The 224,691-nt window shown below is 44.8% G+C and overlaps 1 protein-coding gene across 1 annotated transcript; it reads right to left on the bottom strand.

Moving 5' to 3' along the window:
* Positions 1 to 30,435: 30,435 nt before the first annotated feature.
* Positions 30,436 to 218,724, bottom strand: PHKA2 (phosphorylase kinase regulatory subunit alpha 2). Its single transcript, XM_033949037.1, has 33 exons — positions 218,556 to 218,724; positions 179,529 to 179,687; positions 170,992 to 171,039; positions 164,209 to 164,377; positions 154,236 to 154,318; positions 152,982 to 153,062; positions 146,829 to 146,927; positions 145,182 to 145,328; positions 142,800 to 142,853; positions 136,988 to 137,110; positions 118,857 to 118,952; positions 117,577 to 117,684; positions 116,090 to 116,168; positions 115,106 to 115,240; positions 114,670 to 114,779; positions 103,503 to 103,647; positions 96,774 to 96,852; positions 94,646 to 94,815; positions 90,986 to 91,162; positions 82,523 to 82,611; positions 73,788 to 73,921; positions 66,669 to 66,825; positions 65,901 to 65,980; positions 63,386 to 63,464; positions 63,151 to 63,280; positions 61,131 to 61,232; positions 59,618 to 59,736; positions 58,570 to 58,599; positions 51,030 to 51,083; positions 47,579 to 47,752; positions 40,711 to 40,764; positions 36,223 to 36,423; positions 30,436 to 30,776 (listed from the first exon to the last, which is right to left on the bottom strand). The coding sequence occupies exons 1-33, from the start codon at positions 218,631 to 218,633 to the stop codon at positions 30,603 to 30,605; spliced, it is 3,717 nt and encodes a 1,238-aa protein (XP_033804928.1). The 5' UTR covers positions 218,634 to 218,724; the 3' UTR covers positions 30,436 to 30,602.
* Positions 218,725 to 224,691: the final 5,967 nt, after the last annotated feature.

Genomic DNA, 224,691 nt, shown 5'->3' with positions numbered 1-224,691 from the left:
GTGAATCTCCTCATACACCCACCATATAGTGCAAAAATGTGCAAAGGTCTGTTTTTTTCTTTCGATCACTACATAGCCTAATGCCACACAAGCAGCGCTGTTACAAACATATTCTGTAGGTCAATGCTAAGGATAACAAAGTTTCCTTCCTTGGACCAGAAGGAGATACTGATAAACCACTGGAAGCGATCCCAAAACAACACCCAAAGACCCACTCAGTGTGTGAACCAGTTGAGTGGAGTGGACTAACTGGGGGGTGGAAATGGGCCCGAAGTTTGCTCAGCAGAATTTCCCAGACCACCTCTTCCTCTCAACACATTGACACGCTGCCACCACCACCACTAGGAACACCTCACTGGGTAGGCCAGCTATGCTATAAACTTTAAAAAACACATTATTATATTTTCTTATAAAGCACATATTTTAACTGAACTCTCTGACATCCTCAGCCTTTCCATTCACAAAAATAGAAGGAAGAAAAGTTCCCATTTCCTGCTGTCTCATGTCCCCGGCCTATACAATATTTTTTTTCTGCAGACCCTTCAAAAGTCTGACCAAATCCTCGTTTCACTTGCATTATAAAGTACTGAGGATGCCATCTCTCCCCAATCCCAGGTCCTAAAGTCTAAGACAGTAGCGCAAACTAATGCTGCCAGATTCAGGAAAAAAAATTTCGATTCGATTCAGCCTATTGAATTGGTTTTTCAATTCAATTTTCCTGCCCAGTTGGGTGATTTTTTTCAAAACTCCTGGTGGGTTTTATAGCTTTTGCAACCCCTTTGGCTTCTCCTAACCACACTGGCGCTGTGGTGTAAATAAAATAAAGAAACAAAACGGACTTTTCCTCTCTCTGTTAAATCCTAGCTCACGTTTGCAGTCCAACACCAGCTCTGGCAGGATACACATTTCAAATCTGACATATTATAATCACAAAACAGAAAATAAAATTAATTTTTCTACCTTTTGTTGTCTGGTTATATTTCAAATCTTGTTGGTCCAAGGCTCTGGTTTTCTTCTGATAACTTGCTTGCTAGGGTCTCCTTCTTTCTTCTTTCTGCATGCTAACCATCCATCTGCCAACTCTGTCCTCCCTTTCCATTTCCCTTCCCTCCCCAGGAAGTCTGGTATCTTTCCTTTTTTTCATCTCCCTCCACAGATCCACCTTTTCTTAACTACCCTTTCATCCGGCATCTCTCCCTCCTTCCCTACCACCCCAGAGTCCACCATCTCTCCCTTTCTTTTCCCAATTACCCTCCTATCCAGTATCTCTATCCCTCCTCCACACCATCCCTTGTGTCCAATTTATCTCCCTTTCTGTTCCTTCCCTCCCTAAATCCCATGGTCCATCATCTCTCTCCCTCTCCTCTATTTTCAGACCCATTATTTCTTCCTCCCCCCCAAAGTTTGGCATTTGCACGTCTCTTTGAACACCCCCTTCCCTCCGTGTACTTCTAAACCAGGGTCCCCCCCAAAGGCCTGTCCCCCCTTAAAGGTATGCCTGTCTCCCCCTTGTAGGCCTGTCTCCCCCTTGTAGGCCTGTCCCCCCTTGTAGGCCTGCCTGCCTGTCCCCTCCTTGAAGGCCTGTCCCCCCCTTGAAGGCCTGCACCCCCTTGAAAGTCTGCACCCCCCGAAGGCCTGCACCCCCCGAAGGCCTGCACCCCCCCGAAGGCCTGTCCCCCCCTTGAAGGCCTGCACCCCCTTGAAGGTCTGCACCCCCCGAAGGCCTGCACCCTCCTTGAAGGCCTGTCCCACCCCCTTGTAGGCCTGTCCCCCCGTTGTAGGCCTGTCCCCCCCTTGAAGGCCTGCCTGCCTGTCCCCCCCTTGAAGGCCTGCACCCCTTTGAAGGTCTGCACCCCCCCCCCGAAGGCCTGCACCCCCCCCGAAGGCCTGCCTGTCCCCCCTTGAAGGCCTGCCTGTCACCCCCCTCCCCCTTGAAAGCCTGCCTGCCGCCCGCCCCACCCCGAAGGACCGCTCGCCCCCCTGGCCTCCCCGCACCACCTATGAAGCAGCACTACCTATGCTCCCGACCTTGCCGTTTAATCCCCCCCACCCCCCCGAAGGACCGCTCGCCCCACTGACCTTCCTGCACCACCTATGAAGCAGCCGCAGCAGAATCGCTATGTCAGCGATCCCTGCGCTGCTTAGGCGCTGCTTCCTGCACCGCGGTCCCACCCCTCCTCTGACGTCAGAGGAGGGGCGGGACTGCGGCGCAGGAAGCAGCGCCTAAGCAGCGCAGGGATCGCTGACATAGCGATTCTGCTGTGGCTGCTTCATAGATGGTGCAGGAAGGTCAGTGGGGCGAGCGGTCCTTCGGGGGTGGGGGGGAATGAACGGCAAGGCCGGGAGCACCCCCTCAGGGCTGGCACCCGGGGCGGACCGCCCCTCCCGCCCCCCCCCCTTGGTACGCCACTGCTGGGAATCAGTGATTTTTCTATGCAAGCTGAAGTAATTTGGGGGGGAGGATCCAGCAAGCTAAAAACCGCGAATGCTGAAACCGCAAATACAGAGGGAGAAGTGTATAGTGTTTATAGGTTTATAGACTAGTGTGTAATGCTAGACTTATACTTGTTGAAAACTGGTGTAAATGCCTGCACCCAAGTATCTGGCATTCTATAACTATGCGCATAACTTTTCAGAATGGCCCCGCCCATAGCCACGCCCCCTTTTTGGATACATGCTGCGGGAGTTAGGCAGGCACCCTTTCTTATAGAAAAGAGTGTCAGCAGTGGTATAGTGAGAGTAGGAGACACCCTCCGTGCCCTCCTTTCTGCCCCCCCCGCTCCTTCCGTGCTCCACACGCCACTCTCGTGCCCTCCCTTCTCACCTCTTTAAATCGCCAGCACGAGCAGCTATTCCAGCCTGCTGCTCGCGCCAGCGATGGCTTTCCTTCTGACATCACTTCCTGGCTCCGTGACCCAGAAGTGATTTCAGAGGGCGCCGGGCTGGCGTGAGCAGCAGGCCTGCGTAGTTGCTCACGCTGGTGAAGATTTAAAGAGGTACAGGGGGAAGGGAAGGGGCAAGCATAGCATTGGGGGGCAGAGGGGGGGCAGAGAGGTGCCGGTGCCCTTACAAAGACGGTGCCCGGGGCAGTCCGCCCCACTGTGCCAGTTAACATCAATAATTGAAGGTTAAAAGCCCTGACTCCTGCAGTATAATTAACTGAACTACATTATCTTGAAGACATATTTATTCCAGTAATTTATTAATGATTTTTCTTTTTCAAATAATCACAAAAGATAATACTTTTGTCTTAACAGATACAGTTCCTATTTTAATCTCTTGTATAATTTATTGATATTCTGTTAACCGAGTCGCGCCCTCCTGTTGGGATGAATCGGTATATCAAATCAAAGATTAGATTAGAATAGTTAAATGCACCTTTGCGTTAGCTGTGAGGCAGCCGTCGCCCATTCCCTGCCCTCTCCCCCCCCCGAATGGCATTCTCCGCATAATGTTGAGAATTAGCCCATGTTTTGCTAACTGTTAGCGTGCAGTTAATGCCCAGGTTTCACAGCTAGACCCATAATGTAGTTGAGTAAGTAGGAAAGAGCCATCTGGGTTTTCATTTTCAAAACTAGGCATGTAATTTTGAAAGGAAACAGACCCACAGATAAAAAAAAAAGCAGGTGCAAAGCTGCCTGTACTTCAAGTTTCAAGTTGAATGGAGATTTGATTAATCGCTTAATCATAATTCTAAGCGATGTACATAATAATAAATTTACAAAATGTGGGGAACAATACAATAAATAACAAAAATCAGGTCTGACAAGACAATTGACAAACGTAACAAAACTAAGAACATAAGGGAAGAGAGGGATAAGAACTACAAATTATTTAAAAGTTAAAGAGACGTATAAGGGAGATACAGAAGGAAAGGGAAGTTAAAAATTACTTCAATAAAATTAGAGAGAGAAAGTAAAATTGGTTGGAAGACTAAATGGCTAATTTTCAAAGGCGTCTTAAAAAAGAAAGCTCTTTAGTTTACTTTTGAATTTTTCTAAGTTGTGTTCTTCCCTCAAGTGAATAGGAAGTGAGTTCCAAGTTTGGGGGGGCTGTAACAGAAAATATCAATTGCCGTCTAGTATTAATAATTCTAAGAGAGGGAATCGTCAGCAAATGCTGTTCAGTAGATCTTAATGTTCTATTGGAAGTATATGGAATTAATAACTTATAAATGACAGCTGGAGTTTTGTAAAGAAGGGATTTGAATGTGAGCAAACATAGTTTATATGTTATCCGGTGAGCAACTGGAAGCCAGTGTGCTTTATTGAGAAGGGGTGTTACGTGATCAAACTTCTTGGCTTTGAATATGAACTTGATAGAAGCATTCTGAATAATTTGTAGACGCTTGATTTCATTTTGAGCTATTCCCTTGAATAGGGCATTGCAGTAATCGATTTTGGAAATCATGAGAGAGTGGATAAGAATATTGAGGGATTTAGTGCAGAGATATTGTGAAACTGAGCGAATTTGGCGAAGCCTAAAGAAAGTTGATTTGATAATGCTACTAATGTGATCATGAAAGGATACTTCCCACAAGGCAACTACATTTGGACTTTCCTGTGAAAACTGGGGCAAAGTCTGAGAATAAAAATGTCTCCAAACTTTGCACGAACAGCACCGACAATGGGTGACTCCAGTACTTGGCTAAAACTAAATAAAATGGTGAGATCAATTTTTCAGTCTAAAATGTATCATATTTAACAATAAAGAGCTCAATTCAAAAAAGATAAGACGTGCAAAAGACAGCACTTGGATGTCTTACTAGTCATAAACGTCCAAGTAGGCGTTCTCAAAACAGACGTTCCAGATGTCTTTCTGGTTTTGTCTCCATTGTGTCCAAATCTTACGGGGGGGGGGGGGGGGGGGCGTGTTAGAGGAGTGTTTTTGGTGAGCTTAGGACTTGGACGCTCCTCAGGCATAATCAAACCTTTAACAAAAAGTCCTGGGCTTTTCTAGACATTTGGAGCTAAACCTGTTTTAAAAGCATCTGACCAGTTGACCACTGGAGGGGTTAAGACATGACACCCCCTACTCGCCCAGTGGTCACCACCCAAAGATTTTTTAAAAACAGTATATCTATTACGAGGGGGTGTTGAAACGTTCTCAGACGAAGCAGCTTCAGATGTTAACACAGACATTTGAGCCCAGACAGGCGCTCTAAGGGTTACTGCAGTGAATTTCACATTAAAAGTTCCAGGTACAGATGTCACCATATCTTGCTTCTATTGTATGGTGAGCTGTCAAAAACCTACTGTAACTACATTAAGATGACACCTGTAGGCATAAGAGCTATTGATGTGGTGTACAGGTGGGTAAAATAAGTTTTGGGTGGGTTTTGGAGGGTTCACCATACAATATAAGCAAGATACATGTGTACCTGGGACTTTTAATGTGAAATTCACTATAGTACTTCTTAGAAGAGCCCCTCTGCTATGTTCAGCTGTCCGAACAGTTTGCTAAGAATGCAGACTGCTTAGACGACAACCTTTGTGCCTTTTTCATGTGGACGTATTTATATTCGAGAACGGCCAAAAAAGATAGACATACTAAGGATCAAAACATTTATGTCTTGCTGTTTTGAGAATGGACATTTTCTCTACTGGATGTCTCTCCCAAAACATCCAAACTCAGACACTTAGACGTCCTATCGAAAATGCCTCTCCACACAACCAAAGGGAAAACAAACCTTATCTTCCTCCATTGTCTTGAAGATTTGTTTTTTAGGGTAGCACATATGTTGAATTCAATACTGAAAAATGCTCTTCCACAAATAGATCCTATGGTGCATATAAAGACCAGCTCCAATGTGTTTAAGTATTGCAACTTTATTTGAAACAGTGATAAGAGGGTTTTAACCTCTTTTACATTCCACAAATTCTTAACTGTGCAAGGCCAGAAATTACATTGGAAATTTTGTGCATCTGTTCTCACACATATGTATAAAAGCAACCCAAGACAGAAATAAATGCATTTTTAAACAAATGAAGAACTCTTTTGGTCATCTCTGGATGAACAGAGGACAAGAGAACTGAAAAGTTGTTTCACAAGCATTTCAAGATCACGGCATGCATAAAACGCTAAAAGGACAATTCTATAACCGCGCACTTCTGGAGTTACGTATGGCTTGTACATGAAAGTGCTGAGATAATTTAGCATTAGCACATAATTGCAAGGAGGAATACATGTGGGTGGAGCATGTCTCCTATATATATATATACTAGCTGATGCCCCGGCGTTGCACGGGTATTTAATTATAGCAATAACACTATAAATGGATTCAAATAAAGATACTTTATAGTGGTGAATGAAGTTATTTTTTTACAGCTTTATAAAAAGTACAATATTCAAATTATAATGTGAAATATTTGACAAAATGAATACAATACAACTAACACAAAACTTGATTATAAACAACATTTTTAGTTTCACCTCCAGGAGCAAGAACATATAAATTCTTGGGTGAAGAGACCCCCAGAACATATCACCCCAGTTAGTGAGGGATCTGCATACCAAGTTTCGTTCAAATCGGTCAAGCCGTTTTAGATTTACTGTGAGAATGGCAGCTGTTTACATTTTTTCTATTGACATGAATGGGTGAAATCTGATTTACTGTTTGTAGCTCCGCCCACTTGTGCAGGTGGGCCGCGAGACCCCCAGAACATATCACCCCAGGTAGTGAGGGATCTGCAAACCAAGTTTTGTTCAAATCGGTCAAGCCGTTTTTGAATTACTGTGAGAATGGCAGCTTTTTACATTTTTTCCATTGACATGAATGGGTGAAATCTGATTTTCTGTTTGTAGCTCCGCCCATGTGTGCAGGAGGGCCGCGAGACCCCCAGAACATATCACCCCAGGTAGTGAGGGATCTGCATACCAAGTTTCGTTCAAATCGGTCAAGCCGTTTTTGAATTACTGTGAGAATGGCAGCTTTTTACATTTTTTCCATTGACATGAATGGGTGAAATCTGATTTTCTGTTTGTAGCTCCGCCCACGTGTGCAGGTGGGCCACGAGACCCCCAGAACATATCACCCCAGGTAGTGAGGGATCTGCATACCAAGTTTCATTCAAATCGGTCAAGCCGTTTTTGCGTGATCGCGGCACATACACACATACATACCTCCGATTTTATATATATAGATATATATATACATATATATATATATATATATATAAAAAACAAAACAATCTATAATTGGCTAGACTGGACAAATCCTCAGGGGGACTGTTTGGCCTTGAAAAAATAGAAATATAAGCCTATAAGAAATGTTAACGGACATCAGTATGAGCTCTCGGAACGTAAACGATGAAACATGCAGGCTTACATTTTGAGAGCTCATACTGATGTTCGTTAACATTTCTAATAGGCTTATATTTCTATTTTTTCAAGGCCAAACAGTCCCCCTGAGGATTTATCCAGTCTAGCCAATTATAGATTGTTTTGTATATTGGACGTATTGGCAGCTGTTATGTCCATAGGGTTACATTCTTTTTGTCCTATATATATAGGCAGCTTACAGAATACTATGTTGCAGGCGTGACATAAGAATAGCCCATACTGGGTCAGACCAATGGTCCATTTAGCCCGGTATCCTGTTTCCACAGTAGTCAATCCAGGTCACTAGTATCTGGCGGTTCATAGGCAACCCCGTGAAAGACAAAGGCGCGCACCTTCGTCTTGTGCTCAGTTGTCTGCGCGCGCCGAAGAAAATTACAGTGTTTAGGGGCTCTAACGGGGGGTTTTGTTGGGGAGTCCCCCCAGTTTACTTAATAGAGATCGCGCCGGCGTTGTGGGGGGTTTGGGGGGTTGTAACCCTCCACATTTTATGTAAACTTAACTTTTTCCCTAAAAAAAGGGAAAAAGTGAAGTTTTCAGTAAAATGTGGGGGGGTTACAACCCCCCAAACCCCCACAACGCCCCCACAACACAGCGCGATCTCTATTAAGTAAAGTGGGGGGGGTTCCCCCCCACACCCCCACCGTCGGAGCCCTAAAAACAGTAATTTTCTGCGGCGCGCGCCTCCGCGCTGCGCTCAATTGTCTGCGCGCGCCTTTGTCCCGGCGCGCTTTTGACCTGACACCGTATCTGGCAGAAACTCAAACAGTAGCAACATTCCAGAATCTCAAAGAGTAGCAAGATTTTGGAACTCCAAATAGTAGCAGCATTCCATGTGGAATCCCCACAGAATAGCAAGATTCTGGAATCTTTAAAAGTAGCAAGATTCCGGGAACTCCAAATAGTAGCAGCATTCCATGTGGAATCCCCAAAGAATAGCAAGATTCTGGAATCTTTAAAAGTAGCAAGATTCCGGGAACTCCAAATAGTAGCAGCATTCCATGTGGAATCCCCACAGAATAGCAAGATTCTGGAATCTTTAAAAGTAGCAAGATTCCGGGAACTCCAAATAGTAGCAGCATTCCATGTGGAATCCCCAAAGAATAGCAAGATTCGGGAATCTTTAAAAGTAGGAAGATTCCGGGAACTCCAAATAGTAGCAGCATTCCATGTGGAATCCCCAAAGAATAGCAAGATTCTGGAATCTTTAAAAGTAGCAAGATTCCGGGAACTCCAAATAGTAGCAGCATTCCATGTGGAATCCCCAAAGAATAGCAAGATTCGGGAATCTTTAAAAGTAGCAAGATTCCGGGAACTCCAAATAGTAGCAACATTCCATGTGGAATCCCCAAAGAGTATCAAGATTCCATGCTAGCAATTCCAGGGCAAGCAGTGGCTTCCCCCATACCTGTCTCAGTAGCAGACTATGGACTTTTCCTCCAGGAACTTGTCCAAACTTTTTTTTAAACCCAGCTACACTAACTCCTCTAGCAATGAGTTTACTAGTCACTGAGTGATAAAAATAGTTCCTTCAATTGGTTTGAAAAGCATTCTCATGTAACGTCATTTGAGTGTTCCCCAGTCTTTGTCATTTTTGATGGCGCATCAAGTCGATTCACCTGTACCCATTCGACACCCCTCAAGATTTTGTAGATCTCAATCCTCTCTTCCCTCAGCTAACCTCGTTAGCTTTTCCTTATCCCAGAGGAGTTCCATTCTCTTTATCATTTTGGTTGCTCTTTGAACCTGTTCTAATCCCTTTATATCTTTTTTCAGACGAAGAGCATAGGCACATCCATCCATTTACACCTACCAAACTGTGTGTGCACATCTGCAGGCGTACTCCTGTATTCTATAATGGAATCTGCGTGCGCAGATGCAGTTACGGTATCAACACTTAGCATGTAGCGCCCAGTTATTGAATTGCTCCCTAAGTGACTGAATCACGGGTATAAGGTCAGAAGTAAATTTGCACAAGAAAATGCAAAAAACATGACGTAATCCTGGTATTTTACATTTGACATAGGGTAGAGTAATGAACGATCTTGATTCCCAGCTTCAGCATTTTAACAAAATAACCCAATCCAATAATTTCAAAGCTTTATACATTTGTCAGGAACATTTTAAAAGACTTATTTTATTTTCACCAGTGTTTTAATCACATCGTTGACAAAACAGTGGTGAAATCAAAACAAATTTCAATGTAAGAAATGAAGGAGCTTCTTTTATTTGGGATTTAGCTCATGCTTTTTCAGTGGTAGCTGATGGTGACATAGTAACATAGTAGATGATGGCAGATAAAGACCCGAATGGTCCATCAGGTCTGCCCAACCTGATTCAATCAAAAGATTTGTTGGGGGGGGGGGGGGGAGGGGTTCTTCTTAGCTATTTCTGGCCAAGAATCCAAAGCTCTACCCGGTACTGTTCTTAGGTCTCCATCAAAGCAAACTCCAGTCCATCTACACCAGGGGTGTCAAAATCCCTCCTTGAGGAACGCAATCCAGTCAGGTTTTCAGGATTTCCCCAATGAATATGCATGAGATCTATTTGCATGCACTACTTTCATTGTATGCTAATAGATCTCATGCATATTAATTGGAGAAATCCTGAAAATCTGGCTGGATTGCGGCCCTCGAGGAGGGACTTTGACACCCCTGAGCTACACCCTCCCAGTCACTGAAGCCCTCCCCAGTCCATCCTCCACCAAACGGCCATATATGGACAGCTCGTGCAAGTCTGCCCATTTCTGGCCTTAGTTCTTCACTATTTACTATTATTTTCTGATTCTAGATCAGGTGTGTTAAAGTCCCTCCTTGGGTGCCGCAATACAGTTGGGTTTTCAGGATTTCCCCCAATGAATATGCATGAGATCTATTAGCATACAATGAAAGCAGTGCATGCAAATAGATCTCATGCACGTTCATTGGGGAAATCTTGAAAACCCGACTGGATTGCAGCCCTCGAGGAGGGACTTTGACAGCCCTGTTCTAGATCCTCTGTGTTCATCCCACGCTTTTTTGAACTCCGTCACCGTTTTCATCAGTTAGGTAAAGCATTTACTTCTGTGTCTCCAGAAGGCTTACAATCTAGGGACGGATTTACTAAAAGGCATTTATATTATTTACAGCAGATTCCATTTTTTGCAGTGTGACCTATTTACTAATAATAGGGGGGTCTTTTACCAAGGTGCACTAGCCGATTTGGCACATGCTAAATGCTAACGTGTTCATAGAATATAATAACTCCAATGCACACATACTCCAGTCTTCTTTTGTGATCCTCAGAGGGCTAGAGAACCCTTATGGTTTATGTGAAACAAATCACAAAAACCCGATCGTCATAGGATCAATATTTTTTTTCTTTTTTATATTTTTATGTATTTTAATGACTTCAAAGAAACCGCTCCTCTCCGTAAGATATCATGTTCTTTTTTTTTGAAAATATTTTTATTGAAGGATCAATGCATACGAGAAGATACAAAGTGTGACCAAACGAGAAAATCATCAAGTACAAAATTCAAGGGTTCATGTAAAGAACAGACAAAATAAACAGATCCCCAACCTATCATCTCCCATGCAGATCCAATTTTTGATTGAAACCCTCCCCCCAACCCCTCCCCCCCCTGTGCACCCCTGATCTCTAATCAGCACTAAAAGGAACTCCAATAATCCAAATAGGTCCTAGATTTCCAGCTCGCAACCCCCCGGCGGTGCTGCCTCTCCCATCCAGCCATCAAAGACATATTGGCCCGCCACTGTTGGACTGTTGGCCGCGTGGTGCCAATCCAGTAGCGAAGAATTAGCTTCTTTGTGAGTCCTAAAGCCACCAAAAGAAAGCGCCTCCCAGGTTCGCCAACACCCGCCTCCACCAGGGGACTTGTGACACCCAACAGCAACGTCTTGTAAGACCATTCTATTTGCAGTCCTATAACTTTCTCCAACTCTCGAAGCACAAAAATCCACAAGGGCCCTACATATGAGCATTCCAGAAAGTGATGTACCAAGGTGTCCCGACGAGCTGGACAATGGGGACAGAAGTCATCAGGCCACAACCCCATCTTTCGACCCTTACATCTCGTTAAGTAAGATTGGTGTAGAATCTGCAGATGTACTTCCCGCAAACTCACATTAGGGGAGGCAGAGGCACATTCCTGAAAGCACAGAACTAAGTCATCAGCAGTGACCTGCTCTCCCAAAGCTAAAGTCCAATCCGTTGCCATGTCAGCAAGAAATCTACTAGACCTTCTTTCCTTCCCCACTTTATACCACTCCGAGAGCGTATTAAATTCAGATGGGGCGGTCAGAAACTTATGATCCAAGGAAGTGAAAGTGGGCAAGCTATTTTACGGTGATCGGAGCGCCAAACAATAACTACGCAACTGCAGGTATGCAAACATAGACCCTTCAGTCCAACCCCAGCGGTCTCGACATGCCAAAAAAGAGGGAACCGAACCCGACCCCGCCTCAACAACCTGTCCCACAAAACGGCACCCAGACTTCCGAGCTGAGGCAAAAAAAACATTTAGCGATCCAGCAGGAAACTTAGGGTTTCCCACCAGTTCCGTAAAAGGCGAGGGACCCACCGCGCCCCCCAATGAAGACCGCCACCAGCACCAGGCCATTCGCAAGGGTCGAAGCATAGAAGGGCAGGGTCCCGCCCCATGCCACAGGAGGTTAAAAACGGACACCGGAGCTGACAGAAGGTGCCAGAATCCAACCGGGGCAAACCTGTCAGCCCCCGTATATAATTCATGCACCCATCTCAACAAAGCAGCGGCATTATAAAGACGCAAATCAGGCAAGTTCACCCCTCCGTGTTCGCGCCCCCTAATCAGTTTGTTGTAGCCAATTTTCACCCGGCGAGAGCGCCATATAAAGGATGAAATGAGCCCCCTATAGGCCTGCACATCTTTCTGTTTGATCCAAAGGGGCACCATTTGTAATGGATACAGGAGCTTCGGCAAGAGGACCATTTTAATAAGGGCAACGCGCCCCAAGAGCGAGAGAGGAAATTCCATCCACCTCCTACACAAAGCTCGAACTGCCTCCAATTTATCAAGTATGTTCTTCCGATAAACCACCCCCGGATCTGCATGCAGATATATTCCCAGATATTTGAGCGTACCCTTAGACCACTGCAGCGGAAAGGAAGGATCATGACACAGAGTGCATGGAGGGCGTACCGCCAAGGCCTCCGACTTATCAAAGTTAATTCGCAACCCAGAAAAGGCACCAAATCTCTGTATAAGGTCTATTAATAGAGGAACCCCATCTACAGCGTCCCCCAGAAAGATGAGCATATCATCCGCAAACAAATTAATTTTAAATTCCTGGGAACCCAAACGAATACCCTGCATATCAGGGTTCTGTCGAAGCTTAGCCGCAAGAGGCTCCAGAGCCAAGACAAAGAGCATCGGGGAAAGGGGACAGCCCTGGCGCGTCCCCCTCTCGAGTTCAAAAGAAGAAGTAAGCACCCCATTAATCAGGATCTGGGCCGTAGGATGAGCGTATAATGATCGAATCCCATTCAAAAAGCTTCCCATAATGCCGAACTGAGGAAGAATCCAAAAAAGATAGTCCCATAACACTTTATCGAACGCTTTTTCCGCGTCTAGGCTAACTATAAGAGCGTTCTGCTGTCCTGGGTGTTGCCCAACTAGTCCAGGATTCTGAAGCACCGAAAGCGCCCTCAGCACGTTGGCAGAGGGATACCGGCCCGGCACAAAACCTGCCTGGTCTGAGTGGACCAAGTTGGGCAAAACCCGACCCAGGCGTGCCGCCATAATAGCAGCAAACAACTTGATATCTTGATTGAGCAAAGATATAGGTCTATAGGAGCCCAGCTGATCCTCCGCCCGCCCCGGTTTCGGTAGAACCACAATATTAGCGTGAGTTAATCTATGCGGAGGCAGGTCACCCCTACAAAGAGCCCCACATAGGGCTTGAAATGGGCCCACCACTCGTGCCCCCAACAACTTATAATATTCAGAGCCCAGTCCGTCAGGCCCAGGGGCTTTAGCCAATTTTAAGGCCCGAATAGCTTGTTGGATTTCCAACCCTCGCACCGGGGCATTTAACACCTCCCTCTGCTCATGTTCCAAGGACGGAAGTTGCAGGTCCTGAAAGAATGCCGTCCTCTGTATTGTGTCACAAGTCCCCTTATCATAGAGAGCCCTATAATAATTAACAAAACTTTGCTGTATCCCATTTTGGGCAGTTATTGCTCTACCATCAGGTGCCCGAATGCTTGATATAACTCGCTTCGGAGCCCTTGATGTAACCAATGATGCAAGCAGTTTTCCCGCTTTATTTCCCCATCGATGTAGGCGGTATTTATACATTCTAATGTCCCTAAGGGCTCTGTCAGCCAGTAGGTCATTAATTTGCCTACGTAGGTCAAAATATTGAGATCGAGCTATCGTGGCACCCGGAGCATGAAAACTCCCACGTAACGCGGCCAGACGTTGTGTCAAGTCCAACAGCGTCTTATCTTGGGCTCTGCGTTTGCGGGTAGAATACTCAATAATTCTACCACGCAAGACCGCCTTGCTTGCCTCCCAAAACACCACCTCGGAGACATCCGAAGCAGGGTTTTCGGTCACAAAGAAATCCCACTGTTGTTCCAAGAAATCCTTAAACTCAGCATCTTCATATAACGTGGGATTCATACGCCAACTAGTGGTCAACCCTTGGGACCCCGACTTATCAATGAGCTCCAACCAAACCAAATGGTGATCTGACAAAACACCGTCTTCAATCCTCACTCGTGGAATACCCGCCAGCAAAGAAGGAGCCACTAGCAGATAGTCCAGACGACTGTGGACGTCATGTGCATTAGAGTGAAAAGTAAAGTCAGATTCAGTAGGATGCAGCGTGCGCCACACATCAATCAGACCCAGTTGGTGCATCACAAAGTTCACCCCTTTATGTTCACCTCCTTTCAATCGAGGCTTAGGTGGCCTGCAATCAACAAGTGGGTCTGCCGTAATGTTAAAATCCCCACCCAATACTAAGTGGTATTCAGAAAAAGGCATCAGAGCCGCTACAAGTACAGAAAAAAATCTATGAGAATATACATTAGGTGCATAAAGAGAACAAAACACATATTTTTTCCCCAGGAACACACCTGCCCAGATCACAAATCTTCCCTCAGGGTCCTGTATCACTTTATGCATAGTACAGGGATGTTTTTTATGGAAGAGGAGGGCAACACCTCGCTGTCTGGAGTTATAGGAAGCAAAAGCTACTTCCCCTACCCAATCCCTCTTCAATTTAACATGTTCTGACACGCTGAGGTGAGTCTCCTGAAGCATTAAAACATCCACATGTAATTTCTTACAGTATTGAAATAATTTGCTGCGCTTCACTGGGGAGTGCAAGCCATCAATGTTGAAGCTGGCAATCTTAACAGAACTCACAAGAACAGTTGGTAAGAAGTAAGTCCCCCCTAAGACAACAGGCCTGTGGGACAGCTGCGCCGGTCTCCCAGCCAAACCAGCCCGCCGCCCACTGAAATGTCAATACAGTGCTGATCAGAGCCCCCAGGTGCATCCCACCCCACATCTTATCCCACCATACCCACCCTCCCATCTTGAACCCATCGTCTCTTATCCCTTCAACGCTACCCCCAGGACCCCCACTCATCTCAACCATTCTCACACCAACCAATCCCCACACACACAACCAAAACCCCAGCACAACCTCCATCCCACTCTCTCCCTCCGCACACGAACACTCTCGTCCCCCCTTCCACCGCCCAGCCCCCCGACAGAAAACTAAACTGAGAACCCCCACACAAACTCTAGAGGGCGAAAACACCCAGGCCTGTAAGAACACATCAAAACAGTGCAGAGAGCTGCTTAAACAACAATAAACAGGCAATCTCTCAAACCGGCACACAACATAATCTCAAACCAAGTGTCCAGAGGCCAGAAGTCCCTGTAGCGCAGGTCCCCCCCCTCCGATGGGCGATAAGGCGATATGGCTTCCAATAGCTCAAGGAGACTGGGTAGGCCGGAGTCGCGCCCTCAAGCAGATCTCACGGGCGGCAGCAAAACAAAAGCCCCCCATCAGCAGTGATCAAGGCAGAGTCAGCGCCACACCGTCAGAAGGCCAAAACGGCTCGACAGAAGAAACACCACCAGACATCACACGACAGACGCCCATCAACGCTCCTGAGGCGCCGGCAGCTTCTCGAGGAACTTTTTCAGCTCATCCGCCGTGCTCATGGTGAAAGTTTGATTTTCATGAGTTAGTCGCACCTTAGCGGGGTAAAGAAATGCAAATCTTATTCCCCTTGTGACCAACTGCGAACAATACGGCGTAAGAGCCCTGCGCTGCTCCGCAACTTTGGTGGAGAAATCTTGAAATAGCATTATCTTAGCCCCTTCATAGGACAGAGATCTATTTTTCTTGAACAGATCCAGCAGGCGTGCTTTGATGGCATAATTATGGAATCTGGCCAGCACCGGCCTCGGACGGCCCGGTCCGTCTCCTTCTCGACGCTGACCAACACGATGGACCCTCTCTACCACCACCGGGCCAGCCTGCTCCGCCAGGCCCAGCTCCTTCGGCAGCCATCCTTCCACCACGTGAACAAGCTCAGAGTCCTTAACTGACTCTGGGAGCCCTATTAGACGGAGATTCTTTCTGCGGGCTCTATTCCCCTGGTCCTCCACTCTCTCGAGCAGTTGGCATACCCGGGTCTCCAAGGTGTCAAGCCTGCCATCGGCGACCACCGCTCTGTCCTCCTGGGCCGAGACCCGATCCTCCACCTGATGGATCTGCACCGCATGGCCGGCCAGCACGTCTTTAATTTCCTCCATGGCCGCGTGCAGCTTGGCCAGCTTAGTATCTAAAAGTTGAGAGAGGTTCCGCATGGATACTTGCAGTACCTCGTTCGTGGTGCGGTCCGCAGGGGTCTCTGTTTGCGTCCCCGCCATTTTGAGAGCCGGTGCCACGCTACTTTTTGGGGCCTTCGGGGCTCGTGTCGGCATTCCCCGCGCCGCCACCGCGATGCACGCACCAGACGCTCCCCAGCCCAGCGGGAGCGAACCCGGAAGTGCGGGAGCCAAAACAAGCAAAAAAATTTCGGCGGCGGCAGGCGTTAGGGGAGCCGAACGGTGCAGGGAGGACGGAGCTCCGCGTTCAGGCGTCCGATCAGGTGCCGGCCATCACGTGACCCCCCAAGATATCATGTTCTGATCTTATGTCATGTTCCTGATCTTACGGAGAGGAGCGGTTTCTTTGAAGCACGATAATTAAATACGGGAGCCTCAACCCTGATGAAAAGTATTCTTGAAACATGTGCATGTTGGTAGAGGCACTCCCAAAAATCGGCTGCTAATATTAAGCTAAGTATATAAAAATATGGAAAAGTCGTTAACAGCTTAAAAATTTATAAAAGTCATTAAAATACATAAAAATATAAAAAAAGAAAAAAAATATTGATCCTACGACGATCGGGTTTTTGTGATTTGTTTCACATAAATCATAAGGGTTCTCTAGTCCTCTGAGGATCACAAAAGAAGACTGGAGTATGTGTGCATTGGAGTTATATTCTATGAACACGTTAGCATTTGCCAAATCGGCTAGCACGCCTTAGTGTAAGACCCTCAATGCATCTTAACAATGATAGTGCATATGATAAGTCTCCAAGCTCAAGAGGTGTATCCCTGAGATTTGAACCCTTGCTTCCTTGGTTTTCAGCCAGCTGCCCTACCATTAAGCACCTCTTGCAATCCCATAATTTCCCCCCTAGAAGCTATTCTAACATTTTATTCATTTATTTAAATTTATTTGTAACCCGCTTAAAAAACCTAAGCGGCTCTCAATAAAACATATTTACATTACATTACAGTCAGGTTTTCAAGATATCCCTAATGAATATGCATGAGAGAGATTTGCATATAATGGAAGTGACAGGTATGCAAATCTCTCTCATGCATATTCATTAGGGATATCTTGAAAACCTGACTGGCTGGGGGTCCCCCAGGACAGGTTTGGGAACCACTGCATTAGAGATTTCTATTCCGCCATTGCCTTGCGGTTCAAGGCGGATTACAAAAGAATTACAAAAAAACGTATTACAAGAAGAAGATATCTGGTCATTTCTAGAGGAGATAAAGAGTAGATGAGGTTGCTTTGGGGAATCGGGAAAGTACTGGCAAATGGTATTGGGAATTGGGAAGGAGCTAGTGGTATTAAGTCGTTTGCAAGAATTTCTTGAAGAGTAGAGTCTTTATTTCTTTTCTGAATGTTTTGTAGGCTGGGGCCATAAGTAGATTGGAGATTTGGTTGTCGAGTTTTGCTGCTTGTGTGGCTAGTTTTTTCCGTTTGACTTCTTTGATTGGAGGGTGCGTGAATGGAGGGTGGGTTTTCCTGTGTCTAGTTGAGGTAGTTTGGATGAGGCGGCTGTTCAGGTAGGTTGGGCTGTCGCCGTTTATGGTTTTAAATAGTAGACAGTAGAATTTGAATAGTATTCTTGCCGGAATTGGGAGCCAGTGTGAGTTGAGGTAGGCCTCTGTGATAGAAACAGACGTGACAATCATGGTACACAAAATTAATAAAAATGATCCTCCTCAGAATCTCTCTTCACCTGTTCTCAAAAGGCCTCATGTTGCCCTGATCTGACTATCCCAAAAGTACTTCAGGCAAATGCTTCAATAAAGAAATGGTGTTTTAAGTAATTTTCTAAATTGTATCACATTCCTACACAGTCTGATTATTCCTGATATACCGTTCCACAAAACTGGTCCTGCAACAGAAAAAGAGGATTTTCTGCTGTTAACATACCTGACCCAGCCAAGAAGTTGACCCTTGAGATCCATAGATGAAACAAGAATCCATAACAAATGACTGTGGAAACTGAGTTACCGACACAGACTTCTATTTGATAGAAAGCGTCAATAAAACATCCACAACCCAATACGGACCATGTTTCGACCTAAATGTCTTCCTCAGGGGTCCTATAGTTGGGAGGCGGGTCCAAGGTGATGTCAGTCAGCTCCTTCTGAATTAGCGAATCTTAATATGGCGTCTACACACTTTCCAATCGACTTGTGTGCACTGTCCCTCCTTCCCTCTGCAGGGGGTTGCAACCTGCTGCTTTGGCCCCCAAGGTGAGGAGGCCAATGTTGTTGTTTAGACCCCGACAGAGCACCAATTTGAATTGATTCGCTTTCTAAAAAAAATCAGACTCATTGATTCAGTGAGTCCTGACACCTCTGGGTCTCCTAAAGCAGCATCAGCGGAGGCAATAGGGAAGAGGCAGTTCTTGGAACAGGCTGCTCCTGGCCTGCCTTCCCTCTGCTGCGTCACTGATGATGTCACTGATGATGCAACAGAGGGAAGCTTGGTGGGATAGGTCACAAGTAGACTGTTCAAAGTGCTGCCTCTTCCTGCCAGCCACCACTGCTGCTGCTTTGGGAGAGCCGTATGTCAGATCTCATGGTGGGGGGGGGGGGGGGGGGGTCAGTCAGGAGGTGCTGCACAGGGGAATATAAGGGAGGGATGGAAAGCTGCTACACAGGGGGATGGGAGAAAAGCTGCTGCACAGAGGGATAGAAAGCTGCACATGGGGGGGAGAGAGAGGAAGAATTTGTTGGACAAGGAGAGATGCAACAAAGAGGTAAAAAGGGGTGAGAGGGAGAAATGCTGCATATGGTGGAGGGGAGAGAGACATATGGAGAAGAGAGAGGGAGAAATGTTGGACATAGGGTGAAAAGCAGGAAGAGATTGTACATGGGGCGGGAGAAAGAAATGTTGCAAATGATAATGGAGGGGAGGAAGAGAGAGCTGCTGCATGGAGGGAAATAGAGAGGTTTGATCCAAGGCACAAGGCAGGGAGAGAAAGAGATGATAGACAGTGGGAAAGAAACAGAAATATTGGATATGGCAGTGGAAGGGAAGATACAGAGATGGAAGAAAATGTCAAATGAGCAGGAGACCCTGGTGAACGAGTTAACAGAAGACAAACAAAAGCTAGAGCCTGGGATCAACATGATTTGAATAATAAAATGACCAGACAATGAAAAGGTAAAAAAAAAAATATTTTATTTTCTATTTTGTGTTTACAAAATGTCAGATTTGAAATATTTTGCCAGAGCTGGTGTTAGGCAGCGAGCGTGAGCTAGGACCTAACAGAGATTGGAAAAGTTTTTTTTGTTTACATCGCATGGGGTTGGAGAGGGCAAAAGGGGTGTGTGTGTGTGTGAAGAGTGTACAAAATAAACCCGCCAGGCTGTTTAAAAAAACCCCGCCTGATTGGGCAGGAAAAGTGAATCGAACCGAAAAATCAATTCAATGGGCCGAATCAAAACTTTTTTCCCCCTGAATCAGCCAGCACTAGTGCCTCTAAAATTTGCATGGTAAGTTCTAAGTATGTCATGTAGGTAACAATGACCTGCATAAAACACGGATGCCAGTTGCACACACTGATCAGCTACCTCTGAAAAATATTTTATCCACAATATTTTGATTAAGAACATTACAAGATCAACGCATTCCATAAATATAACATGCACTTCTACCCCCACTGCTAATACACCAGTAAACAAAAGCTCTTCCTAGAAAAATGATACAGAACAATGCAAATAACTACTTCTGGACATGGAAGAATAGCTAATGAACACCTAGGCTGCAACGATACCGCCACAATTTTGCAGTCCCCTAAGTGGCTTTAAGTGTATAAAGATTAATGCCCAACAATGCACATTTTCAATTTCATAAGGACTGCTTTTGTACTAGATACAAGTATGTTCTATGTCACCACATCAGTCTTTCAAAACAATGCACAGTCAAACCTTGGTTTGCGAGCATAATTCATTCCAGAAGCATGCTTGCAATCCAAAGCACTTGTATATCAAAGCGAATTTCCCCATAGGAAATAATGCAAACTCAGACGATTCGTTCCACAACCCCAAAACTTTAATGCAAAATACTATACATACTCGGATTGCAAGACCTCGCTCGTTTAGAACAGTCACTAAACTCCCGCAGCGTCAGAGAGAGAAAAACCATCGGCTCAGTTATGATGATGTGACGCGTGTATACTGTATGTACTCGTGTTGCAAAACTTTGCTCGTTTAGAACAGTCACTACGCTCCCGCAGCGTCAGAGAGAGAAGAACCATCGTCTCAGTTGTGATGATGGGACGCGTGTATACTGTATGTACTCGTATTGCAAGACTTTGCTCGTTTAGAACAGTCACTACACTCCCACAGCGTCAAAGAGAGAAGAACCATCGGCTCAGCTGTGATGATGTGACGCGTGTATACTGTATGTACTCGTATTGCAAGACCTCGCTCATTTAGAACAGTCACTACACTCTCACTGCATCAGAGAGAGAAGAACCATCGGCTTAGTTGTGATGCGTGTATACTGTATACTCGTATTGCAAAACTTTGCTCATTTAGAACAGCCACTACACTCATGCAATGTCAGAGAGAGAAGAACTATCGGCTCAGCTGTGATGTACTGTATGTACAGTACTCCCCTGATATTCGCGGGGGTCCCGCTCCAGGAACCCCTGCGAATCTTGAAAAACCACGAATACGGTTTTTCATGGGGAAGACTGAAGAGGGCAGCGGGAGAGGGCAGGAGAGAGCAGCCGGAGCGCCGCGAGTGCAGGAAATCATTCGTGGTATGCTCCTGACCGCCCCTTCCTGCACTAAGTCGGGCCTTATCCAATCAGGAGCTGCGAGTCAAAGTTACTTGCAATCCAAGGTTTTATTGTACTTCTAAGACCATACATGCTTATTTGATATTTAACTATAAAACAAAAACAGTTATTTCATATAAATAATCCATATAAGCTTTCAGCAGACTTTTTTTTTTTAAAGAAAGAAAACAGTGCATCTACATTTGTTTAATTATGTCCCGAAATACAAAAAGGACCCATCACAGTGTTCTACAAAATATGGCAATTTCAGGTTTCTTTGCAATACATCAAAGACAAATTTTAAAATAATTTTTAATTTTTTTTAGCAAAACACACTAGTTTTCTTCAGCCTTTCCTTGTGCCCTCAAGAAAAGTGAGGCTTTAAATTTCATCAAAACGAAAACATACACATGCATATGCTCTTCACGGCAGTAAAATACTTCAGTCAACTTCATTACCGTATACGTAAATCTACCACTGATAAAGCTATTTTGTCATTATCCCTCCCCTTTTATCAAACCGCGATAGCGGTTATTAGCGATGAATGCTCCGCGCTGCTCCCGACGCTCATAGTGACTCTATGAGCGTCGGGAGCAGCGCAGAGCATTCAACGCGGCTCCCTGCGCTAATAACCGCTATCGCGGTTTAGTAAAAGGGGGGGCTTATATGATAAAAGCAAGCATGACCACGGATTTAGAAAACTCTTAAGAGTCAGCCAAATTGTAGTCAGTTTAAAGACCCTGTAACTCGGGGGGAAGGGGGTTTGTGGAAATAACCCTTTTTTCTTTTATACAAACAACTGCACAGAAGGAAAGCAGAAATATATGCACCCTGCATACAAAATGCACTTCCATGCCTGTGCCTTTAAGACATTTTACCCCGCCCCCCCCCACTCCTTTTACACAACCGTAGTCCAGCTTTTAGCGTCAGCCGCTGTGGTAACAGTTCCGACGCTCATATAAGCGTTAAAGCTGTTATCACAGCAGCTGGCGCTGAAAACTGTACTACGGTTTTATAAAGGGAGGGGGAGGGGTTAGAGAAGAAATTCCTGATTTATTAACAGGGTTTTAATCTTTTTTTGGTCTATGTGGAAAGCAAGTCCTTTATTAACTGAGGCACTCAGCCTCTGTAATCCCCACCTAATGTTTCCTGGTTGGTGAGATATGGGTTTAGGAAGGCCCAGTCTTGCACACACTCATAAGAATAGCCAGATTGGGTCAGACCACTGATCCATCTAGCCCAGAATTCTGTTTCCACAGTGGCCAACAGTACCTGGCAGAATCCCAAAGAGTAGCAACAATCCAGAACCCCAAAGAATAGAACAGTCCTGGAATCCCAGGGCAAGCAATGGTTTCTCCCCATGTTTGTCTCAATAGCAGACTATGGACTTTTCCTCCAGGAATTTGTCGAAGTCTTTTTTTTTTTAAACCCAACTTCACTAACCACTGTTAGCACATCCTCTGGCAATGAGTTCCAGAGCTTAACTATTCAATGAGTGAAAAAAATATTTCCTCCTATTAGGTTTTAAAAGTGTTTCCATGTAATTTCATTATGTCCTCTAGTCTGCAATTTTTCAAAAAGAGTGAAAAATCGATTCATTTTTACTTGTTCTACATCACTCAGGATTTTGTAGACCTCAATCATATCCTCTCTTAGTTGTCTCTTTTCCAAACCGAAGAGACCTAACTTCCTTAGCCTTTCCTCATAGGAGAGGAGTTCATCACTTTTACCATTTTGGTCACAGCAGAGAGATCAAATGAATTATTTGCTTCGGCCTTCACTGAGGAAGATGTGGGAGAGTTATCGGTGCCAGAAATGGTATCCAATTCTGATGAATCAGAGGAGCTCAAACAAATCTCTGCAACACTGGAAGATGTAATAGGTTAGTTTAACAAATTTAATAGCAGCAAATCACCCGGACTGGATGGTATTCAATAATACATCCTACAGTGCTGTTAAAATTGAAAAATGAACTTGCAGAGCTATTGTTAGTGATTAGTAATTTTTCTTTAAAATCCAGCATAGTACCAGAAAACTGGAGGAAGGCCAACGTAACGTCGATTTTTAAAAAGAGTTCCAGAGGTGGTCCAGGAAATTACAGACCAGTGCATGTGATGTCTGTGCAGGGCAAAATGGTAGAGATTATTATAAAGAACAAAAATGACAGAGCATGTACATAAATTTGAACTACAGGCCGGTGAGTTTGACCTCGGTCCCGGGAAAGATGATGGAAGCACTGATTAAGGACACCATCTGCGATCACATAGAAATCAATGGGCAGCTGAAGGCAAGCCAGCACGGCTTCTGCAAGGGAAGGTCATGCCTCACAAACTTGCTATACTTCTTTGAGGGAATAAACAGCCAGATGGATAAAGGGGAATCCATAGACATCATTTACCTGGACTTCAAAAAGCCTTCGACAAGGTACCCCACGAACGGCTGCTAAAGAAACTTTGGAACCATGGGGTACAAGGGGATATCCACCGATGGATCAAACACTGGCTGGCAGGCAGGAAACAAAGGGTTGGAGTAAAGGGCCATTACTCAGAATGGCGATGGTTCACGAGTGGAGTCCCACAGGGGTCGGTTCTGGGACCACTCCTGTTCAATATATTTATAAATGACTTGGAGACAGGGACGAACTGTGAGGTTATTAAATTTGCAGACGACACCAAACTCTACAGCAAGGTTAGAACCAAGGAAGACTGTGAAGACCTGCAAAGGGACTTAACGAGATTGGAAGACTGGGCAAGGAAATGGCAAATGAGTTTTAACACTGAGAAATGCAAAGCCATGCATATAGGGAAAAAGAACCCGATGTTCAACTATAAAATGGGGGGATCATTGCTGGGGGTGAGCAACCTTGAAAGAGACCTGGGGGTGATGGTGGACACAACACTGAAAGCATCAGCACAGTGTGCGACAGCCTCAAGGAAAGCGAACAGAATGTTGGGTATCATCAAAAAGGGTATCACGACCCGGACGAAGGAAGTCATTTTGCCGCTGTATTGGGCAATGGTGCGCCCACATCTGGAGTACTGTGTCCAGTACTGGTCGCCGTACCTCAAGTCTCCCTGGAAAAGAGGAGACTTAGAGGAGACATGATACAAACTTTCAAGATCCTGAAAGGCATAGATAAGGTAGACAGGGACAGATTCTTCAGACTGTGGGGAACAACAAGTACAAGGGGGCACTTGGAGAAACTGAAAGGGGATAGGTTTAGAACCAATGCCAGGAAGTTCTTCTTCACCCAGAGAGTGGTGGACACATGGAACGCACTCCCGGAGGTTGTGGTGGGGCAGAAGACACTACAGGGATTCAAAGAAGGTTTGGATAAATTCTTGAAGGTAAAGGGGATTGAAGGATACAGATAGAAGTAAGGATAGGTTTTTTTTTAGGGCAGGGAACACTTGACAGGTCATGGACCTGATGGGCCGCCGCGGGTGCGGACCGCTGGGTGCGATGGACCTCTGGTCTGATCCCGGTGGAGGCAACTTCTTATGTTCTTAAGAAGGACATGGCGGTACTCGAGGGAGTCCAGAGAAGAGCAACAAAACTGATAAAGGGTATGGAAAACTTCTCATACGCTGACAGATTGGAAATGCTGGGGCTATTCTCCCTGGAAAAACGGAGACTTAGAGGAGACATGATAGAAACCTTCAAAATCATGAAGGGCATAGAGAAGGTGGACAGGGACAGATTCTTCAGGCTGTGGGGAGCCACAATTACAAGGGGGCACTCGGAGAAATTGAAAAAGGACAGGTTTAGAACAAATGCTAGGAAGTTCTTTTTCACTCAGAGGGTGGTGGACACATGGAACGCGCTCCCGGAGGCTGTGATAGGCCAGAGCACGTTACAGGGGTTCAAGGAGGGTCTGGATAGGTTCCTGAAAGAAAAGGGGATTGAGGGGTACAGATAGAAAGTGTGAGGTAGGTTACAGAAATAGTCAGAAACCACATCACAGGTCGTGGACTTGATGGGCCGCCGCGGGAGCGGACCGCTGGGCACGATGGACCTCTGGTCTGACCCAGTGGAGGCAACTTCTTATGTTCTTAATGAGATGGCTTGGAGAAATCCATTGCTTATTCCTAGGATAAGCAGCATAAAATCTGTTTTACTACTTGGGATCTTTCTAGGTACTGGGGACCTGGGTTGGCCACTGATGAAAACAGGATACTGGGCCTTTGGTCTGACACAGTATGGCAACTCTTATGTGAGCCAAGTATAGGACAATCAAGCCATTGTGACGTCACTGATGAGTTTGACTCTTAGGTATAGGTGGAATGAGGCATTATGACATCACAGTCTCAGCTCTGGAATGTTGTTGCTCTTTGGGTTTCTGCCAGGTACTTGTAACCTGGGTTGGCCACTGCTGGAAACAGAATACTGGGCTTCATGGACCTTCGTTCAGTCCTAATATGGCAACTCTTATGTGAGCCAAGTATAGGACAATCAAGCCATCGTGACATCACTGATGAGTTTGGCTCTTAGGCATTGGTGGAATGAGGCTTTATGACATCACAATCTCAGCTCTGGAATGTTGCTACTCTTTGGGTTTCTGCCAGGTACTTGTAACCTGGGTTGGCCACTGCTGGAAACAGAATACTGGGCTTCATGGACCTTCGTTCAGTCCTAATATGGCAACTCTTATGTGAGCCAAGTATAGGACTGATGAGTTTGGCTCTTAGGCATTGGTGGAATGAGGCTTTATGACATCACAATCTCAGCTCTGGAATGTTGCTACTCTTTGGGTTTCTGCCAGGTACTTGTAACCTGGGTTGGCCACTGCTGGAAACAGAATACTGGGCTTCATGGACCTTCGTTCAGTCCTAATATGGCAACTCTTATGTGAGCCAAGTATAGGACTGATGAGTTTGGCTCTTAGGCATTGGTGGAATGAGGCTTTATGACATCACAATCTCAGCTCTGGAATGTTGTTGCTCTTTGGGTACTTGGGCCTGGGTTGGCCACCGTTGAAAACAGGATACTGGGCTTGATGGACCTTTGGTCTGTCCCAGTACAGCAATTCTTATGTTCTTTGATCCTTTTCTAATTCTGAGATGTAGCACTTAGGCTCGTCCATCTATTTACGTCAGGAGGATTGAGAGGGGGCAGCCACCACCACAGCTCTTAACTTTACGCAACAGCTGCACTTACACAATGCTGCCTGTTGAGGTGCTGTTAACTACAGCCTTATTATCAGCAATCTGGATCAAGGTGTGGCACTGACCCTCACTTTGACACAATTGGCCATGTTCTGTCGGCACCCCTTTATTGTCCACATACTCAGTGATGTTACAATGGTTTAATTGTCCTATACATGGCACACATAAGAACATAAGAATAGCCTTACTGGGTCAGACCAATGGTCCATCAAGCCCAGTAGCCCGTTCTCACGGTGGCCAATCCAGGTCACTAGTACCTGGCCAAAACCCAAGGAGTAGCAACATTCCAGCATCTCAAAGAATAGCAAGATTCCGGAACCCCAATGAAAGCAACATTCCAGAGCTGAGATTGTGATGTCATAATGCTTCAGTCCACAGGGCCTGAGAGCCAACCTCAGCAGTGATGTCACAATGGTTTAATTGTCCTATACTTGGCTCACATAAGAACAGCCATACTGGGTCAGCCCAATGGTCCATCAAGCCCAGTAGCCCGTTCTCACGGTGGCCAAAACCCAAGAAGTAGCAACATTCCAGCATCTGAAAGAATAGCAAGATTCCGGAACCCCAGTGAGAGCAACATTCCAGAGCTGAGATTGTGATGTCATAATGCCTCAGTCCACAGTGCCTCAGAGCCAACCTCAGCAGTGATGTTACAATGGTTTAATTGTTCTATACTTGGCACACATAAGAGCATAAGAACAAACATACTAGGTCAAACCAAAGGTCCATCTAGCCCAGTAGGCTGTTCTCACGGTGGCTAATCCAGGTCACTAGTACCTGGCCAAAACCCAAAGAGTAGCAACATTCCATACAGAATCCAAAGAATAGCAAGATTCCGGAACCCCAATGAGAACATTCCAGAACTGAGATTGTGATGTCATAATGCCTCAGAGCCAACCTCAGCAGTGATGTTACAATGGTTTAATTGTCCTATACATGGCACACGTAAGAGCATAAGAATAGCCTTACTGGGTCAGATCAACGGTCCATCTAGCTCAGTAGCCCATCCTCATGGTGGCCAATCCAGGTCACTAGTACCTGGCCAAAACCCTTAATAGAAGGGACTGTTAGTAGATTCTGATTAGTGGAGCTGAGGGCCCTGGATGGAGTATGTGGGATAAGATATTTATCGAGAAAGGCTGGTTGATGAGAAGTCTTGATCTTAAAGGTTAAGAGAAGAATTTTGTAAGTTGTTCTACGAGAAACTGGTAACCAAAGGGATTCTCGAAACAAGGGGGTAACATGATCATATATATATTTTTAATAGATGAGTTTAATCGCTGTATTTTGAATTAGTTGTATTCGGCGAGTTGCAGTAGTCGATATGTGAAATGATTAATGAGTGAACTAGAATTTGAATGGAAGTCGTGCCAGGGAAGCCGTTAGTATTACAATTTACAAACAGCTACGCAAAATATGATATTAAAGTCACTGGAAAAAAAAAATCAGTTATGCTGAAGTACAATTCATCCACTATCCCCCTCTTACTACGGTGCGCCATGCTTTCTAGTGGGCGAAAAATATTAACGCGCTAAACATGCACTTAACGTTAATGCGTGCATGTTATCCTATGGACGCGTTAGCGCACGTGCTGATTTAGCCCGCGCTAAAATGCTTAGCGCAGCTTAGTAAAAGAGGGCCTATAATTTGGGAAATACAGAACGCAAAATCAACTAAGTAAAAAGCAAGAAAGCGGTAAGCAAGAAACAAAAGCCTTCATAAGGCTACGGGACAGTGGTCTCCAACTCAAACCCTTTGTAGGTAGAAAAAAATAGTTAATGTCTTATTAAAGAAATGACAATTTTGCATGAGGTAAAACTCTTTATAGTTTATAAATCTTTCCCTTTGGCTAAGTCTTAATAATAATATTATCATTTATAGCTAAAGAGACATATGATCAAGAAACTGTTTCATTTTACTTTTGTGATTATGATAAACATACCGAGGGCCTCAAAATAGGACCTGGCGGGCCGTGAGTTTGAGACCACTGAGTTAAGGGGAACAGTTAATCTGCTGGCTGGGTTGGAGGGCAGAGGGGAGAACAGGACAATCAAGCCATTGTGACATCACTGATGAGGCTGGCTCTTATTGGTGGAATGAGGCATTATGACATCACAATCTCAGCTCTGCTTCCCAAAGGCAAACAGGATGTCATGGTTACAGTTAAGCCAGTGGTCTCCAACTCAAACCCTTTGCAGGGCCACATTTTGGATTTGTAGGTAGTTGGAGGGCCTCAGAAAAAAGAGTTAATGATAATTTTGCATGAGGTAAAACTCTTTATAGTTGATAAATCTTTCCCTTTGGCTAAGTCTTAATAATAATATTGTCATTTAAAGCTAAAGAGACACATGATCAAGAAACGGTTTTATTCTACTTTTGTGATTATGATAACCATACCGAGGGCCTCAAAATAGGACCTGGCGGGCCGTGAGTTTGAGACCACTGAATTAAGGGGAACAGTTAATCTGCTGGCTGGGTTGGAGGGCAGAGGGGAGAACAGGACAATCAAGCCATTGTGACATCACTGATGAGGCTGGCTCTTATTGGTGGAATGAGGCATTATGACATCACAATCTCAGCTCTGCTTCCCAAAGGCAAACAGGATGTCATGGTTACAGTTAAGCCAGTGGTCTCCAACTCAAACCCTTTGTAGGGCCACATTTTGGATTTGTCGGTAGTTGGAGGGCCTCAGAAAAAAATAGTTAATGTCTTATTAAAGAAATGACAATTTTGCATGAGGTAAAACTCTTTATAGTTTATAAATCTTTCCTTTTGGCCAAGTCTTAATAATAATATTGCAATTTATAGCTAAAGAGATATATGATCAAGAAACTGTTTTATTTTACTTTTGTGATTGTGATAAACATATCGAGGGCCTCAAAATAGTACCTGGCAAGCCCCATTTGTCCCCAGGCCGAGAGTTTGAGACCACTGACCTTTGGTCTGTCCCACTAAGGCAGCTCTTATGTTAGCCAAGTATAGAAATAATCAAGCCATTGTGACATCATTGATGAGGTTGTCTGTTATACATTGGTGGAATGAGGCTTTATGACATCACAATCTCAGCTCTGGAATGTTGCTACTCTTTGGGTTTCTGCCAGGTACTTGGGACCTGGGTTGTCCACTGTTGGAGACAGGATACTGGGCTTGATGGACCTTTGGCAGTGGTCTCAAACTCCAACCCTTTCCAGGGCCACATTTTGGATTTGGAGGTACTTGGAGGGCCTCAGAAAAAAGAGTTAATGATAATTTTGCATTAGGTAAAACTCTTTATAGTTGATAAATCTTTCCTTTTGGCCAAATCTTAAAAATAATATTGTCATTTATAGCTAAAGAGACATATGATCAAGAAACGGTTTTATTTTACTATTGTGATTATGATAAACATACCGAGGGCCTCAAAATAGGACCTGGCGGGGCATGTGGCCCCCGGGTCGAGACCACTGCTACAGGATGTTTTGAAATGCAGTTTCATCACACTTCAGCTCTTTTTGTCCCATTCTTCTGCTTTTTGCTTGAAAGTCCCAATATGACACCTTCAAATATTCATTAGATGGCAAAGGTATGATCCCTAGTAGTAGATTCAGCGGCATGACTTTTTAGGGAGTGCGATGGATAGTGGACATTATGGTCAGTAGAGAAACCTTTTTTTAATGCTATATGTATCCTATCTCTTTACTTTCCTATCTTTAATAGAGTTCCTTTCATAAAATATTTGTATTGTAAACCGCTTAGATCGATATAACAAGCGATATAACAAGTTCTGATAAAACATAAACATAAGAATTGCCATACTGGGACAGACCGAAGGTCCATCAAGCCCAGTTGCCTGTTTACAACTGTGGCCAACCCAGGTCCTAAGTGCCTGGCAGAAACCCAAAGAGTAGCCACGTTTCAGAGCTGAGATTGTGACATCATAATGCCTCATTCCACCAATGCCTAAGAGTCAACCTCATCAGTGATGTCACAATGACTCGATTGTCCTATACTTGGCTCACATAAGAATTGCCATAGTGGAACAGTATCATGTTTCCAACAGTGGCCAACCCAGGTCTCAAGTACCTAGTTGGATTTTATGCTGCTTATCCTGTGGACTTCTCTTTTAGGAAATTATCCAAACCTTTTTTAAACCCCGCTAAGCTAACTGATTTCACCACATTCTCTGACAACGAATTCCACACATTGTGTGAAGAAATATTTTCTCTGGTTTGTTTTAAATCTACTACTTAATATGTTTTAAATCTACTACTTAATAGCTTCATAGCATGCCCCCTAACCATAGTATTTTTGGAAAGAGTGAACAAGTGATTCACATCTACCCTTTCCACTCCACTCCAAGGGTGAGCTGATGCTGAGGTAGAGATGGGGGCATGTAACTGAAGGGAAAAAGAAAACATGATTAGAGAAGAAAGGGTTATGGACTGTCTCAGTTTCTTCATGTTACTGCATCAGGCAGGTTGTATTGGGAAGGGAGTCCTGCAGGTAGATAGCAACAGCTCTGGACAGGTACGTCATTGTTCCATAAGCTCCACTAGGGGCGCTATCATAGAAAAAGTTGCAGATTCCTGTGGCTGCGTCTCGCTCAAGAAAGAAGTCAGTAGCTCCAAGTGCTTTCTGGGGGGAAAAAAAGCCAGAGAGAACAGAAACAATACACAATTAGTCAGGATTCACTGAATTTGTAGGAGACCATTTCTATGAAATACAAAAGTACATTAACACGGATTCTTAGCTATTCGTTGGATTACAGACGTCTGGATTTCCCCAAACACGTCCTGCTTTTGAGGACATGTCCGGGGGTCCAAACGGCTTTTCAAAAGAAATTGCGTTGGGAGGAAGAATCTGCGCATGCGCAGATGCCTTCCTGCCCGATGAACAGACAGTGGGAGGGGGGGTGGCTGGGGGTGGAGTTATGGCATAAAAGGGTGGGGATGGGTGGAAGTAGGCAGGCCTGGGGGTCTGGATTTTACTGCCATAAAACCTGGTAACCCTAGCCATTCATACAATGAATTAGTTCAGAATATGGAATGTGGTCTAAATCTTTTTTTTTTTTTTTTTTTGGAGAAATGCCACTGCTGAGCAAAAATAAAAATCCCATTCTTAAAGTGAAACGAAACAGAAATTGATATTGCAGCCTTTGAGACTATCTCAGAATTCCTGAACAGCATCTTTACAGCATGTAAAAAGAAGGCTATGATAAAGCACCACTATTTGGTCTGTAATAATTTATTTACCGATTATGATTCTTTTCTATTTTTCTGTTGGTGAATTTTTAATGTTTTTATATTGATTTGACTATTGAATGTACCCATTGGCGTAGTAGGGGGGGCATGAAGGGACGGTCCTGTTCGGGCACCATCTTGCTTGGGGTGCCGGAACCCCTACTCCTATCTGCCCCCCTTCCCACTCCTCCCCCTGCCGTGTGTGCACGCCCCTTCCCTTCCCCTGTACCATTTTACCTATGGCGCGAGCAGCCACCAACTTGCTGCCCGAGTTGGCTTCGGCGCTCTCTCTGACATCACTTCTGGGATCCGCGACTAGGAAGTTTACGTCAGAGAGAGTGCGCCAAAGCCAACGCGGACAATAAGTTGGTGGCTGCTCACGTTGAAGTTAAAAGGGAATGGGGAAGGGGTGCGCGGCAGGGGGAGCGGAGGACGGGGGAGGGGCGCCACTCACCCTTGCTACGCCACTGAATGTACCTCGTTTTATACCAGAAGTCTCAAACCCAAGCCCAAGGGTTGCAAACGAGTCAGGTTTGCAGGAGATCCCGAATGAATTCACCCTCAGTTTTCTCCATGTCGTGAATATTTTCTTGGCTGATGTTCGTGTCCCAGGATAGGTTGTTAGCGAATATAATCCCCAGGATTCTCAGCTCTGATTCCAGTTTCAGTGGGGTGTTATGCAGTGAGTGTTGTCGTTGATGATTCTGGGCGGGTTTGTCAGTTAAAATTTAGGATTATCTTTATTTAGTTTGTTTCATGTTGTCGGACCAGTGACTTCCTTGTTGATCTTATTTTCTTTCTTGTAGAAAGGAATGCATATTATAATATCAACTGTATGGGAGAAGTGAGGCTGTTCTTGTGGTCTCATAACCTGAAGAAAGCCACATCATGATGGCTCAAACATTGGTTCTACCTAACCAGACGTGGCAAGACCTGGACAACTGCAACATTCGATGTTGTTCTTCTCTAAGAAGCGTCCTAGTGTTGACATTAGTACGTTGAAAAGTATTGGGGAGAGTTGTGAGTCTACTTGCACGAGTAAAACATAGATCTACCTCCTCAAGTAGCTTCCCCAGGTCTACCTTAATAATGGTTTAGAGATTTTACCTCCAGGAATTTGTCCAAACCTGGAGTTGGTATGACTTTACGTGTGAGATTTTTGGAAGACAATTTTTGAAAAGGCATATAAGTCCATATGTTGCACAAAATATATGCCTATATACTATCAGTATTTAGGGGTTGTGTTTTAAAATGATTCTAATTATGACTTATAGTCAAGGTAGAGGGATCAAGCCTCTTGCAGTGCATGGTCTGTCTTTCTCTATTTTTAACACCTAAAAAGAAGTGTACAAGCCAAAAGAACTCAAATCAATAGTTTTTCTTTTGTGTTTATGTATTTGATTATAAATGTATAAGTTTTTATGTATGTTTTTAAATCTATATATGTAAAAATAAACATGTTTTTTGAAAATTAAAAAAAAATGTTATATGTATGTAGTTGTAGACCCCTGAAGCAGGCAAAGGACCGAAACACGGGCAGTGTCGGGTCTTTCGTTGAATAAAGAACTATCGGTCCCAGTTCTGTTGGCTTGTACACTTCTTTTTGGGTGTTACTGACTTTGTGTATTTTTGACCCCTTTCTTTGTATTGTACTGTATTTCAAGATCCTACATGGCATTCTTCCTCCCCTAATCCCACTATCCTGGATTTTTTCGAGACCCGACACTACCAGATCCGCCCACATACTCAAACTGTCTTTCCCCTCGTTAAAAGGCGTCATGTATGCAGGTAAATTAGGGAAATCCCTTTTCTTCAAATTCACTGAGCTTTGGAATAGAGGTCTGCACGGGAACGGGGATTGCGGGGGTCCCGCGGGTTCCCCCCCTGGCCCACGGGACTCCCACGGGGACGCCACCTGGCCCACGGGACTCCCATGGGGATGCCCCCCTGACCCACGGGACTCCCACAGGGACGCCCCCTGGCCCACGGGACTCCCAAGGGGATGAAAACAGCCTACCTAAATTCTGGCGATGCAGGCATGCAGCTTACAAGTCCGGCGTCGCAGCTTTAGCCATGCTGAGCAGTGAGCTCAGCACGTACACAGATGAAAGCCTTGCTTGCTGATTGGTCCGGTGGCCCCGCCCCGCCGGACCAATCAGCAAGCAAGGCTTTCATCTGTGTACGTGCTGAGCTCACTGCTCAGCATGGCTATTTCCCGCCGCGACGCCGGACTTGTAAGCTGCATGCCTGCATCGCCAGAATTTAGGTAGGCTGTTTTCATCCCCGTGGGAGTCTCGTGCGCTATGGCTAAGTCAGGGGTGCCCAACACGTCGATCGTGATCAACCGGTAGTTCAGGAAGGCAACGTGAGTCGATCGCAGAGCCCATCCCGGGCTCCGTGATAGACTCGTGTTGCCGTCCCGATCTACCGGGCCTATCAGCCTTCCTCTCCCCGACGTCAAAGACGCCGACGCGGGCATTAGGCTGTTTTTGTCATTTCGGGTGGGGGGGTGGCAGCGGCAGCAGCAGCAGCACCCTGAAAAAAAAATCATCCTGGCCGGGGTCGGTGTCATGCTCCAGAGCTTCTACAGCCTTCCTATCTCCCTCTCCCTTCTACCTGCTTCCGGCCACACCCCCTGCTCCGCGGCTCTCTTCGGCAACTCAGCAGCAGCAATCGACACAAGCTTCTGACGTCGGGGCCTACCCTCTGCGAGTCCCGCTTGTTTCAACTTCCTTTTTCCACAAAGGCGGGACTCGTAGAGGGAAGGCCTCGATGTCGGCAGCTTGTCTTGATCACCGCTGCTGACGAGTTGCTTAAGAGAGCCGCGGAGCAGGGGGGTGTTGCCAGGTGCAGATAGAAGGGAGAGGGCCAGATGCAGGACTCGTGGGTGAGGGAGGAGAAGAGAGAGAGAAAGAGAGAGGGGAGGGAAACAAAAGGAAATATTTCATACTGGGCTGGGCCGGAGTGGAGGGAGGGTGGAAAGATTCTGGCTACCGGGTGCAGTAACAAAAGAAAAGGGGGGAAAGCTGAAAATGGAGATAGTGACACAAAGAAGAGAAAGGGTAAGCAGGACATACCGAATAAGGATAGAGATACAGAAGGGACATGAAGAGGAGGTGAAATAGAGACATGCTGAAAAAGTGTGTGGGGGGGGAGATAAAGACATTGAAAGGGCAAATGGTGAACATGGGGTAAAGACAAGGACAGAGACAAATGAAGATTCTGAAAAAGTGGTGAGATAGGGATATAGGTGAGATGGACACAAAGAAGGGTGATGCTGGAAAATAGGTGGAATGGTAATTCTGACAGACACAGAAGGGAAATGCTAGATCAAGGAGAGATGGGGCACAGGCTGGATGGAATGAGGAGAAATGCCTTATTGGCCCGGAACTTCCTCTCCTATGTCAGAATTGACGTCAGGGAGCGGAATGCTGGTCAGCGCGACGCTTCTGCAGGGAAAGCTTGGGACAGCGGTGGCTTGGGGGCTATTCCCCGATGGCGGTGGCAGCAAACCGAGTGGCTTGGGGGAGGGCACGGAGAAAGAAAGAAAGGGGACAGAAAGGGAGACAGAAAGAAGGGAGAACAGGGGGACAGAAAGAAAAAGTTGGGGGAGAGAATGAGGTCTGGAGGAGAGGAAACATACAGGAGGCTGAAAGAAAGGAAGAAAGATTGGATGCAGAGTCAGAAGAAGAAAGTGCAACCAGAGACTCATGAAATCACCAAACAGCAAAGGTAGGAAAAATGATTTTATTTTCAATTTAGTGATCAAAATGTGTCTGTTTTGAGAATTTATATCTGCTGTCTATATTTTGCACTATGGCTCCTTTTTACTAAACCGCAATATCATTTTTTAGCGCAGGGAGCCTATGAGCATTGAGAGCAGCACGAGGCATTCAGCGTAACTCCCTGTGCTAAAACCTACTATTGTGGTTTAGAAAAATGGGAGGGGGTGTATTTGTCTATTTTTGTATTTTGTTACCGAGGTGACATTGCATAGAGTAAAAAACGGAATTTATTCACGGGGACGGGTGGGGACGGAGGGGATTCCTCACGGGGACGGGTGGGGACGGAGGGGATTCCTCGCGGGGACGGGTGGGGACGGGATTCTTCACGGGGACGGGTGGGGACGGAGGGATTCCTCATGGGAACGGGTGGGGACGGGTGGGATTTTGGCGGGGACGGGTGGGATTTCTGTCCCCGCGCAACTCTCTACTTTGGAATAACCTCCCTGCCCCGCTGCGGAACCTAGGCTCATTTCAGTTATTCCGAAAGTATCTGAAAACCTAGCTTTTCTCCAAAACGTAAAGCTATCTATTTAAAATGTAAAGCTAGCTATCCTCTTCATAACCTCTAATTTCTTATTATGTCCTTCCCTCATTTATTGAATTACCTGTAAACCGTGCCAAGCTCTATCTTTATGGAGATGATGTGGTATACAAACTTAAGGTTTAGTTTAGTTTATTGGACTTTCTCTATTTTTAACCACATTTAGAAATTCTACAGTCCAATCCAGGTCACAAATACCTGCCAATTTATACTTCAAGTTTCAGAAGACACTTCTAATCTCTTCTGTGGAACTCTAGGTAAGTGCTTCTCTTGAAGGCACACTCAACATGTTGGGTTTTTAGGATATCCACAATGAGTATATGCATGAGTTATATCTGCTGTAATGGAAGCTTCCTGTATTCAAATATATCTCAAGCGTATTCATTGTAATCCTGAACACCCAACTGGCTAGGCCTCCAAGAGAAGGTTCAGGAGCACTGTTTTCGATCCTTCTGAAGATAAACGTGCAGTGGTTGAAAGAAACGTCTAAATTTACATTCATTCACATCACTTGCCTGATCTTGATGGAACAGATCATTGGCTAGGTGCACTACTTGGTCCATATGGATTATACTCCCAATGCTGTCCACTTCCATGTCCGATATAATGGTGAGGACCAGAATTGCTTCAACTAGCAATTGCCTGTATTCTGGTTGGGGCACATGGTTCAGCACGGACTCCACCTGAACAGCAAATTTGATCTCACAAGGGGTCATCTAACAAGAGGGAAATGAGAACAAAAAAAAACACCAGATAACATTTAAAGGGCAATTTTCCTAGGTAAAAAATATTTAACTCTTCTAAAGAAACGCGACCACTCCATATGCGAGTTAATTTACTTTTCTTTGCTAAATAACCTTGAAAAGATTTTTCAAAGTCGTTAAAAGCTTCCCCCTCTTTTACTAAGGTGCGCTATTCTTTTTAGTGGGCGCTAAACACACGCTAAACGCTAATGCGTGCGTGTTATCCTGTGGACGTGTTAGCGAATGCATAGATATAGTGCGCGTTAATCGGGCGCTAAAACGCTTAGCACACCTTAAGTAAAAGAGAGCCTTAAATAATTTTGGAAACATTTTGAAAGGGTACAGAACGAGGGACATGTTGTAATGCTCTATTGACATATATAGCATGTCCATATATTATGAGAATAATTCTATAAAGGGACAGAGTAATGGGCTATATGGGAGTGGGGGAGTAGTGTCTGTTGCTTCAGAAATCTGTTGTTCCGAAGGGCCTCTTGCGAGTATCCATCCCCCTCCTAGAGGTACCCATGTAAGCATTAACACCCTACTAGGAAGTTCTTCTTTACCCAACATGTGGTGGACACCTGGAATGCGCTTCCAGAGGGCGTAATAGGGCAGAGTACGGTACTGGGGTTCAAGAAAGGATTGGACAATTTCCTGCTGGAAAAGGGGATAGAGGGGTATAGATAGAGGATTACTGCACAGGTCCTGGACCTGTTGGGCCGCCGCGTGAGCGGGCTGCTGGGCACGATGGACCTCGGGTCTGACCCAGCGGAAGCATTGCTTATGTTCTTATTGGGAGAGGAGGAGATAGTGGATGCTCTGGATGGGCCATTTAGCCTTTATCTGCCATCATGTTTCTATGTTACTAAAGTTCTGTGACATCACAATGCAGGTGCAAAGAGCCTTAGCCTATAGGAAGAGGAGATGCAAATGTTAAGAGCCTTAGCCAATGCGCTTCCAGAGAGTGTAATAGAGCAGAGTACGGTACTGGGGTTCAAGAAAGGATTGGACAATTTCCTGCTGGAAAAGGGGATAGAGGGGTATAGATAGAGGATTACTGCACAGGTCCTGGACCTGTTGGGCCACCGCGTGAGCGGGCTGCTGGGCACGATGGACCTCAGGTCTGACCCAGCGGAAGCATTGCTTATGTTCTTATTGGGAGAGGAGGAGATAGTGGATGCTCTGGATGGGCCATTTAGCCTTTATCTGCCATCATGTTTCTATGTTACTAAAGTTCTGTGACATCACAATGCAGGTGCAAAGAGCCTTAGCCTATAGGAAGAGGAGATGCAAATGTTAAGAGCCTTAGCCAATGCGCTTCCAGAGAGTGTAATAGAGCAGAGTACGGTACTGGGGTTCAAGAAAGGATTGGACAATTTCCTGCTGGAAAAGGGGATAGAGGGGTATAGATAGAGGATTACTGCACAGGTCCTGGGCCACCGCGGGAGCGGACTGCTGGGCACGATGGACCTCGGGTCTGACCCAGCGGAGGCATTGCTTATGTTCTTATGTTCAAAGAGACCCCCCCTAGGACCTACCTTAATGATGTCTAAGGAACAACCCCAGTCCTCTTACCCATGCTGACTCCAGCTTCAAAATGACAGGTTGTACATACTTAAACTAACCAGATCTTTGAATCACAATCCAACCTTATTAAGATAGACTACTTATGGGGGAGAGTGTGATGCAATGGTTAATGCTGTTTGTGAAACTGGGTAAGTCACTTAATCCCCCCATTGCCCCATCTACATTAGCAAGATTGTGAGCCCACCGGGACAGACGGGAAAAAATGCTTCAGCATCTGAATAAATTCATGTAAACTGTTCTGAGTTCCCCTGGGAGAACAGTATAGAAAATTTAATAAATAAATAGTGTGAAGAATTTCAGCCTCTGATAAACAGAGCTGAGATTGTGATGTCATAATGCCTCATTCCACCTATGCCTAACAGCCAACCTCATCAGTGATGTCACAATGGCTGGACTGTCCTATACTTGACTCACTCTTACAACATTTTGATTTCTAGAGTGGCGCAGTGGTTAAAGCTACAGCCTCAGCACCCTGAGGTTGTGGGTTCAAGCCCATGCTGTTCCTTGTGACCCTGGGCAAGTCCCTTAAATCCCCCCATCGCCCCAGGTACATTAGATAGATTGTGAGCCCACCAGGACAGACAGGGAAAAATGCTTGAGTACCTGAATAAATTCATGTAAATCGTTCTGAGCACCCTGGGGAGAATGGTATAAAAAAATTGAATGAATAATGCCTAACTGGCACTATATCCATTTTAATCTGTCTTCAGCCAATGACTTAAATACTATTAATATCTATGGACACAAATCCTTTATAACCAAGGATTTCATGGACACTAGCCAGTGGAACAAGGAGGACTCTAGCCCAGCGGAGGGCCCAGAGAGATGTACCATGGAGAGACAGATCCTTTCAAAGGAGCGAGGATCTCTCCCTGGGCTTCAGAGATTGAGCGATAGAGCTAGCATCAAATATGCTGTTTCTCTTTACCCCTGAACCCTCTTTTTAATATCTGTAAACACATATTACCATATTTGGGGCCTAGACATTACAGGCACATGATAGATATGGTCCTGTTTAAACCCAGAACATTTTTTTTTTTTTTTAAACCTTGGGAAGTTTTACTGGTATATGTCAGGAAAAATAGCCACAGCAAAATCGAATGACTCAAATTTTTTTTTTTTTTTTTTTAAATAATGACTGGCTACTCCAAGCCTAAGAACAAGCTAAAGAGACCATGTAAAAGAAAGGAAACTTAACATTTTATTGATTTATTGGTTCATTTAGCGTGTCCTCCCAAAAGAGCCCAGAACGGGTTACATGGGTCCATACACAGTATAGCCGAGACAAATGTGGACAAGACATAATTGGAACAGGATTACCTATTTGGTTCAATCAATGCCATTTTGATGCCAGCAGACTAGGGGGCAGAAGCAACTGTGGATCCTCTCCCCACCGGACACCAGAGATTACTCAAGGGTCAGGGATGGATTCTTTTGCAAAGTTCAAGTTCAATTTATATAATATACTGCCAATATAAAACCAAACTTAAATTGTAAACAGTTTACAATAAAAGGATAAAAAGGGGAGGGGCATTAAAACAAAAGCAGTAGGGTCTTCTGCCAGGAGTCATCTTGTGTGGAAGAGTCTTGTGCTGGGTGGCTCTTTGCTGGGGTGAAGGTCAATTGAAGGGGTTGGGAGGGGGGGGAGTCTTTGCCAGGAGTCATCTTGTGTGGAAGAGTCTTGTGCTGGGTGGCTCTTTGCTGGGGTGAAGGTCAATTGAAGGGGTTGGGAGGGGGGGGGTTCTGCCAGGAGTTGCCTTGTGTGGAACAGTCTTGTACTGGGTGGTTCTTTGCTGGGGTGAAGGTCAATTGAAGGGGTTAGGAGGGGGGTGTCTTCTGCCAGGAGTTGCCTTGTGTGGAACAGTCTTGTACTGGGTGGCTCTTTACTGGGGTGGTCAATTGAAGGGGTTTTGGGGGGGATCTTCTGCCAGGAATCGTCTTGTGTGGAACAGTCTTGTACTGGGTGGCTCTTTGCTGGGGTGAAGGTCAATTGAAGGGGTTGGGAGGGGAGGTGTCTTCTGCCAGGAGTAGCGTTCAAGTATCTCACGAGCCGCATTGAGGTAGAAGAAGATATCTTCTTTTTCAAGGGTCCCGCGGCAACAAGGGGGCATCCATGGAAAATCAGGGGCGGGAAACTGCACGGGGACACCAGGAAATTCTTTTTCACTGAAAGGGTGGTTGATCGCTGGAACAGTCTTCCACTTCAGATTATTGAGGCCAGCAGCGTGCCTGATTTTAAGGCCAAATGGGATAGACATGTGGGATCTATTCACAGAGAAAGGTAGGGGAAGGTCATTGGGGTGGGCAGACTAGATGTGCTGTGGCCCTTATCTGCCGTCTATTTCTATGTTTCTATGTAACCTCCAAGGTGGACCCTAGCATCCGGTAACTGTGATTCGGGTTATTCTTCCCAATGTGCATCACTTTGCATTTGTCCGCAATAAATTTCATCTGCCAATCGGACGCCCGGTCTTCCAATTTTCTTAGGTGAGCCTGCAATCTTTCACAATCCGCATGCGTTTTATCAACTTTGAACAGTTTAGTGTCATCTGCAAATGTAATCATCTCACTTATCTTTATGCGTAGCTCCGAGTCTAACACTGCCCCAGTGGCGCACACATAAATTCTGTTGCCTTTGCTTTCCAAAGTCAACATTTACATTGCAATTACCTCTTTTGTAGTTGAGGAGGGGAGAACATAACCATCGATAGAAAGGCCATGGCACTAAATGAGACAAAAAAACAAAAAACAAAGCATCACAATGCTTAAATACAGCTTTTCAGTTAATATATAATAGTAGGTGATCACCCGGCGTTGCCCGGATATAAATTCCCTTGAGGAAAATTCACTTGAGGATTAACATCACACAAATTTTCAGTTTTCACTTAATGTTTAGGCTTCACCACACCACACCACAGCTGCACTTCCTCATATACTGTTGGCTGTGACATCATTTCCCAAACTTCACACCATTGGTCCAACTGTATATTTAAATTCTGATGTATCTGTGTGTGTGACCCCCTTCCCACCCCCACAGTATTTTTCCCCAGATAGTAAGTGATATGTATACCAAGTTTGGTTGAAATCTGTCCATGCGTTTCAGAGTTATGATGGAACATACATCCATCCGATTTTATATACATAGATTCGTAAATTTGATCATATTACTCCATTTTTGAAAGCAGCCCATTGGCTGCCTATTAATCACCATATTACCTATAAGCACATAAGCATGGCCTCTGCCGAGTCAGACCATAGGTCCATCATGCCCAGCAGTCCGCTCCCGCGGCGGCCCCCCAGGTCAATGACCTGTAGTGATCTATTACTAAGAGCATTTTGTCTTGTATAGTAACCCTCTAATTGTACCCCTGGATTCCCTTACCCCTCAGGAATTCATCCAATCCCTTTTTGAAACCCAAAACCGTACTCTGCTCAACCACCCCCTCTGGAAGCGCATTCCAGGTGTCCACCACCCTCTGGGTAAAGAAGAACTTCCTAGCATTTGTTCTAAAACTATCTCCCTTCAATTTTTTTGAGTGTCCTCTAGTTCTTGTTGCCCCCGCCAGTCTGAAAAATCTGTCTCTCTCTACCTTCACTATACCCTTCATGATCTTATAAGTTTCTATCATATCCCCTCTAAGTCTCCTCTTTTCTAGGGAAAAGAGCCCCAACTTCTCCAGCCTCTCAGCATACGAGAGGTTTTCCATGCCCTTTATCATTTTTGTCGCTCTTCTCTGGACCCTCTCGAGTATCGCCATATCTTTCTTTAGGTACGGCGACCAGTACTGGACGCAGTACTCCAGATGCGGTCGCACCATTGCCCTGTACAGCGGGAGGATAACTTCCTTGGTTCTGGTAGTGATGCCTTTTTTGAGGCCGCTGCGCATTGTGCTGCCGGTTTCATTGTTTTATCCACCAAAACCCCCAAGTCCTTTTCTAGGTTGCCTTTTCCCATTGGTCCAACTGTATATTTAAATTCTGATGTATCTGTGTGTGTGACCCCCTTCCCACCCCCACAGTATTTTTCCCCAGATAGTAAGTGATATGTATACCAAGTTTGGTTGAAATCTGTCCATGCGTTTCAGAGTTATGATGGAACATACATCCATCCGATTTTATATACATAGATTCGTAAATTTGATCATATTACTCCATTTTTGAAAGCAGCCCATTGGCTGCCTATTAATCACCATATTACCTATGAAATCCTTCTCCTGACTTTTAAAGTATTAATGACTGAGCCTCTCTCTCTCAAACAATTTTTGAATCCATATATGCCATCCAGAACCGTTAGATCAGAAAATCAAAAACGTCTTAAAGTTCCATCACATCGTGAAATTGTTCATGAACATATCAGGAGTGCTACTTTCTCGGTAAAAGGCCCACAAGTTTGGAATTCTATACCTTTAGCTCTTTGATTGTTGAGAACAATTGATAGGTTTAAAGTTGACTTTAAAATATTTCCTTTTTCAGATGCCTACCATAATAGTGGGGTGTTTTTTTGGGGGGGGTGGGGGAGGGTTGCATTTGAGAGCATTCTGCCACACACATGAATTTTTAACCTAGCGTGTTTATCCTTCCCTCTATCCTATAATCAATTATAGTTTTTCTTTTAACCTTATATGTATGTTGCATTGTGATTTTATGTGATTTTCTTTTTTAGTATACCTGATTTTAGATTGTAAGCCACCCAGAAGGTTTTTACCCTTGGTGCGGGATAGTAAGATATGAATAAACTTGGAAACTTGCGCTCAACTGAACACACACCAAAGGCACCAATAAGTTGCAGCTGTAGGTGTGAATGCACTAAACATTAGGCTCTAAGGAAGCATCTAAATGCCATAGCTTGGAACTGCAAGGGAGTACTTTTGGTTGGCCATGGTGTGTCACCAAGTGATGCATGTAACTTATACAATACTATCAGTTATGCGCAGTGTCAGTTTGTTAGTGGCCCCCCCAATGTATGGTGGTAGGGGTTAAGTGAAAGGCATACTGACAAACGCTGGTCCCAGGTTCAGTTCCCTCACTGAAGTTTCACCAGGGAGTAGAATCAAATAATAGGCACAGCCAGAGGTGATTGCATAAAGAATATATTATAGAAATAGGCTTACAGAAAAGCAATATTTATAAGCATTACAATTAAGCATTACAATTAAGCAGAGAGCAAAGCAGTTTCCCTGCCTTACAGAGTCCAGAAACAAAGAGACAGAGAGTCAGAAGTTCTAGGAAGAGCCAGAGAGAGAGAGAGAGAGAGAGAGAGACAAGACCCCTCTCCTCCAGAGATAGAAAGATAGATTGATAGATAGATTGATAGAGCAGAGAGGAAACCCATTCTGAATATAGAAACTATTGTATGTCCCAGTATCTTTCTGTTTAGAATTTGTAAACTGTTTGAAACAATGGTTAATTTAATTGCTAAGGAGGGTGTGATTCTTGCAAGCATGGAAGATGGGATTAGTCTCTGGCTTCTTTGTTCTTGATCTGTGCACCTGGACCCATTGTCCTAAGCACCCTCTTAATCAGACATTAACACATTTTAGCTAGTCATGATTCAATCAGGGCTACTTAAAACATATCAGGGATACTTAAAACATATCAATCAGGGCTACTTAAAACCGTCTTCCTGCCCTCAGGCTCTATCTGCATTCCCATGCCAGAATCAGATTGATATAATTTCCCATAGGCCTTCGCTGACATAAGTAATGCCAACTAAGAATGCTGAATGGTAGCGATAGCTAGGCTGACACGCAGTACTTGACAAACTTAGGTGTGCCAACTTTCATTACATAAAAACATAAGAATACCCATACTGGGTCAGATCATCTGTCCATCTAGCCCAGTGACAATGATGTCACTGTTTCCAATAGTGCCAATCCTGTCACAAGTACCTGGTCGAAACCCCAAGAGTAGCAACACTCCAGCATCTCAAATAGCAAGATTCTGGAACCCCAATGAGAGCAACATTCCAAAGCTGAGATTGTGATGTCATAAAGCCTAATTCCACCAATGCCTAAGAGCCAACTTCAGCAGTGATGTCACAATAGCTTGATTGTCCTATACTTGGTTCCAGTGGCGTACCAAGGGGAGAGCGGGGGGGGGGGGGGGGGGGGGGGGAGATCCGCCCCAGGTGCAGGCTTAGGGGGGGTTCACAGCCAGAAAATTCAGTGGTGAATTTGAAACAGCTCCCTTTCTCCCTCCCTGCCCCCTTACCTTCGTGGCCGCGAGTCTAAATTACCTTTTTACAGCAGCTGGAGTTGCATGTGGCTGCCGTAAAGGTCATCTCTGACGCAACCGGAAGTTGCATCAGAGACGACCTTTACGGCAGCCATACAGCAGCCAGCTGCTATACGAAGGCAGTTTAGACGTCGCCGGCCACAGGGCAGGGACGTTTGTCAGACCGGGCCTGTTGTCTGGGAGGGGAGGGGGGAGAAAGCGCCACGAAGGTAAGGGGCAGGGAAGGAGAAAGGGAGGAAAGGTGGGGTGGAGAGGAAAAGACGCTGAAGGGAAATGGGTAAAACAGAGGGGGGAGAAGGACGCTGAAAGCACATGGGGAAGACAGAGGGGGGCGAGAAGGATGCTGAAAGCACATGGGGAAGACAGAGGGGGGGAAGAAGGACGCTGAAAACACATGGGGAAGACAGAGGGGGAGAAGGACGCTGAAAGCACATGGGGAAGACAGAGAGGGGGAGAAGGACGCTGAAAGCACATGGGAAAGACAGAGTGGGGAAGACGCTGAAAGGACATGGGGAAGAAAGAGTGGGGAGAAGACGCTGGCAGGGAAGAAGACAGAGATGCCAGACTATGGGAGGAGCAGAGGGAAGAAGATGGGTGCCAGACTAACTTGGAAGGGGGGAGAAAGGGAGAGGCACAGTAACAGAGCAAATGGAAGACGCAGGGAGAAGAGAGACAGTGGATGGAAGGAATTGAATGAGAAGATGAGGAAAGCAGAAACCAGAGAAGACAAAGGTAGAACAAAAATTTTCTATTTATTTATTGCTTTAGGAGACGTGTGTCACTGCTTCTGTGGTGTTGCATTGTATGCAGAGTCCAGCTTCTTGCTGGTTCAATTTAACCTTTGTCTATGTATTTCTATTTTATCCCCCCTTTTACAAAACTGTGGAGCGTTTTATAGTGCCAGCCGTGGTGGTAGCAGCTCTGATGCTCAGAATTCTATGAGTGTCAGAGCTGTTACCACAGTGGCTAAAATCCACACTAGTTTTGTAAAAGGGGGAGGGGTTAGTTTGTGATGACATATTCCATATTAGGCGAAAGTATTTTCTGTATTCTGTGTGTTCGAAAGACATGGTTTTCTGTTAGGATTGATGGTGTAGGATTGATCTGTACTAGTCTGGCTTGTTTAGTTTTACAATGGGTGTATTGCTGTTGTACTGCTCCACTGCAGTATGTAAGATGCTGATTTTTCCTAGGTACTCATGTGTGATGTATGGATTGTTACTAAAAATCATGTTTTTCATACAGATGGGGGGATGCCAAAAAATGATGGGCCCCGGGTGACACATATGCTAAGTACACCACTGCTTGGTTCACATAAGAATAGCTTTACTGGGTCAGACCAATGGTCCATCTAGACCAGTATCCTGTTTCCAACAGTGGCCAATCTAGGTTACAAATACCTGGCAGAAATCCAAATAGTAATGTATATCATGAGAAATAAAGTAGTATCAAAATGTTTTAAATCTTCAACTGGGGCGCTGGGCCATTCCAATACTCACTCAATAAATCTATATAATAATCTTATTTTCTTTAACTAATAAATATTATTTATATTTTATTTAAACCCACAGTCATCAAAAATTCTCATAGTACACATTTTAAACATGGGAGAGAAACATCAGAATCATGACTCTGACCCTCTCAGCGTTTTGGTCAATGGATCTGCCTCGGGGGACTCATCACCACACACTTCTAACACTCGGCATGCTGGTCAAACATTCTTCAGCTTCCAAAACTACTGCCACCAAGGCCTGCACCAGGCCTTAGTGGGAGTACTTTTGGAATTGTCTGGATTGGAACATCTGGAAGAAGCAGAAAAGTAGTAGGCAAAACTGAAATGTAAGGGCAACAAACCATTTTGTAAGGAAAGTCAGCAAAAGGCCGCTTTTATTCTCAAAAGTAGTAGCTGAGCGGGTAAAGAAAAAAAGGTTAGCTTTCATAAACTACAAAAGACTGCAAAAGAGAAAGACAGGCAAAAATTGAAAAGTTAAGAGATGCTAGTTGAGTAGTCAGGAAAGCAAAGATGCAAATGGAAGAAAAAAAAAAAAAAAAAAATAGCCGACACATTAAAACGGGGGGACAAGACATTTTTTTTTAGATATATGAGTGATAGGAAGAAGTGCAAAAGTGGCATAGTGAGACTCAAAGGTGAAGGGGAGAAATATGTAGAAGCTGATAAAGATAAAGCTAAATTGCTTAACAAATATTTCTCTCCTGTGTTCACGGCTGAAGCGCAGGCAACGGAACTGCAGAAGATAAACGCAAATAGGGACGGAGGTGTGGCAGACTCGGATTTGACTTTCAAAGGTGTGGATTCGTGAGGAGCTCATTTTACTAAAGGTGGATAAAGTGATGAGGCCGGACGGTGTACATCCCAGAGAACTTAGGGAAGTTCTGGCGGCTTTGCTGGCTGACTTTTCTCAATGCCTCTGAGCCTCCGATTACAGCCGGTGGGGGAGGGGGGGGGGTGCTGCAGAAGGATTGGTGAGAAGGAGCAGAGGCACCAGCGAGAAAAACAGTGACGTTTCTGAAATCCAGTGGATTACAGGACCCGAGGCAACGTGGATTCACTAGACACAGGTCTTGTCAACCCTGATGGCTACTGCTGAAACTATACCTGGATATTCAATGAAGAGTCATGTCCTGGTATAGGGCTTCTATTTATGAGGTTAACTTATCTGATTAAAGAGCTGCATATTAGCAGATACTTGGGTTTCATCTGGAGTGGTTAGAGGGGATGATCAGTGACGCTATCTATATAACTGCTGCTTAATATTCCCTTGGGCTCTGGTCAGCTTGAGTTAACCAGATAAACACCTCTTTTATCCAGTTAATGGACTTTGAGTATTGACCCCTTATTAATTTACTAGTCTTTAAGCCCGTTACATTAACGGGTGCTAGAACATATGTGTGTGTGTCTGTCTTTATTTCTTTCTCTCTCTCTCCTTAGCCGCTTTTTTCTTTCTGCCTTTCTTTTTCCTTGGCTGTCCATCACCACCCCTTGCCTGCTCCCCCTGTCCATTTTCCCTTCCTTTTACCTCCCCTGTGTCCACCACCACCCCTTTACTGCTCTCCTTATGCAGCAGCAGCCCTTCTCCCTTTGTTTTACCTCCCCCCTGTCCAGCAGCACCTCTTTCCTTCTCCCCCTGTCCAACATTAGTCCTCCGTTCCTTTTTCTTCAACCCCCTGTCCATCAGCATCTCTTTCGTTCTCCCCCTGTCCAACGGGTGCTAGAGTATGAAGCTTAATCATGTCCCATCTAATCTATGCAAGATTTACTGGGCAATCATGAACAGTAACTTACCTTCTGAAGGATTTTCCATACTTTTTGATAGAAACCCACAGGCACGCGATTAATCGCACCATCAAGTCTTCTCCTTCTCAACCACTGACCATGATGGTCATCCCAAGTAAAATGATTTCCACCAGAACCCGTAGGAGACAAAGTACTACTGGGAGATGAAGGGTTACTGCACCTCTGGAAAAGAAGAGAATTATGCATCAGATGAACTGCGATCTAAAAACAGGCAATATTAATGTTACTGCCTCATCTCTGTTCAGTTTTTCCAAGAGGCAAAACAGCAGATTGTACCAGTTGCTGCTTTCTGCTGAATAGTCATTTTTACTTAACAAACATATCTGTAAAATAACATTAGCTTCAAAAGTGAGCTGGATTTTATTACAGACAATACATACTGTATATACTTGAATATAAATCGATCCGAATATAAGTCGAGACCCCCATTTCTCCCCATAAGGGAAGAAAAAAAAAATAATTAAAAAATGGTTGATTCGAATATAAGTCGGGTGACTTAATATTTAAGTGCCTTGCCTGGATCTGCTCCCAGCACCCCCTCCCTCTCCCTGTCAGGCTCTGCACCCAGCCCTCCCAGGCTCTGCACCCTGCCACCCCTCCCTGCCCTGTCCGTCGTACCTGCTCTGCCGATCCCTGGTGGTCCAGAGGTGCAGTGGGCAGGAGCATGATTTCCGTGCTCCTGCCCCACTGCTAACCCGGTCGGTCTGTCGCTGCTGTGGCCTCTGCGAGTTCCGGTTTCTTCAGCCGCTTAGCAGCACCGAGGAGGAGCGCACTTTGGCGCTGCTGCTCGGCGCTGAGCAGCTTCCTGACTGGCTCCCACAAATTCTCAGCCAGTCAGGAAGACTGGAAAGTGGCGAATGTTATGCCGATCTTCAAGAAAGGTTCATAGGGAGATACGGGAAACTACAGACCAGTGAATCAGACTTTGGTACCGGGAAAGATGGTAGAGGCGCTGATAAAGGACCACATCATCGATCACCTTGACAGACACAAACTGATGAGGACCAGCCAGCACGGTTTCAGCAAAGGAACATCTTGCTTGACAAACTTATTGCACTTCTTTGAAGGAGTAAATGGGCAGATAGACAAGGGTGACCCGGTCGACATCGTCTAGCTAGATTTTCAAAAGGCGTTCGACAAGCTTCTGTACGAACTTCTAGTTTGAAAAATTGTGAACCATGGAATCGAGAGTGATATACTCACATGGATTAAATATTGGTTGAAGGATAGGAAACAGAGAATGGACAATACTCGGACTGGAAAAGCGTTACGAGTGGAGTGTCGCAGGGTTCGGTGCTCGGGCCTGTGCTCTTCAACATATTTATAAACGACCTGGAAATCAGCACGACAAGTGAGGTGACTAAATTTGTGGGCGATACAAAGTTATTCAAAGTAGTGAGGACACAGAAGGATTGCGAAGACCTACAAAGAGACATAAATACGCTCGAGAAATGGCCACGAAATGGCAAATGAAGTTCAACATGGATAAGTGTAAGGTGATGCATATCGGTAACAAAAATCATATGCACGAATACAGGATGTCCGGTGCTATACTCGGAGAGAGCCCCCAGGAAAGAGACTTGGGAGTACTTGTAGACAAGTCACTGAAACCGTCCGCGCAATGCGTGGCAGCGGCAAAAAGGGCAAACAGAATGCTAGGAATGATTATGAAGGGGATCACAAACAGATCTGAAAAGGTTATCATGCTGTTATACTGGGCCATGGTATGCCCCCACCTGGAATACTGCATCCATCACTGGTCGCTGTACATGAAAAAGGACATAGTACTACTCAAAAGGGTCCAGAGAAGAGTGACGAAAATGGTTAAGGGACTTGGGGAGTTGCCGTACAATGAGAGGCTAGAGAAACTGGACCTCTTCTCCCTTGAAAAAAGAAGACTGAGAGGGGACATAATCAAAACATTCAAGAGATTGAAGGGAATTGACTTAGCAGAGAAAGAGAGATTGTTCACCCTCTCCAAGGTGAAGAGAACGAGAGCGCACTCTCTAAAGTTAAAAGGGAATAGATTCCGTACAAACATAAGGAAGTTCTTCTTCACTCAGAGAGTGGTAGAAACCTGGAAGGCTCTTCTGGAGGCTGTTATAGGGGAAAGCACCCTTCAGGGATTCAAGACAAGGTTGGATAAGTTCTTACTGGAACAGAACATACGTAAGGAAGGCTAGACTCCAATAGGGCACTGGTCTTTGACCTAAGGGCCGCCACGTGAGCGGACTGCTGGGCACGATGGATCACTGGTCTGACCCAGCAGTGGCAAATCTTATGTTCTTATGACAGCAGTGAGGAGGAGTTAAGAGTTGAAAGCAATTTCAAAAAAGCGGGCCTTTAGCTTGGATTTGAACACTGCCAGGGGCAGAGCACAACGTATTGATTCAGGCAGCCTGTTCCAGGCATACGGTGCTGCGAGAAAGAAGGGACGGGGTCTGGAGTTGGCAGTGGAAGAGAAGGGTACAGATAAGAGGGGCTTGCCCGATGAGCAGAGATCTGAAGTACAGGATCCTCTTTAAACGTGCCTGCTTAGCCTTCAAGATTCTACACGGCATCCTTCCTCCCGTTATCCCACTCTCTTGGAATTCCTCAAACCCTAATTCCACCAGATCCGCCCAAAAATTAAAACTATCATTCCCTTCTACAAAAGGTATATCCCGCGCAGGAAAACTAGGAACATCCCTCCCCTTTAGAACCACAGAACTCTGGAACAACCTTACATCCCCGCTTAGAAATTCAAGCTCCCTCCAACTTTTCCGCAAACACCTGAAAACTTGGCTCTTTTCCAAAACGTGACACCTCCCCCCTCTCTTTTACCCTGGCCCCTCCATACCCTCTTAGTTCCTATCCTATAACCCTTCATTGGAGTTCCTTTCCTTCCTAATCCCTGTAAACCGTGCCGAGCTCCACGCTTGCGGAGATGGCGCTGTATACAAACCTAAGGTTTAGTTTAAAACAATCGCGAATATCGAGAGGTTTTATTTGCAAATTCGCTGTATTCGTCAGGGCTATACCCCCAATCTCCACGAATATGAAAGCGAATAGTTATTCACAAATTTTCTGTATTCGCGGGCTATCTTTGAACCTATCCCCCGCAAATATGGAGGTAGAAGTGTACAGAAAAAGAATATCCATAAGTTATCACATCCTACATAAAAAAACACCCTAGTTTTCCCCAGTATCAATACAGTTAATATAAATGAGCACTATGGATATTGCAAAAGGTTTGCTCTTTGCTCAGTCCACGTGTATGAGAGCTTTCCTGCTCCTATTAAGAGATAGATTAAGCAACACAGAAGTTAGGTTCAATCCCTTGCATGGTTTAGTAGAACTAGGTTGCTGCTTCCAGATTCTCTCTGAACATCCTCGTGAAGCAGAAGAGAGAAGTGAAATCCATATGCTACAGAGCAAAAAGTGATAAAGGATGATTTACCATAGACCTGGATGAATGAATGCTGCTGGTTACTGAATGGCCACCATAAAATAACTACAAAAGAAAAATGAATCAAAATTATAAAAACATAGGCAAAGACAGACACTTTGGCCTTGATTCTAGGCATCTAGATTGGCATGCTCAGCTGATCTGGAAACCTAACTTACCCCCACCCTCCTTTTTATGAAACCGCGAAAGCGTTTTTTAACGCTGGCTGGCGCGCTGAATACTCTGCGCTGCTCGTAGGGCTAAAAAATGCTTTTGTGGTTTTGTAAAAGTAGGGGAAGGGTTAATTGGCTAAATCAACACTGATAATTGAAAGTGCTATTAGAAAACAATTTAAAAAATTAAATTTGCTGGAAGACACCCAACTCAGTTGGCAATTACCACTTTGGGGTAGGCATCTATACTCAGATGCCTACCGGTGCCTATCAGCAAGTAAGTGTGGTTAGAGGCAGATTCAGGGCAGATTTGGTGTGGAGTTTGGGCATGGAATGACAGGCATTGATAGGTACCTACCTTAGGTCAAGAACACCCTGGCCTAAATGGTACAGCGTCTACGGATTCAACGCCAACTGGTGCTTAAACACGATTCTATAAATGGTGCCTAGCAGTTGATTGACAACCGTGCCAAATGGGGCCTGGGCGTTAGACATTGTTTATAGAATCAAGACTTCCGAGGCCGATATTCATAAATGAAGTTCTTCAAAGCAAACCAAAGTAGAAGAATAGTTTCTAGATCTTTCAGGAAATATACAACATTCATTGGGTGTGTGCAACGTTAAACCATTTCAAAAACAGTGGACAATGGAGATCGCTCTGAGGAAAGGGATGTTACCAGCAGTGTGCCTCAAGGTTCTGTTCTTAGGCCTGTTCTTTTTAACATTTTTATAAGCGATATTGCTGAAGATTTGGCTCTTTGCGGATGATACCAACATCTGCAACAGAGTAGACACCCCGGATGGTGTGAATGAAGCTTGAAGAATGGTCTGAAATTTGGCAGCTAAAATTTAATGCTAAGAAATGCAAGGTCGTGCATTTTGGGCTGCAAAAACCCGAAGGAACAGTACAGTTTAGGGGGTGAAGAACACATGTGCATGACAGAAGAGTGAGACTTGGGTGTGATAGTATGTGATGATCTTAAGGTGGCCAAACAGGTTGAAAAGGTGACGGTGAAAGCTAGAAGGATGCTAGGATGCATAAGAAGAAGTATGCCCAGCAGGAAAAAGGAGGTATTGATGCCTCTGTATGAGACTCTGGTGAGACCTCATTTAGAATATTGTGTACAATTCTGGAGGGAAAGATATAAAAAGGCTGGAGTCGGTCCAGAGGAAGGCTACAAAAATGATGTGTGGTCTTCAAGATAAGACGTATGGGGACAGACTTAAATATCTCTATATGCATATTTTGGAGGAAAGGAGGGAGAGGGGAGATATGATAGAGACGTTTAAATACTTATGTGGCGTAAATGCACATGAATCGAGTCTCTTTCATTTGAAAGGAAGCTGTGGAATGAGAGGGTATAGGATGAAGTTAAGAGGTGATAGGCTCAGGAGTAATCTATGGAAATACTTTTTTACAGAAAGGATGGTAGGCACGTGGTGGAGACAGAGACTGTGTCTGAATCCAAGAGGGCCTGGGATAGGTACGTGGGATCTCTCAGAGAGAGAAAGAGATAATGGTTACTGTGGATGGGCAGCTCTATGACCTCACAATGCAGGGGCACAGAACCTTAGCCTATAGGAAGAGGAGATGCAATAGTTAAGAGCCTTAGCCAATAGGGAAAGGAGGAGATGGTGGATGCTCTGGATGGGCCATTTGGCCTTTTTCTGCCATCATGTTTTTATAAGCTAAACTCAGTCCAAAACCAGGCAATTTTGCTTGCAAAGGGGCATGACCATTTGGCTCTTACCTTTACAAGCAGAATTGACTGCTTTTGGATTCATTTTACCATACATATTTATGTGTTTTTAAAATGGTTTAACATTGCACACACCCAATGAATTTGCATCTTACTTGAAAGATCTAGAAACTGTTCTTCCTCTTTGGTTTGCTTTGAAGAAATTCACTTTGAGTGTGGAGCAATAGGTCTTCTCTTATTCTGTGTTTGGTCGTTTTGATATTCAAATATGGCAGAATGCCTCAATTTGGTCGTCTGAGGGGCATACTTACTGAAGAGCATTGTCAGCCAGGAGAAACGCACTTGACGTGCAAAGGCTCTGCACTATTGGGGACATGTCCTATATTCCCCCTGCAGGTTCTAAACGGAGAAGTTTTCTCACCTGGAGTACTGGTCGCTGTACATGAAGAAGGACACGGTACTACTCGAAAGGGTCCAGAGAAGAGTGACTGAGATGGTTAAGGGGTTGGAGGAGTTGCCGTACAGGGAGAGACTAGAGAAACTGGGCCTCTTCTCCCTTGAATAGAGGAGATTCAGAGGGGACATGATCGAAACATTCAATGTACTGAAGGGAATAGACTTAGTAGATAAGGACAGGTTGTTCACCCTCTCCAAGGTAGGAAGAACGAGAGGGCACTCTCCAAAGCTGAAAGGGGATAGATTCCGTACGAATGTAAGGAAGTTCTTCTTCACCCAGAGAGTGTTAGGAAACTGGAACGCTCTACCGGAGTCTGTTATATTATTATTATTTTATTTCTTATATACCGCCAAAGCCGTAGAAGTTCGAGGCGGTTCACAACAAAGAAGGGCTGGACAATCAGCGAATAGTTATAATCAGTGAATACAGATACAACAAAGAATCAGTGAATACGGTTTACAACAAAGAGGACAATCAGCGAATAGTTACAATCAGTGAGTACAGGTACAATAAATATGTGTGTGCGGGGAACAGGTTAAATAAGAGAGGACAAATGTAAGGTGGGCAGGGCGAAGAGGTAAGGCAAAAGAGAACTTGGGGAGCAGGGATAGGGAGAGAGGACTTAGGTTATGATTCGGTTGCATAGGTTCGTTTTTAATAATTTCCTGAAGTTTAGGGGAAAACACCATCCAGGGATTCAAGACAAAGTTAGACAAGTTCCTGTTGAACCAGAATGTACGCAGGTAGGGCTAGTCTCAGTTAGGGTGCTGGTCTTTGACCTGGGGGCCGCCGCATGAGCGGACTACTGGGCACGATGGACCACTGGTCTGACCCAGCAGCGGCAATTCTTATGTTACTTTCAGGTGCGATGAGGGTGGATGCACCTACCGCCAACTATTTGATAGTAGATGCTGATTGCAATGTGCAGTCCATGCCCAGGCTCCGCCCACAGCCCGTCCAGACCCTGCCTGATTTTATGCTAAGAAGTCAATGCTAGACATTTGCCACACTGGCCATTTTAATGCACATCAGGCGTTAGTGCAAGCTAGCGCTTAGCGTTAGTGTTTGCCAAAACCCGCTCTGCATAAAAGAACTTAGTGCCTGAGTTAGGCCCCTATTTTGAGTCAATTGTGCACACTTACATTTTGGGCTGAAATTAGACATCTAAATCAGTGTGACTGCAACTTTAAATGTATGCCAGCTGATATGCCAAGTGATTTAAGCGGGCAGGAGAGGTTCCTGCCCATTTAAATCACCTGTGGCTGGCTACCCGCTGATATTCAGTGGCACCAAACCGGGCAATGATGCTGACTATCACCTCTGACTAGGGTTACCAGACGGGACATGTCCTTCTTTTGAGGACATGTCCGGGGGTCCAGACTAGAGGTCTGCACGGGAATGGGGATCGCGGGAATCCCATGGGTCCCGCGGGAATTCCCCCTAACCCACGGGACTCCCACAGGGACCCCCCTCTGGCCCACGGGACTCCCACGGGGACCGTCCTCTAGCCAACGGGACTCCCACGGGGATGGAAGGCTTTGGAAGCAGGGTTCGTCCATATAATATAATGGACACGTCAGCCTTAGTAAAAGAGGGGGTTTATAAGTTAATTACCTGAACAGAAAACCAAAAAAGGGTTCCACCAAACAGATTCCACAAGGAAAACAGCAGCGCAAACACAAAAGAAACTGTGGAATTGATGATCCTGTTGTCAGTTTGAAAGTGGCCCCCACAATATTAGGTGGTAGGGGTTAAGTGAAAGGCGTACTGACAAACGCCAGGTCCCAGGTTCAGTTCCCTCACAGATGACTCACCAGGAAGTAGAATAATAGACACAACCAGAGGTGATTGCATAAAGAATATATTATAGAAATAGTCTTACAGAAAAGTAATATTTATCAGAGAGCATTACACTTAAGCAGAGAGCAAGCAGTCTCACTGCCTTACAGAGGTCAGAGGCAGAGAGGGACATAGAAGCTTGTAGTTCTAGGAAGCTTCGTGTTAGATAAATAAAGGGAAGGATAGACAGAGAGAGGGAGAGCCAAGACAGAACCAGAGTGCCGAGCAAAGAGCCAAGAGATAGCTAGATAGAAAGAGAGAGAGGGCCAAGACCCCTCTCCTGATAGCTTGATAGAAAAAGAGAGAGCGATTGATAGCTGCATAGAAAAAAAGAGAGAGAGATCTTGATAGAAAAAGAGAGCAGGCTTTTATACCTTGGCTCAATATAGAAACCTGTATGCCCCAGTATCTTTCTGTTTAGAATTTGTAAACTGTTTGAAACAATGGTTAATTTAATTGCTAAGGAGGGTGAGATACCTGCAAGCATGGTGATGGGATTAAGTCTCTGGCTTGATCTGTGCACCATTGTCCTAAGCACCCTCTTAATCAGACATTAACACCTTTTAGCTAGCCATGATTCAATCAGGGCTACTTGAAACTTAAAATATATCAATCAGGGCTACTTAAAACAGTTTCCCTGCACTAAGGGTCTATCTGCCTTCCCTTGCCAGGGTCAGATTGATATAATCTCCCAGAGGCCTCTAGGCTGACATCTGTCAGAAGTAATTGCTGCTTTTATGGGGACGGGTGGGGATGGAGGTAATTCCTTGCGGGGATGGGTGGGGACGGAGAGGATCCTGGCGGGGACAGAGAGGATCCTGACAGGGACAAGTGGGGATAGAGAGGATCCTGGCGGGGATGGAGAGGATCCTGGCAGGAACGTGTGGGGACGGAGAGGATCCTGGCGGGGACGGGTGGAGATGGGTGGGATTTCTGTCCTCGCGCAACTCTCTAGTCCAGACAGCTTTTCAAAAGTCAGCATTTTGTCTGGGTTTTGAAAAGTTTTCCTTCGAGCAGGAATGTCCTGTCTGATGAGAGTAGACAGTGGGGGGGGGGGGGGGGGGCGTGATTAGAGGCGGGGCTGAGGTGGGCTTGGGGTGTGATGTAATGGAAATGGGTGGGACTGGACGGGCCTGGGGGCGGGCCTAGGGGGGTTTGGATTTTCCAAGCGGAAAATCTAGAAACCCTGCCTCTGACTGCTCATAGTTATGCGGGTGCCAGCAATATTCAGTGCAAACACCTGCATAGCTTAAGCGAGTGAATTTAGCACCACCGCCTTGCTGCATTCTGGGATGCACTGAGCAGAGCCAGTCTGCCAAGAATGTGGGTGCATCCCAGGATGCACCAGGTGGAGTCAGGCGTTACCATTTTCAAAAATGGCAGCACCACCCCCAGCCGAACCTCCTGTCTCCTTCCCCAAGGTCCGCAAGGTCTCTGGGCATGCGCGGACGTCAAACGTGATGGCATCATGTGCATGCGTGTGATGTCATCGCGGCAATGTCCATGTATGCACAGAAGGCCTCCCGACAAACTGCCGGGTTTTGGAAATCCCTCCGGGTGTCTAAAATAGTCCTCTAAAAAGAGGACATGTCCAGGTTTTCTCAGACGTCTGGTAACCCTGTGTAAGCTCCTCATTAACCATGCGCTTTTCCCCACCGTATTTTTCTGCTTTATATCCTTTTATTTATGTGGCTAGCCAGATTCTACATAGAAATAACTTTTAGATAGAGAATGACACGGTGACAAAATTCATCACCATTCCCGTCCTCGCGGATAACCGCGGGAAATAATCCCATGTCATTTTCTAGTGTCTATTTCAACCTCAGTCCTTTGACACCAGCATTCTTCAAAGCAAGGCTTGCAGGTCAGTGGTTGTGGCCATTCATACTCTGATTCTTATGGGAGCCAAGGATAATGAAGCTATTGTGACATCACTGATGTGATTGGCTCTTAGACACTGGTGGAATGAGGCATTATGACATCACAATATCTGCTCTGGATACCAGAGACTGTCATTCTGTAGTGTCTGTTTCAACCTCAGTCCTTCTACACCAGCATTCTTCAAAGCAAAGCTTGCGGGTCAGTGGTTGTGGCCATTCATACTCTGATTCTTATGTGAGCCAAGGATAATGAAGCCATTGTGACATCACTGATGTGATTGGCTCTTAGGCACTGGTGGAATGAGGCATTATGACATCACAATATCTGCTCTGGATACCAGAGACTGTCATTCTTCAGTGTCTGTTTCAACCTCGGTCCTTCTACACCAGCATTCTTCAAAGCAAAGCTTGCGGGTCAGTGGTTGTGGCCATTCATACTCTGATTCTTATGTGAGCCAAGGATAATGAAGCCATTGTGACATCACTGATGTGATTGGCTCTTAGGCACTGGTGGAATGAGGCATTATGACATCACAATATCTGCTCTGGATACCAGAGACTGTCATTCTTCAGTGTCTATTTCAACCTCGGTCCTTCTACACCAGCATTCTTCAAAGCAAAGCTTGCGGGTCAGTGGTTGTGGCCATTCATACTCTGATTCTTATGTGAGCCAAGGATAATGAAGCCATTGTGACATCACTGATGTGATTGGCTCTTAGGCACTGGTGGAATGAGGCATTATGACATCACAATATCTGCTCTGGATACCAGAGACTGTCATTCTTCAGTGTCTATTTCAACCTCGGTCCTTCTACACCAGCATTCTTCAAAGCAAAGCTTGCGGGTCAGTGGTTGTGGCCATTCATACTCTGATTCTTATGTGAGCCAAGGATAATGAAGCCATTGTGACATCACTGATGTGATTGGCTCTTAGGCACTGGTGGAATGAGGCATTATGACATCACAATATCTGCTCTGGATACCAGAGACTGTCATTCTTCAGTGTTTATCTCAATCTCAGTCCTTCTACACCAGCATTCTTCAAAGCAAAGCTTGCGGGTCAGTGGTTGTGGCCATTCATACTCTGATTCTTCCCTCTCTCTTTAAAGAATGACATGAAGATGGTTTCCCGCGGTTATCCGCGGGGACGGGAACGGTGATGAATTTTGTCACCGTGTCATTCTCTACTTTTAGAAACCTAAACCACTTCCAGCTCCTCCAGGGTAAACCACAGATAAGAACGGAAACGGTGAACCAGAATGGCTTTGTACATAATTGAGGACGCAGGTAAAATCACATAGTCTTGCTAGCGGTGCAGCTTTAAGCTCGTTATGAGACAGCTGTTAGCACGCGTCGCAGGAGGAAGCTGGAGAAAGCGCATTAGGGCTTATTAGTCTCGACATTCTAAAATATTTTGGCTATTATCTTTCAGAATTAAGGTGTTAAGAAAAAAAAAAAGGATGCAGATTAAAGAGAGTTCGCAAGCTAGTTTTCTGAAGTCACCTGTTCATCAGTGCTTAATCTCCTGTCCATCTGGAAATTAAAAACATATATATATATATGATGTACAAAGACAGAAAAATATGAAATAAAATCCGTGTTGAAAATGGGTTAATAGTGTATTAATATCTAATATTTGAGTCAAGCAAACTCTAGTCCCGTCTTTTACTAAGGCGCGCGCGTTTGTTATCCTATGGACACGTTAGCGGTTAGCACACGTGTTGATTCTAATGCGCGCTAAAACGCTTAGTGCACCTTAGTAAAAGAGGGCCTAGGGGTTCCTTTTATCAAGCCGCGCTAGCGGGGTTAGCATGCGTGCTGGCCAAAAAACTACCGCCTGCTCAGGGCAGGCGTTAGCGGCTAGTGCGGCTGGCAGTTTAGCGCGCGCTGTTACGCGCGTTAAACCGCTACTGTGGCTTGATAATAGGAGCCCTAAGTGTGAAAAAGTCGCTCCAAGACGGAGAGGGCCACATCGGATGAGTGTGGCAGTGTGTTGTCAGGATGGTGGCTCAAGCGTAACCGCTGAATCAGACCAAGGACCAACATAGCACTTCGAAATATCTAATCTGCTACTCACAGTGGCGTAGGGAGAGTGAGGGGTGGCCGGGGTGGTGGCGCCCCTCCCCCGCCCTCTTCTCCGCCCCACCCCCCACCCCTACATGTCACTTCCCCACATGCGTGTCGCTTCCCTTCCCCTCCATACCTCTGTAATGTTCCCGATGTGAGCAGCAAGCCCCAACTTGCCGTCGTGCCTGTGCGGGCTCTCCTTCTGACATCACTTCCTAGGCGCAGGGTCCAGGAAGTGATGTCAGAAGAAGAGGGGCACCAGGCTGGCGTGAGCAACAGCGAGGAGAAGTTGCTCGAATAGCGAAGATCTACAGAGGTGCGGGTTGGGATGGAGAGGTTCCGGCACCTCCACCGACACGGCACTCGGGATGGTCCAAACTCCCCTCCCCCCTTTACTAAACCACCGAGTATTGGATTATAAAAGAGAGTAGCTTATACAAGAGAGGATTTTATATCGACACGCACTGTTGCATGTCATGAGTACCTGCTTCATCTCAACCCTTAGCCTACTGATGCCCGTCCTCTCTGTTTTCGTAGCTCCTGTGTGCCCCGTCTCATGAATTGAAACCGCAGGGCTGACAGCAGATGAGTCTATGGGTCGCACTGGAGAGAAAACAAAAGACAGTGTAATTAAAATATGACGTGACTTTGTTTATTAATAATAATAATAATAATAATAATAATAACTTTATATCGCCATAACCAAAAGTTCTAGGCGGTTTACATTAAAAAGAGCTGGCCAATCAGCAAAATACAATAATACAGTAAAAAATACGAATATTTGTAAAATAGAATTTCAATAATAAAACTCACTAAGTAATAAACTTATCGAACTGAGTGATCTTAATTAATTTCCAAAAACTGCAATAGGATACCATATCTTGCTGCATACATTTACCTAACCAAGATTGTTGCCTACCAGCTTGAAATGCTAAGGTCCTATCTACACCCATTAACTTCTGGATAAGCAAATAAGTAGAAGTTTCTAGTTTCTCTTGATAGTCTATGCAACACAAAATGAGGAAAAAGGTAAGCTGGAGACAATCCCGATATCAGCTTAAAGCAGATACATGAAAATCTGAATAATACTCTTGCCTCCAAAGGCAGCCAATGAAGCAAACGATAAAATGGACTAATATGGTCGTTCTTTTTTAAATCAAAAATCAATTGAACAGCTGTATTCTGAATTATCCTTAATTTCCTTAGAAATTTTTTGAGTGCTCCTAAATAGATGATGCTTCAATAGTCTAAAATAGATAAAACTAATGCCTGTACCAATAGTCTGAACGATAAAGTATTTATTGAATAGACGTGACACTTTTTAAATATATCGCACAGGGTAGAGGCAGGTAGCACCATATAAAAGTAGCCAATTTATTAAGGCATGAACTATCGAGATCCTGAGCCCACTTTATCAGAACAATGAAGTTCAAGACATGGGTACATATAAGGTAAGCCTTGGTGTTGGTTGGGGGGAAGACAGAGGGATACTAAGGCCCAGATTCTTAAAACTTTAACGCCGTCGCTAAACTGTTCTCCGACGGTTTAGCCTGCACGCATTTTGGCAGCGGATTATCAAAACGCATAATCTCTGTCGTTAGCGAGGTTTCTAGCAGCCTCCGACAATGGCACGCAAATGGGCTCTTCAACGTTGAAATGCGCCCCTCCGGTGAATTCTTAAAAAATCGCCGAGGCATTTCCAAAGAGTGGTATCAGCTTTTAGGTGACAAAAAATCGACAACTGGCCCGGAAGGGGGGGGGTGCCGTTACAGTGCCAGCACGGTGAAAAGTGTGTTTTTGTGCTGCTCGCGCCAGAAGAGTTAGAGGTACGGGGAAGGGAAGCGGTGTACGGGAATGAGCATGTGGAGGTGGGGGGAGGGGGGAGCGGAGAAGAGGGCAGGGAAGGGGCGCTTCTTATCCTCGGTACACCATGCTGTGGAAAGGCAATTCTAGATTCTTATCATATTTACTGATAAGATTCCAAGTACGTGACTTACTGCTTCGTTCTACGCCAAACTCCTTGCCACTCAAAATGTGATGGAGGAGGCTCTTCATATCAAATGGACTCAGATTCATCAGGCTTTCAGATGCTTCTTCACCTAGTATGGAACCAAGTATCAAATTAATATCACACAGAAAATAAGAGTCACGTTCATCTGCAAAGGAAGACTTGACTTCACGTTACTAGGCGATATCTCCAAGAAATGTGTCTGAAAAACGTTCTCCCAATGCATCAAGTATAAGGCCAATCAAGGCGTCTCAGCAAGAAATTATCCTAGGATCAATCATGTTTCCATCTGTCCAACACTTATTTTATTTATTTTCAAATCGTCATGTATCCTACACCAGATTCTATAGGGAAACTCAGCAGCCCCTCTCATCCAACTATTCTCTACTGCTTGGTCGACATCAAAAAGAATCCTTATCAGAATCCAGCTAAACCCGCCATCCACAAAATACCTCCACTACAAGCGAATTTTCCACTCTATGATAACTTATCTGGGTGTAAAAACCTGGAATGACCTACCAGAAACCATCAGGAAAGAGACAAACTACACTACATTCAGAAAAAACCTGAAGACTCACCTCTTTGACAATGAACTGTCTTCAGTTCTATATAGCACCTCCTACTTCTAGGTCCCTCCTCTTTCTTCTCCATGCCCCCTTCCCCCACTACTTTCCCCTTCCTCTTTGATCTGTCGCCTTGAGCCTGTATAGGTATGCGCGACTCACAAATGGAAGATTAGATTAGATACCACATCACACATTTTGAAGATTACTTATTCTGCTTGTCCTGGGGGGGAAAAGAATTCTCTTCCCCTCACCTTTCATATGACATAAGAACATAAGACTTGCCGCTGCTGGGTCAGACCAGTGGTCCATTGTGCCCAGCAGTCCGCTCCTGCGGCGGCCCTTAGGTCAAAGACCAGTGCCCTAACCGAGACTAGCCCTACCTGTGTACGTTCCGGTTCAGCAGAAACTTGTCTAACTTCGTCTTGAATCCCTGGAGGGTGTTTTCCCCTATGACAGCCTCCGGAAGAGCGTTTCAGTTTTCCACCACTCTTTGGGTGAAAAAGAACTTCCTTACGTTTGTACGGAATCTATTCCCTTTTAACTTTATAGAGTGCCCTCTCGTTTTCTCTACCTTGGAGAGGGTGAACAACCTTTCTTTATCTACTAAGTCTATTCCCTTCAGTACCTTGAATGTTTCGATCATGTCCCCTCTAAATCTCCTCTGTTCGAGGGAGAAGAGGCCCAGTTTCTCTAATCTTTCGCTGTATGGCAACTCCTCCAGCCCCTTAACCATCTTAGTCGCTCTTCTCTGGACCTAACTGAGGCCAGCCCTACCTGTGTATGTTCCGGTTCAGCAGAAACTTGTCTAACTTCGTCTTGAATCCCTGGAGGGTGTTTTCCCCTATGACAGACTCCGGAAGAGCGTTTCAGTTTTCCACCACTCTTTGGGTGAAAAAGAACTTCCTTACGTTTGTACGGAATCTATTCCCTTTTAACTTTATAGAGTGCCCTCTCGTTCTCTCTACCTTGGAGAGGGTGAACAACCTGTCTTTATCTACTAAGTCTATTCCCTTCAGTACCTTGAATGTTTCGATCATGTCCCCTCTAAATCTCCTCTGTTCGAGGGAGAAGAGGCCCAGTTTCTCTAATCTTTCGCTGTATGGCAACTCCTCCAGCCCCTTAACCATCTTAGTCGCTCTTCTCTGGACCTAACTGAGGCCAGCCCTACCTGCGTACGTTCCGGTTCAGCAGGAACTTGTCTAACTTTGTGTTGAATCCCTGGAGGGTGTTTTCCCCTATAACAGTTCTTTTTCTGTGATATTGCCATTATCCTGATTTTCATACTCTGTCAGCCCCTTTACCCCCAAATTTCTTTTCACATTCTCCCTGTTGTTTCTAATATATATATATATATATTTTTTTTTACAATTTTTAAGGGGGTTCTATTCTGGGATACATTTGTCTACCTAGATTTTCGGCATTAAATAGTTGGCATAGCGGTACCTGAACAGTTCAGACTGCGGGCCAGCTCAGTGGCCATCACCTGAATGATAAGCCCAATGCGGAGACGCAGCATCTCTCCAAAGAGGCCCGGCTGTGACCTGACATACATGGCCAGATAAACCATGATTTCCTAGCACACACAAATCAGCAAAAAGGACCAGTGTTAGAAACTCAAGAGAACCCAGGCAACGCAAGACGAAAAGAGCAAGAAAGGAAAATTCTTCTCCGCTCCTACCTGGGTGAGGACAGCAATGCTGATGTCTTGCCCACTGGCTTCGTAAATCAGATTTGTCAGCTCATCAGGAGGCAGAGGGCTAAGAGAAGTGAAATAGAGAGCAGGGAATTACTCACTTGTGATCCATCAAGTCCAGTATCCTGTTTCCAACAGTGTCAAACCCAGGTCCCAAGTACCTGGCAGAAACCCAAAGAGTAGCAACATTCCAGAGCTGAGATTGTGATGTCATAATGCCTCATTCCACCACCAATGCCTAAGAGCCAACCTCAGCAGTGATGTCACAATGGCTTGATTGTTCTATACATGGCTCACATAAGAGCTGCCATACTGGAACAGATTGAAGGTCCATTAAGCCCAGTATCCTGTTTCCCACAGTGGCCAACCCAGGTCCCAAGTAACTGGCAGAAACCCAAAGAGTAGCAACATTCCAGAGCTGAGATTGTGATGTCATAATGCCTCATTCCACCAATGCCTAAGAGCCAACCTCAGCAGTGATGTCACAATGGCTTGATTGTCCTATACTTGGCTCACATAAAAACATAAGAATTGCCATACTGGGACAGGACAAAGGTTCATCAAGCCCAGTATCCTTTTTCCAACAGTGGCCAACCCAGGTCCCAAGTACCTAGCTAGATCCTAAGTAATAAAACAGATTTTATGCTGCTTATCCTAGGAATAAGCAGTGGATTTCCCCAAGCCAACTCAATAATGGCCTATGGATTTCTCTTTTAGGAAATTATCCAAGCCTTTTTTAAACCCCGCTAAGCTAACTGATTTCCATGCTCCAGGGCTCGTGCTGCATCGAGGAAGGAGAGAGGCATTTACATCTATACATATCTTCAGTAAGGAGCTCCTGCAGCAAAACCAAGCCTGTGCTCCCACTCCCTCCAATTATCTAGCAGGTTCCAAGGCTACAGCCTTCCATTATAGATTTTGATAGTATCACACATGACGATCACCCTAAAAACCTTCCCAGAATGACCCTGTAGAAACGCACAATTGAGCAACATATTTGAAAAAAAAACATTAAGGGGCAGACTTATGAACATGGGCTACCCCTAACTCAGGTTGTTACTAAAGAATGGAGTGAACAGTTTTGAAAAGCCGTCTGGATATGTCCTCTATAAAGAGGACATTTCTGGGCAAATCCGGACATCTGGTAACCCTACTATAGTCCACTAGCATCTGCTAAGGCCAGCTGGGTTAGCATTTCAAAAGGTACATGTGTTCACAGACAGCAAGGTACAGTCTGGGCCAGGCTATGGGAAAATATTTGTTAAAAATGTCTGTAGTGTCCAGCATACACAAGTGAGGCCAGTATGTCCAGTTTATCCATCTGTATGTCCAGGTTAAGAGCCAAAGATGGAGTAAGAGGGGGTCCAAAAGAGAATGAATCTGCTACCTGCTAGTTTCATGGACTGGGAGGGATTATTTTGGGGGCAGCTGCTCCTTTTCAAAATAAAAATGAAGCACAAACAAAACTTCATTCACATAAGAACATAAGAAATGCCACTGCTGGGTCAGACCAGTGGTCCATCGTGCCCAGCAGTCTACTCACGTGGCATCCCTTAGGTCAAAGACCAGTGCCCTGTTTGAGTCTAGCCTTACTTGCGTATGTTCTGTTCCAGTAGGAACTTATCCAACCTTGTCTTGAATCCCTGAGGGTGTTTTCCCTAATAACAGCCTCCAGGAGAATGTTCCAGATTTCTACCACTTTCTGGGTGAAGAAGGAAGAACTAACTTCCTTACGTTTGTACGGAATCTATCCCCTTTTAACTTTAGAGAGTGCCCTCTCGTTCTCTCTACCTTGGAGAGGGTGAACAACCTGTCTTTATCTACCTTCTTACTTCTCATTTATAATCTTAATGTATATTTTCTTCAAACCGCTTAGAACCTAACGGATGTAGCGGTATATAAGAAATAAATTACATTACATTACATTACATTACTAAGTCAATTCCCTTCAATATCTTGAATATTTTGATCATGTCCCCTCTCCGTCTCCTCTTTTCAAGGGAGAAGAGGCCCAGTTTCTCTAATCTCTCACTGTATGGCAACTCCTCCAGCCCCTTAACCATTTTTGTCGCTCTTCTCTGGACCCTTTTGAGTAGCACTATGTCATTTTTCATGTACAGCAACCAGTGTTGGACGCAGTATTCCAGGTGGGGGCGTACCATGGCCCGGTACAGCGGCATGATAACCTTCTCCGATCTGTTCGTGATCCCCTTCTTAATCATTCCTAGCATTCTGTTTGCCCTCTTCGCTGCCGCCACACATGGCGCAGACGGTTTCACTCACAAGTCTCTTTCCTGGGGGCTCTCTCAGAGTATAGCACCGGACATCCTGTATTCGTGCGTATGATTTTTGTTACCGACATGCATCACCTTTTTGTTTTGAAACCAGAAAGCAGAATAGGCCATCTCACGGAAATTTCTTTGTTTCAAATGAAAACACATGCCTACCAGTGATCTATTGCAGACCGTCAGGATAAGAAGTGACAAGAGCTTATACTTACGCTGCAATGATTTTTTCTCGAGGCTCTGGCGGTAACCCCACAGTGAGCTGCTTCTGGTGTGACAGAAGGTCCGTGCAGGCCTAGGTGGGCAACAAGAGACAGAAAATCAATTACTTATGCACACAGAACACAAAAATACAGATGTTTCATCCTGGGCCCGACCACAAAGGTCCATCAAGTCCAGCGTCTTCTCTCCAACAGCAGTCAATCCAAGTTACTAGGAAGCATTCACCGATCCCAAACAGGAGTCCTTGTTTTCAAGTTTCAAGTTTATTAAAAGATTTTTTAGACCGCTTAATCAAATATCTAAGCGGATTACAATGTAGTAATACATAGAAAAAATGTACATTATTATAAAAAACAGATAAAAACAGGGGGTACTGGAAAAGAATCCAAGTATAAAAAAAAACAAAAACAAAAACACAGACGTACGGACCTATGCAAACACTAGGGAAATGGGGAAGAACTACAATTTTTATAGAAAAGGTAAAACATAAAAGGAAAGTACAGTAGGCTAGGGTAAGATAGCAGTTGATTTTATATTTTAAAGTTTCAGAATTTAGGAATTTAAGATTTTTGAAATTTTAAAATATAAAATATTGAAATATTAAAAAACACTGAAATACTAAAATATGCCTGGAGGACATGTCCGGACAAATCCAGATATTTGGTAATCCTAATCAATTCAGGACAAAATGCGAGAGGCTGGTTGGAACACGGAGGCAGATATAGAAGCAATGTCCACCCGGCACATTGAACATGCCATACCTCAGCGAGGACCTCCACGCGCTTCTTCAATATACCGGAGATGTAACGAATCAAGCCCCACTCCTGGTTCAAGCCGGCCCGAGTGTACAGCTCACTCAACAGGCTGTGAACTGTGATTCCACACTGCCCAAAGAGGTTGGTGTCCCAGTCGGAGCCTCTGCGAGAGAAAATCCGTTTTTGAAACTGTTTTACGCTAGTCCTAGTATTAAGTTTCAATTTGCCGATTTTGAGTTTACGTCATGCATTGTATTTGGTCATTTTGCTGCTGTTAGGCGGTTAAGAAAATTATATGTTTCATCTTGAACTGTTCACTGTTTTGGGTGAACCTCTTCATAAAAGGCGGTTAAAAAATCCCAACACATAAACATATTTTACTAAAACAGTTTTGCCTCGGGCGCACAGTGAAAAAAAAAATCTGTAATAACGATACAGTCAATGTACAAACCTGGAATAATACGACAAACTATAAATCGGAGAACCAGTAAAAATGTGAAGAAATAAACCAGTAGGTCAGACTAAACAGAAATGATGAGAATTCATGCATAAGGTGGATGGAAATGTTATGACAGACTTAACTCTATATCCACATAGCACAACCTCAAGAGTATAGGATAACAAGTCCAAGTGTTACTCTTAAGGGGGAAAAGACCTCAGTGTCTAATAGGGAAAATCAAAGCAACCCCTATAGACAGGCTAGTTGCAAATATCACTTGCAGCCAGCAGACACATCCTCGGTCAAAAACTCCCAAAAAGTTGAGGACACAATTTCACAGTGAATTTCAGCAGTCTTAATTCTAAGTCTCAAAAAGTTTTCAAAAAAAACACTTATCTGAAAATTGTTGTCTTCTCAATCAAATTGCAAACGCAAGAACGTGATCCTGGAGCTTGGAAGCAGGAGGAAATCACTCCCTAGGAGACAAACTCAGAGCATAGCAGCTACTAAATGTCACCACTAGCCATAATCCTTCCCTGTTTCGCTGGTGCGCTTCTTCAGGGATTGGAGCATCGATTCACCCGCTTCAATTCCTGTCTATATGGGTTGCTTTGATTTTCCCTATTAGACACTGAGGTCTTTTCTCCCTTAAGAGTAACACTTGGACTTGTTATCCTATACTCTTGAGGTTGTGCTATGTGGATATAGATTTATTTAACAGCCTCCCTTGGTTCTATTTATTTTTTATGACAGACTTAGAAACATAGAAACAAGCAGCAGAAAAGGGCTCTAGCCCACCAAGTCTGCCCATTCCAAGTATCCCCTCCCCTGAGTTTACTCCCTTAAAGATCCCACGTGAGTATCCCATTTTCTCTTAAAATCCGTCACGCTGCTGGCCTTTATCACCTAGAGTGGGAGTCTGTTCCAATGATCCACTACTCTTTCGGTGAAGAAGTACTTCCTGGAGTCACCATGAAACTTCCCTCCCCTGATTTTCAGCGGATGCCCTCTGGTGGTCGAGGGTCCCATGAGCCAGAAGAGATCATCTTCTGACTCGATGTGTCCCATGATGTACTTATATGTTTCAATCATATCTCCCCGTTCTCTTCTTTCCTCAAGTGAGTACAGCCGCAATTTTTTTAAATCTTAACGACTTAACGACACATTCTGGTGGGCAACTGTGTGTAATACATATAAATATGAAAGAATGAATGCGGAGTGCTCGGGTGTTAGCAATACATTAAATAAAGTATGGAGCCCATTGACTGCATTTGTTAACATAAAATAATAGAAATATATCTTTTATTTCTTAGATTTCCTTACACATCCAGGGCGGGGGGAGGGGAAAGTATTTGGAAGAGTTTAAAAATATTTAAATATAATATTGTAATAAATAATATCTAATATAATAAAATGATAGGCTGCGCATGCGCACTAAAAAAAAACGTGTTCCCTGATCCCGTCGCGGAAACACGACTGCGCATGCGCGGGTTTTACGTCACCACTTGCTCGCGGCGACTTTCAAATAAAAAAAAATTACACAGCTGCGGCGGCCTTCCTCAACCCCGCCTCTCACTGTGAATGGTACCGGCTCCTCTCTCGAACTGCACCAGGATCGAGAGAGGAGCTGCTTTCAACTTAAAACAAACAAAAAAAAAAACCAACTGGAGATCTCCGCTCTCACCCAGCTCCCACTGTGCAAACTCCCCCCCCCCAACTTGAGATCGCCGCTCTCACCCAGCTCCCACTGTGCAAACCCCCCCCCAACTAGAGATCACCGCTCTCACCCGGCTCCCACTGTGCAAACCCCCCCCCAAATGGAGCTCGCCGCTCTCACCCGGCTCCCGCTGTGCAAACCCCCCCCCAACTGGAGATCGCCGCTCTCACCCGGCTCCCACTGTGCTACCCCCCCACCAACTGGAGATCGCCGCTCTCACCCGGCTCCCACTGTGCAAACCCCCCCCCAACTGGAGATCGCCGCTCTCACCCGGCTCCTACTGTGCAACCCCCCCCCAGCTGGAGATCGCCGCTCTCACCCGGCTCCCACTGTGCAAACCCCCCCCCATGGGAGGATGCGCCGCAGCAAAGTGCTGCTCAGGTACTGGAGGGGGAGAGACATATCGCTTCTGCACCGGTACAAACATCCCTCCAGCGTTGGCACTCGCTGCACGTTAAACAGGCTGCTTCGGGCTTTCTCCTGCAGTTGAGTCCCTCTGCCGCGTCACCGATGACGTCATCAATGACGCAACAGATAGACTCAATGGCAGAAGAAAGCCAAAGCAGCCTGTTTAGCGTGCTGCGGTTGCCAACGCTGGAGGGAGGTTTGATCTTAAAGTCATCTTGCTAGGAGGGTCGCAGAGTCAGCGGGGGTTGGACTGGGAGGGGAGAGAAGCGTCTGCCTCGGGTGCTTCAGGCAGCAGCAGCGTTTACAATTCACTGCTGTTGCCGGCTTCAGGCCTTCCTCTCTGGCCGGTCCTGCCTACTTCCTGTTTTCATGAAGATAGGACCGGCCAGAGAGAAAGACCTGACATGGCTACTGACATGGCTACTCTGGACATACCGATGATTCAACTGGACACTACAGACTTATAATTTCCCATAAGCCTGCCTGTACTTTGCTATCTGTCGTCATCTACAGCCTTTGCAATGCCAACAATGATGTTCTTGTTTTCATTCCCTGCTGGGAGTCTATCTCTTCAAGGCCCTGCTGGACTCTTATCAGTGCTGTATGATTTCATATGCCAGGCACCCTGGAAATAATGAGCAAGGAGCTCTGCTCATGTGGGTGTAACGAGATGAAAGAACTTGGTACCAACACATTTGCTCTCTATCTCCCAACCAAGCTATGGGAACCAGACAGCTGGATTGCTGAAAGGTCATCTTTGCCAACTTTTCATCTTACAAGGACACCAACTCGACTACCTCTAATTAACAGCTGCAGGTCTCCGTGCTGAAAGAAAACAGTTCACCAACAGTTCTCTGTTTCTGTAAGGCCCCCCTTTTACTGTGTGTGGGGGGGGGTGTGGAGGTGAGAGAGAGGTGTGGATGATAGGGAAGAGTTAACTGTACATTATTTTTATGTACCAATAGGGAAGTACATACCCAGAGCTAGGGGATGGCCTTTCTTGGAACAAAGGAAGAATTTCTCTGTATAAAAAACACGTGCTTGCTAAGTAGAGCCAGAGAAAGATTCACTTACTCATACTATAGGGAACTCCTAGCCCCCTGTTACGCATATGAGTGAAAATTCTTCTCTCCATTGTATATTCTGAACTGACAATACATTATGCTTTGCTATGCCTTGGCTGCTGTAATATTGTAACTTTTTATTCTAACAATAAACGAATATTGTCTGTTTTTGGAAGATGCAATGCTGTCTCGTAGTCATTCCAACGAGGTAAACAAAAGTAGCCTTTTATCTCAGACCTGAAGCCAGCAACAGTAATGAATTGTGAATGCTGCTGCTGACCAATTAAGTAGTTAAATGAGGAAAGGGAGCAGAGGGGGAGAGAATGGCTTGGAGGGAAGGAGGAAGGTATGCCAGACCAAGGCAAAAGGAAGGAGGAGATGGAGAGAGAGAGAGAGAGATGGAAAGAGAAGAGAGGGCAGTGAATGGAAGGGGCAACATAGAGGGTGAACAGTATTCTAGCACCCGTTAATGTAACGGGCTTAAAGACTAGTGATTTAATATATTAATAATTGGGAGGAGGGGGGAATGGATGTTTTCTTTAATAATGTGTGTAATATGGTGTATTTTATGCAATCTGTTAAAGTTATATTATTTGTAATACACTGTCAAAGCTTGAAAATTAATAAAGAATTAAAAAAGAAAAGAAAATTCATGCATTAGATGGTTGGGAAAGGATGCAATGCTCCAAATGACAGACATTGGGGAAAGGTGCCTCTTTTAAGACTGCCTTTTTTTTTTTTTTAACAACATAATTATCTACCGTATATACTCGAATATAGACTGGGATTTTTGGGCCAAAAAATTGGCCCAAAAACGGGGGTCCTGGTTTATATACGGGCTAGCGTCCCCTCCCAGACTTATTGCAGGCCACTGCCAGGCTCTGCACCCTGCCCCCCCTCCCTGCCCTGTCCGTCGTACCTCCTCTGCTGATCCCTGGTGGTCCAGAAGTGCAGCGGGCAGAAGCGAGCTTTTCGCGCTCCTGCCCCGCCGCAAACCTGGTTGGTCGGTGGCTGCTACGAGTTCTGGTTTTTTTAGCTGCTGGGGGGGCACCGAGCTTTGGTGCTGCTGCTCGGAGATGAGCGGCTTCCTGACTGGCTCCTATGAATTCTCACGAGAATTCGCGGGGGACAGTCAGGAAGCTGCTCAGCGCTGGAATAGGGGACAGGGTGGAAATGGGCGGGCCTGAGGGTGTGGCCACGGGTCCAGTTTTTCATTCAGGAAATTCTGGTAACCCTAAGTAGCCTGTGTCTCTAATATAGAAGCCCCTCTTGCCTACTGTTTATGATACCCCGCAATATGCAGCTATCCTAGCCAGTGACACAGTGCGAACAGCTTCTTCGGCCTGCTGTTCACGCCAGTGTTGTCTTTCCCTTTGATGTCACTTCCTGGACCTGCGACCAGGAAGTGATTTCAGAGGGGATCCAGGCCAGTGCAAGCAGCAGGCTGGAGAAGATGCTCGCACTTGCAAAGATTTACAGAGGTTTGAGGGGAAAGGAGGGTGCGAGCATGCCATGGGGGGGAGGGGGCAGAGAAGTGCTGGCGCCCCTGTCAAGATGGTGCACTGGGCTGTCCACCCCCTCTCCCTTACTATGCCACTAGTCCTAACTTTATCCAGGTAGTTATCTGGGTACCGGCCTGAATATGCTGGTAGTGGATACATGCCAGCGGACAACCAATCCCTGCATAATGAATTCCGGTTTCTGCGGGCTACGTATTGTCTGGAAGAATTTTAGCATTATTTCCTCTTGCTAAGTTCAGAATATTATCTGAGGAAAGGATTTTAACAATCTGAAAGTGTCAGTATTAAAGGTATCATGTGTACCTAAGCAATTTTCTGATCTTCTTTGAACTACCGCGTATACTCAAATATAAGTCAAGATTTTGGGCCCAAAAATGGGGGTCTTGGCTTATATTTGGGTCAGCACCCACCTGCCCCCCCTCCTGGACCTGTTGCAGGCCACGCTGGGCCTGCTGCAAGACCCGGTGGTCCAGCAGTGGGCCGGGACAGGAGGGATATCTCCCGCCTTCTGTCTGGCAGACTTAAAAATCTTTTACCCACCCTCCTGTCTCCTTTTAAAATCTCTGATGGTCCAGCAGTGGGCCGGGACAGGAGGGATCCCTCCTGTCTCCTGTCCCCGCCGACTGTTAAGCCTTTAACTCCCTCCCACCTCTCCCGTGTACCTTTTATAGTCCCCGGTGGTCACAGGCCTTGTGAGAACTTTTGGCAGCCAATTACTAGTGGCTCCCCATGGAGCAAGAACGCGGTAAGGCTGCTCCTGCTCTGGTTCACCGCTGGACCACCGGGGATTATAAAGGTACCTGGGGGGGGGGGAGGTGGGAGGAAGTTAAAGGACAGCACAATCAGCCAGGACAGGAAACAGGAGGGATCCTTCCTGTCCCGGCCCATCGCTGGACCACCGGGTCTTACAGCAGGCCCAGTGGAGGCTTGTAAGGCATCGGGAAAGGTGTGTGTGTGTGGGGGGGGGGGGGGGGGGGGGGGAGGGTACAAGGCACAGGGAGGGAGGAGAGCCAGGGTGCAGAGCCTGGCAGGACAGGGTACTTGAATATTAACACCCCCTCCCACCACCGGTTTATATTCAAGTCAACATTTTTTCCTCCTTTTTGGGAGGAAAAAGGTTCCCTTGGTTTATATTCGGGTCAGCTTATATTCAAGTATAAACGATACTTTTAGCTAGCAAAGCTCAAGTAAACTTTGCTCAGATGTCCAATTAAAATTCTAACCACCTCTCTCTCTCTGATTATCAGGTCACTTTCTATTTCTACAGATCATATCACAAACATGCAATATTTTTGGTTCATAGACAACGGCGCGAAAGACAAAGGCGCGCCCAGACAATTGAGCGCAGCGCGGAGGTGCGCGCCACTCAAAATTACTGTTTTTAGGGGCTCCGATGGGGGGTTTTGTTGGGGAACCCCCCCCCACTTTACTTAATAGACATCGCGCCGGCGTTATGGGGGGTTGTAACTCTCCACATTTTACTGTAAACTTAACTTTTTCCCTAAAAACGGGGAAAAAGTGAAGTTTTCAGTAAAATGTGGGGGGTTACAACCCCCCACAACACCCCCACAACGCGGCGCGATGTCTATTAAGTAAAGTGGGGGGTTCCCCCCCACGCCCCCCCCCGTCGGAGCCCTAAAAACATTAATTTTGAGCGGCGCGCACCTCCACGCTGCGCTCAATTGTCTGGGCGCGCCTTTGTCCCAGCGCGCTTTTGACCTGACACCATATTTTTTATAGGTAGAAGACAGTTTGTGGAATGCTCCTTATAATGCAAAGGGGTATTCACACACTCTTGCAAAAGCTTTTTAGTGGTTCATAGACAACGGCGCGAATGTTTCGTTTTTGGTTCAGTCAACGAAAAGAAAAATCTGTCAATGGTTGCTGACGTTGTACATACCCTGTTTCTAAACCAGCCATTTAAAAAGAAAAAGCAAAGGGAATCGCAACCAGCGTAAAAAGCGGTTAAACACTCACTTTATTACAAAGAGGATGTACAGTATATCGGCTTGATCCTGTAGAGTAGGGCAGTCCTTTAGAAGTTCAACTAGTTTGGCACAATCCACATCGCCATGGGCGTCTTTGGGCAGATGGAGGTCCACTTCAGCTTCCTGTTTCACAAATAATCATAAAAGAAAAAGCTGAGCAGAGCCTTTTCATGAAATGAAGCACAGAGAACCGATGGCGACCCCTTGATGCGTGGTTTGTGGTAGCTAGCAATGAGGGGTACAGATAGGAGTAGAGGTAGGTTATAGGGATAGGAGTAGAGGTAGGTTATAGAAATAGTCAGGGACCACTGCTCAGGCAATAGGCCTGATGGGCCGCCGCGGGAGCGGACCGCTGGGCGAGATGGACCTCTGGTCTGCCTCAGTGGAGGCAACTTCTTATGTTCTTAGTTCATTCCTTCTCCTGTCAACATGCACTCATTCCCTTTATGATATGGATTCCTTGCAGAATGAGGAACCTCGGGAGGATAATTATTTAAAGAGATCTAGCTGGGTAACAGAGCCCTGCCTGACTAAGGGACCCTTTTACTAAAGGTTAGCGCTTGATAACGGAGTGAATGCTATAAAGCTCTTAGGTATAAAAATGGGCTTCTTAATATTTAGCATGCACAAAGCCAGTGTGTCGCAAATGTTTTGCAGCCGTGGCACCCTGACCTCGAGGCCACATTGGCTTCCCGTCCATTTCTGAATACAATTCAAACTCCTTTTACTGTCCTGCAAATGCATTCACCTCAGGTGCCCCTCATTATTTCTCTTCACTTCTTTCTCACTACGTCCCCCCCCCTCCCCCGCGAGCTCCGCTCAACTGGTAAGTCCCTCCTGTCTGTGCCCTTCTCTTCCTCTGCCAACACCAGACTCCATCCTTTCTGTCTTGCTGTTCCTTATGCCTGGAACAAACTGGCTGAATCCCTACGGCGGGCTCCGTCTCTGGCGGTGTTCAAGCCCAAGTTAAAAGCTCACCTCTTTGAGACGGCTTTCAGCTCCTAACTCTCCTCCTTGGGTTCTGCATCCCCAAATCTCTGTCTCATGTCTGTCTGTCCAAGCCGAATACGCCCTTCAGCGCTATAGAAATGTTAAATATTAGTGGCAGCTGCAGGGCCTCCGGACATGCACGGATGTCGATGTGACAGAAACATAGAAACATAGAAGATGACGGCAGATAAGGGCCATAGCCCATCAGGTATGCCCACTCTACTGGCCCACCCCCAAGTCTACTATCCTAGGGATCCCACTCCTGGTGACAGGTTCCCTTGGCTTAACCCTCTAAGGGATCCCACATGGGCATCTCATTTGCTCTTAAATTCTTGCACGCTGTTTGCCTCGATCACCTGCACCAGGAGCTCGTTCCAAGGATCAATCACTCTCTCGGTGAAGAAATATTTCCTGGTGTCGCCATGAAATTTCCCGCCCCTGAGTTTGAGCGGATGCCCTCTTGTGGCTGAGGGTCCTTTGAGAAAGAGAATCTCTTCTTCCATCTCGATACAGCCGGTAATATACTTAAACGTCTCGATCATGTCTCCTCTCTCCCTACGTTCCTCGAGTGAGTACAGCCGCAAAATTTTCAGCCTTTCCTCGTACGATAGATCCTTGAGCCCCGAGACCATCCTGGTGGCCATACGTTGCACCGACTCTACTCTCAGCACATCTTTTCGGTAGTGTGGCCTCCAGAATTGCACACAGCATTCCAAATGAGGCCTCACCATGGTTCTGCACATGTGCAAAGGCCCTCCAGACGGGGCTCTGAGCTTGCTACCCTGGGAGGAGAACTGTGGAGAGAAGGAGAGGCACTGACACTGGCTGACTGCCTACAGCAGGGATCTCAAAGTCCCTCCTTGAGGGCCGCAATCCAGTCGGGTTTTCAGGATTTCCCCAATGACTATGCATTGAAAGCAGTGCATGCACATAGATCTCATGCATAGTCATTGGGGAAATCCTGAAAACCCGACTGGATTGCGGCCCTCGAGGAGGGTCTTTGAGACTCCTGGCCTACAGTAAATGCCTCTTGCCGCAAGAATATATCAAAACCAAAAGATTTTGGGGGCACAACTGAAATCAACGTAAACTTCCAAATCTCGGCACTCTAATAGCATTCTTAACGGTCGCGTTAGAACAGGCTCTTCAGAACGCCACCCGCGCAATTTAGCTCAGCGTGGCAGCACTCCTCATTGATCCTTAAACAGTATGTGACCGATTATAGTTCAGCGTAATCTTTTTTTTTTTTTTTCATTTTACAACTTAATATAGAAACTTAGTAGACTTAAGGCTCCTTTTACTAAGCCGTGATAGGGCTTTAACGCGCGGAATAGCGCATGCTACAATGCCACACGCGCTAGAGACCTTAACGCCAGCATCGAGCTGGCGTTAGTTCTAGAAGCGTAGAGCGCGGTAATTTCCTGCGTGCGCTAAAAACCTTAGCTTTTATGTGCTGTTGCTGCCCTGCTCCCCGTCGGCGCGTTTCAAACTTTCAGCAGGGTTCATCAGTTGAATTTCTCCAGCGTGCATGCTGCAGCAAGATCCGGATTTGGAGTTCTCAGTCCTGGTTGAGGCCCGTACACAATATGGGTTCCTTTTACTAAGCCGCGTTAGGGTTTTAACACGCGGAATAGCGTGCACGACAATGCCGCACGCGCTAAATGCTAATGCCAGCATTGAGCTGGCGTTAGTTTTAGCCGTGTAGCGCGCGCTAATCTGCTGCGTGAGCTAAAAACACTAGCGCACCTGTGCCTAAGGCCCCGCCCACAGGAGGGGCCTAAGACAACTGGGTCGATTCCGGTTGGCCCAGGCGCCTCAAGCCCCACCTGTGGGCGGGGTTTGAGCCGCCTGGGCCAATCAGGCCATAAGGCCAGCCATTCCGGAGATGGCTGACCTGTTGGACGGACGGGCTTGGAACCCGTCCGTCCAACCAACTATTTTTAAGGTACGGGGGGGGGGGGGGTTGGCAGGGGGGCGATCGGGAGGCAGTCGTGGGGGGGTTGCGTGGGATCCCTCCTGCCCGTATTTTAGTGGGGGGAGGGGGATTGGAGATCACCAGCCAGGAGGGCTTGGGCTCCCTCCTGGCCCCATCGGACTCAGCAGGGGGGGGGCTTTGGGGATTGCAGGACAAGAGGGCTTGGGCTCCCTCTTGCCCCGATGTCATCGGGGGGGGGGGGGGGTCGCGGTTCGGTGGAGCAAGAGGGCTTGGGCTCACTCTTGTTCCAAAGCTATCGGGGATGTTCAGGGCTGGCGGGGCAAGAGGGCTTGGGCTCCCTCTTGCCCCGAAGCTGTCGGGGGTTCGGGGTGCCGCTGGGGTAAAAGGGCTTGGGCTCCCTCTTGCCCCGAACGTAGTCAGGGGTTCGGGGGTGGCGCGGGGCAGGAGGGCTTGGGCTCCCTCCTGCCCTGATCATTGTCGAGGTGGGGGAAGGGTGGATTGCGGCAGGGGAGATGAGCCATCTCTCCTGCCGCGATCATTGATGTAGGGGGTAGGCAGGTTGCTGGAGCCGCTGAGCTGATCGCAGCAGCCACGATCAGCTCAGCGGCCCCTTTTTCGGCACTTGAACCTGTTTTGACTTGGTCTAAGTCAAAACATATAAGTGCCTACTAGGCAACCTGCCTAAAGTTTTGGTTATATCTGCTGCACGCCTAGGTCTAGGTCGGACCACCACCCGCCCTTTCCCCTCCTCTAAAAATGCCTCTTTTCTCTCTGTGCATTTACAGGCAGGGGAAAGGCCTAAGCTGGTTTTAGATACATCTAAATCCAGCTTTGATTATGGGTACTTGGATGATCAGGCTTTTTGATCATCCAAGTACCCATTTAGGCCACTTTTTAGACTTTTCTTTTTTATTATGAGACCCACAGCCTATAGGAAGAAGAGATGCAAATGTTAAGAGCCTTAACCAATAGGGAGAAGAGGAGATAGTGGATGCTCTGGATGGGCCACTTGGCCTTTATCTGCCATCATGTGTCTATGTTTCTATAACCATAAAGTTCTATGACATCACAATGCAAGTGTAAAGAGCCCTAGCCTATAGGAAGAGGAGATGCAAATGTTAAGAGCCTTAGCCAATAGGGAGAAGAGGAGATAGTGGATGCTCTGGATGGGCCACTTGGCCTTTATCTGCCATCATGTGTCTATGTTTCTATAACCATAAAGCTCTATGACCTCACAATGCAGGTGTAAAGAGCCTTAGCCTATAGGAAGAAGAGATGCAAATGTTAAGAGCCTTAGCCAATAGGGAGAGGAGTAGATAGTGGATGCTCTGGATGGGCCACTTGGCCTTTATCTGCCATCATGTGTCTATGTTTCTATAACCATAAAGTTCTATGACATCACAATGCAAGTGTAAAGAGCCCTAGCCTATAGGAAGAGGAGATGCAAATGTTAAGAGCCTTAGCCAATAGGGAGAAGAGGAGATAGTTGATGCTCTGGATGGGCCACTTGGCCTTTATCTGCCATCATGTGTCTATGTTTCTATAACCATAAAGTTCTATGACCTCACAATACAGGTGTACAACTCCACCCAACTCTGTTCAACTATTACTTAACTGCATGTAACTATGTTTAATTTATGTGAACCGCATGTAACGATGCACGTAACTATACTTAATTTATGTAAATCTGTTCAACCAACTCTTAACTGCATGTAATCCATGTTTAACCTATGTGAACCGCCTAGAACTCTCTGGGTATGGCGGTATACAAGAATAAAGTTATTATTATTATTTTTTTATTATTTAAAAAGCCTTAGCCTATAGGAAGAAGCAATGCAAATGTTAAGAGCTTTAGCCAATAGGGAGGGGAGATAGTGGATGCTCTGGATGGGCCATTTGGCCTTTATCTGCCATCATGTGTCTATGTTTCTATTATATTGTAACGTATTGGCTGACTATAGAGTTTTGAGTAAAATACAAACTACTGTTGATGGTTTATTTGAGTTTTAATCATATGGCCCCTAGGTGTTTATGTGATTGTCTGGCGCTTTATGTTCCAGCGAGACAATTAAGATCTTCCACACAGACAAGTTTGACTGTTCCGTCTTTGAAATTCTACTACTCCTACTACTTATCACTTATATAGCGCTGAAAGGCGTACGCAGCACTGTACATTTTGACATTTATAAGTTCCTACTTGGAAGAGCTTACAGTCTAACCTGGACAGACAGACAGACATGACAAGTATGGTTGGGGATGCAGAACCTAAGGTGAGAGGAGTTAGGAGTCGAAAGCACTCTCAAAGAGGTGGGCTGACATTTATAGATGGTCCCTTCCCGGAAGAGCTTACTTTCTAACTTGGACAGACAGACATGACATTTAGGGTTGGGGATGCAAAACCCAAGGTGAGAAGAGTTAGGAGTCGAAAGCACTCTCAAAGAGGTGGGCTGACATTTATAGATGGTCCCTGCCCGGAAGAGCTTACCTTCTAATTTGGACAGACAGACATGACATATAGGATTGGGGATGCAGAGGCCAAGGTGAGAGGAGTTAGGAGTCGAAATCACTCTCAAAGAGGTGGGCTGACATTTATAGATGGCATAATTTTAATGGAGTTTTTTGAGAGATCAATGGTTATATTTAGTCCCACCTACATTGTACTGAAATTTGTGGGTGTAACTTTTCTGAGGTCTCTTTTTCTCCACTTTTTTTGTAGTGTTGCAGTAACCTTATAGATTCTATACCAGGGGTGCCCAATAGGTTGATCGCGATCGACCGGTTGCTCGCCAAGGCAAAGTGAGTCGATCATCCAGGACTTACTTTGCCTTGGCGATCTATCGGGCCGATCAATCTTCCTCTCCTCAACGTCAATTCTGCCGTCGAAGAGGAAGTTCGGGCCAGCCAATCGCTGCCTGGCTGGGCGGAACTTCCTCTTCGACGGCAGAATTGACGTCGGGAAGAGGAAGATTGATCGGACCGAAGCAGAGAGAGCATGGGGTGGCGTCGGCGTTATCCATTGGTGGCGTTTGGGTCCTGTTCCCCAATGGCAGCGGCAGTGGCTTGGGGAAGGACATGGAGAAAGAAAGAAAGGGGGCATGAAGAGAGAAAGAAAGAAAGGTCAGGGAGAGAGGAAGAAAAAGTTGTAGGAGGGAATGAGGGGTGGAAGAGAAAACATATAGGCTGAAAGAAAGATTGGATGCACAGTCAGAAGAAGAAAGTGCAACCAGAGACTCATGAAATCACCAGACAAGGTAGGAAAAATGATTTTATTTTAAATTTAGTGATCAAAATGTGTCTGAATTTATATCTGCTGTCTATATTTTACAATATGGTCCCCTTTTACTAAACTGCAATAGTGGTTTTTAGCGCAGGGAGCCTATGAGCGTCGAGAGCAGCGCTGGACATTCAGCACTGCTCCCTGCACTAAAAACTGCTATTGTGGTTTAGTAAAAAGGGAGGGGGGTGGGTATTTGTCTATTTTTGTATGGTTGTTACTGAGGTGACAGTGCATAGAGTCATCTGCTTTGACCTCTTTGGAAAAAACCTCGGAATAGGAATGCGTTGTGTTTTTTTAAAATTTTATTGTTGGTAGATCATTTTGACTTGATCATTTTAAAAGTAGCTCACGAGTCAAAAAAGTGTGGGCACCCCTGGTCTATACTGTTTAAAGATTTCAGTTTGGTTTTCTTGTTTGTATATAGTATTAGTTCTTGTGATTTTCTTGTTTAATCATTTTAGTGGTGACAGATAACAGAGCATAAGGAGCAGACAGCACACGAGACAGCACACACGAGACAGAACAAGAGAGAATCATCATCCAAAATGCAGCATTTGTCCCCTTTATCACCGATAGGATTGGACATGGGGACATCTAACATGTCAGAGCAGGCAGTCAGGGGCAGCTCCTGCTTTTCTCTAAAGGTCAGATTCACCAAGCAAACCGATCGTGTACCAATCGGCTCGCGACCCCTTTGCGACCCGATTCACTAACCTCTGTGCCGATCCGATTCCGATCCGTGCATGCAAACGAGGGGGAACAGCGTGCAAATGGACGCAGGCAGCGATTCACGAAAAAAAAAAAATGAGGGACACCGACTGTGCTGACCGATCGAAAAATAAGCGACCGCTGAGGACCAGTCGCTCGGGTCCTCTCCAACTGAAATTAGGCTTGGCTCTCTTGGATTCTATAACACTGCACGCATCTTTAGTGCACGCCCCTGACCCACCCATGTCCCGCCCCTGGCCACACCCCCTTTTCAGACATGCGTATAAATTGAAATTGTCGCTAATTAGCGCCAATAATTATTAGTGGTTGATTATTGTTGCTAATTTGCTTGTTAATCAATTGAATTGCTTGCACAAATTGCCACGCCCCCCAATCTGAGCACCATTTCTAGAATTTGCAAACTAGTCTACATCTGTAATTTTCTCCCCTTGATCTGAATATTCCCCTGGGAAGGCCTTCTCGCAGTTCAACAAAGAGTGCAAGCACTATGGATGATCACATGTACTTTTTGCGGATTGAGGAAGGGCGATCTTCAGAAATCCAATGAACCCCAGTAAACCACTATCCACCTAGTTCTCTCTCCATAATCAGGTGTGCACGTTCTGCATATATTTTGTATTGCAGTTCTAAATGTAGTGTTACCAAATTTTCCATTTGGAAAATCCGGACCCCCCCCCCCTAGGCCCGCCCAGTTCCACCCATCCCCGCCCCAGTCCTGTCCAATGTTCCCTCTAAGGATTGATGAGATGTGTGCAAAAAAAATATGCATGAGCGACAAGTTACATACTCATATATAATAAAACGCTAGCCGCGCATGCGCACTCCTATCTGCGTGTTCTGTGAGGTGTAGGTCCGTGGCCGCAGGAGTGCGCATGCGCGAGTCCCCAGCCTTACTGGTATGTTCATACTGGTCTTCGGTCTGCCCTGCTCCTTGCCTTAGTGTATTTTTAAGCTGAAAGACGTGGCAGCGGCTCCTCTCACGGATCCCCACCTGCGTCGGAAGTCCGAGGCAGTCGGGGATCTTGAGAGGAGCCGCCGCTGCATCTTTCAACTTTAAAATACACTAAGGCGAGCAGGGCAGACCGAAGCTTCAAAAAACATTTCAGGCGGCGGATGGGAAAAACAAGGCTCCAAGGAGGTCGCGCAGGCACGGCGTCGCCCGAGGAGAACGACAAGCGCCGGACTCGCGCCGCTTCCGTCCCCTTTCGCGGTGCCGCGCCGGCGCTTGGCCTGAGCCGCCGCTTCCTCTCACCTCCGCTCGATTCCAGTCGCGCCCACTGCGTATTTTAGTGAGCGACACGAGAAAAATTATGAAAATAGTGAGCGATCGCTCATGCGCTCAGCTTAGAGGGAACATTGGTCCTGTCCCCATTCCTAGTTCCACCTTCCCCCCCGCTGCCTGCTCTCATTGGGCAGTACATCCCACCTGACACGATATGGAGGAACGCTGTTCAAAACTTGGACAAAGTGCCGGGTTTTGAAAAGCCGTCCGGACCCCTGGACATGTCCTCAAAAGGAAGACATGACCAGGGAAGTCCAGATGTCTGGTAACCCTATCTAAATGTGCAGTCAAGGATATATTTTTTTACAGCATAGTAAAAATTGCTATTCTTCAAGTATTCGCCCTTTTATGCGGTTTAGAAGATTTTGTAGAACTGAAGCTCAGGTAAATATTTCCACTTACTGCCGAACTTCCAGTATGATTCAATGAGTGTGTAGAACACAGCTTCCTTCTAATGAATGAATACAGACAGCTATAGTGGACGCACGCCAGACATTCCGCAGCCTTTACCTTGCCCTTTTGTGGGTGGGGTGCCTCTACCAGGTTCAATGTTTTCCGATGAGCACTTAGAATTTTAGTAGGCAAATACATAGAGCCACCTGAGAAGCAAGTTTCAAAGACACGTTGTTTAGATATACTATTAAAAAAAAAAAAAGGCACAATATATTTCAAACATTTGACTTCTCTGTCCATTCTTCCTTCCCTCCAATGGTGTACCTAGCATATTTGACATCCGGGGCCCATCATTTTTGGACACCCTCCCCTTTTACAAAACTCCCCACTTTGTACTTTTTTTAAAAACCCTGTTAGACAAGTTAGCCCCCCACCCCCGCTTTGTACTTTAAAAAACCGATCCTCCGAGGATTTGGCATTGGCGGAACCAATTACATCGGTTGGCCATTTGGGAAGCTAGAGATGCTGGAATTATAAGAAAGCAAAAGATGTTATTTATACAAATCTGGGGTTCTTATTTGCAAGACTTACATCCTAAGGGCCGTAGTGCGATTTTAAGTTGGGTCTCTTAATTGGGCTTTTATTTAGTTGAATGAAGAGAGTATCATTGGGTAGAGAGTACCATTGGGTGGGGAGGGGAGGGTGTGGAGAGGGGTGGTAGAGGTTATTGAAAGGTTCAAACACATAGTTACATATAGATAAAGTGGGGGTTTATTGAAATTGGAATTTGTCTTTTATTATGTATATTATATTATAATAGCTGATGCATTATTGATGTGCTTTGATGTATTTGCTGTATTTGATGATGTTTGCATCAATAAAAATTGTTTGAATCTAAAAACCAAACAGTCCAGTTAGCACTTCTTAATGCCTCCCCCCCCCTTGTTTGTACTAAAAAAAAAAAAAGCCCCAATTAATCCAGGCCCAACATGTTCTCACCCTTCTCTCCTGTCCGGTCCGATGCCGCCAAGCTGAATAAACTGTCGGCCTCGGCAGTGATTCAGTGGCGTTGCCTGTGGCTCCCCTTCCTGCTTTCTGTCTGCCACGGTCCACCCGGGCGGAAACAGGAACTTGTGCCAATGGAGAAAGACCAGGCAGATACGGAAAGCAGGATGGGGAGCCGCGGGCAACGTCGCTGAATCATTGTCGAGGCCGGCAGTTTTTTCAGCTTGACGGCGTCGGACCGGACATGAGAGAAGGGTGAGAACAGGAGAGAAGAGACGAGTGAGAGCCTTGGGGGCCGGGCCGTGAGAAGGGGAAGTTCCCAGACCATGACTCCAAGGCCTGGAAGTACCCCTCATGCTTGCACCCGGGGCGGTCCGCCCCCCCCTTCTCGGCCCCGTCCTTGGTACACCACTGCTTCTCTCTCCCCTTTCTCAGCTCTGTTCTTTTTTTCCTACACTTTTCTACCATCTCCTTGTGACAAAAACAGCCTGGCAATATTCCTGACTGCAGTTCTTGTGCAAACTTTTCTCTGTGGGTTTGGGGTTGTTTTTTTTTTTAACTCTGCATACAGTCCCAAGTTTCACAGTAGTGATTACCAGAAATGATTCTAGATGTGCACAGAGACAAGAGGAATGACTAAAGGCCAGTTACTGGGCAGACTTGCACGGTCTGTGTCTGTGTATGGCCGTTTGGTGGAGGATGGGCAGGGGAGGGCTTCAATGGCTGGAAGGGTGTAGATGGGCTGGAGTAAGTCTTAACAGAGATTTCGGCAGTTGGAACCCAAGCACAGTACCGGGTAAAGCTTTGGATTCTTGCCCAGAAATAGCTAAGAAGAAAAAATTTAAATTGAATCAGGTTGGGCAGACTGGATGGACCATTCGGGTCTTTATCTGCCGTCATCTACTATGTTACTATGTAAAGGACTGGTGGATTGGATTTATCGCATTTGATGCACCGCTTGAACAAAGGTATTAACCGGTTTACGATACTATATATAGGCACCAAGCTACTCTCTCTGTCCCGAACGAGCTCACAATCTAATTAAGCAAACAAGAGTAGACATCACTAACATTATGGAGATATATATTAAAAGGGAGGGTAAGAAAGTAAAGAACACTGAAGGCAAAAAATATTTTTCAAACCCTCAAGATCCAAGAAAATGAGCATTATAGTTATACTAGCTGATGCCCCGGCGTTGCACGGGTATTTAATAATAGCAATAACACAGTAAACGGATTGAAATAAAGATACTTTATAGTGGTGAATGAAATTATTGTTTTACAGCTTAATAAAAAGTACAATATTCAAATTATAATGTGAAATATTTGACAAAATGAATACAATACAACTAACGCAAAACGTGATTATAAACAACAATTTTAGTTTCACCTCCTGGAGCAAGAACATATAAATTCTTGGGTGAACCCACCCTTGAGCAAGCAACATAGAGTTGTGGGCCGCGAGACCCCCAGAACATATCACCCCAGGTAGTGAGGGATCTGCATACCAAGTTTCGTCCAAATTGGTCACAGTGAGAATGGCAGCTTTTTACATTTTTTCCATTGACTTGAATGGGTGAAATCTGATTTTCAGTTTGTAGCTCCGCCCACGTGTGCAGGTGGGCCGCGAGACCCCCAGAACATATCACCCCCGGTAGTGAGGGATCTGCATACCAAGTTTCGTTCAAATCGGTCAAGCCGTTTTTGCGTGATCGCGGCACATACATACATACATCCGATTTTATATATATAGATTATAAGGAAAGATAGAATAGTTAAACTAACAATCAAAATTTATAAATATCAATAGACAGTTTATAGTTCTGAGTTTCATAGACAGAACAAACGTCTCAGTTTATCATCCAAGAAAGGCTAGCGCCAGATGTTAGATCTACCGTTCATATCCCTAAAAATAAAGGATCTGAAGGCCAACACTCAGAAGATTTCAGTTCCTACCAAAGGGCCGGATTCTCGAAACTTACTGTGCCTTTGACGATGGTTGCTACAACCGGTTCCAGCCGGTTTAGCGTGCCAGCATTTTACCAGCCGATTATCAGAACGGCTCACCATGGTCTTTGCCTACAAGCCTCCGACTCTGCCTGGTACATGTAGTACAACGAGGTCATTTCTATTAAAATGGTAGTAAAATGGGCTCATTAATATTTAAACGAATATAAGAACATAAGAATTGACGCTGCTGGGTCAGACCAGTGGTCCATCGTACCCAACAGTCTACTCCCGTGGTGGCCCATAGGTCAAAGACCAGCGCCCTAACTGAGACTAGCTCTACCTGAGTATGTTCTGGTTCAGCAGGAACTTGTCTAACTTTGTCTTGAATCCCTGGAGGGTGTTTCCCCCTATGACAGACTCCGGAAGAGCGTTCCAGTTTTCCACCACTCTCTGGGTGAAGAAAAATTTCCTTACGCTCATACAGAATCTATCCCCTTTTAACTTTAGAGAGTGCCCTCTTGTTCTCCCTACCTTGGAGAGGGTGAACAACCTGTCCTTATTTACCAAGTCTATTCCCTTCAATACCTTGAATGTTTCGATCATGGCCCCTCTCAGTCTCCCCTGCTTGAGAGAGAAGAGGCCCAGTTTCTCTAATCTTTCGCTGTACGGCAGTTCCTCCAACCCCTTAACCATCTAAGTCGCTCTTCTCTGGACCCTTTCAAGTAGTACTGTGTCCTTTTTCATGTACAGTGACCAGTGCTGGACGCAGTACTCCAGATGAGGGCGCACCATGGCCTGGTACAGCAGCATGATAACCTTTTCTGATCTGTTTGTGATCTCCTTCTTTATCATTCCTAGCATTCTGTTCACCCTTTTTGTCGCTGCCGCACATTGCGTGGATGGCTTCATCAATTTGTCGATCAGAACTCCCAAGTCTCTTTCCTGGGAGGTCTCTCCAAGTACTGCCCCGGGCATCCTGTATTCGTGCATGAGATTTTTGTTACCGACATGCATCACTTTACACTTATCCACGTTGAACCTCATCTGCCATGTCGATGCCCATTCCTCAAGCCTGATTATGTCACGTTGCAGACCTTCGCAGTCCCCCTTGGTCTTCACTACTCTGAATAATTTTGTATCGTCTGCAAATTTAATCACCTCGCTCGTTGTTCCTATGTCCAGATCGTTTATAAAGATGTTGAAGAGCACGGGCAATTCTCTACCATCACTGGGTGATTCTACAAAGTGCCAGCTTTTGCGACCAAAAATTACCGGCTGGTCAGGGGAGTGCCGGTACTTTGAAAAGTGCATCTAAGATGTGTATTTCTGGTTGTGGCTTATGATAAAAATGTTTAAAAAACACGCTTTTCACTTAAATTTATTTTTGTAAAACGCTTTGAAATTGGAAAAGCGTTTAATCAAACAATTTAATAAACTTGAAACTTGATGGGGAAAAAATCTCTAAAGCATGCGTCTCGAGTGCGTGTATTAAAGGCGTGTCTTATACGCGCTTGTTGAAAGCCAACGATTGAACCTCCCATCCCTTCCCCTAAATCCAATAGCGCTGGAACACCTTTGATTGGCACGACGACGTAGCATTTGCTGGTAGTTCTCCGCCCCCTCCTATCCACCCCTGCCTCTTTCCGTGGACTCTTCTGCGCATGTGCCAATCGCTACCACCAGCGACTGATCTCATGTACATCTGGCGACCCTCCAAGAACCTCATTTGCATGCGCGGTTCTTTGAGAATGGCTCGTCTTTTTGGAATTGTTAGATTTACGGCCGTTACAGCGACACGTCAGATTTTACTGGCGATATTAGAGAATCCGGCCCTCAGAGCTAGCTTTCTAAATTGTCCGCTTTGAAAATGTACTAGGTATGAGCGGACGAATTTAGAATCCCAGTTTCACCACACTTCTAAATTAAGAGGCCAATGGAGACAGATTTAGGGTAAGGGGAAAAAAAGAAGCTTAACATGAATTTTCAGCACTAGACACCCAGACATCTCTTCTCACATCAAGCAGCATTATGGGGTAAAGATCTAGAACAACTGCTCATGCCTACTACTTATAGGGAATTCAGGAAGCGCTTAAAAACACATCTGTTCCTGAAATGCTTAGGTAACCAACCTATACAACCTTAGTCCCCATGACACGGTGACAAAATTCATCACCGTTCCCATCTCCGCGGATAACCGTGGGAAATAATCCCATGTCATTTTCTAGTGTCTATTTCAACCTCAATCCTTCTACACTAGCATTCTTCAAAGCAAAGTTTGTGGGTCAGTGGTTGTGGCCATTCATACTCTAATTCTTCCCTCTCTCCTTAAAGAATGACATGAAGATGGTTTCCCGCGGTTATCCGCGGGGACGGGAACGGTGATGAATTTTGTCACCGTGTCATTCTCTAGTCCCCAACAAATGATCTCTAGTACTGTTAATCACTAATTTTGAACTCTGTTTATTCCACTCAATCTGTAACCTCTTTAATCATTGTAAACCGCATAGAACTTCACAGTCCTGCGGTATATAAACTGTTATTGTTATTATTAATAACTTAGGGGTATATTTACAAATGTGCATTACCATGTTAATATGCAGTAATGTTATTAATGCAAGTTCGTAAATAGGTCCCTTTCAAGTTCAAAAGGATAGGGTGATGCTAGTTTTGTGGGTGCAAAGGCTACTTTAGAAGCCCAGTATGAAGCAAATCCGTTCACAGTGTTCACGGAAGCATCCACGATTGCTCTGAAAAATTGACTCCTATGGAAGAAATCTTCAGTCCTAGATACAGATGGCAAACGAAAGCTCTATATATAAAAAAAAGGATATTATAGAGGCTCTGCATTTCAGATTCCTTAAACGTTCTTGTTTTATTTTTAAGTCACCTGATAACTAGACTACGATGTCCTTGGACCAATTTGCCAAATGCAGATGCAGAAGTATAAAAGGGACGCATGTGAAGACGTTATTAAACAGAAACATGTATCTGTAATATTCTTCAGGGTGCATTTATTTCGAACTGCAACTTGAGTCCTGCTAGGAGAGTCCAGACTGTATGGATTATGTCACTCTAGAAGCAGATGAAGGCAGAGATTTGAAGATTCCAATGACATCGTCAGTACAATAGAGGGTGTGGCCAAGAACATTCCACTATGCTAAAGCAAAAAGTCCCTGGACTAAGAGGCCTATACAATTAAGATCAAGAGAACCAAACCTGACCCAGAATGGAGGCCCCTTAGGGCTACTTTTGCAGAACTGACTACCATATTTCCCCATATATAGGCCGCGGCCTATACATGGGTTTTACAAACCCGTGCATGGGGCACGGCCTAATTAAATGGGGTGGCTTAATCAGCAATTTTAATTCATCCCCCCAACCCGGTACCTTTTTCAATCATCCCCCTTCTCTCCCCGTACCTTTTTAGAAGCCCCCTTGCTGGATGGTGGATGGCGCACGGCTCAAATCTACAGCGGTGCAGAAGGGCAGGCAGCTGTGATCTCTTCAGCATCCGGCCCGCCACCGCATCGCTTGCTGAATGGCTGACGTCAGCTCTCGCGAGTTCCGCGAGAGCTAACGTCGGCCATTCAACGGGCAGTGCAGGGGAGGCTGGATGCCGAAGAGATCACGGCTGCCTGCCCTGCACCGCTGGAGACCCTTGCCATGAGTCGTCTAGCGAGGAGGCCCTGACCAAGGATCGGGGGGATGATTGAAAAAGGCAGGGGGAGGTACCGGAAGATAAGTCGCGGCTAATCTTCTGGTTTTTAAACATAGGCTGCCCTTTTCTATGGCCTATACATGGGGGCGGCCTATGCAGAGGGGCGGCCTATATGCGGGGAAATACGCAGGGTATATACACACATGGGTGGCAGACCAAGGACTGAGGAATCCTCAGTCTTCCAGGTTAGGTCCTGGAGTGCTCTAGTTGGCCTCACGAAAAAGAAATGAACAGGTAAGAAGGTTTCAGGTTTATTTAAAATTTGATAATATCGCTTATAAGATTTCTAAGTGATGTACATGATAAAAACAGGGACAAGATCAGAAAAGGATATACCTGACACAAAAGAGACGGGAGTAGAAACTGCAATCATTTTAGAAAAGAAACAGATATGGGAAACACAATTGGGTTGACCAAGAAAATGTCTGGAGCCTCCTGTGATTTCGAAGTTTATGCTGGGTTTTGGAAAGTCCATCCGAGAGCTTGGACAGTCCTCTAAAAAGAGGACATGTCTCGGTAACCTTATGCACAGCTCACCCATCTACAGTGAGACCGTTATAGACCGAGAAAATGCATGTATATATTATGTACACCACCTTGACTGTACTACAGAAAGGCAGTACAGTACTCCCCTGATATTTGCGGGGATTCCGTTCCAGGAACCCCCGCGAATCTCGAAAAACCGCAAATACGGTTTTTCATGGGGGAGCCTGCAGGAAATCACTCGCGGTACGCTCTGACCGCCTCTTCCTGCACTAAGTTGGGCCTTATCCAATCAGGAGCTGCGTGTCAAAGCAGCTCCTGATTGGACAAGGCCCGACTTAGTGCAGGAAGAGGCAGTCGGAGCGTACCGCGAGAGATTTCCTGCACTCGCGGCGCTCCGGCTGCTCTCTCCTGTTGCCCTCTCCTTGTCAGTGGTTCGCGGTCGGAAAATACCGCAAATGACCGGGGCTGCGAACCGCCGACCGCGAACGACCGGGGGAACACTGTACACCAAATGCATGACCCCTACCTCTTGCATCGCTTTGCTCTACAGCGGACACAAGACTCTTCCTCAGCCTCCAAAGAAGCAGAATCTGCTGCCCCGAGTCCAAAAATCAATAGGCCTGCCACCACTGTCAGTATAGCTGGGCAAGGCTAAGGCCCTCTTATACAAAGGCGCGCTAAGCGTTTTGGCACATGTTAAACCAACGCGTGCGCTAACCGCTAATGTGTCCATAGGATAGCATGCACACGTTAGCGTTTAGTGTGTGATTATCTCGCGCTAATATTTACCACGCACTATAAAGCATAGCTCACCTTAGTAAAAGAGGGGGTAAGTTCTTTCAGTCTATTTCTTCTTTCAGTTTTGGTTTAAAACTGTTCTCCCAATAGAGGCTAAACAGCCACTAGCCCCTTTCACAATTTGCTTTTCACTTAGTGCCCTAGGGGGTGGAATTACTTCTTCCGCCCAGCCTTACGGGTCCCAGAGCTGCATTGCATGCACTGTAAAGGCCCATAGACTGGGGCTGTGGGCTGTGAAGAAGGAGATGAACAAACCTTTTGGACCTCAACCTGGGGTCTGGCAGTGAGACTTCAACCGTGAATCCAGGGGACGTAGCCTGAGGCTTAGGAAGTCTGGCCCAAAATTAAAAAAAAAAAAAACCCCCAAAGAGACCCTGCTGCACTAGTCCACCTGCTGGAGGCAGAGAAATACTGAAAAATTTCTTGCTGCACCAGTCCTTATGTCAGTGATGCAAACAGAATCTTCAAGTCTCTGCCCTCCATCTGCTAGACAAGACCCACAGGTCTTGTCTAGCAGAATGGTAAGAATGAAAGGTTTTGTGGACACATTGGTGATAAGCTGTGCTATCTGACTAGACAAATCGTAACTTTATAATCCTAACAGTCATAAAAGAATCAACTTACTTGAAACATTTAAGCCTTTTGCCTTGGCCACCAGTGAGAGAATGTCACGAGTGGAGTGAACAGCGCTGAAGACGTGATGCTTTTCCGCCTTTTTGGATATCGGAGGTAAGTATCCTTTTGCAGCAGTGCTTTGTTGCAAATGGTTCACATATTGATCAAGTTCATCCAGATCTTCACCTGCGCATCGATTGAGAGAGACAAGGTAGGCGCAACAAGATATTAAAATATTTATATAACCACAGAGCTATCTCGATTCAGTCACAAAATGATTCCTGGAAGTAGAAAATCACTACCACACTAACTTTGCCATAAATAACTTTAAAGAATTAAGCAACTACCGTATTTTCACGCATATAACGCGCGCGTTATACACGATTTTACAAACCGTGCATAACCTTGCACGTTATACGCGTGAGCGCGTTGTATAAAATTTTTTTTACATCGTTCCCCCCCCGACATCCGATTCACCTCGCAGGACCGCTCGCACCCCCACCCCGAAGGACCGCTCGCATGCACCCGCACCCGCACCCCGAAGGACCGCTCGCACGCACTCCCACCCGCACCCGCACACCCACCCTGAAGGACCGCTCACACCCCCATAGCCTCCCGATCCACCCCCGCCCCCATCATGTAGAAGCTCCTACCGTGTCCTGCTGCTTCCTCTTGGCGGTCCCGGCCCTTCTGTGAGCCCTGCGCCTGCACTGCTTCCTCTTCCGGCGGTCCTGCCCTTTCTCTGACGTCAGAGAAAGGGCGGGACCGCCGGAAGAGGAAGCAGCGCAGGCGCAGGGCTCAGAGAAGGGCCGGGACCACCAAGAGGAAGCAGCAGGACACGGTAGGAGCTTCTACATGATGGGGGCAGGGGGGGTCGGGAGGCTGTGGGGGTGCGAGCGGTCCTTCAGGGTGGGTGTGGGTGGGAGTGCATGCGAGCGGTCCTTTGGGGTGGGGGTGCAGGTGCGTGTGAGCGGTCCTTCGGGGTGGGGGTGCGAGCGGTCCTGCGGGGGGGTGAATCGGATGTCGGGGGGGGCATCAGGCTTTCAGGGTGGGGACAGGACTTCAAGGGGGAGAGGAGAGTCGGGGTGGGCGAAAGGAGAGTCGGGGTGGCCAGAGGAGAGTCGGGGCGGCCAGAGGAGAGTCGGGGTGGGAGAAAGGAGAGTCGGGCGGCGACGGGAGAGTCGGGGCAGCATGCGCGGTATACGAGTGTGCGCGGTATACAAAAACTTTTTTACATATATTTCGGTTTCCCGCGCGCTATACCCGTGTGCGTGTTTTACACGGGTGCGTGTTATCTACGTGAAAATACGGTAGTTGGATAGATAAGAAATTTAATGAGATCAATAGGGTCATTCCATGTCAAGTAGTCCAGAGCTTCCCAATGGAATATCTCCGAAACTGAAGACATTTTTTCTGGGGATATGTTGGGACCTCTAATAAAGATATCTAAAGTTTGGGGGCATAATCTCAATTAGGTCCAGAGTTCGAGGCCCCTCATTAGGGCCACTTTTTTGTATCCACGGAAGATGTCAAATGCGGATCCTCCTTGAAATTAGACCAGTTGACACGGAATTATCCAATATTCAGTGGAATGGCTGCCATTTCATTTTACACATCTAATTCAAATGTATAAAGTTATACGCATTTTGTTTTGCTCTCTATTGTTGTAAAATTCAATAAAAAGATTGAACTAAAAAAAACGTTATATGTATTTCTGGTGCCGCTATGGAGTTAATTCTACATTCATAGAAACATGATGGCAGATAAAGGCCAAATGGCCCATCCAGTCTGCCCATCCGCAGTAACCATTATCTCTTCCTCTCTCTGAGCAGGGAGAGGAGGAGAGACGCTGGCGAGGAGCAGAGTCGTCAACGCTGGCTGTCTACAGGACGTGCCTCTCGCCACAAGAGGCACATCCTGTAAGCAGTCAGCTGGCATCAGTGCTTCTCCTCCTTACCGGCATCTTGGGGCCCACCTGGAATCTGTTGCGGCTCACGGCTGCGGCATGCTGGGATAAATGTTTAAAGTTACACCAGCTATTTATCAGTAGGACTTTTAACTGCTGAAAACCAGGACGATACATTTTATATAGGGCACCTTGGTAGAGACATTCTCAATTTCCAGTCTATTTCTCAAGAGGCCCGAATTCCATGAGGATTGTCCTTTTGAAAATTAGCTTTCAGATTCACAGGTACAATGCTCTTTTTGGCTTCCACCTTAGTAAGAAACAGGCTTGATGACTGGTGCCATGAGTTGCAACTACCTGGGATTTTTATATAACAGTTTTAGTGGATACGTTTTAGAAATGTAAATTTCTTTGATGCTCTCAAGCTCTGCCAGTGGCGAATCTGTGACGTGTGCTGTGCCGGGAGTTGTATTAAGACCTGCACTAACATATGACTGTTTGCTTTCAGGCCGCGTCAGAGATTTTTCTCTCTTAAATTTGTTTTATTTTTTTATCTTCTTTGTTTTTTGATCTTGGAAATGTATTACATGTTATTACTTATTTTTAGTTTATCAGGTACTTTAGCTAGATTGGGAGCCTTCGGGACAGATAGGGTCGTTTTTCTCAAGTACCTAATTTCATTTTAGTTTTGATACTTTGTAAACCGCTTAGGTCAGTAAAATGCAAGAGCGGTAGATCAAATCTTAAATCAACATAAACATTTTTCCCCTCCATTTTATATCCTCGGTCAACTCATTTTAGTCACAGTCCTCGACTGGGGACACATACAAGGACTCCTTCATGAAACCAGCAGTCCTGGGTCCAAAAGCTGATATGAGGTTTTTAGGGGTTTTTTTTTTTTTTCATTGGATGACCTCCTGCCTCCCAGAGGCTGGGAATGCTTAACTCAAGAAGTGGTGGACCCAAGTCCTTCCATACAGCGCTGCCATTGAATCACCAGGATTGCATAAAAGTTAATATTTTATACATAGAGGGGGCAAGTTTCAGTAGGCCATCAGAGGCTTTTTAGTATCTGCAGGCCTGTAAGAGGATTTTGAAAGGAAAACACACCTCAGAGCTTATTTTTCAAAAACACGGGGAACACAAGCACCCTTAAAGACACTCCTTGTTCTATCTCAAGGATCAAGGAAGGGCAATTTTACAAGTGAAAGCCCTCATAGATATTCCCTTTGAAAACCAGAGCAAAGACCATGAGTAAAAAAAAGTATATATGAAATTTGCACCAAAATGAAAAGTTTGCAAATTTCTCCCTTCCCGGTGGTGTAGAAAGGGTAGAAGATGCCGGGGGGGGGGGGGTGATGCCCCCCATGCCCTCCTCTCCATGCCTCCGCTCCTTCTGCGCCCCCCTCCTTCACGCCCTCTCCCCTCCACCCCATACCTCTAAATCTTCACCAGTGCAAGTAGCCTTTTTTCCAGCATGCTCCTTGCGTCAACATTGGATTTCCCTCTGATGTCACTTTCTGACCCCGTGACCTGGAAGCGATTCAGAGGGGAACCAGGCTAGAATAAGCAACAAGCAGGAGAAATTGCTTGTGTTAGTGAAGATCTACAGAATTACAGTGCGAGTGTGGCAGGGCGGACAGGTGTCGGCGCTCCCATGGTGCCCAGGGTGGTTCGCCCCCTAGGTCCCCCCCTTTATTAAGCCAATGCCCCTTCCCATTCTACAGTGACCGAGAACAAAGCCCACATAAGCAAGTTTCTACCTTTTTCATAGTTGTCTTCAGAATAGCCTTCTAGTTCAAATTCACTTTCTGGGCTGCAGTAGCCTTCATTTGGATCATCAAATAGTTTTCCATCACACCCTGGATCCAGGAAGCTGAGGTGAGTGTAGAATGAGGTAGTGACAAATTCTGACAATTTGCCTAATTGGACCCTGTGAAAGAAAAAAACCCCACATGTTATAGACCTCTAAAGAAGGGATAGTTCATGTGTAAATAGCTTTGAAAATTTTCTTATTAAGGGCATATTTTTATAATTCTGCACACGAGTAAATAAATATATGCACACTTTTCACTGTGTGAGGTTTACTTCACTTTTGCTGACATTTTCGCTTAGAAAACTAACCCAGAGAACAATGATCTTCATTATCTGGCTTAATTTACATGCATAAGCAATTAGATGACTATTGAAAAATATCCCCCTCTTCTACAAAACCGCGCTGAATGGCCTGTGCTGCTCCCGACTTTCAATGAGCTAAAAACCGCTAGTGCGGTTTCGTAGAAGAGGGGCTATGTCTATTAAAAAAATAAAATTCCTTTGAGGCTCTACTCCCAGTTCTAGGAAAATCCGGCATCCACAAAGCTAATAAACAGACTGGTGTCACAGTCGCAGAAATAAATCACTTTGAATCCAGTCAAACCATACAATTCAGCAGTGACTCTTTAAAAAGAAAATATTCATCTAATTTTTGGGAGATCCTCAGGGTATATAACTTCTGTGTTTACAGCCCTTAACTTCACTGATCCATTTTTCACATTTCTTTTTTGCAGATTTCTCAATTCAAATACAGTGGTACCTTGGATTACGAGCATAATCTGTTCCAGGAGAATGCTCGTAATCCAAAATGCTCGTTTATCAAAACAATGTTCCCCATAGAAAATAGTGGCAACAGCAACGATTCGTTCTAGAACCCGGGGTCTATATCTGTCAGGTGCCGGGTGCTGCAGCACCGTCTCCTCCATCAGTCATCTGAAGAAGAACCCCACAGTGCCACTTCGGGGGGGGGGGGATGCCAACTGCCGGAGAACCCCGCAGTGCCGCTTCAGAGGGATGCCTCCTCCATCCGCCGGCCAGCCCTCCACGTCGGATGCCCCCCGCATGCTGGAGAGCCCCCACCCGAGCCCATACAGCCGATCGCCGCCCCACCCGCACGCCGCCGATTGACGCTGTGCGTGTCACACGCAACGCGCAAGCGGGACAGCACCCGGCCACACAGGCCCTGACAGAGGTCCTCCAAACTGCGGAAGGCACCCGATGTAGAAGGCTGGCCAGAAGATGGAAGAGGAATCCCCCAAAGCGGCGCTTCCTGGACTGTAAGTGCTGGTTGATCGGGGCAGTGCTCGGTTTGCAAGTCAAAAGTTTGCTGAGTGTTTTGCTCGTCTTGCTAAACACTCGCAAACCGGGTTACTCGCAAACCGAGGTACCACTGTACTTATTTTTGTATACAATTTTTCATAAATCATGTAATTTATCTTTTTGGGTCAATGTTTCACCTCTCCACTCAGTTCCTCACGGATATGTGTAAGTTTATTTACATGGGGGTTATTTTTATAAATGATTAAACCACAAACACTTCTCCCACAATATTTATATATGAATTAGCCATCAGGTGGTGATTTCAGCCAAAACTCAATGCTGTACCATCACCCAGTTCCAAAGGTCTTTTAAAAAAAAAAAATAATAATAATCCTTTAGATTGTAATAATTTTATAAACATTAATGACAAGCACTTATCTTAAATATTAGTGATGCTGGCATTCAGACAGCCCTCCTCCAGTATAAGATATTTTATCTTGAAAAAAAAGATTGCAGTGGAAGCAAAAACTTTTTAAAGGTACAGATTGACCATCGTTTGGGATAATCCATAGTCTCAAATTTGAAATGTCTGGTTAAAAAGCCAACAGCCCTTTTAAAGTTTTAAAGTTGAGGTTTGAGGTAAGGCGTTCCATAGTGCAGATGCTTAATGGGGTGGGTCAGTAGAGTGGGCAGACTTGATGGGCTGTAGCCCTTTTCTGCCGTCATCTTTCTATGTTTCTATACTGTAAAGAAAAAAGTGCTGTCTTGTAGATTATATATAACTATTTAAGTTAAAGAAAGATTTTTAAAAAATACCGTGCTCCTCCGAAATATCCGTCCTCCAGTTTCCTAATGGTAGTGAGGATGGCTGGATCAATGTCTGAACCATCTTCGTCTAAAAGAAAGGACAGTTTATTTCGCAGGAAATCTCGAAAAAGACCACATTGTTTTAAAAAAACAACAACAACAAAAAAAAATCACAGGACTCCTTAGCATTTCTCCTACTGAGAAGTGGAAAGATATTGCAAGCACCAGTACGAGACAAGACACATTATTATCCAGAGACAGAACCCGGAACCAAACTGCCCAATGAAAATAAAGTGGAAGTGTGTGGCACAGTAGTTAGAGCTAAGGCCTCAGCACCCTGAGGTTGTGGGTTCAAATCCCTCGCTTGCTCCTTGTGACCCTGGGCAAGTCCCTTAATCCCCTCATTGCCCCAGGTACACTAGATAGAGTTTGAGCCCGCCAGGACAGATAGGGAAATATGATAAAGTACCTGAATGTAAAATATAGGTGGTATATAAATAAATAAAATCAATTAATTAAAATAAATAATATGCAAACCTGAGTACTTGAATAAATTTATGTAAACCCTTCTGAGCTCCCCTGGGAGAACAGTAGAGAAAATTGAATAAATAGTGTGAAAAGTGTTTGTCTCTGGTAACCAGAGCTGATACTGTGATGTCACAATGCCTCTTTCCACCAATAAGAGCCAACCTCATCAGTGATGTCACAATGGCTTCATTGTCCTAGACTACATTTGAATTTCTAGAGTGGTGCAGTGGTTAAAGCTACAGCCTCATCACCCTGAGGTTGTGGGTTCAAATCCCTCGCTTGCTCCTTGTGACCCTGGGCAAGTCACTTAATCCCCTCATTGCCCCAGGTACACTAGATAGAGTTTGAGCCCACCTGGACAGATAGGGAAATATGATAAAGTACCTAAATATAAACCACTTAGGATATAAGTGGTATAGAAATAAATAAATCCCTGGGCAAACCATCAACCATACCTCTGCTCTCAAGAATGCTCACGTCCTAATTCTCCTCAGGGAGGTTCAAGACCCTCAGCTCATCCCCCTCCACCCTCCTGAGACAGTTAAAGGCCCCAGCTCACACATCCCCTCAAGAACAGCTCAAGGCCCTACCCCAGAGTTCCTTTCTGGACCCCCAAATGATCAGCATTTTCTCTTTCTTTCGCTTCCCCACTATGGATGCCCAGTAACTCAACTCTTGACTTTTTTTTTTTCCCCTGCTGATGCCAATGCATCCATCCTCCATCCTCTGCTGCTCCTGAAACTCAGCATAACATGAGGACCTTGAACACAGGCCTGTGCTCAAGCAGCGGAAAATCCTGCCTCCTGTGATGCAAACTTCCTGCTGGAGGAGGGTACAAGAAGCAGCACGCTTGGGATGACGCTCAAAGACCCTACGCCACACCAACAGCAGCGTTAAGCTGTGGCTCTCCTGCTATCAGGCAATGCGCTACCATCTCCCAAATTCAGCTGTCAAGCTGACCTAGGCCCGACTAGCCCACCTGGTGGCAGGGCTGGCCCCACCTAATCCAAAAAGATAAAAAGTATCCCATAACGAACTGGAGCCAGTGCTGTTTCACGCATAACACTCCCACTGGCTGTGCATACACATATCTATGCTTCTGAGTAGAGAATGACACGGGGGCATATTTTTCTCCATCCCCGCAGTATCATTGTTCTAAAACTTTAAACTGATCCCTCAATACCTTAGCAGTTCTAGTTTTAGAAGTACAATTACCCCTTTTGCTTTGCTCCACAGCATCTCGACGTGTGTTCTTCTACGTAAAGATGGCCGCGGCATTTTTTTGGTTCTGTTTAAATCAGGTGACTCATTAACTACTTCACTGATGACATCAGTTCAGTGGGAGGAGCCTAAACTAGCGTCATCCATTCTATTTCTAAATTTAATCCTCCTGGATGCACCGTATTCAGAGTGTATATCCAGCGTTGTTCTTTGAAATTTAATCTGTTCTCAATGTAACCACCCTCCCACCCTTCTTTTACACAATCTATGACCCTCCATCTTAAATCATCTACGGTGTGAGCTTTTTCCATCCAGGGCTGGACTAGAGGTGCCTGGATGCTCTCTGCAGCAAAACAAAAGGGGTAATTTTACTTCTAAAACTAGAACTGCTAAGATATTGAGGGATTAGTTTAAAGTTTTAGAACAATGAAACTGATGCATTTACCAACTCTTGCCTCTTATTTGCAGGGGACCCGTTCTTGAAAAAGCCTTGGACGAAACTGGTTGAACCTTAAGGTCCTTCCCGAGGTTTAAAAAAAGGGTGTCAGGTCAAAAGCGTGCCAGGACAAAGGCGCGCGCAGACAATTGAGCGCAGCGCGGAGGAAATTACAGTTTTTAGGGCTCCGACGGGGGGGGGGGGACGTTTACTTAATAGAGATTGTGCCGCGTTGTGGGGGGTTTATGGGGTTGTAACCCCCCACATTTTATTGAAAACTTCACTTTTTCCCTGTTTTTAGGGAAAAAGTTGTTTACAGTAAAATGTGGAGGGTTACAACCCCCCAAACCCCCCACAACGCCGGCGCGATCTCTATTAAGTAAACTGGGGGGGCTCCCCAACAAAACCCCCCGTCGGAGCCCCTAAAAACTGTAATTTTCTTCGGCGCGCGCCTCCGTCTTGTGCTCAGTTGTCGGCGCACGCCTTTGTCTTTCGCGGGGTTGTCTATGAACCAAAAAAAGAATGAAGAAATAGCTAGAGCTAAGTACAAAAGTTTTAAAGTTGTATAAGAAAACTTTTATCGATTTGCACAAGCACTTTAAAGAAAACTAAAGGTCCGATGATGAATAAAAGCCAGAAAGAGAGACAAGCCTTCAAATAATTTGGCTGTGGTTGGCTGGAACTGAAGACCATAAAGGTACTTAGAAATGCATTATCTGAAGAAAAAAAGATTGATTAGAAATTAGGCACTTCTACTATGTAGACACTCCTGTCTTCTCCTCTCTTTAATATATATATATTTTTTTCTTTCTCTTCTTTTTTCCTCTCTCTTTCAATTTTTACTTTGTCCTATTTCACTTTCTATTGTCATACATCACCACAAACAAATCCAATACTCTGAGCTTTTCTTAATAATATGGGCCTTTATAAATAACTGTATATTAATGCAAAATGTTATACTACTTTTATGTATTCGAATTGCTCCTTGTATTTTTTAAAATACTGAATAAAAATTTATTGAACTAAAAAAAAAAAAAATTAGGCACTTTGAAGTTTATTATATGCCGTTGTGGATTCTCTACTTCTGAGCACAAAGTGGATATACAGTAAAACTTGGCATCTTTGAAGGTTTTTGAGTCTTCCTTTTTCACTTTTTAAGAAACAGTGGGACTTATCTGAGGAAAGACAAACTTTATTATTGCGAACAGTGCCTTCACTTGTAAACAACTCCCCCCCCTACCCCACGATATACAGACCATGGGAGATCACCGATGATCTCCTGTGGTCAGCGGTGAACCCGGCAATTCAATGCCAGCACTGTATCTGCTGACTGGCTTTGAATTTACGGTCTCTCAATGGCCACGAATCTGGTCTCGGAGGATGAAATGTACGGTGTCAGCATCTATGAGACAAACTTGATTTTTTTCTGTTGCATAGAGCGTTGTGGACCCCTGTTAGGTTACAAAAATTAGATAGTTCTTTGTCTAATAGATGTTGGCATTGTCATTTGGAAGCAGGAACTTTAGATCATTTATTGTTTCATTGCCCATTTATTATGAATTTTTGGAAATCAATTTGGGACCAAATTAATAATTTGTTAGATAATCCAGTGGCATTATCCTATGATACTGTGATATTTGGCATGGAAATGAGAGCAAAAAGTCAAATTTCTATGAATAACAATAAATTATTACTCATAATGACTGGTGTTGCCATTCAGCAAATCACATATAATTGGAAGGATTGGAGAAGATTGAATTACAACTTTTGGTGGAACTCTCTATGCCATATCTATAAAATGGAAAGATTTATTGCATTACAAAAGGGTTATTTCAAGAAATTTCAGGATGTATGGAAACCATTAACAAAATATTGTACAGAGTAGTAGAGTTTGTTTCCCTTAAATTTATTAGTATTAATTGGGTAGGGTGGGGATATTTTATTAATACATATTTATATTATACTTGATTATATGGTAGGGAGGGGGGAAGGGGGAGGGATAAGATTTTAAGTAATGTGCAAATGATAGTCTGTAAGTGATATATTTATTGTTAATGTGATTGAATATATGTAACACTTAATGGGTTCATAGACAACGGCGCGAAAGACAAAGGTGCGCCTGGACAATTGAGCGCAGCGCGGAGGTGCACGCCGCTCTAAATTACTGTTTTTAGGGGCTCCGACGGGGGGTTTTGTTGGGGAACCCCCCCACTTTACTTAATAGACATCGCGCCGGCGTTATGGAGGGGTTTGGGGGGTTGTAACCCTCCACATTTTACTGTAAACTTAACTTTTTCCCTAAAAACAGGGAAAAAGTTAAGTTTTCAGTAAAATGTGGGGGGTTACAACCCCCCCACCCCCCACAACGCCCCCACAACGCGGCGCGATGTCTATTAAGTAAAGTGGGGGGGTTCCCCCCCACACCCCCCCCGTCGGAGCCCTAAAAACAGTAATTTAGAGCGGCGCGCGCCTCGGTGCTGCGCTCAATTGTCTGAGCGCGCCTTTGTCCCGGCGCGCTTTTGACCTGACACCCACATAATGTAATCTTAAAAATGAATAAAGAATATTTTTTTTTAAAAAAAAGAATTTACGGTCTATTTTTGACCAGCCGAGACATAGCCATCTAGGCTAAGTCTCAACAGCTAAGAATAGACCACTTTTAGGCGGTTGTATCCGGCTGGTGAACTTAGCAGGCAAGACGCTGAATGCTGGCAATGACTGACTATGTCAGCGTGTCTCAAACTGTGTCCCGCGGCATAGTGGTGTGCCCTGAAGAGATTCCAGGTGTGCCATGAGAGGTTCCAAAATTTTACTTTCGTTTTTTTAAAATTCCTTTCATAAGAATACACCCGAATAGATGACATGTACGTCGCGTACGCAAGAGTCTGTCAATGTTATGAGAGTCTGTGTGCGCAAAGAGATTTGATCATGTTACTCCTTTGCTTCAAAAAGCCCACTGGTTGCCTGTCCCACACAGGGTAACTTATAAAATCGCCCTTCTGACATTTAAAACTTTGCAGACCAATACACCAGCATTTATAGACAGACTTTTGATCCCATATGACCCTCCGAGAGCTTTAAGATCTATTTCTCAATACAATCTTAACATCCCATCTTTAAAAACAATTGGTACACGTCGTACCTCAATCTTTTCTGTGACAGCCCCTATGATTTGGAATACTCTTCCTTTACACTTAAAAATGGAAAAAAACTTACAAAAATTTAAAAGCAATTTAAAGTGCTTTCTTTTTAAAGATGCTTTTAATTGATCAATTGTATTTTAGAAATTAACCTATTCTTGTTTATTATATTTATTTTCCCAGTCCCTTTTTGTGTTTACCTTAAATGTCTCTCACATTTTCTATATCAATTGTATTTCTCCCCCTCTTCCTATTTGTGTTTAGGGGCCTTTCGGTCCGTATTTACCTAGTATGTAATTGCTGTCAGTCTTGTAGTTTTTTTTATAGAAATGTATGTTTTAATTGTTAAATTTTTGTTTAAATGTTATTTTAAATCTTGTTCAACGCTTTGTAGTTTCGAAAAAGCGTTTAATCAAAAATCTGAATAAACAATAAACAAGTAAGTATACAACCGCCCAGACCAGCATCATTCTTTGACGTTGACTGGTCCTTAAAATCTAACAGCGACTAATTTTAGTTTTATTTTTTATGCAGTAGTCATCTAATCTAATCTTCCATTTGTGAGTCGCACAAACCTATACAAGCTCAAGGCGACAGATCAAAGAGGAAGTGGGAGCAAGGGGAGGGGCCTAGAAGTAGGGGGTGCTATACAGAAGCTGAGGGTGTTATACAGAAGCTGGGGGTGCTATACAGAAGCTGAAACAGTTAATTGTCAAAGAGGTGGGTCTTCAGGCTTTTCCTAACTTGAGCAACAAAGCAATCAAGGCTTTGGATCTTCTTATCTTTGCGACCTTGGATTTTCAGCTCTGTCAGAAATTAAATTAAAAAAAAGAGCACGACTGCAGATGGCGAACGATGAAATGCGTGCTTACTTGTCGACTATCGGGCCATGTTTTAAGTTAATTTGCACTCAAAACCAAGCTCGTTCATCGCATTGATTAGCAAGTCTATCTACTTTAGTTTCACCGTTGTTACAATTACCCATACGTAGTTTAAAAAACTTTAAATAACTAACTCTCAAACTTACATTCCCTTTTACAAAACCGTAGCGCGGTTTTTAGTGCCAGTTGTGGTGATAACCGCTCCAATTCCTATGAGCTGTTACTGCCGCGGCTGGCGCTAGAAACCACAAAACAGTTTTGTAAAGGGGGGGGGTTAACTATTTGTTGGTTTTTGTCATTTTATAATTTCAATTAAAATGTGCCGTGAAAGACATTTGCTCCGTTTAGTGTGTCGGAGCTAAAAAAAAAAAAGTTTGAGACACACTGGGCTATGTCATGCAACATGGCCAGTCACTGGTCAAGCCGCTAAGCAGGATATGTGCTATTTAACTGGCCGAGAGCCGTTCCCAGATTGCTAAATACCGCCGAATATTAGGCCCCATTAAAACAAAGCGTAAGAAACATAGTTTACTGAGCATGGTGTGAGTGATAGGGAAAGTGAGCGTAGGCCGTCCAGTCATCCTCCAACACGAGCAGAGATAAGCCAGTTCTGTCCTCAGCATCTCCACCACCATTCGATTATCCAGGGCCAGATAAAAATGATGCTGATCTGTAAACTGAAGAAAACACAAGCGGTTTATTCAAAATGAAAATATTGTCTCTTCACTTACGTATTTCAGAATTTATATTTTTTCTATTGTACTTTTTTTTTTTTTTTGAGGGGGGGGGGAAATTGTAATAGCCCATGTGACTGGTGACCTTATAAGGTGCTATGATTTTGATTTTCTAACTGGACATCCAAAACAGGTATCTATGTTAAGGCCAGGACTCTTTTCCCTGGAGAAGAGGAGACTTAGAGGGGACATGATAGAGACTTACAAGATCATGAAGGGCATAGAGAGAGTGGAGACGGACAGAAAGAGAGAGAGAAAGGGAGACAGAGAGAAATAGAGAGAGAAAGGGAGACAGAGAGAAATAGAGAGAGAGATAGAGAGAGAGAAAGGGAGAGAGAGAAAGAGAGAGATAGAGAAAGACTGGCGAAACTGGGGCTCTTTTCCCTGGAGAAGAGGAGACTTAGAGGGGTATGATAGAGACTTACAAGATCATGAAGGGCATAGAGAAAGTAGAGAGGGACAGAAAGAGAGAGAGAAAGGGAGACAGAGAGAAAGGGAGACAGAGAGAAATAGAGAGAGAGAGAGAGAGAAAGGGAGAGAGAGAAAGAGAGAGATAGAGAAAGATTGGCGAAACTGGGGCTCTTTTCCCTGGAGAAGAGGAGACTTAGAGGGGATATGATAGAGACTTACAAGATCATGAAGGGCATAGAGAGAGTAGAGAGGGACAGAAAGAGAGAGAGAAAGGGAGACAGAGAGAAAGAGAGAGATAGAGAAAGATTGGAGAAACTGGGGCTCTTTTCCCTGGAGAAGAGGAGACTTAGAGGGGACATGATAGAGACTTACAAGATCATGAAGGGCATAGAGAGAGTGGAGAGGGACAGATTCTTCAAACTTTCGAAAAATAAAAGAACAAGAGGGCAACTTCCCACAGCCATTTCCTATTGGCGATCTACACGGGGCAGGAGTGTGCTGAAACAAGGCTGCCCTGTGAACTTCTAAAAGCTAAGTTACTCAGCATTTCATATTCTGCTCTTTTCACTGGTTTTCAGCATTATATGTGCTTAATTTCTCTTCTCCTCCCTGTTTCTTACTAAAAAAAAATATAAAAAAGCACAAAAAAATAAATCCTTCTCTTTCCTCTGTTAAATCTTATTTCCTCTTCCTGCATTTTTGTTTAAAATACTGTGTTTTAGGTGGTATAGAGCCTATATTTCTGGTGCCTGTGGCTCAGGGTGACTAAAGTAGGGAAAATCCTGTTATAAATCCTGTGTTTTAGGGTAGCACTGATAGAACCTGCATTTTTGTTTAAAATACTGTGTTTTAGGTGGTATAGAGCCTATATTTCTGGTCACTTCACAACCAATCAAGTCACTTCACAACCAATCAAGATGACCTTTATTCTATGCAATCACTGTGGTGCTTTAATTCCAAGACATACTATTTGGAGGCTTAAGGCTTGCCCCATCTGTCTTCAACTTGCCAGTATTAAGGAGGAGCTCTGCAAACTTAAACAGGAATTGAATACAATTAAAGCAGCTTCCATCACTCCACAAAATCATACCAACTTACCATCTCTACCTCAAAGAATAAAACAGCCCAGGAATAAATGGGTCACAGTAGGCTCAGGAAGACTGTGACATGTAACACAGAAACATCCACCTTCACTAATATTACCTCTACAGAATTCCTTCGCTCCACTAGTGCACTGCGATACACAGGAAAACAGAAGGGAGGTGGGACTGGAACCAATGAAGGTAACTCAAGAGAACAAGAGCACCCTAAGTACAAATAAAAAAGCCAAAAACAGAAAACTATTACTGTTGGGGGATTCCATCATCAGAGGCATTAACCTTGGAACACAGGGCGAGGAGACCAAAATAGTGAAATGTCTTCCAGGATCCTCAGCTACCAGGAGTTCCAGGCAAATACTGACTATAATTAAGGAAGAAACTAAGGATTTTAACACTGATGTTGTTATCCATCTGGGAACAAATGACCTGGCCAACAACTCCACACTTGCAGCACAGAAAGCTTTTCGGGAGCTTGGTGAGGGCGTGAAACCTTTTGTAAAGACTTTAGCTTTTTCTGAAATACTGCCTGCATATGGAAAAGGAGAGCAAAGAGTGAAAAACACAGAGGACTTTAATAGATGGCTCAGAGCCTGGTGTCATCAAGAAGGCTTCAGGTACATAGGAGGATGGGGAAATACATGGAAGGACAAGAAGCTATATTGCACTGATGGGCTACATATTACTACAGCAGGAAAAAGAAACCTTGCAGAGAAATTTAGACAATATTTTTCTAGGCATTTAAACTAGAAGGTGGGGGTGGTGTATGTACGAAGGACAATTATAGAGACCACCCCCGGCAAAAGAAAAGATGTGATAGTAGTAAAGGCTGCAACATAAGCAATATCAGCAACTCATTTCTTAGTATTGCAACGGAAAGTGAAACGACACAAAAATCCATACGAAAAAGGAGATTATCGCTGAAAAATAGCTGGAAAGTGATGACCACAAATGCTCGCAGTCTAAGCAACAAAGTTCATGATCTGCAAGCCCTGATATTAGAGGCAGATCTAGATATTGTTGCTATCACAGAGACATGGTTCAGTGAATCACATGGATGGGATGCAAACATACCGGGATATAATCTTTTTAGGAAGGACAGAGATGGTCATAAAGGTGGAGGAGTAGCTCTCTATGTAAAGATCAATATCCAAGCGACCGAAATGCAAGGGACCTGGGGAGAGGAAGAAGCGATATGGATTGCTCTGAAAAGAGAAGATGGAACTTCTATCTACGTGGGTGTAGTCTACAAACCTCCGACTCAATCGCAGCAATTTGATAAGGATCTGATTGTGGATATCCAAAAGTTTGGAAGGAAAGAGGAGGTTCTGCTGTTGGGAGATTTCAACCTACCGGATGCGGACTGGAATGTTCCATCTGCGGAATTGGAAAGAAGTAGGGAGATTGTGGATGCCTTTCAAGAGGCTCTGCTCAGACAAATGGTGACGGAACCCACAAGGGAAAAAGCGATATTGGATCTGGTCCTCACAAATGGAGAGAGTATCTCTAATGTTCGAGTGGGTGCTCACCTGGGTAGTAGCGATCATCAAACGGTTTGGTTTGATATAACGGCTAAAGTGGAGAGCGGCCGCACGATACTTAAAGTCCTAGATTTCAAACGTACGGACTTTAATGCAATGGGAAAGTACCTGAAGAAAGAGCTGTTAGGATGGGAGGACATAAGAGAAGTGGAAAGACAGTGGCTAAGCTGAAAGGAGCGATAAAAATGGCTACGGACCTTTATGTGAAGAAAATCAATAAAAACAAGAGAAAAAGGAAGCCAATATGGTTCTCCAACCTAGTGGCTGAGAAAATAAAGGCGAAAGAGTTGGCATTCATGAAATATAAAAAAACCCAAGAAGAGGAGAGCAGAAAGGACTACAGGGTGAAACTGAAAGAAGCCAAGAGAGAGATACGTTTGGCGAAGGCACAGGCGGAAGAACAAATGGCTAAAAATGTAAAAAAGGGAGATAAAATTTTTTTCAGATATATTAGTGAAAGGAGGAAGATAAAAAATGGAATTGCTAGGCTAAAAGATGCTGGGAACAAATATGTGGAGAGTGATGAGGAGAAAGCAAATGTGCTAAACAAATACTTCTGTTCTGTGTTCACAGAAGAAAATCCTGGAGAAGGACCGAGATTGTCTGGCAAAGTTACACGAGAAAATGGAGTAGATTCTGCGCCGTTCATGGAGGAGGATGTTTATGAGCAACTTGAAAAACTGAAAGTGGACAAAGCGATGGGACCAGATGGGATCCATCCCAGGATACTAAGGGAGCTCAGAGAGGTTCTGGCGAGTCCTATTAAAGACTTGTTCAACAAATCTCTGGAGACGGGAGTGATTCCTGGGGATTGGAGGAGAGCGGATGTGGTCCCTATTCATAAAAGTGGTCACAGGGATGAAGCAGGAAACTACAGGCTGGTGAGCCTCACTTCAGTTGTTGGAAAAATAATGGAAGTGTTGCTGAAGGAAAGGATAGTGTACTTCCTTGAATCTAATGGGTTACAGGATCCGAGGCAACATGGCTTTACAAAAGGTAAATCGTGCCAAATGAACCTGATTGAATTTTTTGATTGGGTGACCAGAGAGCTGGATCGAGGACATATGCTAGATGTAATTTACTTGGATTTCAGCAAAGCCTTTGATACAGTTCCTCATAGGAGGCTGTTGAACAAACTTGAAGGGCTGAAGTTAGGACCCAAAGTGGTGAACTGGGTCAGAAACTGGCTGTTGGACAGACGCCAGAGGATGGTGGTTAAAGGAAGTCGCTCGAAGGAAGGAAAGGTGACTAGTGGAGTAGAGGTCTGCACGGGAACGGGGATCGCGGGGATCCCGCGGGTTCCCCCCCTGGCCCACGGGACTCCCACGGGGACGCCCCCTGGCCCACGGGACTCCCACGGGGATGCCCCCCTGACCCACGGGACTCCCACGGGGACGCCCCCTTGCCCACGGGACTCCCACGGGGATGAAAACAACCTACCTAAATTCTGGCGATGCAAGCATGCAGCTTACAAGTCTGGCGTCGCGTCGGGAAATAGCCATGTTGAGCAGTGAGCTCAGCACGTACACAGATGAAAGCCTTGCTTGCTGATTGGTCCGGCGGCCCCGCCCCACCGTGCCGCTGGACCAATCAGCAAGCAAGGCTTTCATCTGTGTACGTGCTGAGCTCACTGCTCAGCATGGCTATTTCCCGACGCGGGCATTAGGCTGTTTTTTGTCATTTCGGGTGGGGGATGGCAGCGGCAGCAGCAGCCTGAAAAAGAAATCATCCTGGCAGGGTTCGGTGTCATGCTCCGGAGCTTCTACAGCCTTCCTATCTCCCTCTCCCTTCTACCTGCGGCTCTCTTCGGCAACTCAGCAGCAACGATCGACACAAGCTTCTGGCGTCGGGGCCTACCCTCTGCGAGTCCCGCTTGTTTCAACTTCCTTTTTCCACAAAGGTGGGACTCGTAGAGGGAAGGCCTCGATGTCGGCAGCTTGTCTTGATCACCGCTGCTGACGAGTTGCTTAAGAGAGCCGCGGAGCAGGGGGGTGTTGCCAGGTGCAGGTAGAAGGGAGAGGGCCAGATGCAGGACTCGTGGGTGAGGGAGGAGAAGAGAGAGGGGAGAGAAACAAAAGGAAATATTTCATACTGGGCTGGGCCGGAGTGGAGAGAGGGTGGAAAGATTCTGGCTACAGGGTGCAGTAACAAAGGAAAAGGGGGGAAAGCTGAAAATGGAGATAGTGACACAAAGAAGAGAAAGGGTAAGCAGGACCTTCTGAATAAGGATAGAGATACAGAGGGGACATGAAGAGGAGGTGAAATAGAGACAGAAGTAATGCTGAAAAAGTGTGTGTGTGGGGGGGGGGAGATAAAGACATTGAAAGGGCAAATGGTGAATATGGGGTAAAGACAAGGACAGAGACAAATGAAGATTCTGAAAAAGTGGTGAGATACGGATATAGGTGAGATGGACACAAAGAAGGGTGATGCTGGAAAATAGGTGGAATGGTAATTCTGACAGACACAGAAGGGAAATGCTGGATCAAGGAGAGATGGGGCTCAGGCTGGATGGAATGAGGAGAAATGCCTTGTTGGCCCGGAACTTCCTCTCCTACGTCAGAATTGACGTCAGGGAGCGGAATGCTGGTCAGCGCGACGCTTCTGCAGGGAAAGCTTGGGACAGCGGTGGCTTGGGGACTATTCCCCGATGGCGGTGGCAGCAAACCGAGTGGCTTGGGGGAGGGCACGGAGAAAGAAAGAAAGGGGGCAGACAGAGAGACAGAAAGAAGGGGGAACAGGGAGACAGAAAGAAAAAGTTGGGGGAGAGAATGAGGTCTGGAGGAGAGGAAACATACAGGAGGCTGAAAGAAAGGAAGAAAGATTGGATGCACAGTCAGAAGAAGAAAGTGCAACCAGAGACTCATGAAATCACCAAACAGCAAAGATAGGAAAAATGATTTTATTTTCAATTTAGTGATCAAAATGTGTCTGTTTTGAGAATTTATATCTGCTGTCTATATTTTGCACTATGGCTCCCTTTTACTAAACCGCAATATTGTTTTTTAGCGCAGGGAGCCTATGAGCATTGAGAGCAGCGCGAGGCATTCAGCGTAACTCCCTGTGCTAAAACCTACTATTGTGGTTTAGTAAAAAGGGAGGGGGTGTATTTGTCTATTTTTGTATTTTGTTACCGAGGTGACATTGCATAGAGTCATCTGCCTTGGGAAATGTATATGGCAGATATCTTTGTTTTGTGTTCAAAAGAAAAGGAAATGCATTTCTGGTTTTATTTCTACAGTGTTGAAGTACTTGTTGGCCCTTGCTGTGACTGGTGGGGATCCCCAAGCACCGCCAGCAGAGGACCTCCTCTAGAGATGGTCAGAACTCCCCTCCACCAAGCGCAGCAGTCGCTGGCAGCATCCATGAGCCACTGAGGTGCCAGCATCTGTGACTCAGGGACGCTACTGCTGCCTGCCAAGCTTGGCAAAAGGGACCCCAGGCCAACTGCAAAGGAAGTCCTCAGCTGACAGTTTGTGGGTTCTCATCAGCTGAGTATTTATATTTTATATTTACATTAGAGGTTCTGGTAGAAACCCATTTACAAAGTATGTATTCTTCCCAATTAATATTTCCAAATTAATAGTCTCTTTGCTTATTTGTAAATGGGTCTCTACCAGAGCCTTTAATTCAGTAGCATAATTAAATAAAATAACTATTTCTGAAGTTTATAGGGAAGGATGGTGACGGAGGGGATTCCTCGCGGGGACGGGTGGGGACGGAGGGGATTCCTCGCGGGGACGGGTGGGGACGGAGGGGATTCCTCGCGGGGACGGGTGGGGACGGAGGGATTCCTCACGGGGACGGGTGGGGACGGAGGGATTCCTCACGGGGACGGGTGGGGATGGGTGGGATTTTGGCGGGGACGGGTGGGGACGGGTGGGATTTCTGTCCCCGCGCAACTCTCTATAGTGGAGTCCTCAGGGTTCGGTGCTGGGGCCAATCCTGTTCAATATGTATGTGAGTGACATTGCTGAAGGGTTAGAAGGAAAAGTGTGCCTTTTTGCAGATGATACCAAGATTTGTAACAGAGTAGACACCGAAGAGGGAGTGGAGAATATGAAAAAGGATCTGCAAAAGTTAGAGGAATGGTCTAATGCCTGGCAACTAAAATTCAATGCAAAGAAATGCAGAGTAATGCATTTGGGGATTAATAATAGGAAGGAACCGTATATGCTGGGAGGAGAGAAGCTGATATGCACGGACGGGGAGAGGGACCTTGGGGTGATAGTGTCCGAAGATCTAAAGGCGAAAAAACAGTGTGACAAGGCAGTGGCTGCTGCCAGAAGGATTCTGGGCTGTATAAAGAGAGGCGTAGTCAGTAGAAGGAAGAAGGTGTTGATGCCCCTGTACAGGTCATTGGTGAGGCCCCACTTGGAGTATTGTGTTCAGTTTTGGAGACCGTATCTGGCGAAAGACGTAAGAAGACTTGAGGCGGTCCAGAGGAGGGCGACGAAAATGATAGGAGGCTTGCGCCAGAAAACGTATGAGGAGAGACTGGAAGCCCTGAATATGTATACCCTAGAGGAAAGGAGAGACAGGGGAGATATGATTCAGACGTTCAAATACTTAAAGGGTATTAACGTAGAACAAAATCTTTTCCAGAGAAAGGAAAATGGTAAAACCAGAGGACATAATTTGAGGTTGAGGGGTGGTAGATTCAGGGGCAATGTTAGGAAATTCTACTTTACGGAGAGGGTGGTGGATGCCTGGAATGCGCTCCCGAGAGAGGTGGTGGAGAGTAAAACTGTGACTGAGTTCAAAGAAGCGTGGGATGAACACAGAAGATTTAGAATCAGAAAATAATATTAAAGATTGAACTAGGCCAGTTACTGGGCAGACTTGTACGGTCTGTGTCTGTGCATGGCCGTTTGGAGGAGGATGGGCAGGGGAGGGCTTCAATGGCTGGGAGGGTGTAGATGGGCTAGAGTAAGTCTTAACAGAGATTTCGGCAGTTGGAACCCAAGCACAGTACCGGGTAAAGCTTTGGATTCTCGCCCAGAAATAGCTAAGAAGAAAAAAAAAAAAAAAAATTTAAATTGAATCAGGTTGGGCAGACTGGATGGACCATTCGGGTCTTTATCTGCCGTTATCTACTATGTTACTATGTTACTATGTATATGTAGGAAGATCGCTCCTGCCCCGAAAGCCGCTAGACCACCAGGTAAGGCCGGGACGCCGGGGGGAAGGCTAAACGATGTTTTTTTATTTCTTTTTCCCCTCCCCCAAAAATCGCAAATATGTGAAATCGCAATTGCCGAAACCACAAATGGGGGAGGGGGAAGTGTAGAAGGAATTATCTTTCTTCAAGAACTGAATATATGGTTCATGGTCATTTGCACGCAAGACAATTGCACGCAAACGCATTGCGGTCAGATGCGCGCAAGTCTTTATAGCGCAAGACAATAGTGTCCACGCTCTTTTATCTTGCGTGCATTTGACTTGCCACCGAATATATAGTTCTAACTCCGCATTCCACTTTGGACACAATTTGTTATTTTGAAGTGCGGAATTTGTCCCAAAAATATTTCTGTTTGTTTGCGCTACATTTTAAAAAGGCGGCATAGGTGCTTGTGAACCTTTATAAAATAGGACCCCAGATCCAGCAGGTACCAACTTGCACACTTCCACTTGCTCCAACGTTTGATGTAAATTTGTCAGTGTCCTCGATCTATGCACTTGTGCTGAGATCAGAAAATGGGACGAGGTTGGCAGTGGATAGTGAGTTGAAAATTGTTTATTTTAGATGCTTTTTAATGCTATTTTCAGGATTGTTGGCAATTTATCTTACTGTATTATATTGATTCAAGATTTCCTCAACATTTTTTTTGCTACTTCAGCTTGTCTGCGGTGTTCTTTGCTCACATGTTTAAAGACAATAGACTGTTTTCAGTCCAATTCTTTATATGTGAGTTTGCAAACCATTGGACCCCTGAGGAAGGCGTGTTCGTGTAGGGTCCGGTTGGATTTTTATCATAGTATTTTTTTATCATTGTACTTTCTTAATTTAATTTTCATGGTTTTATATGTCAGTGTTTAAAAAATTATCTCTAGAACATCTGTATCCACAGATTTTGGTTTTGTTTTCATCGGTGGATTGTTTTCACTGTGGATCATTGGGTCTCCCCATTTTTCTTTGTTGGGCAGACTAGATGAGCCATTTGGCCTGTATCTGCCATCATGTTTCTTTAACCATAAAGTTATATGACCTCACAATGCAGATGTAAAGAGCCCTAGCCTATAGGAAGAGGAGATGCAAATGTTAAGAGCCTTAGCCAATAGGGAGAGGAGGAGATAGTGGATGCTCTGGATGGGCCATTTGGCCTTTATCTGCCATCATGTTTCTTTAACCATAAAGTTCTATGACCTCACAATGCAGGTGTAAAGAGCCTTAGCCTATAGGAAGAGGAGATGCAAATGTTAAGAGCCTTAGCCAATAAGGAGAGAGATAATGGTTACTGCAGATGGGCATTTTATTGCTTGTCTGCAGTGTTCTTTGCTCACATGTTTAAAGACAATAGACCAGGGGTGTCCAACCTTTTGGCTTCCCTGGGCCGCATTGGCCGAAAAAAATGGTTCTGGGGCCGCACAAAAGCGCAAACGCTGCAGCAAGACAGATGAGGGAGCCGGCAAGACGGTAAACACCCAGAGGCAGCAGAGGAAAACACTGCATCGCCCTCGACCGGAGCCGCACAAAATACTTCACGGGGCTGCATGCGGACACCCCTGAAACAGACTGTTTTCAGTCCAATTCTTTATATGTGAGTTTGCAAACCATTGGACCCCTGAGGAAAGCATGTTCGCTGAAACACGGACCGTGTAGGGTTCAGTTGGATTTTTATCACTGTATTTTTTATTATTGTACTTTTTAAATTGAATTTTCATGTTCTTATATGTCAGTGTATAATAAATTATCTCCAGAACATCTGTATCCACAGTTTTTTGTTTTTGTTTTCATCAAGGTTTCCTCAGACTGTTGTATCCCATTTGGTTCATTTTCTTGAGAAATACAAGTCCTTGGTATGTTTGCATGCCACATTTCCACCACACCACTCATTTTATGGACCATCACACACGCCTTTTTGGCTTTTATCCGCTTCCTAGTCACTATTCACATCTCTTGACCATGTATTACAAATGTAACCTCATGTTTCTTTACGCTTTAGGGAGTTTCATATGGTTCGCACTAATAGGATTTCAGCATCTCTCACCTCATCGCATTCGTTCTCGTAGTATTTGATCACCACGGACGTCTTCAGTTCCTCTCACCACACCCTGAATCAGTTCTGCATTTTTAACAGCATTTGTGCACTAATACGTACACCTGTTTGTGTCACTACCGTGTTTCCCCGAAAATAAGACAGTGTCTTATATTCATTTGGGGCCCAAAAAAGGCACTAGGGGTAAGGCTTATTTTTTTCATGTACATGATCATCTCTCCCTTCCCTCCTTTACCCCAATTCTTCCTCTTTGCTTTCCCCCACATGTGCAACATCTTTCCTCCCCTCACCCATCCCCTTGTGCCTTCCCTCTGCAGCATCTTTCTATCCCTCCATCCCTCCCATCCCCCTGTACAGCAGAACCCTTGTCCAGCTTCCATCCTTCCCTCCCTCCCATCCCTCATGCAGCAGAACCTTTTGCCCAGAATTATGGATATGTATAGTCTGAGGAAATAACATTCAACCACCTGACCTCATTATGGCAGAAGGACTAAGCCACCTGCTTACGAAAACATAATCCAAATGTTGCACCTAGAAAACTATTTAGCGCTTCTGTATGCATTTTCTCTTAAAAGATCTGTCTCAAACACAGTTTTTTCCTTTGAAACACAACTTCAGAAAGGCATTTAAAAGGACAACCGCTAATAATACCTTTCAAATCAAGCATATTTGATTCTTCATTGCCACCCTGCTTACTTGAGGTGTAAATGTAAAGGTCTGATCCCTTATTAGGTACAGTTTGGATGTCCCAAGAACACCGATGTGTCTATACGGGCGTCCGCTCAACTTCATATTCTTGTTATAACCTATGTAAAACAATAAAATGTCTTAACAAGTAGAAACGGTATCCCATACTCACACCAATTTATCCAACCAAAGGAGATGTCAAAGTCTATGAACAAAATAGGGGAAGAAAGAAGGTTTTCTTTCATTCCCTTACTCCAGGGGTGTCAAAGTCCCTCCTCGAGGGCCGCAGTCCAGTCGGGTTTTCAGGATTTCCCTAATGAATATGAATATGAAAGCAGTGCATGCAAATAGATGTCAGGCCTAGTCATTGGAGAAATCCTGAAAACCTGACTGGATTGCGGCCCTTGAGGAGGGACTTTGACACCCCTGCCTTACTCTTACTCACCCAGTTTCGCATATATGTGGCTGAGAACCCGGGCTGGCTGTACACGGACTGGGTGAACATTGGCAATGCTCTGGACATGGATCCCATTCTTTTTCAGCAGACTCTTAATTTCAGGGGATTCTGCCAAAATTGTCACTGCACAACACAAAAGCAAAACGATTCGTTGTTCCAAACCTTCTCTTTTTCTCTGTCTGTCTGTCTCTGTTTCCATTGGCTGACACAAAAACAGTTCCCAAAGCTCTACTGGGATGGTAATTTTCTAAAAGGAAAAAAACCCCCAAAAAAACAAAACAGGGCTGGCATCTGAGGGGGAGGAATTCCGAACTAGATGCAACGGGGAAGAGAAAACAAGTTCCAAAACTTTGGGGGTTGGTGACATTTTATTCATTAAGGTTTAAGGGGGACATTATCAACATGGCATACCCAAATACAGGGTGCCATTATCGGCTGCCACCTAATAAACAGATGCTGATTGCACCCTCCTGGCGCGATCGTCGGGGGTGGGGGTCTACAGGCAGGAAGGGTTGAGCACCTTCCTGCTGGCAATTGTGGGTCTGTGGGCAGGAGGGGGTTGGGCACCCTCCTGCCGCAATCATTGTGGGGGGGGGAGGGGAGACTGGCGGCCGTAGCCGAGGCCGCTATACTAATCGTGGCAGGGAGATCCCTTGCCGCGATTAAGTATAGCAGACGTGTCCGCTGGCCTAAATTGTAAGTGTCTCCCGCTCTACTAGGGAGACACGTAGGGCCGCCTAGGTTCACCTAAGGCTGCGGGGCTCCCTAGGCTCCCGGAGGCGCCTTCAATAAAGGCGGCCTGCCGGGGGAGTATTTTTTTAGAAAGCGTGCCTCCCAATTGGCTGATTAGACAGCTGTAGGACGCCTACGGCTGCCTACAATTGGGACGCACTTTGCAGAATCGGGACCAAAAGCTAAAGGATCAATAACATGCAACTGACAACTATGCACTGGGAATAAGAAAACGCAAACCTTGCACTACGACATCGGGTTTGAAAGCTGTGGAAAATCTTCTGTTTAAGGGATCAATTTCACCAGGAGCTAGAAATCCCTTTGGAAAATGAAGAGAAAAGGTATCAAGGAATGACTACTGTGGATAAGCTGCTCGCATTCCTTAAATTGGAAAAAAAAAAAAAAAAGTCTCATTACCTTCTTCTTTCTGAGTCAGTTAGAGCAGGGTTTCCCAAGTCAGTCCTGGAGTACCTCCTTGCAGTGGCGTACCTAGGGGGGGCGGTCCCCCCTGGCGACGGCACTCAGCCGCTGAGTGCCGTCGCCGTTGCAGCCCAGGAATTTTCCGGACCTGGCCAACTGTGCACCCCCCCTAAGGCTGCACCCGGGGTGGACCACCCCCCCCCCCACTTCCCCCCTTGGTACGCCATTGCCCCCTTGCCAGTCAAGTTTTTAAGATATTCACAATGAACATCAATGAAAAAGAGATTTCTACACAATGGAGGCAGTGTATGCAAATCAACCTCATGCATATTCATTGTGGATATCCTGAAAACATGACTGGCAAGAGTTACCAGACGACCGGATTTCCCCAGACATGGTTTCCTTTTGAGAACATGTCCAGGGTTCCGGACAGCTTTTCAAAACCCGGCACTTTGTCTGGGTTTTGAAAAGCTTCTGGCAACGAGCGACGTCGGGACGGCATTCACGCAGGTAAGATTAAACTCCCCTGAGCACAAGTTCAGTCCCTGACAAAGAAGCACCGAGTCCGCACTTTCTAGCAGTTAGTCATCATTTGAATCCTATTGGCAAGGGGTTACTATTCAAAATCCCTGGTAAGGGCTGGAGGTGGGGGGTAGGGTCCCATGAACTGAGGTATCAAAGGCCTCATTGGGGGCGAGAGGTGGTGACGCAGATTGGGCTGGGGATGCTAAATAGGGAATTAGGCCTTTTTGTTTACCATGGACTAAGTAGATAGTTGCAAGTGGATACATGCTATCTCCCAATGCATTAGCCACACATTGGCTGCCCTGGGCACAAGCCAACATCTACCACACAAGCTTTGCATTTACTATGCATTAAGTTTTGCACACTAGTATATAAAGTATTTCATATTTCACTATTTAATAAAGTGTGGAGCCCATTGACTACATTTGTTACCTCGCAATAAGGGCCATATATCTCTCTTTTTCCTAGATTTCCTTACACACCCAGGGTGGGTGGGTGGAGGGAAATGTATTTTGAGGATTTAAATTACTTAATTATAATATTGTACTCACATCATAAGTCTTATTGTATTAATAACTGGGGGGAGGGTGGGAGAAAATGATTGTTTTATGTATTACTTGTGTAGTTAATAGTGCGTTTTATGCTGTATTTTATTCAATTAATTGTATTGCACTGTCAAAGTTTGAAAATCAATAAAGATTAAAAAAACAAATATATTTCACTGCAAGGCATGACATAGTTCACCCATATAGGTATAAGATACAGTATTAAGCAAAAATTACCTCTGCCAAGAGGGAACCCAGAACATACAGAGACTGTCCCCACAAATGGGGAATCTTTCCTAAAGGGATTCGATCAACCGAGTGAGGATTATTGTATTCTTCATCCACCTGATAATAAGCAACAGTAAAAGGAATGTCATTGCTTCTGTTTGTATCTGGTACAATCATTTTAACCGGTTTGCGTTTCGGATCATTAGTTTAATTGAGGTATTGGAGCAAAAAAACCCGCCCTGGAACTCAAAAATTATGGGTAAGCAGAGGTGATCCAGAAAGAGAGCAACATCGAAAAAAGAAGGCAGATAAAGACCATATCTGCCCATCCCTGCCATCTACTCTCCCTGTCTCTCCATTAGAGATCCTGTATATTTGTCCCAAGCTTGCTTGAATTTGTTTCCACCCAGTGGCGTAGTAAGAGGGGGCCTTCCTAAGGGCATGGCGGCACCCCACTTCCTCTCCGGTTCCCCCCCCACCCACCCGTCTGCTCACCCACCCGCTCCTCTTCTTGCCGCGCGCAGGCGTCCCTTGCCTTCCTCCGTACCTTTCCCTGGCGTGAGGTTGCTGCCCGATTCGGTATTGGCGCTCTCTCTGATGTCACTTCCGGGACCCACGCCTAGCAACATACCGGAGCAGATAAAAAAGTACTGTCTCCACCATCTCCACTGGCCATTCCACCAATTCATTGCCCTTCCCATGAAGGTTACTGCGGAGTCTGTCCCTTTCGCCTTCATCCTTTGCCCCCTCATTCCAGAGCTTCCTTTCAACCGAGACTCGCTGCCTGGGCATTTATGAATCTCCCCTGTCCTGCTTTTCTTCCGAAGTATAATTACTGATATTGGGGCATGCCAAAGAGCAGAGCATTCCCCGTGAGTGCGATGGCTTCCTGAATCTAATCAAAGTACACCCGTGGGTGGTGTACGGCCTTATCCCCGTACTTGCGGCAACCGGTCTCTCTCCTCCCCCTCCCCCCATTCCTGCAGGTTACCCGCGACTACTCGCGGCTAGCCGCCGGAGTCGCTGTGTCATTCTCTACCCAGCAAAAACCCAAATCGTACTAACATCAAAGAGCTGCATGAGAAACTGTCACCATCTGCTTGGAGACACAGAAATACCAAGATTATATGGCTGCACCATACCCTTAACGGGTGAATTGCAAGAGCTACTTTTTTTCTCTGTCATCGTCTCCATCTTCTGGTTGAAGGACAGAACTCAAGAGCCCTGGACCTATATTGAGACAAAGCAAAGCCTGAATTAGTAAAGCAAAGCCTGAATTAGACTATTACCTTGTCTGCAGGGACAGAATAAAGTTCTGGCACCAGATGAATTCCATTCTTTCCTCTAATGAGGATCTCCTCTAGGGCTTCTCGGTACTCCTGGACCTTGGGGGGAAGGCATCAAAAATAGGATAGAAATTAGGTTTTACTGTCTATTACTCCAAAATCTCCACCAGGGACTTAAGTGCAGTAACACAAGACCAAGAATCTTCCCTCAACAAGGGTTAAAGAGGATCATAGTAGAAGCCATTTTTGTGGGTATTGTCCCAAATGGTCCTAAAACTTGGGTGCGCCCAATCCACGCCCACAAAGCAACTGAATAACAAGTCAATTAGTGCAAATAGGGCCCTAAGAAGCTATTTATTGGTGGTAATTGAGATCAATTTAAATTTATGCACGCAAAGTTAGGCGCTGGGAATTCACATACAAATTTTATATGCGGGTCCAAAAAGGGGGGCACAGCAATGGAAGGGCTATGAGCGGATCAGGACCATTTCTACAAGTTACGCATAAAGAGGATCCACGCCTAATTTAGGCCCAAGGGTTTACATCAGGGTTCAGTTGGTGTAAATTCTTGTGGCTACAATTAATCGCGGATCCTGGCGTAAACGCTAGTCTGTAAACAGGGCCTAACTTTGAGGGCTGATTATAGAATAGTGCTTAGCATTTTTTTTTTTTGCGCCGATTTATAGAATTCCGTCCAATATGTTGATTTATAAGAACATAAGAACATAAGAACATAAGCAATGCCTCTGCTGGGTCAGACCTGAGGTCCATCATGCCCAGCAGTCCGCTCACGCGGCGGCCCAACAGGTCCAGGACCTGTGCAGTAATCCTCTATTTATACCCCTCTATCCCCTTTTCCAGCAGGAAATTGTCCAATCCTTTCTTAAACCCCTGTACTGTACTCTGCCCTATTACTCCCTCTGGAAGCGCATTCCAGGTGTCCACCACTCGTTGGGTAAAGAAGAACTTCCTAGCATTCGTTTTAAATCTGTCCCCTTTCAACTTTTCCAAGTGTCCTCTTGTTCTTTTATTTTTCGAAAGTTTGAAGAATCTGTCCTTCTCTACTCTCTCTATGCCCTTCATGATCTTATAAGTCTCTATCATATCCCCTCTAAGTCTCCTCTTCTCCAGGGAAAAGAGACCCAGTTTCTCCAATCTCTCAGCGTATGAGAGGTTTTCCATCCCTTTTATCAAGCGTGTCGCTCTCCTCTGAACCCTCTCGAGTAACGCCATATCCTTCCTAAGGTACGGAGACCAATATTGGACGCAGTATTCCAGATGCGGGCGCACCATCGCCCGATACAATGGCAGGATAACTTCTTTTGTCCTTGTTGTAATACCCTTCTTGATTATGCCTAGCATTCTATTTGCTTTCTTAGCGGCTGTTGCGCACTGTGCCGTCGGCTTCATTGTCATGTCCACCATTACCCCCAAGTCCCTTTCTTGGTTGCTCTCATTCAATAATATCCCTCCCATCGTATAGTTGTACCTCGGGTTTCTGTTTCCAACATGCAATACTTTACATTTCTCAACGTTGAACTTCATCTGCCATCTCGCCGCCCATTCCCCCAATTTGTTCAAGTCCCTTTGCAATTCTTCGCATTCCTCTTTAGTCCCAGCTCCACTAAATAGTTTTGTATCGTCCGCAAATTTTATTATCTCACACTTCGTGCCTGTTTCTAGATCATTTATGAATATATTAAATAGCAGCGGCCCGAGCACTGAGCCCTGCGGAACACCACTCGTGACCCCCATCCAGTCCGAGTAGTGGCCCTTCACCCCTACCCTCTGTTTCCTACCCGCCAACCAGTTTCTGATCCATCTATGTACGTCTCCGTCCACTCCATGGTTCTTCAGTTTCCGGAGTAGACGTTCGTGAGGCACCTTGTCAAAGGCTTTTTGGAAATCAAGGTATATGATGTCTATGGGGTCTCCTCTGTCCATCCGTTTGTTAATTCCTTCGAAGAAGTGCAATAAGTTCGTTAGGCACGATCTCCCCCTGCAGAAACCATGTTGGGTTGTTTTCAAAAGTTCGTTTCTTTCCAGATGTTCATCGATGTGTTCTTTAATCAGTGCTTCCGTCAGTTTCCCCGGAACCGAAGTCAAACTCACTGGTCTGTAGTTTCCCGGGTCACCTCTTGATCCCTTTTTAAAGATGGGCGTGACATTGGCTAGATTATTCCTAAAAATAAGTGTGGTGCAAGCCGACATGCACTTGTACAGTTAGGGACGGGTTCTGTATAGGACGCCCAGTCTCCGAAGCTGCTTAAGTGGCTTTTGAGAATTACACATGGGGGTCCTATATAGAATTGCCTAAGCCCACCTAACACCTCGATTCTCTAACTGGCGTCCATGTCACAGGTGCTGGTTAGAGAATCGGGTTGCCATTGAGCTGATTGTGGCAAGGAAATCTCCCTGCCGCGATCAGTTTAGTGACAGGGAACCTGTCTCCGCCTCCCTCCCCCGTGAAGACTACCAGCAGGAGGGATGTCCAGTCCCTCCTCCTGGAACCCCTGAAGCCGCTCACCACCGCCCACCGAATGTCCAGGACAGAAGGAGCGCCCAATTCCTCCTGCCGCCACCACACTAAGACATCAGCCTGCAGGAGGGATGCCCAGTCCCTCCTGCCAGAAACCTCTCGCCGAGACATCCCCCAGCACCTGGACTCCCCCCCTCAAGCTCACGCCCCCTCCCAAGTACCTTATTGAGTTGGCCGGCCAGAGGGAGGATGACTATGGGTACACTGGGGGAGTGTGTGTTGACTTATTCTGTTATCTGGCAATATTTATTGATTTAGGATTATCACTTACCGCACAGATTAACAGCTGTGGTAAAATCTGGCTTTTATGCTTTAAGGAGGCTTAAAGTGGTTCGAAACTTTGTTTCCAAAGATTCTCTGTTGAAGCTCTTCTATGCGTTTATAAATTCGAAATTGGACTATCGTAATGTGATCTATGGGGGTTTGCCCAAATCACAATTAAAACGTCTTCAGATATTACAAAATACAGCAGCGATAGTATTAAGTAATGCTCGTAAACACGATCATGCAACACCTTTATTAAAACAATTGCACCGGTTACCTGGTTATTTTCGGATACAGTTGAAAATCCTAACTTTGACCCATAAAACATTATATTCGGGCGTTCCTGAGGAAAAGGCAACTTTAACTATTCCGTATTCTCCATCAAGGGCTCTCCGATTTTTAATTGATGATAGACTAGTGATTCCGCACCCTTCGAAAACGAAATGGGAGAGAACCCCAAATTCAGCATTTTTTGCCATTGAGCCAGCACTATGGAATTCTTTACCCGTTGGTTTAGACTTAGAATCTTCATATACTCGGTTTTGTGCATTTCTGAAAACGTACTGCTTTTGCCTAATTTATTTATTTATTCAATTTTCTATACTGTTCTCCCAGGGGTGCTCAGAAAGTTTACATGAATTTATTCAGGTACTCAAACATTTTTCCCCTCTCACAATCTATCTAATGTACCTGGGGTAATGGGGGAATTAAGTGACTTGACCAGGGTCACAAGGAGCAGTGTGGGTTTGAACTAGAGAGTTGCGCGGGGACAGAAATCCCACCCATCCCTGCCCGTCCCCGCCAGGATCCTCTCCGTCCCCACCTGTCCCTGCCAGGATCCTCTCCGTCCCCATCCATCCCTGCCAGGATCCTCTCCGTCCCCACCCGTCCCCGCCAGGATCCTCTCCGTCCCCATCCATCCCTGCCAGGATCCTCTCCATCCCCACCCGTCCCCACTAGGATCCTCTCCGTCCCCACCCGTCCCCGCCAGGATCCTCTCCGTCCCCACCCGTCCCCGCCAGGATCCTCTGCATCCCCACCCATCCCCATCAGAATCCTCTCCGTCCCCACCCGTCCCCGCCAGGATCCTCTCCGTCCCCACCCGTCCCCGCCAGGATCCTCTCCGTCCCCACCCTTCTCCGCCAGGATCCTCTCCATCCCCACCCGTCCCCGCCAGGATCCTCTCCGTCCCCACCCGTCCCCGTCAGGATCCTCTCCGTCCCCACCCATCCCCGCAAGGAATTACCTCCATCCCCGCCCGTCCCCATAAAAAGCAGCAATTACTTCTGACAGGATGATCAATTCCACAGTTTCTTTTGTGTTTGCGCTGCTGTTTTCCTTGTGGAATCTCTTTGGCGGAACCCTTTTTTTGTTTTCTGTTCTAGTAATTAACTTATAAACCCCCTCTTTTACTAAGGCTGACGTGTCCATCTATATATATAAAATCGGAGGTATGTATGTGTGTATGTATGTGTGTGTGTGTGTATGTGCCGCGATCACGCAAAAACGGCTTGACCGATTTGAACGAAACTTGGTATGCAGATCCCTCACTACCTGGGGTGATATGTTCTGGGGGTCTCGCGGCCCACCTGCACACGTGGGCAGAGCTACAAACAGAAAATCAGATTTCACCCATTCATGTCAATGGAAAAAATGTAAAACACTGCCATTCTCACAGTAATTCCAACTATAAAACACTTTCTATGACACTATAACCACTAGGGACATCGTTTCTATTCTACCACGGACACCATACATATAGAGTTTGTATGTTCTAACTGTGTTTGTAACTGTTTCCTTCATGCACCCCAGTTCATAATGTTATTACATTACATGAGTACTCACATATGCTGAACTAGGAACACAGGTTCCATTCTGAACCGGGAAAAAACTGCATGGAGTTTCTTTTCAACCTGAGTTTCCACATATTGAGTTGTTTAAATCAATACTGAAACTTTTGGATGCCACTTATTCCAACAGATCTTCCTTTTCAGTTTAAGAGCTTGCAAATTCCAGTGAGACTTGCATTCTCTATCACAATCAACAAATCACAGGGACAGACTATTACATACTGTGGAGTGGATTTAAGATCCCCCTGTTTTTTCCCATGGACAACTCTATGTTGCTTGCTCAAGGGTGGGTTCACCCAAGAATTTATATGTTCTTGCTCCTGGAGGTGAAACTAAAAATGTTGTTTATAATCAAGTTTTGTGTTAGTTGTATTGTATTCATTTTGTCAAATATTTCACATTATAATTTGAATATTGTACTTTTTATAAAGCTGTAAAAAAATAATTTCATTCACCACTATAAAGTATCTTTATTTGAATCCATTTACAGTGTTATTGCTATAATTAAATACCCGTGCAACGCCGGGGCATCAGCTAGTTATATTATATGGACGAACCCTGCTTCCAAAGCCTTCCATCCCCGTGGGAGTCCCGTTGGCTAGAGGGGGGTCCCCGTGGGAGTCCCGTGGGTTAGGAGGGATTTCCGCGGGACCCCCGGGATTCCCACGATCCCCGTTCCCATGCAGACCTCTAGTTTGAACCCCAATCTCAGGGTGTTGAGGCTGTAGCTTTAACCACTGCGCCACTCTAGAAATCAAAATGTAGCCAAAGTGAGCCAAGTCTAGGACGATCAAGCCATTGTGACATCACTGATGAGGTTGGCTCTTAGGCATTGGTGGAATGAGGCATTATGATGTCACAACACCAGCTCTGAGGCTCTAGGGGAGCAGCAAAACAGCTTCTGAAACAATGTAACAGCGACATTCTTAACTGGGGAACTCAGAACGGTTTACATGAGTTTATTCAGGTTCTCAAGCATTTTTCCCCGTCTGTCCCGGTGGGCTCACAATCTATCTAATGGAGTGCACATTTTTGCAGTGTTGGACTTTGAATGTTTTTATGGTTTCTTGTGTATGAATGTCGTATACCGTATTTTCACGCATATAACGCGCGCGTTATACACGATTTTTACAAACCGTGCATAACCTTGCGCGTTATACGCGTGAGCACGTTTTACAACTTTTTTTTTACATAGTTCTCCCCCCCGACGTCCAATTCACCCCCCGCAGGACCGCTCGCACCCCCACCCCGAAGGACCGCTCGCACGCACTCGCACCTGCACCCCCACCCCGAAGGACCGCTCGCACGCACTCGCACCCGCACCCCCACTCCGAAGGACCGCTCGCACGCACTCCCACCCGGAGGAAGCAGCGCAGACGTAGGGCTCACAGAAGGGCCGGGACCGCCAAGAGGAAGCAGCAGGACAACGGTAGGAGCTTCTACATGATGGGGGGGGGTCGGGAGGCTGTGGGGGTGCGAGCGGTCCTTCGGGTTTGGGGTGCGGGTGGGAGTGCGTGCAAGCGGTCCTTCGGGGTGGGGGTATGAGCGGTCCTGCGGGGGGGGGATGAATTGGACATCGGGGGGGGCATCAGGCTTTCAGGGTGGGGACAGGACTTCAAGGGGGAGAGGAAAGTCGGGGCTGGAGAAAGGAGAGTTGGGGTGGCCAGAGGAGAATCAGGGCGGGCGAAAGGAGAGTCGGGCGGCGACGGGAGAGTCGGGGCGGCATGCGCAATATACGGGTGTGCGCGGTATATAAAAATTTATTTACATAAATTATAGTTTCCCACGCGCTATACCCATGTGCGCGTTTTACACGGGTGCGCGGTATATGAGTGAAAATACGGTACTATCCTATTTTAAATGGCGTTCTGTGGCGTTCTGTTTTCATTTTACCGACGTATTTTTTTTCTAAACCACTTTGAATTGTGCTGCGACTAAGGCAGCATTTCAAGTTTAAGAAACGATCTCCAACCCCGAGTTCCCTTCTGGTTGTAACCATTTCAAAGCAACTTCCTTAATTCTGTAGAAGAAGCCTCAGAGATGATGAAATAATTTTATTCTTCTCCAATCTCAATACTTTTTAAGAAACCGAAAACCACCCAGGTTTACCACTCTTTCCTTTCTTATATTTCCGAATTTTTGTAAAATACCATCATTTGCATAACAACTCTTGAAACTTCCCTTGGAACACTATGGGCTCCTTTTACTAAGGTGCGCTGGCGTTTTTAGCGCGCGCTAGCCGAAAAATTGGTGTCAGGTCAAAAGCGCGCCGGGACAAAGGCGCGCCCAGACAATTGAGCGCAGTGCGCGCTGCCGCGCCACTCTAAATTACTGTTTTTAGTACTCCGACGGGGGGGCGTGGGGGGGGGAACCCCCACTTTACTTAATAGACATCGCGCCGCGTTGTGGGGGCATTGTGGGGGGTTGTAACCCCCCACATTTTACTGAAAACTTCACTTTTTCCCTGTTTTTAGGGAAAAAGTTCAGTTTACAGTAAAATGTGGAGGGTTACAACCCCCCAAACCCCCCATAACGCCGGCGCGATGTCTATTAAGTAAACTGGGGGGGTTCCCCAACAAAAACCCCCGTCGGAGCCCCTAAAAACTGTAATTTAGAGCGGCGCGGCGGTGCGCGCTTTTGTCTTTCGCGCCGTTGTCTATGAACCGAAAAATTACCACCTGCTTAAAAGGAGGCAGCGGCTAGCGCGCGGGGCATTTTAGCGCATGCTAAGCACATGCTAAACCGCTAACGCACCTTTGTAAAAGGAACCCTATTACTACCGTATTTTCACGCAGATAACGCGCACCCGTGTAAAACGCGCACACGGGTATAGCGCGCAGAAACCACGATTTTATGTACAAAAACTTTTGTATACCGCGCTCACGGGTATACCGCGCATGCTGCCCAACTGTCCTTTCGCCCGCCCCGACTCTCCTTTCGCCCTCCCCGACTCTCCGTGCGCTGTCCCGACTCTCCGTTTACTCGCCCTGCCCCCCCCCCCGGCAGGACCACTCGCACCCCCACCCCGAAGGACCGCCGACTCCCCGACAATATCGGGCCAGAAGGGAGCCCAAACCCTCCTGGCCACGGCGACCCCCTACCCCCACCCCGCACTACATTACGGGCAGGAGGGATCCCAGGCCCTCCTGCCCTCGACGCAAACCCCCCTCCCTCCAACGACCGCCCCCCCCCCCAAGAACCTCCGACCGCCCCCTCATAAATGCTTTTATTAGAAGCTTATGGCTTGCCCACTAAATATCCTCCCTTCTGGAAGACACAGCAGAGAGTCTAATAAGAGCCCACGAGAAGAGACTGTGCAGCGAACTCAAATGAGTTACTGTGTTCAGGTTTCAGCTGTGTCAGCGGCACGGAAAGTTACTGCCATCACTTATCTGTATTGATTGCTGCAGGGAAGGGCTGAATCGGGCTGTTGTGATGACAATATCTCATTCCGGCGCGTGTACACACCCGCACGCAAAAATGGACACACGGGTAACCCTGAGTTAGGCATGAGCACTATAAAGACATGAGCACTATAAAGACAATGAGTTAGGCATGAGCACTATAAAGACCCGCGACCCCCCTGGCCGACCCCCACGACACCCCCACCCGCCTTCCCCGTACCTTTGTGTAGTTGGGACAGACGGGAGCCAAACCCACCTGTCCGGCAGGCAGCCAACGACAGAATGAGGCCGGATTGGCCCATCCGTCCCAAAGCTCCGCCTACTGGTGGGGCCTAAGGCGCGTGGGCCAATCAGAATAGGCCCTGGAGCCTTAGGTCCCATCTGGGGGCGCGGCCTGAGGCACATGGGCCCAACCCGACCATGTGCCTCAGGCCGCGCCCCCAGGTGGGACCTAAGGCTCCAGGGCCTATTCTGATTGGCCCACGCGCCTTAGGCCCCACCAGTAGGCGGAGCTTTGGGACGGATGGGCCAATCCGGCCTCATTCCGTCGTTGGCTGCCTGCCGGACAGGCGGGTTTGGCTCCCGTCTGTCCGGCCAACTACCAAAGGTACGGGGAAGGGGGGTGGGGGTGTCGTGGGGGTCGGCCAGGGGGGTCGCGGGTCGGCTGGGGGGGCGGTCGGAGGTTCTTGGGGGGGGGGGCGGTCGTTGGAGGGAGGGGGGGTTTGCGTCGAGGGCAGGAGGGCCTGGGATCCCTCCTGCCCGTAATGTAGTGCGGGGTGGGGGTAGGGGGTCGCCGTGGCCAGGAGGGTTTGGGCTCCCTCCTGGCCCGATATTGTCGGGGAGTTGGGGAGTCGGCCGGGCAAGAGGGCTTGGGCTCCCTCTTGCTCCGATCGTGGATGCGGGTGCGGGTGGGAGCGCGTGCGAGCGGTCGTTCAGGGTGGGGGTGCGAGAGGTCCTGCTGGGGGGGTTGAATCGGGCGTCGGGCGGGGTGGGAACTATGTAAAAAAAAATTTGTATAACGCGTGAGGGGTATGCGCGGTAGGTAAAAACGCGTATAACACGCGCGTTATATGCGTGAAAATATGGTAATACTGAAGAATGAACATATCATAATATACTGAAAAAAAACAGATCATAGAACCTCTTATGTTCTATATATCATTTCAGGTCCCCATCCTGTATCACATTATTCGCAATCATTTGCGCTCATTTCTCCTTCCCTTAACTTATTGAATGTGTGTGATAATATCTCAGATTCATTCCCTTCCCCTCCTAACATTTTATGTATAACAATTTTTATTGAAAGAATCAAATAATCAGTACAATAGGATAATACAAAAATACATTCAATCCAATAAGAATCACAATAATGTTTCATACAAATTTAAATAATTCTTTCAAATTTAATTTCCATATGAATTAATTCAATCTTATCTACACCCCCCTTAATTCCATCCCCTACCCATTATCTTCCCTTAAATGAAATCTCTCACCCTGGATGAAAGTTGACAAAAATAAAAAATTAAAATAAATAACTGGAATGTAATTATTAAACCTAATTTTCATAATAAATCATTGATAACCAAATTTTGTATTTTTGGTGAAAGATTCTGAATATAAGGATCTCAAATGTCCAGAAAAAGACGAGTTTTTTTAGGCGAACCTCGAATCTCCCAACTCTCAAATAAAAATAAGCGATGTAATTGATTCCTCCAACGCCAAAAACTTGGAGATTCTTTCTGCAACCAAAATTGCATAATACATTTAGGCCCAATCATACAGGCTTTCTGAAATAAAAGACATTTTAGTTGGCCAAAAACCCCACAAGCTGATACTTTAACAAAAATCATTCCCCTAGGACAACCCACTATCGAATTACCCCATAAAGAACCCAAATGAGTTGTTCAAAGGACACAACCAAAAAGCATGAGATAATGTGCCAGGATCTTTATTACATTTAATACAAATTGGAGTATCTATTAAATTCGCATGAAAAGCTTGAATTTGGGAAAAATAAGCCCTATGTAAAATTCTATAAGTATATTCTCTCCAAACATATCCTTTTATAATCTTTGGTAGTCTATTAATAGATTGAGTAAAATCAAGAAGAGAAATCTGAATTCCCAACTCCTCATTCCAATTTTGTAGAATTTTATCATATGTACGGGGAGGTAATATATTCCGCCACCACTTGTGTAATAAAGAAACTGAAATAGGCACATCATCACATTGATTAAAAAAAGAAATAATTTTGTCATGAACTCCACAAGAAAAATTCAATCTCTTCAATTTATTAATATAATTTACCAATTGCATATACGCATATAATGATCCAGGACCCCCTTCCACTACAATAGAAAGGTCAGGAAAACTCTTAATCTTCCCAATTTCATCCAATACTTGTGATAAATAATAAATACCTTTAAACCCCCAAATTCTAAAAATCCTAGATGTCATACCAGGTTGTAAATCTCCATTACCCTGAATAGGTAGCAAATCTGTTATACATGGGTTATATCTCCATAATTTAATTAAATTTCCCCAAACTGACCTCAGTGAAGATAAAATAGGATTACCTTTAAAATGGACCAGTAATTTAGATGGATGTACAGTGGTACCTTGGATTACGAGCATAATCCATTCCAGGAGCATGCTCGTAATCCAAAATGCTCGTTTATCAAAGCGAGTTTCCCCATAGGAAATAATGGAAACTATTTGAAGCATTCTCCCTCCCCCACGAGAACCGGCATTGCTCCCCCCGAAGGCCCCCCTGTGATCCGGCACCCCTCCCCGCAATTCGGCATCCCACCGCCATGATCCGGCACCCCACCATGCGATTGGGCACCCCCTGCCACGATCCGGCACCCCCCCCCGACGCGATTGGGCACCCCACCACCACGATCTGGCACCCCCCTCCCCGACGCTTCTTACCCTCATCTGGGCACCGGCACCGGCATGTCCTGTGCTTGGTGCCGGTGCCCGAAGATCGGCCTCCTCTTCTGCTAGGCCTTGAGCATCTGAGCATGCTCAAGGCCTGCGAGTTCACGTTCAGGTACCACTGTATCTGCCTTCTAACATTTTTATGAAGAAAGGCAACACTTATCTTTGGTGGACTTAACCACTATCAGTACTGGTTTAAATTCTGAACTCAGCAGTATAAACCATGCCCCTTCCAAGATGGCAGGCTTAATATCAGACTAGAGAATGACACGGGGAGCGATTCCCGCAGCGAACCGCTGCGTGGCTGCGGTTTGGCTGCGGGTTATGGTGACCTCATTAGCAAATCGCCGCAGACGCGGGGACAAATCCTTTCACCGCCCGCAAAAACGGTGAATAGATTTGTCCCCGCAGGCCAATGTCCCCCCTTCTAGGAACCGCTATTTACCTGTGTTTCACCTGCACGTTGCCGCATTGACTCCGCCCCCCAATATACTGGCTCCTCATTTGTCAGATCAACCCTTCCTGCCAATAGAACCCGCCCCCCCCCCGACGATCGCCGGCAGGAAGGTGCTCAGCCCTTCATGCCGACAGAACCAGCCCTCCCCAACGATCGCGGCAGGAGGGTACCCATCCCCTCCTGCCTACCCCAACCCCCCCCCAACGGCCCTCCCGACGATCGCAGCAGGAGGATATCCAACCCCTCCTGCCAGCTCCCCAACAGCCCCCCTATGATCACTGGTAGGAGGGTGCCCAACCCCTCCTGCCGGCCCCCCCAACGGCCCCCTATATCGCCAATAGGAGGGTGCCCAACCCCTCTTGCCGGCCCCTCCCCCAACAAACCCCGCCATCCCGAAACACCACCCTTAGTCTTACTTTCCAAGTTGGACCGGACAGCTCCTCGCTCGTCTGGCCAGCAGGCCTGCCTCCGTCCAAATGAGGCGGGCCCGCCCCTCCCCTCCCCTGCCTAACCCACAGGATCCTAGCGCCTGATTGGCCCAAGCACCTAAGGCCCCTCCTATAGCGGGAGTGGCTTTAGGTGCCTAGACCAATCAGGCCCTAGGATCCTGTGGGTTGGGCAGGGTAGGGGCGGGCCCGCCTCATTTGGACGGAGGCAAGCCTGCTGGCCATACGTGTGAGGAGCCGTCCGGTCCAACTTGGAACGTAAGACTAAGGGGGTTCCGGGGTGGGAGGGTTCGTTGGGGGGGGTCCAGCAGGAGGGGTTGGGTACCCTCCTGCCGGCGATCTTAGGGGAGGCCATTGGGAGGACCGGCAGGAGGGGTTGGGTACCCTTCTGCTGCGATTGTCGGGAGGGCCGTTGGGGGGGGGTCTACAGGAGGGGTTGGGTGCCCTCCTGCCGTGATCGCTGGGGGGAGGGGAGACTTGCAGCCGTAGCCACGGTCACTATGCTAATCACGATTAGCATAGTGACCGCGATTAGGTACACGATTTGGTACACGATTAGGTACACGATTTGCCGCAATTAGGTACAGCGGCCGCGTCTACTTACCATGTAGGCTAACATTGTAAGCATTAAAAGTACATGTCGTGTTTGTTTTTGTATAGTTATTAACTAATATTTAACTAAGTTTTAAAGTTTTAAAGAATGTTTCCTTTATACGTAAATAAAGAAAAGTATTTAAAATCGTACCCGTTTGAGGCTTTTATATATGCAGCGGTGACGGTGACGGGGCGGTGAATGGGGTTGCAGTGGCGGTGATGGGGCGGTGAATGGGGTGGCAGTGGCGGTGACGGGGCGGTGAAGGGAATGGCGGTGACGGGGCGGTGCAGAGGATGGTGAGACGGGGACGGGGCGGTGACGGGGACCAATTTTTTCACCGTGTCATTCTCTATGTCAGACTACATGATTTGCCCATCTGGGTTAGTTTCCTGGAAGGTGACTGGGTTGAAATTGGTTAAAGGTTACTTAAGCCGGTGGTCCATGTTGCATCCAGCCAACTGACCATTTGAACAAATCTTTCAAAGTTCATTAGGTTTCAAGTTTAATTAATTTTAATATACCGACCATCGACTTGCACCTGGCCGGTTTACAATGCTAAAAATGAAAGGTTAAAATAAATTATGATAGGGGGAGGGGAAATGTGAACATTAAGTGGACAAATTACAGATACGAACATGAACTTGAGGGTGAAGGGAAAGTTAATAATTACATCATTGAAAACAAATTAAAAAAAGGGGAAGGATATAACATCAGGATAGGGGATCGCTTCTTAAAAGCGGTTCATATCCAGATCATCCTTGGGGGTCATCTAAGGCAACACAGGGACTGACAAGTTCTAGGGGTTGGCAATTCCGGTCCTCGAGAGCCGGAGCCAGGTCAGGTTTTCAGGATCTCCGCTATGAATATGTATGAGATGGATTTGCATGCACTGCCTCCTTGAGATGCAAATCTATCTCATCCATATTTATTGTGGATATCCTGAAAACCTGACCTGGCTCCGGATCTCGAGGACCGGAATTGCCTACCCCTGACCTAGGACATGGGCCTCTGTAGGGCCTGGGGCACCTGAGCCAGAGAACTATTATAGCTACAAAGATTTTTTTTCCAAAGCTTGCTGTTGTTTACATTAAACTTGTACAATTCTCTGCTTCAGCAGCTGCTGTTGTCTGTCCAATAGGGCTCGGCGTAACCTTTTCATTCTGGCTTTCCACACTTGTGCACGCTATAAATACACACACACAAAAAAATCCTGCTTGTTCTGACTAAACTTCCGGTCCCTTTCCAGGGTATGGCTAATCTCTTTACTCTAGTTCTGTGCTGTAGTGAGGCCCGGAAGCCTTCTTTTACTCTGGGAAACACAGATCCCACTGCCATGTGTGATAATGCGAGTGAGAGATGGGTGTCGAGCCTTCATGGCCACGGAGACAGCCAAGGCGGCACAAAGATTTAAAAGTGAAACAAAAGCTTTTTATTTTATTTTTTTTAATTTCTTTATCCATTTTAAAGCCATAAGTAAGTGCAAAATATAATACATAGAAACATAGAAATAGACGGCAGATAAGGGCCCACGGCCCATCTAGTCTGCCCACCTTAATGTCCCTCCCCTACCTTTGCCCTGTGAATAGATCCCATGTGCCGATCCCATTTGGCCTTAAAATCAGGCACGCTGCTGGCCTCAATCACCTGTAGTGGAAGACTATTCCAGCGATCAACCACTCTTTCAGTGAAAAAGAATTTCCTGGTGTCACCTCGTAGTTTCCCGCCCCTGATTTTCAACGGATGCCCTCTTGTTGTCGTGGGACCCTTGAAAAAGAAGATATCTTCCTCCGCCTCGATGCGGCCCGTAAGATACTTGAACGTCTCGATCATGTCTCCCCTCTCTCTGCGCTCCTCGAGCGAGTATAGCTGTAATTTGTCAAGCCGTTTTTCGTATGGTAGATCCTTGAGTCCCGAGACCATCCGGGTGGCCATTCTTTGCACCGACTCCAGTCTCAGCACATCCTTGCGATAATGCGGCCTCCAGAATTGCATACAGTATTCCAGGTGGGGCCTCACCATGGATCTATACAATGGCATAATGACTTCCGCCTTACGACTGACGAAACCCCTTCGTATACAGCCCATGATTTGTCTTGCCTTGGACAAAGCCTGCTCCACTTGATTGGCAGACTTCATGTCCTCACTGACGATTACCCCCAAGTCTCGTTCTGCTACCGTTTTTGCTAGGATCTCGCCATTAAGGGTATAAGACTTGCATGGATTCTGGCTGCCCAGGTGCATAACTTTGCATTTTTTGGCATTGAAGTTGAGTTGCCATGTCCTAGACCATCGCTCCAGTAGGAGTAGGTCGTGCATCATGTTGTCGGGCACTGAATCTTCGTCTGTTGTGCATTTGCCCACTACATTACTCAGTTTGGCGTCATCGGCGAATAATGTTATTTTACCTCGAAGCTCTTCTGCCAAGTCTCTTATAAAGATGTTGAATAGGATTGGGCCTACAATCATATAACTCTATAAAAGCACTTAAATACAATTGCAATCTATGACAAATAATAATAATAACAACTTTATTTTTTTTCTATACCGCCACAATCTTACCACTTCTAGGCAGTTTACAGTGCAGAGAGCTGGACAGTCAACGAATTACAGAATACAATTAGTAAAATACACATATTTCTCAAGTTATCAGCATGGTGTTAATCGTTTTAAAATGCTAACTGATTAGAAGATAAATCTATTGAATAGTGCTGTCTTAATTTCTTTCCGAAATGTGCCATAGGTCAACCTAGCTTCGATATATCACCCTCCCCCCCCCCCCCGTAATTATATTCATAATTTCTCAAATTGAGAAATTAAAAAAGCTCTTTATTATCAATAAGGTATGCTGAAGCCTGATCACTTTACAGATGGGATAAATTGAAAATTATGTCTATTGAAAGTCAGGCCTGGGTTTATTTTCAAATATGTAGTTTTGTTTTTAGGATTCTGGAAGGCTTCCGTCTGTCTAATATGGCATTATTAATTGCTATTCTGAATGGTTCAGAAAAGACAAAGAAAATGTAAGGATATGGGACTTATATACCGTTTTTTTCTGTGTGGTGTACATATTTTAGACAGGTATTTATTTTGTACCTGGGGCAGTGAAGTGTTAAGTGACTTGCCCAGGATCACAAGGAGCTACACTGGGATTTGAACTCATGGCCTGAGGCAGCTGCGCTAACCCCCGAACCACTCTTCCACTCCCAGTGGCCTAAGTTGCTAACTTCCCTCTTTAGTGTGAAAAGTTTCTGTTTCTGGTAACCAGAGCTGAGATTGTGATGTCACAATACCTCATTCCACCAATAAGAGTCAACCTCATCAATGATGTCACAAGAGCTTGATTGTAAAGGACTTGATATACTGCTTTTTTCACTCTCTGGTTACAATCAAAGCAGTTCACATATTTTAGACTGATACTTATTTTGTACCTGGGGCAATGAAGAGTTAAGTGACTAGCCCAGAGTCACAAGGCTGCAGTGGGAATTAAACTCAGGGTGCTGAGGCAGATGCGCTAACCTCTAGGCCACTCCTCCACTCCCAGTGGCCTATGTTGCTGACTCCGCCCCCTTGGTGTGAAGAGTTTCCGTCTCTGGTAAGCAGAGCTGAGATTGTGATGTCACAATACCTCATTCCACCAATAAGAGTCAACCTCATCAATGATGTCACAAGAGCTTGATTGTAAAGGACTTGATACACTGCTTTTTTCACTCTCTGGTTACAATCAAAGCAGTTCACATATTTTAGACTGGTACTTATTTTGTACCTGGGGCAATGAAGAGTTAAGTGACTAGCCCAGAGTCACAAGGCTGCAGTGGGAATTAAACTCACAACCTCAGGGCGCTGAGGCAGATGCGCTAACCTCTAGGCCACTCCTCCACTCCCAGTGGCCTATGTTGCTGACTCCGCCCCCTTGGTGTGAAGAGTTTCCGTCTTTGGTAAGCAGAGCTGAGATTGTGATGTCACAATACCTCATTCCACCAATAAGAGTCAACCTCATCAATGATGTCACAAGAGCTTGATTGTAAAGGACTTGATACACTGCTTTTTTCACTCTCTGGTTACAATCAAAGCAGTTCACATATTTTAGACTGGTACTTATTTTGTACCTGGGGAAGTAAAGTGTTAAGTGACTAGCCCAAAGTCACAAGTTGCTGCAGTGGGAATTGAACTCGCAACCTCAGCATGCTGAGGCAACTGCTCCAACCAGTAAGCCACTCCTTTACATTATCCATCTTGTAGGGGTATTATCTTGACATCAGAAATCTCTACCATCAGAAATCTTTTAGACATTTGGAGCATTGAGATTAAGCAGTATATTTCTGCATCTCGATGGCCACGAATTTGGACTTGGAAGTTGAAATGTACAGCGTCAGCATCTATGAGACAAACCTGGTTTTTCTTGTTGCATAGGATGTTTTGGATCCCAGTTCGTTTGCAAAAGTTAGACAGTTCTAAATCTAATAGATGCTGGCATTGTCATCTTGATATAGGGACTTTGGATCATCTGTTATTCTATTGTCCTTTGATACTTAATTTTTGGAAGTCGATATGGGGTCAAATTAATATTGTACTTGAGTCATCGATCCCATTGACTTATGAAGTCATAATATGTGGAACACTATTATATGTTAAACCCCCTATGGACCGTTACAAATGCCGGTTTTTCTTAATTATGACGGGAATAGCCATGCAGATGATAACACGCAATTGGAAGAACTATGATCGAATTAATTTTCCTTTCTGGTGGGCGAACTTATGCTCCAGCTACAAATCTGAAAAAATGAATGCTGAAATCTTGGGGCATAGGAATGTATTTAATTTGGTGTGGAGCCCATTGGCATCTTTTATTGCTTCTATATAATTGTCATTTTTCCTTAAATTTTGGCTGATTTCCTTAAGCATCTAGGGTGGGAGGGAGGGGGGTGGGAATGTATCACTACTTTAAATAAGAGTGGGTTATTGGAAGGATAATTGTATTATATTATTTATTAAATGAAGGGGGTGGGGGGAAAAGATTACTTTTGAATATTTGAGAGTTCAAAGTGCTTTTCTTGATTTGTTATACGTTCAGATTCATATGTATTGCACTGTTACTACTTGAACATCAATAAAGCTTTATTAAAGAAAAAAAAAAAAGAAATCTTTTAGATATCAAGCAATTAAATTATGGAAGGAATTACCAGTAGACATAAGAATTTGTCCATCTTATACCCTCTTTGGTAGACTCCTGAAGTCTTATTTGTTTTCTAAATCCTTGTTATGTTAATTAATTTTGTTTTGGCTGATTTTGTAATTTCCATACTATTAATTAATTAATTGATTGTGATTTCTGGATGATGATTGTCTTCTCAGATTGTAAATCTACTCTGAACCTATATTAAAGGATAGCAATGGGCTATAAGTATCCATTATTATAAGAACGTAGCCTTACTTGATCCATCCAGCCCAGGATTCCATCTTCACGGAGGCCAATCCATGTCACAAGTACCTGGCAAAACCCAAATAGTAGCAGCATTCCAAAACTGAGATTGTGATGTCATAAGGCCTCATTCCACCAATGCCTAAGAGCCAACCTCATCAGTGATGTCACAATGGCTTCATTGCCCTATATTTGGCTCGCATAAGAATAGTTTCCTTACCTGCACCTGTTCTGCATTAAACACGCCATCTATTATGAGGTATGTCCAAAAGAGCGGCCACTCGCATTCTATATTCTCAAACAGTTTGAGTTCAGCGGGGTCATAATGTAGTCTGCTGGGATCCTAGAAAATAAATGATTCAGACTTATAGATGCACTATGAATGTTTTCTCATTTTACTGTCTATACCAGTGGGTCCCAACTCTGTCCTGGGGGACCCCCAGCCAGTCGGGTTTTCAAGATATCCCTAATGAATATGCATGAGAGAGATTTGCATATAATGAAAATGAAAGGTATGCAAATCTCTCTCATGCATATTCATTAGGGATATCTTGAAAACCCGACTGGCCGGGGGTCCCCCAGGACGGGGTTGGGACCCACTGGTCTATAGCAAAGATGCTACAAGGAATCTATGAAGCTCTGTTCAAAGCCATTTACTCGGCAGAAATCAACTGGCTTGAAAATTGGCGTTTTCATAGCGGCTAGACAGTGTGCGCAGGTTTCAAAACATGGATTCCTTTAGCCGTATTAAAAAAAAGATGTGCTTCCAAGGGATGTGTAGAGGTTACAGGAGAAAAGTTTGCGTGCAGAATGCCATTTTCAAATCTGTACGGATTTCACCTGTTCTGCCTGCAGGAAAGTGAGATTACTAAGAGCTGCTTTTACTAAGGAGCGGTAGCGTTTTTAGCACACGCAGGAAATTACCGCGCGCTACGCTTCTAGACCTAACGCCAGCTCAATGCTGGCGTTAAGGTCTAGCGCACGTGGCAATTCAGCGCGCGCTATTCCACGCGTTAAAGCCCTAACGCACCTTTGTAAAAGGAGCCCTAAATCTGGAAATCTCGGGGCTCGTGCTCTTCTTCACGCCTTCGTCATCTCATGTCTAGATGACTGCAAAACAGTGTACCGTGAGCTCTCTACATCACTTCATAATTGCACCATAAGGTTTTTGTGTAAGGCACAGAGGTGGGATCAGGTGACTACTATTTATTCACCTTCATTGGCTCCCAGTACGGTTCAGATGTCAATTTAAATGGCTCTGTCTAGCTCTTAAGGTACTACACGTTGGTACTCCTATATATCGGTCTTCTATCACGATTCCGTACACACCATCATGGGTTTTATGGTCCATTGACTCTAACCATTTAGTTTTACCATTGCCCAAACATATCCATTATAAAACAACCTGGTCATCAGTCTATTATAAGAACTTGGGATGCGAGAGGTCCCGGGTTCATATCCCGGACAAGCCCCCATTAATCCTGTTTACAACAGTTGCCAAACCAGGTCCCAAGCACCTGGCAGAAACCCAAAGAGTAGCAGCATTCCGGAGCTGAGATTGTGATGTCATAAAGCCTCATTCCACCAATGCCTAAGAGCCAACCTCATCAGTGATGTCACAATGGCTTGATTGTCCTATACTTGGCTCACATAAGAATTGTCTTACTAGGACAGACCGAAGGTCCATTAAGCCCCGTATCCTGTTTACAAAAGTGGCCAACCCAGGTCCCAAGTACCTAGCTAGATCCCAAGTAATAAAAGAGATTTTATGCTGCTTATCCTAGGAATAAGCAGTGGATTTCCCCAAGCCATCTCAATAATGGCTCACGGACTTCTCTTTTAGGAAATTATTCAAACCTTTTTTTAAACCCCGCTAAGCTAACTGATTTCACCACATTCTCCGGCAACGAATTCCAGAATTTAATTACACGTTGTGTGATGAACTATCTTCTCTGGTTTGTTTTAAATCTACTACTATTTCTTGGTCCCTTCTCTCTGGATACTCTGCCATCCAATCTCCTGCCTGAACTTATTAAAATCCTATTTCTTCAGGTTAGGTTCTGGTATTTCAATAATTCTATATAACCTGTCACTTGAGAAAATGAGCTCAGTCTATGGGATAGACTGTCCCAAGGGTGAGGAAATGTTTTGGAAAAAGCTTTGGGGGGTCCTTTTACTAAGGCCCACTAACGATTAGCGTTCGCTAAATCGGTTAGCACGCCTTAGTAAAAAGACCCCCTTGTTAGCTCTCGCGTGTCTATGACTCAGCCTTTATCTTGTAGAAACTGGAACGTACGCAGGTGAGGCTGGACTCATTTAGAGCACTGGTCTTTGACACGGGGTCCGATGCGTGAGCGGACTGCTGGGCTCAAGGGACCACTGGTCTGACCCAGCAGCGGCAATTCTTATGTTCTTATCAAAAACTGGCGTCCCTTTCATAAACCACCTCGATCCGCACACAGCAAGGCTGGGTTATCAAATTTTAAATAAATATAAACATGCGCAGATTTTTAAAGAAAAACTACATGGATGGTTCCTATATGAAAGTATTCAATAGGTGTCTAGATAAACAAATACCTAAGGCAGTGGCCTCCAACCCTTTTTCACGTAAAGTAAAGCAGCGTCAATGTGAGAAAGCTCTGAGGGCCATCAAAAGATTTCAAGCTTACACATACTAATTTTGTAAGTCGCCTTGATCTGCTTGTTCAGACTGCGTATTAAACATTACGATTGTCAGTAGAAAATGTCATAAATGAGACACTTGAGTAACACACTAGAGAATGACACGGTGACAAAATTCATCACCGTTCCCGTCCCCGTGGATAACCGTGGGAAATAATCCCATGTCATTTTCTAGTGTCTATTTCAACCTCAGTCCTTCTACACCGGCATTCTTCAGAGCAAAGCTTGCGGGTCAGTGGTTGTGGCCATTCATACTCTGATTCTTCCCTCTCTCCTTAAAGAATGACATGAAGATGGTTTCCCGCTGTTATCCGCGGGGGCGGGAACGGTGATGAATTTTGTCACCGTGTCATTCTCTACTTTACATGCTGTGTCATGATTAGACAAGATTCAGAATCGAGAATGACACGGTGACAAATTCAACACTGTTCCTGTCCCCGCGGATAACTGCGGGAAATAATCCCATGTCATTTTCTAGTGTCTATTTCAACCTCGGTCCTTCTACATCAGCATTCTTCAAAGCAAAGCTTGCGGGTCAGTGGTTGAGGCCATTCATACTCTGATTCTTATGTGAGCCAAAGATAATGAAGCCATTGTGACATCACTGATGTGATTGGCTCTTAGGCACTGGTGGAATGAGGCATTATGACATCACAATATCTGCTCTGGATACCAGAGACTGTCATTCTTCAGTGTCTATCTTAACCTCAGTCCTTCTACACCAGCATTCTTCAGAGCAAAGCTTGCGGGTCAGTGGTTGTGGCCATTCATACTCTGATTCTTCCCTCTCTCCTTAAAGAATGACATGAAGATGGTTTCCCGCGGTTATCCGCGGGGACGGGAACGGTGATGAATTTTGTCACCGTGTAATTCTCTATAACACACTTAGATTGCAGTTACTGTATCAACTGGACAAGTTTGAAATGAACGTATTTACATGATATGAAGAGCATTTCAGTCAACTGTTTGAGGGCCACAAGCAGCCCTAGGGCCACGCACTGGAGACCACTGACCTACGGGCTCTGAACCTAGGTGGCCTACTGAAAACTGCACCCTCCCCCAGGCCCCGAGAAAGCGCTAAGGGGAAGATTCTCAAAACCCACTGCGCCTTTAACGGATGGCCGCTAAACCGGTTCCAGCCGCTTTAGCGTGAAAGTATTCTACTGACCAATTCTCAAAAGGGCTCGCCGTGGTCTTCTACAAAGCTTCCTGGCAGACTCCAACTCTGCCAAGCAAATGTACTACAACAAGGTCATTAATATTTAAACAAGCACTCCGGGCGATTCTCTACTATGACTGGATGATTCCCTAACCTCGCTGTCCTACATTTGTAAGCAAAATTTTCCAGCAGGTCTGAGCTGTTGTAGCCTCACTTTCTGGTCAGTGCCTGAGAACTGATTGACTCAGGCATTGACAGGAAAGTAAGGCTTGACAGCTCAGACCTGCCAGAAAATTTTGCCCCCTCCCCCCGACACTCCCGGCAGGATGGATGCCTACTCCCTCCCGGCCCAAAGTATATGGCCTAAGGCTCTGATTGGCCCAGGATGCTTAAGGCCCCTTCTTTGGGAGAGGCCTTAGGTGTCTGGGCTGATCAGAGTCTTAGGCTCCTCCCCAGATGCATTGGGGAGGGGCCTAAGGCTCTGACTGGCCCAGATGCCTAAGGCCCCATAGGAAGGGCCTAAGCGCCTGGGGTAATTATACTCTTAGACCCCTCCCTGGTGCATCCCAGGATGCGCCGAGGACGGGAAAGCCTGCCATTTTGAAGACGTGGACCTGCTGGCTGAAAGTAGACATTCCTCCAGTTGGCCTTCTTGAACAAGGTAGAGGGGGGGGAAGGCGGGCGGATGCTGGAGGCAAGGAGGGGTTGTCGGGAGCATGATGGTGGTGGCAGGAGGGAGTGGGCATCCCTCCTGCTGCTGGGGAGGGGGAGTGTCGGGGGGTTATGGCGGTGGTGGGATGGAGTGGGCATCTCTCCTGCCGATATTCAGTTTGGGGTCTTTTTTTTTTAATTTGTGGGTGTATTTTGCGCATGTGCCAATCATTATTACCAGCGATCGGCACATGCAAATTTAGTGACCCTCCGTGAACCTCATTTACATGCGCTGTTTTTTTAAGAATGACTCTTGTTTTTAAAAAAATCGTTACAATAGCAGCCCGTTCGATTTTACTGTTAACATTAGAGGATCTTTCCCTCAGTCAGGCTACCAGGCAGTTAATGGTTAGATTTCCCCAGGTGAAAGCAATACCCTATGGGACGGGTAAACATGCTGAGCTGGTTTCAATAAACACATATTTCTGACCACAGCAAAATAAGGGTCGTCCACGGCAGTCTATGAAAATTAGCTACAAAAAGGACCCGTAGTCTTTGAACATTGTCCCCTAAATGTAAATATTCAGCTATTGCAGTCAGCCTTTTTCGCTGTCCTACTGCAAAGATAGCACACTGAAATTTCCCGCTATCCAGATGAGATACAGGACTATCCCTGCTCCACCCAGACACTGGCCAAATAGTGCTGAGGGAGTGTGAGGATATTCAGAGGAATTATCTGGATAGTGTCGCCAAATCTATGGATCGGCAGCGCTTATCCAGATAGAAGGTGCAACTATCTAGACAAGTTCATTTGAATGTTAACCCAATTCTCATTAACCCCACCTTTTTACTAAATCACGCAAGAGGTTTTTAGCACCGGCCAGAAACACTACTACTACTACTTATTATTTCTAAAGCATTGAAAGTTGTACGCAGCGCTGTGCATTTTAACACACAATAGACGGTCCCTGCTCAGAAGAGCTTACAATCTAATTTAGAATGCTCTGCGCTGCTCCGATGGTCGTAGAGTTCCTAGGAGCGTTGGAGCAGTACAGCGCATTCAGCGCACCGGCTAGTGTTAAAAACCTCTTGTGCGGTTTTGTCAAAAGGGGAGGGGGGGATAAATCTGACACATGTAAAACTTAAGTTCCCATTATGTTTTCTGAAAGGACGTTTACCCTCCCCCCCACCCCCTTTTACAAAACCGTAGCGCGGTTTTTCGCACCGGCTGCGGCGGTATTAGCTCCAACGCTCACAGAATTCCTACGAGCATTGGAGCTGTTACCGCCACGACTGGCGCTAAAAACCACGCTTCGGTTTTCTAAAAGGGGAGTTAAAAACAAAAAAATCCATACTTCAGTCTTGAGGGATAAAGAAATTCTATTTAGGAACCCACTCCCCCGCAAACTAGCAGAACCTATTAGGCTAATATTAGCTACACAGTCACCCAACATTAACAGAAGCTACGTGAAATAGGCAAGGAGTCTTGGCAACATAAATTTTAAAAATATTCAATATATCTACTGAAATTCTGTAGAACCTCTCTTGGAGTTTTATAACCATCTCTAAGGAAGCGACAGCAGCCATAACGCCCCTGAAAAAAAAAAAAAAAAAAAAAAAAAGAACAGAATTAAAAGTACTGTATATCATGCAAGGTCTGGCTTGCTGTAAAATCCTTGTTAACTTTTTCACACAAGCAACCCCGCCCACAACCACATTAACCCCACCCCCACAGCCTATCAAATCTCTCACACAAACAACCCCGCCCACAATCACATCTACCAAGCCCCCACAGCCGATCAAATCTCTCACACAATCAAATTGCGCCCACAACCATATTAACCCCGCCCACACAGCCTATCAAATCTCTCACACAAACAACCACGCCTACAACCAAACCTACCATGCCCCCACAGCCTATCAAATCTCTCACAATCAAACCTCGCCCACAACCACATTAACCACTTTTATCTGGTTTTTTTTTTAAGAATTTCTTTCTTTCTTTTTTTAAAATTAAACAAAGCTCCCCTAGCCACACAAAACAGCCTAGTCTAGTTATCCTTATCTTTGTATGACAACTATTCCCTAAAACGGGCAATTTTCAATACTGCATATTTTGACGCAGTCTGCCGACTTTACTTGTCCTTTAAAATGGTTCCAGGAAAAAGTTACACCGAAGGATTTGCACTTGCTTTTCTGCGGGTAAAATTCCTCTGGCTAAATTTACCCGTGTTGCCGCTTTAGTCAGTTTAATTCCACCTCAGAAATGCCTCCAGGGACACATGGGTAAACTTCTGCGCACTGTTTCACAAGATGTGGACTTTTGCCCATAAAAAGGGCTAGCAATTTTTAGATAGCCCAGGCCAATGATTTTTGAAATTGCCCTCAAAATAAGAAGTCAGGGGGCAATTCTATAACCGGGTGCCTCCCTGCCACACAGCGGCGTACTAAGGAGGGGGTCAGGGGTGGGTGGTCCACCCCAGATGCCGTCTTGGTGGGATCGCCGGCATTCATCCTTGCCGCATCCTGCTCTTACCTGACTACTACTACGATTTATTATTTCTATAGCGCTGAAGGCGTACACAGCGCTGTACATTTTAACATACACTAGACAGTCCCTGCTCAGAAGAGCTTACAATCTAATTTAGACAGGACATTTCAGGGTTGGGGAGGTTATAGAGGATATAGGTATCTGACAGCAGTGAGGGGGAGCATTGCAAGAGTCAGCAGTGCCCGGGGCAGTAGTTAATTTAAAAAGAACTTAAAAAGTTACCTTTATAAAGATGCATTTGATTCTTAAATTAGATAATCTTTTTTTTTCCTTTCTTCCCCTATCTATACTTTTCCTGATGTTGTTCCTCCCTAAATTGTTGTTTTGTTTTGTTTTTTATTTAAACAAATGTAATTTTATCCCAGTAGTCCTTATGTATTCTTTACTGTCTATGGATATGTTTTTATGTCTATTGTTTAAATGATTTATTTATTTCCCCAATTTTAATTTTTGTAATACGCATTGAAAATATTTGATATTGCGTGTAAATCAAAATCTTAATAAACTTGAAACTTGCCCTTTCCCCATCCTCCCGCTCCTTTCCAACTCCCCCTACTGCGCGCGTGCGCCCTTTCCCTTCCCCTCGGACCGTTTTAATTTTCCCGGCACGAGCAGCATCACGAACTTGCTGCCCGCATCAGTGTCGGCTCTCTCCGACGTCACTTCCTAGGACGCCAGAGGGAGAGCCGACACGACGCGGGCAGCAAGTCTGGGATGCTGTTCATGCTTATATGTTTAATAGTATTATTTTCCTCCTTTTCACGTTCGAATTAACTCGTGCATGTCATATTTTGAATACATTTTGGAGTTCCTTGTGGGGTTTTCTTTCACTGGATTTATTGCATCATTTTGTGCAAGTGTGATAGTGTGTTTTCACGGGTACCCCGATGAAAGCGCGCAGGACATTGGCGTGCCACCAATCTTGCGCCGCCATCTGCACGCAGGACGAATGCGTGCTGGCAGTTCCGCTGCTTTCACGCCTTACTGTTAGCGCTCTGTAGGGGGGAACCCCACAGCACACATTTAAATGGCTTAACTATAGTATCAAAGAATTGACAATAATCCAGCTTTTTTTCTTTTATGCTCTCTTTCTTATGTACTCTAGTCTTAATTGCATGTGAACCGGGTCGAGCTCCGTTGGGAGTTGGCCCTGTATATAAATTGAAGACTAGATTAGAACTGGCGACACACATTTGTCCTGCACGCAGATGTCGGAGCGTGATTGTCAGTGCGCCAATGTCTGACGCGCTTTTGACGTGCCACCGTTTTCACTATACTGCGGTTGTCGGGCTATGATCCTGAACCTAAATATGATTCAGCTGACGCGTATTCACAGAAATAAATAAAAAATATATATATCCCTCCCCTTACTTGCAGTTTTGTGATGATTTCATCTTTGGTCTCATTAACCAAGTTCATGTCTTCCACCGCAAAGGCAGGGTACGATATAATAGAAAGAAGACCAGCATCAATTTCTTTTGAAGTGGAAGCTCTTGGTAGCATGGAGTTAAGAATAGACTGGAAAAAAAAAACCTCAACCAAATTAGTTACGAAAGAAGTATTTAAGGAAAGATAAGGAATGCACGTCTAGAGATAATTGGTACCGTCATACCCTGTGGCCCATCAATAAACGAAAACAAATGTTAACAATTCTCACCAAATAGCAAACGGACTACACAGCACGGACATACAAAGCCATCCCGATGGTATGCTCTTTGGAAAAGATAAACACAGGAGAACCAAATCCACAAACTCAAAGTCGCAAAGCAAAGAGAGGACATGTCCTAATAAGATTAGTGAACACTATTTATTACGTGACTGGTTTATATTTTATTATGCTTTATATTTTTATTAGGTTGAGCACATTATGTTGTGTTGCTACTGTTTGACTATACGTGTGTGGTTTTTAAAAAAAATATTATTCACCTCTAGTTGTAGACTATCGGCCTCTTTTACAAAGCCGTGCTAGCGGCTGCACTGTGCTAACGGCCCCGAAGCCCATAGAGATTTAAAGGGCTTCGGGGGATGTTGCTGCGCGGCTTTGTAAATGGGGCCGTATGTGGATTGTAATCTTTTAACCCCCCTCCCTTTTACAAAACCCTAGCGCGAAGATTTTTGTGTCGGCCATGGCGGTAACAGCTCAGATGCTCATAGAATTCCTATGAGTGTCAGAGCTGTTATCGCCACGGCTGGCACTAAAACCCACGCTACGGTTTTGTAAAAGGGGGAGGGATATGGTAAATACGTATGTCCAGAGTTTTTCATGACCCCTTCTAAACAGTCTCAGCTGGTATAAAACCATGCTTGGAAGGCTGTAAAAAGTGCAGTTTTCATAGAAACATGGCGGCAGTCTACCCATCCGCAGCATCCACTATCTCCTCCTCTCCCTATTGGCTAAGGCTATTAACATTTGCATTTCCTCTCCCTATTGGCTAAGGCTCTTTACACCTGCATTGTGATGTCATAGAACTTTATGGTTATAGAAACAAAAAAAACCTGATGGCAGATAAAGGCCAAATGGTCCATCCATTGCATCGACTATCTCCTCCTCTCCCTATTGGCTAAGGCTATTAACATTTGCATTTCCTCTCCCTATTGGCTAAGGCTCTTTACCTCTTATATATATATATATATATATATATAAGCCTGAACTAGCAGAGCCCCGTGCTCTTGGAGTTTGTATTGGCTATCATTGAGCACTATTAATTATTTATTTATATATTTATTTAGTATATTTTTAGAGTCAGGAATTTTCTTTTTTGAAGAATAAATATAGAAACATAATAACATGACAGCAGATAAAGGCCAAATGGCCCATCCACAGCATCCACTATCTCCTCCTATCCTTATTGGCTAAGACTATTAACATTTGCATCTCCTCTTCCTATAGGCTAAGGCTCTTTACACCTGCATTGTGATGTCATAGAACTTTATGGCTATAGAAACATAGAAACATGATGGCAGATAAAGGCCAAATAGCCCATCAGTATAGTTGTCTGGTACATTGTGTAATATTACCTGACAATGCTCAACTTCATCAGGAAGGACATGTATCACCGACTTTGGTCCCCCGTGAGCTCCAAACAGATCCAGTTCATCAATTGCTTCTAGCGCAGCCTTTACAAACATGTGAACACAACATTGTACATAGTAAATTAGCAACAGGAAATGACAGAGAGAGACCTGCATATTCCATCCAGTCTTCCCAACAGTCACAACCCTTATCAAATTGTTATTGAACAATCTAGAAGTATCAAGACAACATTTTAAGCACCAAGTTCCACTTTACGATGCCTTCCCTCCCCTCAACGAGATTCACAGTTCATAGCATGCAATATGAATGTGGTATAAATGTGCATGGTTAAGAGAAACATATTACAGGGTAACATTACGTGCCTATTATACTTGTACACAGTTGTTCTATGGTGGAGGTCTTCCTACTCCATTATGTCATAAATGTGGGTTGGGGGAGCACATTTTGGGACATGCTTTTTGGTTTTGTCCCATTATTCAGCATTTTTGGAAGTGAATAATATCTTATATGTCTGAGTTAATTGGAAGATCTTTGTGCTACTCTCCATCCCATTTTATTTTGGATTTGCCAGCAGCTTTTCGACATTTGCCTAAGGGGCATAGGACGCTTTGTAGGAAAATGAGTCTACTGGCCAAAAAATGTATTCTTCAATATTGGACGATCCCTGACTCTCCAAAGTTTTGGCATTGGCGAAACCAGTTGCATCAGTTGGCCATCTGGGAAGCTAGAGATGCTGGAAGGATGAGGAAGCGAAAGATGTTGTTTATGCAAATATGGGATCCATATTTGCAAGCCTTATTTCCTAAAGGTCGTAGTGCAGTTTTAAGATGGGTGTCCTAACTGAGATTGAGGAAGGGTAGAGGGTACCATGTAATATTGACCACATCAATATGTTCATCATATTATTAAATTTGATGCATCATCATTGTTATACAAGTTTTAATGTTGTATTTGTTGTTGTTTGCATCAATAAAAATTGTTTGAACTTAAAATATACATATTTGCCCTTGATCCATCCCTGTTATTTTCAGGGCTCAGACCGTAAAAAAAAACCTGCCCTATACTGACTGGCCTGTAACAGATTCAAGGGTTTTTCCCTTAACATGGACTCAATTATTTCATTGGACAGCAGGGGGCGCTAGAGTGAACTACAAGTCCCAGAGTGCCCAGAGTTCTACAGCTCAGTACTGAGGCACACTGGGAAACTGATGTAATCCTGCTGAGTCAGAAGGATGGGATTTAACCCAGATGAGAAAAAAAAGCAGAGCAGGAGATAGTGAGAGAGAGGTCCCCGAGAGAGACAGGAAGCTTCCCTAACTATAGGCTGATACAAGCCTTGGGAAGTTCTGACCTTCCAGGATGGGTTGCTGAGAAAGAACCAAAAGGTAGCTTTGGTGAGGCTATTGTAAAGAGCTGGCTGAGGTAATGCAAGAAAACCAAGTGGTCTAACCAGTGGAAAGAAATTTGAACACACTTTCCTGCCTACTGCTTCCCCTTGCCCTGTACCTTTTCACTTTACAGCTGTATATCGCACCATAACCCCCTTATAATTTAGGGTGGGCCCAATAAAAACTACTACCGTATTTTTACTCATATACCGCGCACCCGTGTAAAACGCGCACACGGGTATAGCGCGCGGGAAATTGTAATTTATGTAAATACATTTTTATATACCACGCATGCCGCCCCGACTCTCCCATCGCCGCCCGACTCTCCTTTCGCCCGCCCCGACTCTCCTCTGGCCACCCCGACTCTCCTTTAGCCCGCCCCAACTCTCCTCTCCCCCTTGAAGTCCTGTCCCCACCCTGAAAGCCTAATGCCCCCCCCCGACGTCCGATTCACCCCCCCCCCCGCAGGACCGCTCGCACCCCCACCCCGAAGGACCGCTCGCACGCACTCGCACCCACACCCCCACCCCGAAGGACCGCTCGCACGCACTCGCACCCGCAGCCGCACCCCCACCCCGAAGGACCGCTCGCACCCCCACAGCCTCCCGACCCCCCCCCCCATCATGTAGAAGCTCCTACCGTTGTCCTGCTGCTTTCTCTGCCGGCAGTCCCGGCCCTTCTGTGAGCCCTGCGTCTGCGCTGCTTCCTCTTCCGGCGGTTCCGCAGGGCTCACGGTCCCGCAGGGCTCACAGAAGGGCTGGGACCGCCGGCAGAGGAAGCAGAAGGACAACGGTAGGAGCTTCTACATGATGGGGGGGGGGGTCGGGAGGCTGTGGGGGTGTGAGCGGTCCTTCGGGGTGGGGGTGCGGTTGCGAGTGCGTGCGAACAGTCCTTCGGGGTGGGGGTGCGAGCGGTCCTGCGGGGGGGTGAATTGGACGTCGGGGGGGGGAACTATGTAAAAAAAAAGTTGTAAAACGCGCTCACGCGTATAACGCGCATGGCTATGCACGGTTTGTAAAATCGTGTATAACGCGCGCATTATATGTGTGAAAATACGGTATACCCTCCTGTGTACCACGCCAATAGCACTTATGCTTGCAGCTGGCACTTATATGGCAGTAAAGTAGGTTTTGGGTGGGCTCACACGCTCTTCCATAAATATAGCGGTTAGAGTAGCTTATGGGTCTGGGTCCCCCCTTTTCACTATAAGTGGAAGACAATTCTCAGCTTCACAAATGCACCTAAATCGCTCCCCACTTTGTCTGTATTTTTAAAGGGGATCCATGAAAAGCCAATATCATTTAATGCTGCCCTGATTCATTTGCAAAGCAGCAGTACTATTAAATCATTCTGTATTTATACCCTGGATATACCATCTGAAAAATCTCACTCTGAGCCATGGTAAATGTCACTCACTGGGATGGTTCACCCTTGGCATTTCTGAAGAGAGCAGTCTGCAATGATTTCCAGTGGCATTATCTAGATAATGGCGAGCAAATCGCCGACAGGTCCTAGTATGTGGCACTTATCGAGGCAGCTGGTGCTCTTAAAGAGATAAGTTGCCTTTTAAGTATCAGGGATTATTACATTGCATTGCAATTATTCTTGTATTCAGCTATACCAGTGGTCTAAAACTCACGGCCCGCCAGGTCCTATTTTGAGGCCCTCGGTATGTTTATCATAATCACAAAAGTAAAACAAAACAGTTTCTTGATCATATGTTTTTTTTAGCTATAAATGACATTATTATTAAGACTTAGGGGTCCTTTTATCAAGCTGCGGTAGGGGTTTAGCGCGCATAATACCACGCATTAAACCGCCTGCCGTGCTAGCCACTAAACACCTGCATTGAGCAGACGTTAGTTTTTTAGCCGGTCGCAGGGGTTAGCGCGTGATGAAATGTCCAACGCGCTAACCCCGCTAGTGTGGCTTGTTAAAAGGACCCCTTAGCCAAAAGGAAAGATTTATAAACTATAAACTCATACAAAATTGTCGTTTCTTTAATAAGACATTAACTATTTTTTTTCTGAGGCCCTCTAAGGGCTCCTTTTATCAAGGCGCGCGACGGGGGTTGGCGCGTCGGACATTTCATCACGCGCTAACTCCCGCGGCAAGCCCAAAAACTAACGCCTTGTCAATGGAGGCGTTAGCGACTAGCGCGGCAGGCGGCTGAGCGCGCGGTATTCCTCGCGTTAACCGCCTACCGCACCTTGATAAAAGGAGCCCTAAGTATCTACAAATCCAAAAAATGTGGCCCTGCAGAGGGTTTGAGTTTGAGACCACTGCGCTATACCATATGGTTTTAGGCCGATCACAAATTATAGAATAACCAGAATATACTGGAGAATTATATAATAACAATGAATTGACATTACAATAAGTATGAGCTTGTAACGTTTATCCCTAATGTGGGAGTGTATGGCGTGGTTAGAACTACAGCTTCAGCACCCTGAGGTTGTGGGTTCAAATCCCATGCTACTCCTTGTGACCCTGGGCAAGTCACTCAATCCCCCCCCCCCCAATGCCCCAGGTATATTAGATAGAGTGTGAGCCCAATGGGACAGATAGAGAAAAATGCTTGAATACCTGAATGTGAACCACTTAGACTAATGCTAAAAATAAATAATTACAATTTATTAGTTGACATTTGAAGATAAGTAATTGTTTAGTTTTGTAGATTTTATGATATGGTTTGGTTTTATCTTATTTTAATTGATGTAAACCATTTAGTTCTTTTGTACACGGTATAAATTTTTTAAAAAATAAATAAATACTTTGTCAGAGCATCTAATAACAGTTAATAGTAATATCATTGTTATTACGTATATCATCAATTGAAATGGTGTATGATATTACTTATGAAATAGTCAGATGCTTTTTAAACAACTAAGGCCCCCTTTTACTGAGGTGATTAGCGTGGGCCGGCACAGCAACCAACCGCACTGAAGCCTTTTAAATCCCTATGGGCTACGATGCGCTTGCCACGTGGCACTCACTAACGCTGCTTAGTAAATGGGGGCCTAAGGGGCCGATTCTGTATAGGTCTCGGCGGCCGCCTAAGAAGTGGCTGAGAATCGTGCATCGGCATCCTATACAGAATTGCGTCTGTCTTAAAGAACAGACGCCTTAACCTCCCCGATTCTCTAACTGGCGCCCGTGTCACGGGTGCAGTTAAAGAATTGGGCCTTAGCCTGATGGCAAAGATAGGAGGGATCCCTTGCCCTCAGCCAATCACAGCATGGGAATCCCTGATCAGCTGAGCCAGTAGGACTCCCCAAAACCGCAGCTTCAGGGAGTTCTGCCGGCTCAGATGATCGTGAGGAAAATACCCCTGCCGCGATCAGCTGATCCGGCAGCAGTAGAGGACTACCCCAACACTCACATCCACGATCGGCAGGAGGGATACCCACTCTCACCTGCCTAACACCCCCAACACCCCTACCCCCGGCGATCGGCAGGAGGGATGATCACCTGACACTCCAACACCCCAACTGACACCCCTCAAACCCCCCCCACCCCTTTCTTGGTACCTTTGAAGAAGGCTGGCATAGGAAGGGCTTTAGGCACCAGGGCCAATCAGGCCTTAGGCCTCCTTCCTGGTGCATCCTGGGATGCCCGGAGAGTGGTCTAAGTCTCTGATTGGTCCAGATACCAAAAGCCACTCCTAGAATGCACTAGGAAGGGGAAGGCCACCATTTTGGAAGAAGTGGGCCTGCCGGCAGGAGGAAGTGGGCATCCCTCTTGCTGGGCTTCTTCAAGGTACTGGGAGGGTGTTTGGGAGATGTTGGGGTGTTGGAGTGTCAGGTGGAGCATCAGGGAATGTCGCAGTTAATGTAGCTGGTTTTAAAAAAGGTTTGGACAAGTTCCTGGAGGAAAAATCCATAGTCTGCTGTTGAGAGAGACATGGGAGAAGCCACTGCTTGCCCTGGATCGGTGGCATGAAAAGCTGCTACTATTTGGGTTTTGTCACGTACTTGTGACTTGGATCAGCCTCCGTGAAGATGGGACCACTGGTCTGACCCAGTAAGGCTATTCTTATGATCCACCCATAGCTATATAAAAGCTATAAAAACACACTATTGATTTCCTATAAAAAGTTTGGATTTTCACCGACTCAAACGGGTGATGTGGTTGAACTGAAACTCCCCGGCTTAACACCCAAGAAGGCAGCCCTTCTTGCTCACCTTTGTGCAATTGCCTTGCTCACAGGAATTATTTTCTTATGTCTTAAATTACAACATATGAAAAGAGAAGCAAACCATTTCTGACCTCTGACTATTGTGATATTTAATAATAATAATAGCTTTATTTATATCCCATCTTACCTTTTCAGTTCAAGACGGTGTAGAACAAGCATTACATCAGATAGATTTGGGAAGGAGTGGAAGATAGTTGAGTGACGGGGCGGTAAGGGGAAGGAGGTAGGAACGTGTAAGACGAGGTAGGTGATGAGCAGAATTGAAGGATCAGATATACTTGCCAAATAAGTGGTTTTTTAGTATTTTTCTGAACGAGTGGTTTGTCAGTGCGTCCGTGATTAGGTCGCTTAAGACGCTGTTCCATATCCCTGCTTGAAAGGAGAGCGTCCTGTTGAGGAATCTTTTGAATTTACAAAAGGTTGGACTGCAACTTAACCAATCCAGCCACTTCGTTTACAATCCACCGATTGTAAACCAAAGGCAACAAATCACGCTGTTGGTTATGCACCTGCTCGCCAAAGAGGAAAAGAGATCCACGGAGCATTCTCACCTTAGCCACTCCCACAGAACTTGCATTCAGCTCAGGTATGCCCTGGTTGGTTTTGTCTCCACGTTCCCACATTCCGTAATCCTAATGCAAACAAATAAAATCTCGAATGCAAATGTCACACATAGACCGAACCGTCTTTACCTGTTTTACAGAAAGATATCAAATGCTGCCATTTGTTGGAGATTTACGATGTTCCAAACAAAACACTCTCGTATCATGCGAGTTATAGGCCAGTGATGCAAACAGCTAGGAACTTTGGCCTCGATTCACTAAGCTTACCGATCGGGTCCCGACCAGTTTGGGACCACTTTGTGACCCCCCCCCGACCCGATTCATTAACCTTCCTCCCGATCCGATCCGCACCCAATCCGATCGGTTCTTTAGTGAATCGCTGCCTTCCTACTTTGCACGCCTCATTTGCATGATCGGATTGGTGACGGGTCAAAAGTGCGCGAGGACAAAGGTGCGCCGAAGAAAAAACGTATTTTAAAGGGCTCCAACGGAGGGTGTTGGTGGGGAACCCCCCCTCCCCCACTTTACTTAATAGAGATTGCGCTGGCGTTGGGGGTTTGGGGGATTGTAACCCCCCTCATTATACTGGAAACTTAACTTTTTCCCTGTTTTTTAGGGAAAACGTTACGTTTTCAGTATAATGTGGGGGGGGGGTTACACCCCCACCCCCCTCCCCCCAACATGGCAGCGTGAGGCAGCACGATCCCTGTCAGAGCGCCAAAGAAAACCTGAAGCATTTTTCCCTGTTTATATAGACTGTAAGTCTGCTTGAATACCTGAATAAATTCATGTAAACTATTCTGAGCTCCTCTGGGAGAAAGTAGAAAATTGAATAAATAAATAGTGTGAAGAGTTTCAGCCTCTGATAAGCAGAGCTGATATTGTGACATCATAATGCCTCATTCCACCAATAAGAGCCAACCTCATCAGTGATGTCACAATGGCTTGATTGTCCTAGACTTGTCTCACTTTTACTACATTTTGATTTCTAGAGTGGTGCAGTGGTTAAAACTACAGCCTCAGCACCCTTAGGTTGTGAGTTCAAACCCACACTGCTCCTTGTGACCCTGGGCAAGTCACTTAATCCCCCTCCATTGCCCCAGGTACATTATATAGACTGTAAGTCTGCTTGAATACCTGAATAAATTCATGTAAACTATTCTGAGTTCCTCTGGGAGAAAGTAGAAAATTGAATAAATAAATAGTCTTAACTTAAAATGACTTGTAAATAGAAGTACTTACCGCAACTTTATATGCAGCTTCAATGTAGAACACGAGATTCTGGATAAAAGCCACTTCATCCAAGGTGAACACAATGCGTAAGCCTAATTCAAAACGCAGACAAATACAGGCATTGGGAAGGTTTATAATTTCATTATGCAGTTCTAATACTGCATTACTGTTAGATAAAAATGTATATTGAATAATGAAAAGACAAAGATCTTTCTTTCAGACAATGCATTTCCATATAAACAAATAGCTTCATTCAATTTTCAAAGTTATATATGTAGGTAAATAATATTTTGAATAATCACTTAATATGGAGAGATATATATTGATCCTCTGTGATAATTATTTCATCAAAATATAAGTTCTAAAATCACAGCTCTAAATAGTATAAAATGTAATAATTATAATTGTGAAAACCTCAGACCCTGAACCCGTGACTGGTGATAACACCAAACTGAGGTTCATTGGGGGACCATCATCGTTTTCACTGTCCCCTCAACCATCCAAATATGTATAACAAGCAATAGACAAAAAACGTATCTGAAATGGATGGTAGCCACACTTTCATGAGCCTCAGTGGTGTATAAAGTGATTGGTGCCTGTGCTTGTGCAAAAGACCACTTTTCTACTCCATTATATAATCCCTGTCCCCCCGACTCGAGTTTCAAGTCTTCTTCAGGGAAGGACACTGTAATTGGCCCTGCTCTCGGTCCCAAGCTGATATGCTGAGCCAATTACAGTGTCCTTCCCTGAAGAAGACTTGAAACTCGAGTCGGGGGGACAGGGATTATATAATGGAGTAGAAAAGTGGTCTTTTGCACAAGCACAGGCACCAATCACTTTATACACCACTGAGGCTCATGAAAGTGTGGCTACCATCCATTTCAGATACGTTTTTTGTCTATTGCTTGTTATACATATTTGGATGGTTGAGGGGACAGTGAAAACGATGATGGTCCCCCAATGAACCTCAGTTTGGTGTTATCACCAGTCACGGGTTCAGGGTCTGAGGTTTTCACAATTATAATTATTACATTTTATACTATTTAGAGCTGTGATTTTAGAACTTATATTTTGATGAAATAATATTTTGAATCTGGAAACAGAGGAGTTAAAAGAGTCTTTTACTAAAGTGCGCTAAGATTTTCCATTTACGGCACCTTGTCTGAAAAATATTGCTGTGCAGTAAGGGGCTGATTCTACAAACGGGTGTCTCGATTGTAGGCAATGGTAGGCAATGGTAGGTGAGATCCTAGCAAGGACTGTAGCAGAACGTGACTTGGGGGTGATCATTAGTGAAGACTTGAAGACTGCCAATCAAGTGGAGAAAGCTTCATCCAGGGCTAGACAAATCATGCGCTGTATCCGTAGAAGTTTCGTCAGCCGTAAGCCCGAGGTCATAATGCCGTTGTACAGATCCATGGTGAGACCCCATCTGGAATACTGTGTACAATTCTGGAGGCCGCATTATCAAAAAGATGTGCGGAGAGTTGAGTTGGATCAGCGAATGGCCACCAGGATGGTCTCAGGACTCAAGGATCTCCCGTATGAGGAACGACTGGGTAAGTTGCAGCTGTACTCACTCGAGGAACGCAGAGAGAAGGGAGACTTGATCGAGACGTTCAAATATGTCACAGGCCGTATCGAGGTGGAAGAGGATCTCTTTTTCCTTAAAGGACCCAAGGCAACAAAGAGGGCATCCATTGAAAATCAGGGGTGGGAAATTTCATGGCGACACCAGAAAATATTTCTTCACCGAAAGGCTGGTTGACCGCTGGAATAATCTTCCACAACAGGTAATTGAGGCCAGAAGCGTGCCAGATTTTAAGAAAAGATGGGATTGGCATGTGGGATCTCTTCATGGAGGTAGTTAGGGGGTGGGCCATTAGTGTGGGCAGACTGGATGGGCCGTGGCTCTATTCTGCCGTCATGTTCTATGTTTCTATGTTTCTACTGCCATCTCACAGCCAATTGGGAAGCACGATTTTTTTAAAAATGCAGGTGGGGAAGGACACCTATATTGTAGGCATATGTTGTGTGCCTATGGAGACATGTAGAGACACTTAAGGATGCCCAAGGCGTGGTGCGGGCATGGTCTCCACTGGAAGTGGTCTTGCGCCGTCCGTAAGCATCCCTATGTGTTTCCATAGGTGCGAGACAGGCGCCTTAAACGTAGGCCTGCAAAATGCTGGCCTACATTTAAGGTGTCTCTTAGTAAAAGTACCGTATTTTCACGCAAATAACGCGCACCCGTATAAAACGCGCACACGGGTATAGCGCGCAGAAATCACGATGATATGTACAAAAACTTTGGTATACCGCGCTCACGGGTATACCGCGCATGCTGCCCGACGCTCCTTTCGCACGCCCTGACTTTCCGTGCGCTGTCCCGACTCTCCGTTCACCCCCCCTGACTTCCGTGCACTGTCCCCCCTTGAAGGTCTGTCCCCATCCTGAAAGCCTGATGCCCCCCCCCCCCGACGTCCAATACATCCCTCCCCCCGAAGGACCGCCGACTCCCCAACAATATCGGGCCAGGAGGGAGCCCAAATCCTCCTGGCCACGGCGACCCCCTAACCCCACCCCGCACTACATTACGGGCAGGAGGGATCCCAGGCCCTCCTGCCCTTGACGCAAACCCCCCTCCCCCCAACGACCGCCCCCCCCAAGAACCTCCGACCGCCCCCCCACCCCCCTTCCCCGTACCTTTGGTAGTTGGGCCAGAAGGGAGCCCAAACCCTCCTGGCCACGGCGACCCCCTACCCCCACCCCGCACTACATTACGGGCAGGAGGGATCCCAGGCCCTCCTGCCCTCGACGCAAACCCCCCTCCCCCCCCAACGACCGCCCCCCCCAAGAACCTCCGACCGCCCCCCAGCCGACCCGCGATCCCCCTGGCGACCCCCACGACCCCCCCCACCCCCCTTCCCCGTACCTTTGGTAGTTGGCCGGACAGACGGGAGCCAAACCCGCCTGTCCGGCAGGCAGCCAACGAAGGAATGAGGCCGGATTGGCCCATCCATCCTAAAGCTCCGCCTACTGGTGGGGCCTAAGGCGCGTGGGCCAATCAGAATAGGCCCTGGAGCCTTAGGTCCCACCTGGGGGCGCGGCCTGAGGCACATGGTCGGGTTGGGCCCATGTGCCTCAGGCCGCGCCCCCAGGTGGGACCTAAGGCTCCAGGGCCTATTCTGATTGGCCCACGCGCCTTAGGCCCCACCAGTAGGCGGAGCTTTAGGATGGATGGGCCAATCCGGCCTCATTCCTTCGTTGGCTGCCTGCCGGCCAGGCGGGTTTGGCTCCCGTCTGTCCGGCCAACTACCAAAGGTACGGGGAAGGGGGGTGGGGGGGTCGTGGGGGTCGCCAGGGGGATCGCGGGTCGGCTGGGGGGCGGTCGGAGGTTCTTGGGGGGGGGCGGTCGTTGGGGGGGGGGGGGGGTTGGCGTCGAGGGCAGGAGGGCCTGGGATCCCTCCTGCCCGTAATGTAGTGCGGGGTGGGGTTAGGGGGTCGCCGTGGCCAGGAGGGTTTGGGCTCCCTTCTGGCCCGATATTGTCGGGAAGTCGGCGGTCCTTCGGGGTGGGGGTGCGAGTGGTCCTGCCGGGGGGGGGGATGTATCGGACGTCGGGGAGTCGGCCGGGCAAGAGGGCTTGGGCTCCCTCTTGCTCCGATCGTGGATGCGGGTGCGGGTGGGAGCGCGTGCGAGCGGTCGTTCGGGGTGGGGGTGCGAGCGGTCCTGCTGGGGGGGGTGAGTCGGGCGGGGTGGGAACTATGTTTTAAAACTTTTGTATACCGCGCTCACGCATATAACACGCGAGGGGTATGCGCGGTAGGTAAAAACGCGTATAACGCGCGCATTATATGCGTGAAAATACGGTAGATGTGATTCTCTACAGGACACCAATGCGCAATTGACAATCGATCGGCGGCGGTTGAGATTGGTGTCCTTTAGAGCAGTAACCCACAAACCTTTTGGCGCTGGCACATTAACCCCGGGTGCCGGAAGGCATCAAGAAATGTGTCCTACCCATGCTCAACCCCTGGGTGTGACACCGTGCAAATATGTGACATAGTAACATAGTAGATGACGGCAGATAAAGACCCGAATGGTCCATCCAGTCTGCCCAACCTGATTCAATTTAAATTTTTTAAATTTTTTTCTTCTTAGCTATTTCTGGGCAAGAATCCAAAGCTCTGTTCTTAGGTTCCAACTACTGAAATCTCCGTCAAAGCTCACTCTAGTCCATCTAAACCCTCCCAGCCATTGAAGCCCTCCCCACCCCATCCTCCTCCAAACGGCCATATACAGACACAGACCGTGCAAGTCTGCCCAGTATTGGCCTTAGTTCAATATTTACTATTATTTTCTGATTCTAGATCCTCTGTGTTCATCCCACGCTTCTTTGAACTCAGTCACAGTTTTACTCTCCACCACCTCTCTCGGGAGCGCATTCCAGGCATCCACCACCCTCTCCGTAAAGTAGAATTTCCTAACATTGCCTTTGAATCTACCACCCCTCATTCTCAAATTATGTCCTCTGGTTTTACCATTTTCCTTTCTCTGGAAAAGATTTTGTTCTAAGTTAATACCTTTCAAGTATTTGAACGTCTGAATCATATCTCCCCTGTCCCTCCTTTCCTCTAGGGTGTACATATTCAGGGCTTTCAGGCTCTCCTCATATGTCTTTTGGCGCAAACCTCCTATGATTTTTGTCACCCTCCTCTGGACTGCTTCAAGCCTTTTTGTGTCCTTCGCCAGATACGGTCTCCAAAACTGAACACAATACTCCAATACTCCAAGAACAGTGCTTAGGTGCCCTGAGAGCACTTATGCTGGCATTTGAGCACATATGCAATGCATGTTCATACTCTAAACATTCACACGTACAATGGACGTGCACTTTATCAGATGCGAGGGCATGCCCCCTGGATCTACGACTCGAGTTTTGCACTCCTGAACCTTTAACTTTTGCAGTAAAGATGCCGTAAGCACAAAAACTTATTACATATAAGAACATAAGGTTAAAAGATAAAAAAAAACCAGCCTCAAAAAGGTGGGCTTTTAGACTGGATTTTGATAGGGCCAGAGACGAAGCAGCATGATGTAGCAATTTAGAAGTCTAAGCTAGAGAATGACACGGTGGCGGTTTACCCGCGGCTACTGCGTTTAGCCGCGGGTAACCCGCCAAAAACGGGGAATGAAAATTAGCAGCCTCTGCGGGGACGGGGACAAGGCCATCACCGCCCCGTGGAGCGGTGAATGGTCTTGTCACCGCAGTGAGGCATAAAGGATCGTGCGGTCCCCGCACCCCCATCCGCCCACCCGCACGCCGGCTCGATCGTTTAACCAGCTTCCTCTCTCCATCTCACCTTAGTTTGCCGGCTTTCTTTTTCGGCGACCGGAACGCTTTCAAAAGAGCCGAGCACGCGCGGCTGCTCAGTATTCAATCTTCTGCTCTGACCCTACCGGAAACAGGAAGTTGCAGCAGAGCAAAAGATTGAACTTTGAGCAGCCACGCGTTCGCGGCTCTTTGAAAGCGTGCCGGTCGCCGAAAAAGAAAACCAGCAAACTAAGGAGAGCTGGAGAGCAGTAGCGTACCAAGGGGGGGGCGGGAGGGGCGAAAAAGGTAATGGCGCCAGGCCTTGGAGAACAAAGGCAGACCGCTTCTCCCCCCTCCCAGCCGAACCCCCGCTGACCCTCCTATCTCTCCCCCCCCCAAGTGAACCTTTCCGACCCTCCCAGCGAAAGCAGCAAACCTCCCTCCAGTAGCGTCGGCTTTCTCCTCCCTCTGCCGCATCACTGATGATGTCATCAGTGACGCGGCAGAGGGAGGAGAAAGCCGCGAAGGAGGTTTGCTGCTCTCGCTGGGAGGGTCGGAAAGGTTCACGGAGGGGGGGAGATAGGAGGGCCAGCGGGGGTTCGGCTGGGAGGGGGGAGAAGCGGTCTGCCTCGTGCTCCATTACCTTCTTCGGGCAGCAGCAGCATTTACAATTCGCTGCTGTTGCCGGCTTCAGGCCTTGTTCTCTGCCGGGTCCTGCCTACTTCCTGTTTTCATGAAGACAGGACCCGACAGAGAGGAAGGCCTGAAGCGGGCAACAGCAGTGAATTGTGAATGCTGCTGCTACCCGATGAAGTTCACGACATCAGGACATCGGGGAAGGAGCTGGGAGAAATCGGCTGCTGGCTTGGGGGTGAGGGTAGGGAAAGAATCGTGGAAGTAGAGAAATTGGCACGATGGCTTTGTGGGGGCTAGGGGGAGAGAGAAAGAAAGGAAAATATAAAGAGGGGGGCAGGGGGAGAGAGAAAGAAAGGCAGAAATAAAGAGGGGTCAGGGGGAGAGAGAAAGAAAGGCAGAAAGAAAGAGGGGGACCAAGGGGAGAGAGAAAGAAAGGCAGAAATAAAGAGGGGGTCAAGAGGGAGAGAAAGAAAGGCTGAAAGAAAGAGGGGAGTCAGGGGGAGAGAGAAAGAAAGAGGGGGGGGGCAGGAGAAGAAAGAAGAAGGATCAGAAGAAGGACCAGAGACTCATGAAATCACCAGACAAAAAGGTAGGAAAAATGATTTTATTTTCAACTTAGTGATCAAAATGTGTCCGTTTTGAGAATTTATATCTGCTGTCTATATTTTGCACTATGGCCCCCTTTTACTAAAACGCAATAGCATTTTTTAGCGTAGGGAGCCTATGAGCGTCGAGAGCAGCGTGGAGCATTCAGCGCAGCTCCCTGCGCTAAAAACCGCTATCGCAGTTTAGTAAAAAGGGAGGGGGAATATTTGTCTATTTTTGTATAGTTGTTACTGAGGTGACATTGCATAAAGTCATCTGCCTTGACCTCTTTGAAAACCCGCGGAATATAAATGATAATTAACATTTTCTCTGCGTACAGCATGCTTTGTGTTTTTAAAATTTTATTGTTGGTAGATCATTTTGACTTGGCCACAAAGGTAAGGGGGAGGGAGGGAGGGGAGCTGCTGAAAGACATCTAGTAATCCTTGCAGGCTTGACTGTGCAGGGAATTATTTTTGTAAAATCATGTTTTGTTATGTGACTGGCATTATCTAGACTTTAATTTCTATGAATGAATAGAATGAAAATGATATAAAATTACTTGCTTGCGGGGACCGCATGTTCCGGCTCACACAAGGAAGGAGGGGGTGAAAGGGAAAAAGTTTCTCTTCCTTGGAAATAGATTCTGAAGTGACCTCATCAAAGAAGACCAGCACCAAATGTACAAGAAATCCCTTAAACAATGTCAAAAGAGCCCAAATTAGAAAACTGCTACTGCCTTGAGACTCCATTATTGAAGGAATCAACTTGAAATCACAGAAGAGACAGGAAAAGGTTAAATGCCTCATGGAATCCTCAGGTACAAAACACAAACCAAATTGTGAATGAAATCAGAGCAGACAGTAAGAATTATAAAATTGATGTCATTATCCATCTGGAAAAAAAGGCGTACTAGAAATAATGCCTCAGCAATACAATTTTCAGAAGTTCTATTTGCTCATGGTAAGGGAGAAGAGAGACTGCTAGTGATGGTGGGGGGACTGATAGAAGATATGAAAGAAGGGTGGTAGAAAGGAACAGATGGTAAAGGAGGGAGGGAAGGGTGGTGGTGGAAAGGAATAGAACAGACATTGAAAGAGGGTAGAGAGGAACAGACCCTGAAAGGAAATGTGGAAGGCAGAGTGGGGAGAAGACGCTGGAAGGGAAGAAGACAGATGCCAGACTATGGGGGAGCGGAGGGAAGAAGATGGGTGCTAGACGGGGACGGTGACGGAGCAGTGAATGGGATGGCAGTGGCGGTGACGGGGCGGTGAAAGGGATGGCGGTGACGGTGACGGGGCGGTGAAGGGAACAACGGTGACGGGGCGGTGCAGAGGATGGTGGGCCGGGGACGGTGCAGTGACGGGGACAGATTTTTTTCCCCGTGTCATTCTCTAGTCTAAGCCATGCGTACGGTTCAGCCAGATGAAAGGAACAGTCCAAAGCTGGCAGTGGAGAAGGGAACAGATAGTACAAGAATCCCTTTAACTCCTCTATTTGTACGTTCAAATTATTATTTGCCTAAATACATGACTGTGAAAATAAAATTTATTTTTTTTTAATTATAATTTTGAATACTTATAATATCCAATAAATTCAAAGGAAAAAAAAGGAAATCTCATAAACAATACATAATCATACATACATAATAGAAACTGCCCAGGAGGTGGACCATCTGGTTATGACTGAAGTAAATTTGACTGAATTTTTGGAAGACACTCAGGATGTGATCCAGAGTCGGTCCACCCTGGTGATAACATGCGTGAGTGAGATAGATAAGATGTTAATAATGAGACTTTATTTTAAAAACAGGTTAATGAAATTTTGTGGGGATCTGGTTAGGATTTTTCCGGATGTCTCTAGAGCCACTCAATTAAGAAGGAAAGAGTTTTTGAAGTTGAAAATTAGAGTTTTGGCTCTAGAGGCATCTTTCTATCTGAAATTTCCTTGTAAATGTTTAGTTAAAATGCAGGATATTGAGTATGTTTTTCGGGACTCCATTCAATTACAACAATTTTTAGTTGCGAGAGAACAGAAATGAGTTGTTTCATTTTGCTGAGGAAAAAGAGAAGAAATTTACAGTCAAACCTCGGTTTGCGAGTAACCCTGTTTGCGAGTGTTTTGCAAGACGAGCAAAACACTCAGCAAACTTTTGACTCGCAAACCGAGTGTTGACTCAATTTGCGAGCACTCCCCCCCCGATAACTGACATCGCTTCCCCCCCGCTCGCAAAGGCCCCCTCGCTCCAACCGGCAACCCCCCCCCCGCCAGTACAACTTAAATTTACCCACCTCCCCGTCTAGCACCAGCACCGGCACCGGCACAGCTCGTGTGCCTAGAAGATCTTCCGGCTTCCTGCTTCGGGTCATAGACAAAGCGCGCCTTTGTCCTGGCACGCTTTTGACCTGACACCCCCAGCTTCTGCCTCCCTCCCTGCCTTGAGCATGCATCTGCGCATGCTCAAGGACTTCTATTCTCCCTCTCGCCGAGAATCTCGGCGAGAGGGAGAATTAGAAGTCCTTGAGCATGCGCAGATGCATGCTCAAGGCAGGCAGGCAGAAACCGGAGGTGTCAGGTCAAAAGCGCGCGCTTTGTCTATGACCCGAAGCAGGAAGCCAGAAGATCTTCTAGGCACATGAGCTGTGCCTGCGTGTTGGTGCCGGTGCTGGTGCTAGACAGGGAGGTGGGTAAATTTAAGTTGTACTGGCGGGGGGGGGGGCCGGTTCGTGCAGTTGGAGTGAGGGGGCCTTTGCGAGCGGGGGAGGGAGCGATGCCGGTTATCGGGGGTGGGAACGTATCAAAGCGAGTTCCATTATTTCCTATGGAGAAACTCGCTTTGAAAAACGAGCATTTTGGATTACGAGCATGCTCCTGGAACGGATTATGCTCGTAATCCAAGGTACCACTGTATATCCCAATTAAGTAAGGAATGATTCAAGGTTTGTTAGGACGTCCTGAGAATCATCGTCCTTTATCTTTTCCTGAAAATTTGTTTGTTTAGAAATTGTAACATGTCTCCCCATTAATGTGGGCTTAAAAAGGAATTATGTAGGTGAAATCACACTTTTTGAATGAAACTGCTATCGGAGTCGACGCAACTCTAGCTTCCCCCAAAAATGTTTCAAGTGCAACGGTTCTACAAAACACACAGGCACCGCAAACACTTAACGAAACGTTTGCAAGGAAATTGACTTCTGAGACAACCGTAACTCCTCGTTAACCCCTCCCCTCCTTTCACAAAACCCCGCAAGAGGTTTTTTTTTTTTGTGCCGGCCGACGCGCTGAATGCTCTGCGCTGCTCCGACAGTCATAGAGTTCCTATGAGCGTTGGAGCAGCGCAGCGCATTCAACGCGCCGGCTAGCGCTAAAAATCTCTTGCATGTTTTTGTAAAAAGGGGGAGGGGGGGCAAGTGAGCTGTGAATATGTGGGTTCAGTCAGTTCTGCTTACCTGATGCTGTCATCTGGGCTAAGAACAGCAAATACAGGGACGTGGCATCCACTTGCAGGTGGCCCCATTCGTCATCGCCAACCGCAATGCCGCACGTAGCCGTGTCGTATTTGGCATGAAGACAGTCCGTTGTGCTCTGCGTATGCTTGAATTTTTCAACTTTGTTCATCTGGATGCCGAAGGCAGTAAAATCAGTACAATTCACACTGGGGTTATCACAAATTTTTTTTCAGTGTTTCCCTGAGTCTATAAAGTCCGCCGAAAATTAGGCGCCAAAATCAGCGCCGATTCGATAAAACTTAGGCGCCCATTATAGAATCACGCTCAGCATCGCCTAAGCGTGCTTAGGAGGTGGTTCAGCATCCAAAACATTTAGGCGTCTCCAAATTATGCCAGGGTTTTTCTACGCCGACAGTTAAGACACTGATGTCAGAGCCTAACGGCGCCTGATTCACAAAGGGGCGCCTGGCTCAAAAACACGCCCATGATCAGCCGCTGGCCACGCTCACTTTTAGTGTAGGCGCTTTGGGCTAGACGCCTCCTTTTAATAGAGCTGCATTTTTTTTTCCAGATAGTCAATTAACTTTCAATTAAGATCGATTGTGAGGTGTTGAGTGCCGACATCAGCTCTGATTAAGCCCATTGATCAATTAAATCTGGTGCCGATATCGTCGTCTAATTTTAGCTGGACTTTATAGAATCAGAGCCTTAGTACCGTTTTAGCTCAAAAGAGGTCTAGAAAAGTTTGGGGGCTTTTTTGTTGTATTTTATTTATAACCGCTCACAATATAAACATACATAATAAAAATACATAAAATACACATGAAAACACAAACAAAATAAGCGACCAGGCCTTCCACAAGTACAAATGCCTTTAATGTCCATATTTCATGCTACAAAATAGTTGCCTCTTCAATCACTTCCTAAAAGCATCATGATTATGAAATGTACAAAGGTAGCCGGTTCCATTTCTGGGGTCCCCCTGCAGGAAAACATGTTCCTCTTCCCTACCCCAAGGGCCTGCCGTTACAAGACTTTTTTTTTGGACAGGACACTGGAATATCAGGCGGGGAAGATGAACTCCCGGATAATTCCGTTGACTGTTCAAGCCAATTCTTATCCTATATTTAGGAAATTATTGAAAATACATCTATTCGATAAACAAGATGGTTGAGACTTTAAGACAGGGCTGCCCAAGTCCGATCCTCGGGATCTACTGGCAGGCCAGGTTTTCAGGATATCCGCAATGAATATGCACGAGAGAGATTTGCCTGCACTCGCCTTCTTGGTATGCAAATCTCTCTCGCGCATATTCATTGTGGATATCCTGAAAACCTGGCCTGCCAGTAGATCTCGAGGACCGGACTTGGGCAGCCCTGATTTAGAGTGTTTCATTGCATGGCACCTAAATATGTGTCCAAGAAGTTGCTAATTTATGCTCCTAGGTCAGGGGTAGGAAACTCCGGTCCTCGAGAGCCGTATTCCAGTCGGGTTTTCAGGATATCCACAATGAATATGCACGAGAGAGATTTGCCTGCACTCGCCTTCTTGGTATGCAAATCTCTCTCGCGCATATTCATTGCGGATATCCTGAAAACCTGGCCTGCCAGTAGATCTCGAGGACCGGACTTGGGCAGCCGTGCTTTAAGATGTGTTCTTTTTAGATTCCGCATTTCAAATGTACTTTTTATTATGTTTTATATTTTAAATGTATTTTTATCTGATTATGTATTTAATGATGTAGTAGTTATGGTAATTGATTTTTCGGAATTGTATTACTAACTGAAATGTTCAGTCTTACAGCTGTGAACTGCCCAGAACTGCTGGTGGGGCAGTAAATAAGAAAATAAATTATTATTGAGGAACACTGGTCTAAAGAGAGTAGGAGCCCACAAGCGACGTCAGATGGAAGGTGTAAGTTAGCAGCTTCGGGGTGTTTTGTTGTTTTTATTTTATATTTAAAAAGTGTATAGTCTGCACTATCCAACGTTCTGGGCAGGTAACAATAAAACACGTAGGACTCCTTTTACAAAGGCGCGCTAGCGGTTTAACGCACGTAATACCGCGTGCTAAACCGCCGGCCACGTTAGCCACTAGCGCCTCCTCTTGAGCAGGCGGTAGTTTTTAGGCCAGCGCGGGGGTTAGCGCATTATGAAAAGTCGCGCAGCTTAATAAAAGGAGCCCATAAGTCATCAACAAATAACAAGTCTCGGTATATAACATACCCCCCCCCCAATCCAATTGAATTTAGACACAAAGAGAGAAAAATTCTCTATACCAGTAAAGCACCTTCAATTGAACATAAGAATAGCCTTACTTGGGTCAGACCAATGGTCTATCTAGCCCAGGAGCCCGTCCTCACGGGGGCCAATCCAGGTCAACAGTACCTGGCCAAAACCTAAAGAGTAGCAGCATTCCATTCAGAATCCTAAAGAATAGCAAGATTCCGGAATCCCAAAGAGTAACAAAAGATTCCGGAACCTCAAGGAGTAGCAACATTCCGTTCAGAATCCTAAAGAATAGCAAGATTCTGGAACCCCCAAAGAGGAACAAAAGATTCCGGAACCCCAAGGAGTAGCAACATTCCATTCAGAATCCTAAAGAATAGCAAGATTCCGGAATCCCAAAGAGTAACAAAAGATTCCGGAACCTCAAGGAGTAGCAACATTCCATTCAGAATCCTAAGGAATAGCAAGATTCTGGAACCCCCAAAGAGTACCAAAAGATTCCGGAACCCCAAGGAGTAGAACATTCCATTCAGAATCCTAAAGAATAGCAAGATTCCGGAATCCCAAAGAGTAACAAAAGATTCCCGAACCCCAAGCAGTAGCAACATTCCATTCAGAATCCTAAAGAATAGCAACATTCTGGAACCCCAAAGAGTAACAAAAGATTCCAGAACCCCAAGGAGTAGCAACATTCCATTCAGAATCCTAAAGAATGGCAAGATTCCGGAATCCCAAAGAGTAACAAAAGATTCCGGAACCCCAAAGAGTAGCAACATTCCATTCAGAATAGTAAATAGCAAGATTCCGGAATCCCAAAGAGTAACAAAAGATTCCGGAAACCCAATGAGTAGCAACATTCCATTCAGAATCCTAAAGAATAGCAAGATTCTGGAATCCCAAAGAGTAACAAAAGATTCCAGAACCCCAAGGAGTAGCAACATTCCATTCAGAATCCTAAAGAATAGCAACATTCTGAAACCCCAAAGAGTAACAAAAGATTCTGGAACCCCAAGGAGTAGCAACATTCTGGAACCCCAAAGAGTAACAAAAGATTCCGGAACCTCCAAGGAGTAGCAACATTCCATTCAGAATCCTAAAGAATGGCAAGAGTCCGGAATCCCAAAGAGTAACAAAAGATTCCGGAACCCCAAGGAGTAGCAACATTCCATTCAGAATCCTAAAGAATAGCAAGATTCTGGAACCCCCAAAGAGGAACAAAAGATTCCGGAACCCCAAGGAGTAGCAACATTCCATTCAGAATCCTAAAGAATAGCAAGATTCCGGAATCCCAAAGAGTAACAAAAGATTCCTGAACCTCAAGGAGTAGCAACATTCCATTCAGAATCCTAAGGAATAGCAAGATTCTGGAACCCCCAAAGAGGAACAAAAGATTCCGGAACCCCAAGGAGTAGAACATTCCATTCAGAATCCTAAAGAATAGCAAGATTCCGGAATCCCAAAGAGTAACAAAAGATTCCCGAACCCCAAGCAGTAGCAACATTCCATTCAGAATCCTAAAGAATAGCAACATTCTGGAACCCCAAAGAGTAACAAAAGATTCCAGAAACCCAAGGAGTAGCAACATTCCATTCAGAATCCTAAAGAATGGCAAGATTCCGGAATCCCAAAGAGTAACAAAAGATTCCGGAACCCCAAAGAGTAGCAACATTCCATTCAGAATAGTAAATAGCAAGATTCCGGAATCCCAAAGAGTAACAAAAGATTCCGGAAACCCAATGAGTAGCAACATTCCATTCAGAATCCTAAAGAATAGCAAGATTCTGGAATCCCAAAGAGTAACAAAAGATTCCAGAACCCCAAGGAGTAGCAACATTCCATTCAGAATCCTAAAGAATAGCAACATTCTGAAACCCCAAAGAGTAACAAAAGATTCTGGAACCCCAAGGAGTAGCAACATTCTGGAACCCCAAAGAGTAACAAAAGATTCCGGAACCCCAAGGAGTAGCAACATTCCATTCAGAATCCTAAAGAATGGCAAGATTCCGGAATCCCAAAGAGTAACAAAAGATTCCGGAACCCCAAGGAGTAGCAACATTCCATTCAGAATCATAAAGAATAGCAAGATTCCAGAATCCCAAAGAGTAACAAAAGATTCTGGAATCCCAAAGAGTAACAAAAGTGATACAACTGATAGACTTACTCCAAAGAATGAATAAAGTGATGCAAACGCAGAATTTTCTTGGTAACCAGGCTATAAACAAGCAGAGGAGTCCTACGGCACTGAGCAGAAGCTGAGCTAAGGGTTAAACACACTCCTTGCACTCAGCTGGAGGGAGAAGGAAGACGTTCCTTTCCAGCAGAAGTAATCAATCATCACAGCTCACACAGAAGATGGGAAGGAGCCAAATTCTGCGTTTCAAAAGGCTCCCTTAACGGCTAGAACACGCCGAGGTTGCATTAAGGGCTCCTTTTACAAAACCGCGTTAGCGGTTTAATGCACGTTAATTGCGTATTTTAATCTGCCGGCCGCGCTAGCCGCTACCGCCTCCTCTTGAGCAGGCGGTAGTTTTTTGGCTAGCGCACACTAAAAATGTGCGCGCGATAAAGCCGCTAACGCGGCTTTGTAAAAAGGAGCCCTAAACGATTATAATTGTAACCGCAAAAACATCCATTTCCTGAAGAAGCTCTTGCTATCACAGGCAGAGCGAAACGGAGATCTTCCGTCGCATTACTTCCGGATGGCTGGGTAGAAAACTGCACCCGAGCTAAGTACTATTAATAAAATCAAAATAAGAAAAAGAAAAAAATATTTATATCTATATATAGTTCACACAATGCCAAAATAAAAGTAAAAAAAGAGGCATTTCGACCAATGATAGGCCGCATGAAGGTTACCAGCCAAGACTAGTTCTAACGGCCAGTAACCGTGGGCTCTTGAGATCTATAGTCTCTATTCAATATTGTTTACATAGACCCTCTCAATCTCGCATGGGCCTATATTTTAGGAGTTATTAGTGTGTTACACTGAAAAAACGAAGGTTAAGTTTAAGTATAGTATACAATGTTACATCATGCGCAGCGGAGGATAAAAAGGGATCCCTGTTGAACCAATAGGAAATCCGTCGACTACAGCTGATCCAAAATACCGCCATTAAACTTATCTACAAAGCCAGGAATACGACCACATCACCCCGCTACTACGAGAAGGTCATTGGTTACCAGTCTCCCATCGAACTACATAGAAAATACTTCAGCTCGTTGTCAAAATTAAACTTACCCACCCCCCAGCTTTTCTAGACTTCGTCCAGGATCTTCAGATCCACCGATCAAACCAAGTGGAGCACGCTTCATCCAAAGCAAGGCAAATCATAGGTTGCATACGCAGGAGTTTCGTCAGCCGTAAACCTGAAGTCATTATGCCACTGTATAGATCCATGGTGAGACCGCACCTGGAGTACTGTGTGCAATTCTGGAGGCCGCATTACCGCAAGGATGTGCTGAGACTGGAATCGGTCCAGAGAATGGCCACCAGGATGGTCTCGGGACTCAAGGAGCTCCCGTACGAGGAGGGGTTAGGGAAGCTGCAACTCTACTCACTCGAGGAACGTAGAGAGAGGGGAGATATGATCGAGACATTCAAGTATCTCACGGGCCGCATCGAGGTGGAGGAAGATATCTTCTTTTTCAAGGGTCCCGCGGCAACAAGGGGGCATCCGTGAAAAATTAGGGGCGGGAAACTGCACGGTGACACTAGGAAGTTCTTCTTCACTGAAAGGGTGGTTGATCGCTGGAATAGTCTTCCACTCCAGGTTATTGAGGCCAGCAGCGTGCCAGATTTTAAGGCCAGATGGGATAGACATGTGGGATCTATCCGCAAAGATAGATAGGGAGGGTCATTAGAATGGGCAGACTTGATGGGCCGTGGCCCTTATCTGCCGTCTACTTCTATGTTTCTATGTCCTCCCGATTAAAGAACTCTTCTACACCAGAAATACCACATCCTCTGCCCCTGCCCTCTGGAATGCCATGCCATCACAGCTCCGCCTTGAAAATTCTCTTGACAAATTCACAACCAAACTCAAAACCTTTCTATTTCAAGACGCTTACCAAAACACCAAACCGCCAGATAAGATTCTTTCTCCAAGCGACCTCCCTTTCCTCTGTTTTTATTCCTTCCCCTCGTGCCTCCCTTTAATTTTATTTTTTGATGTAATTTCAAATCTTCCCCTCCCTAAACACCCCTCGTATCTATTTGTGTCAATGTCCTGTTCTCATCCCGCCCATTTTAATTTTCACTTTTTAATTTTACATTTTATCACTTAAATTTTTAGCATTGTAAACCAACCAGATACATGTTGATGGTCAGGATATCAAATTAGGAATAAACTTGGAAACTTGGACTTGTTTAAAGGATCTTTGTGTGCACAGCCCTGCGGCATGTACGAAATCAAGGCCTCGGCTTCGCAGCCGAGAGCCGCACGGCAAATGCTCCGACACCCATTCAATTCCTATGGGCGTCGGAGCATTTACCGCGCCGGCCCGCAATACCGGCTTTTGTAAAAGAGGGGGGTAAGTTAAAATTTATTTAAATTACCTGTCTCAGCATGCAGTGCAGAAGTCCTCGCATGAGTTTCACGACGTTCTGTAGAAGCAAAGCATATACCGATGAGTTTCCAAAAAGGGAATCTCTTCCCTTTATATCTGGCCACTCTTTTATGTCAGATAATCAAAACAACACACCAGACACAAGATATGTAATTTTATGTGTGATTTTCATGATCAGTAGCCAAAAATCTGTAAGATGCACCCGAAAGTGTTGAAGAAGCAAAAACCTTGTTGTTCAGTGTTATCCATGAAAAAGAGCAAACATGCAATCACAATTACTATAAAAGACTGAAATAATTTAAGTAAAATTCCCATTACCTGTTGAAGCAAGAGAAGAACTACAGCCATGCTTTTTGTTGTTTTTTTAAAAATTTAAAAAAAATTTTTTTATAACTTGCTTTTCCCAAAGCGACTCACAAATATAAACATACATAAACATGATTTTAAAAAAAATGAAAATGCATAAAATACATATAAAAACAATCATACAAATAAGCGACCAGCGCTTACACCTAAACGGCTGCCTTCATGCCCATATTTCATATAGCAAAATAAATGTCTCTTCAATCCCTTCTTAAACCCAACAAGATTACTTTGCTTTCTGATATACAAAGGCAGGAGATTCCATTGTTGGGGTCCCCTATAGGAGAACATAGTCCCACGTGAGGAATTCAATCTCAGGCCCCTTACAGATGGCACATGTGGTGGAAGAGCCACATGTGGCTTGTAAGCCATGGGTTTCCGACCCCCGGCCTAGTGCAAGGGCACGAAAGTTAGAGCAAATTATATGACCATCTGGATACCAAATCATAGAAACATAGAAAAAGACGGCAGATAAGGGCCACGGCCCATCTAGTCTGCCCACTCTAATGACCCTCCCCTATTTAGCTCTGTGCAGAGATCCCATGTGACGATCCCATTTCTTCTTAAAATCAGGCACGCTGCTTGCCTCGATCACCTGAAGTGGAAGTCTATTCCAGCGATCAACCACTCTTTCGGTGAAAAAGTATTTCCTAGTGTCGCCGTGCAATTTCCCGTCCCTGATTTTCCATGGATGTCCTCTTGTCGCCGTCGGACCTTTGAAAAAGAAGATATCTTCTTCTACCTCGATACGGCCCGTGAGGTATTTGAACGTCTCGATCATGTCTCCCCTCTCTCTGCGTTCCTCGAGTGAGTATAGCCGTAATTTATCCAGCCGTTCCTCGTACGGGAGATCCTTGAGTCCCGAGACCATCCGGGTGGCCATTCGCTGGACTGACTCAAGCCTCAGTACATCCTTGCGGTAATAAGGCCTCCAGAATTGTACGCAATATTCCAGATGGGGCCTCACCATGGATCTATACAACGGCATAATGACTTCAGGCTTGCGGCTGACGAAACTCCTACGTATACATCCTATGATCTGCTTAGCGTTAGATGAAGCCCGCTCCACTTGATTGGCAGTCTTCATGTCTTCACTGATGATTACCCCCAAGTCCCGTTCTGCAACAGTCCTTGCTAGGATCCCCCATGCTGGCTCATAAAGAAGCTGATGTTCTTTCAGAGTGAGCCATTATGTCCTCGCTCGACTTTCCTGGTTAAAGGTATCTTCTAAAGCAGTGTTCCTCAACTCGGTCCTGAAGGACCCCCTTGCCAGTCGGGGGTTTTCAGGATATCCGCATTGAATCAGCATAAACTTGATTTGCATACGCAGCATCCATCATATGCAAATTTATTTCATGCATATTCATTGCGGATATCTTGAAAACCTGACTGTCAAGGGGGTCCTCCAGGTCCAAGTTGAGGAACACTGGTCTAAAGAGAGTAGGAGCCCACAAGCAACCATGGAGGCTGAAACGTCAGATGGAAAAAGTGTAAGTTAGCAGCTTCGGGGTATTTTGTTGTTTTTATTTTATATTAAAATAATGTATAGTCTGCACTATCCAACGTTCTAGGCAGGTAACAATAAAACACGTAGGACTCCTTTTACAAAGGTGCGCTAGCGGTTTAACGCGCGTAATACCGCGTGCTAAACCACCGGCCGTGTTAGCCACTAGCGCCTCCTCTTGAGCAGGCGGTAGTTTTTAGGCCAGCGCGGGGGTTAGCGCATTATGAAAAGTCGCACGGCTTAATAAAAGGAGCCCATAAGTCATCAACAAATAACAAGTCTCAGTATATAACATACCCCCCCCCCAATCCAATTGAATTTAGATACAAAGAGAGAAAAATTCTCTATACCAATAAAGCACATTCAATTTGAACAAAAGAATAGCCTTACTTGGGTCAGACCAATGGTCTATCTAGCCCAGGAGCCCGTCCTCACGGGGGCCAATCCAGGTCAATAGTACCTGGCCAAAACCTAAAGAGTAGCAGCATTCCATTCAGAATCCTAAAGAATAGCAAGATTCCGGAATCCCAAAGAGTAACAAAAGATTCCGGAACCCCAAGGAGTAGCAACATTCCATTTAGAATCCTAAAGAATAGCAAGATTCTGGAATCTCAAAGAGTAACAAAAGATTCCGAAACCCCAAGGAGTAGCAACATTCCATTCAGAATCCTAAAATAGCAAGATTCTGGAATCCCAAAGAGTAACAAAAGATTCCGGAACTCCAAGGAGTAGCAACATTCCATTCAGAATCCTAAAGAATAGCAACATTCTGGAACCCCAAAGAGTACCAAAAGATTCCGGAACCCCAAGGAGTAGCAACATTCCATTCAGAATCCTAAAGAATAGCAAGATTCTGGAATCCCAAAGAGTAACAAAAGATTCCGGAACCCCAAGGAGTAGCAACATTCCATGCTACCAATCCAGAGCAAGCAATGGCTTCCCCCATGTCTTTCTCAATAACAGACTATGGACTTTTCCTCCGGGAACTTGTCCAAATCCAGAGCAAGCAATGGCTTCCCCCATGTCTTTCTCATTAACAGACTATGGACTTTTCCTCCAGGAACTTGTCCAAACTTTTACCACATCCTTCAGCAACGTGTTCCCGAGCTGTTCTGTGAATGAGAAAAAAATATTTTCTACTATCGGTTTGAAAAAGTATTTCCCTGTAACTTCATCGACTGTCCACTAGTCTTTGTCAGTTTTGACGGAGTGAAAAATTGATCCACTTGTACCCGTTCTACTCCACTCAGGATTTTGTAGACGTCAATCATATCTCCCCTCAGCCGTCTCTTTTCCAAGCTGAAGAGCCCTAACTTTTTTAGTCTTTCCTCATACTAGAGGAGTTTCATCCCCTTGACCATCTTGCTCGCTCTTCTTTGCATGTATAAATACCACTAATTCATTACAAAGTTTTTGCACACATATACATTTTAACAAACCTTCAAAATTGAAGAAGGTTCTTAATGTTCCACAATATAAATGGAAGAGAACTCCTCAGACTTGAACCCACAATATAAAATAAAATTTCTTTCTAACACAGGGGTGGACAGCCTGTGGCCCACCACTGAATGTTATGTGGCCCATGAGCTCATGGAATAGAAACACAGAAAATGTAATTAAATACCGTATTTTGCAAATATTTTCAGAATAGCCACTGTGGCAGTATGTCTCCTTTACCTTTATTTATTTATCATAGGTTGTCTAAGGAACTCTGTGCATTTCCACCTCTGACATAACATACGTAATGCTTTGGCCTGCTAGGGATAGTATAGACCAGGGGTAGGCAATTCCGGTCCTCGAGAGCCGGAGCCAAGTCAGGTTTTCAGGATATCCACAATAAATATGCATGAAAAAGATTTGCACCTCAAGGAGGCAGCGCATGCAAATCTATCTCAAACATATTCATTATGTTTATGTTTATTCAGGTTTTTGATTGAACGCTTATTCGAAACTACAAAGCGTATTACAAAATATAAAAATTAACATTTAAACAAAAATTTAACAAATAAAACTTACATTACCGTGATAACAAATCTATTATTAATTGAATAATAATTTTTAAAAACTACATGACCGACAACAAATACGTACTAGGTAAAAAGGACCGTAAAGCCCCTGGACACAAATAGGAAGGGGGGGAGAAATACAATCGGTATAGAAAATGTAAGAAACATTTAAGGTAAACACAAAAGGGAATTGGGAAAATAAATGTAAGAAACAAGATAAAGTTAATTACTAAAACACAGTTGATCAACTAAAAGCATCTTTAAAAAGATTGCTTTTACATTTTTGTAAGTTTTTTTCCATTTTTAAGTGTAAAGGAAGAGTATTCCAAATCATAGGGGCTGTCACAGAAAAGATTGAGATTCTGAAAACCTGACCTGGCTCCGGCTCTCGAGGACCAGAATTGCCTACCCCTGGTATAGACATTCATGCGGCCCTCTGTGTATAAAAGTTGCCCACTCTGCTCCAACAGGATGTGCGGGAAAGAAGGAATATGTAGCAATAATTGATCTGTCAAGCGTAATGCCTGAGGTGGACAGTAATAGAGGAACTTCATTATTCAAAGCCTTATAAATAAGTGTCAGTGTTTTAAATTGTACACACCATTGACAAGGTCACCAATGTGATTCATGTAGCACCAAAGTAATGTAGTCAAACTCAGTTAATTCCAGAAAGTAAATGAGCTGCTGCATTCTGTGCTATTTGTAAAGATCTAATTATATAAGTGAGAAGACCAAGCACTGGATTAGCGAGAGTAGCTGGCGCCCTCCCCTGCTCCCTACGCCACACTTAAACCCTCCCTTCCCCTCCCCCCCACATCACTTTAAATCTTCACCAGCGCGAGCATTTTCTCTGGCCTGTTGCCACGCTGGTGTTGGCTTTCCCTCTGACATCACTTCCTGGCCCTGTAACCAGGAAGTAATTTCAGAGGGAGAAGGTGCTCACGCTGGCGAAGATTGAAGGAGGTATGAGAGTGGGGGAGGGGGGCGGAGGGAAGGAGAGATACCGGCGCCCCCACCAAGATGGCTTCCAGGGCGGTCTGGCACTCCCCCAACCCTCTTCACTACACCACTAAGACCAAGGATAATGATTGACAATAGTCAAAATATGGTGTGACAGTAGTTTGGATCACTGTCCTAAAGGGCCCCATAGTGCGAAAACTAAAAACTAAAAACTGGCTGAAATGATGAAGAAAAGAAAGGTAGTGTGCTGGTTAACACAATTTGATGAAAAAGATGCTAATAAGTGCCGAAATGTCTGGCTAAGAAAATAAGGGGGTGGGTTTGAGAATGAAATAAATTGTAAAGAAGCAGAGATGCTAAAATTGTCTCATCTGAAGTCTACTGTAGACAAGAATAGTAATATAGTAACATAGTAGATGACGGCAGAAAAAGACCCGAATGGTCCATCCAGTCTGCCCAACCTGATTTAATTTAAATTTTTTAATTTTTTTTCTTCTTAGCTATTTCTGGGCAAGAATCCAAAGCTTTACCCGGTGCTGTGCTTGGGTTCCAACTGCCGAAATCTCTGTTAAGCCTTACTCCAGCCCATCTACACCCTCCCAGCCATTGAAGCCCTCCCCGGCCCATCCTCCACCAAACGGCCATACACAGACACAGACCGTGCAAGTCTGCCCAGTAACTGGCCTTAGTTCAATATTTAATATTATTTTCTGATTCTAAATCTTCTGTGTTCATCCCACGCTTCTTTGAACTCAGTCACAGTTTTACTCTCCACCACCTCAATGATCTGAAAAGAGGCCTAGCAGGACTGAAGAAGCCTTATGCCTTTCCAGACGTCCATTTGGCACAAAACCCAGCACCAGCCTTGCTCAAAAGTAGACCATAGTTAGAGCCATCGGTGGCGACTTTTTTCACATAGGTACAAAGCCTATGGGCTCCTCTTACGAAGCCGCGGTAGCGGCTTTAACGCGTGCGACGTTTAATCATGCGCTAGCCGAAAAACTACCGCCTGATCAAGAGGAGGCGGTAGTGGCTAGCGCAGCCAGCGCTTTAGCGCACGCTATTACGTGCGTTATACCGCTACTGCGGCTTCGTAAAAGGAGCCCTATGTCTCGCCCAATTTCGTCATCAGTTCAAAACTAACTGTGGACGTACATCTAATTTATCTTTATTTATCCAACATCTAAAAAAATATATACCGTATTTGCCGGCGTATAAGACGACTTTTCAGTACCTTAAAATCCTCCCCAAAGTCGGGGGTCGTCTTATACGCCGGGTACTGTTTACATGCCCTAACATCTCCTTCCTTACCTCCTTACGGTGCTTACGGTACTAGTAAACCTGCCGGGACATCAGCGGGGCCATGGCGGGACATCAGTGTGACAAGGGTGCCAGCTCCTTCATCCTGCGCAGCGGGAAGCAGCGGCGCTCTGGCCCCACCCCTTTTCTCTTGACTACGTCTCTCGCACATGCGGCCGTGTGTGGAGTCTAGCCCTTAAGGAAGTTGCGGGGGCGAACAGGAGGCTTTTGAAGGCTTTTAAAGGGAAACTGTCATGCCAGCAAACTTGCTAGGGACTTGCCCGGCACTTGCTCTCTCCCTCTATGTGTTATCTTCCTTCTATCATTGACAGTTTCAGTTTGGTTAACAGTTTAGAAAACAAATAGCATGGCAGCTCCCATGGGTTTATTGTTCTATTCAGCTTTAGTGAATTAATTAAAATTGTTGAAATAAATTCTGATGTTCTTTTAAGTTTTATTTGTTGTGCAGAAGGTGTGCGGAAGAAGGGGTAGTCTTATATGGCGAGTATATAACAAACTCTATATTTTAACTGTAAAAGTTGGGGGGTCGTCTTATACGCCCAGTCGTCTTATACGCCGGCAAATACGGTATATATATATTTTTTTCCTTTCTTCTATATAAAACTTCTCACAACTTAAACTGAATTCAAGCAGCACAGTTACAAAAGATGTAGAGCACACAGATGACCCAAAGATATATGGGATCACAAGAAGTGTGGTAAATTGTCAATGGTGTCATTTACCCCTCACCCCCCTTTTTCAAAACCATAGTGCAGGTTTTAGCACCCGCCGTGTCGGTAACAGCTCCAACACTCATAGGAATTTTATAAGCGTCAGAGCTGTTACTACTGCGGCCAGCGCTAAAAAGCACGCTACGGTGTTGTAAAAAAAAAAAAATAATAAATTTAAGGGAGGAGATATTATTTTATAATATGAGGACCAATTGTAAGATTTCAAGTGTATTTGAAAGTTAAATTGATAAATGTAATTATTGTACTTGTTTTAAGATTTGAAATTAATAAAGAATTAATAAAAAAAAAGCTGAAAAAAAAGGGGGGGGGATCAGTCCATTCATCTTTTTCTAACCACCATATAATATCAAGATCTAATATTACATCACCTCAGAGAACTTCATTCTGTAGTTCCGCCTTTTTTTTTTTTTTTACCTATTGTTTCAGTCGGTCTGTATGTCTGTTGGTCTTAACTATTGTTTAAAAAATTTTTAAGCATTATGTTTAAACTAAATGTTATTTTTTGGTTGTAATTTGCTTAGTAACAATTAAATTAAGCAATTCATCAAATTAAAATAAAACTTGAAAACTTGATACTGTATTTATACTCCAATACCCTTGTCAGCTAATATATGTGGGATGATCAACATACCCTGTAAAACTTAGGTTGAATGAACATAAATCCAGAATCAAATGACAAATGCACTGTTAGTGAATCATTGGGATGAGAAAAATCATTCTTTAATGGATATGTAATGGAGAGTAATTGATAACATTAAGATAAGATGGGAAAGGAATCTCGCAAAGCTGCCGCGGGATATCGTAGCAGCCATTTTCTGAATGGAGACTGCCAGGAAGGAGCGTACGAGGATTGCTCCTGCCCCAACTCACCGCTGGACCACCAGGTATGCTTGGATAGGTCCAGGAGGCAGGAGGAGACCAGGGGGGGCCCAGGGTGGTTCAGAACTGGCCGGGACAGGACGCAGGAAGGATCACTCCTGCCCCCAACTCACCGCTGGACCACCAGGTATGCTTAGATAGGTCCAGAAGGGACCTATCTAAGAGACTGGGGGGGGGGGGGGGGCGCAGGATGGTGCAGAACTGGCTGGGACAGGACGTAGGAAGGATCGCTCCTGCCCCAACTCACCCCTGGACCACCAGGGTTGCAGGTAGATGCAGGGGAGGCCTACAATGAGGAAGCACTTGAATATAATCCGAGACCCCTATTTTTGGGCCCAAAATCTCAGTTTTTATTCAAGTATATATGGTAAATATACATCCACACTTACTTTTCAACCAATGACAAAATGTGTGAGCCATAGGCTGTGTACCTATGTGAAAAGAATCACTACTGATGGTTCTATCCGTGATGTATTTTTAAGTAATTCTAGTGCTGGGAATTATACAAGCTGTGACAAATAATACCCCCACTGATGAAATTCCTTCACAGCTGGTTAATTTGGCACAAAACATGATCACGTAACCCACTTGTATGACTCTAGTCTTCAGAAAAAGGTCAATCTCTCTCTCTAAAAAAAGAAGAAAATAATGAAATGCAATATACGACATACATCAATACTGAAAAAGGGCTAAGTCATCAGGAAATTTATTTAGCACTGAACAATAAAGACTGGCAGTTTTATAAAAATAACAGGCAACATACCTGTTCGAGTTCATAGGCTTTGGCCTTATCCTCATCCCGGTCTGCATTCTTGCGGTATGCCATCCCCAAACCCCATACTGCCAGGATACTGTAAAGGTTGTCCCGAACCCAAGCATCTTTTTGCTCATTGCTGGCAGACAAAAGTCCTGTAATTGGGTTCTAAGCGTAAAGAAAAATAAGAGAAGTGCATATTGCACAACGTTATATAATACGACTAAGCAGCACCTAAGAGGTTTTAGGCACTTATGTACATACTCAAAATCAATGAATAAATAGGAACAGAATCATCTCTCTTTGTATGCCACGTTGAAAGCAAACTTTTCTTTTGTCATTCGCTCTTGAGCGATGTTAAAAACTAAAATTTCTTAATATTCATTTCATAGGAGCAATTTTCAAAACAATCCATGTATTTGTAACGTTGAAAGGTCATTTTTGCTAGTACAGTAAAACCTTGGATTGCAAGTAACTTGGTTTACATATAACATAGTAGATGACGGCAGATAAAGACCCGAATGGTCCATCCAGTCTGCCCAACCTGATTCAATTTAAATTTTTTAAATTTTTTCTTCTTAGCTATTTCTGGGCAAGAATCCAAAGCTTTACCCGGTGCTGTGCTTGGGTTCCAACTGCCAAAATCTCTGTTAAGACTTACTCCAGCCCATCTACACCCTCCCAGCCATTGAAGTCCTCCCCAGCCCATCCTCCACCAAACGGCCATATACAGACACAAACCGTTCAAGTCTGCCCAGTACTGGCCTTAGTTCAATATTTAATCTTATTTTTTGATTCTAGACTCTTTGTGTTCATCCCACGCTTCTTTGAACTCAGTCACAGTTTTACTCTCCACCACCTCTCTCGGGAGCGCATTCCAGGCATCCACTACCCTCTCCGTAAAGTAGAATTTCCTAACATTGTTCTTGAATCTACCACCCCTCAACCTCAAATTATGTCCTCTGGTTTTACCATTTCCCTTTCTCTGAAAAAGATTTTGTTCTACGTTAATACCCTTCAAGTATTTGAACGTCTGAATCATATCTCCCCTGTCTCTCCTTTCCTCTAGGGTATACATATTCAGGGCTTCCAGTCTCTCCTCATACGTCTTCTGGCGCAAGCCTCCTATCATTTTCGTCGCCCTCCTCTGGACCGCCTCAAGTCTTCTTACGTCCTTCGCCAGATACGGTCTCCAAAATTGAACACAATATTCCAAGTGGGGCCTTACCAATGACCTGTACAGGGGCATCAACACCTTCTTCCTTCTACTGACTACGCCTCTCTTTATACAGCCCAGAATCCTTCTGGCAGCAGACACTGCCTTGTCACACTGTTTTTTCGCCTTTAGATCTTCGGACACTATCACCCCAAGGTCCCTCTCCCCGTCCGTGCATATCAGCTTCTCTCCTCCCAGCATATACGGTTCCTTCCTATTATTAATCCCCAAATGCATTACTCTGCATTTCTTTGCATTGAATTTTAGTTGCCAGGCATTAGACCATTCCTCTAACTTTTGCAGATCCTCTTTCATCTTTTCCACTCCCTCTTCGGTGTCTACTCTGTTACAAATCTTGGTATCATCTGCAAAAAGGCACACTTTTCCTTCTATCCCTTCAGCAATGTCACTCACAAACATATTGAACAGGATTGGCCCCAGCACTGATCCCTGAGGGACTCCACTACTCACCTTTCCTTCCTTCGAACGACTTCCATTAACCACCACCCTTTGACGTCTGTCCGACAGCCAGTTTCTGACCCAGTTCACCACTTTGGGTCCTAACTTCAGCCCTTCGAGTTTGTTCAACAGCCTCCTATGAGGAACTGTATCAAAGGCTTTGCTGAAATCCAAGTAAATTACATCTAGCATATGTCCTCGATCCAGCTCTCTGGTCACCCAATCAAAAAATTCAATCAGGTTCGTTTGGCACGATTTACCTTTTGTAAAGCCATGTTGCCTCGGATCCTGTAACCCATTAGATTCAAGGAAATACACTATCCTTTCTTTCAGCAACACTTCCATTATTTTTCCAACAACTGAAGTGAGGCTCACCGGCTTGTAGTTTCCTGCTTCATCCCTATGACCACTTTTATGAATAGGGACCACATCCGCTCTCCTCCAATCCCCAGGAATCACTCCCGTCTCCAGAGATTTGTTGAACAAGTCTTTAATAGGACTCGCCAGAACCTCTCTGAGCTCCCTTAGTATCCTGGGATGGATCCCGTCTGGTCCCATCGCTTTGTCCACCTTCAGTTTTTCAAGTTGCTCATAAACACCCTCCTCCGTAAACGGCGCAGAATCTACTCCATTTTCCCGTGTAACTTTGCTAGACAATCTCGGTCCTTCTCCAGGATTTTCTTCTGTGAACACAGAACAGAAGTATTTGTTTAGCACATTCGCTTTCTCCACATCACTTTCCACATATTGGTTCCCAGCATCTTTTAGCCTAGCAATTCCTTTTTTCATCTTCCTCCTTTCACTAATATATCAGAAAAAATTTTTGTCTCCCTTTTTTATATTTTTAGCCATTTGTTCTTCCGCCTGTGCTTTCGCCAGACGTATCTCTCTCTTGGCTTCTTTCAGTTTCACCCTGTAGTCCTTTCTGCTCTCCTCGTCTTGGTTTTTTTTATATTTCACGAACGCCAACTCTTTCGCCTTTATTTTCTCAGCCACTAGTTTGGAGAACCATATCGACTTCCTTTTTCTCTTGTTTTTATTGATTTTCTTCACATAAAGGTCCGTAGCCATTTTTATCGCTCCTTTCAGCTTAGACCACTGTCTTTCCACTTCTCTTATGTCCTCCCATCCTAACAGCTCTTTCTTCAGGTACTCTCCCATAGCATTAAAGTCCGTACATTTGAAATCTAGGACTTTAAGTATCGTGCGGCCACTCTCCACTTTAGCCGTTATATCAAACCAAACCGTTTGATGATCGCTACTACCCAGGTGAGCACCCACTCGAACATTAGAGATACTCTCTCCATTTGTGAGGACCAGATCCAATATCGCTTTTTCCCTTGTGGGTTCCGTCACCATTTGTCTGAGCAGAGCTTCTTGAAAGGCATCCACAAACTCCCTACTTCTTTCCGATTCCGCAGATGGAACATTCCAGTCCGCATCCGGCAGGTTGAAATCTCCCAACAGCAGAACCTCCTCTTTTCTTCCAAACTTTTGGATATCCACAATCAGATCCTTATCAATTTGCTGCGATTGAGTCGGAGGTCTGTAGACTACACCCACGTAGATAGAAGTTCCATCTTCTCTTTTCAGAGCAATCCATATTGCTTCTTCCTCTCCCCAGGTCCCTTGCATTTCGGTCGCTTGGATATTGATCTTTACATAGAGAGCTACTCCTCCACCTTTATGACCATCTCTGTCCTTCCTAAAAAGATTATATCCCGGTATGTTTGCATCCCATCCATGTGATTCACTGAACCATGTCTCTGTGATAGCGACAATATCTAGATCTGCCTCTAACATCAGGGCTTGCAGATCATGAACTTTGTTGCTTAGACTGCGAGCATTTGTGGTCATCGCTTTCCAGCTATTTTTCAGCGATAATCTCCTTTTTCGTATGGATTTTTGTTTCGTTTCACTTTCCGTTGTAATACTAAGAAATGAGTTGCTGATATTGCTTATGTTGCAGTCTTTACTACTATCACATCTTTTCTTTTGCCGGGGGTGGTCTCTATAATTGTCCTTCGTACTTACACCACCCCCATCTTCTATGCCTAGAAAAATATTGTCTAAATTTCTCTGCAAGGTTTCTTTTTCCTGCTGTATTATGAATGGAGTAGAGAAGAAACTAGAATCCTTTACATTAGGGATTAAAAAGACCAAAAATTCCAAAATGCAACGTGATCTAGAAGATTACAACAAAGGGAGTATTTACCCTTGGAGTAAACCTAGAGAATTTCAGAAAAGAAGGAAATTTTCAATCTTTAGAAACCAAGATCGTTTTTATCATACAAACCAAAGCAATCAAGACCATCAAAGAAAAAACAAGGGAGATAGACAAGGCACCTCTGTTCCCATTATCCAGTCACCTAATGGTACCATCAATAATGGACCATCGACTTCGGGCACTCAAATGAGGAAAAGGATAAGGAGTGACTCAGATGAACTTTTTGTATCTCCACTTAAAAGTCCTATTATTCCTGCCTCTCATCTTGTTTCTCACACAGATTCTCATACAGATAATTTTTTAGAAAAAATATGGCCGGAAAAAGGGCCGATACAGCCAAACAACTACAGACCATTAATAAAACATCAGGGTCTGAATACATGAGGGGGTTATCAGTATTACCAACAAAACAGATATCCACAGCCCCAACAGTACCAAAACAGGTCTTTTTATTCGAACAGAGGAAGAGGAAGAGGCAGAGGAAGAAGCAGAGGCAGTGTAAGTTATTAAATAATTCTCAACTCATGCCATCCCAAAATCAAAATCAGAGAGAAGAAATTCCCATATTTAATATTTCTAAATTTAGTCTATCTCAAGTTCAAACAGATGTTCTACGCAAAGGTTTATCCTTTGTCCCATCAAGTCCATATGATTCATTTCAAACTAAAATTGATCTTTTTAGATTTCAAAGAAAACTTCAGATTATGCACTTTTTTTCAAATAGTCCATCTTATACAGACATGTCGGTTCTTAAACCTGTATCGAATTGGTTTCCTCCGGGCCCTATAGACCCACTTATTGAAGCTTTTCAATCATGTGTCACTCACGATATTGCCATTTTAGAAAAAGAGCACAAAAAGAAAATGTTCTTCAACCTTTCAAAAACAGAGCAATCTGCTATTAAAAAATTAAAAGGAAATACTGACATTGTTATCAAACCTGCTGATAAAGGTGGTGGTATTGTCATAATGGATCGTTTGTTATATATTTCTGAGGTAGAAAGACAAATTTTTGATCAAATATACTATGCACCTTTACAAATTGATCCTACCGAACAACTCGAAACGGAGATTGATTCTCTAGTCAAGATAGCAAAAGAAGCAGGGTATATCACTATGAAAGAGAGTGCTTTTTTGACTGTTGATTATCCCACTATCCCTACCATCTATATGTTACCAAAGATACACAAATCTAACACTAATCCTCCAGGTCGCCCTATTATTTCTGGAAATGGTTCCATTTTAGAACCTTTGTCAAAATTTGTAGATTTTTTTCTAAGACCATTTATTCCAGGCATTACATCATACATTAGAGATTCTTCACATATGATCAATATCATTGATGAATATGAAGGTTTGTTGAATGATATCATATTGGTTACTATGGATATCGAATCACTATATACAAATATTCCACAACTGTCTGCACTAGAAATCATTGAAAGAACACTTAGAAAAAGAGAGACACATAAAAGAATACCTAATCATTTTGTACTCACATTAGCGAGCATAGCATTAACAAATAATTATTTCTGTTTTCAAGGACAATTTTTTCAGCAGATTAAAGGTACAGCCATGGGATCATCCATGGCTCCGGACATTGCCAATCTCTATGTTGCGAATTTTGAGGATGTCTTTTTACAAACACATCCCTTTCAAAACAATGTGGTGCTGTATAAAAGATATATTGATGACATTTTTATATTGTGGAGGGGAACAAATGAAGAACTTAATAATTTTCACCAATGGTTGAACACGTGTGATGAAAATCTGAAATTCAAGATGGAACATAACAGTGAATCCATTTCTTTTTTGGATATAAAAATTTTTTAAACGATTTATGGTTTAAAAACCACCATATTTAGAAAAGATACTGATAGGAATTCCTATCTGCACTTTACAAGTTTTCATAACAGGAGTCTTAAGAAGAATCTTCCTTTTTCACAATTTTTAAGGTTACGCAGACTCTGCACAGACATTGAAGAATTTGAAAAACAGGCTCCGGCTATGCGATACAATTTTATAGCCAGGGGATATCCAGAAAAGTGTGTTGATGAATGTTACCAAAAAGCACTGACAAAACACAGAGATGACTTATTACATCAAGTTGCAGTCAGATCAAAACCTGAACTAGTGTGTACTCTGAGATTTTCATATCTTTCTAGTGATATACAGAATATCATTAGAAAAAATTGGCATATTCTACAGCCTCATGCTTGTTTCGAAAGTGTTAAACCAATAATAGCATATTCAAGGAATAGGAATCTAAGAGACATTTTAGTGCCTTCTGCTTTACCAGAATCCCCAGTTATCAACAATGGTCCTGTGGGACACATACCTTGCGGACATTGTTCTGTGTGTAAGCATAGTATGACGATGACTAGTTATGAACATCCAGTGACTATGGCTAAAATAAATCTAAAAGATTATAGCGACTGTCAGACATCTCAAGTGATTTATGCCATCATTTGTCCTTGTGATAAATGGTACATTGGTAAAACAAAACGGATGATCAAAACTAGATTAATAGAACATAGAAGCTGTATCAGTAGAAATGTACAATCTGCTCCGATCGTTGAACATTGGTATGATAAAGGACACTGCATTGCGGATTTAAAGTTTTTTGTTTTGAAAGTTGTTAAAACCAGGTGGAGAGGTGGTAATTCTGATAATTTCCTTATAAAGGAGGAACAACGTTTTATACATAATTTTAATACCATCAGTCCACATGGCCTTAACATAGATTTAGACTTGAGATCTTGTATGTGAGCCCCATATTTGTAGATATTGTTTATATATTTTTATCTTTATTGATGAGGATTATTGAAGTCTATATTATATTTTTATATTTTTTCTTTTTATTCTCATTGATTTATTTGCTTTATTCCTTATTTTTTATTTTTTATCCTCCGTTTTTCATATATTTTTTCTTATCCCCCTTTTTTTCACACACATATATATCTTTTTCTATATATATTTTTTCCTATGTTTGTAATGTTTTTGTTTTGTTTTGATTTCTTCTTTTTGTGGTCATTTTTTCTTCTTTTTGAGGTCATTTGTCCTTTTTGTGTTTATTTTTATGTCTTTTTTATAGTTTTTTACATTTTTTGAGAAGTTCATGGCTTTCTTTTTTACATAGGGCTTTGTTTTTTGTTCCTTTACAGATACGGATGACGTCATCACGTTTTTCACGTCATCACGTTTTCTTCCGTTTTTCTATTTACTGCGTTTTTGCGACCTGGTTACTTTTCAATTTTTCTTTACAGCCAGCATTTACACGACGGCGTTCTGGTAAGAGCCCTCTTTTTTCTTCAGCATTGTCTTTTAATTTTGAGTTTAATTTTGATTTTCATTAGTTTATTGGGTTGTGGTTTCATAGTTTCACTCTTTAACTTTTTGTGCCAGTATTTAAGCGACGGCGTTTTGACAACCGTCCTTGTCCTCAGCTTTCCTTTTTATTTTTATTTTCAGCTTTGTCTTTTATTTTTATTAGTTTATTGAGCTGTGGTTCCACAGTTTCACCTTTTGACTCTTTGTGCCAGTATTTAAGCGACGGCGTTTTTGACAACCATCTTTATCTTCAGTTTTATTTTTAGTGTCTATTGGTTTGAGATACTTCAGTTTTATATTTTATATTAGTTTCTTTTTTGTTACATATCTTTTAATAGTTACTATTTCAATTTTAGATAAATAAAGTTTCCAAGAGTGGTCCATACTAGAGGTTATTTACATCCAAAGATCTTTAAGGTACTGCAGTGTTCTTATATCTTCTATATAACAGACTTAGTATGCTTGGGTGATTTACATTCTGTTTTAATATTGATTATTGCTTTTCTAGTTGTTCTTCTTTTTTAATATTGATTATTGCTTTTGGGTTATTTCTAAGTATATCGTGGGACATTGGTTTATTGATTTTATAAAATATACTTAAATAATACATTATATATTGTTTCTATTGTTTAAATACATTTTAATCCTTTGTGGCTATTGATTTTTGTTAAATATATTTTTCTAGTGACAATATATATATATATTTTTCTACTCCATAAAATACAATATATTGATTTCCAGTGATTATACATTGTTTATTTTTAATCTCCTTGGGATAATACATTGATTATTTTTAATTACTTAATTAGTATTTATTTTAATTACTTAATTAGTAACCATTATCTTTTAATTACTTGATTATTAATTTTTGATTCGTTAATATATGGAATGTTTAAATTGTTTTGCTGTGACATCTAGACTATGTTTGATTTTTATTTTTAATTTTATGTGTTGTTATGATTAATTTTAAATTTATATGATATTTATATGACAAACTTATTACATTACATTACATTACATTAGGGATTTCTATTCCGCCATTACCTTGCGGTTCAAGGCGGTATTAGTTATTTATACATTTGTATTAAAAAATATATGGTTGTTTGCATTGGTTTATGAGATTTTTTATATGTAAATTGTTGTTTCTTTTTTAATATATTTTTAATATATTCTTAAAATATATTCTTATAATGTTTTTAATATATTTCTAGTATTTTGTATGTATTTAATATTCTTATTAGCACATATTATGTTATTGTAGTGTTCATATGGCTCTATATGCGTTTATATAATTCTATACATTATCTATAGACTCCTGACGCAGGCCGTAGGGCCGAAACATGTACATGTCGGGTCGAGTATTTTTGGAAGAATAAAGAATAACCTGTTTGTCCAGATGAGTTGAAAGACATCTTTATTTGTTGCACCTTTTTATTGGACAATTCCACTTGTTTTCATTGTTCTATCTTTTGTGGATTTGTTTCCCCTGTGTTTTGCGTAGTAATATGTAGCCCATCAGTGCAATATAGCTTCTTGTCCTTCCATGTATTTCCCCATCCTCCTATGTACCTGAAGCCTTCTTGATGACACCAGGCTTTGAGCCATCTATTAAAGTCCTCTGTGTTTTTCACTCTTTGTTCCCCCTTTCCATATGCAGGCAGTATTTCAGAAAAAGCTAAAGTCTTTACAAAAGGTTTCACGCCCTCACCAAGCTCCCGAAAAGCTTTCTGTGCTGCAAGTGTGGAGTTGTTGGCCAGGTCATTTGTTCCCAGATGGATGACAACATCAGTGTTAAAATCCTTAGTTTCTTCCTTCATTATAGTCTGTATTTGCCTGGAACTCCTGGTAGCTGAGGATCCTGGAAGACATTTCACTATTTTGGTCTCCTCGCCTTGTGTTCCTCTGATGATGGAATCCCCCAACAGTAATAGATTTCTGTTTTTGGCTTTTTTATTTGTACTTAGGGTGCGCTTGTTCTCTTGAGTTACCTTCATTGGTTCCAGTCCCACCTCCCTTCTGTTTTCCTGAGTATCGCAGTGCACTAATGGAGCGAAGGAATTCTGTAGAGGTAATATTAGTGAAGGTGGATGTTTCTGTGTTACATGTCACAGTCTTTCTGAGCCTACTGTGACCCATTTATTCCTGGGCTGTTTTATTCTTTGAGGTAGAGGTGGTAAGTTGATATGATTTTGTGGAGTGATGGAAGCTGCTTTAATTGTATTCAATTCCTGTTTAAGTTTGCAGAGCTCCTCCTTAATACTAGCAAGTTGAAGACAGATGGGGCAAGCCTTAAGCCTCCAAATAGTATGTCTTGGAATTAAAGCGCCACAGTGATTGCATAGAATAAAGGTCATCTTGATTGGTTGTGCTTTTTTGTTTGTTTGTTTTTAGGTAAGAAACAGGTAGGAGAAGAGAAATTAAGCAGATATAATGCTGAAAACCAGTGAAATTAGCAGAATATGAAATGTTGAGCAACTTATCTTATTGAAGTTCACAGACAGCCTTGTTCCCAGCAATGTCCCAAAGATAATGCAATTAACCTTCGAAGTAAAACAGAGCCCCTCCCTTCTCCACCTAATCAGACACAATGGCTAAAAACTAGTGAGTCAGAAATATAGGCTCTATACCACCTAAAACACAGTATTTTAAACAGAAATGCAGGTTCTATAACAAATCAGTGGCTACCCTAAAACACAGGATTTATAACAGGATTTTCCCTACTTTAGTCACCCTGAGCAAGACAAGCAAAACATTTCATTAAATTTTAACTTGATATACAAGCAATGTTTTGCAATACAAGTATATACAGTGGAACCTCGGTTTGCGAGTAACCTGGTTTGCGAGTGTTTTGCAAGACGAGCAAAACACTCAGCAAACTTTTGACTCGCAAACCGAGCACTGACCCGATAAACAAGCACTTACAGCCCAGGAAGCGCCGCTTCGGGGGATTCCTCTTCCGTCTTCTGGCCAGCCTTCCACGCAGGTTGGAGGACCTCTGTCTGGGCCTGCGCGGCCAGGTGCCGTCCCGCCTGCGCATTGCATGTGACGTGCACAGTGTCAATCATCGGCATTGTGCGTGTCGTGCGCGGTGTGCGGGTGGGGCGGTGCTCGGGTGGAAGCTCTCCAGCATGTGAGGGGCATCCGACGTGGAGGGCTGGATGGCAGATGGAGGAGGCATTCCTCTGAAGCAGCACTGCGGGGTTCTCCGGCGACTGGCGGACATTAGAGTCATTCCCCCCGAAGCGGCACTGTGGGGTTCTTCTTCAGATGAGGAGGCAGACGGAGGAGACGGCGCTGCAGCACCCTGCACCCGACAGGTACAGACTCCGGGTTCTGGAATGAATCGTTGCTGTTGCCACTATTTTCTATGGGGAACTTTGCTTTGATAAACGAGCATTTTGGATTAAGAGCATGCTCCTGGAACGGATTATGCTCGTAATCCAAGGTACCACTGTACTTTCACTTTCTGTTTGCAAAATGCCTAGACTAGAGGAAACTTCCTGCACAAATTTGCAACTGCTTTTTCTTCAGGTACCTTTTCACTTTTGAATAACCCAAGTAGTTTTCAAGATGTGTAAACTACACGAAGAATTTGCACCCCAGACTTCACCCTGCCTCCAAACCCACATATTGACGACTACCATGCATATCTATGCATATTTTTACTACGGAAAAGTTGGACAATTTTCAGATAGCTTATTCACCAAGATAAATAGGTAAACTGCTTTTGAAAATTACTCTGCACTGATGCAGCATGCAGAAATATTTTCTACCCGTAGATTTTGATCTACAGTAATTTTCAAAGTGAAAGTGAAAGTACATGGTGGGACACAGAAAAGTAGCCTGCCTCCAGTGATAGTATGACAAAATGAACGAGCAAGTGGATTGTCTTTCTTCACTTACCCACAAGTTACAACAGATGGTGAAAGTGGTCTCCTATCACGTCTATGCACCTTTGGGCCCGTCGGATCATGTTGACTGATACTGTGGATAGTGTTCGTGATGTTTTCCTTGAGTTCATCTAGGGCATGTGGATTGTTGGCGTACACTTTCTGCTTTAAATTTCCCCACAGATAAAAATCGCATGTGGACAAGTCCAGGGGATGTGGTGGCCATAACCCCTTGCTCACTGTTTGCTCCTCTGTAAACAGTTCATGAACCCGTGCCAATGAGTCGCATGAGCTGTGGCATATTGCCCCACCTTGTTGGAAAAAGCAGTACATTTTTTCTTCTGATTTATTTAGTCATAAAATTGTTCAAAGCTGTCCAGGTAAACCGCGGTATTCACAGCTGATTCAAAGAACATTGGGCCCACTATTTGTGTTCCTGACACCATGCAACAAACGCCAATTTTCTGGTCATGAAGTGGTGTTTCGTGAATTAAATGGGGATTTTCAGTGGTCCAGTACCTCATATTCTGGAAATTTATGTGACCTGATAAGTGAATAATAACTCCTTCAAAATGTTTTGTGCACCGCACTCAATCACCAAAATATATATAGGCTACTGCTCGAGCTTTGTCCATCATGAAGTACAGCGAGGGGTCCAAATGTCCATCAGCAATCATAGACAGCAAGCATGTACAGTAATTTATATGTTTAGCTTTGTCGGGCTCTTTCCGTTCTTGCACACATGTTATTGAGGTTCAGAGATTTCAGCACTCTCCAATTCGTGATACACTAACTTGCTGAGAGAGTCTTTGAGTTGATTTTCGGGGGCTAATTGCAATCCACTCCTGAATGTCACAGACAACTTCGGGCGTCCGAACTGATGGAGGCCTCAATTTCTTCATGTTTGCAATAGAGCCGGTTTGATGCCATTTCCGAACCAGACTCTGAATACAATGTTTAGCTGGTGGTTTTGTTCCTGGGTACTTGTCGGCGAGGGTCTCTTGAGTTTCCTTAATCGATCCGCTTCGCACATAGCCTTCCACAATCACTATTCGCTGCTCCAAGGTGAACACCATCTTTCTGGCACCAGCATTAGAGGCAGGCTACTTTTCCTTGGCCCACCCTGTATATAGTTAGGGGCATAGTAATCAAAGTACAGAAAAGGTATGCTTTTACCAAACTTTGATTTAGCATGGGAGTCAGTATATGGAAACATGACCTCTAGCAAAGACTGCTGTTTTGCAGACCGCATTGGCAGGGTGGAAGTAACTGGTCCAGCAGGAGGGGGAGACTTGAGAGAGAGGGGGAGATACCGGATCACAGGTGGAAGGGGTGGGAAGTGAAATACCAGATTGTGAGGGTGGAGGGCGCCAATGCAAAAAGTTGGCTCAGGGTGCCACAAGTCCCTTGATTCGGCCCTGGGGCTTTTTATTACATGGCTCCAAGTTTATTTAATCTTTGATATACTGATTATCAAAACATACCTAAACAGTTTACAATTATCAAATATTATTAAAATAAAAGTAGAAAATAAAAATAGAGGGGGTTGACAAAACATGTAGACTTACGGGTACAAAAAGGAGTAAAAGGGAATGGTGAGAGATTAAATACAATGAGAAAAAAAATCATAAGAGGGAAGGGCTTAACACACTAGGGTAAGGTATGGGTCACTTCAAAAGAAGCATTTAAATCGTGGAAATTGTTTGGGCTCTGAAATGAAAACAGTAAGAATTTATAAGCGTCTTTAAAGAGGAAAGCTTTTAGTTTAGATTTGAACTTTGAGAGATGTTTCTAGTCTAAGGTCCGATGGAAAGGCGTTCCATAAAGTGGGAGCAGTGACTGCGAAGATAGTTTTGCGGGTTGTGTCAAGGAGTAATTCACGAATAGAGGGGACTGAACACAGATTTTGAGTAATGGAACACAAATTCTGGGTAGGAGCATAGGGAATAAGAAGTTTGTCGATAAATGCAGATAAATTGGACTGCTTGGCTTTAAATGTTAACAGAAGTATTTTGTAGGTGATGCAGTGAGAAACGGGAAGCCAGTGCGCTTTCAACAAAAGGGGGTGACATGGTTGAAATTTTTTAGCTTTGTAGATGAGTTTGACTGCAGTGTTTTGCAATAGTTGAAGCCGACAAATTTCTTTTTGTGCAATGCCTTGAAATAAGTCATTGCAGTAATCAATGTTGGAGATAACAAAGGAGTGAATCGGAATGTTGAGAGAAGAGGGTTCAAGAGAGAAAGGATAGAACAAATGAGTCTCAGTTTGTAAAAACACTTCTGATTTGATGATGATGATGAGTGCTGATGAGTTACGAGCTTTAGCAATATGTTAACATAATATTGTTTCTTGGCTGCTTGTATTGTATTACTGTATTTTTGTAATGGGTTGCTTGGTCTTTGTATTTGCGCAGTGAGGAAGTAGAGCGTTTACATCTCCAGAGTCGTTCAGTGGAACGTAACTGAACTCGAAGAAGGGATAATTCAGAAGTGTACCAAGGTTTCTTTTTTGAATTGTGAGTTTTAGTACAGATCTTTAGGGAGGTCACCGTGTCCATCAAGGTATGGATCTTATTGGACCAGGTGTCAGATTGCTCTTCTAGAGCTAGAGCAAATTCATCAATTTGAAGGTCGAGATTGTTAATTAAGGTAGGGGTGATACTGCTATAGTCTCGAGTATTATATGTGTGTGTAGTTTGGGGATTTACATTTGTATGTCGCAAGAGTAGACTGATTAGGGAGTGATCTGTCCAGGGTAAGGAACAAATTTGCTGAGCACTGAAATTAGATGAAAAGGATTTTTGGACGAAAATCATATCAAGTGTATGTCCTGCTTGGTGTGTAGGGGTGGTGATAATTGGAGCCAGTGAAATATCAGAAGTTAGGGTTAGAATTTTGGAGGCAAAGCTATTAAAGGGATCATCGAAATGGATGTTGAAATCCCCCAGTATGAATGGGTTACTGTGAGATATACAAAAATCAAGGATGATGGATTGAAGAGTTGACAGTCTGTCGCTTGAGATGGGTGGGGGGGCAGATAAACGAGTTGAAAATGAAATGGGAGAGGGTGAGGTATAGAGAATTGAAGGATCTCAGCAAAAGAGCAAGAGGAGCTGGAAGTTTCAAAGCTAAGCGGGAGAGAAAAATGATAGATGATAGCAACACCGCCACCTATCTTGTTTGAGCGATAGACTGCTTTGAATATGTAGTTATTGGGGCAGGCTTGTGTCATAAATGCATCTTCTCCTTCAGATAGCCAAATTTCAGTGAGGCAAAGGATGTATATGCCATATTGTAAAATGAGATTGTGTACAAGATGGTGCTTATTCCCGATAGATCGAACATTTAGGAGGCCAAATTTAGCTTGAGATAGAGATGAGGGGGGTTTGGCAGGGACAGATAAAGGAGCAGGAGGAACTGGAAGTAGACATCTGGGACGTGGGATTCTTGAGGGGAGAGCAGGTCGTGGTTGGGGGCCGATGACCCCAGAGCACTGAAAACTGGCTAGGCATATTGAGGTTTGCGGAAAGAGTATGTGTGGAGATGGAGGGGGCCGCAGAAGAGAGCAGAGAATGAGTAGAAGGAGATGGGAAGGCTGCAGGTGTGGAAATGGGCCTCAGAATTGGATAGGGAAGGGCCGCAGGAGTAGAAAGTGAATAGGAGGAAACAGGAAAGGCGCAGATGTTGAAAATGGCCGCGGAAATGGAAGAAGGGCTGAGAGGTGGAGAAGAAGGAGGTAAAGTATTGCTCCAGCATTGTATAACTTAATACTTTTAGAAATGAGGTGAGACCTCATTGAAACTTTTTAAGGTAACTATAAAAACATGGCTTTTTAGCAGTCAACACTGACTAACTCTAAGGTGACCATATGTCCCGTTATTGGACTGATTGTCCCATTGTCCCGATCAATGCCGAAATGCCCCGTTTTCACGGACAGCGTCCCGAAGCTGTGTGCAGGGACAACGGACCGGCGATCGCTTCCCCTCCCTGCCGCGCCGATTCAAACCCCCCCCCCCATCCCCCCCGGTCCGCTGCAGCCGCTGCTTCTTGCTGCCCAGAAGCCTTCTTCCCAACGTCGGAGGAAGTTCCGGGCCAGCCAGGGACTGACAATTAATAGATGTCCCGTTTTGATGAAAAAAAAAATAAACGGTGACGTTAACTAACTCAGAAGACTGATCCAGGCACCCTGACCCTTTACCACTATATTTGTTACTCTGTCATTTTGCTTTGGTGTGTTTGCTTTCCTTGTATTGATTGCATTTTTTCTTTAAATGATATGTTTTAGTCTGTATACCTCTATGATCTGCAATGTCATAGTAAATTCTTTAATAAAGATAAAGATAACATTTGTTTGAGGACTTATCCTTAAGAAATCAAAAGGAAATTAAGTTTATTCTGTTACCTCCCATATAACCTAAGATAAGAAGGACTCTTATATGCATATTACACGGCTATTCTGAGACCATCTGTTGTTCCGGTTTCACTGGTTGAATTCCAACCCACTAGCAACTGACCTTACCAACAGAATAAAGGTCTAAGATGTCTTCCTGGAAGAACGTCCACATAATAAGCATTTCACCCCTCTACTAAAAAGATCCTCTCGCTGCTGTCAGATTTCACATGGCATTAAAGAGATTAAGCTAGTTATTCTCAGCCAGGACAGAAGTGGTTGGTTGAAGGTGAAGAGGCTTAAGTAATGAACCACTGATGGATGACAGACCTTGAAACAGAGAGAGCTCTGCTGGCCAAAACGTAAAGAAGCAATAACAGTGATTTTCTTCTGCTTTAGGATGTACCCTGGCTGAATTCCAACCCACTAGAAACCTGTGACAGATGACTGACTTTACGCTTCTAAACACCTGGAGGGGCATAATCGAAAGGAACGTCTAAGTCCGTTTTCGTCTAAGTCGCAAGTCGTCCAAAGTAAAAAAACAGCCTAGGACACATTTCTGAAAAATACGTCCAAAATTTTTTTTTGTTTGTTTCGAAAATCGTCGAACTATACGTCCTGCCGATCTGATCGTCCAAGTCGCTAAATTGTCCATCTTTATAACACATTTTCGGCCAACGTTTCGTCCAAGTCAAAAACGCCTAGAACAAGCCTTGTTGGACGTGGGAGGGGTCTGTTGTTTTTACCATTTATGTTCTCTTTTATATATGCGATTGTACTTCTACCCTTTCTTCCCCCGTGTATCTGTTAGTTTGTATGACATTATTTATTATTTTGTATGATAGTGTGTCAAACCTATGTATCCTTTTATAATTAATCTGATGTACCTATTTTTTTTTTATCTGTAAATCGCTTAGCAAATTAAATTAAGCGATTCAATAAGTCAAAAATAAACTTGAAACTTGATGGACTGAACACCCAGACATGGCACCTAAATAGTGGGGTACCTTACAGGGCACTGCTGTGAACTTCACAAAAAAGGTGCCATGTCATCATCTCACTACAGCTCCCTTATAGGTCATGGTGAACCCCCCAAACCACCTCCAGAATCCACTAGACCCACTTATCTACCACCCCAATAGCCCTTATGGCTGAAGGAGCCACTTATATGCCAGTACAAAAGGGTTTGGGGGATGTATAGGGGAGTGCACATGTTTCAGTATCAATGCAGTGATTACAGGAGCTTATGGGCATGTGTTCTCCTCTCCGAGTCCCTAACCTACCCCCAAGACGGCTTAAGCCGCCTCTGTGCTGGACGACTAGGCTTTCCTATGCCAGGCTGCCAGGTGATGATGGTCTGGAGGCTGAATTTTAAAGGTGTGATTACGATTTTTCTGGGGTTGGTAATCACTGGGGTAGTGTGTGGGAGTCTGTGTTATGTGTTTTCAGTGCTTATCTGGTGACTTTAGGTGGGTTTTTGTGACTTAGACCATGTTTTACATGGTCTAAGTCACAACGTCCAAGTTCCGTCTAGGCTCTGTTGTAAATCTTTTGGTTATACATGCTGTAAGACTAAGTCTAAGCCGGCCCACGTCCTGCCCAACTCCCGCCCTCGACACTCCCGCCGAAACGCCCCATTTAGCTTTGGTCGTTCAGCGGCACTATGAAGGCCTAGGTCGTTTTTAAATACGTCCAAAAACCCGGTTTTATTATCGGCACTTGGACGTTTTTGACTTATGATCGTTCAAGTGCCGACTTAGGCCGGTTTTTGGACGTTTTTCTCTTTCGATTATGAGCCCCCTACAGTTTAGAAGTGCAAGCCAGTTCACATAACGTTTCCTCTCCACAGGCTTGTGAGGATTGTTTAGAGAGTTCACACAATCTAAGTCTAAGCCGGCCCACGTCCTGCCCAACTCCCGCCCTCGACACTCCCGCCCTCGACACTCCCACTCTCGCCCAGAAATAGCTAAGAAGAAAAAAAAATAATAATAATAATTTAAATTGAATCAGATTGGGCAGACTGGATGGACCATTCAGGTCTTTATCTGCCGTCATCTACTATGTTACTATGTAATCTGTCTCATTTGACCATTGGACTAAACTTGTATGGATCCCTAATGTCTGATCATTTAATAAAAGTGAACTCTGCTATCCCAATCTGCGAAGCCCTTGGTGCTTTTTCTAGTCCACGCATAATGCTTTGTGCAACGTGCCTATCAAGCTGTGTGTGTAATTTCCGATGCCAATTAGCGCCAATTAACAGATGTTAATTGGCAATTATCAGTACTGATTAAACTTCTTAATTAACATAAGAATTGTCATACTGGGACTGAAGGTCCATCAAGCCCAGTATCCTGTTTCCAACAGTGGCCAACCCAGGTCTCAAGCACCTAGTTAGATCCCAAGTAGTAAAACAGATTTGATGCTGCTTATCCTAGGAATAAGCAGTGGATTTCCCCAAGCCATCTCAATAATGGCCTATGGACTTCTCTTTTAGAAAATGATCCAATCCTTTTTTTTAAACCCCGCTAAGCTAACTGATTTCACCACATTCTCTGGCAACGAATTCCACAGTTTAATTAGATGTTGTGTGAAGAAATATTTTCCCTGGATTGTTTTAAATCAGGGGTGCCCACACTTTTTGGGCTTGCGAGCTACTTTTAAAATGACCAAGTCAAAATGATCTACCAACAATAAAATTTTTTTAAAAACTCAAAGCACACTGTACGCATAGAAAATGTTAATCATCATTCCTATTCCAGGGTTTTTCAAAGAGGTCAAAGCAGATGACTCTATGCACTGTCACCTCACTAACAACCATACAAAAACAGACAAATACCCCCTTCCCTTTTTACTAAACCACGATAGCAGTTTTTAGCGCAGAGAGCTGTGCTGAATGCCCAGCGCTGCTCTCGACGCTCATAGGCTCCCTGCGCTAAAAAACACTATTGCGGTTTAGTAAAAGGGGACCACAGTGTAAAATATAGACAGCAGATATAAATTCAGATACATTTTGATCACTAAATTTAAAATAAAATCATTTTTCCTACCTTGTCTGGTGATTTCATGAGTCTCTGGTTGCACTTTCTTCTTCTGACTGTGCATCCAATCTTTCTTCCCTTCTTTTAGCCTGTATGCTTCCTCTCCTCCTAACCTCATTCCACCCCCCCCCCCAACGTTTTCTTCCTCTCCCTGCCCTCTCTTTCTTTCTTTCTTCATGCCCCCTTTCTTTTTTTCTGTTTATCTTCTTTCCTTCTGTCTCCCTGCCTGCCCTCTTTCTCCCTCCCTGCCCTCCCCCAAGCCACTGCCATCGGATAACAAGCTCTCCCTGCTTCGGGCCCACCAGCATTCCTCTCCCCGACATCAATTCTGCCGTCGGAGAGGAAGTTCCGTTGGCCAGAACTTCCTCTCCGACGGCAGAACTGACGTCGGGGAGAGGAAGGCTGATCGGCCCAAGATCGACCTATTGGATAAAATGCTGCCGGGTCCTGCCTTTGAGGAAACAGAAAGTAGGCAGGACCTGGCAGCAAGAAGAGCAAATCGCAAGCTTAACTGACCTGTCTCCCGCTTTAGCCCGCGAACGGGGCTCTAACATGTGCGTGCCGGCTTCCCTTCTCTTCCCCCCCCCCCCCCACGACATAACTTCCGGTTTCAGAGGGAAGAGAAGGGAAGCCGGTACAAGCACACGTTAGCCCCCGGAGCATAAGTTCTTCAAGCCGGTTTTTTTTTAAAATGTTGAGCAGCGATGGCAGCAGCAGAATTCAGGAGCGGGCTAGTCAGGAGGGGAAAAAAAGAGAAGGGAAGGGAACCCGCTCTGCGATCGACTGGGGTCGCCTGAGCGAGCGACCTGTCGATCGCGATCGACGTATTGGGCACCCCTGTTTTAAATCTATTACTTAGTAGTTTCATCGCATGTCCCCTAGTCCTAGTATTTTTGAAAAGAGTGAACAAGTGATTTACCCTTTCCACTCCAGTTAGGGAGAGGAGACAGTAGATGCTGTGGATGGGAAGACTGGATGGGCCATTTGGCCTTTACCTACCCCCACGTTTCTAAACATACAGCACTGTGTATGCCTTTCAGTGCTATAGAAATTATAAATAGGAGTAGTTAGCTGTTTAACACAGGAATTAGCACATATTAGTAGTGTGCTGCGTTAAATGTGAGCACACAGTAATTCTGACATACAATTAACACATATCTCCACTAAGATTTAATAAGCTGCAAATATCAATTGCTCAGAAAGCCACAGTTAAGATCACAATAGGTTAATTTCAGAAAAAACCCACTTCTTCCAAAAGATCCAATCAACATCCTCAGAAACTACTTTCCAATAAATTATTTCCTGACAATTTATAAGTTGTTTACTGGAAAAGATTTAGAGCAGGGGTGTCCAACCTGCGGCCACGGTCGAGGGCGATGCAGTATTTTCCTCTGCTGCCCCCTGGTGTTTACCGTCTTGCCGGCTCTCTCCTCTGTCTTGCTGCAGTGTTTGCGCATGTGTGCGGCCCCAGAAAAAAAATTTTCAGCCAATGCGGCCCAGGGAAGCCAAAAGGTTGGACACCCCTGATTTAGAGAGAATACATGATCACATAGATTTTAATAACACGGCAAAAGAAGAGAAGGCAGAAAAAAAGGAGCAGAATAAAATTTTTTTTTAAAATTGTTTTAAGATCGGAAACCGTATCTAGAGGAGGAGTATTGCAAGATTTTAAATCATTAATAAACATAAACCAAAGACCAAATGATGCTGAATAAAGCTGGTATGATTAGCTGTGAGAAAGACAGGACACTCATATGACTTTGCTTGAATATAAGCTTCTGATAGCATCCCACGCTCTCGGATAATAAACTAAGTACACCATGCTCACCATGAAACCTACATACCATCTGGATTACAAAGAAAGACAATTTGACAGTCTTAATCCCAAGATCCACTAGTATTCCTTGTCCATGATCTTGTTTTGCCTATTAACCGCTGGGCTACATGACCTTCCGATAATATCACACCTACTTTTTACGGATGATTGGAAGCTGCATAGCTTCTGCGATTATCGTTTCATGTAAAAACTCCCAAGTTGTGAATTCTGAGATGACTTCAGGATTAGAGAATGACACGGGGACAAATTTTTTCCTGTCCCTGCAGAAACTCAACTTCCCCGTCCCGGCCCTGTGAGTTTTGTCACTGTCCCTGTTCCATTCCTGTAAACTCTGCCTTAACTGCACAAGCCTTGAACACTTATGATTTTAAAGTGTTTGAGGCTTGTGTAGATGAGGACGGAGCTCAAGCATTGGTGGAATGAGGCATTATGACATCACAGTCTGAGCTCTAGAATGTTGCTGAGGCTTGTGCAGATGAGGACGGAGCTTAGGCATTGGTGGAATGAGGCATTATGACATCACAATCTGAGCTCTAGAATGTTGCTACTTAGGATTTGAAAGTGTTTGAGGCTTGTGCAGATGAGGGCGGAGCTCAGGCATTGGTGGAATGAGGCATTATGACATCACAATCTGAGCTCTAGAATGTTGCTACTTGTGATTTAAAGTGTTTGAGTCTTGCACAGATGAGGACGGAGCTTAGGCATTGGTGGAATGAGGCATTATGACATCACAGTCTGAGCTCTAGAATGTTGTTACTTATGATTCTAAAGTGTTTGAGGCTTGTGCAGAGCTTAGGCATTGGTGGAATGAGGCATTATGACATCACAATCTGAGCTCTAGAATGTTGCTACATCTGATTTTAAAGCGTTTGAGGCTTGTGCAGATGAGGACGGAGCTTAGACATTGGTGGAATGAGGCATTATGACATCACAATCGGAGCTCTAGAATGTTGCTACTTCTGATTTTAAAGTGTTTGAGGCTTGTGCAAATGAGGACAGAGCTCAGGCATTGGTGGAATGAGGCATTATGACATCACAATCTGAGCTCTAGAATGTTGTTACCTATGATTCTAAAGTGTTTGAGGCTTGTGCAGATGAGGACGGAGCTTAGGCATTGGTGGAATGAGGCATTATGACATCACAATCGGAGTCCTAGAATGTTGCTACTTCTGATTTTAAAGCGTTTGAGGCTTGTGCAGATGAGGACGGAGCTTAGGCATTGGTGGAATGAGGCATTATGACATCACAATCGGAGCTCTAGAATGTTGCTACTTCTGATTTTAAAGCGTTTGAGGCTTGTGTAGATGAGGACGGAGCTCAAGCATTGGTGGAATGAGGCATTATGACATCACAGTCTGAGCTCTAGAATGTTGCTGAGGCTTGTGCAGATGAGGACGGAGCTTAGGCATTGGTGGAATGAGGCATTATGACATCACAATCTGAGCTCTAGAATGTTGCTACTTAGGATTTGAAAGTGTTTGAGGCTTGTGCAGATGAGGGCGGAGCTCAGGCATTGGTGGAATGAGGCATTATGACATCACAATCTGAGCTCTAGAATGTTGCTACTTGTGATTTAAAGTGTTTGAGTCTTGCACAGATGAGGACGGAGCTTAGGCATTGGTGGAATGAGGCATTATGACATCACAGTCTGAGCTCTAGAATGTTGTTACTTATGATTCTAAAGTGTTTGAGGCTTGTGCAGAGCTTAGGCATTGGTGGAATGAGGCATTATGACATCACAATCTGAGCTCTAGAATGTTGCTACTTCTGATTTTAAAGCGTTTGAGGCTTGTGCAGATGAGGACGGAGCTTAGGCATTGGTGGAATGAGGCATTATGACATCACAATCGGAGCTCTAGAATGTTGCTACTTCTGATTTTAAAGTGTTTGAGGCTTGTGCAAATGAGGACAGAGCTCAGGCATTGGTGGAATGAGGCATTATGACATCACAATCGGAGCTCTAGAATGTTGCTACTTCTGATTTTAAAGTGTTTGAGGCTTGTGCAAATGAGGACAGAGCTCAGGCATTGGTGGAATGAGGCATTATGACATCACAATCTGAGCTCTAGAATGTTGTTACCTATGATTCTAAAGTGTTTGAGGCTTGTGCAGATGAGGACGGAGCTTAGGCATTGGTGGAATGAGGCATTATGACATCACAATCGGAGTCCTAGAATGTTGCTACTTCTGATTTTAAAGCGTTTGAGGCTTGTGCAGATGAGGACGGAGCTTAGGCATTGGTGGAATGAGGCATTATGACATCACAATCGGAGCTCTAGAATGTTGCTACTTCTGATTTTAAAGCGTTTGAGGCTTGTGTAGATGAGGACGGAGCTTAGGCATTGGTGGAATGAGGCATTATGACATCACAATCGGAGCTCTAGAATGTTGCTACTTCTGATTTTAAAGCGTTTGAGGCTTGTGCAGATGAGGACGGAGCTTAGGCATTGGTGGAATGAGGCATTATGACATCACAATCGGAGCTCTAGAATGTTGCTACTTCTGATTTTAAAGCGTTTGAGGCTTGTGCAGATGAGGACGGAGCTTAGGCATTGGTGGAATGAGGCATTATGACATCACAATCGGAGCTCTAGAATGTTGCTACTTCTGATTTTAAAGTGTTTGAGGCTTGTGCAGATGAGGACGGAGCTTAGGCATTGGTGGAATGAGGCATTATGACATCACAATCGGAGCTCTAGAATGTTGCTACTTCTGATTTTAAAGTGTTTGAGGCTTGTGCAGATGAGGACGGAGCTCAGGCATTGGTGGAATGAGGCATTATGACATCACAATCGGAGCTCTAGAATGTTGCTACTTCTGATTTTAAAGTGTTTGAGGCTTGTGCAAATGAGGACAGAGCTCAGGCATTGGTGGAATGAGGCATTATGACATCACAGTCTGAGCTCTAGAATGTTGCTGAGGCTTGTGCAGATGAGGACGGAGCTTAGGCATTGGTGGAATGAGGCATTATGACATCACAATCGGAGCTCTAGAATGTTGTTACCTATGATTCTAAAGTGTTTGGGGCTTGTGCAGATGAGGACAGAGCTTAGGCATTGGTGGAATGAGGCATTATGACATCACAGTCTGAGCTCTAGAATGTTGCTACTTAGGATTTTAAAGTGTTTGGGGCTTGTGCAGATGAGGACGGAGCTTAGGCATTGGTGGAATGAGGCATTATGACATCACAATCGGAGCTCTAGAATGTTGCTACTTCTGATTTTAAAGTGTTTGAGGCTTGTGCAGATGAGGACGGAGCTTAGGCATTGGTGGAATGAGGCATTATGACATCACAATCGGAGCTCTAGAATGTTGCTACTTCTGATTTTAAAGTGTTTGAGGCTTGTGCAAATGAGGACAGAGCTCAGGCATTGGTGGAATGAGGCATTATGACATCACAGTCTGAGCTCTAGAATGTTGCTGAGGCTTGTGCAGATGAGGACGGAGCTTAGGCATTGGTGGAATGAGGCATTATGACATCACAATCGGAGCTCTAGAATGTTGTTACCTATGATTCTAAAGTGTTTGGGGCTTGTGCAGATGAGGACGGAGCTTAGGCATTGGTGGAATGAGGCATTATGACATCACAATCTGAGCTCTAGAATGTTGCTACCTATGATTCTAAAGTGCTTGAGGCTTGTGCAGAGCTCAGGCATTGGTGGAATGAGGCATTATGACATTATAATCTGAGCTCTAGAATGTTGCTACTTAGGATTTTAAAGCGTTTGGGGCTTGTGCAGATGAGGACGGAGCTTAGGCATTGGTGGAATGAGGCATTATGACATCACAATCGGAGCTCTAGAATGTTGCTACTTATGATTTTAAAGTGTTTGAGGCTTGTGCAGATGAGGACGGAGCTTAGGCATTGGTGGAATGAGGCATTATGACATCACAAACGGAGCTCTAGAATGTTGCTACTTCTGATTTTAAAGTGTTTGAGGCTTGTGCAAATGAGGACAGAGCTCAGGCATTGGTGGAATGAGGCATTATGACATCACAGTCTGAGCTCTAGAATGTTGCTGAGGCTTGTGCAGATGAGGACGGAGCTTAGGCATTGGTGGAATGAGGCATTATGACATCACAGTATGAGCTCTAGAATGTTGCTACTTAGGATTTTAAAGTGTTTGGGGCTTGTGCAGATGAGGACGGAGCTTAGGCATTGGTGGAATGAGGCATTATGACATCACAATCGGAGCTCTAGAATGTTGCTACTTCTGATTTTAAAGTGTTTGAGGCTTGTGCAGATGAGGACGGAGCTTAGGCATTGGTGGAATGAGGCATTATGACATCACAATCGGAGCTCTAGAATGTTGCTACTTCTGATTTTAAAGTGTTTGAGGCTTGTGCAAATGAGGACAGAGCTCAGGCATTGGTGGAATGAGGCATTATGACATCACAGTCTGAGCTCTAGAATGTTGCTGAGGCTTGTGCAGATGAGGACGGAGCTTAGGCATTGGTGGAATGAGGCATTATGACATCACAATCGGAGCTCTAGAATGTTGTTACCTATGATTCTAAAGTGTTTGGGGCTTGTGCAGATGAGGACGGAGCTTAGGCATTGGTGGAATGAGGCATTATGACATCACAATCGGAGCTCTAGAATGTTGTTACCTATGATTCTAAAGTGTTTGGGGCTTGTGCAGATGAGGACGGAGCTTAGGCATTGGTGGAATGAGGCATTATGACATCACAGTCTGAGCTCTAGAATGTTGCTACTTAGGATTTTAAAGTGTTTGGGGCTTGTGCAGATGAGGACGGAGCTTAGGCATTGGTGGAATGAGGCATTATGACATCACAATCGGAGCTCTAGAATGTTGCTACTTCTGATTTTAAAGTGTTTGAGGCTTGTGCAGATGAGGACGGAGCTTAGGCATTGGTGGAATGAGGCATTATGACATCACAATCGGAGCTCTAGAATGTTGCTACTTCTGATTTTAAAGTGTTTGAGGCTTGTGCAAATGAGGACAGAGCTCAGGCATTGGTGGAATGAGGCATTATGACATCACAGTCTGAGCTCTAGAATGTTGCTGAGGCTTGTGCAGATGAGGATGGAGCTTAGGCATTGGTGGAATGAGGCATTATGACATCACAATCGGAGCTCTAGAATGTTGTTACCTATGATTCTAAAGTGTTTGGGGCTTGTGCAGATGAGGACGGAGCTTAGGCATTGGTGGAATGTGGCATTATGACATCACAATCTGAGCTCTAGAATGTTGCTACCTATGATTCTAAAGTGCTTGAGGCTTGTGCAGAGCTCAGGCATTGGTGGAATGAGGCATTATGACATTATAATCTGAGCTCTAGAATGTTGCTACTTAGGATTTTAAAGTGTTTGGGGCTTGTGCAGATGAGGACGGAGCTTAGGCATTGGTGGAATGAGGCATTATGACATCACAATCGGAGCTCTAGAATGTTGCTACTTCTGATTTTAAAGTGTTTGAGGCTTGTGCAGATGAGGACGGAGCTTAGGCATTGGTGGAATGAGGCATTATGACATCACAATCGGAGCTCTAGAATGTTGCTACTTCTGATTTTAAAGTGTTTGAGGCTTGTGCAAATGAGGACAGAGCTCAGGCATTGGTGGAATGAGGCATTATGACATCACAGTCTGAGCTCTAGAATGTTGCTGAGGCTTGTGCAGATGAGGACGGAGCTTAGGCATTGGTGGAATGAGGCATTATGACATCACAATCTGAGCTCTAGAATGTTGCTACCTATGATTCTAAAGTGCTTGAGGCTTGTGCAGAGCTCAGGCATTGGTGGAATGAGGCATTATGACATTATAATCTGAGCTCTAGAATGTTGCTACTTAGGATTTTAAAGTGTTTGGGGCTTGTGCAGATGAGGACGGAGCTTAGGCATTGGTGGAATGAGGCATTATGACATCACAATCGGAGCTCTAGAATGTTGCTACTTCTGATTTTAAAGTGTTTGAGGCTTGTGCAGATGAGGACGGAGCTTAGGCATTGGTGGAATGAGGCATTATGACATCACAATCGGAGCTCTAGAATGTTGCTACTTCTGATTTTAAAGTGTTTGAGGCTTGTGCAAATGAGGACAGAGCTCAGGCATTGGTGGAATGAGGCATTATGACATCACAGTCTGAGCTCTAGAATGTTGCTGAGGCTTGTGCAGATGAGGACGGAGCTTAGGCATTGGTGGAATGAGGCATTATGACATCACAATCGGAGCTCTAGAATGTTGTTACCTATGATTCTAAAGTGTTTGGGGCTTGTGCAGATGAGGACGGAGCTTAGGCATTGGTGAAATGAGGCATTATGACATCACAATCTGAGCTCTAGAATGTTGCTACTTAGGATTCTAAAGTGCTTGAGGCTTGTGCAGAGCTCAGGCATTGGTGGAATGAGGCATTATGACATTATAATCTGAGCTCTAGAATGTTGCTACTTTGGATTCTAAAGTGCTTGAGGCTTGTGCAGAGCTCAGGCATTGGTGGAATGAGGCATTATGACATTATAATCTGAGCTCTAGAATGTTGCTACTTAGGATTTTAAAGTGTTTGGGGCTTGTGCAGATGAGGGCGGAGCTTAGGCATTGGTGGAATGAGGCATTATGACATCACAATCTGAGCTCTAGAATGTTGCTACTTAGGATTCTAAAGTGCTTGAGGCTTGTGCAGAGCTCAGGCATTGGTGGAATGAGGCATTATGACATCACAATCGGAGCTCTAGAATGTTGCTACTTCTGATTTTAAAGTGTTTGAGGCTTGTGCAGATGAGGACGGAGCTTAGGCATTGGTGGAATGAGGCATTATGACATCACAATCGGAGCTCTAGAATGTTGCTACTTCTGATTTTAAAGTGTTTGAGGCTTGTGCAAATGAGGACAGAGCTCAGGCATTGGTGGAATGAGGCATTATGACATCACAGTCTGAGCTCTAGAATGTTGCTGAGGCTTGTGCAGATGAGGATGGAGCTTAGGCATTGGTGGAATGAGGCATTATGACATCACAATCGGAGCTCTAGAATGTTGTTACCTATGATTCTAAAGTGTTTGGGGCTTGTGCAGATGAGGACGGAGCTTAGGCATTGGTGGAATGTGGCATTATGACATCACAATCTGAGCTCTAGAATGTTGCTACCTATGATTCTAAAGTGCTTGAGGCTTGTGCAGAGCTCAGGCATTGGTGGAATGAGGCATTATGACATTATAATCTGAGCTCTAGAATGTTGCTACTTAGGATTTTAAAGTGTTTGGGGCTTGTGCAGATGAGGACGGAGCTTAGGCATTGGTGGAATGAGGCATTATGACATCACAATCGGAGCTCTAGAATGTTGCTACTTCTGATTTTAAAGTGTTTGAGGCTTGTGCAGATGAGGACGGAGCTTAGGCATTGGTGGAATGAGGCATTATGACATCACAATCGGAGCTCTAGAATGTTGCTACTTCTGATTTTAAAGTGTTTGAGGCTTGTGCAAATGAGGACAGAGCTCAGGCATTGGTGGAATGAGGCATTATGACATCACAGTCTGAGCTCTAGAATGTTGCTGAGGCTTGTGCAGATGAGGACGGAGCTTAGGCATTGGTGGAATGAGGCATTATGACATCACAATCTGAGCTCTAGAATGTTGCTACCTATGATTCTAAAGTGCTTGAGGCTTGTGCAGAGCTCAGGCATTGGTGGAATGAGGCATTATGACATTATAATCTGAGCTCTAGAATGTTGCTACTTAGGATTTTAAAGTGTTTGGGGCTTGTGCAGATGAGGACGGAGCTTAGGCATTGGTGGAATGAGGCATTATGACATCACAATCGGAGCTCTAGAATGTTGCTACTTCTGATTTTAAAGTGTTTGAGGCTTGTGCAGATGAGGACGGAGCTTAGGCATTGGTGGAATGAGGCATTATGACATCACAATCGGAGCTCTAGAATGTTGCTACTTCTGATTTTAAAGTGTTTGAGGCTTGTGCAAATGAGGACAGAGCTCAGGCATTGGTGGAATGAGGCATTATGACATCACAGTCTGAGCTCTAGAATGTTGCTGAGGCTTGTGCAGATGAGGACGGAGCTTAGGCATTGGTGGAATGAGGCATTATGACATCACAATCGGAGCTCTAGAATGTTGTTACCTATGATTCTAAAGTGTTTGGGGCTTGTGCAGATGAGGACGGAGCTTAGGCATTGGTGAAATGAGGCATTATGACATCACAATCTGAGCTCTAGAATGTTGCTACTTAGGATTCTAAAGTGCTTGAGGCTTGTGCAGAGCTCAGGCATTGGTGGAATGAGGCATTATGACATTATAATCTGAGCTCTAGAATGTTGCTACTTTGGATTCTAAAGTGCTTGAGGCTTGTGCAGAGCTCAGGCATTGGTGGAATGAGGCATTATGACATTATAATCTGAGCTCTAGAATGTTGCTACTTAGGATTTTAAAGTGTTTGGGGCTTGTGCAGATGAGGGCGGAGCTTAGGCATTGGTGGAATGAGGCATTATGACATCACAATCTGAGCTCTAGAATGTTGCTACTTAGGATTCTAAAGTGCTTGAGGCTTGTGCAGAGCTCAGGCATTGGTGGAATGAGGCATTATGACATTATAATCTGAGCTCTAGAATGTTGCTACTTAGGATTTTAAAGTGTTTGAGTTTTGTGCAGATGAGGGCGGAGCTTAGGCATTGGTGGAATGAGGCATTATGACATCACAATCTGAGCTCTAGAATGTTGCTACTTAGGATTCTAAAGTGCTTGAGGCTTGTGCAGATGAGGCTAGAGCTTGCAGGAATGGGGCAGGGACAGGAAAAGAACTCACCGGGATGGGACGGGAAAATGAGTTCCCACGGAAACGGGGAAATATTTGTTCCCGTGTCATTCTCTAGTTCCAACCTGCCTCTTTAACCAGCTGTCCCCTTCAAATGCTGTCCTGCAACAACTGTAGTGAAAGGGAAAAGAGAGGACTGACATAGGAATCAAGAGAGAATAAGCAATTCAAACTTTATTTTACATTTGAAAATATAGAAGGTGCATCACTAGCTTATAATAGAAATAAAAATAAAAATGAATAGGGTGACAGGCACCTGCCTACCTTAGAAGTAATTGTACAAAAGATAGACGCTGATCGGATTTCCCCCTTTGTGGCTAAAACAAACCGGAGAAAATACTTCTTCACACAACATGTAATTAAACTCAGGAATTCATTGCTGGAGAATAGAGCTCTAGAAATCAGTTAGCTTAGAGGGGTTTTAAAAAGGCTTGGATAATTTTCTAAAAGAGAAGTCCATAGGCCATTATTTAGATGGCTTTAGAAAATCCACTGCTTATTCCTAGGATAAGCAGCATCAAATCTGTTTTACTACTTGGGATCTAGCTAGGTAGGACCTGGGTTGGCCATGGTTGGAACCAGGATACTGGGCTTGATGGGCCTGCGGTCTGTTCCAGTATGGCAATTCTTATGTTTATTTCTGTCTTCAGTAAAATTCTTTATTGATCTTTTTTTTTTTCTTTGTATTTAGTGCTGGATTGCTGCACCTCTTCTGTTCCTTAAATATTTATATACACTTTCCAGCTCAAGCTCTTTTTATCACAGTCTTGTTTTACATTTGTTCAAATTAAAAGTCATCCTGAATAGAGAATGACACAGGGACAAATTTTTCCTCATCCCCGCAGGAACTCATTTTCCCGTCCTGTTCCCGTGAGTTCTTTTCCTGACCCCGACCCATTCCTGCAAGCTCCGTCCTCATCTGCACAAGCCCCAAACACTTTAAAATCCTAAGTAGCAACATTCTAGAGCTCAGATTGTGATGTCATAATGCCTCATTCCACCAATGCCTGAGCTCTGCACAAGCCTCAAGCACTTTAGAATCATAGGTAGCAACATTCTAGAGCTCAGATTGTGATGTCATAATGCCTCATTCCACCAAGGCCTAAGCTCCGTCCTCATCTGCACATGCCTCAAACACTTTAAAACCCTAAGTAGCAACATTCTAGAGCTCAGATTGTGATGTCATAATGCCTCATTCCACCAATGCCTAAGCTCCGTCCTCATCTGCACACGCCTCAAACACTTTAAAATCCTAAGTAGCAACATTCTAGAGCTCAGACTGTGATGTCATAATGCCTCATTCCACCAGTGCCTAAGCTCCGTCCTCATCTACTTAAGCCTCAAACACTTTATAATCCTAAGTGTTCGAGGCTTGTGCCATTAAGGCAGAGCTTACAGGAATGGAGCAGGGACAGCAACAGCGACAAAACTCATGGGGGACAGGACAGGGAAATTGAGTTCCTGTGGGGACGGGGAAAAATTTGTCCCCGTGTCATTCTCTAGTTGGAACTCCAGGAACTGCCTTCAATGTTCCTGCCAGCCACCTGTTTGTTTAAATTATGTGATTAATTGGTATTAGCTATAGGAGAGACTTTCTTTTTAAAATCTCCCTATGTCTTGTCACATCTATAGATAAATCTTATCTTTTGTTTTTTTTTTTTTTTTAAATCTCATTCATCTTGAAAGTTTTCTAGCAGGGTAAATTTAAAATAAGAGAATTTTTTCTTTCTGTCTTATATTTTTTGGGAGGCAGGGTGTTGACAATGTCTGCCAATGTCCTTGATAGAAAGAGGTAGATCGTTTTTCAGTTATGTTATTATTATTTTTAGCATTTATATACCACCTATAGCCCACATGGTTTACATTCAGGTACTGAAGCATTTTTCCATATCTGTCCCAGTGGACTCACACTCTAACTAATGAAGCTGGGGGCAATGAGGGATTAAATGACTTGCCCAGGGTCACAAGGAGCAGTGCAGGATTTGAACCCACAACCCCAGGAGGCTGAGCTCTAAACCCTGCACCACACACTCCCCCGTCTCTCTTGTTCTCCCTTGATGTGGACTTAAATGATTTGATTTATTACTTGTTTCTGCCTCATTTTTCTTCTGTAATGTTTTTGTAACATAAAGAAAATTCTTATAATAAAAAAAATAATAAATTAAGTGATTTGTTTGCCACGTATAAGAGAATCTCGGCAGTGTTCTGTATTTTTTTCCTGATGGACCACGTGCTGCTTCAGTACTTTCATGAAACCTGTGAGAACCAACACCCAAGTAACATCTTTAGTGCATTCCATTTCTATCGTAACAGCAGGGGTTAAACATGTGGCTTTTGGTTCACAGGTGGCCATGTCACTTTCTGGTGTATCCTTCAGAGCAACAGAGGACAGATAAAACGTCGCAAAGCAGCGACCACAGTGAAGGATGCTACAAAAACAACAGATTTATGAGGAACATGTCACTGGAATTAATACCAACGCTTGAGAAAATCACAGCCAAAGAGGATTTCATTTAAATCTCTTAAATATTTTAAGATGTTCCGCTGCAGTTTTGAACGATTCAAAGAGCTTTACTCTAGCTGACTCAAAGCAATCTGCTACACGAGAATATCTTATGTGATACGACATAAGATATTCTCTGATGAAAATAGCACGCCCAAAGAATGTATTTCCTTTCTAGTGGAATTCCAGAGCCATGGGGAGTTTATTAGCCTGCAGTACAATCCCACAACTGTTGTCTAGAAGGCATCCAGAAGAGAATGTGACAGATTTAGAGGGCAGATTTATGGTGTGGTAAAAGGATTTTACTGCACCTTAATTTTTCATGGGAGCGACTAACATTCAGTATCTGAGTGCCACAGGTTAAGTCACTCCCATGGTATACGAATAACACAGCTTACAAATCAACTTTGCAAGCTGTGGCATCCATAGTGCTCTGAGGCATTAGCAAAGCTGTGGTCCGGTGTTTCTGGGCCACATTTTGGCTCAGGTTGTTTAAAGCCCCTCCTATGGGAGGGGCCTTAGGCGTCTGAGCCAATCAGAACCTTAGGCCCCGGAGGGGAAGGCCCAGCATTTTGAAGAGGCGGGCCTGCTGGCCGGAGGAAGAAGGCATCCCTCAGGCCAGCCATCGTTAAGGGGGTTGGGGTGGGGCTCATTGGAGGAATGGGAGTGGGGTGGTGGGAGGGGTTGCATGGTGGTGGGAGGGAGTGGGTATCTCTCTCGCTGCGGGGGGGGGGGGGGGTAGCAGTGTCGGGTGATTGTGTGACGTGGCAGGAGAGAGTGGGCATCTCTCCTGCCAATCCTCAATTTAAAAAAAAAATAATTATTTTAATTTGCATGGGGATGGGGGGGGGGGGTCTGAGCTGTCAAACCTTTCCTGAATACTGAATGATACTTTCCTGTCAGTGCCTGAGCCAATCAACACTCAGAATGTAAGGCAACAACAGCTCAGAGGTTAGAGAATCAGTCGGAGATTACAGAGAATCGCTTGGAGTGATCATTTTAATATTAATGACCTCATTGTACTACATTTGCATGGCAGTATCGGAGACTGCTAGAAAACTCGGAAAAGACCTCGGTAAGCTGTTTCGATAATCCGCTGGCTGGAACCGCTATAGCGAGCATGTTAAAGGCAGATTCTAGTTTTGAGAATCTGCCCCTAAGTCTCCTGTAATAAATTAAGCTAGTGCATTTTAGAGTAATATAATGCATGTTATTTACCCTTAACATGCATTAAAGGGCAATAATGCATGTTATGACATCATATACCCTAATAACTACCCCCTCCCTTTCTTACAGCAAATTTGAAATAAATAACACTACATTATAGTGACTGAACAGAATATGTAAACAGCTTTGGTTGTACCACAGAAAGGCAGTACTGTATATCAAGTCCATGACCCGATTCCCTACCCCCGCTAACCAACAAAGAGACAGTTCAGGTTAGGCAGGTTGAAGCACTCCTTTTTAATTAAAAGTGAGAACATGAAGAACAATTGCCTTTTTATTCCATGACAATATGTGTGTATAAGTATTAAATATGATAGCGATGCAAAAAAAAAAGAAAAAAAAAGTTACCATAAGGGAAAACTGCCAATAGCAAGAGGCAACACCTGCCTTGTATCAGAACTCAAGATGTCAAGTAATTATTTTTCAAGATTAATATGCAGTCATTCTGTTGCATCCATATTCAAAGTCCCTCCTCGAGGGCCGCAATCCAGTCGGGTTTTCAGGATTTCCCCAATGAATAAGCATTGAAAGCAGTGCATGCACATAGATCTCACGCATATTCATTGAGGAAATCCTGAAAACCCCACTGGATTGCGGCCCGCAAGGATGGACTTTGAGACCCCTGGTTTATAGTGTCATATACAGTAGACCAGGGCTGCCCAAGTCCGGTCCTCGAGAGCTATTGTCAGGCTAGGTTTTCAGGATATCCACAATGAACATGTATGAGAGAGATTTTCTAACCAAGAAGGCAGTGCAGGTAAATCTCTCTCATGCATATTCATTGTGGATATCCTGAAAACCTGGCCTGCCAGTAGATAATAATAATAATAATTTATTTTCTTGTATACCGTCCAACCAGTAACATAGAAACATAGAAATAGACGGCAGATAAGGGCCACGGCCCATCTAGTCTGCCCACCCTAATGATCCTCCCCTACCTTTCTCTGTGAAGAGATCCCACGTGACGATCCTGTTTTGTCTTAAAATCAGGCACGCTGCTGGCCTCGATCACCTGAAGTGGAAGACTATTCCAGCGATCAACCACTCTCGGTGAAAAAGTACTTCCTGGTGTCACCTTGCAGCTTCCCTCTCCTGATTTTCCACGGATGCCCTCTTGTAGCTGTGGGACCTTTGAAAAAGAAGATATCTTCTTCCACCTCGATACGGCCCGTGAGATATTTGAACGTTCCTCGAGTGAGTATAGCCGCAACTTATCCAGCCGTTCCTCGTACGGGAGGTCCTTGAGTCCCGAGACCATCCGGGTGGCCATTCGTTGGACCAACTCCAGTCTCAGCACCCAGCACCCAGAAGTTCTGGGTGGTTCACAACAAAAAAATACTGAGACACTTCAGCACATGGTACAGTTTCATAGAACACATGATCTATGTACAATCTAAAATTATATAATAAAAGTAATACAATTGTTAAAAACATTCAAGTACTATATTAAAAATTATTAAAAAATTAAAACATACTATGACAATAAGAATAGAAACAGATGATCTCATTAAAATATATCAAAATTAATATTCTTATTTGTCAAATAAATAGGTCTTTAATGATTTCCTAAATGTGAAGTAAGAATTAGATTGAACAATCATCGGACTTAGCCAGGAGTTCATCTTCCCAGCTTGATACTCCAAAGTCCTGTCTAAAAAGGTCTTAAAACGGCAGGCCTTTGGAGTAGGGAAGATGAACTTTCCAGAATTTCTAGATCTCAAGGACTGGACTTGGGCAGCCGTGCAGTAGACTCTCAGTTAACCAGCACCCATGGGGATTGATAGATAGAAACATAGAAAAATGATGGCAGATAAAGGCCAAATGGACCATCCAGTCTGCCCATCTGCAGTAACCATTATCTCTTCCTCTCTCTAAGAGATCCCATGGGCCTATCCCAGGCTTTCTTGAAATCAGACAGTCTTTGTCTCCACCACTTCTACTGGGAGACTGTTCCACGCATCTACCACCCTTTCAGTATAACGGTATTTCCTTAAATTATTCCTGAGCCTATCACCTCTTAACTTCATCCTATGCCCTCTCATTCCAGAGATTCCTTTCAAATGAAAGACTCAACTCATGTGCATTTACGCCACGTAGGTATTTAAATGTCTCTATCATATCTCCCCTCTCCCACATTTCCTCCAAAGTATACAGATTGAGATCTTTAAGTCTGTCCCCATACGCCTTATGATGAAGACCACGCACCGGTTTTGTAGCCTTCCTTCAGACTGACTTCATCCTTTTTATATCTTTTTGAAGGTATGGCTTCTGGAATTGTACACAATTCCAGAAGCTTCTGATAACCAGAACTGGTATTGTGACATCAAAATGCCTCATTCCACCAATGCCTAAGAGCCAACCTCATCAGTAATGTCACAATGGCTTGATTGTCCTAGACTTGGCTCACTTTTACTATATTTTGATTTCTAGAGTGGCGCAGTGATTAAAGCTACAGCCTCAGCACTCTGAGGTTGTGGGTTCAAACCCACGCTGCTCCTTGTGACCCTGGGCAAGTCACTTAATCCCCCCATTGCCCCAGGTACATTAGATAAATTGTGAGTCCAACGGGACAGATAGGAAAAATGCTTCAGTACCTGAATAAATTCATGTAAACCGTTCTGGGAAGAAAATTGAATGAATAAATAAAAGATCCTGGTGATCCACTAAGAGATGCTTTCTTTACAAAGGTTCAAATTTCTCTTCTATCATTGACATGTACAAAAGAAGTGCGTTATTAGTGCCCTAGGAGCAGCGACGCAGGCAACTGGTAATTAATGTCAATTAGAGCCAACAACTGAACGGGGATTGCACAAAAACCTGGTACGTTACAAAAATCAAATTACTGACAAAAGTATTACTTAACAGATTTTGCCCAAAGCCAAAGCCAAAATTAAATTTTGTAATGCCTAATATGAGGACTTGATACCAAGTATAAATACCAAAGGAATAATTACCACAATGCCCAATCTGATACATACATCATTCAATCAGAAGTCAACAGTTCCAATATATGGAAAAAAAAGTCCTCGGTATATTTATCGCTTCAAAGAATTACCTTTGATATATTACTGACATTGCAGAACTGAAAAAAAACTCAAAATATGAGGGGCATTCAATAATTTAGCTACCTGGGTATGAAAGAAAGCAGCAAGCATGTTGAAACAAGTCTATGCGTGTTGTGACATGTCTCAAGGTTACTCATGCACAGCTTCAGCTCAGTGTGAGTCTAACATTCCAAGAGACAGGATGTCAGGAGAATCCTCGTGAAAATCAAGTAAGAAACTGCTAGATTTGGATAACCGTTCAGTGATAATATTTCTCACAAAAGAAGGGAAAAAGCCAAAGAAGATCCAGGAACACATGACTGCAGCTTAGTCTGCCCCATCATCCTACAAAGTCAAATTTTGAAGCAAGCAGTTTAAGTGGAGTAGAGAGTCCATTGAAGATGACCCTCACACTGGTTGGCCTGTGGAAGCAACTTCCACAGAAATATGCAAGAAAGTCGAGGATTTAATGTTGTCAAATTAAGGTTTCCCGAATAGCTGAAGAAATGGGCATCTCAGCAGGTACAGTTTGGAAAATAATTCTTGAAAAGTTGGGCATGTCCAAGGTTAGTGCAATATGGGTTCCAAGAATGCTAACACCATGTCAGAAGGAGAACTTGGAGATGCTCTGTGAAGACCAAGTGAATTTTTTTCATTGTTTGGTGACTGGAAATGTGGGTTTCAGCAGCTGAATCATCCACCCTACAGTCCTGACCTGGCTCCCTTGGATTATTTACTGTTCCGAGTTTTGAAGAAATCTCTCCATGGATAACGGTTTTCAAGTGATGAAGATGTCAAGGAAGCTGCAACATCCTGGTTTGAAGGTCAAACAGAAGAACTCTTTTCAAAGGGGCTAAAGTCATTGCAGGAAAAGTGGATGAAGTGTATGGAGCTATCAGGGGACTATACTGAACAATAAAACAACAAGTTTTTGAAAACTCTTTTCTTTCCTACTTTGGTAGATGAATTATTGAATGCCCCTCGTACCTGGGAGGGGTTTCAAGTTTACACCGACTCCTCCGGAGCCTCTCATCACTTCAGAACCTCTTAAGCCCAACTCCAGTCAGAAGGCAGGAGTCCCATCTTGAAAACTGGCATCTTGAAAACCTGACCTTCTGGTCACCGAGACACATTATGTGAGGTGAGCTTATCAAATAAGGGAATCATTGCTGTATTTGGCAAACTGACCATGGAGTCTTCCAAAAGGCAACGATTCCTTAATTGTCAGATTGACTCCTTGAAGTGGGAGGTTGAAGGGGACCATTTGGGCCATCAGAGAAATCTTCAGGTTGAGGATGTTCTGGAAGGGGAGTCAGAGATCAGGGACTACCAGAGGGATTTGGGGGTTAGGAGACCAGAGGCCACTTGGACTTCTAGGATCATCTGAGATAAAGTGTTGCACTGCTCCTCAGGTGAACCCTTTGCTCCTGCACTGCATCTTTAATCCAGCCCTGAGCTTTCATAAAGGTTCAGCGCAGTTGTTGGTTGTTTTTGTTTTTTTTTTTACAATTTACTATTCATTATTTTGTATGTGATTTGCATGGCCAAAGCACTATAATTTAGCACAGTGGTTACCCCTCAGATTTTTGCTTGCTTGACGTCTTTGTGCATGTGTGGTACATAGAATGGGAAAATGTTGAGTAAACTGCTCCTCTAATACACAACACAACCTCAAAATTTGCTTTTGGCCTGTTAAATTTGTCAGAGAGTAATTTTGCCCCTAGATGGATATCGGGGCTCAGTTTCAAAGCACGTAGACACACAAAGCACCATAGTCTAAGTGCTTTGAAAATGAGCCTCAATGTCAACCTCATTTTCAACATCTGTTGAGTTGGAAAAAAAAAATAAAAACACTCCTTTGTTCCTACAATGCTTCCGGGAAATATCATCTGGGACATTCCCATTCTAACCATTAAAAAGCTTGAAACAAGGAAACTAGACAAAAAAATTCAAAATTGTTAGCTAATATAGTCTTAGTATCAAGTGACTATTCTATACAACTTATGAGCGCAAAAAAATGTGGCAGAAAGTTACATAAACTCCTAATTGTTTTGGGTACCACAAACTGATTAAAAGATCTGCCAACTGTACTTTTGATGTGCTGCCTGTACATATTTTTTTATTGGGAATTATTAACTGCCTTTTCATGAAGAAATTCACCCCAAAAGGTTTACAATACATTGAAGTCAGGCACTCTTGAGCATTTTTCCCTATCTGTCCTGGTAGCCTCACAATTTAACTGTGGCACCTAGGCAGTGGCAGATTAAGCGACTTGCCCAGAGGAGCAGAACTCGCAACCTCAGGGCGCGGAGGTGACAGCTCTAATCACCAGGCCAGTTCTTCCCTACTTTTACTTGTGAGAAGAGAACTGTTTCGGTGCAATGCAGACACAAGCGTTAGCAGCGAATTTCAGACCCTGGACCCAACACCGCAGTGTCTTACGACCGAGGTTGATGCCTGTCACCGAGTGTGCAAAACAGCCTTGTTTGGAGATACTACCCATAACAGGAAACTACCAAGAGCCTCAACAGGAAGTAGTCACTGATGGGGCAACAACATCAACTTCTCTTTAGAATAATAACAGTACTGTATATAGAAACCTTCAGCCAGAGCAGCTGGTCAGGCTGACATTCCACTCCCTAGCTACACTACAACAGAAGCTATTGCGGTGATAATCAGTCTGTTTCACAAGTGGACAAGCGGCCCTGAAATCCAAGCCAGTTGACATTCAAGAAGCACAACCTCTAGCTCAAAATGAATGGCATTCATTTGACCTCGGCACCTGACTGCACTTGCCACTTTAAGGTTTACAAAGCCGATTACTGCGGCGGCCCACTGGGAATTAAGGGGTTTCGGTGTCGATGCCGTGCGGCTCCGTAAAAGAGGATGCAAGTCGTCTGAAATTCTGGCAACAGCAATAAGGAAGGGAGAAACATTTTTTTCTCTCTGGCTGCCGGTTCTCCCTTTCGCACGTGAACATTCACCTTAGTCGCAGGCCGTAAGGCTTTAATTCGGTCCGCAAAGGATTTGTAACACCGGTTCCTAAATAGAGCATCAACCTAAAAAGACAAGTGGTTAGAAACTCGATCCTACCTGGTGGCACAAAATGGTCTGCTGAACCAGTCTGGCGTAGCCATCTAACCGGACTCCGGAATTACTCCTGCTTCGCATGTCCCCAGACGCAGAGCCCTGAGAGGTTTCTCCGGCTTGGTCTCTTTGTGCTTCTCAGAAACACGCTCTCCAGCCAGTCCCGGAGCAGTCAGCGGCGTTCACCCCGTTGCCCCGGTGGTGTCTATTCAGGTTCCATTCACACAGAAGTCACTGACAGCTGCTGGGAATCGGCTGGTCTTTATTCAGATTAATGCAGTCTAGCTGTCAATAAAGCAAGATTAAATTGCATAAAATATAGAGTCACATTCAGATCATTTTTTTTTTACATGAAATTTCAAATCTGTTGCCAATGTAATAAATGCATATAATACATTTGCTGTTAATAGCATGTAAGTGGCATGACTTTATCAGGTGTCATACTGTTTGAATAACTTTAGGAGATCAAATTGGTCATGGTCATGGTATATGTGTCTACATACATGCCGGCCAGGTATATGAATGCTGCGTCATATAATATATAAGTGCAGTATTACACGATTTTCTATGGTTTAAAAAAAAAACCTGATTGCAACAGCCTTGCAGTTCAGCGTTTCCTTCCTAACCGATCCACTCATGCCAGCCAGAGTCCTGGGCATCCCAGCCTCTCAGCTCAGCAGCAAGAGCCATGGGGTTGGTGATAAGGTGAATTAATGCATCCATCTGCCGCCCCTGCAAGAGGCAGGTGGGCTGCAGCACTGCAGAGCAGAGGGCTTCCGTGCACCGAGACTATCCCACGTACCTCGGAAAACAGGACCTCGATCTCTTCCCAGCTGCTGGAGATTCGGAGCCGGAGATCGGGGGCTGGGGGGGGGGGAGAGGAAAGGGAGCAGCTCCCGGCAAAAGGCAACGACAGTGCGGCAGCTTCACTCCGGCTCCTCCCCTCCCTGCTGCTGCGACCTGCCGCACCTCCGCAGCCAACCGCCAGGGGCGCTCGCTCCCCCATCCCCGTTCTGCTAAGGCGCTGGGCTCGCTCGCCTCTAACCCGGCCCCCACTTCTGTCACTGGCCAATGGGGAGAAGCGAGGGGGGCAGGCTCGCCCGCCTGCGGCATCGCTTTCCCCGATACCCTCCTCCGCTCTGCTGCTTCTCACACAGACCACCAGGGGCGCTAGCGCTCTCATAGGATTCGCTCCCGTCCTTCTCTCAATTACAAGAGGCCGACAAAGCACAAAAGAAAGAAATGTTTAAAGGGAAAAAAAAATCTGCTCCTGCTTCAAAAGAACTTAAAACTGGAATGTTTCAAAAGGGTGTTCAATAATTGATCTGCCTGAGTATGAAAGAAAGTAGCAAGCATGCTGAAAAAAGTGTGTGCATGTCTCAAGGTCATTCAAGGTTATCCATGTTATGCTCAGTGTGAGTCTAACATTCCAAGAGGCAGGATGTCAGGAGAGTCCTGGTGAGAATCAAGAGAGAAAATGATTTGGAGCACTGTTCAGTGATGACATTTCTCACAAAAGAAGGAAAAACGCCAAAGGAAATCCATGAATGCACATGGTGAGTCTGCCCCATCATCCTACTAGAAGGTCAAATTTTGGTGCAAGCGGTTTTAAGTGGGGCAGTGAGGAGAGTTGCCAGATTTTGCGATTATAAAATCCGGACACCCTAGACTCCCCCCCCCTTCCCCCTTTCCAGGTCCGCTCTAGCGCTGCCTGCGGATTGCCTCCTGCCCGACACGACTGAGAGAAGGGCTTTTCAAAACATGGAGAAAATCCCAGGTTTTAAAAAACCATCGGGACCCCCGGACATGGCCTCCAAAGGACATGCAGCTCCCAGTAAAGCAACAAGAGAGGCTCAGTGCCATCAACGAACCACTTTCCATTCTCACAAAAACTGATGGGCTCAGCAGGTACACAATAACATTTTCTGCACCCATAACACAAAGACGTGGTCGACAGTCCCAACAAATCCAAATGCAAACACAGAGGCCCTCACCTACATAGTAACATAGTAGATGACGGCAGATAAAGACCCGAATGGTCCATCCAGTCTCCCCAACCTGATACAATTTAAATTTTTTAAATTTTTTCTTCTTAGCTATTTCTGGGCAAGAATCCAAAGCTCTGTTCTTAGGTTCCAACTACTGAAATCTCCGTCAAAGCTCATTCTAGTCCATCTAAACCCTCCCAGCCATTGAAGCCCTCCCCACCCCATCCTCCTCCAAACGGCCATATATAGACACAGACCGTGCAAGTCTGCCCAGTATTGGCCTTAGTTCAATATTTACTATTATTTTCTGATTCTAGATCCTCTGTGTTCATCCCACGCTTCTTTGAACTCAGTCACAGTTTTCCTCTCCACCACCTCTCTCGGGAGCGCATTCCAGGCATCCACCACCCTCTCCGTAAAGTAGAATTTCCTAACATTGCCTTTGAATCTACCACCCCTCATTCTCAAATTATGTCCTCTGGTTTTACCATTTTCCTTTGTTAATACCTTTGTTCAAGCGGTGCATCAAATGCGATAAATCCAATCCACTAGTCCTTTACATAGTAACATAGTAGATGACGGCAGATAAAGACCCGAATGGTCCATCCAGTCTTCCCAACCTGATTCAATTTAAAATTTTTTATTTTTTTTTCTTCTTAGCTATTTCTGGGCAAGAATCCAAAGCTCTACCCGGTACTGTGCTTGGGTTCCAACTGCCGAAATCTCTGTTAAGACTTACTCCAGCCCATCTACACCCTCCCAGCCATTGAAGCCCTCCCCTGCCCATCCTCCACCAAACGGCCATATAAGACACAAACCGTGCAAGTCTGCCCAGTACTGGCCTAGTTCAATATTTAATATTATTTTCTGATTCTAAATCTTCTGTGTTCATCCCATGCTTCTTTGAACTCAGTCACAGTTTTACTCTCCACCACCTCTCTCGGGAGCGCATTCCAGGCATCCACCACCCTCTCCGTAAAGTAGAATTTCCTAACATTGCCCCACAAACTAGAACACTAAAGAAAAAAAAAATGCAATTGCTCTTGTCATGTGTAAAATGCAAACATAAGAAGAGATGCACATTTCAAAGCCGACATAATCTAATCACAAAGCTGAAAATTAAGGGCTAGATTCACAAAGCAAACCGATCGTGTACCGCTCGGTTTGCGACCCCTTTACTATCAAATTTCCATCCGGCCTGATTCACTTACCTCTCCTGCGATCCACTTCGAATCTGTGCATGCAAATGAGGTGAAACGCATGCAAACTGGACAGCGACCTGATTCACTACACCAAATTTCTGATCTGACTGGGCTGGCCGAGCACCTGAAGAAGCGACTGCTGGGGACGAGTCAAAAACGTCTTTCTGACTGGAAGCCCTGCTCTCTGCCCTGCAATCTCTCCTGCCTGCTCACCCTGAATGCTGCCCTGCTTCTTATCTCTTGCTGCTCGTCTTTCCAATGCTACTCTCCTGCCTGCCCGAACTGCTGCCTGCCCCGAACTGCCATGATTTCCTGCCTGCCTGGACTCTCCCACCCTTCCCCGCAGTGCAAGCCCGTGGTTTTAACCTGCAGGCTGTAAGTGGGTTAAACCACGGGCTCCATTTATCTTTTTCTTATTAGTGAGAGTGGCAGCTGGCAAGAGCGGGACCAGCTTTCTGGGAGCCACACGGAGTCAGTGGAGGTGGCGGCATTTGGTTCAGTCTCTCCGAAGTCCTGCCGCCCAAGTACAAAAAAGTAAAAAAAAAAGATTGCTGCTCCTATGCAGGCAGATGGGGGCGTTCCTCCGATCGCCCCCATCTGCATATTTTTGTTTTCTGAATTGGTCGGACCAGCCAGGATCGGGCCCAGATTGGGCCCGATCTGGCAGGTTAGTGAATCCTGGCCTAAATTCCTTCTCTATCCTTGTTGTCTGGATATTTAATTTGCTAACTGCATCAGTACAGATGGAGGAGGTGTCCAGGGAAATCCAGATGTCTCGTAACCCTAGCAGAGAGTTCATTGAAGATGACCTTCACATGGGACAGCCTGTGAAGCAACTTCCAGAGAAATGTGAAAGAAAGTTGAGGATTTAATTTTGTCAGACAAGACGAAGTGAGGTTTCCTGAAAAGCTGAAGAAATCGGCATCTCCGCAAGTAGAATTTGGAAAATAATTCATGAAAAGTTGGGCATGTCCAAGATTAGTGCAAGATGGGTTCCAAGAATGCTGACGACGTGTCAGAAGGCCACGAGGCTCCAGTGCTGTCATAAGAACATAAGAATTGCCGCTGCTGGGTCAGACCAGTGGTCCATCGTGCCCAGCGGTCCGCTCACGCGGCGGCCCTCTGGTCAAAGACCAGCGCCCTAACTGAGACCAGCCCTACCTGCGTATGTTCTGGTTCAGCAGGAACTTGTCTAACGTTGTCTTGAATCCCTGGAGGGTGTTTTCCCCTATGACAGACTCCGGAAGAGCGTTCCAGTTTTCTACCACTCTCTGGGTGAAGAAGAACTTCCTTATGTTCGTACGGAATCTATCCCCTTTCAATTTTAGAGAGTGTCCTCTCATTCTCCCTACCTTGGAGAGGGTCAGAAAAACTTGGAGATGCTCTGTGAAGACCAAGTTAATTGTTTTTTTCATCATTTGGTGCTTGGAGATGAGACTTGGGGTCTATCGCAGAGAACCTGAGTTCAAAATGGAGTCAATGTAGTGGAAGCACAAGTCATCCCCCACCCTAAAAATATTCAAGACAGAAAAATCTGCAAGCATAGTCATGGCAGCTGTCTAATGGGATGAAGAGGGACTTTGGCTTCTGGAGTTCACGTTACACAAGACAACCATAACTGGGGAGAGTTAAGCCAACGCAATGATCGCTTTGCAGGAGTCAGTCAAGGGGAAAAGATGAGGAAAACTCACAGCAGGCGTGCTGATTCTTCACGACAATGCGCCGGTCCATGTGCCACAACAATCCTAGGCTGCCATTTGAGAATGGAGGTTTCAGCAGCTGAACCATCTATCCTACAATCCTGCTGAAGGGTTAGAAGGTAAGGTTTGCCTTTTTGCGGATGATACCAAGATTTGTAACAGAGTAGACACCGGGGAGGGAGTGGAAAACATGAAAAAGGATCTACAAAAGTTAGAGGAATGGTCTAATATCTGGCAACTAAAATTCAATGCAAAGAAATGCAGAGTAATACATTTGGGAATTAATAATTGGAAGGAGCCGTATATGCTGTGAGGGAAGAGGCTGATATGCACGGATGAGGAGAGGGACTTTGGGGTGATAGTGTCCGAAGATCTAAAGGCGAAAACACTGTGTGACAAGGCGGTAGCTGTTGCCAGAAGGATGCTGGGTTGCATAAAGAGAGGCGTAACCAGTAGAAGAATGAAGGTGTTGATGCCCCTGTACAGGTCATTGGTGAGGCCCCACTTGGAGTATTGTGTTCAGTTTTGGAGACTGTATCTGGCGAAGGACATAAGAAGACTTGAAGCGGTCCAGAGGAGGGCGACGAAAATGATAGGAGGTTGCGCCAAAAGAGGTATGAGGAGAGACTGGAAGCCCTGAATATGTATACCCTAGAGGAAAGGAGAGACACGGGAGATATGATTCAGACGTTCAAATACTTGAAAAGTATTAACGTAGAACATATTTTTTTACAGAGAAAGGAAAATGGTAAAACCAGAGGGCATAATTTGAGGTTGAGGGGTGGTAGATTCAAAGGCAATGTAAGGAAATTCTTCTTTATGGAGAGGGTGGTGGATGCCAGGAATGCGCTCCCGAGGGAGGTGGTGGAGAGGAAAATGGTGACGAAGTTAAAAAAAGTGTGGGATGAACACAGAGGATCTAGAACAGTGGTCTCAAACTCAAACCCTTTGCGGGGCCACATTTTGGATTTTTAGGTACTTGGAGGGCCGCAGAAAAAGTAGTTAATGTCTTATTAAAGAAATGACAATTTTGCATGAGGTTAAACTCTTTATAGTTTATAAAACTTTCCTTTAACAGTTAAAAGGAAAGATATATAAACTATACAGAGTTTTACCTTATGCAAAATTGTCATTTCTTTAATAAGATATTAACTACTTTTTCTGCGGCCCTCCAAGTACTCTATTTTTTCTGCAGCACTCACATTTAAAGTTTAATATCTTTTCTTTCTCAAAACTGGCACATTTCAATCAC

Source organism: Geotrypetes seraphini, chromosome 6, assembly GCF_902459505.1.
Source record: "Geotrypetes seraphini chromosome 6, aGeoSer1.1, whole genome shotgun sequence".
NCBI classification, from domain to species: domain Eukaryota; kingdom Metazoa; phylum Chordata; class Amphibia; order Gymnophiona; family Dermophiidae; genus Geotrypetes; species Geotrypetes seraphini.
Note: the sequence above shows the minus strand (reverse complement) of the source record. Positions and strands in the feature narration are given on the sequence as shown.

What these genes read in the sequence shown, in the direction of transcription:
- PHKA2 (XM_033949037.1), bottom strand. Translation starts at nt 218,633, where the DNA reads ATGCGAAGCAGGAGTAATTCCGGAGTCCGGTTAGATGGCTACGCCAGA. An exon ending in AAGCTGCATATAAAGTTGCG is followed by an intron (nt 153,063 to 154,235) that starts GTAAGTACTTCT and finishes TGTTTGCATTAG; the next exon opens with GATTACGGAATGTGGGAACG. An exon ending in GGATATTTCGGAGGAGCACG is followed by an intron (nt 94,816 to 96,773) that starts GTATTTTTTAAA and finishes TTTCTTTCACAG; the next exon opens with GGTCCAATTAGGCAAATTGT.